General features: G+C 40.5%; 15 protein-coding genes and 4 long non-coding RNA genes across 31 annotated transcripts in view; 7 read left to right on the forward strand and 12 right to left on the reverse strand.

Moving 5' to 3' along the window:
* Positions 1-17,152: 17,152 nt before the first annotated feature.
* On the forward strand, positions 17,153-150,078 carry cntnap2a (contactin associated protein 2a). 2 transcript variants are annotated; one of them, XM_088363224.1, is made up of 27 exons: positions 17,153-17,551; positions 67,174-67,284; positions 73,613-73,806; positions 80,023-80,170; positions 83,286-83,338; positions 83,520-83,670; positions 83,759-83,943; positions 85,168-85,311; positions 85,875-86,136; positions 90,945-91,094; positions 96,053-96,215; positions 97,131-97,237; positions 98,104-98,223; positions 99,900-100,015; positions 101,304-101,388; positions 122,614-122,770; positions 123,534-123,661; positions 130,414-130,584; positions 135,000-135,218; positions 136,681-136,710; positions 138,099-138,335; positions 139,146-139,379; positions 139,490-139,623; positions 142,792-142,885; positions 146,984-147,244; positions 147,724-147,795; positions 147,867-150,078. In XM_088363224.1, exons 1-27 carry the CDS (start codon positions 17,458-17,460, stop codon positions 148,064-148,066), a joined length of 4,020 nt encoding a protein of 1,339 aa, XP_088219350.1. In that variant the 5' UTR covers positions 17,153-17,457; the 3' UTR covers positions 148,067-150,078. The 2 variants fall into 2 exon arrangements, with proteins under 2 accessions (XP_088219350.1, XP_088219351.1); XM_088363225.1 differs by lacking the exon at positions 136,681-136,710 and having other exon boundaries at positions 17,154-17,551.
* Positions 33,287-35,132, reverse strand: LOC148380684 (uncharacterized). 3 transcript variants are annotated; one of them, XR_015854610.1, is made up of 3 exons: positions 34,907-35,132; positions 33,879-33,973; positions 33,287-33,489 (listed from the first exon to the last, which is right to left on the reverse strand). It is a non-coding gene; the product is annotated as an uncharacterized LOC148380684 (long non-coding RNA). The 3 variants fall into 3 exon arrangements; XR_015854608.1 differs by lacking the exon at positions 34,907-35,132 and adding an exon at positions 34,341-34,722 and having other exon boundaries at positions 33,287-33,460; XR_015854609.1 differs by lacking the exon at positions 34,907-35,132 and adding an exon at positions 34,341-34,722.
* LOC148380685 (uncharacterized) lies at positions 62,331-67,479 on the reverse strand. Its single transcript, XR_015854611.1, has 3 exons — positions 67,094-67,479; positions 63,603-63,652; positions 62,331-62,635 (listed from the first exon to the last, which is right to left on the reverse strand). It is a non-coding gene; the product is annotated as an uncharacterized LOC148380685 (long non-coding RNA).
* A 185-nt stretch (positions 150,079-150,263) lies between the features above and the next one.
* LOC148380686 (lipocalin-like) lies at positions 150,264-151,735 on the reverse strand. The gene is made up of 6 exons (XM_088363229.1): positions 151,284-151,735; positions 151,079-151,218; positions 150,928-151,007; positions 150,745-150,858; positions 150,550-150,651; positions 150,264-150,485 (listed from the first exon to the last, which is right to left on the reverse strand). Exons 1-6 carry the CDS (start codon positions 151,374-151,376, stop codon positions 150,466-150,468), a joined length of 549 nt encoding a protein of 182 aa, XP_088219355.1. The 5' UTR covers positions 151,377-151,735; the 3' UTR covers positions 150,264-150,465.
* Positions 151,736-151,888: 153 nt separating this feature from the next.
* On the reverse strand, positions 151,889-154,249 carry c8g (complement component 8, gamma polypeptide). The gene is made up of 7 exons (XM_088363227.1): positions 153,961-154,249; positions 153,376-153,521; positions 153,152-153,222; positions 152,976-153,083; positions 152,785-152,889; positions 152,632-152,667; positions 151,889-152,335 (listed from the first exon to the last, which is right to left on the reverse strand). Exons 1-7 carry the CDS (start codon positions 154,141-154,143, stop codon positions 152,316-152,318), a joined length of 669 nt encoding a protein of 222 aa, XP_088219353.1. The 5' UTR covers positions 154,144-154,249; the 3' UTR covers positions 151,889-152,315.
* Positions 154,250-154,365: 116 nt separating this feature from the next.
* On the reverse strand, positions 154,366-156,471 carry msrb2 (methionine sulfoxide reductase B2). Its single transcript, XM_088363228.1, has 5 exons — positions 156,261-156,471; positions 155,907-156,004; positions 155,315-155,391; positions 154,863-155,010; positions 154,366-154,785 (listed from the first exon to the last, which is right to left on the reverse strand). The coding sequence occupies exons 1-5, from the start codon at positions 156,367-156,369 to the stop codon at positions 154,654-154,656; spliced, it is 564 nt and encodes a 187-aa protein (XP_088219354.1). The 5' UTR covers positions 156,370-156,471; the 3' UTR covers positions 154,366-154,653.
* Positions 156,472-156,883: 412 nt separating this feature from the next.
* LOC148380689 (armadillo repeat-containing protein 3-like) lies at positions 156,884-161,296 on the reverse strand. The gene is made up of 16 exons (XM_088363226.1): positions 160,987-161,296; positions 160,809-160,926; positions 160,595-160,717; positions 160,363-160,431; positions 160,103-160,275; positions 159,682-159,876; positions 159,369-159,603; positions 159,117-159,269; positions 158,928-159,036; positions 158,607-158,856; positions 158,386-158,522; positions 158,102-158,270; positions 157,929-158,023; positions 157,706-157,861; positions 157,476-157,638; positions 156,884-157,409 (listed from the first exon to the last, which is right to left on the reverse strand). Exons 1-16 carry the CDS (start codon positions 161,047-161,049, stop codon positions 157,215-157,217), a joined length of 2,403 nt encoding a protein of 800 aa, XP_088219352.1. The 5' UTR covers positions 161,050-161,296; the 3' UTR covers positions 156,884-157,214.
* A 441-nt stretch (positions 161,297-161,737) lies between these two features.
* On the reverse strand, positions 161,738-167,214 carry LOC148380690 (armadillo repeat-containing protein 3-like). 2 transcript variants are annotated; one of them, XM_088363489.1, is made up of 17 exons: positions 166,995-167,214; positions 165,878-165,936; positions 165,683-165,800; positions 165,490-165,636; positions 165,073-165,141; positions 164,829-165,001; positions 164,563-164,757; positions 164,214-164,427; positions 163,970-164,122; positions 163,799-163,910; positions 163,471-163,720; positions 163,189-163,325; positions 162,849-163,017; positions 162,682-162,773; positions 162,436-162,588; positions 162,178-162,340; positions 161,738-162,083 (listed from the first exon to the last, which is right to left on the reverse strand). In XM_088363489.1, the coding sequence occupies exons 2-17, from the start codon at positions 165,926-165,928 to the stop codon at positions 161,877-161,879; spliced, it is 2,403 nt and encodes an 800-aa protein (XP_088219615.1). In that variant the 5' UTR covers positions 165,929-165,936; positions 166,995-167,214; the 3' UTR covers positions 161,738-161,876. The 2 variants fall into 2 exon arrangements, with proteins under 2 accessions (XP_088219615.1, XP_088219616.1); XM_088363490.1 differs by having other exon boundaries at positions 165,490-165,615; positions 166,995-167,213.
* pip4k2aa (phosphatidylinositol-5-phosphate 4-kinase, type II, alpha a) lies at positions 167,142-181,803 on the forward strand. Of its 3 annotated transcripts, none has more exons than XM_088363491.1 (11): positions 167,142-168,173; positions 171,237-171,334; positions 171,414-171,510; positions 172,372-172,524; positions 172,599-172,745; positions 172,810-172,848; positions 175,398-175,514; positions 177,827-177,940; positions 178,161-178,404; positions 178,496-178,599; positions 178,680-181,803. In XM_088363491.1, exons 1-11 carry the CDS (start codon positions 168,033-168,035, stop codon positions 178,758-178,760), a joined length of 1,335 nt encoding a protein of 444 aa, XP_088219617.1. In that variant the 5' UTR covers positions 167,142-168,032; the 3' UTR covers positions 178,761-181,803. The 3 variants fall into 3 exon arrangements, with proteins under 3 accessions (XP_088219617.1, XP_088219618.1, XP_088219619.1); XM_088363492.1 differs by having other exon boundaries at positions 175,401-175,514; XM_088363493.1 differs by lacking the exon at positions 175,398-175,514 and having other exon boundaries at positions 167,148-168,173.
* Positions 181,804-189,246: 7,443 nt separating this feature from the next.
* On the reverse strand, positions 189,247-192,349 carry spag6 (sperm associated antigen 6). The gene is made up of 12 exons (XM_088363690.1): positions 192,237-192,349; positions 191,892-191,965; positions 191,732-191,827; positions 191,490-191,656; positions 191,149-191,332; positions 190,832-191,037; positions 190,598-190,771; positions 190,373-190,525; positions 190,099-190,290; positions 189,908-190,024; positions 189,698-189,843; positions 189,247-189,528 (listed from the first exon to the last, which is right to left on the reverse strand). Exons 2-12 carry the CDS (start codon positions 191,914-191,916, stop codon positions 189,465-189,467), a joined length of 1,524 nt encoding a protein of 507 aa, XP_088219816.1. The 5' UTR covers positions 191,917-191,965; positions 192,237-192,349; the 3' UTR covers positions 189,247-189,464.
* LOC148380693 (uncharacterized) lies at positions 192,088-193,307 on the forward strand. The gene is made up of 3 exons (XR_015854654.1): positions 192,088-192,278; positions 192,746-192,817; positions 192,904-193,307. It is a non-coding gene; the product is annotated as an uncharacterized LOC148380693 (long non-coding RNA).
* Positions 193,308-193,565: 258 nt separating this feature from the next.
* Positions 193,566-199,676, reverse strand: bmi1a (BMI1 proto-oncogene, polycomb ring finger a). The gene is made up of 10 exons (XM_088363691.1): positions 199,287-199,676; positions 196,966-197,092; positions 196,772-196,868; positions 196,567-196,622; positions 196,263-196,310; positions 195,743-195,854; positions 195,617-195,659; positions 195,429-195,527; positions 195,255-195,335; positions 193,566-194,554 (listed from the first exon to the last, which is right to left on the reverse strand). The coding sequence occupies exons 2-10, from the start codon at positions 197,075-197,077 to the stop codon at positions 194,204-194,206; spliced, it is 999 nt and encodes a 332-aa protein (XP_088219817.1). The 5' UTR covers positions 197,078-197,092; positions 199,287-199,676; the 3' UTR covers positions 193,566-194,203.
* A 518-nt stretch (positions 199,677-200,194) lies between these two features.
* commd3 (COMM domain containing 3) lies at positions 200,195-202,147 on the reverse strand. The gene is made up of 8 exons (XM_088363692.1): positions 201,980-202,147; positions 201,471-201,582; positions 201,246-201,309; positions 201,140-201,174; positions 200,840-200,900; positions 200,693-200,749; positions 200,565-200,618; positions 200,195-200,331 (listed from the first exon to the last, which is right to left on the reverse strand). Exons 1-8 carry the CDS (start codon positions 202,116-202,118, stop codon positions 200,272-200,274), a joined length of 582 nt encoding a protein of 193 aa, XP_088219818.1. The 5' UTR covers positions 202,119-202,147; the 3' UTR covers positions 200,195-200,271.
* Positions 202,148-217,360: 15,213 nt separating this feature from the next.
* mllt10 (MLLT10 histone lysine methyltransferase DOT1L cofactor) lies at positions 217,361-242,663 on the reverse strand. 5 transcript variants are annotated; one of them, XM_088363385.1, is made up of 20 exons: positions 242,279-242,663; positions 240,918-240,997; positions 240,230-240,284; positions 238,548-238,657; positions 238,352-238,455; positions 238,088-238,181; positions 235,918-236,007; positions 232,130-232,228; positions 231,073-231,400; positions 230,215-230,424; positions 229,044-229,496; positions 225,622-225,758; positions 223,070-223,187; positions 221,449-221,521; positions 220,237-220,433; positions 219,824-219,973; positions 219,694-219,740; positions 219,242-219,528; positions 219,061-219,145; positions 217,361-218,921 (listed from the first exon to the last, which is right to left on the reverse strand). In XM_088363385.1, the coding sequence occupies exons 1-20, from the start codon at positions 242,439-242,441 to the stop codon at positions 218,859-218,861; spliced, it is 2,943 nt and encodes a 980-aa protein (XP_088219511.1). In that variant the 5' UTR covers positions 242,442-242,663; the 3' UTR covers positions 217,361-218,858. The 5 variants fall into 5 exon arrangements, with proteins under 5 accessions (XP_088219511.1, XP_088219512.1, XP_088219513.1 ...); XM_088363386.1 differs by having other exon boundaries at positions 217,361-218,874; positions 242,279-242,662; XM_088363387.1 differs by lacking the exon at positions 235,918-236,007.
* Positions 238,399-241,122, forward strand: LOC148380697 (uncharacterized). Its single transcript, XR_015854627.1, has 2 exons — positions 238,399-238,515; positions 240,887-241,122. It is a non-coding gene; the product is annotated as an uncharacterized LOC148380697 (long non-coding RNA).
* A 5,282-nt stretch (positions 242,664-247,945) lies between the features above and the next one.
* Positions 247,946-253,071, forward strand: skida1 (SKI/DACH domain containing 1). The gene has a single exon (XM_088364053.1). The coding sequence runs from the start codon at positions 248,498-248,500 to the stop codon at positions 250,730-250,732; it is 2,235 nt and encodes a 744-aa protein (XP_088220179.1). The 5' UTR covers positions 247,946-248,497; the 3' UTR covers positions 250,733-253,071.
* Positions 253,072-259,681: 6,610 nt separating this feature from the next.
* Positions 259,682-273,549, forward strand: pkd1l1 (polycystin 1 like 1, transient receptor potential channel interacting). 3 transcript variants are annotated; one of them, XM_088363377.1, is made up of 52 exons: positions 259,682-259,857; positions 260,313-260,425; positions 261,229-261,384; positions 261,468-261,733; positions 261,888-261,974; positions 262,291-262,351; positions 262,469-262,637; positions 262,836-263,075; positions 263,150-263,282; positions 263,345-263,542; positions 263,613-263,794; positions 263,872-264,075; positions 264,179-264,342; positions 264,407-264,586; positions 264,646-264,711; positions 264,786-264,965; positions 265,021-265,098; positions 265,158-265,327; positions 265,443-265,563; positions 265,647-265,770; positions 265,844-266,036; positions 266,180-266,236; positions 266,315-266,653; positions 266,730-266,951; positions 267,027-267,140; positions 267,210-267,361; positions 267,425-267,525; positions 267,601-267,799; positions 267,869-267,952; positions 268,085-268,292; positions 268,356-268,462; positions 268,538-268,637; positions 268,705-268,827; positions 268,907-269,080; positions 269,158-269,323; positions 269,403-269,437; positions 269,543-269,808; positions 270,064-270,148; positions 270,223-270,360; positions 270,435-270,553; positions 270,622-270,732; positions 270,812-270,923; positions 271,010-271,078; positions 271,290-271,378; positions 271,457-271,676; positions 271,749-271,853; positions 272,080-272,220; positions 272,282-272,395; positions 272,520-272,642; positions 272,722-272,871; positions 272,934-273,080; positions 273,144-273,549. In XM_088363377.1, exons 1-52 carry the CDS (start codon positions 259,682-259,684, stop codon positions 273,366-273,368), a joined length of 7,656 nt encoding a protein of 2,551 aa, XP_088219503.1. In that variant the 3' UTR covers positions 273,369-273,549. The 3 variants fall into 3 exon arrangements, with proteins under 3 accessions (XP_088219503.1, XP_088219502.1, XP_088219504.1); XM_088363376.1 differs by having other exon boundaries at positions 265,185-265,327; positions 272,934-273,549; XM_088363378.1 differs by having other exon boundaries at positions 265,185-265,327; positions 270,815-270,923; positions 272,934-273,549.
* A 230-nt stretch (positions 273,550-273,779) lies between these two features.
* pdia4 (protein disulfide isomerase family A, member 4) lies at positions 273,780-277,272 on the forward strand. Its single transcript, XM_088363391.1, has 10 exons — positions 273,780-274,039; positions 274,276-274,432; positions 274,584-274,789; positions 274,989-275,127; positions 275,266-275,471; positions 275,549-275,707; positions 275,802-275,953; positions 276,078-276,234; positions 276,302-276,535; positions 276,616-277,272. The coding sequence occupies exons 1-10, from the start codon at positions 273,964-273,966 to the stop codon at positions 277,029-277,031; spliced, it is 1,902 nt and encodes a 633-aa protein (XP_088219517.1). The 5' UTR covers positions 273,780-273,963; the 3' UTR covers positions 277,032-277,272.
* The window catches only part of LOC148380701 (alanine aminotransferase 2-like), an 11,957-nt gene continuing 1,936 nt past the window's right edge, over positions 277,251-287,271 (reverse strand). The window contains exons 3-12 of the mRNA XM_088363394.1: positions 280,019-280,108; positions 279,810-279,918; positions 279,594-279,727; positions 279,180-279,423; positions 279,028-279,107; positions 278,818-278,954; positions 278,542-278,716; positions 277,907-278,062; positions 277,730-277,842; positions 277,251-277,661 (exon numbers count right to left, since the gene is read on the reverse strand). Coding sequence (XP_088219520.1) covers positions 277,571-277,661; positions 277,730-277,842; positions 277,907-278,062; positions 278,542-278,716; positions 278,818-278,954; positions 279,028-279,107; positions 279,180-279,423; positions 279,594-279,727; positions 279,810-279,918; positions 280,019-280,108 — 1,329 coding nt within the window. The 3' untranslated portion in view covers positions 277,251-277,570. The remainder of the gene's footprint in view (positions 277,662-277,729; positions 277,843-277,906; positions 278,063-278,541; positions 278,717-278,817; positions 278,955-279,027; positions 279,108-279,179; positions 279,424-279,593; positions 279,728-279,809; positions 279,919-280,018; positions 280,109-287,271) is intronic.

The following is a 287,271-nucleotide window of genomic DNA, read 5'->3' on the forward strand; positions in this document are numbered from 1 at the left end:
TATTTCTGAATATAGAAACAATGAATAATTTCATTTCCTCCTTTGTGGCCAAGTTACTCACTGGGTTGATATAGCGGATAAGGGAAAAATGAAAGGTGAAGATCCTTTCATTATCCTTTGAGGGGAAAGAAATTGCATTTTCTTTCTTTTGAAATCATATTGTCACGAGGCAATATCTTGAGATCCGAAAATGTCAATATTGGATAAATATATTCTGTATAAAAGCTACAAATGAAAAGTGGTGCCGTTTTTTCAAAAACCTTTCTTACAGTTGTTTCAATACAGATGACGGAATATCCAATATTGACAGGTAATCACATTTTTAGGATGAATATATAAAGTAGTCATCAATTGCTATTGATTGATTTATTTGTGAGTATTACATTTATTTTCAGTGATGCTATTTTGACTGAAATTAATTCATTTCTGGTTTCAGTTGGCATCGAGTTGGTGGCACCGGCTGCCATTATAAGTACAAATAAATCTTAAACTCCCCCCGTAGGGCACTTTGCTACTGGAGTCGGGCTGTGATCTATTTATTGTTGGTGCGTGAAGGGGACATGTGAGGCTTTTTTTTTTTTTCTCTGTTTTTGACCAAATGTGATCCTGAGAGAGGGTTATTTGGCTGTCTGAGCACATTGGAGTCCATGTGCTTTGATATGCTCGGCAAGAAATATAGCTACGAGTAGATTATGGATCCATTTGTAAGGAAATTGTGTCGAGGACCGATGAGAAAAGGGAAAATAAATATTACATATGAGTTTGTTGTTGTGATACGCATTAGTATTCACAAAGAATACTTTGAAAGTGTCCATATAGGTTCTATATTGTTTTTCAACTGACTCCTCAGCAAAGGCAAACCATAATTTAACTATTTCACTTTCAATAAATCAAAATCCCCTGTTATACAGAACCTAGGATGCCTTTTAATAGGAAGTGCCATAATATATTATAGACATTTCTGAGTTCAAATTGAGGCTATCAGATCTGTTGAAGCGATGAACCACTGGTGCACATCAAACGGCAGTGATGACGATCGCGGATATTGCAGATTAAGTAAATGAATGGATCAGCTATATCAGACAGTTGACATTTTTATCATCTGGCATGTGAAAAAAAGAAAAAAATTAAGAAAGACTTTGTAAAATGATTCCAGAATATGATTCGCCCTGTGTTCCCAAGGTCAGGGTAACCATCTTCTCCTTAGGACTGCCCAAATGGAAGCGTGGACCGACAAAATGATATTTTTTGCTCAGCAGTTTGGAACTCCTCATAAAGAGCTTCCTCGGGGCGGAAAGTATGTCCCCATTTGCTCCTCACACACATTTTAAACTGTAATATTACAATTAAATGTGGCTTGAATTTGATGGCAAGCAAACTGAGTCGTACTTTACTTTTAAACTGTGGTGGTTATTACCCAAAAGAGGGGATGGAAACCTGACAAGCGGCTGCTAAATGTTTAAGCAGGCTGCATTTGAATGAGTTGACTCCAGATGTTCAATACCACTTGTGCAATGATTTTGCCTCTAAGGTGTTTTGACATAACAAACACATGAAAAAAAAATAATGACTTGGATTTTCTCTGTGGTGCACCAGATGCTTTTTGTTTATGCCTCTGATATATGATTCTAATTAGGAGAACAATGACGCAAGAAAAGAGTTGAGGTGATTAGTTGGAGTTGGGAAGTTGATTACTGTTGTGTTTGCCAATACACCAGGTGCTGTTTGACTCTCTTGGATGGATTTAGAATGTCATTGAGGAACTAATGGAAAGAGAAAGCAAGCAACTTCTTCCCCCATTTCCACTTCACGTTAATTGATGCTGAGTTTTATATTTTTTTGTGCTGTTCAGATTCTTAAATTGATATATTCCATTCTTTCAGTTGGTGCATCAGCAATGTGTCAGCGAAATGTTTTTCACAAGGGAGTAAAAAAATGGATGATGAATATAGAATGATAGGTATTATTTAGTTTCTATAGTGATGACAAAATGATGCATTCACAAGATGTGCTTTTGGATTCTTTATATAGCGGACACAATTATATCCTCAGTGGAGCGGCTTCATTGTAACTAGTTTGATTAATATTAGCTCTGTTTGACTTTGACCGTCAGCTTTTTTTGTGACTGTGAAACTTTTCCTGAACAGATTAATTTGGTTCCAAGTGTGTAATTGGCTTGTGAGAATAGACAGACCGACAGCATGACAGATAGACAGACAGAAAGACAGATAGATAGATAGCTAGAGCAAGAGAGAGTGCGAGAGAGAGAGGGAGAAAAAAGAGACAGTGCATATACAGTACTTTATCTTTATTTGACTGCAATTGTCTGTGGATCTGCACGATCGTCGCTACACCAATTTGAAGATCCCTGCTATAGATGAACAAACAAATAATCATTACTTTGCCGTTTTATATATTTGTTTGAGTTTTTTTTCCCCTACTACTTGATCTATGGCGTCATGATTCCCCAAGGGGAATGCTTGATGAATATAAGCAGAGAATTTCATAACATCCAAAAGAAGGGGGAGGGGGGGGGGGGGCTAGAAAAATAAGCAATGAAGGAAGATTATTTGCAGATTTCAAATATGAAGCATTACTGCTGTCAATGCCATGCATATATCATGCTCCAACTGGGTGTAAGGAGAACAAAATACAAATATATTACAGTGAGAAGAGTCCCCAAGCAATGAAATATTTTTCTCTCCTATCTCGCCTCATAAAAGATGGGTGGCATATTGAGAGCATGCAGGAGATAACAGGTGCTCGATATACATTTATGAGATTTAAAAGACACAAATGGGAAACAAACAAATCAGGCAACAGCATTTTGATATGCATCACACTTTCCTCTCCATGGGAACAAATCTTAGAGGCAAAAACTTTCAATCTCAACCAAATATCAAATACTCTAGGGATGCTAGGGATGCAAATGATTCTCTCTTTGAATAATGACAAAGATGGCCGCTCCGCAAACCATTCGACAAGCACACCATTTAAAAAGCCATCTGCTCCTCGCCGAACGGCCCATGCTCTCGGCACAAAGCCTTAATACACTGGGAAAACTTTTATTGTCTAATTTACTCACTTTGATTCAGTCGAGTGGGTGTAAAAAAATTAAAATCATCAGAATCCAGAATTAGTTTTATTAAAGTAGGCTACTTTAAACCACTTGACAAAATCATGCTGAATAAATTGAAGGCATCAACGTAGAAGCAGCCACCCGCAAGCTGACAAGCACTTTTCAAGCTCCATCACTTTAATTGTCCTGTTGCTGTTATAAATGAGGCTGTCTTATATTTCTTCTATTTTACCGATTTTATATGTAACCCACCGAGGACACATCATCCACATTCCTATTGATTTAAATCCATCAGACTTCCTTTATTCTTTCTTCATCTCTTACCAATGTACTTTATTTCCATAACATCTCAGACTGAGACAGACAGTGTTATAAAAACACACATTTAAAATATCAGTAATGATGTCGTTAATCTAAAAAAAGTTTTATATATTAGTGAGACACGGTCAAAGTATCATCTTTCAATTCCAATTAACTATCAGATTCTGGTTTTTTGTAACATAATTCGAAAATAAATACATACCATAAAAACCAAAATACAGGATGTGGACCAAATGGTAATTTTGATCAATTTAAGTTGGAGAAACGAACTACTTCTGGAGTGCAGTCACCTTTACTACATCACAATCCATCCATGTCTGCCTCACTGAAACTAAAATGTGCTTTATCACTTCAGGCGTGCTTCCACATCCCCAAAGAGTCAACCATCACCTTTTTTTTTTTTTTTTTAACACCTCTTTGATTCTGTTATATTTCTTCTGCCTCTCCAACTCTGTGAACTTGTCAGCTCCCGAGCCCGATTTCCATCACGGTGCAGCTCTAACGCTTAAACATTTATTTTTTTTCTGAGAAATGATTACGCTTGACATTTAATTAGCGAGTGGTCGAACGTTTGGTTGTGCTCAGTTATTGTGTGAGCCTTTTTATTTGTTTGGTTTATTTTTCAACCACAGTTCTGCTTTTAGCTGTTTGATATGAGGTGGACTTGGAATTTAAAGCTGGCAACTTTCTCTGTGAATCAGTCATGACGGCAATTAGCATTTGCAGTAAAGTGCAATTACTCAACATATTAAGCGTTATGCAACACTTCTCTTTGCCACATCACGTCTTAATTTTTTCCCCTTCCTCCTCATGTACCTTTACAATCATTCACAAAAACCCTTTGACTTCTCTCACAATAAGATGCACACGCATTATTACATTTATCACATGATCCCACCAGGAAATTGATTTGAAGATTTGTGCAACCAAAGGTAACAAAAGAATAATGCAGGAGAAAGGGATGGAAGAATTAGAGCGAACAAGTGAGAAATGATGTGAACTTGTGGGGATGGGGGTGGTCTGCGTCTGTAAGAAATTCATATAAGGTATTACGCACTAAGCCAAGGCTCCTCCGCTATGGGTGCTTTTTTTAGTCCCGTGAGCATTTGGAACAATATGAGGTCATCCTGGCATAGACACTAAGCCCCTGAATCTCTGTCCATGTTCCTCGCCGCTTTTGTCTGCCTGCTGCTGAGGCAGCACCAATCCCTCCTCCTCGGAAATGGAAGGATATTATAAAGTATTAAGAAAAAGTCCAAGTGGGAATTGGGAAGAGATAAAAGTTGAAAGTTTACATACAGCACTCTTTGCTATCTTTGATACTTTCCACCAAGTCAGGGATTAGTCAAATGAAGTCACAGATGTGTCATAATTCTTGTGAAGATGCGATTTGATTGTCAAATTCGATTTTCCATCAGGTTAATTGGGCTTAAAAAAGTCAAATAAATAAAAGCCGTTCGAGGGTAAAGACAAACACAACAGTCTCATATACGTGATGATGCAATCAAAATCCCTGTTGAGGACTTTCATCCATCCATCATTTCTATATTTCCATTTAATGCAGAACATACATCAAAGTACGCATTCCTGACCCTTGCCCCTCTCTGTTGAGAATTCCAGCGTGCCCACCAGCAATCTCACCATTCCCAAAACGACTAAAAAGATTTAGCACATCTGTCAAATCCAGCCTTTACTCACCAGGGATTCCGATCTTGTCCAAGCCCCCTGGCATTACAAGGCTGGACCCCCTGTTGATAGCCCCTGCACTTGACTTACGCTGCAGTAGACAGCAATCAACTTTTCCCTGTTCCTCCATGTCACCATAGTGCTGACAACAATATAAAAGATCCGATAGGAGCCTTACCTCCCACCTCCGGGCGGTGATCACATATTATATTCTCGTTTTGCACTGTAGTTAATAGATACTCAGCATTCTCAACCCTGCGGTGATCAGGCTATCAATAGTACTATGGACAGTTCTCCCTGCCGGCTCCTTGGTGATGAAATGATTTTTTTGTCAGCTGCAAGACAGCAGGATCTAACTTTCTTATCAGTTGTACTATAATGACATCTTCCGGGTAATTGTCCGGTCCTTCTTTCTTCACCAATATGGCAAAATTACGCTTTCATCTGGAAATAAAATATATCAGTTCCCCAAGTAGTCTTGATTATAAAGCACCATCCTATTGCCCTTTAAATGTGAAGGTTTTTATCTTTTGGAGAGAAGGCTGCAGAAATGCAAAGCCATCTCCTAAATGTAACTGGAATTACGTTCGGAACTTTCTGTCAGTGTAAAGTCAAAATCACACGTGTCGTGGCTAACGCCAACTATGAGAAATGAGTGAAACCAGAGAGGACTTTCACATCCGTCTCTGTCTGATGCCATTTCTAAGATGACAGGAAAAATGCCAACACAGCCGTCACCTCCAACTGAACTGCAGATCTAATGTATTCTTCTTCTTTTTTTTGTTGTTGTTGCTGTCCATCACACAAGACAGTCACACTGTATTAGCTTTGTTTATATGGTTGGCTGTGAACAGCTTGGCGACTATAATTAGTTCTGAAGTGATATCCAGCTTCAGCTGGAGGAACGGTTTAAGGCAAGTATCTTTGGGTTGAATGAGGAGACATGGACCATGAGATCGTCCGTGATAATGTGAACCTCTTCGCCAATCCAATACAAGTGGTGGGAATAACCTTCTGATGTAGGTTGTCCGTGTTCACCTTCGAAGAAAGCGTGTGGATTTTGGTTCTCCTCCACATTGAGAATCTTTTGTTCCACGAATGTCTGTATCCTCACCTTGGAGATGGCAAAATGGTCAAACAGGAAAGGCTGGGACTGATGCCGCTGTGACCCGGTTATGGTTGGGCGGAATATAATCAATGACATTATAGCATAACCATGATCCATTTGTTCAATTGTTAACGCAGGAGCTGGTATTCCCTTGAATAGATTTTAAAAACTCTTATTCTTCTGGTAGACACTTTTGTTCTCCCGAGAGAATGCAGAATGCGGCTCGTTAAATCGTAGCATAGCAGAACGTTTCAATCTCTTGTTATCACACGAAGCAAATTCGCCGACGACCTAGGACGGTTTTCTTCAGCATCCGGCAGTAAAGCTTTTGCTTATTATGTGTTTGGGAGATGCAGGGAGCCTGAGTTTCTGTTGTCCGCTCTCAACAATAGCGGGAGTCGGTAACCAAACAAGCAACAGAGAGACAATCTTAGCACTCACTGCAGAGATGTATTTATGGCACTTGTTCCCATGCTCATTAAAGATGTTTTATTCTCAATTGCTACTTGCAATATAAATATATAGGCTAAATAAATGCAATCACGAACTGAAGTGCAGCTAAAGCTAATACACAAATATTGCATTCTATAGACATGGATTAGAATAATCACACTCTTCATCTTTTCAGAGATACAGGCCCTTGTCCTGTGCAAGCACACACTCACACATGCATATAAACACACACATATGCACAAATTGAATTTCTTTCCTGCGTGGAGATAATTACTGCAGGCAATAGTGTCGTGCAGTTTAGCAGAGGGAGGCAGAAATGTGATGTGGCCTGCAGTGTTACCTGGCATTCATTCCTCTCAATAGAGCTTATGGAGACATTAGGCAGAAGTCATTAACTACAGCAGAGACAAGGAGAGATGAGGACACAACCAACACACTCGTTGAGCTATAAAGGGTACTGGAGTGTGGGGGATGTGTTTCACCACGTCCACGCAAGTGTGTGTGCCAATGTTTGAGCCTTTGTGTGTGTCGTGGCATCACTCAAATCATCATAGTTTGTGTATAGTGGCAATACAGCACCAGGATTGAACTGACTGATTTGACCAAAATAAAAATTCCGCAAGGCAAAGGGACACGCTGCTTTTTTTTTTTTTTGAGCGTCTTAATATCAAGTATGGTGTTAAAAGTGATCCTGTCAGCTAAAGGGGACTCTATAAGAGGCTTTATTTGTGCTGTGGATCTGTTGTCTGTGGGTTTTTCTTTAAAGGTTAAAGTAAAGACTGCCAAAGTATGTCAGACAGAAATGGCCTTTTCTATCAAGCAGAAAAGAGCATTGAATCTTAGCCGTTGTCAAAGCGCTTTATAAATAAAGTCCGATTTTTATTCCTTTTTTGTTTTTAGTTTATGTTTGGATTATGACCATGTAAAGGGAAGATGGAGAAACAGATCACTGTTAATTCACTAACCAAACACTTTTATCTTTGCAGTTTGCTCAACTTGGTTTTATTTGTTTAGCTTGAGGATGGGTGGTCAGTGCTCTTCTGTGTGTGTGTGTATCACAGGTCTCATTGGGGAACCAGTTCCAAGCTGGGTGACAGATTGTCCAGACAATTGATTTTAACAAGCTGGAGGGAAACTAGGCCAAAAAAAAAAACCTAATGTGTCGCCTGACTGATCCATTCCAACTCAATACGTATTACTTTCTCTTGCCATAATTTATAAGTAAAATGTGTCACGCTGACCCATCTTCGCCACCGAGGACAGATTTTTCATTTTGCTTTTGACTCAAGAGAGAAAAAAAAAATGTTCTGTGTTACGAAGTAAATTATCTGCAAATGTCATAGCTGAAATGACCTGACGGTGATTATTCTGAGTATTATTATAATATTATGATTATGATGATTATTATTATTTTGTAATGAATTTAGTGCTCTACCTCTGAAAGTGACATTATACAATTTGAAAATGAGTTCAAATAGCAAGGTAATAGAACAAGACTGATAACAGAGTACTAAAACAAAATAATGTAGTGCAATATAAAATATATACAATATAAAATACAGAAAAATGTCTTAAATCAAAAACAAAAATAACAAAATATCAAACAAATTACCAATAGATTGATTGAAGCTCCTTACAAATGATGACAGAAAATTAACAATAAATAAATAGTACTCTTTCTACTGCCATCTTTTTATATAATGTTAATGATAATTATGATTGGTAAATTGTTAACCATTCATATGTAATGTATCTGTAATCAGTGTTGTAACAGTAAACAGCTGCAAAAGGCTTATGTATTGTTTTCATCTGAATCAAATCACCATATTCTTATTTCTGAGTATTCCATCACCCATCAGCTTAATGATAATTGAATAGCAATGAATGGCAACAAATTCAGTTTCATAATGAAACACAATAGCAACCTCAGGAAGTGGCCATTCATGGAGCACATTTTGTCTCCCTGTTGTAGGGGAAAAAAACTAATGCAATCAGTTTTTTTTCCAAATGCCAGGAACAGAGAATGAAGCCCACAGCCAAGTTCATTTATTTCAAGGCAACTATAACCACCAGAAATGATTCACTGCAAAGGAGAATGACCCAAAAAAGCATTGCCAACTTTGAATGAACCATTACAAAGCCATGGGATGTGCAGCAGTAGCTTGTTGTGAATTCTTTCATTTCCTTACATGATATAAAACGGGCAAGTCATTGTGATGTTTAGAGAATGTGTGTCAGAAAGAAGAAATACAATAATACCTTGAGATATACGTGAATCTGCTTTTGAATTTATTGAGATACACGTCATTCATCTGCTATTTTTTTCACCCTTTTTACTAGCGAATGGTCGATGATTCACCTCTTTTCAGAAGTAGAGGAGTTTAAAAAATATGGAGTGGCGTAATCCGCAAGTCCAGATCTGCTTTCAGATCTTTAGAAATATTTCAAATGTACCGGAACAGTGAACAGTTGGATGTCTGCATTCAAAAGTTTAGACGGTGAAATTAAGTTTACCTGTAATGTTGATCTTTCCCATTTTCGACTTACAACAAAAACTGACTTTGACACCGCTGATATTTTGACATACAGTGAATATGTTCTGTTCAGTACTTTTCTGTTTAAAAAATGTGAATGTGACAAGACCTAAAGTACTAGGAGCGCAAGAAATAATCCTTCAGCATTAAAACTCCCTAATCACTTATGCATGTAAGAGAACTTTTCCTTCTTGTCATATTGCAGAGAAAAAAGATGCTGACATTATTAATATGTGGATTAATTTTAAAAACAGAAGCAGTGCTGAGAGAAGATAACCGGCTTCAAAGACCAGACACTTTGAAATTGGAACAGTCACAGGGTCCTGTTCTAACGTTAAAATTTAAGATGATTTGAATATCGCCAAAGTTCATGACAAGCTTCTGTATAAATTGGAGCTGAAAATAATATATTGCATAAACCGATTGTATGTAATGATTGTAAAATCATTGCAAACATGGGAATAGATGAGACAGTTGGACAAAATTCAACCTACGTGTCAAAATTGCATGAAGATGTGTAGCCAAAGCCAATCAGAGTGTGTGACTAAATGCAGTTCATCAATTTTGACACACCAATATGAAACAGTTAATTACCGGAGAAAGATGGACAGACTAGGATGAAACGCTAACTGTCTAAGAATGCTCACAATTGCAGCATTTATGACTTCTGTGTAAAAAAGCAAACGTGCTCTGTCCAATCTTCCGTTACAGGTCCGATAAATGATCTGTGTTTGAAAGAAACATAACCAACATTTATTCCTACACAAATACAAATTACAAGCACAATTGCAACATTTAGATTGTGATCATTGGTTTTAATAACCACCCAAAAAAAAGCATCTGTTCACCGTTTAGTAAATACAGTAAATATGAATTCAAATTGCCAGCAAGTGACATCTGCAGGAACACCTGGAGGTAGATTTCAGCAATCTAAACTGCATCATAAAGCATTACATTACATTAAGCCACCACTTCCAGTACACAAAGTCCAAATCAGGCAAATGAGAAATTGTCGGAATGAATTATATGCTGTTCATACAAACGGCTGGAAACAAATTGGTATAATATTTTTGATTGCTGGTTTTTCCGGTTCGTATTTGTTAGACTAATATTTGCAAATCAGGTGGTAAAAATGAGGTCAGCTGAATTGATGCATTAATGACTGGTCGACTGAGGCTTTGGGAAAACATTTTGTATATTTATTAAAAATAAATAAGTCAATTAAGACATCACGTGTACATAAGGAGCAGCTGATAAAATCCAATATGATCTGTTAAAGTTTTAAAATTAGTAGTTGCATGAATTTTTTTTTTTTTAATCTAGACTTCACATCATTCTGTTTCTCATTTTGTGTTTGTACCTTACTGGTACCAAGCAGGGAAGTCAGCAGGGAAGTCAGAACATGAATGGATGATGTTTCTGTACATTTTGTGACCTTTTGCACCAAAAGGAATATATTTCATTAAAGTTAGTAGAACATGGCTGTGAAATCAGTCTGGCCTTCCAGCTCCCCAGTGAATGAAAGTCTTATTATATACGTACACTGTGCAGAAATATAGAATATGATGCTCTTTCACCTACGAAGTAATTGCAAAAGTCTATATCTTCCATCAGCGTTGGCCGCTTACTCATAAGTCCTACACTGGATTGATTCATCAGTCTTCCTACGTGGGAGCGAGAGGACAAACAAATTACTTTCATCCCTTTAAATATTTCTAATAATAAAATGATGTGCGGGCAAAGTGAAAATGATGAGGTGCAGTCTTATTAGAAGACAAAGTGCCGGGTGAGTTTGGGCTCCTGGAGGAAATAGTGAGGATGAACATTTTGGGACTGGGAAATATAGAAATGTGGGAATAAGCCTTGCAAATGTCTGTATTTAGAGGAGGATGTACACTATAATAGCTCAGCAGGTTCTCAGTGGGAAATAGAGAAATATTAAATTATCTTCCTGTTTCTTTGTTTTTTGTCTCCTTGGTTGGCGTTGATGGGCGGAGTCTCTTCATCATGCCTGTTGTCATTGTGCTGTACTGATTCCTTCGTTTGATTACTACTTGTTATGTTTTTGCACCTTGGTGAAATAAACTCACAACAGGTTCTATGGTTCAGCAAGTTCTCATCTATTAATAGAATAATTCTACCAAAGGGATCCTGCTGACTGTGAGCACTTTCATATGTTTTTGTCTGGCCAAGAGTAGCTTGTTAGTCAGCATGAGCAATCAGTGCTCCAGCTCATCTGTGTGTGTGTGTGTCTGCGGGGTTTGAATAGTCGGAAAGCAAAATACAGGATCATACCTGTAGACTTGATAACGATTGATGCCCAAGGTCAAGAAGGAAAAGCTGCGCAAGTAGCTACTAGGAAGCCAATCATGATGGCTTAGGAAGCATCATGACCTCCAGAATGGAGGTAAAATTTCAGTTTAAGTGCACACTTGCACAGAACTTTTTTTTTGGCAAGACACAAACATTTCTGCTTCTGTAAATAAAACTGAAGCACTCATTTAAAAAAACTCTGTACCTATTGTGACATCTGTCACAGGGTGTCTTGAATCTGTGCCTTGTTCGATGAAATTGCAAGAAGAACAAGACATTCCTGAGCAAAATGAACTGGACAGCCTCTCAGCTGCACGTCATGGAGTCTTCAAGAGAATGTTTGAAAACACAGAGATGAAATGTCGAAACAAAAGTAGCTGAAAAACATGCAGAGGCTTTTCAAAATAGATACACTCACTAGGAATGCCCGTTGACAGGTTCAGGTGCATTTTGTCTATTTCAAATAATCCCAGCGACCAATTTTATTTCTCTAATGGGTTAAAGTTTACCAAGAAATTGATAGATACATATGGAAATTCTCTGTGGGTGCTTTTTACATTTTCAAATGGGCGCTGAACTGTAAAATTCTTGCCAGGCGGAAAATATGCATCGCTGCTCTAGTGGACATTTACGAGATATGGACAAGGCACCGATATAACAAAATAAAAAATCTCCAAGCTGTCTAAACTGTCAAATTGTGATAGCTTCAAGTCTGTCTAAATCCCACCTAAAAATGAAATTGTAAAAAAGAAAGTGCACACACTTTTGGGACAGTGCATTCCACCATCTGCTCCAAAAGCGGTGGCTTGTAATACAATTCACACAGCGGTTGCCAGGTTACAGATCCTCCGCCCAGAGGCTCTTACCATCATAACTAGGGATTTTAATAACTGCAGGCTGGACTCAGTGTTATCCTCCTTTCACCAGTTTATCCACTAAACAACTTGAGACAATAAAAGAGACGACACAAAAGATGCACCCCGGCTTCCAATTGGAGGATTGGATCATACACTTGTGCTGCTAGTGCCTCAGTATATTCCAAATTCAAAGGAGGGGGAGTCAAGAAGAGTCAAGAACTGGTTGGTGTCAGCTCACAGGATAAATTGTACAGAGAGCTGGTAGATGACTTGACGGATTGGTGAAATAATCTGGCTATAAACAATAGCAACACGTGAGCTAGTTGTGGATTTAGAGAGGGCTACCATTCAGCCTTGGGGTCTTGGGGATGGTCTTGAATAATAGACTGGAATGGACCACCAACATCAATGTACAAGAAGTAGACTCCATCTCCTGAGGAAGCTTGTGCAGCATGATGTTGGAGTCTGCGGTAGAAAATGTGATTTACTTTTCTGATGTCTGCTGAGGGAGCAGCACCAGTGTCAGAGATGCAAAAACAACACCAAAAAAAATCAATAAACTCATTAGGAAAACTGCTGACACCATGGAACTAAAGATGGAGATGTTGGAATCAGTTAGGGACCAGAAATCACTGAGGAAACCTCTCTCCGTCATGGACAACTGTTTGCATTCTCCCATGTTCTGTTGTATTGCTGATACAGTTGGCAATTTTTTATTGCTATATTATATTCAAATTTTCCTTTGCCTCAGTTCATGAATAAGCAAAATCAGTCCTATAATGGTGACGGCAATCAACCTTGGAATTCTGATTAGCCACTGGGCTTAGACACCTGCTTGGACACGTGTCACCACACAGCCTCTTCATCAGAGTGAGAACATTCAATCATCAATGAGAATCATCGTGACCCAATAACGCAGTCCCCAAACATTTAATCAGTCAGTAGCACATGTGCATAAAATCATTATCGTACTGCTCGTTAATTACAAGGCAATGTCGGGGTTTGGGGTCGCCATGGCACTTGAGATGATGAAAACTCTTTCTAATGTGACCGGCCATTAGTGATGATGTAGGCTGCGAAGATGAAAAACGCAGGACAATATGGCCTCAAAGCAAGAGCAGTAAACCAGGTCATGGTAACTAATAGAACATTTAAGTTTTCAACACTAGATTCATATAAATTAATTTATTGCATCAAGTTGGATTTGTAATTTTTAAATATCGATATTTCTTTCTGTTTAAATATGCATTTATCCTCTAAAAAGAGTTTTTAAATGGCGTTTTAGGATTACTTGTCGTTAATGTACATTTTTTTTAAATAGCAATATAGAAATGTGTCTCATAATATTAGCAAAGGAAATCTTCCGAAAAAGTGTGCCAAACACATTATGCAAGTAACTTGTTAGGGTGATGGGACAAATTGAAAGTCACAGAAACTTGTAATGGGACGAGACAATCTAATCGTTGTGAAGTGCTATTTTTGTTTGTCCTATTGATCGCGATAAATGTGTCCTAAGTCTGCATCTTAGCAACTCTTTCTCTTATGACCTCAAGGTACTTGCGACTGAATAAACAATGCCGCTCACTCTGCTACTGCTGCAGTCGCATATTCCATCCACAATTTTGCTTCAGGATGCGTCGATTCAACAATCGATGTGTTAATCGATGTTTAAAATTGCAGAAATACAATAAAAGCTTTTATAAAATACAAAACATTCATTTCCTAATGCATATGTGCTGTTTGAGCCCCATCATAACCAGAGCCTTAACGTCACAATACTCAGAGTTAAATATGGTAAATGCTTTTTATGTGCTCATCACTTTTATTGAAAAAGTTTAATCAAAGGTTAATCAAAATTGAGTGAAAAAAATCCCTTAGTCAGTGTGAAGGGCATAGTCGGTGCGGCAATTTGGAATTATTGTCACACTGGAGAAGAAAGGTGTGAAAGGTGATTTCTTCTTGCTCTGCCAGGACTTTTTGCCCTGGTTGATTCCCAGAGGCTCTTTCCGTTAAGTCCACCAAATGCTTCACAAACCAATTATGCAGTGACATTATTAAAAGGCCAATCTTGCTTGTAACAAGAGATTGTGTCTGTCTTTTGTTTTTCCCAGACGATAGAAATTCGTCCAACTGCTCTAGAACGTAACATTACTTTCGTCTTTGGATGTCTGGAACACACTATGAATTTCAAATTATTTTTCCAGAGATGATAATGGAAAGTGGCCTATATTGCAACACCCGTTGTGCTTGTATCAAATATTAGTATCATAATACAAAAAAGCAAATATGTGAGTTCACCCTAAGGGATTTCTTATTAGCTACAAATTTTGATATGATGGCTTTGCTGTGACAGATTTCTAGTTTGATGTTATGCGTGTGCGTATTCTCTTTGTATTTTTGTTGATTCAGAGAGAACGTTGACCTGTTTGAGTAAATATGTGGGTGCATGATGTTTTGATTTGCATGTCAAGAGGTATATCTCCCTGAGGGTTTTGCGAGTCTTCAAAATTTGTGGAAGATCAAAACACGGAAGAGCTTTTATAGTTGCTACACAGACAAAGAGCAAAGAAAGTTTCCCACGTTGATTAACATACCGAATAAGTTACAGTGATTTGTTAGACATGCGTAGTGATTTGTTTTCAACGAGCAGAAAAACAATTAATCTTTCACAAATGCAGATGCAAATTTTCCAACTTTGTGTTCTATTTCAAGCGTATGCAAATGACCCCTGCGACGATTGACATCAAAGGTCGCTGATAAATATTTTGCTCGCTTTCTCATAACTGCATCTCATTTTTGTGTGTTGTGTTTTGTTGGTCATCTCCAGTGCATAAGACTTTTTTCAGGAGATTACCTTTCAAAACTTTTTGAAGAGATGAACAAACAGTAACAGCAGGAGAGTAACCCGCTTTTCCTTTACTTGGCAATGTTTTTGTTGACATGGAGTGTTTTTATGTCAGCTATTATACGTGGCTGAATGCATCTTTGAAGTTGAATAAAAAAAGACGAGGCATTTTCATTGTCGATGTCTTAACTGTGGTGAATGAAGGCAATAGTAATTTGTCGGAATATGGCAAATTACTTTAGAGACACCTGCGACAGTAATAATGTTGAATAAATTACGAATTCTTCACACAAAGCTTAAATTACCCATCTCTTTGTTTTTGCTTATTAGTTGTGTTTAAAAGTCTCAGAAATCACAACAATGCCCTGATGGTGCATTAGTCACTACTGTAATCAACTATTTTTAGTTTGCTGCCATCACTGTCATGAAATGACTGATGGGTGGAAATTACAATGCATGTCATATTGATGAACCCATTTGTGCTTCTTGAGGGGGAAAATAAAAGTGCTGCCTTACTGACAGTGCAGTCAGTAGAGGGCTTGTGACGTGACAAACAAGCAGTGGAGAGAATAAGAAAAAGACTTGGGATAGTTAATATTGTTTTCTAGTGCTTTGTTTTGGGATTTCTGATTTTGTTTTGCTGTTATGTGGCTAGTTTCTCAAATTTTTGTCTAATTATTTAACAGCTTGACATTGTAGTGTAGGTTTGCTTTTTTTATCTTCCTTTAGTCTGAGTCTCAGTCCCATTTTGTAGACTGTAAACATTCGCATTTTATTAGTTAATAGTTTTCCAGTTAAGTGTGGGTTTCCTGTTTTATTTTGAAGCTGTCCCGCTTGTGTATTATATTTTATACTTTACCACTCTATGATTTTCTCGGTATTTTTTCTACCCACCCATGCCTCTTTAAGAACCCCCCACCCCCCCTATGTGTATCTGTTCCTGTTATGTGTGTATTGTTTGTTGTTGACGCTTTGTAAGCTGGCTGGGACTTTTTATTTCAACTTTGTTTGGATTGGAGTCATTCCATTTGTTTCACACATGCACACGCACACTTTGGAGACTTGCTGAGACCGATTCAATACTGCCTCTGCTGGTTGCAGCCATGTAATGCACCGCATTTCACCCCGGGGTCCTTCAAGATACAATTATCGACACTGATTACTGAGAACGGTGTCTAATAATCACGGCCCCATCGTATGGCTCTTCATCAAGGCACTCAACTCTTGTAACTGCCCTTTAGCATTTTACAGACACAGAGTGTATTTAATGATGCATATCGAATGGTTATATTATTTTCACGGCTTAAACGTAAATGTGTTGCATGCCTATGTTAGAGGCACAACAATCAATTTAATTGACTGGAAAGAAATTTATTGAATGTGAAAAATTGATTCTTGATTTACAGTATATTAGAGAAATTGAGTCATAGAGCACACGACTTGGCAGCAACCTGTTGTTCATTCAGAATTTACTCTTTGGGATATTACGCAACATACACACAGACCTCCATTGTAACTCCCCAGGTAGCAATTGTTCAATGGTGGTACGATTCACTACTACCTAAGAGGAGCACAATATAGAGTGAGCTCATTCATTATACAGTGTAGTATTTATTCTTGGTAGTGTTTATCAATTTGATAAATCGGTTTTGTGTCTCCAGGCAGTTTTTATTGGGTCAGAGCAAAACATTTCATTGATCATCAAGCAGGCATGCAATTTCTTGTCAAATGGCTTTTTGATTCTTTGTCGTAATCCGCAGTTTGTCAACGGGTGCGTGTAGTGGAACTGTTTGTGTGTCTGTGTTTGTGTGTGTGTGTCTGTGTGTGTGTGGAGGGGGATTCTAACTGGCTACCATCGCTTAGAGAAGGAGGGAGGGGGGGGCACTGTGTGGCTGCAAGCAGAGGTATTTGAGGGAGAGGAAAGGAGGGAGGGAGTTAAAGCGAGATAAGTTCAGCACCACGGACAGCGCACCGGAGCGCCTCTATCAGCTGCGCGGTGGGTGACACGCTTGGGCGAAACGTTGGGGCTTGTGGCGTCTCACTCCTCTGAGTCTCTCCCCTTTGAGAATCCCTGTAAGGTTTCATTGTAAAGTGGAGAGAGAGAGAGAAAACAGAGGGAGGGCAGAGTCAGTGCAGCGCAGCATCACTCCTCTCCTCCAGTCTTCAACTGCTGAGCCAGCCGGACGGACGGACAGACAGAGTGTGGCTCTGCTGCTTTTCCTTTTTCGCTCCTGTCAGCTGCTTCCACGCCAACCGTGAAGATGCACCGTCCTGTAGGAGGACTGACATTGTTTGTGGCGGCTTTGTGGATTTTTTGCAATGTCAACTGTGTGCAGGGAGCTTTGCCAACAGCCCGTAAGTTTATCTGTTTTATTCGTGCGTGCTTGTGGGGTGAAAGATATTGGAGGTTCCGGTAGGCACGGGATGAAGGTCTTCTTTGCGGAGGTGGCAAGGGGCTGTGTGATGCTTAGTGGGGAGGGACCTGCACTAACACGTGTTAACTCCTCTCTGTGGAGTAAGGGCAGCTGTCTAATCCATTGGGACTTTATTTTCCTCTTATGTGCTGGATCAGATGTTGATTTTTATGGATCACATTCATCCACACACACATAAAAAAGATTTGTTATTGACCATGTGTGTTGAATGTGTCATTTTTATTAAATCACTTAAATATATGCAAGTTCTGGCAACACTTTTTTTAGTGATTAATCATGATCATAAAGAATAATCATTCACAAAGTTGTAGGCGTTATTTTGAGGATTCACTCTCCCGTTGCAACTGCAAGATAAATTTACATTGTATGATGCTGTTATGTTTCATTTTGAAAGTGCTGCTCTACATAAAACTTTTGGGGTCAATTTTTTGTCATTGGTAACGAATGAGGAAGTCATCGGAGGGCTTCAGAGTGACCGATGTGTTCACCTTACTCGAGGACTCCCCGAATGTTGAATAAGTGTCTCCCGGGGATGCGCTTCATTAATCTTACCATCTGACACAGTTTGTCACAAAAAGCTTCTTGGCGACATCCGTACGTGTTTGTGCATGAGAACAGATGCAAAGCAGATGAGGATGACCGTTTTTGAAACTCCTGACCTCCTGATGGATGGATGGGCTTCATGTTTTCGGTATTGATTACTTATTGAAATATATACTGCTCTTTAATGGAATGAAAGGGGTCAAGGTTTTTGTATACTTGATGCTTAAAGAAGAATTATAGTCCTTACTAGAAGTTAGAATGCTTGACCTTTCGAAAAGGGTTTCAAGTGAAATAGCCCTGGGAGCAGACATTGTGTTCTGATGTATGGACTCCATAGCTCACATGATGACAAATACACTCGACGTGAGCTACAAAGTGGCAACTGAAGCCAGAATAATTTCCAAGAGAGTGACACAGATCAGGAAATGTAGATTTATGCATGATCCAACCCGTTTTTTTGTGTGTTTTTGTACTCATTTGCATTTACATTTAAATCCCAATGCATGTATATGTCCCTGCAAATGATTTCTCTCCTACGCACGCTACGCCTCGAGCGCCTGTCAGCTTTAAGATGCATTCCTCTGTCACTTAATTGGCTGCCTCAATAGTATCAATTGCTGTGATCTGTGCTCCTGTAAAATAAAGATGAATGCACATGTAAGAACACACACTCAGTCCTATCGGTGGGTAGAAAACTTTGAAGAGTCTCAAAACACCATGTAATGAGTTGTTGTTCTTTTGCACGTATAATTCCATCACCTAGTGAGGTCTCGTTGTGGATCACTATTGAATCGGAATAATTGTAATTCATATACATGATAAAATGCTGGACTGTAATTTGTAAATCTTAATATGCACGTTGTGGTTGCTGCTTATGGTTTGTCGCGTCAGAGGTTGCTACTCCGAGTCACGTGGTTTGTTGGACACAGTTTTTACATGAAAACCTAAAGTCCAAAATGACGATGGGTGGTCAGGCCCAGCATGCTGTTTTCAGCTGGACTAAATAATATCAGAAGCACTGAAATACATTTAACAACCTAAATGTTATTACTTGCTCCAAATGTATTCCCAACTCTGTTTACTCTGTCTACTCTTTATGCAAACCTATCGTAAAAAATCTGAAATCATAATCAAATAAAATAAATAAAACATACAAATATATTTATATGTATATAACTTTTGGTCAAAGAGGAAAAAAAAATAAAGTTTGTGGTCCAAATCAGCATTTTATCAGCCAGTTATGATTTCTGAAAGTTTGTCCGTTGGAGCTCGTTAAATGCAAAAGTGTTTGGCGTTTATTTATAGAATGATGAGTCTTTTGCATGTCGAGTTGCAACGTACCTTTTTGACCAAGGGACATTTCATCGTCCTTAAATATACTCTATGCACGCACAACTGATTTAATGAGCAATGCATAACTGCAGGATGAGGATAAATGTTCCCACGGCTCAAGAGTTTCCAAATCCTCGCTCCCTCAGCTTTGTGACAGAACGACGAACCTCCTCGCCTCACTAGCCAGTTGCGGAACAAAGAGAAGGAAAATGAAAGAGCACAAGCAGAGGTGAGATGGCCATTGGGAATTTTATGAGATTCCCAAACTGCGGCTCAATTTCACACCCTTGACGAGGCATGATTAGCCCTGATCTGGTCCTTGATGACATCAGAGGTTTTTTTTTTTTTCATCCTCTTGGCTCGTCAGACCAAATCATTTTACATCCAAGTTCAACTCGTAGCACACTCAAAGGCAGACTCAAATATGTCACTGACCAAATACTTTTGGACTTAACTGCGCTTTTATTTATATATGCGGGATAATACTCGAGAGTGCAAACCATTGCAGTTGTTTTAAATCCTTAGCATTGAAAAAAAAAAAAAATCCTCCGCTTCTATTTTTTTTCTAATCCCTCTGCAAAGAAAAATTTTGTCAAGTTGCCATCAATGCGCAAAGTAAAGCAAGTCGGTGTGCTAGCAGCACAGTGGGTGGCTAAATGGGATGCCCCTAGCGCCTGTCTGATATAGAATCAGATTAGCCTTTTCTCATCCCATTAAGCATGCCAGGCCATTTGACAAAGACATCAGTCTGCTCGTACCTCCAGGGTAACTCTTCTTCTGTAATATTCATTTTATACGCTGTCAAACTAAATGAGATTATTTAGTGGCATCCTGTTGCCCATTTTAGTTTTTTTGTTATTTTACAGGGCACTTGTAAGGCTTTAACTTTGTCATTGGTAAAACCTGATATTAGTATCGGATCATTTTCTAAAACGTGACTTTTAAAACCTGATTTCTATTTAAATGTTTTGTTTCTGTGTGTGTGCGCACAATCTAATGGGAGCCATTAGGAGGCAAAGGATTAGGGCTGGTAGCAGACTTGTTGGTCTCAGATTAGATCAGTGCAAAAATGGCATTTAGCTGCTATTAGCGTCTGTGTGAGCACCTGCCTGAGGTTCAGTTGCAAGTGTGTCTCTATAATCAGATTTATAAGATGAACTTCTTAATTGTGCAGCCTTATATACTTTTTTTGTGATATTTTTGGCTCATGCTCATCATCTGTGTCCATCTCTGTTCTCTTCTCTTGCTGCTCTTTATCAACTGGTCACCTTGGTATAGTAATCCCTATTTTGCTACCTTGACTAGTGTCATCATCGAACCTTGATGCTCCTCCTCAGTCAATGGGCCCCATCGTTCCCCTGTACCTTGATTACACATTCCCTGCTCGGCTCTTTTCAGCGCAGTGATGGGAAATGTCCGCTTGCACTTACAGCATTTTAGAATGTGTGTGTGTGTGTGTGTGTGTGGACATGGATTACAGCCAAACCTGCACAATAACGCTGCATTCTCCCCTTTCACTCTCTAACAGCTTTTAAATTTAGCAAGCTTCCTGTATCATCATATGAATATTTTACCCCACAAAAAAAAACTTTTAACTGCTTGCTTCAAGGACAAAAATACTTGACTTATATGTTTCTTCTTTCCTAACAGCACTCCATTGTCATTGCTCAAAGAAACACAACTGCTTTATTTAGCCGCAGACTATGATTAATAGATATGAATTTGACTTTGAAGGAATATAAGGATGATTTGTTTGAAGATGGTGCCTCCTTTGGGGGTGGGTAGGCAAAAATGAGTATTATTCAATCATTGATTGTCATCTAAAATTAGATCAAACATAAGAATAAATTTGCATCTTAATTTCTCGTAAAAAGCAGGTGCTCATGTTATCCCTGAGAAACTTAAGATAATTTCTTATCCTACCTGCCAAAAAAAAAGTCTCAAGCAAAACAATATTGCTGTTAAAAAAAAAAAAAATCTGCTGAGTTGACCATGGGCAGGCACTACAGACAAGTATTGTTGGCTCTATAATACCACTTAAACTGACACAGCACAGCGAGGCTATACTTTTTATTTATTTATTTTTTGCACTAAAATCACTCTCTTCTAAGTGAATGCTGCAGTGAGCCTATCCATCTTTGATAATGGGAATAAACCCATGTCCGTTTAAATTCAGACTGACAAGTTATGCTGCAATATTCATCAATGTTTGCTTTGTTTTACTTATTTTTATATTTTTTTAAGTTATATTTTATTTTTAAATTCGGAGGAAATTATTAACCTGTTTCATCTGACAGTGGACCCGAGGGGTTAACTGAATTAATTATTTGTGCACAAAATGTTATTGAAATTATGAAAAATTAACAATATTAATGTTAATTTTTGTATCATTCATCCGCCTCACCACAACTAAAGCAGTATAAAGTAAAAAAAGAGCCCGCTTCACAGCAGGGAGGTTTAGTAACACGATTGCGGGGTATCACTTCTACATACACTTGAACTGCTTCCAATGCTTGCTGAGCGTTTAATAGACTTGTCTCATGTCCAGCGATGAAACAGGATTCGCTCATATAACGATAAGAACATGATCCCTCGCCACTCCTTCCCCTACTCAAACACTGCCAATTTCATCCAGGAAGCCTGCGACTGAATCCTGATAACTGCAGGGATGCCGTTGGTCGTCAATAAACACCAAGTGGATCAAAATCAATTCGGTGTGGCTTTTGCTTGACAAAGCAGTGCAATCGATGAATTATTGTTAATCGTAATTGCTATCGATAACAAACAGCATGTTTCAATTAGAATGGTATTTAGACTGACCTGCTAGATGACTCATGACAAGGCTCAAATTGTAAAAAAAAAAAAAAAATCATTAAAAATGCTTAGCTAATAATGTCATGCGCAGTTGTACCACAAATAGATTTGACCTTTGGGGGTTTATTTAGCTTAACTAAAAAAAAAACAAATCTACAATTTAACCTAATCCAAAGGTGTTAACGTGCGCTTAAGCCTTAAATTATTTTTACCCAATGATGAATTGATTAAAATAAAACAAATGGAATGATAAACATTATTCATTAATATTTCTAACACAACTTCTTAGAGTCTTTTGCCAATATCCTGTGCTATTTCCTGCCAGACTTGAACTTAAATACCACCCAGGGTATGAATAATTTGGACCTTTGCTGTATGTGAAAGCTGCTTTTTCACACACTCTGGTTAGCTATACATCATTTATCTAAGTCTAGCGATGACATATTCTATGCATGGAAAATACCATGTTAAACTTTAAATGATCATATTTATTGCTTATATAAAAATCGGCATATATGACTTGATTGTCATTCAAAGTGGCACAGAAGCGGCACTTATTGAATTATGCATCGTACCATTGCCAAGGAGTTGGTTGTCAACGGAGAAAGAAAAAAATCTGTCTGTTTGAATTTAGCCCATATTCTGCAACATTAACCCTTTTGAGCGCGTCGAATCGGCTTATAGTGAGTTAAAAGCCACGGCACATCTGTTCAACTCAAGCACACTCAATTTAATTCCCCTCCCGCTGAACTGACCTTATGTGTTCCAGCTGAAAACTTTACTGTACATCTTTGAGAAACTCTCACCTATAATTTTGCATTGTAGCTGTTTTTACACTTAGTTTCCACGGCAAGTGCAAGAAGCAGCAGTTCTTCAAAAAGTTTGCAAATACAGTTTGAGTGTATTTGGGTGGTTTTCTATCTATAGTGCTACACATCCCACTTTTATGAAATTGATATTTCTTCTTGTGGTGACGTCTTTGCTGGTGCTCACAAGATCAGAGTTGTACCTGAGGAGAAGGGTTAGGGTTAGGCTTAGGGTTAGGGTTAGTACTGCTTGCGCATTTTTCTTGAGAAAACACATGTAAACATATAATATGTCCTCCTTAAACATGTGCTGTATATTTTGTCAGGCTAAGAAATGGTGTCTGAAATACACAATAATCAGACAACCTTGGATTGGGAACTAGCTTTTGTGTGAGCTTTAATACAGAAAGCAGAAAGAGCTGCTTGTGTCTATCTCACGCAGTAGATAAACCTACCTTGACTTTAACACATCTTTGAATCTGTATGTGTGGGTGCCACAGGGAATATAAAAATGATGAGATACTTGAGGTTGAATGTGGCACTCAGTCTATCGCTGTATATTACAAAGACTGTGTGCCTGTGTGTGTGTGCGAGCTGACATGTGTGGTTCAAAATTGCTTTTGCTTCATACACACGGGCAAAAGCCTTGACATGGATTTGGTGAGGTCCATAAAGCTCTGTTTCAAGGTACCACGGCCCAGTCAGACACGGGTCAGTGCTTTCTTTTCTTCCCTCTCTCCACGTGCTACCTCTCAACCGTCGACTCTATATTGTTTTAATTCACTGCTTTCTCCGTCTACTTCTCCCTCACGTCGTCTCCGTTTGTTTTTAGCATGTGTATGAAATTCAGGCTGCTTTGGCCTTTGCTCCATTTTTCTCTTTAACACCACAAAAGGATTTATTTACTCTGGTTAGCGCTCAATTTGCCCTTGTTCATTTTTCCACGTTCTCATTGTGTAAGCTTTCCTATTTTTTGGGGGGTTCAACAGGTCATTTGTATTTCTTAACTTAAAATGGAAATTTGCATGGAGCTGATTAATGCATCTGGTTTAAAAATTTCAAGGTAAATATTCAGCAGAAGTGAACTAAATTGTCGCATTAGTCACAATTTGGAAGATGGTCATGGGTCAACAGGTTATCATTTTCATGTACAAATTTATTTTTATCCTTCTATGTTTTAAAGGATAATTCATCAAAACGATATCTTTCCAGACAATGTCGTGCTATTCTAATATATTCTTCCTTGCAATAGCTTTAACTCTTATTACTTCCTCTCCCCTGTGACTTGTCTATCTTTAACTTTCCTCTCCAGTCTACAATAATCCTGGTTAATCCTGACCTTTTGGGGAAAGAGGTCAAATAATTAATTAGTACACGCTCTGTGACTTGATTAACAATAAGATCAATTTCCAGGCCGTGGAGGAAGGAGCCTTGTAGAAAATATTGGCAGTGCAGTTGATTAATTTGAAATTGAATTAATTCCTAATTAAAGTGATGGTTAATCTGTGTCAGGCACTATAATGTGTGCTATGCTTGACATTTCCAAACAACGAGTCCAACTTTGCTTGAATATCGTTGCTTGATAAATTCCCATTCTGTCAGTTGGCATCAAAGATGAAACGATGACAGCCAACATGCAAGAAGATTACAGCATGGCTGATCACAGATCCGTTTCAGATCTTTAATCTGTCTGGTACAAGCACACACACAAATATATTCGCATGTGCAAAAAGGAAACATCAAATCAGATTTATAGATCTATCTAGTCAGTCACCACCCTTGGAAGCTCCAGCTTCTCAGCTGCATGGCTGAAAGAAAGGACTGGGTGTCTATTGTAAAGGTGGGAGTCACAAAAATATGTTGCTAATGAGACTAAAATGCTTCATGATTGGACCATAATTGATATATATATATTGTAAGACAATCAACACATAAGTACACGTCTAGGAACATAACTGTGTGCCATCTAAACTAAAGCTACCCACCAGAGAAATCAATTTACCTAAGCTACAATAAAATAAGAAAAGTATTTTACTTTGTTTCAGTAATATACATTTCTTTGCTCAAATTACCTTCAATAAAGTTAACATCACTGATAAATATTTAACTTTAAGACATAACCACAGTGTGCGTCAATAAATTCGTCTTAAGCATCTTGAATTTTGACACGTAAGTGTTCAGTGAGTACTTTATAACTAACATGAATTTGAAATGGCCAAGGGGATACACCCACCTGCCCCCTCCTCTGTCTTTTTCTCCCGTTGCGTGCTTTCCATAATTCATAAGTGCTCGGGGCAGGACTCGCGTAGTGTGTAAAGACTTGGGCTTTGGAGTCCAAGGGCAAAGGTTCAAGTCCTGCTGTGGACAAACATGTAAACAGTTGTGGTTGGAGGAATGCTAATCGACTTGCTGGCTATGGTTTCATTTTTTTTATAGATACAGAACTTCTATTCAGTCGCAGACTGAAAACATTTTTTTCTGACACTACGCATTTCATTACCATACACTCTCTCTAATAGTGTTGAAATTTCATCATACCATGTAAAGATTGAAAACACACTTTGGCAGATGCGGCAACCCTGTCAAAGGAAACAAAACAGACAAAGTTCTAAGTTGTTCAAAGCAGGTGCAGTGTTTTTAGGTCGCTTCATTCCCGCATCTGTAAACAAGGAGGTGAGGTGACTTGTCAAACCCCAGTTTTGTTTTTGCTCCTAAAATATATTATCCCAGAGGCATAACGACATGTCAGTGTGTGCATTACCCAGCAACTCTGTCCATATGTGTATTTATAGTCCCTGCAAGTCAGAGATATCAGTGAAATATCGAAACAATATGTCTCTTTTCTCAGACATCTTCCGTTCGTGTTTCTATGAGCAACCGATCCCTCTTGATCTGTAGTCTTGATGAGAGAAAAAAAAAAGCTTCTTAAGGACCCCACTGGCCTTGTATTTGCAGTTTAACCAGCAGAGTGTTACCTACTAATGGACAGCTAGGCCAAGATGCTCCCTGAATGGGATCCAAAGCCATTAGCACCTTGCACACTCCAACAGGAGTTAATGGGTGATCCTGTTAAACTACTATAATGCAGGGTTGGAGATGTTATTTACCACTGGAGTGCATATTGTGCATATTGTCTTGACATGACCCCAGCAACCCTTCAACATCTGGCAACACTTGTAGGTCTATTTTTCAAAGGCAACCTTTGGATATGATGCTGAGCACGTGCACTCAGGTGCTTTGGTCATTCATGATGAGGCTTGTTCAGAGTGGAACTTGCTTTTGGCCACCATGCTGCAGCTCAATTTCATTAAATTCTTTGGCATGAGGCGCCCTATTAACTTTCCAGTGTGTGGGAGAGATGACCAAAAAAATAAGCACACCTGTTTCCCTTTTCACGCCTGAGACTTTGTCATTTTTACCTAACGTTATATTCACTATTACTTTATCAATTTAAAATGTTGTTATTCTGAAGCGGCAGTAAATCGATGTCATTTTATAAACTGTGCACCAACTACTTTTCAATTGACGAACAAATTGTCATTTCTTTAGTGTGGTCCCATAAAAAGAAGTTAAAATATTAATGCGTGAGATATTGTCCAACAGGTAGATTCTGACTTTTTTTTTTTATAAGGTTGTAAATATGGATGAACAATATTCAACAAAATTACTGCAGACATTCCTTTTATGTCAGATGTTAAATGTCATGATGGAGTCCACATTAGCCACACAAAATCTCACAAGCAATCTATAGGTAGAGTTGGCTAGGCATTAATAAGAATCTCTATGATACTCCCGGTCACCTTGTAATAATTTTATTACCTGTCACTGCCGTGCTTATAATTTTATAGCTTTAATAATTACTCCTCCCTGCAGTCATATTCTCCACTATAGACCTGGTTTAATTTTCTTTTTTCAAGCTGAATCATGAACACTATCTAGTATGGACCTCTGCCGCAGTTACTTTATGATACACATATTATATCAGCAGTGTGACTAATATTTTAGCTTCTGAAGTTCTGTCCTTCACATTTTGTGTATTTGTCAGAGTGACATGCCCACGGCATCTTTTACTGCACTTGTCACTTTGGTCTATCAAAAACGTCCGACTATAAGTGACAACTTTCGCCCTGTGGCTACAAAATATTTTTTTTCCTGATCTTTCCAGGATCTTCATGTTTTGATTCACTGTTGATAAACTTTTTGCAGTAAACTTTTTAAATCAAATCTGCAAATATTGAAATGTTCTGCTTGATATTCAGATGCGCTGTACCGAAGCAAGCATGCTGAAAACGCCAAGTAGAGCCAACGATGCAGCTTGCATGTTGAAAGCCATTTACAAGGCATATTCATTAATTGATTAACAATCCATCCATTTTCTATCCGGCCTATCCTCGTTTAGGTAAAAAAAAAAAAGTGCTGTAGACTGACCTGAGCCGACTTGGGCTCGCTCGATGCTTAAATTGTAGCCTGAAGATCCAATGGGAGCAATGAAGCTCATGAATGAGGAGGAGTCTCCTAGTTTTGAAGATAATTATCCTTAGGCTAAAGAGTAGAGAAAGTAAATTATTTAGTGAGCAACATGGTGGATGCGAGTTGCACACAAGAGTAAGGGCCAAGTAGCAGCCTCTAATGCATGGTAACAAGTTTAAATTCTCATTTTCAAGTTCTATTGACATTTCACGTATTTAGTGCACTTGGTGGAGGTTTTCCAATATTTGTATGAATTTTACTTTTGATCCCATTTTATGCTTGCCTAGGCTTGCCGCCTTTCCCTTCAGTTCCTCTTTGTATAAATTCCGGGTGTGTAATTACATTTATTGTTGGACGGCTTTTGATTTTATAGTTGGGTGTTTCTCAAATCGTTGTCTGAAGTCGCAAATCTTTTTTACTTCAAAGTGTGCCTGTAAACTTACAAAGGCTTGTCTAAACTCAGGTTTTATCGTTGTCTCGAAGTGTCTAAACAAGCTTTTTTTCCCTCTGTCGGTTTTGCTTTACCATCGAGGCCTTCTCGCCTGCAAGCAGTTACTTTGGATGTGCTTCCGCGAGCACAAGTTGTTCTGTTACTCGGTGTATCTATCAATCGTGGCTTTCATCCGCTTCCCAAATCCTCAGTTTGAACTCCTGTGATGCGTTACCATGGCGCTCAGACTGACAGGCCAAGGTTGATGGGCAGAGAGATTGTTGCCTGTGTGTGTGTTGCCGAGATGATTGGGTGGGAGCAGAGAAGGGTGAATGTTGATTTGATGCTCGGAATAACATTAAGCCAAGCGTTGCTTTTCTCTATCTGTCAACTTTGTAGCCTTTGGTGTTCGATCACTAAGTGACAGCCTCATCCGTCTCATCACTTATAGCCAGTCTCCGCTGTCCTTGTCTCATCCTGGCTCGTTCATCTCCTTCCTACCTTTCATCAACTTAACTTCAACACATTTCATTGCAATAAATATAAGTCGTTGCAACAGTTGGGGCTTTGAATGTTGGGAAAACTTTTTCATGCTCACACATGCAGTCTACCTGTGTATGTCGATTACTTGGTTAACTTTTCTCTACTCCCTATTTGTGTGAAGTTCTTCCCACTTTAATTGTGTGGGCATTTGTCTTTGTTTGGAAATTTTGCCTGGTCCACATGGGACTTGTCAACACCCTCTAGCCTATGAGACTGTCTATGGGTCCCTGAGTAAATGATTTTCTCCTGCTTGTGATAAATGGAAAACAAATGTCGAGCTATTGCTCGTAATTTTGTTGCTATGCCTCCTCGTGAGTGCAGTTACTTGGAGAACCGTCTGTTTTGTTTCTTTTTTCGTCACGGGTATTCGGCGTTTCAACTTTGCTGGAGATTTGACTTCAAACTTAAATGGAAAAGAAAAGTTTGCTCAATTTATTTCAATTACAGAGCCCATTCCTATACCATTTTGATATGTTCGAATTTAAAATACCCAGCATGTGTGTGGTTCTCCTTTAAGAGCCAGACTAAAAATTGCTATATGCACCTTGGTGTATTCAGATGGCTCCTGATTAAGAAAAGATGAAGCATTTTTATGTGTCAGGAAAGTTGGAGTGAAACCAGACTGATGTTGACAGCTTAAAGCAGCCTTGATGGTGAAACCGGAAACACTAATTGAGGCTCGCTGTCATTCACAAGACGCTCTGTTCTGAAAAGTGTCTTAAAGAATCAACCCTACTGGATCGTTAGAAGTGCGACTGTTGTTTGGCTTGACGTGATGCATTTTGAAGTCACTTCATGCTTCTCTGCTTTGCACTTGGCTGCAAAAGATGTCCGAACTGATGAAAGGGTGCGCCTTCAACACCTCAGAGAAAAATCTTTTTGTGTGACGATCCTCTTGCATCTAATGGAAAAGAGTTTCTGGAGTCCAGTTCTGAAACTCCCTAGCCACTCCAAGCAAACTGTCTATTCTTCATTCTCGTGCTGTCGGTAGAAACAAAGGTCACACCCCAAGCATCTCCTGCCACACTTGCCATGTCACCTTTCTTACATTCATTTCATTTCATATATGACACATTTTTACTCAGTGACAGCCATGAGTTCTCTATTACTGGTTGTCAACTCCTATTGTGCAGCAAATATGACCTAGTGAACAGGCGGATTAAGCCCATCATCTGCATGCAGCCTGGGTTTAAGTTGCCACGCACTTAGCCAGCTGTCATGCCCTCCCCCACACATCATGCGGCGCCACAAAAATCAAACTAGATAGGAAGAGGTCAAGCTGTGTTAAACTCGCCATTCATGAGCTGTCATTTAGACCCGAGCATTAGCATTATGCACATGCATCCAAAGGCCATTTGGGGCTCCAGCTTCATGTCACAAAAAAAAAAAAAGCATCTCAGAGTCCCGATTCGAATTAGAGACAATCATCAGGCATTACAATGTATACACAAAGCGATGTTGAAGGCACAGATGTCTGCGTATCTTTTGGATGTGGTCACCATGTTTGTCAGTGCAGTGAAAATGTTCCCCATGTTTCATATCAAAAGCGAGGCTGGCGCACATGCTGTTTACTGTCACAGAGCAGTGCAGCATGGGAGACGTGCCAAAAACAACAAGAAGAAAGAATAAAAAAAAAAAAAACATGCATGTACTGGCAGAGGGAGGCAAATCTAATGAGTTCATTTCAACAACTCATTTGTTCCCGTATATAAAGTAACCGCTGCACGCTAAAGTGTAAAATCAGTTTTATCCAAAAACCTATTTGACTAAGCCAGACACATCCACGGTCATCACAAACAAATCAAAATCGGCTCAAGAAACGAATTGACAACTCTAAATCTGTCTATCAAATGAGTTTGGAATAAGTATATGTGGGATAAGTATTGATTCATCATATTGAAGTAATGGTAGAGCCATTTATTTATAAAATGACCAATTACTTCATTTTCCTTATATTCAATACTGTGAAGGAAATATTGGCCGTCTTTAGTAGAGACTTTTATTAGTCCCATGAGGGAAACTAAGGATCCTCATTGCACTCCATCGGAGAAAAGTACTCTTTCAACTGTCTACCATTCACACACTCCATTCTCCCAGCCACCCACAGACCCTCTCTAATCCCCTGGCGGACTCGCGCTCCCTGGGACGGGATTAGATGCTTCTCTCCTCTACAGTCGGCGAAGCTCGAGGCTGTCGGTGAGGACACGCAAGAAAGAGAAGGACAATGAGTAAGAACTAAAAGCGGCAGTGAATAGGGCACGGAGGGCAAGAGAGAGGCAGAGGTGCGTTGGTATAAATCACTTGAGCGCAATGTGTCAAAAGGAGGAGGAAAACATCACCTGCAGCCCACGGGAGGGGGGAGAACGCCTGATGTAATGTGGTGATGAGACAGATGAGTGAAAAGGTCGGGAAGATGTTCCAGATATAAACGGTTTCCATACACACTATGCTCTTGGAGATTAAATACCTTCACTATTTACATTGAGTAATATCTGATGAGTGCTTCTAAGAACCTTGAGGTCAAGGATCTTTTCCCAATTCACCAAAACCTCACTAGTGGAGGTAATTGATATAAATAAGTGACTGCGATTGATTCGGTCTTGTCCAGAAACGTAGTAAATCATAAATCAAACTTACTGACATATTCATAAATTCTGACATGGATCGCAAAGCTTGTCAAATATATTCATTCCATCATACTGGCAAGGGCGTTTCTAGCAGCAGTCATTAGAAGCTGAAAGAATCTAGAAATTAATGTGGATTGAATTATTTTTGGGGTTTTGGTGAGTAAACAATACATTCAATCAAAATCTGGCCTTCTTATTATCCATTGCAGGGCACTGAAATTGTTAATGATGGATTTGGATAGAGGTTCAAGACGGCTAATGGGGATGTACCATTAGTGGGTATTAAATAATGCAATTACAAAGCCTTATAAAGGTGCTTTGCTGTCAAGACTCAGAAGGCAAAGCATTTAAAGAGTTCATCGAGTTGGATACACAGAGACAAACCAAAGCGTCGCAATACAAAAGCTTTGCCTTGAAAACAAATATGCTGAAATATAAAACACCCGGTTATTAATTGCGATTTTGCACAAGTGTGAATTGAAAGCACAATATTAAAGCCTTGCAATTTGCGGCTCAATCAAAATAACAAAACTTCAAGTTCAAACCATGTCATGGAATGAAAGAGACTGTGGCTGCTTAGTACAATAGTAGCATTACAAATATTTTTGATTTTAATTAAATATGCAAATGAGTTTTAGCAAGCAGACTAACTCTTAACATTACGCCACAAAAATCAGTTTTATCATTTACTTACTTTTGTTCAAACAAACTAAGTCATATCTTTTCAATACCAAATCAAAGTTATGTGACTCGAGTTGCATTTACTTTACCCTATCCTCCAAGTTTGTATCTCTCAGTTTTTCTTCTGACACTCACTTCTCCTTCACGCAATAATACCTACCCGCCCGCACATAATAGAAATCCATCTTCAAGTCACAAAATCTGACTCAGCAGTATTTTCTCCTCGCTCGTGCTCTCGGATCGACAACAGGAAGTAAATGCTACGGGTCAATAAGCCAGCTCCCCGTTATCACCTTTCACATGTGCCTGAGAACTACCACAAACGATTCCTGTTTTAAATCCATTTTACTTTCACACAGTGTTGGTAACGCTCAAGCTTGGATGCAAACGAGCGTACACTCCGAAGTGCCCTGTTGAGAACACAGGTGGCAATGCCGCCGTCCAACTGTGCGCTGTAGTGGGCGACCTCATGTTCCTCTTTACAAGGCGGAATACTGATCCAGACAATTTAGGTGGTGACACATGCTTATGTAATGTGCTGCAGATGGCTCTATAAAATGATGGTTTAAGTTCTCTTATATGTACTGTTTGATGTGCAATGACACACCTGCCACCTGTCTTGGGCATGAAAAAAAAACTGAAATATTATAGACTTTTATGTTTTACAAGCTTGTTTGACTTCTGCTACGGTGCCATTTCAACCTTGAGAGAATCCCTTTTATATTATAGATGGTGTATTTTGTATTCGGAGACATACAGACAGGAGACAACTTCAATGGAAGAGAAATGATGGACGAGTGATTTCACCGACCATTGGGATGGAAAGAATGAATATCTTTAATTTATTATGTAGAGTTGGGAGCTTTTTGAATATAGACTCAGTTGCTGGAGAATAAAACTGAGAATAATGCATTATCTCAGTATGTTGCCCATTGTTCTGGTGAATTGATTTGCATGGAAACTTCCACTGAATAGAGAAACAACAAAAGGAAAAAAAATTAATGACATAATGAATGGTTAGACTTTGATAATTCCATTTTCATGTGGTTTTTTTTTTGTATTTGTAATCATGTGGTTTTGTGTCGTTGGTGTGTTGCAGTGTGCTTTATGATAAAATATAAATAAATATAATAGACCTCCTTTTAGCCAGTTTAAAATGCAATGGTTGGACTTTGATGATTTACTTTTCATATTTTTTTTTGTATTTGTTCAGTCTCAGTCTGATTCTGTTACCAACTACGGCAGCTCCTTCAACCCAGTGAGGCCCATCAGGGCCCCAAATACTGTAGATAAGACTTGGCAACAAAAATCGTTTTTATGCCGAGTGCACGGGCGCCAGTGGACCAAAATAGGGCCCTTTGTGTCTCACCATCCCGCAAAGAGGTGCAGTGGAGACAATGCCTGTGTGGCTCCACTTAAGTGAACATACCCATTTGTGCAATGCTATTAGTGTACTTTATTTAAGTAATACAGTTTCCATTTAAGTCGGCTGTCTCTTTGTGTCCCATCGTCTGCTCGTGGTCCACATGATCATGATGACTTGACTCATTCACAGTTCAGAGGTCAACTGTACTGACTTCGCTCTTTTAAAGAGGGCAAAACGGCTTGTGAGCTTCAAGAGGGAAAATAAGCAGAGGAAAAAGAAGCTTGGCAAATGAACAAATGTAAAGGAGTCAATTTTGGGGAGGAAAATAGGCAGCCGCAGGGGCTCCGGGATTTCAGCATATTTCTCCATGAGAGGACCCGAGAGCACATTTTAGTGAGAAGAGTAAAAATTGGACAAGGTGAATGGAGTTCAGTCTAAGCTTCTCTTGAAAATAAGCAAATATAAATATTTGAAGAACCTAAATACAGTATCTTTTCTATAATAAGATAAAGAAAAATGTTTTATTTAACCTCGCTTGCAATAACACAAACTGTCACAGCAGAATCTGACTTTTGTATAAAGTGTGACATATTAAAATACAATTGTCACAGTTTTCACCTTAGTGTTCAGCTTACCAAAAACTTTCCTGCCTGCTTATCTATGATTATGTCCTCCTCTGTAGATGACTCCATCGTTCATAGAGGGCACCGCTGACAGCGGAGGCTTGAAACTAGCAAGAAACAAGCCTTAAAAAATACATTGCAAAAAATAACATTTCACACAAGTGCTTGACTTAAAAACTTTTCCCTTGTAAGCACTCCAGCACAGGCCCACTGATTTTATCGTTTTAATTTAGGATGGTTCACACTTTATAAAGCAATATATAATGTGATTATTTTTCTTTTCCTGCTTCGCTGTTACCAAGTGCTTGAATAGAAATAAACACAAAAGAGTAGACTGCAAATTTTGAGTCTTATTTAGTAGAAGCTACAAACACGTATGCACATTTCTCTGGGTCAACGCAAACACTTTCATGGTGTGAAAACCGGAGTAACAAGCAAAATAAAATTTCTATTCAAATGGATGAAGATGCTCACTCAGCCCATATGCGGTTGGAAATTACATTAATGTTGCGGATGCGATTAAAGGCGGTGGATAAACAGGAAATGCAGGATATGAGAAAAAAATTCAGTTAAAAAAACTGGTGGACAACGTTTTGTACCACACGGTTTCTTTTATGACTTTTAGCGGTTCTTTAAATGTAAAACGCATGCAATGGCTATCAAAAAGGCCAACATTGTTAAAAGACCACATTACACAATCTGCATTGTGTCGTTTCAAAGACTTTGTCTTCACTTTATCTCCTCTATGATAAAATGGCTTTATTTCACTTTATCTTTCTTGGACTCAGCAAGCAGAAAATGTAAATGTGTGCTATCATTCAATCAATGTCAGCCTCCACTGAGTTAACTGCAGAAAAGCAAATGAGCAAATGTTTGACACCAAGTGTTGGCATTGCCTGCAAAGTGTGTTCTTTTATGGTGTCACTTGCTGGATGAAAGTTTTATTTTATCCCTCCTGACCACCAAGAGGCGGTTGGTTATAGCAATAAATGTTTCCTTTGCTTTTGTGCAGTCTGAGTATGAATGCTAAATGAAGTCACCTGTGACCCTTGGATGACCCTGGAAGTATATAGGTGTCAGCAGAAGTTCATTTTCTCTTCTCATGTGGCATTTTGCATTCTGCTGGATACTTCTCTAGTCTGAAAGGAAATGGAATTGTCTATCAAGATCACCTCACTTTGTTTCAGTATATTTGTTAGAGCATATATATATATTTTTTCTTTCTTGATGAAGCCTGCTCAGCTGCTTCTTGGTATGGTGAGCGTGTCAGATGTCTGGGCAGGGAAATTTGCATCGATGACAAGGGCAAAAGGGAGAATATAGCCCTTAGAGAAGAGGAAGGAATCTATCACGTTGGCAAATAAGGTAAAAAAAAATCTTATCTTTGAAATACATTCTTTATACAGCTTTTGAATTGAATTAAATTTGTAGACTTTAGTCTGGGGTCAAATACTGAATTGAATGACAAGCACTTGAGCGCTAATCACTATGTACTTCTGATTCTTTAATGATTCAAGCATGGATAAAAAAATGTAGTCAAAATTAGTGCAAAAACTGTCTTCAGCTGGCCAATTTAAGTTTCTATGGTTGACAGAGTGCCTAGTGGAAGAAAGGAAGCCCAACTTAAGTTCTGACCATAGAGAGGAAAAAGTTGAGTCTTTGTAAGAGCAGTTTGTAGAGAAAAAAAAAAACACAACGTGAGAAACCACACTGAAGAGCGAACAGGTTTCTGATTGCAGGGGTGTGAAGAAGTTCTGTCGAGGGACTATGTGTTGGAAGATGGCTAGAGTGAAATAGTTGAAATACAGGAGAGCTGCTTTGATGAGAAATGAGCTTGAGCTCTCTGACTCAAGTTTGCATGAGCTAAAATGTGTGCAAAGATGATTGCATACGCAAACAAATGTGGAAACGAATCCAACCCGTCGTTTGCTAAATGTGCGCTATTGGGTCATAGTTTATTTTGCACAATCTGGGAGAAGTATTTGCAAATACTGTAGATGTGTATTTGGCAGGCACAAAATTGAGATGCCTGTTTTCGCATATTTACTAAATACAGCATCTGAAAGGCATGTGTAAAAGCAACATCACTGTTTATACAGTCACACAGCTGCAGCATTAACATACAGAAAAAAAGAAATTCCAATTAAATCCCCTTCTCTTTATTTTCTAACACTGACTCCTCTGGGCCTCATGTTGATGACTCTTCTCACTCCCCATCCTCAGCTAATCCAGCCATCCATTCATCCATCCAGCCATACCATCACGGACAGTCCAACAGCACTGACATTTCTAATCAACAACAAGGGCTTGTTGCACACAATGCTGCCCATTTAGGCACAAAAAACAAGTACCCAGTGGCCCGTAAAGCGGCAACGGTCCAATAGCGCTGACATTCCACTTAATGGAAACCATAAAACTGCAACCAAGTGCTACAGAAATGGGGCAACCATCAAGCACCAATATTCTCCTTCAATGCCATAGCCAAATATGGTAAAAATGTCAACAATGGGTCATAAAATAAACATTAAGTAAGAAAATATATATGCACTATACCATGGGTAGGCAAAAAAAGTAATCCGAACCCTTTCAACACTGAGCCCCTTAAAAAATGAGTATGGATCAGTACTAACAACCACCCCCCCTCCACTTCCTGCTACCCCAAGCGTCATCAAGAAATTTAAGAAAAAATTAATCTCTTACGCATTGATGATAAAACCTAACCTATTTGGCAGATGTAATGCACTTTAATTAATTTGTATTTTTTTTGGTCAATCTCTAGTTTAATAGACAGTCCACCTTTTGAAATTTTACCATTTTTCACCCGTTTAAGTTATCCTGCCCTCCTCCTTTCAGAGGTGCTGGTCCTTTTTAACATACTGTGTGATAATGTGTGGTGCCTTATTCAATTATGAAAGCTGGCAAGTTCACAGAGGTTATCCTATGGTTTCAAATCAAATTAAAATAAGACCATCATTTTCTTAGCCAGCCTGTTCTTAAGAGGCAGGAGTAGTTAATGATAATCCGTTGTAGCACCATCGGAGGATGTCCATCCTTTGAACCATAAAGTTCCTTTCAAATATATTCTGTAAAATTCTTCCTCTCCTTTGTATTTGTCTTTCTTTTCACTTTGAATCTCAGGGATTTGGCAGCGTTTTCTCAAGCAAGGCAAAAGGTGAACGGCAGCTTTTATCACTTGACCAGAGGCTATTAGTAGTTAGCAGTTTTTTCTCTTGAGGCTGCTACTTTGCCCTCTTGATTCTCAAGGGTAGGGATAAGTAAGGTTAAAGTAAAGCACATTTCACCTTTATATTATTCTCTGCAACCATAACAAATCAAAAAGTCTTTGTTTTTGCTCTAACCACGCTTCTAGTATTGGATTAAAAAAAAAAAAACCTTGCTGGCCTTCCTGATGAGAAAATAACTTTAAAATTAAAATAGAATCTTAGGACCTTTAGTTGTGGTGTCTTCAGTGGAGTTTTTTTTCTTCACTTCACAGACAGATGGCCAACAGAAGTTGTGCCACTTGGAGGAAAGTGCTTGCATCAACTTTCAACACTTCATTTACTTTCATTGCTGTAGAACAGCTGGAGGGTATTAACCTGTTGATCCCTTGTTTGTCACCGTGTAGCCTAAATGGCCACCCTCTCTTTTTTTGGTGGCCTGAGCATATATTGTACCTTTGGCACTTTAGCAATGCATCATGTAATTGAGTTGACTTTGACTCTTAAACTGAGAAGTGTGTCATAAAATGTGACATTAAGAGCCCAGACGTAAATAGAAGTTGATGGTCTATTTCATATAGCCATCAACATCCATGCTTGAGAGGTTTTTTTTTTTTTTAGTAAGTTTTTCATGCCAACCAAGCAATTTCAAACCCTAATATGTTATTTTACTGCCTGCCAGCTGAAAAGGGTACTTTTAATTTGATTGTTTTATTTATTTAAGTATTCACTTTCTGGTTCTGGCCGCTACCTTCCTTTTTTAATATAGTTTTTTTGGAAGTTGGAATGCACTTAGGTACTTTATATTTTATGGAAATAACTATTTTGGGATTAGAATAACATGGAATTCAACCAGTGTGACTTATTATGATGCAAAGTAAACAAAAATTGTTCATCTCAGTTCAGATGAAAAATGAGCACAAAGTAATAGTCAATTAATCTCGCTAATGTTACACTTTCCACTAATGTAGACCGTAGGCATTATTTAATGTGACCGAACCTTTTCAGCAGCCAACCAAGGCTAATAGAATGAAGGGCCAAAAGGTGTAAACATGGCACAATGGAGAACACAACCCAAGGGGAAACGTGGTTTCACAACAAAATATTGTTTTTCTCCTCAAATTCTTTGTTGGACTGGAAGAAAGTAAGTCCGAAACACCGAGGGACTTTGCCAGTTGGTCTTAGAGTACACAAAGATCGATGAGGTCAAAAGCTCGCTGTGCTCAGATGCATTGATGTCAGCAGAGATAAAACCCCGTGGACCACCAAACATGAGAAGCGTGGCTTGAGATGAGTACTTTCGGGATCAGGAAGGAATTGCTGCATGTTGGTGAGATAAAGTGGTAAATGAGCAAAATCATATAAAAATGTTTGCAACCATGACTGAATGCATAATCAGGAAAAAGAATCAAGGAAAAGAAAATCTGTTTTTGCCTGCAAGCAAACTAAAAAAAAAATAACCACCAGTGGATTGGATTTAATTTGAAGTGTAGAGGTTAAATTGAAAATTGACATATACATTATAGTTAGTCTCTCCCGTAAACTACTCAAGTGCCAACGCCGTACTTTATTTTAATGATAGGCATTGCTGTGGCAGTGATCCCAAATGAGACAACATTGATTGCATGAATCGATATTTTAGAAAAAAAGAATCTTTCAGGAGCAGGAGGCACAATAATATGGAAGTCGAGTAGAACTGTAGAAACTGTGATTGGGTGGAGAGACAGCTTGTTTACATCATCATGCCCACCTTGTATCCTCTCATTCGATCTTGCTCCGCACGAACATCACATTGGCATACAAATATGATTTTCATCAATGAGAAATAACAAAAGGCCCTTTCTTAAATGTCACACATTGCATATCGGATATATATTGAGTTCCACATTTTCAAAGCTCGGAATGGACTTTGAAGCCACGCAGCTATTTCCATTCTTGACATCATGAATGTAAAAGAAAGAGCAAGTTTTAAGAATGGGAAAACATCTAAATCCCTCTGCTGGGACTGATTGTCTCGCTACACAGTGCCCCAGAATTTATATTGGACTTAATAACATGTTTACCTCTGCTGCAAGCAGCCACTAATCTGCTCAGCAACATCTCAGAGGATCTCTTGCATCTATCGCATCTTCCTCGTTGACTCCTTTCAGCTCCGTGTTACAAATGCTTCAATATTTATGAGAAGTTTTTGGACTTTCCTCCTCTGTGGCTCATGCGCTGAAATGTACACCACTTTCACTGCAAGGTGCTTCGACCTTGTTCGAGTAGGAACGTTAGGAGAAAGACAGCCACTGTCATGTACAATTCATGTGTGATTGGAAAAGGAATCGGGGGAATACAGCGTACCGGAACCTATCGCTTCTATCTGGCCTCAGGCAAAGCACACTGGAGTACACGCAAACATGCATGTATGATGCAACTATATGTAATTATCTCATAACATATAGTCGTTGTGCTCTAATGTATCCATGTGGGATAGCACTACACATGACTCTTTTATATTGTTGCATTAATAGTTCTGCTTGTTGGTAAAAATAATTTCCAGACCCATCTAAAGGAGTCAGGATTTTTTATTTTTTTTAATTAAACTCTGTGATGTGATTTAGGTTTCTGTTTGAGTATCACGGATTACAGGACAGATTTATGCACCTTGCTTTGTTTCATAAGACTCTTCCGACTCCAGGTTAAATCCAGGTCGATGTAATACGTGAATGGATTTTTAGGGAGATGTTGATGTGAAAATAAAGGTATCGTTTTAAAGGGAAATAAATTTTAATAAATTCTATCTATATGTGTCAGGATTTCCTTTATTACACTGAGTCAGCTAACTCATAACATCATATCCTATATAAATCAAGTGTAAGGATCTTAGCGGGCAAACACAATTTGCAGTTGATAGGTTTTAATAACCAAAAGAGCACAAAGACGTTACCATAAAATGAAAAAAAGAAGAATAAAAGAGCATCATTTTTCTCCAGACATTATTTTTATGCCTTCTTTTTCTCTGCTGTTGTAACGTGTTCTTATCATCTCGTCATTTCAACAAAAGGTGTGAATTTGCGCAGATATGGTGGACCAAACTGAACAAAGCATCTCTTCACACTTACACAGATGCCCTGTTACTTCTTACCCATGTGACTCACTGTAGCTCTGAAGATTTGAGAGCAAGGGAAGATGTCGTACTGTTTGTTAATTTTTCACACGTCATCTTTACACTACAGGAGCTGTTCGACTTCAATGTTCTCTTGTTTGCTTCACCTCATGTTTGTAAACCTTCGTGGCCTCCTTCCACATTGCCCTAAATGCCCTACCCGCTTATCTGGAATACATCCGTCCAAAGTGTAGGGAGGAATAAAAAGCAATCAAACCAAGTTAAATATATTTTTCCATTTCATCATCGTTCTTTTATTCATTTTCTTTTGAAATCCCGTCAGGGCTTTGTGTTATAATCTCATGTTATTCCATCAAAGAGACAACCTGAAACCAACAATTTGTGAAATTGCAGCAGACTGCTTAAAAAAGGCATTTGTGATTTTTAACGACAAAAAATCTTCCCCCTTCAAGTGTTAAATAAATCCGGTTTTTTTTTCTTTTCTCAGACTGCCTTGATTTGTGCAAATGTTATCCAATGATCAGCAGCTGTTCGAAAAGCTGTTCAGAAAGCCGTAGACCCAAAATCACAAGTGTCTTTGAACCTATAGCTACTTAACACGTAAATATGATGGTCGCATTTGTGTGTTTGTGTGTGCGTGTGTGTGAAATATAGATCTGCATCACGTCACTCTTGCGCTACGTATGTACGCCACGTCTCATTAAAAGGTGAGATCGTTTAATTGCTTGGTAATTGATGCACGCAGCTCAGCGGGATATAAGGTTTAATTCCTCTGAGCTAACGAACGATAAATCACACGGCGCACAAACTCGCAGTGAAGGAAACATAAATCAAGGACTAAAGGGTCTGTCAGTTCTCACTTTGATGATAACATCACACCCACCTCTGTCTCCTCTAACAATCTCCTTTAAACCCAACTTTACACTTTGTTCTTTTGTAGCTCGGCAGCACCTCTGCTGGCAAAGAGAAGTAATGCATTGCTAGCGTTATCTCTATTTTATAAAGTATAATGTTGACACATGAAGTTGATGGACAATTTGTCTTCGCAGGCCACGTAAAATGATGTGTCAGGCCGTATCTGGCCCCCGGGCTTTTAGTTTGACACCTATGTCTTAGAACAACTGCATCTTCTGTTGGAAGATTTTCGTCTCGCTGTGGATGAATACAATTTCCAAGTAAACCCCCCACCACCAACACCAACCTAGCACCATGCAACTCCATTCTGACACCTCACCTTACACACCTGCATGTGTCATTTAGATCTTTGTGCTGTGCAACACCAAATATAATTAAGAGTGTAAATTGAATTTCACCCTTGTGGGATTATAATCAGTAGAATCAATTAAACATGAACATTTTAATTTAAAAACAAATGGTGGTAGCAAATGCAGTGGTGGTACATGCTTTCCAAATGAGTGACACAATAATTAGTCTTGTAACAGCAACTTGCCAATTATTTTTTTCTGTGCAGTATTTTCATTTCTTTTCATAATTCAGTTAGTACACACTCTTGTTTTTATTTTAGAAAATGAAAATATTTTTCCAATGTTACTTTTCATTATTATGTCCATTTAACTATAATAACCTTTGTGCCCACACACTAAAACGTTCACCAGCACTGGCTGGATTGTCATTTGCAGCCTTTCTAATACTTCCTTAAAATCTCCATTTATAAGTTGAGTCACTAATAAGCAGTTAGAGAGCAAAAGTTCTCGAAGGACAAAAATGTGAAAAGTGGCAACGGCAAATTAAAGTTCACCACAATGGCGGATTAGATCAAGGGTAGCAAAAGGCAAATTAAAGCGGTGGTGTTGAGGTGGAAACTTGACAGGTCCTCTGTCACTCTCCATTTTTACTGGCTAACTGACTTTTCCACCACTCTGTTCTCCCGTGTACCCTTTTGAAATGACTATTCTGCCCCTTCTGCAATCACCGCGCACATTGACTAATAGAGAATGATGGATGGAAGAGTTGGAGCAAAATATAATCTACAAATAATAAGCCTATCAATTCTATAGCACAATATACTGTAATAAAGAGAGCCATCTGAATGCATATAGAGACTTCATTTGGAGACTTTTAATGTTACCGAGCAGGGCCTGCTCAAACTGATTCATGCCGAATAATAAAATCATGATTCAAGGTTTGAAGGCGTGTGTGCGTGGGTGTCAGAGAACAGAGTAATTAGTTTTTGTCAAGGCTGTTTTGCAGAGCAGGGTTGGATTAAATCCTAATGCACAGAAAACTGCCTTTGCTTGCTTGGCCTCTGTCAGGTTAGTGCTTCGAACTGAGTGGACTAAAATGAAAGAGATAATACATGGAATGGAAATGAGCCCAAATCCTGTTGGGCAAGAATTGCTGCAAGGAGTTGACAAAGCACTTCATGTGTGTGTGCTTTGGGGATTTCAGCACAAACAACTCTTTGGAGTTGATGTAATGCGATTGAAGGCCAGTTGAAGTCATTGACATCATTGATTATTTTTTTAGTGCAGAATAGCGCCTTCCAAATATTTTGCACCACGGACCAGTTTAAAGTAAAAATATATTTGGACAGACTGACATAGAATGATAATATATAAAAGTGAATCATCAAAAATCTCAGTTTTATTTTTCCAAAAATATTCGTTTTCCAACACAGTTTGATTTAAAATGCAGTATGTATATTTTTGACTGCTCGATGAATCCATCAAGCTGCAACGAGGCTAAGTTGAGTTCATTCAATAGCTTATGATGTCAAGATTATTGTTCTGCAGAGACTTGCACTGGCAGCAATCCTGCACACATGTGCATTGTTCCGATCCAAACACGGGGGTGGAAGCACACATTGTACATAAGCAAATATTCACTTTACCAATAGAACATTAAAAGCTGAATTCATTTGGGATATTTGCCAGAAGCTTTATAGTGATTTACCATCTCTAAAAAAAAAAAAAACACAATAATTTTGCAAATGCTTGCTCAGCTAAATGGTAAAGTGTTTGAGCTATTGTGACTTGATCGGATTTAAAACAAATCTATACAGATTAATTGCATGGGACTGAAATATTGGCTGTTTTATGTATCGTGCCCAACGAAACCTCAGACGACCAGGTAGAGAAATGCCCGAAATATTTAATCCACACGCAAGAGGACACGTGCACACATGCAGGGCTATTTTCGAAAAGGAATTGGAACAAAAAAAGTGAGGCTATAACCTAACCTAAAAAGGACATTAGAGTTGATAAGGCAGACTGAATGAAAAATTTAAAGAGAAATCATGACAACACAATCATTGAGGGAGACAAGCTATGCGTTCCCTTATTCTCAGTGGACGTCTTCTAAATGTGTCAGTACGCTTTTGTTCGAGCTATTTTTACGTGTACTTTGTCCCCTGTTGGTATGTGTCTTTTCTGAACTTGAATTTGCTACCTTTGCAATCCAGTCTAATCTAGTTTTCCTGACATTCATCATCTCGTTTTGCTCGACAAAATTGAAGAGACATTTTAACGTAGCTTTTACTTGGTAAAGCATATTTAGTCGCTATTTTTGATCATTAGAGCACACAAATTAAAATCCATTACAATTTGCCGTTCTGCTTTTGGCCGCATGACTTGTTTGTGAGCTCAGCATCACTTAATGTGCACTAAAAATAACTTTTCACCCGTCACAATTTTCTTAGTTACACTCGACCCCGTCACCATTCATTCCCCATCTCTGGTCTTTCTGTCCACATTCCCTTTTTGCCTTCCCAATGGGACCGTGAGCAATGGTGCGGCATTTGAAAGTGAACCAAAAGTTAGACCGGCGCCCAATTAAAATGCACGGAGCGACAGTTCGGAGATGTGGCAACCATCAACATCACAGACAATTTCCGGTGTCTGTGAAGTTGTGAACAAAGTTGTGAAAGAATGCCAAAATGGCTGGAGTGATTGAAACGCCGAGCACACTAGAGTAAAAGTCACTAAACTTTGCTGACACTTTTGTCACAATTGGATCTCACCATACGCTGCAAAGGCAAGCATTGTTAGTGTCAGGCAATTATTTTTATCCACAGTGCAATAATCGATGTAAAATGCAATTAACGCTTCTTGGAATTGTCAAGTCCTTTTAATTGAGTGTGATCTTTATAAAAGGAAAGTTTTGGCATTGGATTTCATTACGATATGCAAGTGTACATTTCCTATGATTCAAGGTACATGGATTGGACATTTAATAATTTAGGGGATGGTAGATGCAGCAAAAGAGATCCAGATCCAGATGAAAACAAGAATCCCGAAGTTAATGACTAAAATTGTTCCTATTTTCAGTAGAAATAGGAAACTCGAGTCAATTTCCCTGCCAAATACTCGACTTGTTTTCGTGTGTGGGCTTTTCTTCACACTTTCCAAATCCCCACTGTGCTCAAGCACTCACGTAGGAACACTTCCAACAGGACTGACCCATCTTCAGCAAACACCCGTGGGGATTCTCGCTATCTTTTGCAGGGGGCTTGCATCATGCCACTTCCTGTAACCCAAGGACTTTGCAGCACCACATTCACAGCAGGGGGGCAGCCTTGATGAGAACCCACTGGCCTTTAAGTGCTTAAGTTTGAGAAGAAAGACCAGAGCTAATTGGCAAAGTTAAGAATTTGAAATCCTATTGGTTTATTCCTTTGTAGTAGCATTATGCTAAAGGAAGTAATAGCCTGGGAGTTTAAGTTTGTATGCCTTGAAGGGGCAAGTCTGGGGTAGTTGATGAGAGTGCTCGCTTTCACTTAAATGTTTTTGCAGTATTTATTGCAACTTTTACAGATGGAGTAGTTTCTGGAAGATCATTATTTAGCCCATGTTAATTACTTTATTTGTCTTATCTTATCTCAGACCAAATCCAACTAGACAGAGATCTTGATAAGTGCAGTGTGAAAAGACCTGCTTGGAGTAAGCTGACTCAAGCTGCCGTCAAATAGGTTGAACAAATGTGTCACGTCGCCCTCAAATACTGTTATGAAAAATTTAGTTAAGGTATTGTCAAGTTTGATAAGCCGAATCCATTGAGGTTTTCAGCAAAACATCATTTGATAAAGTGTCGGGAGTATCGTAAAAGTGTATACACATCTTCTTTATCATGTTGTCTTCTAAATAGACTGGGGTTGGATTTTTTTTTTTTGGGGCGGTGGAATGTTTTGCTTCTTTTCCGAACAGATTGAGAGATCAAGACGAGAGATATATCTGAGGTCGACAAAGGGCTAAAAAGATGACTGAGGAGTCTACCAGGGATGAACATACTTGAGAACATCTGAGAATAAAAAACATGGGGGAATCAAAGGCTTTTGAAATACGTATCACAGCTGTAATTTTCCGGCAATTGAGACTATTAAGCCGCCTCATTTTCAAATACTAGGTGCTGATCAAGGAGGAGTCAACCCTTTGGAGTTCCACTTTCATCCAACTAGCCTTACTTTATGCCTCTAATGAAGGGTCGTGACCTGGAATGAATTCACACTCATAAATGTACACAGTGCCCTTCATAATATTTTTGTCTACAGTTCACGATGGTGATGCTTGGATAGATCTTTTGTTCATTTCTCGGAAATTATTCAGTGTTGTCAAGCAATGAAGAATTGTCTTCATAAAGTGGCATTGCCCTCTTCACCCCTGAGAACTTTGTCACAGGCTGTTGTCTTGTTATAATTTCCACCAGACAGTCAGACTGAGGGCTCTCAGGAGCACACTTGTTTTAATGTTCCACTCGTACCTTATCTCTGCTGGCCAGCACGGAGAGTGAATATCATCTACAGGTAGCAGTAAGCGAGGTCAGCCTTTATGGCAGAATGGGCAACTTACGGCATTTACATATGACATTTCAAGGGGGGGGGCGGACGGGGGAATTATTTTACTGAATACATTTCTGGTTCATTTGGAGATATCAGGCATCCTGTTAATTAAATTTGCTCTGTTTGTATTGTAAAGGTTATCACAAGCAGTCTAATATTTTTGATTGGATTTTAACAAGCAGTTTAGATGTGTCATGCTTCTTCAGGGCCAATTATGTTAACTGGGTTAACATTTTGGGTTTGATTTTAATAATAAGAGAGGCTCTGCTGTTGGTGAACAATTTGTTTGAATTTTAGATTCTTTAATCTAATTTGTGTTTATGATTTGCCGTCTTTCCATTCACTCGCTCAGTGACTTTATGTCAGCTCCTAGCGGACCACAACTTGTATATCGTACAACGGACATTGATCAGTCGTGTTTCTTATGATGAAGGTTGACATGAATATTAACTCTAGAAAAACACAGTAACTTGCTTTTTCTAACCTCATATTGGCTGAAATGCAAATAATGTCATTTCTTTATCGGGAACAAGAGCAGAAAGGTAAAACTCCTGTAATCTTTCTCCATCTAATAGACGACTGGTGACAGAAACCCAATTAAGCCCTTTGATCACCCCACTGTTCTGAAAATAAGAAGATTGATAGCATTTTGTTTGGTAGATCAAAGTGCCGACACGGTGTATTAATGTAGCTGTCGGAACCACTAAGACGCACTCTCCGATCAGTATGCAGTTTGAAAAATTCCATCATGCTGCGATGATGGTCCCTCGCGGCTTCAGTAGTTTTATCTCCGTCAAACTGGATTTGGTCAGGAACTCATTTTTCACATTGTGCCACCTCTCATAGGAGCAGGCTAATTTTTACACAGCAGGTCAGGTTGCGGGTGTGCCAGCAATGGAGCGGCACCTATGAAATCCCAGTAGTGTATTCCCAAAGCAATTTATAATGTACTTTTAAAGTTAGAAAGAAGTTCTATGCACACAGAATGGTTGAGGACAGCAACATTAACTATGGGACGTTACATCATTATTGACCTCTGCTATCACATCTCCCTCTGGCCAGAATATTTCTGTTCATTTCATCACTGGCATGAAAATAGGAGTTCAAAACCTATTATTAGAGAATTCATTTACGGTTGATTTTTGTGATCATGAAAGTTGAATAAAGTGCTTTTTTGGAACCCTAAATTACTACGGCTGTTAGCCCAACATACAGCTGGCTGGTTCTTTGGATTGAACCTGTTTTTTCGGACACACATCTTCAGCGATTCCATGAACTGCCTACAAATAAGACGCTTAGTCTATCGAATAAGTGTTCTGTTTGTATTTGTTCCAGTTTGTTCTTTTCTGGGGAGTAAGCACCCAATTAGTGCTTATTTAGCTGCTTAGATTACAGAAGGAGAGGAGTCAAAGTAGAACAGAGGACTTATTCAGCTGCAGCATGTGGACAGCATGCTGTGAAAACCAAACCCCATAGAATTGGAGTATTTACATATTTCACAATTAATCTAAGAATTTTAGAGCTATCTCAAGCAAAAATATTTCTTGTAGCGTAAGACCAATATACGAGATAAACAATTAAAGTCATCAAGAGAATGCAGCGAGATTTTTAATTGGTCACAATTTTAGTCCAGGGAGAAATAAATAACCACAGTGGGTGAATTATACAAACATTAAAAATATCATATCGAGTTACTTGTGACCCCCCCAATTAAGGAACACATCTCAAAAACTTTTTTTTTTAATCAGAGTAGCTATTTTTGTGTTAACAATGTTAATGTTGTTCTTTGCACTGAATGGTTTGCACTTTACTTTTAATTGCGCTTGTAAAGACAAAAAATCAGAATTGAAATTAATATAAAGATCGTATTATTGTCAAAATGGTCTATCATTCTTTAGTCTGTTGTCTTTGATTTCCAAACCCTCCAGGGGGTGGTATCTAACTAAACTGGCCGAAATGAGGAAATTGATAGTTGGGACACAAACACGAGGGAGAAGTGGAAAAGACAAAGTGAACAATTTGTAGCTACTGGCAATGTATGGTCATTTTAATTTACATTACTTTTGCAGCACAAAAAAAATCTCCTTTGCTATTCAACTTTTCTGAGAAAGTGGAAGAAATTCCAGCAGCCTCATTACATGATTCTTTTCAATTTTAGATTCCGACAGCAAAATAATGGAGGAGTCAAAGTGGTCAACTGTTTCCAAGCACTTTCGGCAAATGGAAATGTGTGTCCTATTTCAGCTGACATCTTTTGGCCTTTTATAATTACGTTACCTTGGCTGGCAAATATTTTGGATAGTTAAGTGGTTTTTTTGGGGGGGGGGGAGAGCAGCGGCAAGTACATTTTTTATCTGAGCCCATTGGAATTTGGCATTTTATTTTATAAAAATGACTTTTTGAAAGCAAGTATAATTTTTTTAGATATCTTTTAATGAAATATTTGGTCGCTACCAATTAAAAATATTATTTACAAGGACAAAGCGATCCTGATTAACCAGTCAGAACACTAGAAGCTCATTGGACAAGATTAAGTAAAACAGCAAATTAAAGAACACAAAGCAATGAGTAAATAAACTCTCAAAGACAAGACAACAATAAATCATTCTTAATGAAATTCAGGTTTTATGACAAACTACTGAAGTGATGGAAGGGATGACAAACAGAAAACTGATTGTTCCGTAAGCCATTTATGACAATTTAAGCTTGCGTTTCTTGTTGATTGATAAGCCAAATTTGGAATTTGAAAGCAGTATCGTATATGCTGCTACATTTATCCCCTAATCTCCAATGATGATTGCTCGGCAGTTCCCTTTATTTGATTCAGAATGTGTTTGTGTACATATGTGTAAGTCTAAATAAAGCGCGGTACTGGATCAAGTTGGCTCTCCATCAAAATGCCTTTTGATTAAATCATGCCCCCCGGTTAAATTGCATGCACAGTGGAGCCAACAGACGTACATCGTGGTGCATTAAAAACTGGGATTTCAATCTGTTTTTACACCCTCATTTATTCTGAGCAATTTATGCGCCTTTGGCTTCAAACATCAGATTTGACATTTTCTTTACTGTCACTGTTGCTTTTCTCCCTAGTGGGCTTTGCAACAAGCAGTTCCATATCTCATTACAGGACGACAACAAATACATCACAAGATGTGGAATTGAAGATTTTAGAATGTAATTAACACTCACCATAGAAGACTTGTTAAGTCAATGACATGATTCAATCGTATTTCTGCGAGCTAGTTTCTTGTTGCTTCTGAGGATGAATCAGCAAGAATATTAATTTTCTCCCCCTGATGTGTTAAAAATAAAAAGTTCTTTTGAAAACCTGAGCAAAATGTCACCTCACCTGGAAGGACTGCAGAGCACACACTCTAAAAGTATTTTGGGGCTTTTCTAATGTCTCCAAATCCTGCTTGCTCTTTGTGGTATTGTGTAAGAAGCAAGCCGAGGTTAAAGAATTCCTTAAAATAATACTCATTGAGAATTATGTGAATTTGTCAATTGATTATTTAAAGGAATTGAGGTCAATAAATAAAATTTTCTAAAATACTCCTACAAATGAAGCAAAAAATGAAGCCATTTTTTTGCTTCTATTAAAAATGATATTTTATATCCAAAATATAACAAGTCTTGCCTACTCACAGCACTTTACAGCTCAGTGAAAACGTGACTAGTATTGAATCCAAAGTTTATCTTAAGATTTGGAGGCCAATCAGTTCTTGCCTGCTATCACCATGGGATTTTTTCAAGCATGCACATATTGAAAAGATGAGTGTCTTTCAAGTCAGCGAGTCCCATTGATGATAATTTGCCTTATTAATGCAAGGGAGGATTCCCCATTAATGCCAAGACTCTCGACACTGCAGCCGCCTCTGGGTAGAGATGAATGGCGCTCACATTTTACCACAGCTCTGACAAGGAGCCCTCACATATCTGTGACATTTCCACCAGAGAGGGCTGTAATTTCCAGAGCGACATAGCGCATCTCTCACTCTCTTATCCGAACTATGCTCTTTTTTCACCCAATCATTCACTTCCTTCTAGTTTTTCTTCTAAGCCTTGCCCTTTCCCAAGTTTCCACTCCCATCTTCTAATGCCGTCCATCTTCATTTTACTGACCTTTTTTTTTTTTCCCTCCCGTCTTGCTTTTGCTTCACTTTTTCAATGTTGCATCCTCTCCTCGGAATAATTTTCAAGCTCCGCCTTCTGCCTTGCCACCAGATCCCTCTTCTTTTCCACGCAACCTTTCCACCTGTCTGCTTTTGCTCTCAGGCGTAACTTGGAACTCTCATTGGGTCACTTGAATCCATCTCTCCATCTTTCCGTTTCATTCTTTTTCTCATGCGCGCACTCTATTCAGCGTCCGGCTTTGTTTAGCACCCAGCATACAAGGTTGCTGACAAAGGTGAGCGAGAGCATATTTAAAATGTCACTGGCAAAGTGGCAAAAGGTCATATGGAAAGCAAGAGACTCCCAGAACTGTTAGAGCTGACTGCTAAACAGGCATCTGTGGTTTTGTTGTGTGTGTGTGTGTGCTGGTGGTTACATACTAGAATACATAGACTATGCATGACTGCATCTGGCCAGGGGTGTGTTGCTTTGTGCTCCCCTCCTTCAAAAAAAAAAAAAAGACAATGAGTGGCATTCAAGGTTTACTGCATATGTGGATGACTCCTGGCTGCAAGACTGAGTGAAGTTCCTTGAGGTTGGAGTGTAATTGTGGTCATGTTTATGCTGCTTTTACCTGAGTGCTGCACTATGCCTGAGGTGAGGCCTTGAGCAGCTGTCAGTCTGATGAAGATGCTTCTAGGAAAAAAGTTTTCAACTTTGGCACCATGCAGAATTTCAAGTATGAGACTCTGTGTATATGTGCCTGACCCAGAAGAATTATGATTCAGTTCAGGATTTCATGGTTTATACCTATAATAATAATAATAATAATAATAATAATAATAATAATAATAATAATAATAATAATAATAATAATAATAATAATGGAGGGATATACAAAAGAAAAAAAAATGATTTTGCAATGAAGAGTCTTTTTATTTATCTTTCTCCAGATAGAAATTTGCTGCTGTTAAATATTTAAATAGTGTTGAGTTAAAAAAAATCCACAGAAGAAGTAAAAGCAGCAACTCGAGCTTATCCAATTGGCTTTGATATGGATTGAATGAATAAGAAAATATAACCGTGGGTGTTGCCCAGGGAAAAACTAATTCATATATTCCAATAGAATTCTGTGCTCTTATGCCTGCCTCATCCATCATGCCTGATGGTATCAATGCAATCCCTTAATAGAAACCAGATAAATAATTACAGATATATTTTGGACACCACCTAGAGTGACTGAGCCAGCTGACTTTGCTTAATTCTGACATTCCCTGTCCTATTATGATTATAAGTAGAATTAATTTGGGTTGAAACATAATTGAGGCTAATCCAAGCCAATCAATGTTCTTTTCAGCAGGGAAAAAAGTGGACAAATGAGGCCTCAAGGTGGCTCGCTTACTTTCTTACACATCAAATTACAGCCACTTTTAAGTTTCATTTCGACGTTTCTCATCTGCACTCTGACTGCCGTTGCGATTGTTTTGGCAATTTCAAAATCATGGCATGGCAATCACGGAATGACACGTTTGCCTGTTCTGTCCTCCCTTGTTGTCACACGTCCATTCTGTTTTGTTCACTTGCGTGTCCACTTCTCTGGAATGTGGCTGCTGTATAATTTTGCTTTCATCACTTTGTGGACACAAATATGCCCAGACCTGCATTGTATTGTGTAAAACATGACAAAACCTGAGAACGTAAAGCCTTGTTAATAATGAAGTACATTTTTACTGATTCATTACAAAAAAAAATAATATAAGTAACTTGATTATTGAGGAGTGAATCCATGACCTTCAGGGTGGGAGACAGCCACGCTAACATCCGTACTCACTATTCTTCTGCTAGTATGTCACGGGGCTAAGCATTCTGGCTTTGTACAAAATATCATTCCCTGAATCTTGTGATTCATTTTCCATGCTGTGTTTCTTTCTTGATTCTTCACAGCAATTTTTCATCTTCTTTGGCACAATACAGTATTTAAGTCACGATGTTAGACAGACTTGCTGACAAATGAAGGCAAGGAGACAGGCAGATGGCGTGGATGGATGGATAGACAAAAGGGACGATGGATATGTACCGGAGGAGGCAGAAAGTAAAGGAGAGCTGACACAGCACTGGGAAGAAGAGGCCAACACATTTCCTCCCTATCCCTCTCCCCCATCCATCTCTCTATACTTTCCATCTATCTGGTGTCACTCTCACTTTCTCCTGCTGAGGGCACAGTGAAGACATGACACTCACAATGGAACGCTGCGGCCTTCCTTTGCACTTTTCCTCTCATATTTCTTCTCTTGTCTTTTTTCCTGCATTGTGATTTTCCCTGATTTTTTAATCTATAACACATGACCTTGACCTCAACTCCAAACGATCATTATTTCAGTAAAAATAATTCGTAGACAGACTTGCTTGGTGGTATTTAATTGGCATCTAAGGACTAAAGTAAAAAGTTGGATTTGAGTTATGATTGGGTGACCCACCACAATGTTTTGTTTTGCTTTTCCTAGCGCACAGTGGAGGCAGTTCCAAATTATTTTTGACTGGATAGTTTTCCTTTGGTTTAGTGCTGCCGACGTTGATCCTGCAGTGTTTTGCTGACTGTTAAAATAGCAGATGACCTTGCTGCCCTTCATGCTCCCAAGAGTTTCACTAGATAGACGGAAGGCATATTTTGTCAGCAAAATATTCTTGAAAGAAAAAATCCTGACGAAAACAATATTATTCCTCACCAGTGTGGAAGACTTATTGTCAAGAAAGACTTGTACCAGTTATCGCTGTCACTACTAAGATTGCACTTTCACTAAGAAGTTCTTGCACTTATATATCCAGGGTTGTATGTTAAATTCAAATGTAAAAGAATAATCTGAATTCACAATCCCTAAGAATGACAAACCTCAGACAGACATGAACATCATTGATAGACATCTAATGAGTCCATTAATCCGACGGCAGGTCAAAATGAGCCCGTATTATGCGACCACTGCCCTTTGAAGTTTTCTCAGATGTTTGAGTTCATTTCCGAGCTAAATTTGTATTTAAAAAAGGCAGCCTGCTTTTTTAAGGGGAACCACAAGCAAGGTGATCATTAGGGAGTTCATAAAAGGGTCTATTAAAGACTGCATGGTCAGTGACACTTACCTTCCTGACTCCTGCCTACAGAAAATGAAACTACATTTTTTTTTTTTAATGACACCAATTTGTCTCCAACAGCGAATGCTTTGTATTGGTGAGGTACATAATAAACCACATTTTGTCTCTTTCTGCATGCTCCCATTGGATTAATAACCTTCCCTGTTCTCTGCAGGTAAGTGTTTCTCTTTCTGTGTGTGTGTTTGTACAAGCGTGAGTCATTCTCAGAGGTTGCACTTGCTGACATCATGTGTCCATTTATATATCTTATTATGCGATTTGTTGTCTTGCATCTGTTTAACAGCATGTTTGCCTGCATCATTTAAATGAAATGATATCGCTGTCCTTTACATTATCAACACCACTGCTTTGTCTCCATATTTGTCCTCCATGTTCCATGAAACACCTTGACACAATGAAACACCTTTAATGGTACACATTTATGACCACCTTGTTCAGGACATATTGGGCATCAACTTGTCAGGCAACTCATTAGTAAGAACGTGGAGCAGTTTGGTGCCCCACCCTTCCACCTCCCATCTTAATGAGCCACATTTACAACACACAAGACCATGCAGCTTCACTTTTGTGCACATTTTGACAGCCAGTAAGAAACACGACCAGCCGGTGGAAGGTGAAAATGAAAGAGACTTAGATGAAAGAAGCACAAAGGTGAAAGGCATCCACAGAGACGGAGCAAAGAAAAGACTCACACAAAACAAGCATGCACTCTGCCCGTTCATTCATTCATTCGGTCTCTCACCAAGGTTTGGAACTCTCCAAATGCTGAAAGCAGAGACACAACAGCAAAATGGAATGCGATGCAGCTCCAGAGAAGAAGTTGTTTTGTGATTAGGCAGGCTTTGTCAGCCTTTTTGGCTTGTGATGATGAAAATGAATTTGTTTTCTCATTAGTATTTTCTTTAACACTAGAATCTAAATATTCCAAAAGGAGCCTATTTTTCTTATGCGAGGTTATATATACAAACACCAACACTCAATTATTTTCTGCCTTAGCAACTGGCACTCCTCGTCCCCAGACACAGTTGTGTGGTTTTGTTTCGCAACAAAGCGATAATACAATATCAGAGAAATAGAGACGGGAACAAGGTGACCTTTTTTATGCACAGGCTGAATTTATATAATAGTCTAATAAATAGACGCGACTAATAGAATAGACTTTCCGTTTTTAGATGGAAAAAATATTTTTCTCAACATCTCTCAAGGAAATGTATTTCAAGTTTGTATTCTTATGCTGTCAATAGAGACACTAAGAAAATATCGACTGATACTATATGCCAACTATATCAATCATCTTACAATATATGCAGAACAGAAGGTTAAGAAATTTGATGGCCAATTGACTCGACTGATGCTTGGATGATGGAAACACTGTTTTCCCATTGGCATCTTAGCGCATGCAAGAAAACATATTAAAAAGCACTTTAAAGAGCAGTTGATATTTGCGTAAGGAGAGAATGAGTTTAAAAAAAAATCAAGATCTGCATCAATTATCATAACTTTTATTTCCCCAATATAAAGAAAATGTCCACGAATTTCTGGTTCGTACAATGTTTTGAGGAGGTGAATACCAGTCAGTTTTTCAAGCGTATTGGTTCATGCATGCATTGACCTGTTCCCTGATGCTTTCATTCTGTAGTTCACACCAAAACTGAGTGGCTGAGTGCAAAAGTGGCAAAGCATAGGGGAGCAATGGTGTCAGAAATTAGAGTGATGATCTGAGCTGTGAGGGAGATGACAGTCAGGGTGACGGCCATGTGAGAGAAAGAAGTTAGCTGCCATTGGGAAATAACCACGAGTGAGCAGCAAAATATAAAACAAGTGGAGACAGGTGACAATTGAAAAAGGTGGGAAATATAAGAGCGAGGAGGCATGGGGCGGGGGGAGATGTGAAGGCAGCTCAGACAGACATTTGGATGGGTGAATTGATGCAGCAAGGTTGAGTGAGTATTGGAGTGATGAGACGTTTTCTTTTTCTTTGGTTTTCCAAGCTCATTTTAAAAAGACCTCTGGGATAAAATTGATAAAAGTGTTGTTGTTTTTTTTCTCCCTAGCGGAGATTGTTGTATACAAATAAATGTGTGCGGCTTTCGTGGATTGCCTTAAGCCAGGAAACCGAAATACTTCAAGGTAAATCAACAAAGTAAGATTGTTTGAGCTTCTATTCCCATTGAAAATTGACGTTGGAATATCCTTGGTGAGAAAAGCCATGTGTAAAACAAACAGTATTTTAGTTCTTTTCATCAATTGTTAATCTTTGTTGGGAAACATCTTGAAGCTCTACTTAACATAGTTCAAGTGGTAAATTGACTGAAACATTTGGGGGGGGGGGATGAATGGGAATATTTAACCTCCAGATATTATTTTATTATTATTCATTTTATTTGTTGGAGACTATTTTTGGACTTAAAAAATAAGATACACATATTGTTGCTGCTATTTCTGACTTACCTGTTCGTATACTTGTTTGGAAAAAAAGAATCGGCCAATTGCTTTCCATTGTTTTCTTCAGGAGATATTTCTGAGAGTAAAAAAAAATATATTCATTGTATTGAAACAAAAGTCATAACTCATAGACAGAGTTACACATGGGCAGAATTCCGCCTCTATTACACCTCTGACATTACATCATAAGCCAGCAAATTCAAAGGGTTGACTTCAATTCCCCGAACTGTATCAGGAGGATTACGCACAAGCCCATGAGCCATGAAAATGTCCTTGGGGCTTCTGAAACCTCAAACAAAAACCCAACATTGGAGCGATGTTATAAGTTATTATATACAAAGCATGAGGGCTATAATATTGACTAGAATGTGGACTTTTCATTTCTTTAGATGGCAGTGGACGTTTGGATGGACTTGGTTGTTTTATCTGGTACTAGTGGTTTAGCAACCTGAACCATCTCACTTAGGACAGTTTCATGAAATGCCAGTTCAGTCTGAAGAAGAGCACGCACGGCCTTCCGCTTTGTTCCCCTTTGTTGTGAAGTCTCTCAAGGATCTATTCTCCTCTGTTATGTTATTCCACCTCAAGACCCCTTTTTGATGTTCTACCCAATTAATTTTGCCCTAGGATAAAGATTCAAACATTATTTTTTCAACCCTAACCCATTTTTTATTCCATTTCCATTTCAAGACGTTCGTCTGATCCTTTTCTATCTGCATAGAAGTAACGGCAGTGCATCTACTTTTTCATTCATCTGTGCCTTCAAAATCTTCTCAAGTCTCTCAGACTCAGAGGACAGAATAATTAAATCGAAACGTATGTCAAGCATAAAGTTGTCAACAAGACTGAATTAAATTCTGAGGTAACAGACTCGGCATTGAATTTAAAAACAACCAGATGTGTATCTCACCTTTAACATTTAACTTTCCACATCATAATGCATCAATCAATTATTCAATGTTGATTATATTTGTGGCCTTACAAACGTTTAGCAAAATAGTCCCATCAGAAAAACAAATGAGTGACTTTCCAGATGCTGTTTGTCCTCAACACTCTGCTCAAGATTCTTTTTCTGAAGAGGGCATTTATTAATTTATGTTCTGTTGTATAATTTCTCAACATTCGACATTAATGGCTCGTGCTGACTTGGGCGTTTTGTAAAACAATAAAATCCGCACTCTCATCTGTAATACATCAATATTTCCATGGTTTATATAACATCCCATGTGTACTTTGCCTCTAGCAAATATCAATTCTTTAGGGTGAACAGATCTTGTCTTGCATCCTTGGAGGGAATGATCATATATACATAGCCATTTTATTTTTTGGTTACACATATTTTTTGGGTACATAGTATACATGAGTGAATGGAAATGAGCTACTGATTAATGCATCCCAAAAATAAATTGTTGCCAATTTCTTAATGGAGGTCTTGGTAGAGATATTTTTACTCATTTAAACTTGCTAATAGCTTTTCACACCAATGTGTCACTACAAATTCAAGTGGTTTTACTTGAGCTTTTAATGAAACTAGTAAAAAAAAAATATATATATATATATATTTGTTGGGTGCCTTTACAAAGTCACTCCCATCACTCACCACTTTTTACTGAAGCTCAGAGCCACTTAATGGCTTTTTAAATAAAACTCTTAGACACCTTGTGACATGTTTTTAAAAACATATCGAGCAATCAAAGAGCTGCATGTTTAAATAAGAAAAGGTTCGGTATGTTCCGCTATGTGGCAAAACTGTGACGGGAACACTTGACGGAAATTGTTGAATGTCTCTCATGGCTGCACAGGTGGGAGAATGATAAGGTGTTTGCACTTTGTCCTGCAAAATTTGCACAAGATAAGCCGACTTGTGTGGGTGAAAATGTGTTTGCTTTGATCTGCGCGTTTCTTTCTTTTCTTTATTTATCTATTTAAGTTTTGGGGTGAATGTGTTGATGTGCTGTGGCTGCTACTTACATGTGTTTGCTCATTCTGGTGCTCACTGCAATAATAGAAGCTGTCCTGCAGCACGCTGTCTGCTGTTTGCAGCCGGGAAGCTGTCATAAACAATCTGCTTCAGCAAGCATGGCAGTGGCGGAGGCTCCAGACAGACTCACGCTAAATACATCAGCCCATCTGTTTAATGCACTCGCATTAAAATAAGCAATGGATATCCCCGTGTGACATTTTGACAGCAGCATGACATGTTGGGAAGGGAAACTGACCCCATGACACTGCATGTGACATTGAGCAATCATACCAAATTGTGTCAATTAAATTAAAAAAATATTTTAAAAGATTGGGCATTTTTTCAGCTTTCAATTACCGTATTTTCCGCACTATAAGGCGCACCTTCAATGAATGGCCCATTTTAAAACTTTGTCCATACATAAGATATATGTTTATATTTCTCCATACATAAGATACATTTGGCCCACGGGCCGAACTTTGGACACGCCTGCTGTAGTGGCTCAATATTGGTCCATATATAAGGTGCACCTGATTATAAGAACCACATGGAACCACAACAGCCTGGCTCCTCCTCATCATGCTGGTCACACACACTCCTGTTGGAAGTCAATCCACTCCTCCAACCACAGTTGAGCAAGTCAGCCAGCAACCAAGTAAATTAAGTGTTCACATAGGGTGAATTCAAAACTTTCATACAGCATTAAATGTTTTTATTTCTCATCTAGCATACTTCAGGCAAGAGCAAATGTCACTTCATATTGACGTGTATGTACAGCAGATTATCTTTTCTTTTTGTTGCGCTCCCCAATGGAAATGAAACATTAGTTCTCTATTTAATCCATCCATTTTCCTAACCCAAACGCCCACATGCAATATAATGAATTGCTTTCCGCCGGGGGCCATTCATTGTTATGGTTTTCCCAAAGCACATTTGCAGTCTGAACGTCTATATGGGTTCATAATGACATAGAGTATATTGCTTTAAAGTGCAGGACAGGAAGATGAAAATGTTAAGGGATATTTTCTTGCATATGGTGCATTTATATTGCATTTGATTAGAGCTAGAGGGGGGGGAAAAAACACTCCAGCTCAAAAGTGTAACACCATCTCAAACCTAAATTATATAATTATTTTCTCCTGGCCTCTTTCAGCCACTTTTTTTGTGTATTGTATCAGAGAACAGTGTGTTGCCAAAGGCTCCCAAGAGTCTACATATGCTGCACAGTGCCTTTGTCACTCCTTCCATTCACTAGGTAAAAATGTGCGCTCCCTATTTTCTCTTCATTCTTCATTTTACAACACCACAGACACATCATGTTCTGAATAGCCAGTAGCCTACATGTTGTATGGTATGAGGAACAAGAAAATGAGGAAAAAGAAATGTTTGCACTTTAACCTTTTGTACAACTCCTTGCACAGGTTGCTAAAGATGAATGTTTGCTTCACAAATCTGCACTGTAACTGGATTTCTTCAGCTTATTAAATTTGGCACGCGGGCACTGAGCCTTTTAGTGCATTACTTCAACTTAATTTCATTTTGTTATATTATTTCAATTTTTACTTTATTGTTTTAATAATTTGGCAATAATAGGTCTCCAATTGGCATGACACTTAATCACTCACTTACGGATATTGTCTTAGATTACTCCTTGCATAGTCGATTTTTTTAATTGTTACTCAAAACAAAACCAATTTGTATTTTTTGTTTTTTAAGTTTAAGTGTGCGGCCGATGTTGTAAAGGGATGCACTTTGTCCTGTACTACCATGAGTCAAAAATAGTTTGTAAAATGTGTGATGATACAAAATCGGCTCATCTTATTGATCAAAATACCGTTGCATGCGGAAGATAACAAATCATTATGGATCACAATTGACAGTTGCTTTTCCTCACTTACTTATAAACATCACTCATGACTCCAGCTTTAATTACTTGTATTTGTTAAATGCAGCATGAATATGAGCGACATAGATTGGGCTGTACAGTATTAGCGAAGAGTACATAGTTGCCATGTCAAAGTACTGTGTTGAAGAAGTGTAAGTGATGAGTGTATTACGCCTTGGACAAATGTCAAACTTTGAGCACGTCATGAAGATAAACAACACCATCGACTGTGCCCTTTCAGTCAGCTGGGCAATTAATCATGCACTGCTTGATCACAGTTGCTAATATTCAGGCTCACTTAGGTGTCAAGTTGAAGCCTGATGGCAATTTAAATGTATTCCAATATATCTCCTTACATCTCTATAATTTCATTGATACGCTAACACTCTAATTCCATTTGTTTCATATGATTACTGGAATCTTATGTTCCATTTTTTTCCATCTCTGGTCATCATGTTACTTGCTATTACAGTATGTTTCTTTATAGTGTTTCCAACTACAAAATTGATTCTCTTCATTTCCTATTTCGGAAAATATTTCTCCAAAGATGGATGGATGTAGTTATAGAGTTGGACTAGATTGTTGATCATTTGCAGCAAGTGGGAAATATCAAGAAAATGCCACACTCAGATTTGGCATGAAGGGTTGCCAAAGAAACATTCCAAGTCATTTTTAGAGGTGACAACAACAGAGCATCAGTTGTAACAGAGAAGCAAGATGTAACCAGCTGAGCCATTTTCTAATTCTCTGCATTGGCAGGAAGCGCCATAATCCAGAGGCAGCCGATGTTAACACCGCTTGCTTCCGAAACATTAGTTAATACGTGAGAAGCAAACAAGCTAAGTGCTTATTGCCACAACACAAACAAATCTAACCGCCGTAAGCCTCATTTGGTATTGCTGGGCCACGAGCAATTCTAATTCCTGCACACGCCGCCAGGTATTACTGAATTGGAGAACAATGCTAAATCCCCTTCAGCGAACCCCAGTCACTGCAAAGCTTTAGCACAGCTTGTGTTCCCATTAGTCTTCCACTATATAGATGCACACACATACACACACACACACACACAAAATACACATATCATGATTCTCATTAACCCGTGGAAACCCTTGTGTTGCTGCAAGAGAGACCCCTAATTTGTCAGCCTGCTGTGGATCTTTAGCAAATAGAGTTCACCTCTAATTACTTCTGGACTTCCTTAAGCAAAATCATTCGTACAGTTTTTGTGTGCTTATTCGATGAGTGCTTTATTATGCATCATTGACTGAGTTTAAATGCAAACATTTAGGTGTTTGCATCTATTTTGTTGGAAAGGCTGTGCTCGTGTTCCTTTTTTGTTTTTTGCAAATGAAGACTGGCTGCGTTGAGCTTCCTTCAGGCAGGATCATATAGGCTCATGACAAAGTTGGCTGCTCCTCCATGTTAATTTTGCCATCTGACCCAATCCAAGGACTAGACCAACTTTAACTTAGTTGGGTTAGAGATGGAATGTTGATGGGCAAATGCCTATGGCTAGAATCTTCTCATACTATCCACCTAATTAGTCATTTTAATTTGTCTTTGAGCCTATCCCTGTCATCCTCCTCACCACATTGGCTTCGGACTGCCATTCAGAACATATTGTCTCTCAGCATGACAGAGTTTAGGGCTGACGAAGGGGTTGGAGGGCAGTGGAGGGAGTGATATTATGGGCTTCTGTTGCCAGATTGGCAGCAAATCATCTTTATGAGCGTTGAACGAGGGCGAGAGATGGAGGCTCATGATTTCTTCCTGACGTCTACAGGGGAAATGACTAAAGCCCGTCCAGAGTCCTGCAACAACTAGTGATTCACGGATTGCTCCGTGACCGACCCGCAGTGCGGTGCAGTCTCGATGAGGAAAACATAAACTCCCTGGGCCTTTTTATTATGCGCCATTCTGGTGTGTTTTATTGTCCCCCCCCTTCCTGATTCGGTTGCTCTATTAAAAGATGGTATGCATGTAAAATCCTGCAAATGAATTTTTGCATAACATACAAAGAGTATGAAAATCTGAGAGTCACTGCTTGTTTTTGCTCGTATTTCTTGCGTAGCAAAAACCATTTTAATATCAACAGCTATGGATGTAGATGCAGAAAATACTCAACTGATTTTATATTGCATGTAGTGCATATATATAGAATCGGATTAAATTAAAAAGTTGACCTTCGCTTGGCTGGTGACCAGTCCAGGGTATGCTCCCAATCACCTACGACCTCAGCATCAAGTCATGAATACAAATGCTTGTTTTCGCTCATGCTAGCATTCATTGATGCCAGAATGTTAAACGTCAAATTTAAATACTGCATAGGATCCACAATATTTTTGTGAGTCTATGCAGGCATAGCGTAACTACCACTTGCAGCATATAGTAGGTATACAACGGTCTACCCAATTAGTGGATACAGGGAAGAAGATAAATAGCCACTGCAGCCTATTATTTGTTAACAACCTGTACACTGCACAATTTTAATACTTGGAATTAAATACGTCAAAAATTGTTTTGACGATAAGCTGCAGGTGTCCAAATGATTGGCAGAATGACATCAATAAGAAATCAACAAGGAGTTGGAGTCCCTTAACACCATCAGTATATACCCACTAACCATGATGCCCGAACTCCCAGTATGGTAGACACTTGAATAGTATTTTAATTGCATATGGAATGAAAGTGATTCACACTAAATTAACCACGGGGAATTATTAATAATCCACTTCAATTCAAAGTGACAACCTTCCCACAAATTCCATTATCCCGGCTTGGAGGATAATTCAAGTAAAAATAAATGTAGTAACCATATAATTTTTTTTCAAATGATTTATCTTTAATCAAAATCAGTCTTTTCTTGCATATTTCTGAGTGCTAATCTTTTGAACTCTCCCTCCCCCCCCACAAAGACTAGAAGATGGTCCCAGTCACTGATTGCTAGATGAGCTGAAGCACTAGTAAATCAACAGCTAATTGCATGCAGATAATCAGTGCAAATTAAATGAAAGCTGTGCTTTGTGACGTGTCCAGAACACTCCTGCACAAGTCCATTGGTTTGGCACATTGGAAGAATTCCACTGAAAAAAAAAAAGAATTGCATTCAACAAAAATATTTTTTTTCTTCGATTCTTGGTACTCTGCATGTATAAAATACATGTATGCTGACACTCACAAACTCAGATGATTTCTCCCTCCAAGGTAGTATAAATGTCAGAGCTGGAGGCTTATGATTCATGCTCCTCTGAGAAGATTTAGTCTCAGCTGAACCCCTTACTGAATCATGCTGCTATAACTGATGTGACCTGAAGCTCAGTCAATGGGTCAAACGGGAAGATAAAAAAAAAAGCTGATAACATTTTAATTAAATAAAATCGATATAAATGAAGGAAAAAAAATATCTTTTTGGTTCAGAATGTTGAAAAAAGGCATTTTAATGATGTCTCCTTGGCATCAGGCAGACATTCTGTCGCTGTTTGACACAGAGAAGCTGTAATAAGATTGGCCATAAACCCTATAAACATCTAGAACTGCTCAACTCTGTAGGTATTCGGCCAACTTTCTTATGCTAATTAAAAATATTTCTGTCTGCATTCATATTTGTACAGTTGTTGACTTTGAACATGATATTCAAATACACCTCATCATTTCTACAGCTTTTAGTTTAACTTCCCTCTTACCCACTGTCCCTTTGAAATCACCTTGTCATTGGAAGGTACATGAATTCATTTGTCCCTACAGGCACTGTGCCTTTCCAAAACTGTTAGATCAAAAAAAAAAAAAAAGAAAAAGCCAGAGGAGTTCTACCTGAGGATGTCAGAGTTATCACAAGTATCCCATAAAACCAGAATAGACCCAGCTGCTATATATAATAAGAAAATCACAGCTCGTGTGTTTACGTTGAGTAAATGAGTAGCATCTGAACACGTATCTTCTTCCATGCATCTTCTAAGAAATGATGGAAGAGATCATAAAAGGTGATATATGGAGAGGTGTTAACGATGTATGAGAGAAATGAATGGATAGAGAATATAATAATGTACACACTTCTACCGCCTTAGGCATTTGGAGATGGATTCCACTTGTACACCATGCATCTACAAATAGAGAGAGGCAAAGAGTTAGCGGTTATTTGTCTGAGAGCCAGTTTGAAAAACATCCAGCTGAAACTCTTGTGTTACACGTAGTGCAAATGCATTTTCCCGGTGACTTCAAAATTGCATTTTCACAAAATTCATTTCAAATATAGAAAAGTTGTGGCACCTTATCATTGAGATAAATTGTCATTTTGGCTACCACTGGCTGTAGTGCATGATTTGAAATTGGATGGTCTGTGCCTTCCACCTCCTGCTGATGGATCCATGTGGGCCGATATTCATAATATAACACTACCACACAATACACAATGAGAGCCACATAACATTATGAACCCCCAAAATAATAGAAGTACTTATTTGATGACTGTCAAAACTGAGACCTATAAGATTACAGTCGAGTAAGTCTTGTTTGATTCCGAGTTGCATCTGATGGAACATCTGTTCATTTTGTGTGTCAGCCTGTCCAATCCTGTCTTTGAAACCACTTGGGAGTTGCTGTCGTGCTGCTCCAGGTGTACAGGTCAGCTTGCATATGTGGCCGATTGCTAATTAGCAAGTGTCCCTTTGCCCATTTGCAGGCTAGTGGAAAAAAAGTTCAAAAAAGCTTCACATCAGCTTTCATTTGACCGATTTTTGAAAACGACACTCATCACCTAAATTAGTTTTACCTTTAAATCCTCTGAAGTCTGTTTCTGAAAATTCCCATCATGTCATGCACCTCTGTTTGAGATTGGAATATAATAAGAGAGATGGACTAGTTCATGGATATAACAGATAAAAAGTAGGTCATTGGAGGGTAGAGCATTAGGGCAAAATACAATTTTGTGAAAGACCGCTGAATCTGCTCCAGACAGTGGTTGTGATTAAAATATATTATAAATAAATAAATGAAAGCAAATGGAAAACAGACTTCTTCCAGCTCCACCAGAGAGCAGAAAATGCAGATGGAGTTAGTCGCCCACACTGAGAGAGTCGGTCCATACCTCTTTGCAGTTGCTGGTACTTTTAACATCCTTCACTGTGTTCATGACCAGAGTCCACAAAAAGCCCCCAGGTCCCAAAAGTTCTGCAGTCTGTTCCATCAAAAGACAGTCGAAGCATTGTGTGTGGAGTTCTTCCGTCATTAAATAAAGATTGCAATATTGTCGGTGGTCTGGAAAAGAACACTGAATGTTCCGACCCTATTATTCATGCAAGCTTGTTTAACACGTTCTCAATGTGTCATTTGTGAATTATGCATTAGTTTATGCATTTATGCATAAAAGTTGTGAACCATGGCGCTGAGATGTTAAACACATTTAGAAGAGAGGTCAATCTGGCAGCGAGATTAGCAAAGTCACATCCAAGCCAACATTTTGTTCGGTGGCTGAGATTTGGTTGATTTGCCAAAGTGATTTTAGGTTGCTTGCAGCCCTATTACATTTTCATTGTAGCCAACTCTCTTTTAGCTCCAGAAATGTTCCACCAATGTAAATTCATTTGAGAAACAGCCAAACCCTCTGTGCCTCCGCTCTCAAATGTTGGCAGTCAGCGTGACACATTTCCTACTTCTTATTTTCACACATTTCAAGTTATTTACCTGACTCAAAGTGTCAATAAGACTTTGGTCGACAGCCATTTCCATTTGCCCTCAGCTTATGCCCTCATTCTCCTTGTCTCTCTCACCCTGTTCTTTCAATGGTTTTATCAGACTCTGTTTGGCTTGTTTTCTTTTTTTTTTTTTTGGTGCACAAAAATACTTGTGTTGCTGTCTTGGGAAAAGCCTCGCATAACATGCCCTAAACATACTGAATTCTTCTCTGTACTTGAGACATTGGCAAATCTCAGGGATGATCAAGTTGTCACAAATGTATCAGAAGTGAAACTTTTCTGCAAAATCATTGGTACTGAATGTGCATAGTTTTTTATTTTGGCAAATATGGCAAAAGTATTGAGAGAGTGAGAGAGAGAGAGCGCACCTCTTATTCCAAATAGAAACAAGCCAATATTAATTTGAAGAGGTGGTAATGGCCACGTATAGACTATTGCTTTCATGGGCTTTTTTGACACTAATGCTTCTCCACGCAGTTCCTTTTATCCATTTAAAATACACTTCATCTCCATTAACACCCTCCCCCTTGTCATTCATTAGCTTGCCCCAAGTCTCCTTTTATAGATTTACACAGCGTCTCTTTATGTGTGGTATTGAACGAAGCGAATCCCACAGATTGGTCCCTGGGAGTAAAAGCACTGAGCGTTCACCAGATTGCATATTTTTGTTTCTTTGGAACAGAGAGTAAGTTTATAGTTTATGATGATTGAATTTCATGAGAAATTTTTATACAAGATGTTATGCAAAGTTGGTTTCCAGTGGTTTTATTGACTTGCATTACCTGGTTAGAGGTTCTTTATTTTTTTGACTCTGTGACTGCTCATGTGACAATGCATAATATATCGAAGCAGCCAACTAGGCAAGGCCTCTACACACTGTCACAAACATGCACACAATGCAAAACAATAGTCTCCCCTCTAAATCTGACCCTCACACACCGGTGCACACAATACGATGGGCCGTGACAGAGAGCTATGGACTGCGTCTACTTGCTTTGGCAGACCACATTTCTCTCAGCGTGAAACCTAATGTAGTGGAAGAAATGAGTGTGTTTGTTGCTTTATGTGTGTTTAGATCATCGTGATAAGACTCTTACTGTCCTTGTAGAAGGAAAAAAAAGAAAACATATTGCAGCTTCCTTTCATGGTGACTTGGAAACTGTTTTTGCTCAAACTTAACAGCGGTATAGAATCTTTTTTGATCTTATATTTGGCCTTCCGTTAGACTGCAAAAGATACAAAAAAAAGTGAGACAGGCTTTTGGATTGTGTATGTACGTTTTGTAAATAATTAAATCAGTATGTTTGGTGGTACACAATGAGATGTGTCTAATATAAAATGTTTCCTTGGTTCAATAAAGGAGGGAAATATTGTTCTAAATATATCAAGCATTAGTCAAACAGCAATACAACAAAACTTCTCAAGACACAATGAAGAGATTTTTCTTCCTTTCAAAGAGCCAGTCAACTAAATTCAACCATCCATATGGTAAAAAACTAGAATTATCCAAGGTCATTGATGATATTGTTTATTTGCTTAGTTAACTTCCAAGACCATTTGAAGAAATATACTAGCCAAGACAGTAGTAGTGAAGCTTAAACTTCAATGCAGGATGTGTTGAAGATATAATATGGCTTTAGCCAAGAAATGTTTACAAAGTGCATTTGAATAGAAAGAGCCTTTCTTTTAAAACAGATTAGCATTCTAAATTATGCACTTCAATAGCCATAAAACACAAAGTAGTCTGAAGACTTTTTAACTGCTTTTAAAATGCACTTTGTTCCACATTATCATACTCGCTCCTTGAAAGCTTGTTTATCAGTCATAATGTACACTGGGACAGATACTTGCCTGAATTTTGAAGGCTTCTATTTTTTTTTCTTCCCCCATTGTTGTTTCCCTGGGTGTTGATATCTATTTTCTGTTCACAGCAAAATGTGATGAGGCTCTGGCTTCCCCTTTGCCGCACACAGCCTTCTCCAGCTCATCTGTCTTTTCAAATGGATATGCACCTGGATATGCCAAGCTTAACAGGCGAGGAGGTAAGGCTGACGCACTCACAGAAACCTGCAGTGCACTCGTGTTGGCACTCGCCATCAAAGTACACATTGCTGGATTTCTTTTTTTCCCCACTGTTGTCTTTTCTCGCTCAAATGCATTCCATATATAAAGGGTGACATTATCTCGTCACCCAAGACTGATTCTCAATTCCCAGATAAAGAGAGGAAAAGACCAAACCCCCCCCCTCCCCTCTGTGCCTTAATGATGATTTAATCAATATTTTTTCATTCTATTTGGCATTTAAATGAAAATGAAATGAACCTTTGAATAAATGCATTGGTTAACAAGTAGTGCAACTGTGGTTTCGATTCTTTCTTTGTTTAATCCAAACTCCTCAGGGGTTGTCGTTTGTTTCGGAACACACGTAATCAATCATGTACACGATTGGTCACTTGGGGACTATGGCACAAAAATACTGTACTTAATATATACTAAATATATTGACTAAAACATTGTAAACCCTCAAACTCAGTCCATGTAAATATTTCAGTGCTATCTTCCTCCTGATGGAATACAACAGGACATTTTCAAATGTATGCTTATGATCACAACAATAGAAGTAATGTTAAGTTTTATTCAAGGAGAAGTCAAGTCAAAAATGTTCTCAACAATAATGTATTCTATTTTGCCCTACTTGTCCAAAAACGGTATTGTGATTAATATTGTCCTGGCTGTATATGGATATAATCATCTTAGGGGTGGCATTTTGAAAATTTCTGTTGACTGCAAATGACATCACAAAGCCTGAAGGGTCAGCTCTAGTGGGTCATACAAACAACTTAAATCAAGTGTATTCTTATACCATATAGATTTTGGATTTAACAAAGAGGCCAAGCATGAAATTGTAGCAGCTAATCCTTTATATTCTATTTCCTTTTTTTCCTCTATTTACTTTACTCATTCAACTGTGTCTTTCCATCACCACCACTTCTTTCCTTTTCGCCATCTCACTTTCCTAAAGTTACATTCTCGATCCTACGCTCCCTGGAAGTTGAAATATACTTTTTTTTCCTCTGCCCCCACCATCCCATCCAAAGAACATAATAATTTATTGAAACGAGTGACATCACTTCGGCCCAACTGTGCTGTCACTTCTTGACAATTATCCCCATCTGTCTTCAGTGAAGTCTTTTTTTTGTCTAGCGAGTCATCTTGTAAAGTTGTTTGATGTCCTGAGCCATTGCACTCATCCGTCGATAATGGCGGGCTGCTTCTAATTAAATTACTATCCCTCCACGTGCTCCATGTGCTCCATGACAGAAAGATGAAGCACTGGCAGAGGGCAAACCAGCTGCTGACTCTCTGCTGCATTTCTCATAAGCCTCACAACACAAATCATTTCTATGATGACTGTGTTAATGCTGCAATGGGAAGAAGTTTGGACACTTTTTTTCCCTTTCAAACACAAAATAGATGAAACAAGACTTTTACATGCTCTCCCACCCACTTTTTTGACTGCACTGACAGTCAAGGTCTCTTCCCTGGTGTCACGACAGAAATTCAAATTGCCCGTACTTGCCTGCGAATGTTTGACTTCAAAACTCATCTCACAAACAGCAATGAAACTTGTTCTATAATAAATTTGGAGAATCTCATTAATACGTGCTTTATGATGTAATATCCACGACTATATTGTGCTTTCTTGTGTAGTTGTTTTAATCATATAATTAGTGTAGTCTGATTTGCAGACAACCAACGGTAATTGTCATCGTAGGATATTTTGTATTTGTTTTTCTTTCATTTACTCTGCTGTCTCGCCTTGCCTGAATAAATAAGGGTTGGAATGCATCCAAATATGCACATCGTGTTTCACTAATGCTGACCAAGCACAAAAATACAATCAATAATAATAATGAAGCTTTATAACAGGTGCAGACCAAATAAAAAGGCAGACAAAAAATCCTCAAGCATTTTTTTTATCGAGGTACTCAAAATACTTGAATTTCTCACCCCGATGTATATCCGTCTTCCAAATGAAATGCTGGGTGAAAAGTTTACATTTGTTTCTTTCCTCTCCATGGAAGACAGTTTGAAAATTATATTACACCCCCAACGTGTAGAAAACCAAACTGCATTAACATTTAAACTTGTCGTATTTGATTCACACCCTTTCCCCCCCTCATTCTCCTTCGTTGGAAGTATTTTCTAGTCTGTGATTTGTTGTCCTTAGTTAGCGTCGGTCATTTCTCTCTCGCAAGAAACAACAGAGAAGGGAGTCAGCTTGACAGCCTAACAAGAGATGAACAAAGGCGAGAAAAGCCGGTGGTGAAACACGCTGAGGCATTGGAACACTGTTTGATTCGAGTTTGAAAGGAACCAAAGAGAGCTTTCATAAGCCTTCCTTGAGGTCAGCTCTAATGACACAGCGGCGGCTTTCTTCAATGCTGTGAATTGAGACATATTGACGGGTCGTATACCCTCGCTCGATTGGCTTTAAGTTTTAGAAAAGGCTGTCGCTTTTAAGAATGATCTCACACAATTCCACTTTGATTATCCAATATATTTCTTTCGTCTCTATGCCAGAGAAATTCTCATAATTTTGCGACATATCTTGCAGTCAATGAATCTAATTAGAAATTGATTTTACAGTTTCATGACATTCTTAGTAGAAAATGAAGCCAGAACAGTCAATGAAAACATATGTAGGTGCAAACTATACAGAAAGACCTCAAAGTCAAGTACCAAGAACTTTGTTTCTCCATACTTCATTTTAATTTTTAGCTGAAACATATTTTAATGGGATGAAACCCAAAGTGCCCAGTTGTCAGGTTACCAAAAATGTAGTTTGCATTTCACAAGTAAGGGTTAATTTGCCTGTTCCTGACTTTTAAGATCTCACTTTATGTTCGACCCTTCATCTTTCCCAACTGATCTCTTATGTTTGACCTTCTGCTCCGTCGTTCTCATATCCCATCGTCCTCCTTCTTTCGGCCCTGAACATCTGTGCATGTGACAGGCGAGAGGATGGTGACAGCGTTCCCCTGATGCTCCTTCCCCTCCCTTCTATCATGTGCTCTCTTTTCTTGCACGAGCACCCCGGCTCACTCTGCCGCCCCATCTCCCCGTTAGACTGTCAACCTCTTGTCACTTCCTTCCATTTTCCCTATGGCGTTCACCTTTGACTGCACCTCTTGGCTTTTTTTTTATCCAGACTTCTCTTTCTCCTCCCTATGACAGCATTTGCCCATGACACTCCTGCAGTGGGTTCATTTTTTTGTGACAAAAGCATGAATTACTGTATTAGAGTGCTGTTGAGAAAGGAGAAGCTTTACCTTAGCCAGCGTCCTAAAATGAAAAACGCTGGATTTAACAACAGCCCCAATCTAACGGTCCAATTTAAATTCACTGACCGGTAGACCCAAGTTTGAAACTGTTAGCTTCAGATAAGGCGGCCAAGTCAGCCGGATGGGATGGATAAGGGCCACTGGGACCAAACACCATAACTTCGGTTTAGTTTTCATTGAATTTCAAGAAATGATATGCCATTCAACATTCAAGCTCCTCCAGACAGGACAAAAGTAGCCTCGCTGAGAAAATATCTTTTTTGCTCAGCTTGACATATATTTGACCACCATCCGCATAGCAGTGGAAGAAAATAGTGTTTTCTTAAAACGGAACCCAAGGACAGCAGATAAAATGAAATTCCCAGAAGCCCCAAAATTGACCCCTGTGGAACACCATGCGATAGTCGGGCAGTGCGTGGCTCAGTAGCCAAGGTTATAGCAGGCAAATACGCTCTAAACCATTCAGGAAAGTTACTACTCACAATGAATTCATAAAATATTAAATTGCTAACATGCAATACTCTGAAAAAGGCCTTTAAGAAAATCCAGGTTCATTTAGAGAACAGTAAATCAAATTACAATGTAAATGCAAATGTACATTGTTGTGCAATTCTTCTAAGATAATGTTTTCCACAGCCTTAGATGACAATTTCATACATGTTTGTAAAAAAAGGCAAATTCAATGTCGTTCCACTGTATCCAAATCTCTGCTTGCACTGTGCCAGCAGCTCAATTAAGCTTGACTAAAAATGATTATAACGCCATCTTTCCAGGGAGTATAAGGTTTGAGCTGATAAAGAATTCCTATTCAAACAAAGAGACATTGGAATATCCCATTACACTCTTGCCATGTGACTTTATTAATGGAGACTGAGAACGTGCCAAAAAAGTTTCCAATAAGATGAAGCTCAACTTTGTATGAAAAGACATTAAAATCTTGCAGTGGCCTTCCATTTATCATCAGCTCTTATTGAAGAGTGAGCTGTCATGCTTTATGACTTTCGACTCTCTTCTATTGTCCTGACTTTTAGCAAGAACTTTTCCAATTTTGCTTTGTGTTTCATGTGATTCGAAGCAACCATGTTCTACTTGATGTAACCTCTCTCATCACTTTTGAATGGGCTCATTTTATCTCTCCTTCTCCCAGGTTTCTCATTCCATCATTTTTGCCTTCCCCCCTCCCTCCCCTCAACCTCTCTTCACTTTTGCCCTCATCCATCACTTTACCTTAACAACACTCCCCTTTTCTTTTCCTCTTCCAGCCCATCCGCTTGCTATCTCATCTCTCGCCTCCCCAATATACCAAAGCCATAAAACCTGCTTTCATCCCTCCCTTTTCTGCCTTACCTCATCCATCTCTCTTACTCTTCCATGTCTTCAGCCTCCTCCCTTCCTTCCTCAACCATGCACCATCTTGTCATTCACTTCAGCTCTCCTTCCTACGATCTTTCTCAAAGAGTCACATCGCCTCAAACGATGTCCACTCCGCTAACTTCACTGTCGCCTCGGTTTACCCTTTGCTGTCACTCTGCTCACACCGACTAAAATTTCTCACCCTCCACCCATTCCTTGTTCCCTCTTCTGATGTAATAGTGTTTTATCATCTCGGGGGGTTTTGAGGTATTGACATTCCAAACATGCTGGACCAGTTTATCTATCTGGGCCGGAGCTGGAGCATAATAGCTGTGTAATTGGATAAGCTATAGGATTGTTGTCAAGAGGAGGAATACATCACAAACCAGCTCACACTATTTTATCATGTGACATAATCTCCCGTGTCCTCTGCACTAAGCTTAATAGCTATTCCATTCCTTGTCTTCTGTATGCCTCCCCCTTTCCCACTGTGACCTTATAAAACCAGTTTTAACTCGTTTTTCTAAATTGGCACATCATTTATCCGTTTAGATCGTTTGCAAAAGAAAATCAATCACATCGAATCACTGTTTTATGTCCAAGGGGTTGTCTATTCGCCAGCTCTATTATATCGGATTTCACAGTTGTGAAAGTATAATAATCTGTTATGTGCATTTTATCTGCATTACTTTAGTATACAGTCTCGCATTGTACAGAAATATAATGGTCTCTTTTTTTCGGACTGCTCCCTGAGCATCAATAGCACCTTTGGAAATATATTTAGTGAGAAAAATTGTGATGTGATAAATCATTTCAGTTGCTATAGGTATATGTAAATATAGTATACATACATATGTAGATATAAAATCAACATATTGTCCTCCTCTCTAGGATTCAAATATGGACCAGAGTATCTCTTTGTAAATAATTTTGTGATAGTTCAATGTTGCCATATTTAGTATCTATTTTATAATGAACAGAATCAATAAGATGGCAGCATGCTCACGCTAGATATGATCAAACTATTGTGCGTTTGTGGCTGACACTGGCAAAATTTTCACTCTGGTATGAATGCTAATATCAGAAAGAATCCCGAAAATGCCTTACATACTAATGCTCTTCTCCGAGATATATAGGCCTCACCTATGCATAATTAGATAACACTCAAGTAAGGACCTTGTCACTCATCATATTCAAATGTAGTCGTGCATGTAAAGGGCTAAATAAAACATGACTTTGCCCACGCTTTGCTGGTGACCGTCTTGGTTGAGCAGCTCTCTGCCGGACACTGACCAATAATAAAAGGACAACATATAACCTTGTAAATGCACACGTTCCATGTAAAATATGATTGTAGCAATGTCATGCTACTTTTCTGCTTGTCTTGAGAGCTTGGAGCTGAGCTCATCTGCCTTTCAAATTGCCTGCCACCTTACATACTAGGAAAAAGTTGGAGTAGGGGAGAGTTGGTTTTATTCATAACTCGTAGCCTTACCAGAAATCTATTCTTATCAGTCCATCATCTTCTGCTTTTTGGGGTTTAGGTAGTGGGGACAACTGTTTAAATCTACTTTTCTTCGTTTTAGGCATGACTGGTGGGGTTTATTGAAATGTGTTCCATTGTTTGTCAGAAGGACATGAAACTTATTTTTAAATGTCATGAATGCTTCAGGTGCTGGTGGATGGTCTCCACTCGATAGTGATCACTACCAGTGGCTGCAGGTGGACCTGGGCTCCAGAAAGCAACTAAGTGCCATAGCCACACAAGGTCGTTACAGCAGCTCCGACTGGACAACACGTTACCGTCTGCTCTACAGTGACACTGGAAGGAATTGGAAACCTTATCACCAAGATGGCAACATTTGGGTGAGTACTGCAGTGTTTACATTTGTGTCATTCGGATCTATTGTGTCTTCTCCAATAGTTGTCGTTGTACTGGCAACGTATGTGGTGCAGATGGTGAGCTGTTTGGCGTTTCAGCTTTGTGGATCTCAGCCATGTCTTGATCTGAATCCCAAACGGTTTTGTTTCTTGTCCATCTTTGTATGGTACACAAATAAACACCATGGCCCTGAATCATTCGCTGTGCTGGGATCAATCCTGGACAGCCCATGCATAGCAAAAACCCTCCTCCAGTGGTCGCCAAGTAGCAGCTAGTATAATATATTGCGCCATGGGCAGGTTATTGGGGACCGCTGGTCGACTCTATTCACCAGCATTCTATTCATCAAGTGCCTGCAGAGGAGGTAGAAGCCTTCATAAGTCTACTATAATTCACCTCAATCCAAAATAATGTATTAAAAGATCATCAATTGAGCAAGGTCGTAGCAGAACTCGGCATTATTGGGATTATAGTACCATAGAAGACCCCTTGAGTCAATATAATTTGTTAAGTTATTATACCCAAGGACACAAGCCATAAAAAGACATCTCCGATATGTGGCCAGGCGGCTGCAACAAGATATACAAATACAGATAAGATAAACCAAGTGTAAATTTAAAGTCTCTAAAATTACAACAACATGGACAGATTACAAACATAAATGGCTTGGGCTGTGAACATTTATCTTCTTTTTATGAGTGCGCTAGGCCGATAATTATGTTTAGCAGGTTAGAAAATATCAGCAATGTTTGTTTTTTTAATGTCGGTACTAAGATCAGTTTGTGGCCCTTCAGGTCTATTCGGGATGGAAAATGTGGACTTTTATGGCTAAAAGTAAATTAAGCTGTTGTTTATGCGTTCTGCATCGTGACTATTAGCTGTGATTATGTATTTCAAAGTGTTTGCTTTTTGCTGTTAACCTTGATTCATTGCCTCTGTGATTTCTGCAAATGCTCCAAAACACATTAATCCTCCTGTTGTTTAGGGAACTACTGCTTGCTTTTTATATATGACACAACACAATGTATGTACACATTGCATGTAAAAGAAGAGGACAAGGCCATGGGAGGAACCCGCAAAAGTTCCTGACTGACATTCTACCGACTTCCCCACTATTTATTTAAGCTATAATTGGATCACCAACTTCTCATGCAGTACTTGCAATAAATTGAGGGAGAAATAATGAGCGCGCTAACCCAGGTCTTGTGTCTCCATCACTGCCAATCACAAGTGGGCCCGATAAGTAAGCATGACTCCCAAGGAATGAATGTCCTTTCCTTCGACAGACAATGTCACTGTATTGGCTCAGCGATTTCCCCAAGGAAGATCACTGATAAACAGTTCATAATTGGTTTTGTGAAACTGCAGAGTCATAATGACATTGATGAATGAGTGTGGTAATTTAAACACCATTTGAAACATTGAGTAGGTTGTCAAGGCTTTATAGTCGCATTCAACAATTATACTATGCATACACTTTTTTTTTCCCCCAGCTGTGATGAAGCTGTGCACATATGATCCATGTTCTCATTTGATGGAATGCAGGAGTTGTCAATTAGGTAGAAAACTATGGAAGGTAACGGCAAATAATTTGGGGCTTTATTGAAGTTCTTGACTTAGTTGCATTTTCAGTTTGACACAGTTTGAGTGGAGTGATGAGCACCTAAATGACATTTTTGGAGATGGAGAAAATGACACACGCTCCATATTTAAAAACATTACCAAAAAAAATGAATTTCCCTCTTTTAGACTTGGTTCAAGTAATTCCAGCATGCCGTTCGTCTCTTCCACTGATGTTTTGCATGGATGAGAAGCTCCAGGCTGTAATTCAACCAGACCACCTGACAGTAATATATGTATCTAATAAACCAGCACAGCCATAGCCACAACTCTTTCGCCGATCCTGCTTCAAACAGGGACACATTAATAATGCTTCGTCAGCATACCAATGAAAAATAGCCCTACGTGTAATTTGTGGCTTAGTTGAACTCAAAACGTTTGTCTGATGCTTCTTTCCTTCCTGTTGCAACAAAGCATGATTTCGTCTAATTCCTGCAACATGCCAAATGACCAGTTTTTTTTTTAAATTCATTAAAAGTTAATGAAATGTTGTGTAAAATAACAGTAGGACTTAATGTAAAAGCATTTTCCTCAAATCGATCCAATGAGAATGTTTTTCTTTCCTGTTAGAGAGCTGAGGGGGATATTTTGAGATGAGCAGAGTGCAGCCCAAATAATGTTTCAAGCATCTGCTCTAGGAAACACATTAGCGTCCTTGTTATCTTGTCAGCTGGCCTCTGATCCATTTGGCCCACGCTCAAAGAAAACAGGGCAGAAAGCGAGTGAATAATTGTTACCATGAAAGCTCTCAGCGTCCTTCACAAACAAGCCTCAGTGCAACTAATGTGTGTGTCATTGCTAGATGCACACTTTAATTTCCGTATATCCACAGGTGCTATCTAAAGTATGTCCCTGAATCTTTAGGTGTCAGCATTTATGTAACAACTTTGGCAAAGAAGCAATTTGTCTTTGCCTTGTCTGAACATTTTTTTTTTTTTTGGATTAACTTAAGTGAAGTTGTCTGAAGCTATAGAAGCCAATTTTAAAAAAAACATTAATAATATTGTATAATATTCAGCCATGGCTCAAATCAGAATGTGAATTTCAGCCACGATGAGATTTGTATTTCTTAGTAGTCCTTTTCTCAGACAGGGATGAACATTTTCTCACACCACTGTCAATATACAGTTGCCCTAATAGATGTGTGTGTATTCTCACAAGGAAACCACTGCTTAACTGTGCTTTGTCAGGTAAATGAAAAGTGAAGTCTTGAATGGCGAATGTTTCACTGGTGGGCGACTAATTAAGTTAGAAGAGGTGTAGAGTGTTTTCTGATAAATCACATGCCCGGATTTATGCTCCAGTGGACTGTATTGTGTTGCTTTTTCTCTCTGCCTATATTTTCATCCAGCATGGCAGTTTGATCTTTGTTTAGGTTTTCTTTTGTGAGAATCCCTCACACAGACTCGGCTACCTACCGAGGTATTTATATCGCCAGTGAGTCATCTTCTGGTTTTTAGAAAAGAAAAGTAAAGCAAGAATGAAACAAGCATATGGAGTCACACAGAGTGGATAATCTGTGTGATTTTTGTCTTGTAGCACCACAGGCAAACAATTTAAAGTTTGGGAGATTAAACGACACAAAACTGGTTCATAATGGAACCCAAAATGTGTGATAATGGAACTTCATGGAAGTCAAACAATCCATCACCAAGTTTGGGTGCTAGGAATTTCTACTTAGTCACGAGTTTAAAACATTTTGCTGCATGGAAACAGGTTATTTTTAATTGCCTTGATTTTGATTTTATGCAATTTGTATGAATGAACACAATAACTGAAAGATGATGTTACAATTGTCAACAATATTTGAGACAAATAGGCCTGCTCCTTTGAAAACAATAGCTCATAAAATATGGATGCAAAACCCAAAGTGTTGCATTTGTGCTCAGTGTCATTCTGTTCTCATTAAAACAAAGCATGAGTCATTCCCCTGAACAAGGTTCCCGGTACATTTTCCAACAGAGAACCTAATGAAGGTACAGACAGTGTAATAATCTCGGAAATGAAAATGCCAAATTTAAACTCCATCGCGTCACTAAAAAATGATCCTCCACAACTTTGTGGTGTGGGAGCGGGAGAGTGGGCTAACCTTGTAACAGCGACTCATCATAGCGACTGGTTGTGAAGCCAAGTGACAATTACGATTTTGCTCTACAGGATTAGATTCTCCCTTGGTTGTTTCACCAGACTGGGTTGTATAAGAGCTGGATGAAGTGACCCATAAGCATGGAAGCCATCCAGTAGAATGTAGTGCAGCTCTGAAACTGAATGATGGCGCCCCATTAAACATGGTATTACCACAGTCTGTACAGTTTTCTTGGCACAACATAGCCTACAAAATCATCTTTAGAGCTTTTTTTTTTTTCTATGGTCCTGCTTTGTCCCTCACACTTGTCGATAAAAACAAAAGACCAGACCAGGCCACACTGATTTCCCCTGGCACCGTTAGGGAAGGTTGCACACAATGGGCGCGTGTCCGAAGCAGTCTAGGGCGGTTGACTGTTCCAGCGACAACAATCAAATGCCAGGAAAAGGGCTTTCAATCTTTTTTTTTTTTTTTCCTGCCTAGAGAGTTTCTATAATGTGAAAGAAAACAATAAAAAAAAAAATTAGCACTGAAATATCCTGCTTAATAAGTTAACGCTGATGTTCAATTGTGACGTCAATGTCAACTTTAGCAAGTTTAAACAAACAATATTATCCTGGTATTCATTGATCTGTTTTATTCGCTTGTTCCGTCTCACCCAACACAACCGTCCAAACATATCTGCTTTTCCTCAACTGTTAAAAATATTTTAGTGGTCACTCCATAAAACTCAGCATTTCTCTTGACCTTTGTTTATTTCAATACCTTGCACAATCCTCGAAGAAAATATACAGAACATACCAAAGTCACCCATTGTAGAATTAATCATAGATTTTTAAAGATCTAGTTTGAGAGGTTCACAGACCCTTAAAATGTTGCTTGTGAATGGAGAAAATTAGTTTTCCTTGGTGTGCTCTAAGGACTTTATTGCTTTCTTATTACTTGGTTTTAAACAGGCTCTTATGGTTGACACACTCGCATACACACTGATTTCTTATTCTTTATTGGTGCTGGTAAATGATTTGACTTTGGAGCAAAAGGAATTAAAGGGTTCACTAAGCAGCCTTTTCCAAAGTGTGACTTCTTTTACCTCGCTCATCTTCATCTTGCCACTCCTCTGTCCTTTTTCCTTGCTCTGCATTGGAAGGCCTCTGAATTGAGCTGTTCATTCAGCCAAGCCGAGATAAGTGCTAAATTGTGGAATGGACACAATAGACAAATAAAGGAAAGGAATTGTAGGGATTGAGAGAGGTGATTTTTTTTTTTCCCTCGCATTTGCTAATCCCCCTACCGTGTTATTTATTTTACAAGGAATGAGTGGGCTGGATAAGCGCAGTCCGTGAACCAAATTGCAAAGTTCAGACTTGTGCCACGCTTGTTCAAACTGGGAAATGGGCTTTTTAAGATAAATGGACAGCAAAGTGTAGAAAAACACTATTTATGCATGTGTGTGTACATTGGCAACATTCACACAAAGAGGCACATTTTTAATACACTAATGCTCTTTAGTTTTACTTGACGAAAATTCAAATAGGTTTGTCTAGTTTTAGAAAAAAACAAAAATGGCAGTGAATGAGTTAATATTTCTATTCTATTTATGTCACAAGGACAGAAGGCCACTCACACGCTAACAAGAGTTTTTAGTGAGTCTGTTTCCCTTTGTTTGAGTGCCTCTGAGGGAACATTTCAACCATTCACCTAAACATACAGCATCAAACATCGTAAGTGCCTCCCCAAAGAGCCATACGCAGCAATGTGAATGCTGAGCCGGGCACTAATATACAATTTGAAAGCATTTGTATGCTCAGTTAACCTTTCCTGGGTAAATAGAAATGTTAGAAAGAGAAGCAAAGCAAATCAAGGCGCCAGGGAAACAAACACTTCATCGCTGTTTTCGTGATTGAACATGTGGAGTAGCTGAGAGTTTCGTTTTAACTCAACCAAAACGTTGAGGCCTAAACACTGAGTACGCAAGTATAAGAAATGCAAAAATGATGGCGATTCTTTAGCAATTTTGGAATTATTGCCATAAATGGGAAATCGCAATAATGAGGCAAATCTGAAGATCCAGATATATTGTAGGTTTTAAATGTGTTTTATGGTCAAAAGTATTTGGACATGTACACTCACCATTTCAACTATGTGAAACTGGCAGTTTTTTCCAACCAGGCCAGTGGACTGTCAACCACGTCAGCTCCAGGCACCCAATTAGTCTTCAGGGAGCCATTTTAAGTAGAGATAAAGAACAAAAGCGTTTCTTACTTTCAACAAGAAACGGTTTCCTCTTCAAATCCCCTGCAGTCAGACTGTCTCATGGCATAATAATGCTCCTATAGACTCATAATGATGTTGTATGTTTTGTGAGTGTGCAGAATGTGGTGAGCGGAACAAATACATTTTTTGCTCTTAGCTCCCCAAAGCCTCTTGTTTGACCGTAGGCGTGCAGCTTTGATGTACTTAATTTCATCATGTGTGTCGGCGTTTATTTGCACAGGCCTTCGCTGGAAACTCAAACTCTGAGAGTGCAATCCGGCACGAGCTACAGCACGGAATCGTGGCTCGTTTCCTGAGGCTTGTCCCCTTGGAATGGAGCAAAGAGGGCAGGATTGGTCTGCGGATAGAAGTCTATGGATGCTCGTACTGTAAGTCGTGAACACAAGCACACTTAGTTAAGTGATTAGATGAGTGTGTCATCTTTTTTTTTTCCGAAAACAAAACCACAAACCATCTCAAACTTTAACAAACAGCACTAAATCCTCCAAGTAAAATCTTGTAAAGAGTAATGTTGTCTGCAGCTCTGACTTTGCATATAAAGTGACTAGAGTAGATGCAGAAAAAGAAGAAAGGGATGTTGACTCTCTTCTGAGGAAAGCAGCAAGCGTATGTCCAAAAGCTTGTTAGATCTGTCACTCGTTTGAAAGGAAATCACCAAAGGGGGCCCGAAAAGTCAATACATCTGTTGCAAAGTTGCCAACAGTGTTTCTGCTGCTGCTGTATTCCTCCTTGTTCACTAAATTAAGACAGAATTATTCCACCACCGGCCAGAAACGTAATGATCTACTTTGGATACAGCCAGATTTATAAGAAAAGCAAAAGTTTCCAAACAAAAAGCTACCAGTTGTCCTATTCAGACAGTCGTATAGGGAGACTCGTAAGCCTCGACAAAATCTATCACTCATTCTTAAGCCTGGAACGATCAATAATGTACACAGCGGTGGAGCTGCCTGTCAAGCACCAGCAATTTTGGAAGTAAAAAGTTGGAAAAGCATACCTGAAAAACAAGTCAATATCAGAACAGTTGGATACATATTATGCTGTGTCAATTTAACCCTGTCTTACTCTTTGACATGATAATAAAATTGGAGCACCCGTGAAAAGAAAAAGTTCATGTCTGATGGTGTAGTAATTTACTCACCTGAATACTGAGCAGGTAGCAAATTCAGTTCTCAGATTTTGTGAAGTGTGGAGAGCAGTCCAGGGTGAAGTCTGGCTTCTATCTGAAGTATGCTCTTTTAATTGCAACATCTTTTAATTAATAATAATTTAATATTAATTAATTATGATTCAGTTCTGATCTAAGAATTTGGGGAATTTTACTTTAAAAAAAGGGTATTCAAACAATTATCAAAAATATTGATTAATGTAGATATAAAATACAAAATGCAATTATAAAAATTGTTTATCTTCATAGACCTGTAAAACTCAACTCAAGTCATGCACTTCAAAAAAACTGTTGCCTGCATAATTAGCAATTGTATATGTTAGATATAGATGGTAATTCTTTGGCTTTGAATAAATATGATAATTGAGTTCTGTGACATATTGTGACTCATCTGGGCCAATGCAATGAGCAGCAGGGTCTGTGTTTGCGTGTGTGATAGCTGGAGGCTAAAAAGGAGTCATGATCCAACGTGCTGTGAAATGCTCATTTCCATTTTGATGAACAAAAGATCAGCCAAAAATCAATTAGAACACAGACTAGTCAGGAAATTGAAAGAAAGGCACAGGACTCAAGACATTGCAATTATTTGCACTTATAAATTGCGATTGGTATCATGTAAATGGAGTTTTAAGAGGTTTGTGTGATCCTTTTGTGCTCTCTCTGTGGCACTTCAAAATGTTTCTACGGTAACATGCAAGTTTTACCATTCATCCGGCAGTGAAGAAAATCTCTAAAATAGTAATATCTCCAGAGTAAAGTTCAGAAAAGCTTGGCTGTCATGTCGGTGTTCATCGCGGCCAGCTGTGAAGCCTGGCTGGATTCCAAGAGGGTATATCACGCCGGTGATCCCCGACCTGCTCAACGGCAGGTCAACATTTCTGCCCCTTTTTCTCCTTTCATCACCCAGGAGTCGGCGGTTTGTTGAATTCTCAAGTCTCCATTAAGTTCCCAACCTGTCACAACACGGTCAGACTAAATGTACAATACCTCATGAAGCCATTGGAAAACTGTCACCTACTGAGGCAGCAACATAAACATGGCCAAGAGCGATGAGGAGGAGGAGTGGGCGGAGAGAAAGAGCCATAAGGGATGAAGGAAATGAGAGGAAGAGAAGATTTAAGTCAGAATGGAATGGGAGCTGGAGTAGTCTGGGGAATAAAGACAGGTAAAGTGGAGGAACTAGAAATAATATTAAATGGAATGAATCATTTAGGAGGAACAAAAATAAATGGGATTCTCCCATTTTAATGTCTGCTAAGCCTAAATGGAGTGCAAGGTGAGGTGTCTTCACATTTGTGCGTTTATTACTTAGCAAGATTATGCATAAATCTGGCACATGTGCTAATCAAGAACACTTTTATTTTTGCACATAGTAATAAAAATGTGGGTGATTATCTTCTCTTTTCAATGATTTCCCTCCGCCCACCACTCCATAAAACTAATATATATAACAGCTCAGAGTATAAATTCCAATTGTAACTTCATGGAACCTTTTTAGTCTGGTGGCCACAGAAAGGTTCTATTTTTTTAAGTTTTATTTATTTATTTCTACCAGATGCTCAACCTGGTGCAACCCACCCACAACTGCAGCTGTTAAAAATGGCTTGCTCTGATTTTCATTGGTTGATTTTCATGAAATGTGTATTTCTCATCACTCTTGTAAATGTTATCATTCATTTCATTTTATTTGTCTTTCATTAACAGAGGTTTTTTTTTCCATTATACTCACCCACCACTTTATAGTGCACTCCATCAGCCAAAAATTGCACCGCCAATTAACAGTTGTCAGGTATTTACCATCTGTGGCTTATTTAATAACTCCCTTTGAGACTTGGCCGAGTCCCTTTATATCAGTGTCATCTCACATTTTTGTTGCTATGCAGACCACAATATTTCCACCTTTGGCGGAAGCCCTCGGCGACTCCCTTCTGAATCCATTTCTCGTTTCCTCTGCAGATGATCATAAAAAAATATAATACGCTCCTGCCAATCCCATCACAGAACACACATGGCACTTCCAACCTCTTGAACAGGCAAGGTGGTCATCTAAGATTGAGGAGCTCTACTTCAAATACTTCACTTCATTTGCTGAAGATCTCAAAATCACACCTGAAATGCACTCTCGCTTCTGCCACCTTTGTTCATATCAGAGGCATGTTTTAAAACTTCACATTCCTCGACGACAGACACTTCTGATGCCTTGGTTAGGCTATCAAATGGTCTGTTTTAGATTCAGTGATTTACAATACTTGGTTGCTATGGTCTCTTTTTAAGTATATTCTTGAGCTCTAATTTATTTATTTTTTCTATTGCAGGGGCAGACATGATCAATTTTGATGGGCAAGGTGTGATCTCCTATCGTTTCAAGGTAATGTTTGTTTTCAATCTTTGAAGAGCACTGAAAAATAGTTTTCATTGAGGTCTGCTGCAGAGTTGGGAACTTGTGAAATCCTCCTTTTTAAAATGCTATTGTGATGAAAGCGAATGAAATACTTGATTCTTCTTTGTAGGCATCAAACAAAAGGTACTGCTCTGTGTATTGCGTCTAGGTGAAGAAGATGAAGCTCATTAAGGACGTGATCGCGCTTCGGTTCAAGACGTCCGAGAGCGAGGGGGTGATTCTCCATGGAGAGGGGCAGCAGGGAGACTACATCACCTTGGAGCTCCGCAAGGCCAAGCTGCTGCTGCAGATCAACCTGGGTGGGTAACGGGAAAAAACATACTTTTAGCATTTATAAATGATTTCAAAGGGGTCTCCAATTACTCATTCTATCGTGGCAATTCACAGGAAGCAATCAGTACGGCTCTATTCTGGGCCATACCTCAGTGACAACGGGCAGCCTCTTGGATGACAACCACTGGCACTCGGTGGTGATCGAGCGTTACCGGCGTAATGTCAATTTCACCCTGGATAGACACACTCAGCACTTCAGGACCAACGGGGAATTTGACCACCTCGACTTGGACTATGAGGTAATTTATGAATGGCACGGATCTAGAGTATATGCTCATAATAACCCGGAGGTTTTTTATTCAATTAAATATGGGGTAATAATTCTTTACATCATGGTTGAGTCTTCTATTGCTTTTAACAAAAGACAAATATTATTTTTTGAAGGACAATAATGTCATTTACAAGCATCTAATGGTCTTCTTATGAAAGAAATAACTTCTAATAAGACTCGTCATATATTATCCGTTGCTACGCGTGTAAAATAAATTCCTAATAATTTGATTACTTTTACAAAAGTGGGCAATCTCTATGCAAATATTATAACATTTTGCTCCTCGCCGATGACCTCCTCTATCTCAAGAGGGAAATGATAGCACCCAGGAAATTATATATTGGCTTGCTAATATGACGGCAATCCATAACATTCACATAATTAAGGTTGCTTAGTAATGGATGGCAGCACAATGGGTTTGCAGAATAATACTTGAAACAGGAAATTGATTTTTCTTTGGAATGTGTAAGTGGGATGATAGCTGTTTGTGTGTAATGTGATTACAGGCTTGCTTGTATTTGCTTTTGTGTACATTGTGTGCATGTGACCACCCGAGTGCGGGTGTACGGATTGATGTGTGTGTGATCTTAACCAGCTATTGCTGATAAGGCTCATCTCTTCCACTGCTAAGTCAGACACTGAGAACCAAGGCAGGACAATTAAAGCGAAGCTGTTCAATTAAGGGATCTTCCAGGAAATCCATACATGAGTCCGAACTGCGTGTGTTTTATGTGTACGTGCTTGTGTGCAAGTCCTGGAAAATTCTCCCTGATGTGTGTCCATCTGTGGTTCTGTTTACAAGGACTATCAACCGTCTTTGAATACAAAACAAACAACTGAGGTTATCTGCAATGTATGAAAAAAAAAGTAAATACATCAAATATTTGCTTGTGTCCCTCCAGCTTTGTAAGACACCACACTATTTTTATTAGCATTCATTTTGAGCCTCTGGGGCTCAAAGTCATTTCTTTAAATGGCTTGTGCCATTTGCTCTAGCTGCCATGTTATGTTTTAAATTATTTGCTATCTGTACTGATTGGCCACAATAGGCAGGTATTGTTGAGATGTAATGGAAATTATGACCTCATTTAAAGGAGATGGAACTACCACAACTAATAATATCCAAATAGACCAGAGCAGTTATACAGAACTTTGCACCAACTGGACATTTTCTTTTTCTTCGCCTCACTAGTTGAGCTTCGGGGGAATGCCGTACAGCGGCAAACCAGCAGGAGGTGGGCGCAAGAACTTTAAAGGCTGCATGGAGAGCATCAACTACAATGGAGATAACATTACTGACCTGGCCCGAAGGAAGAAGTTGGACACCTCGAGTTTTGTGAGTCAAATGTGCAATGTTCAAACACGCAGCACAACTTTGCTTTCTATAATTGTCACATCCCTCTATTTATTCATTGCAGTTCTGCGATACTGAAATTGATCAGCTAAACTGTCACCCAAAACCTTTAATACTTCAGTAGTTTATTTTATTACATTTATATATTACATTCAAGTGTTTATTAACTCGACTAAAGTTCTGTGTATCCATGTTGTTCAAAAGATTGTCTGAACAAAACAAAAAAAAGTTGCAATCAAAGGTTGCTTTAAGCAGCAGTTCAAATCATCCTTGACTCACACAGCTATTACTTCTATCAAAATTGGTTCACATTTCAAAGAGCCATTCTGTGAATTGCTTGAAAAGCAGCGGAATACAATGCTGAGGATTTGGTTTTGGTTGCAATGTTAAGGATTTTCAATATCACCGATGTATTTTCTACCAGAACCTAAATATTCAAGTGTGTCTGCTTCTTAGCTTCTTGACTTTACACTCCAGAAAGCATTACAGACAGACAAAAGTTTTAACTTTTTTTTCCTGACATCTCCCAATGTGCCTCTTCACAGCGTAATCTCTCATTTTCCTGCGTGGAGACGCACTCCTATCCCGTCTTTTTCAACGCCACCAGCTTCCTGCAGCTGCCTGGCCGGGCCGCTCACAACCTCATATCAGTGGGTCTTCAGTTCCGTACCTGGAATCCACAAGGGCTACTCCTCTTCAGTAACCTTGATGATGGGACTTTGGAAATGTCACTTGAAGATAGCAAGGCGGTTCTTCGTATCAATGTGAGCAGGGCCGACAGGCACTACTTGGTGGTCTTAACGTCAGGTGAGTCAGCATTCGAATGATGAGCAATTGGGAATTTCTAGGTAAGCAGAAAACTGAATATCACTGAATATTACTTTTTGTTTTGTTCCTTCCTTCCCTTGTTGTGTCCCATTCCTCCCACACTTACTTTCCTCCCTGCATCTCTTCCTGAAGACACTCAATTTATTCTGTCCACTGCTGCTTTAATAGGCCAACGCCCAGGGGTAGGGATTATTATGGCGTTACCCTCTCGGCTAATTGGTCTTCAGCCTGTGATTACATTACTATTACTAGAATACACAGATACATAAGCTCGCTCGCACACAGCGGTGCACGCTTGCTGACTTTGATTTTGTTATTAGTATGTCTGAACTAAGCGAGTCACGCTGGCTTCTAGTTTCAGTGTCACCGTGGGAGAGCAGTCGACTTAAAATTAAAAGCTTAGTGGCATTTAATAACGACGCATGGAACACAGGTTGTTCCTTCACCCAGTTGGGGTAATATGCTCTCATCTGCTATTATTTGATCTTTTGATTGTTACCATTTAAATTCACTCCGTTTCATAAACTTACTTCTAGGCTATTGAGGCAACGCCCCCAACATACCTGTTAATCATCATTTGATTCATTTTTGTCGCTCGGTGAAAGAAGAATAACTTTATTCCAGTCAAATAAATGAATGCCATACTTTCCAAAGGGAATCTTTCCGTGTAATGTTTCCCCTAATACACCCGAAGCTTTCCACTCCTTTGCAAGCTCACTGAAACTTCATAAAACACGCACGTTTTGGTCGTTTTCGAGTTATAGGTGACTGAAGTCACTGAATCATGCCATTTTATAACCTTCAAAACATCCCTCTGGTTCAAGGACTCTGATATATAAACATGCTGGATTATAGTAACTCTACTAGTTGACATGACACGGAGGAGGATAAAACATTATACACACACCATAATATTTCCCAGAAGGACTTCAGCAGCAAACATAAACTGTAGAAGTGTGTTTGTCACATAGCTCGCCCTCCACTAAAAATGACCTGTTTGACAGAGTTGTGAGCTGACAACCTCTAATTAGTCATTTGTTTTCATCCACTTGTTTTAGTATATTTTTATTCCGCTTGTACAAAAGGGTGAGTCACCTCCTACCCAGCCTGACACACACATAAACTGAATGGAACTGCAAATCACTCAAACACCCCGCTACCCTTTATATGGTACAGTATATAATTAAATGGCACTTCTTCTGTTCTACTTGGTCAAGAGTCAATACCATAGGATCCATCTATCCATCAGTTCTGGATTCTGCTTAGTGTTGCGGCATGCTGGAGCATATCCAAGCCGACTTGGCGTGAAAGGCGGACTCCACCTTGAACAGTCAGTCGTAGTGAGGATAGGCAGTATATAAGATAGATGCATAATAAAAAATAAAAAGAAATAGCAACAATATAAATTGAGTAGTGTATCGCAACTGTGCATGTGATTTTATGAAAAGCACCAATATTTTCAAGATTGATCATCACGGATCCTCCCCAGCTTGCCGCTTGTAATTTCTGAATGGTATTTCAAGCAAAACCCAAGGGGGGCAGCTTGGGCTTGTAAAAGAAAATGAGGAGTGTATGAAAGCAGGGCTGCGATGAATAAAAAGCCCAACATTTCTGATAACATCCAATCAATATTTCTTCATAACCTCACACTCGCCGTGGTGGGTCCCAGCTCATTAAAGTTCTTATTTGTCACTAGAGGCAGAGCCCAGATACAGTAAATCTCCCCCTCCGCTAAGAACACACACAAAGCAATTTCTTTATGCACCGTGTAATCAAAATGCAACTGTGATGTGTTCGTTTGGATGTGGGGCTAAAAGTTTCCCCCTGTGGCTGTTTTTGACCTGTGGAAAGGCAACTGAGAAAAAAAAAAAAAAGAAGAATGTGAATGTGCATTAATAGAGGGTACTCGGTTGTGATTCCAAAGGGAACTCGGCTCTAATTTTCTCATTGCCTTCCCTTTTTACTTACTCATTAACTCACTCCTTCTCTATCTCCAGCACACAGGCAACATCTAAGAAAGTGTTGAATTGACTGCTGGATTTGCTCAATAGGTCTCAGTGCCTTTATCCATTTTTTTGGACTCTTTACTTTTGATTGACCTAAATAGAGATTTAGGAAACGCCAGAAACAGCCTATATGGATATCAGGTCTCACGTCACAACCAATCACGACTCACCAGCTGAGCTGTTGATAGGATTCCAACTTATTTATCATAATAAGGGCAACTGAAGCATGCATAATAAGAACTGCTTAACACTGCAGTATGAATCTGTTTGGCGGGTCAGCTTGATTTGGATGCTTCATTGCTTTAAAGTAGAAAAATTGTGCACTTTACATAATGGAAGGTGCTCATTAAGTTGAATCCATTGACTGTGGTCATGTACCTCTCAGTCTTTGTTTCCATACCTCGTGAAAGTAGCAGCAAAACTATTCGTCTTGAATGCTAGGCACCAGCTCATTAGAGATCTAAAGATGACAAGTGGTTGAAACAAAATCAACGAAAAATTTCTTATCATTTTGTTATCACTTACTCATGGTTAAAAGAAATGGTACTTTTTTATTGTATTTTGTTTTATTTGATATCTAGCAGGCAGGCAGCCAGCATGTTAACGATTTAGTCTATTTTCAGTGTTCTAGAGAGATATAGTTATGATTATATGATGTAGCGTGTGTGCGCGTGTACAATTCATGCTGTGGTGAACTCACATAGCCATCACTGATAAGCTCATCATTCAAAGCTATTGCAGGTGATGTAGAACAGATGAGGGGACACGAGGTGACACTGTATCTATTTTCCATTACATTTAAGAGGTGGATGGATGCAGCCAAGCCTGATAGTCATCCTATCACACAAAATGCAGGGGGCAAATCAAGGTCCGGATGAAACTTTTTTTTTTTTTTTTTTTTTTTTACTAGTCATTCAAACTAAAAATCTTCTCACATCATTACTTGTCACTCTAGGACTTCTGAAGTCTCGAAATATTGAAAAGATACGCTATTCCTGATATTAATAATCTTTCCTACCCAAAAGATACTTCATATTTTGTTGAAAATAGACCGACTGGATTTTGAGGATTACCTGAAACTTTTGACACCATATTGCAAGTCAATATATTTTTAATAGTCATCCTCTGACCAGGTTTCTAAACCACACATTGTTGATAAGGTAAAACTCAAAGGTCCAATCCAGGCAAGTGGTTGAGATAAAGAATGGATTCAGTAATTACTTTGCAGAGGAAAAGGTTTGAAAAGTCACTAAACTATGCCTTTATACGACTTTACCATAAGTAAATCCAAGCAATTTGAACAATTCAACGTGTTTAACATAGAATAGACTACATACAATAGAAATTTGGCACTACCTGTATTTTATTTGATAGTGTGACACACATGCATGCATCCAAATTGTTTTGTTATGAAAAAACAAAGCAACCAATGAAATAGAAGAAAAAATAATTAAAGTCACGCTCTGGTGAGTGATTACACAAGGTCACAGCAGTCACGCACCTCACCAGGTGGCCATCTTTGCTCATAGATTGTTTGGTTATACAATAATAATTCTCTTGGTCTTCCAGAAATTGGAATTGAATTAACACCCCACTGAGATTCACACAAGCACTCTCTCACAATGCACGCTGGAATCAGGTTTGCACCTGGCCGCACCTTGAACTCCGTTACAGTGTCGTTGTCTGCGCTTTTCAAATAAATGGCAGTCAGCGAAGCGGTGAACCAGACGAATTTAAAAGACAGACGCAAGAGCATAGCGTTGTAAAGAGAAGTGAAATGCAGGAGGACATCAGAGAAGGATTTCAAGATAGAGAGACAGGATCAAGACTCAGGGACAAGGAGGGAGGGAGGGAGGTAGGCCTGGAAGGATGAGTAGAGATTGGTGTCACTAAGAGGTGATGTATCGAGGGGAAGGTGATGAGAATGAGCCGGCTTCTCCTGCAGCTCCGTTGGTAATATCCCTTTCCAAAACATCGCTCATATTTAATGGAGCACAGCTACACGGAAGGAAGCGAGCGAGGGAGGGAGGGAGGTAGGGAGACAAGCATGCACGCAAACAAATGTCTTCGGTGACATACAGTACGCCGACTCTTCATCGAAATTCTCAGTGCTGGCAAGTGCAGATAGAAAACAAGCACTCTGCTACTCTGAAGGCAATGAGGTTATTCAAGAGTTAATGGACTTGTGACACGGGGTTAAAACTGCACGCAACTGAGTGTGGGAGGACAGCTAACGGTTTTAGAAAATAAAAAGAACTTACTAGGGAGCAGTAATGGACATTTAAATGTGGTTTGGCCCTTAGCTGGATATAATGACCTCTCCAGGGCGGCAGGAAGGGCGATACTGTAAAAAATATATCCAGATATATCCCGGTGTGGTCATTGTCCTTAAAATGCATGTACAATTAATTCACAACAATTATCATTGATCTTGTCTCCATTTATTTACAAAACATGTTCGATACAAAACACTATAAAATGAATAATAGAAATATTCAGGGGGAAAAAATACAATTTAAAATAGTTTAACTGTTGATGTAAATGTAGTATAATGTACAATGTTGTTTAGATGACTTCTAAATGACATGTATGAACAGTATGTTGTTTTTATACACGTTTGAAATAAAGAAAAATAATCCATGCTCCTCGAGCAGTGCTGTGGATGATGTAAACGTGTCCATCGGTGTGCCTGGAAACTGAAGCACAAGGATGATGTAATTGAAGAGCAACTGTTTTGGTCTTACCTATCATTTCTGACTACTTTTTGTCATTGCTCCACAGGTTCAGACCTTAATGATGGCCAATGGCACGCTGTACGTTTAGTAGCCAAGGAGAATTTTGCCATGTTGATGATAGATGGCGACGAGGCTTCTGCTGTACACTCCACGTCACCACTTTCAATTACTACTGGAGGAACGTATCACCTGGGAGGTAAGGAAACAATGCAGTGATGCTTTTCAAACTTTTTTTGCACTATATTTGCTAACTTTTATAACTGCTCTTACAGCTATTTTTCAAAAAGTGTTTGCAAGGTTCTTATTTCCCGCATGGAAGAGTGAAAAGGGGGATTTGCTCTGTTATTGATTTGGGAGTCCCAGCTAAACAGACATAATGAGTTTCAGCGCACTTTGAAAATTTTAAATAATGCTCTGAACTGTTTTTAGGAAAGTTGACTATATAATTTGATTTTCTTTTTTTTTAATTACAACATAATTCCGTAAATCAGGGGCGTCAAACTCAATTTTGTCGCGGGCCGCATCATAGTCATAGATTCCTTCGGTGGGCCATTATGACTGCCAACCCAAATAAATGTATGAATCCGCAAAACATATTTACCCCATCCTCACACTTATACACCGGAAGTATTAGCCCTTCTGTATACTTAATCAATAATTCAATGATAAGCCCCAAGACTATGTAAACCCATGCCAATTTATTTGCGTCTAATGTTTGTTGATTTAATTGAATTTTCCGCAAAACCAGATGGTTGTTTTTATGTGTCTGGCAATGTAAAGAATGAATGGAACAGGTTCATTCAGCTACTTCACAAGAGCACCTTTAGTAATGCCATCTTGTTGAAGGCTTTTATGACCTTGTTTTGATATCTTTGTGCTTAGTATATATCTAGCTCAATGGCAAGCAGGAGAAGGCCAGTCTTTCAGAAATCGAAAAACAACTGTTGCTATTCAACGATGTTGCGTAGTAGTGTGCCGATAAAATCAGATGGATAACACGATTCATCTTTTGCTTATGCTTCAATATCATAGAGCTTCTACGTATACATTAGTTAGTATTGTTAATAGCCAATTAAAATGAACTTGTAAACCTTAACTGTTAAAGTATAAAGTTGTAAGTGAACATTTAGAGGTCATATCATTTGATATTCCTCTTTATTATCAGCCTGGGATCATTTGTTAACTAATCATGATATGCATGCACATTAAATCAAATTAAGTCGTTTTAGTATTCTATTGAAGCTTGCTCGGCTGCTTGGACTTATCGGCAGGCATACAAAACACACAAACACCAAGGCTGAATCAGTTACTCGACACTTAATATGATTTGAGCAAGAAATAATCTATGCTCCGGGGCAAGTGGTGATGTTCCTATTAATGCATTTAATGAAATAAGTAGTCGCCTGTGTGAAATGAAATATGGACATTTGTGTGTATGCGTGTCTAAATCAGCAGCACCAATCGTCAAAACAAATCAATTGCATGGCTTTTAATGAATCTGCATCAGTTTTGAAAAGAGATGTCACTACCCTGAAAGGTAATGCATCCTTTGGAATACATCAAATGATATTTAAAGTCGATTTGTATGTTGCTGTGAGATGAAATTGTTAAAAACGACTTCCACAGTTGCTTTTTTGGCATGTTGAACTTTTTGAACTAAATATCCAAAAGCGATTTGAGTGACTTTCACACCATCTGGCCGGTAGCTCTTTAATGGCACCATGACTCTCCCATGACATGTGCTGCTTGTCACTTTTTTGCACATTGCATGCTTCAGTCAACTTGAAGCTAAATACCTGCAGCTGAAGTTTGACGCAACTTTCAGAAATGTTCTTTTTCTAATTGCATATACAGGTTTGTGTTGAGAGAGCAGTTATCTGTAAATGTCAAGAGTCTCTATTGGGTTTTGGAGTATGTGTGAAGCATCTCCCCAGGTTCAGAAGCTGCTGTGGCATGTCGGCCCTTGCGCTTCTCACTTATCTATGTGGGGAAGCCGCTTGGAATCTAAGCAAGCTGGTTATTCTTTTTGAGGGGCAGAGCAGTGCAGGTGCCCCACTGAGCCAGATGCTCTCCTGTGAAGATTTCTTTGGGCAGGAGTGCAGTTTGTCATGCCGAGAAATCATCAGATGGCGTATCATCGCTCCCCCGCCGTCCTACCGACTCTTTATGCCACTGAACCGGAGAATCCGCAGCTTCTCTGTATCACCGGATAGGAGTGCATACTGGCTAATGACACCCTTCCGTCATATGGTTCCTCATGAGCCGTATCTTCTTAATTCTAATTGGAATATCCTAATTGGACCTTGATGCTTATATGTCTCGGGAGTGGAGAGTGAAATTACGGATGATATGTTTAATTATGACCTCAAACTGGCTCTGTCCAGATGTCATGGATGGTATTACCTGAGTGGTCAAAAGGGGAATTGGAAGGAAAAGCTGCAGCGGAAAATCTATATTTGGAAAGCAAGATGCACATCATCGCTGTCGTAAAAACCTACGAATCTTTCATTATTATGCAAAGAGTGTAGGTCATTGCATAAAATAATGATGTCGGGACACAGTGCAGGACAGTGTGCAACAGCAACACTTTATTTAAGCATTAGATTTCCCACTTGTTTCAAAATGTTCATTTTTTTTCTCTTGAAATGAAAACAATAAAGCACCTAAATGGCCAACTTGTACCAAAGTGAGGAACGATGGTGGAATGTCAACTTCACAGCTATTGCTTCCTTCCACTCAACTCCCAAACACTTTGTACTGTCTTTGGGGGATGGGGAGCAGGAAATGCCCTGCAGTTGTGTTTTCAGCTTCACTTCTTATCAAAATGATGGAAACATCAATGTTGGTCATTCGCTATGTACATAATATTGTCAGTTAAGCTTTTCACATTCCAGTTCACTTGATGCTTGAGGTAAATACAGAGTGAAGGTGTTAGAAAATATATGCCTGCATTTGTTTTTCATACGCGTGGTGGCCTCCCGATGACTCCAAATCCTTTGAACATCCTCTGATTTACAGCTGTCATTATGCATATTTCTCTCAGGGAAGATAATCCCCATATTTGGCTTGCTTTTTTTTCCCCCTTCTTTTTGTATATTTGTGTATTTAGATGAATTTCACGTTCCCCTCTTGTCTAAATATTCCAGCTCGGTTTAAAACCAACCTGACTTGCGCTGATTGCATTAGGGGAATATATTTTTCCTTATATGTTACTTTTGTCAAAAAGCTAGTGTAAAACCAAAAACATGGTAGAAAGAGAAAATGTTCTGAGTAATTACCACTGCTGTTTCTTTATGACATGAACTTTTCATCAGGTGGTGGTCTCCTGCCATTTCCAATTCTATCACTATTTCTTACTGATCTGTATGCCGACATCTCCAGTAGATAGAATCACTTCTTTTACAAGGTTACATTTACTATTTTTTTCCTCACTTGAATATTTTGCCTTATCTCTTTTATGTCCCCTGTAAATGTGCTGGCTGGTGATAACAAGTGTTATACAACCAGCGAGCTGGTGGTACTTTTCTCCAATGTGTGTTGTTTAGAGCATCACTATATGGGCACCACATGAAGGTTCTGAGGCTTACAACAGATAAGTGCAGCTGACCCACAACCCTCAGGGCTCATAGGACATCTAGTTCTGATTTTTTTTTTTTAAGTAATTCAAACCACACAAAGGGAATCCATGGTTGTATGTGTCTCAACTTGAACATGTACCAAGCTGCATTTTCAACAAGACTACAATACCAAGATCCATAGGTTGTCATGGGAACATTGAAGTGGTACTGAAAAGGAAAATGTGATGCTTTTTTTGTGTTAATAGAAATGGTCACAATGCTTATATGGGCTCTTACTAGGTTATTTTGAATCTCTCTGCATGTCTCAATTGATTTCTTTTCAAAGAAGCTTTTAGTTCGCCTTCAAGATATTACTTTTCTTTGAACATTATTTTTCCTATAATTACGTACATATACATACCGGCTAATTTCTTTTCATGAGTTCTTTGTATATTTAATATCGCATTTATTCCAATTTTGAAACTGCATGTGAAATGTTTTCAAGATTTTCAAGAATAGACCTGCAAATTACAGTGAATGATGTATTCAGCACTTATTTGTAAACCTCTTATTTCTATTCCGAGAATTCAGATTTATTATCACTTGGACATGGTGCATGGTCGGTTTGATTAAAAAAGGTAATTCAAGCAAAAATGTTAGGGGGGGGGGAGCAGGGAGTTTTTTGTATATCCTTATTGTCTACTTTCATCTTTGTAGCGAATTCACCAACAAATCATTGCACGCATTGTTTCCTAATTTCAGATAAACTGGATTTCATTTTTGTATTTGAATGCTCCCCATAGGACACAAAGTATCCTGCCAGACAGCTGTAGTGCCTGTGTTCTGTTTTCAAACTTATCTCACCCTTTCAGTCTGTGCCACTATCCTTTTTCTCGCCGTCTGTCTACGACTCCGGCGATGCGCTCGACAGGTGTGCAAGGAAGCAGTCAACACAGATGGCGAGTCGGAAGTTTTTGGGAAAAGATATGGAAATCAAGATGAGACGGATAAACACACACACATCCCAAACATAGGCAGACAGTTTATTCCTGTACTCAACTGCAATCTTCATGTAGTTGTAGTTTCCAGTGGTGCAGACCTGCTCTGCATTATTGAGATGTAATGCTAATATTTGATTGCCTTTCCTTCATGTGTAAAAGAAATATCAGTCTAAGGATTAGGCTCTGTCTGCCCAAGCTGTCTCCTAAATGCTTTTCTAGTTGTTGTACAAAGTGGTTTTAAGAACGTGCGTGAAATTATTCATCTCGACTTGAAAGTAGGAACGTAACACAGTGATTGGCTGCAGGGTGGCACAGTGGTTTGCACGTCCGCCTCACAGTGGGTTCGATTCCAGTTCCGGCCTAACTGTGCGGAGTTTGCATGGTCTCCCCGTGCAGCTTCCACACTATCACAAAAACAAACTCTGAAATTGTTTGATCAACATTTCATTTTGATGGTGCAAAGTGGCATGAAATGTAAAACATTTGCATTTTTTTTATCACTCATAATCATTCCTGCCAAGCAGCCATTTGTTTAAAACCTACTACAAGATTAGATTAGCAGGTATCTTAATCTGTTTAATTTGCTCTGTTTGCAGGCTATTTTCTCCAGACGTTGTTTCCGCCCTCTCAGCGTTACTTCCAGGGTTGCATGCAAGCAATCGTAGTGGATGACCAGCCAGCTGATTTGTATGCTGTGGAGAAAAGCACAGTTGGAGCTTTTGAGAATGTCAGCCTAGACATGTGTGCCATTATAGATCGGTAAGACATAAATCACTACTGGATAGTTCTTGACGACTCTTATATTGGGTTCAATTTCAAATTGTCAAAGTGCCAATACTGAAGAAAAAAAATCCCCAAATTGTGTCCTTTCCCTTTTCTTGAAATTTTATTAGACAAATGCGGTGAACAGTTGGGGCATAAATTGTGGACATCAATAGCGTTGCAATTCTCATTGATGTGGGTACTTTAGATGTCACAAATGGTTGGACGTATAACCCACAGCATCTGATTTCAAACCCAACAAAAGGGCTCATCCATAAAATCACAATGCAACAAAAAAGGAGCTTTTCTTTTGCTCCATATCATTCCAATCCAAAACATTTGACTACAGCTTGTGGACATCGTTTTTATTCGCTACAATTGATGGACTGTAGCAGAAAGTTGTCATCTATGTTTTTGTTGTTATTCAAAATGAATCAAAAATTAAAACAATGGAGCAGGTACACTTGGTTAACTTCAAGAAGTTGTGATTTTTTTTCCCCCAGTTAAATAATTGCCTCATCATTTAGCTTGTGCAAAAAACTGGAAAATCACACTGACAGAAGCAAAAAATTAAGCGTTCACATCGTGCCGATCCGAGCAGTATTTTCTCTTCAGTAATTTGTTTTCAAGTGGGTCTTGTCAATAACACGGCATTGGCAGTCAGCGCCAGCTTTGCCAAATGGTTGGACATTTACTGCCATTGCTTGATTCACATCAATTTTGTCCTCACCTTGAAGTGGGTGCTGGGGGAGGCTACTTAAATTTAAATCACAACACAGGTTGGGCATACAATGCAGGGTGAAAAACCTTTTCCAATACCAACACTTGTTTGATGGGAATAAAAAGGGGACAGATTTTACGTAATAGATTAAGAGTAATTCATTCAAAATGTACATATATGTTTCTTTGTAGATGTATGCCTAATCATTGCGAGCATGGCGGTCGATGTAAACAGACATGGGACGGTTTCAGCTGCACTTGCGATGGAACGGGATATACTGGCGCCACCTGTCACACTTGTAAGTATTTTCGTTCAGTTGTTGTGCTTTTTTTTTAAATCGAATATCATCTCATTTTGCAAAACCATACAGAAAGAAATGAACACATCATCTTTCATTTGCAAAGTGGAGGATGATTAAAAATTTTAAACCTTGCGATGGAATAATCAGCGTGCAATTAATAATAGATGTTGTAGATTAACACTATTAAGCTACTTTTGCCTTTCCACTTGCAAGCATGATTTAGTAAATAATCATTATAACAATGCTTCAAATATTTGAGACCCCAGAAGATTCCTTTATAGAGGAAGTGTCAAGGTACATCCTTCAAGGTTTGTTGGATCTCAAGTGTGATTGCCTCTTGGCAAGAAGATAGTGTGTAAGACAGAAATCCAGCTCAATAAGGAGAGAATTCAAGGATAACAAATTAGGAAAGACAGGAAGAAAACATAAACCATCATAAAAAATTGAGAAAGAAAAACATAGCCTCCATCACGAAGGTTTCACTCCAAAGAACACTCCTACATCTCTGGTAATTACTCTTCCACTCATTCGTATCCTCGATGTGTGCGTGTGTGCTTGTTTCATCTCAACGTACCATCAATGTGCGTCATAAAGATTGCTTGTGTGTGTGGGGTAAAGCAACACTTGACAGGCACTGCAGAGAAGCTTGAAAACTCTCCAAATTACTCTCTGGATGAATTGAGAGAGAAAAAAAAACATGTATGGATTTGCTGCAACATCATACATATTTAATGCTTCATATACACTATAAATTGGAAGTTCTAAAATCTATATTTTAAAGTTGCTGTAGCTAACTTTATCTTTATATTGGCTGTTGGTGTCATTTTGGATTGAAACTAGATACTAATATTTGTATTTCACAGCAATCTATGAGCCTTCGTGTGAAGCCTATAAGCATTTGGGCCGCTCCTCTGACACTTACTGGATAGACCCCGATGGCAGCGGTCCTCTGGGTCCCTTCAAAGTCAACTGCAACATGACAGGTTTGTTCTGATTTCTTCTGGTGCCTTTAAGGAATGGATAGAATAGTCGCCCATTGTTCCAGTAACTCTTTTATTAAATTTATTTTGCAAAACTGCAAAATAAAAGCTGCTTTTCCTAACTGCCCAGTGACTACTTTTCAAAAACAGAGATGAACAAGCAACAATGCCAAACATGGTCATATTGTTAGCAACATTCTTATTTCCTGCACGGTGGCTAGTGTGTTTGCAGATAAACGATGCAGTTGCATGCTGATTTAATATGAGCAAAAACAAATAAATCAGGATAGGCATCTGATTGGTCAAATGAACAACACACACCTAATTGTGTCATAGTGCTTATTAGAACTGTGGCCGTTAGTTGATATACAATTTCTGCGCCACATTTTGGATAGTCGACTGTCTGATATAAATCTTTAATAACATAATGCCGCACGTAACAAAATAAGAAAGTGTCGGTTCCTTTACAAATCTGACACTTTTATCTCCCAAAAAAAAAAAAAAACCTGACTCATTTCACCAGCCTTCTTTCAAGCGTGTAGAAATGCACAAACACAGAATGGAATAATTAGATTTTCTGGAACAGCACGGCACACATGAAGAGTAGAGGGGACACTTTTCATAAAATGTCACTGCACTCCTCTTGCCAACCCCTTAGTTGCACTGAATTGCACCCTCACCCACACAAGACAGAATGTTAAGTTTCCACGAAGGCACACCGTTAAGACCTTAAATCCAGCCACACAAACACAGCAACACACATGCCTACCTTGAGTGGCAGAATGAGTGAGCAGGGATATGTCTTGAGTGACAGCCTCATGTTAACCAAGAACTGAGGTGTCTATAAATCCCTGCAGTCTCTGAACTGTAACTTCCGGAGTTTGGACAGAAATTTACTCTTGTGACAACTAAACTTGTCATTTACTGTGGCTCTAACATGTTGTCCTTGACCTTGTGGTCTCCTTGATTATGAATCACACTTTCTGTGTCACTTTAGGAGTGACTCCATTATTGGCAGGAGAAGCAGAAACACATTTTTGTTTTTTGAGTACAGTATGCTTGTTTAGATTTTATACAAAGTGGGGAATAATTTGCCGTCAGAAGCAGTAGTTAACCAAACTTTCTATTCCACATACTAACAGAAATGTTTTTAAATGTACTTACACAGCCTACATTTGGGGAATTAATACTAAATTTTAATGAAAGAAACAAGACAGTGATTTTGTTTTGATCTCTACTTAGTGCCTTTTTTTGTCTTCCCACATTAACTGTTATATACTTACAGTTTGCAGGCAACCATACTGTAAAAAAGAAAAAAAAAGGGCAAAACGACATCTAGGCTACAGCTACACCTGTACATATAGTGCTATTTTTTGACAGCTTGTCGGATTTTATGCTGGCTCTTTCCAAGGCCAGCCTAGATAGAGTTTCTGGCATATGCAATTTTTTATGGGACATGCTTAAAGCCCCGTGAACTTTATTGTCAGTAAAAAAAAAAACTTAGAGAATCTCTTGACCTATATAGAAATGTTTGCTCGGCAGTTAAAGTTGTATTCAGTTCGCCAGGTTTTACACAATGTTGTTTTCATGTAGTAGACCTTTTATTTTATATAACAAAAATGTGATGATGTCTCCAGTTCACATAATAAAGCTGTACAACTGTGTATATGTTTGTTTAGAGGACAAAGTGTGGACGGTGGTCATGAACAACCTTCCACCCAAAACAACAGTGACTGGTTCCAGCAGGGAAAGACGCACCATCCTCCAAGTCAACTACAGTGCCTCTATGGACCAGGTATCTCAAAAACATATTCCTGCTATGTAGTATCTATAGTCGGTTTCTTCAGAACTTAGTCATATATAACCCTAACCCACTATATTTGGTGCTCTGCAAAAATCAGAGACACAATTCTGAAGCCACCAAATTGAACCCTTTGAAATTGGACAACCTCCCAAGAAGTAGAAAAAAAATCATAGATTAGAAAACAAATCAAATGACAACAAATTGGATGGTTGGTTTTGTGCCTACTGATTTACATATCATATTAGCAAATAGATTTCATTTGTTGTGCCTTCAGATTTCCTGCTTAGATTAATTTCCTCTGCAAAGTGATAATTGAGTACTTTTCAGAAGTTGAATTTGCATGCACGCATGCAGAGAAGGATGTAGGATTTTGATGTACAAATTGTACATCACGCAGTTAATTTCTCATGTGGAAGACAGCTCTTTCGACAAGCTTAATGCCTAGTAATAAAACAAATTGTTCTTCCAATTCCATGTGATTCCTCGAGAGACACACAAATATATGAATCATGTGCTGTAACTATAGTAACAGCATTGCAGCTAACCTGCCATCAAAGGACCTAATAAACCTCACACTGATTCTATTAATTCTGGAGTCATTGCCAGTGTGCCTTTTTAAAGATGGCTAATTTGGACATGCACTGGCTTGGCTGCAAGTGAGGGAGTACTACGGGGGCCGGTGTCACATGCAAATATCAAATTTATGGCCAGCCGCAAAGGAAGTGGCAGCTGATCATTGTGCTGACAGCTGTAACTTATACGAGCCGTCAGCCGATCCCTCAAACAAAAGGGGAAGTTCCACTACATGAGGTGTGACCTGATACTTATTTCACATACCCAAGTGTAACGTTTTTTTTTTTGCTTTTTGTGAATTTTAATGGATAGTGTATAATTTAGTAGGATAAAAAAAAACAATTTGATCTTGTATTTGAATTTCTGAATTAAACATGAAAGACTGTTATTAGTTGTTGCATCTTTAGTATGTCCTTACCCTCATGTTTAATGTTTGATTTCAAAACTAGTCATCAATTTTGTTGCTTTGAAAAAAATGCCCCCCGACCGGAAATGTAATGCAATTGTTCCCTACTTTCCACCGGATAAGCACGAAACATCTCTTTAATTGTACTCCCCCTTGGTACTCCTATAGTTTCACATTCCAAGCAAACCCAATTAAAATGGCGCGATTCTTTTCATTGCACAAACGGTAATAAATTGCTGTAACATGAAATTAACCTGTCTGATAACGTGAACACACCACTAGCTCTTTTTTTTTTTGCAGGTGACAGCCATCACCACCAGCGCAGAACACTGTGAGCAAGAAGTCACATACAGTTGTCGTATGTCCAGACTGCTTAACACTCCAGGTATCGGAACTTTTTTCATCTTTTGGTGTTTTCATGGCAATTCATGAGAATACAGAAGAGGTTTTAGTAAAGAGTTGCAATACTTGCTGACAAGGCGATGAGTTCCTTGTGGTGCATAAAATATAGAAATTAATTTGAACAAATACAAATTGGCTGCCTGGTTGTTAGCAAGTGTTTCAAATTAAAAGTTGCCAACCGTGGCTAGATTAACTCTCATGACATTCATTTGCATTTGATTTATTCGGATTTGGTTAGTGTCAAATCTTCAGCTTTGAGTCAGTTGGATTTTGATGAGCAAATCAGTGTGGCTTGTAAAAAATATAATAAGGTTTGACTGTGTCTTTTTTAGTTGTAGGCTTTGTATTATTATTTGTGCAATGGTGCAGAAGTATGATCCTGTTTGAAAGGCAGCTGCTTTTAATGCATGTTTTGCTTTGTTTGGGAAAGAAAAAAAAAGGGAATTAGACCAACGTCTTATTTAGCGCATAACAATCTGTAACAAGCATCTTGTCAGATCCACTTTCCGCTCTCACCCAAATACTCACAGGCATCACAATCGTGCACGCAAATACCCACTATAGGGAATTGCTTCATAAAGACAAAACACTGCAGCAATTAGAGAGTGTGTGTGCGTGCACATCTCTATATTCTTAATAGAGAAGGTAAAAAGAAATATTGACGGGTGTGTTTTATTGTGCACAGTTTCAACTTTACAATTAACCTCCAGTCCACAAAGGCATTAAACCTGTCAATGATCAAAAGACACACAATATTAATAGGGTACTCTTTAGTTTCCCAGACACACACACACACACGTGCTTGCATTCAGGCAGCCCCCTTCATTGACTAGTTTATTCCTAATTCACTACCTTGTGAGTCGGGAAAATCCAATTACCAGTCTACAGTGACTGGAAAGTTGCGCCAGGAAAAATCATTTACCCAAAATTTCCCTCTATAAATTAGCTGTCAGCTTTCATCAGAAGACTGACTCTGCAGCACTTCCATTGTGTACCTCAGACCCGCATAGACACACGTACACACTTAGACTTGCTATTCTGGACTCTCATCTTCTACACTGGGGAGTACGGTATTCCGCAGCTAAACCAAGCGTTAAATGGGAATTATGGTCTGCCGCTGGTGACATCTCTCGATTAGGACCTTGCAGAAATACTTCTAATTGTCCTCCCCCTCCTTCTTTTGTTCACATCTTCTATTGCTTTAATTCAAAAGACACACACGTGCACACGCTCATTATCTTTATTGTGGATGGGATCATGAAAGCAAAGCCGATGTAATTGTTTTAGTCATATTTGGTTCCTTTCTTATTGTTTAGCATTTCTCTTAATAGTGATTTTAAATAAATCCTGCTATTTTGCTCTAACACCTTGACACAACTTTTACATACTGTGACTTACATTTCATGACAGGGTACATGGAAATGTTAAATATTTTATTTTCAAGGTGAAAAGTAATATCATTCATAAGACCGTCAATAAAATGTTATATGTGCACTACATAGAACTTGTTGCCTCGAGGAAACAATAAGCAGCAGCAGAGCGACGCTAAAATCAATCGCCAAAAAATAGTGTAAGACGAGAAAGATTGTGAACCACGGGTTTCGTCGACATTTTGTTTGGGAAAGAAAATGACTCGGTAAGTCAGCAGTTAAAGCGCCTATGACTGGTGAGTGCACTTCCCACATGTTGGGTCTTTATGTCACAAAATGCTTTAACAGCTCGTCTGAACTAAATGTCATCCCAATTGATGTTTAAAGCACCGCAGCGCAAGGTGATGATTCTCAGCCGGAAATAATTTTTCAGCACTTTTCTTCGCACCAGGTGCCTAAGACTATATCATGAAAGCGTCCCTGGTTCTTTTCTTAATAGTGGATCAAAATTTACTGCACTTTGATCGAATGTTGCTTTAGATGGTAAACTCAAGGCCCGGGGGCTAGATTCGGCCCGCCACATCACGTTATGTGGCCCGTGAAAGTGTGCCAGCTTCTATTTGGGCTGAGAAGGAACAGTGGAATAGCTGCGTAAACTATGTACGGCTTGTAACCTGCCAATGGTGCGGCAAACAGTAACAATAGAGGATGTTCAACATTTCCTCTCCTCTACACGGCATGTGGCTGTTTATCATAAGAAGACCAGCTTTGTTTAAGTAAAGCTGCATTTGTTTTTTGGACAATAGCTGATTATTCTCTGTCAACCAATTGAAGTGTCTTCCACTGTCCATTGTAAACCCGGAATTAAAAACCCTATTCAGAAAAAAAAGTGACATAATGCATACAAATGTTGTAATGCAGTTAAATAAACATGTGACTTGTGTGTTTTTGGTGTGGCAAGCAGAAGATGATGGGAGTTATTGGAGGTTAATGAGGCTCTTGCGTGTATGCACTTCAGCTCTCAGTTCTGCAGCACTGCACTCATCCACTTGTTTGTTTGCTCTCATTTGTTTCCATGTTCATCATTAACCTTTTAAGATATGTGAACAGGCACAATCCCCAAGTTTCTTTCTCTCTCTCTCTCCAGTCTAGAACTTCTGGTCTAAAAAGATTTTCATTTTCAGCCCACACAATCGAAAATAATCATAAGAAACAATACTTAAAACCACACACTCATTGCCAGCACTTAGAGGTTTATAGGCCTATTCATAAAGTAATTAAAATGAAATTACAGACCTCTAAATAATTTATTCCACATTAACCCATACTAATAGAAGGATCCATAAAATCTTTCACTTCATGCAATATTCATCACAGTAAATATGCTTGCTGATTGCCATAAAAATGTGTTAATTTCCCTTTTATATAAAGAGTCACATGAACGTGATTGTTTATGTACTTAATTGGCCGTTGTTCCATCCCGTCATTACATTTCATGAAATTCAACCTGTTCCTTGGGTGATTGTGTGAACCTAATATAAACTGGCACTTGTTGACTCGCGTGTTTGCAGTCAGTCTTCTCGACACGACAAAGAGCGTGTCATTGGTTCTTAACTGTTTGGATTAGAATCATTAAGTTTAACTATCCCTTTATATTTGCCGTGGTATCTCTACGTTGGCCTTTTGGGGATATAGTACATTGTTGCACAGCTTTCATTACCCGACTAATGTTCTGGCTACGGTGTCATTAATTTGGGAGGAACTTCAAGCATGAAGAAAAGTAGGGGCAGAGAGGGGAAGAAGTGTTAATACCGAATATTGAAATACAAAAGTCAAATTATTACCAGGGACCTCAGGCATATTTCCCAGCATTACCCCAGTGTCCCCCTTACTCCATTTATACCCATATCGGCAAGAAGCTGATTAACATGACTCAGGCAATGCGACCAATTGAGTTGTAGAGCCCGGCAAATGAACAGATGGAATTGGCTTGCAACCTTTCTGCAGTCTTGTGCAAACTGCTGCTGTCTGAAGGTGAATTTGTCACAAAGTTTAGCCAAGAAAGAGAGAAAGACTGGGATTCGTCACACAATGGCACCCAAAAGATTTGCACCCCGTGATTCTCCTGTGATGCGTCATTGCTCGGGATAATGCTGTCATATGTTGTGTTGACAGACTTGTGTGTCTTACTCTGCCTTGTTGTCGTCAGTTTACCTGAGTGTAGCGATTAGTGCTTATAGTCGCACAGGCCCGGTGTCGGGAAAGACTGTGCTACATTTTACACAACATTAAGCTCGCGCCGTACAGAGTTTGCAAGGGCAGCATCTTGCTCTTCTTCGCCCCCCCCCTCTCAGTTTTTATCACCCTTTTGGGATTTATCCATCCCTTTTTTTCCAAGTAGTTATCTTCCAAGATTCTTTTTCTGTATCACAGCAAGAACTCTCTGGGTTTACAATGCAATCTGATATAAGGCGGCTCGTGGTCGTTGTGGGTCAAAAATCAAAGCAAAGCCATTTTTTTTTCTTTCTCGGTTTTTAGTTGTTATTTTTAAAGCTTTCAAAGATGGCTGGCGATTTGTCTGTGCAGAAGACCGGCTGTATAATGCTATCTGATCCAATATGTCTCCATTTAGCTCAAGCCAAAGACATTTTGGCGACTACTTCTAATTTTTCAAACGTTCAGCAGTTGTCAATGCAAGGACTTTGTTCAGTTTAAATGATCTCGAACACATTGTGGGTATAATTGTCTTGGGTACTCTAAGCATGTTTTTCAGGCAATTCTCCAAAGTTAATATTTTATGTTGATGCAAGAACCCTGTTGATTAAAAAAGACATGTAAGATCAGATCAGTGGGTTCATATTGCTTGCCAGTGCAAAGTTTTAGTTCCTCCTGAACCGTGGTGTCAATTTGCCCTCTTTGTTCAGCGACTGATGACATCTTTTCCCAAAATGGCGCCTGTCATAAATTGATGAATTATTCCTTTTAATTCTTTAACAAATGCATTATTATTCAGATTATTCAGTTTGGATTTGTAGAGGCACACAGGGCACATTACGGCAAAGAAAGTTTTTGACTTGATTAAACTAAAACAAAAAAAAATCTGGTGATTCTCATAAATTGTTAACATTGTTGAAACTACTTTTAGTTCATGCAGTGTTCACTTTCTGCTGTCTACTTCCAAAGTAGTCAATAGAAAAATCCGATGTAATCCCTGAACAAACCGTACGCACATTATTATGAACAATGTAATGATTTTTTTAAGCCATTATATGCATTTCAATACAGCATCAGGTCATGCATTCAAGTAGAATGTGGTTAAAATGGATTATATGTATTTTTCATTTAATATAACACTGTAGAAAGTTCTGCATTGCTGTCGATACCATCCAAACACACAGTTCCATTCAATTGCACGTAATTTCACACAAATCAAACTTCATGGAACTTTATTTTTTGTGCCTGTGGCTTCTCATTTTTATTTCTTTCGATCCATCCATATCTTCTGATTTTCTTTTGCACCACATGTAGTCTGTGGGAGAGCCTAAGGATCAGCCTAAGGGGCTACATCAACAGTACAAAGAAGCACACACATATGAATACACAGAGATTTTCTGTTCAATTTCACTGACATTAACCAATGTTAATTATTCTAATAACCTTATTATTGCTGTGGTGTGTGCAGGCTCCTTATATTACTTCATGGAGATCATTGTCTCACAGCAGCATTAAGTTTAAACCCCCATTAGAAAAATCTCAGCGTGGTTACAGCTCATGTGGGTAAGATTTCAGATTGCTTGCTGAGTGATAAAATGATCTGCTCCGGGTCTCTGTTGGGAAATTCTCATGTTAGTGGCTGCAGAGATTCAGTTGGACAACTATGAATCTTTATTTTTTTCTTCCCAAAAATGTCATACAGCCATTTGCCTCCAGTATTTTTATTAACTCCATATATTTATGGTCAGACAGAATTCGGTGGGACATGTTTTCGTTTAGCTGGAGAATTGTATTCCTTTTTACTATGCAACTATGCAAACGCGTAATTGAATTCATTTGTTTCCCAGAAATCGTACGTAAAACAAGAGGACAAAAATCATGTAACCTCATTATTTTTGAGGCTACAGCTCATTTTACGCACTCAAGTGGTGTCTATTGCATTGCCTTCAGCATTTTAATTCCCTCTTTGCTTCCAAAAACAAAGGCTCAAGCTCACTTTTTTTTTTCTTTTTTAATTTGATTTTGTCTATTTACATCCTGCCTAACCGTATGGTTGGCCTTTATCCCAAATCCAAAAATACACACGCTGTTGTCATTCAGACTGCAGAGCAAGTAAAAGGGCAGAAGAACAAATAGTCAAAATAGTGCACAGAGCATGCTGATGAGAAGACGTAATAGAGAAAAAGTGCCACATAAGACTTTTGATTGATGTAGAGTGACAAAAAACAAATGGAAGAGTCAAAAGAGTGCGAGTAGGGAGGTGGAAGCAGATTAGTTTGTTTTCTGCAACTCGCCCTTGACACTGAATGATATGCTGCAAGCAATATGCTAGAAAACCTTGACACAAACCCCAAATGAATACAAATTGCCCTCAATGAGACTGACTGAGCTTTAGTCACTTTCACTTGTACGCACACCAACACACAAATGTTCATTAAACAAAAAGCCATATGGCTGCTTGAAAGACAAAAGAAGGAAAACTATTGAGAAGTATTTAAAATGTTGTGTAACTTGTAAACTGTTGAGTGCTTGTTCTCAATTAGGACATGTTGGGGCAATCCCTCGCTTACCATTCATTCTCTCTAAGGTTGCTAAAGAGTAGTGCATGACCGCAAACTGGTCATCAAAGTGTACTTTCCTTGATGGATCACTCACGCAAAAGTCATTCATTTACATCCAGGGTAATGGAAAGCCTTTTTACCTGTCTCCTTCTTTTTATTTGTCATAAAACATGTTTATTGTCTTCAATGGGGCCCGAGTCTGCAGCAATGCGTTTGTCGCAATGACTGAAGGCAGTGTGAGCGCAGCTCTCGGATTACAGCGACACATTAGACCAGAGATTAAAGCGACTGGAAAAGCACCAGGAGAAAACCAGCCCAACTATCATTCTGTGGCACTAATGATGCAACACATGGAGGGAAGTTGATTATCCACATTGCCCTTGAGGAAGGTTTAACAAAACACGAGGAATTTTCCATGGGGGGGAGCAGTTAATAAGTCAGGATATGTAACCAGGATTTAATAGGATTCCACATGAAAATCATCAAATTGCCTTATTAGCAAAACCAGGATATGCTTTCATTCTAACAACGCGGGTCAGGGGAAAGCAACCTTTTCGAAACCGAGAGCTACTTCTTCCGTACTGATTAATGCAAAGGGCGATTAGTTTGTTTATCATCCTCATCAGAGGATCATCATGGCTTGACTTTGCGAACAAACATCACGAGCGTTGTTGTCCACATCGACCGCAGACTTGTTCGTGACTGACCATACTAATGCGAGAGTGCAGTGTCGGCAGATGTAGATGTGGGTTTGAAGTCTTCAAAGCAGATTGGTGAGTTTCTACGATTGTCTTCAATTTGTGAAACAGCAGTTTCGCCTTTTGGTTTCAGAAGAACTTATAAATGGCTCACGGTGGTCTTTTTCTATGGAGTGGTCTTCTGGCATACTCTATCATGTGAAGAGGACCAACTCTGGCTGCTTCCTCACTGCACAGCTTCTTTATACCAGATTATTCCGTCGATGCTGTGTGAACAAGAGCTTCCTCTGCTTCTTACTGCCTGCAGCTGTCAAAGTATGCAAAACCGGAACATTGGATAGCTGAATCGGATGTTGCAGATATTGAAGAACTTCCTGAGGTAGTCTTTTCAACCTTTCTTGGGTGATCCTCTGTCACAGTGGTCGGTGGAGAGTTTGCCGCATCTGATGACTTTCGGCTGTCGGTATTCCTCCATTGTGGAGATCTGCCTAGTTTCTTTACCAGTCAGTGTTGAAGGCTTTAGATGGATGAATGTTGCCGTCTGACCCCTGTCTGCCCTCGCCACTTTTCTTTGAGTTGTTGAAGGACAAACAGATTGTTTGTTGCACCTCTGTCGGCTCGTAAAGCGCGCTGACTTTGTGGAGGTGTTATTTGGTGATGGATGGAATCAACCTGTATAGCAGACATGAGAAAAAGGTAAACCCCCTGTTGTTGGAGCAGCCAGATTTTTTTCCTTTTTTCTTGTACTGGGTGACTTTCTTATGTAAGTCTTCAGATAGCTTCCTCTGCTCCCAGCATCAGACAAGGAGCTGGTGGAGATTTCTGTGTAGTGTCAGCCCTCCATGCTCCCACAGCTCAACTTTTCAGCGGGTCTATCACTTGACAGTCTCCTCGAGGGTTGGGAGTGCTTCTAGTTCTACTTTTTATTGGGAAGCTGCAGAATCCAGGGAATCCCTGAGTCATGGACAAAACAGTTTGCACTAAAGTGGTTTTGGAAATTTTGCTTTCTATATATGATTCTCCAGAAGAATGCAGCTCCTCAGATCTTACGAAATGTATTATATCAATATTTTATTTAAGTGTCTTCATTCATTCATTCATTCTCTTCAGGTTAGGGTATATTCCAAAATAGGGTTTATCACTATATATTTTTAAGTGGCTCTATTTTACGGAAGATGATAATCATTCAAATGGAGTCTGTGCAGTACTAATTACTGTCAAAGTCAGACTCCCTGTTGTGTCAGCATTTGCAAAATAAACAGTACCCATCGGCAAAGAAACCTGAGCCATTACATCACTGCAGGTGGACATTAGCAGGAGACTTTTGTTTGACTACAAAATTCACATCCAGGTATGCTTAGAGCCTCCTGCATTAATATTAATTGTGTTTTCCTACTTTTTAAAATGCTGCGGGCTTATTCGGTAATGGGCAATTTTCATTTTCATTAATAAGATAACAATACAAATCTCACAATAGATCATTTAAAAAAAAAAGTTGTATATTTATGATTTCAGGCAACACCAACCAGGCTCACTTTTTACCAACATAGGAGATATTTCTATTCTAATTTATGCCATCGCTTAAAACAATGGGAGTTTTTATCATTTGTTATATATATATATATTTTTTTTTTTTAAAATAATAATTAACCATGCTTTGTTTTGCATCATCTACACACTTTCAGAAAGTTGTGATCTGTTTAAAACAAAGTTATGCCAATAAATTACTCCAATTATTTAGGCATTTTGGGCGTATTGACCCCTTACGAGAAAAAATACCGGGCAAATAAATGATGGGAATAAATGATGTGCTCTACCTTGTGTTACTATCTCAGAGGGTTTTGGATTGTGATCAATTCCGACAATTATATTACACAACAAAAACAAAACCAGGGCATTAACTTTGTAGTTTTGCAGCTTTATATAGAACAAACATGGAGTGACGTGTGGCAAACAGGCTGCGAGCGCTGGAACTCAAAACAAGCAGGTATCTCAAGTTTGCGCCACCGGCTATGTTGACTAAATAGTTGTGTGCCAACAGGCTCATGCAGCGAAGAGATAAAAGAGAGGAGGAGATGCTGTGATGCTCATTAACCCGCTAGAGGGGGAACAGCTGGATCACCACAACCATCTGCAATGTGTTTCCTCTCTAACACTCTTTAGCCTCATCTCTCACATATAGACAAAAAACACCCGACACACATAGCCCCAATCTATCTGTTCTTCTTTTTGCCTTGCCCGTATGTGTCATCATGAAACACACACACACGCGGTGAACCTTCTCACCCCCTCGAGTCCTTAATTTTCCAGCTGTGTAGGCTAGCAGTACTGGGTCACCAACCCGGCGATAGAGAGCTCTCAGTCTCCTTCCTGACTGCCAGGATGACTGGAGCAGGAGGCGAGGGGATGTGAGGGCAGCCAAAGAGGGGGTGGGAGGAAAGGATGGAGTGGGGTCAGCTGGACAGCTTCACATGATGGCGGTGTAGGATTAAAGCAAGGCATTATGGGATTGAAGGGGGTCGAAGGAGTCACAGTGTGATTGATCACGATGGTTGTGGGTGAAAAAGGAGTTTAGAGGGGGCAGGTGGGACTTGTCCAGAATGGCTTTTCGTCACACGGACTGACAGAGGAAATTTAGAGTCGCTTCTCAAGATCTTGGACTTCAACTGTGTTGGGATTAAAATGAATAATAGGCTGCTCTGAATTGCGATGTATTGCTCTGAGAAGTGTTTTTCACATTTACACATGAATGCATATACATACAGGAAAAAATTTAGATGCAACAAATATGAGACCACAACATAAGTACTGGCGCAAACTGTGATTTAAAAGATGCTTTCAAGTTGAAAGTAATCTTTTCACTTTGGGAAATTCCTGCGGCAATAATCACATTCCTGCCCAGCAGTATACCACAATAAGTACATCCGTATAGTAGTATCTGACAAAAATACTTGAGATAGATACATGTGAATGATTATTAGATTTGTGATGTTGGACTATGTTTTTGCTATATGTACTTATTGTTTTTTTTTAAAATCCCGTACATGTTATTAAAATACATCATTAGAACAGAGCTGATTAAGATGTCCTAAAGTTCTGCACCACTGCAAATTGCAACCACATTGATGAACAGATTGTATAATTAATTCAGGTAGTATTTTTTGTAAAGGCAGACTTTTGACAACAGCTGTGTTGGATCTCATTATTTTTGTAGGCAGTTGCCTAATCTGGTCTGCACACATTCATTATTGTAATTGTTTTTAGTACGTCATAACTTGCATTGCATTTTTTCCATTTAAATCCATTTGAGGGTTTTGACTTCTTGCTGAGCGAGGATATTTGTTTGGCTCAGGATGTTTTTTCGGCTTTGTGAAGTGGGAAATAGCAAAGCGTCACCACAGTCGGATAGACACTCAACATTCTGTTACAGTGTGAAGCCCCGCCTGAAATGTCACATTTATTTTATGCTTGCTCGGTTGTCAACGCCATTGCAAAACTACAAAAGGCAAAGGCACATAACAACTGTGCTGGTAAAACTTTTTTCTTTTTACGCCATGGCCGTGTGTGTGCATGCACAAATGTGTTTATCAAGACTTGTGTATACATTGTTATGAAAAATCCAGGAGCGGTGAAGCTTTTTTAAAAAAATGATAAGGGAGCAAATATAAGAGAAAAACTTAAACGGCACTTTAGCAGAACTATGAGTTTTTATATCTGCGGCATCTCCCACTGTGCGTCTCTGTCGGGGGTTATTGCGAAACTTGCTTTTGTCAGAAGGTCACTGACTGCTTCTGCAGGTGTTCCCATGGCTGCATTTTCCAAGGGACATTGAAAATTATCATAACTCATTTTCAGAGTGCATGACAAGACTCATACTTTGCGGTAAGCTGAGATTCGATTCACCGCGTGATATGGAGACACCTTGCTGTGTGAGTAAGTTCAGATTTTAGCTACAATGCTAAAAAAAAACTTGATGTGACCTTCTGAGGAGCTGAGGTTTGAAAAGGAGGCTCTTTTCCACTTCAGTTTACGACTTACTCCACAGCTTTCAAAGCACTTTATTATTTGCTCGTTCATATCTGCAGCCATACAAAGGCACCGTAAATATGAGCACCACATCTTATAGTGCACTTTAGCTATCAGTGGTGTAATAGCAGGTGCAGCTACGAGAATATACTACACTCCAGAAATTGTCTATGGATTGTGCCTTTGACTTTTCCCTGGATGTTGTTCCATTAATCTCTCCAATATGTTTAACGAATGGCCTCTGTCAAAATAAGCACTTAAGTATTTATTTTATGTATTGGATTTTCATGTGTCTACTTAAAAGCCACATTGTTTTCCCACTGGAAGGAAAAACACATTCATTGGGCGCGGGATTCTGTTATGTCAGCAAAATCGAATGAGAGCAATGCAAGATTTGCACAAAAAAAAAAAAGCCTTAACAAGCACGATAATGGTTTGGTTGACTTTGATATTAAAATGTGTTTATTGTTGTGGTTGCCGTGCCCTCTGTGATAAGATACAGCGAGTGGCGTGTGGTTGAGTTTATATTTGCGGTGTATTTTGTCATCAGATGAAAAGCTACTTCTCTTCACCTCCTAGCTTGCCGCAGGGCATCCTGCAGTGTTGAAATCTGCGTATCATCTGTCGCTGAGTTTTCAGCCCGCCAAACTCATGAGAAGTCGACTGCTTCCTCTTTCCATGCCGCCCCACAAATGTTTTCTAGTACAAAAAGATAACAGGATCACAAAACACCGACAGTGGAATTTGATTTTTTTCCTTCAAGGTCAATACGTGGTTACGGCTCTACTTGCTTGATTCTTTTTTCATATGAGAATTCAAAGCTCTTTTTTTTTTCCACATCTGTTTTATATGCTAGTTTCTTTATGAATATCCAGAAGCCTCCAGGCTCAGAAAAAAAGTGCTTTGGCTACCCAAACTCAACATTTCAGACAACAATGATTTCCAATTAACAGAAATTGCATCATATGCAAATTGTTGTTTGACAGCAGTAGGTTTGACTGGTTTCCCCAAATAGCGGAAACCCCAAATCTACTTTGCTTGATGCCAACATCCGAGTTTTTCTCAATTGCTGTCACCAGTTGTATCCATGGCGACGTCACACCAAAAAAAAGCATTTTAAAAACTTGAATCCATTTGATGGAAATATCAAGTGTTGCTATGGTATTGTACTTTATTCATCAACACTTGCTTTTCATTTCTCTTTCAGTGAGAAAAATACTTTTGCAAATGCATCGACTCGAAATGATTGTTTTCCTCCCTCTTTCTTTTTGTTGTAAGCTATGGTGGTGAGAGTAGGGATTTAGTATGTCGACTTTCCAGGAGAATGAGAATGGTAGAGGAGACAATCATGCCCACCTTGTCACCTCCGAGCCACCCTGCTTCATCTCAATAAGCCGCCCCTGTCTTCCTTCAGCTCCCGTGTCATGTATTTGGAAAGATATGTGTGGCGTGCATGAGTGCCTGAAATGAAACAAATATTTTTTTTTCCTACGCTGCAGAGGGAATATGAGAAGTAGTCCATCCATCAATTTTCTGTACTGCTTATCCTCACTAGGGTGAGCTGGAGCCTATCACAGCTGACGTTGAGCTAGAGGCGGGCGGGTGGGGTACACCCTGAGCTGGTGGACAGACAATCACAGTGGAAGAAGAATTTAGGATCCTTTTTTTTTTTGTCCAGGGGCTAATGATTTGTATCCAGACGAAACAAAAACTTTACTAATATAAGTTTTACTCACCACTGAGGACTCGCTTAAGCGTTCTTTATTGTTGATTTATAGGCAATCAAAGCAGCTAATTATTTTTAATGAAGTCAATTTGTGTCTTCCGTCATCCCTGAGGTTGACAGATGCTGTCTTCGCCGCTAGTAGTGTTTTACTCTGTCACTGTCGACTAAACGTCCCTGCGTGCATGGCGCTATATTCATGAGCTTGCACTCATCAATGCATCTTTGCAGTCACGCATGTATGCATCAATGAACAGATGTCAAGGGACATCAAGGTGCATCTTCTGCACCTAGAGGAGAAAGATCACGTGTGCACTGCTGTTAGCTTTTCATTCATCAACCATAATCTTCCTGGGGATTACATACCCATCTGGGAATGTGTGAGCTTCAGGATAACCGGGAATCTTATCCAGCAAATGATACCAGCGCTTTCCCCAGGCGTTAAGTGAAAATTGTGTTTTTAGTTTGTGGCAAGTGCTTTGATGCATTGCTGTAATTCAGCCAGTCACTGTACCTACACTGATAATACCATATGACAGTGATAAGATCTTTCATTACATCCAGGCACACACCGCATTATACAAACCGATGATAGTTTGTGTACTGTAGAAATCGAAGTAGTACCTCGGGTTACAAATTAATTTCGTTCCATGATCTCATTTCCAAAGCGGATCTTTTACGAACCAAGGTCATTTTTCCCATTGAAATGAATGGAAATGAAACGAATCCATTTTATCCTAGAACAGTTAAACTGTATTACTTCCCAAACATAACTAATATTCATGCTTGATCATGCGCACAGATTTTATTGTGAAAAAACATTCTTTTTTATAGTTTTTATAGTTTTTTTTCAATGCATTTTGGAATATGTAGAAGCTGTAACACACGAAAATGTGCAAGAAATGAAGGATGCTGAATCATTTTATGGGCACTATTTTTTATAGGCACTATATTTATTTACAATGTTTTTCTTGCACAGTAAACAGGAAATGTTTCAGTTTCCACTCAGAATGTGTTGGTGTAATCTATAATGCAGTATTAACCACAGCGACGCTATATACAGTATTCATTTATTTCTGTGGCAATTGTCCAGAGCATGGAGCACATAAACAGTCAACTTCTGAGAGCATTGCAATTTCTAGTCTTTGTAGTAAATCCCTGCTAAGAAAAAAACAAATGTTGCTTGTGCTTGTAAACCAAGAAACTGTTGATAAGCAGCATAAACTACTTGGATTAAAACTCACTTCAATAAGCATGAAACATTTTGCTTTTCTGTTCTTCCTAATTGCTTTGTTGGGTCCTCAACTTCACCTATTGGCAGGTGGAGCTTGTTCCCTGCGTGTTTGTTCATCTAAAATGAGCCCTGGTGGGGAAGTGTAGCTTTACTCTGTCAGTCATGTAAGTGCGAGATTGACAGTTGTTGACGAGGATCTTGTCCCAAGAGTTTAGTGTGTGACCTCAGTAACAGACTTCTCCACCCCTCCGGCTGTTCTAATGAATGATGTATTTAAACTCTCTTGAGTGAAAAGTTAATGTGTGAGGTGTGGATACTTGATTTAGCTTTTCTTCCAATTAGTCCGGCATGGGCTTCAACATTGATCATCCGACTTATATGGCCATGAATGAGCCTTCATGTGATAAATGCACATATGCATTTAAATGTGCACTTGCATGTGTGTTAATGTCATCCCTCAGGGAAGGTCAGGGACATTAACAAGATCAAGTAAAGCAGTCTTGTTCATTTTATTAACTGCCTTCCTGATTACGTATTGCCCTGGAGTATTCTACCTCCATTAGCCAGGTCAAAGCATGATTACACCAGCATACATTGGAATTTTGTTTTGCTCCGTAGAAAACATGGAAACTCCCTCCCCTCCTCTAAAGGTACAAGTCCCTAGTGAACGTGGTCATCACAATATATTATTAAAACTGGTATATTCCTGCCACATTAAAAATGAATAACTCCCTGACTCACTGTAGCCTTTGTTGACTAAACTGTCCAATATGATATAAGTGGTGTCAAAGTGTCACATGCTCCCAACCACTGGGAGTTGCCTGATTTCAACTTCAAATTGACATGCATGTGATGTTCTTTTGTTTTTTTTTAATATTCAATTAACCACAACGCCTCCTCCCCTCCTGCTCACAGTGAGCCTGCATAACTTTCTGACGGTGCCATCAAATAAATGATGGAACGGCTGTGTCTAGAATTGATTGAAGTGTATTCAGCACTTGCTCGCCAAGATCTTCCAATGCAGACTCAATCAGAGCAGCACTCATTAATCGGCGGAGGTGCAGATAAACACTGTACCTGGCACCCTCCAGTGATTTAACCAACTAATAGCTTTGCTCATTTTTAGTGCTGATTTTCTCGCAGATAAAGGCTGTTTCCGCTCTTGCATATGTTAATTCTCTGCATTGGTGTGCGCTCGTAGAATAAATAATTAGCGAGGTAGACTCATACATTTGAGTTTGTATTAGAACTAAACCCACCTGAGTCATAAATATCCAGTCTAGGGCAGTCCAGTTAATCCCCATTAGTCAATACAGTCTATCATATTTATAGTCAGTCAAGAATATCTTTCTCTCTGCTGTAATAAATAAATAGTTTCTCGAATGAATATGAAATACAGTATATGGTTGTATACCTGACATCTTAACATATATTTGAGTTGTTTTCATTTTGCACTAAACACAAATATTGATAATAATATAAAAATGTGGCCCGTTTCTTGATATAATAAAGGCCAAATAGCTATAAATCTAATACACACAAATTGGAAACAATTGATTTCAAAGACCATAAATAAATATAACTCGCAGGTAACTACTCGTCTTACTAAAAGAAAGTATCTTAAAATGAGTTTTATAACTAATGGAATTCTGTCCACCAACTCACTGTATTGCATTCTGTTTGGGTCCTCACATAAACTCCATCTGAACTCTGAATTGGCACATCCAATGAGAGGTGCTCTTTAGATCTCACAGATGAAACGTTCAAGCTGTCAGACCAAAACAATATTGAAAAAAATGCCTTCAGCCAAACAGGCAACTCAACCGTAAGTTAGGAAAGTTAAGTTTCCTCATTATGGCAAAAATAATGACATGATCTTATAAAAAAAATGTGTAATGAGCTAGCACGAGGCAGGTTCAACCTCACCTGTCAGCCACGTTGCCAATACTAATATGGTCACCATGTTCTTTCAAGCATCACAAACTGGCTATTAGGGAAGGATAAGCTGCTGAGCCACACGGTGGAGCCAATTAACTTTTAATCTGTCATTCATAGACTTCGCTCAAACTTAAAAATTCTGCATTGTCTTTTTGATTAGCAACATGAACGTCATCTTAAAACCCCTTCAATTTGAAAGAATATTAAATTGCATCTCGTGAACTGCTACAGTGGCTGTTTATCTGCCTCGAACACTCTCTTTTCACGCAAATAATTGTTTTGAATGTGTAAACCAAACCAGCCATCTAGTCAGAAGCTGTCATGTAAATCCATACATGTAGATGATCAACAAAAAAAAAAAAAATGGAACATGGTAGCCAGCTGTGTAATACAATCCATGACAAAATGTTCATACACATCACTTATTAATCATTTTAAATTTAAATAACCGGCAATGTAAGTGCAACCCACTTTAGGCGGTGGTTGTATTAACACTCCATACTTGTGCAAATGGATGAGGCGTGTGCAGTAATAACCAAGCCTGGTGTTTGATTTAAAACCATGGAGACCCTGCACTGCGCTGCTCTAATGGATATTCATACTCCGTGACATTGTCCGATAATAATGTGCGGGTGGCATTAACGTGAGCATTATATCTCTTTGCCCTGAATGTTATGTGGAATATTCTGCCCGTAGCAGTAGAATATGTAACATAAAGCACCTGTTTTGAAGATAATGAATAGGTGGGGTATGAAAGTGGTTGCCAGCCAATCGCAGGCATTCAAAAGAAATATTTCTCTGGCTTGTTTCTGAGGGGAAAAAAAAAACATTAATTGTTTGTTGGATCAAGATGAGAATATTTTTTTCTGGCTGGGAATTTGTGTTAAGTGTTCCAACTTCATTTTGAGCGCCCACTTAAGTCACCAAATATGCTTGGTTTCTTGATACTCCACCCCCAAGCTTTCCGCACACTGTGTCCTGGCCTTGTCAAAGCAGTAAACAAGTGTCGGATAAAGTAGTAAGGCAGAAATGTAGAGGGAGTGATTTTAAGAGTAAGTAGAAACCCTGCAAAGGAGTTGGCAGTGAAAGATAGCGAAGAGGAGGGAGTAAAAAGAAAAGCTCCAGTCAACCATTATACAAATCAATAATTCAAGCCGAGATGGAGGGAGACGGCAGCATTGAGGGAGAGAACGGAGCCATAGGACTACCAAAGGGGAAAAGAGCGAGCAGACAAAGATGGAACGAGCATGTAGGAGAAGTACAATGACGAGAATGGTAAAGGGTCTCAGCGGGAGAAACACTTGGTTGGTGTTTCTCCCTGTGAGGTCAGCCTCTTCACCTGTGGCTTGAGTGCAAACAAAGAATGACACGGAGGAGGTGAATGTAGCAGACTCAATGAGAGAATAGTGCCAAAGGTTATTTTTTGTTCTCCCTTGAAAGACACAGTGTGGACTGTTCAAATGTCTGCTTGTCCAAAAAGCCACCCAGCATTTTTCCCCATTTTCTTTTTTTAACATCAACTCAACATCCAAAGTATTCTTGTGAATGTGAATAATTGGTTGTTATCTCCCAGTTCTACACTATTTCAAAATTGCAAACAGAAAAAAAATAATGATGCTGACAACACAACTCTTCACAACAAAAGAAAAGACATGCTTAAGAATCCATCCACGATATCAAGCCAAGCAGAAAGTTGTCAACTGGATTTAATTGATATGCTGTTGATAGAGGCATTTTATTGTCAAACTTGATAAGGTGAAAAATTAAAACTCTTTCCTCTGATTGATATTTTTACTGCGACCATAGACGTATCCATAGAATGTATCCTTTTGAATCGAATAATAAATTGCAGGGAGTTTAAATATATTTGTGCTTGTGTCCAAAACAGCAGCTTTTTCTTCATGCTATTTGATGTTTTTGCAATCCAAGAGTCCTTTCAAATGTGTTTTTTTATAATCAAGCAAACATCACAGCTTAGTGTGACATATTTTTCAAAGTCGTAGCAGACTAGAAGTCGCTCAACATGGGATTTTTTTTTTTTTTTTTGTAAGGCTGCAACCGTTTGACAGAAAAAGCTGTACTTCAAAAAACACTCATCAAAACAAAACATCAAGCTGTAGTGCTCAAAACTGTCTAGCTTGGAACTTTTAATGACTGTGCCACCAGTACCCTATAGCTTGACCTTTCCATAGATAATGAGTTGTACAATACAATGAATCTTTCCAGCTGTGAGCTCCGTCCCACATTCATAGAAGTGTTGTTTTTCATGCAGCTGTGAAGTTCTCCCTCCTGTCTGTCACCTTTCTTATCTCACTCGCTACGTCCTTATCTTAGGTGTCCTTAGTTTTGTATTCTCCGGCTCTGACTTTCATGTCATTTTTCCCCTTCCCTGCTGCTCAATTTTTTTTCTCCTCGATCATCCTCATGACGATGTGTATGACGATTTCCATGCATGTCGGCCAAATCAATGAATGACGTGGACAGATGAACGTGCTTTGGCAGAAGTCATTTTCTTCATGATAGATCTGTCCATTGGCCTTGACCTGGGGGTAACACGCCAATAAACACCAAGAGATGACTCGCTGGTAATGATGATTATGGTTGTTTATGGTTGGCAGACACTTTTCAATTACAATGACTGCCAGAGGTTTTGTAGCCTTGTGTGTGTACTAACTGCGTATGTGCGGCCGTTGAAAGGGGGTGTGGTATTGTGTCCTTTATCAAGAAGACATGCCAATTAGGGACATAGCTATTCATATTAAACCTCCCTCCCTCCCACTATATCCTCTTCTCTCCATTCTGAGGTATTTTTCCATTCCTACACTCAGCGATGACCTGCGTGTGTGTACCTGTGTGTGTTTGTGTAGATTGGGCTTTCCGGTATGCAGAGTGAATTTAGTAGAGCGTAAAGCTAGCGCCTAACAGCGGGCAAAGGAACTGTCAGGAAGGTGGATCGCATTATGGGTGCTCTCAGGTTGAAACTGTTGGAAAAACTCATTATTCTTTCCCCGGCCTGTCTGCTGCGTAGACAACACGGACATCCCGCCTCGGTGTACATGCGCTGCAGGCAAACAGGAACTTAACTATACAATTTGCACTCCATTTGTCTTTAACCTTTGCTCTCCAATTAAATGCTCACTGAATCAATTTTTGGAGACAAATGACCAAGGGGTGGGAAGTGCAAAGTAACGCGCTATACATCATCAAAAACTGTATGATGGAAAAAAAATCAGTTATATTCCTTGAACTGTAGAAGGAAAAATCAACAGCAGTACTTTTTCTGTTCATTTTTTTTTATTATTGATTATCTTGAAGCAACTGAGGTCAAATGGAGTGCACTACTACTGGATCTAATTATTTTTGCAAATGTGTGCATCTGTTTTCATATGAGCAGTAGATCAAATGGCAATGTTGAAATGACATATTTGATGTAGTTTCAAACCACTTCCAACAAATCCCCACATAATTCACTTGTGCTTCTTCGGCAAGTAAGTGCCAAAACAAGCTGTCAATCCAATCACAGGACATTTTAGATGTTTTTTTGAATAGCTTCTTTGAGTTTGTTGGCTCATTTTCATTGCTTTGTGACCTATTGTTGCCACCAACTGCCAATCAATGTAATTGTGACCAACATTAATAATACTCTGTGCTGTTTCAGATCTTAACAAATGGGACAGCATTTAAATGTGGTTACTCAACAGCATACCTAGTGGCCAAAACATCCACAGTCTCCTCTCCAATCATTTGAAATGCACGGTAGACCTTTGAAGATCAAACCATATGGGATCGACAGGGGAGGGCCGCATGTATTTCAAATTCAGCCTCAGATCTCGATCAGAGCCGAGGGTTTGCCAAATTGGATTAAAGAGCAGATTAAATCAGGACTAATAAGAACACGAAGAGATTACATGCCAGGCAAGAAACGTGGCATGGCGAGGCAGACAGTGTACAGAGCTTGACCAAAGGAGCGAGGAGACCGATATGAGAGATGAAGGCAGAGCAAATGCGTACTTAAGAGAAACCGGCGAGATAATGGCGAGACGGATAAAGGCAAAAAAAAGAGCCTCGGAAACCAAAAGGTATGAGAGAGCAGGGAAAAGGTAGGAGGATGTATGGTGTATAGAGAGGGCTAAATATGTGGGAGTGATGGAGATTGAGAGAAATGTCATCGAGGTCGAGGGGTTCTTTGAGTCCAATGATGAATAGATGGTCCATGAGACGAGAAGGACTGACACACAAAAGAAACACACACTTGTTGAGATAAGCACAAAAGCAAGATATACCCTTTATAGTAGACTCCCAGGTCACTGTTAATATGGCCCCCAGTATGAGAAACAAAAATGTTATGAAGATGATATGAGGCTAACAAAGAGTGACTGGAGCAGAGCAGAGTGACAAGATTCAGCTCTCAACAAACAAATCACCAGACAAGAAAAGAGCAAGAACAGAGACAAAGATGAATTGATCCACTACTTTGCGGCCCCACTGGACTGAAAATGTTTGTGTTTCTGGGGATGTTGGAGATTTTTTACTCATTTGATTCTAGGCCGATGAGATTGAGTTTATTTTTGAGTTGACACAAAAAGCACACAGGACAAAACATTTGTGTTTCCAAGAAAAAATCTGCGGTTAAACTGACTTTACTATTACGCATGAAGTAATACGACCATGTTTTTTTTAATCCTTATTTGCTTATGTAAAATGCTCCTGACTTTGACTCGTGAGGTCAGTTTTTGAAAATTGGACTCATGCGGTGATATATTTTGATTATATAAGAAAAAAAAGCTCCCATAGGGCCAGCCGTAGACACCCTACCAAGGAATCCTCACTGTGAAAATATTTTAATGAGTCCACATGGGGGAGGTTACAACTAACACAAGTGTCTGGAAGCATTTTTTTTTTTTGCTGTTGTAATATGGTACCTCCCTTTCTAAACATAGCGTGACACAACAGAGCTTTTGTTCAGCTTTTGTAGTGACACATAAATGTGTGTATTTTAGCCCAATTGTTGATAAATAAATAAAAAAATGTTAATTACGTGCGAAGAAATTGATACATTCATCATAAGGGGGTCCCAAGACAACTCCACTCAAGGCTTTACTTTCCCGAGAGATTATTTCCTTCGGGAACATTTAGCATGTTTGTTGGCTGTTCAAGGGGAAGGAAGCAAAAGTGGATCAGATTATACATTCAATTGGGCTCTTTATTTTATAGAACGTAACTCTTGTGTGTTTATCTCCTGTGTATTGTGTTTCAGATTTTCCTATTAAGAAAGCTGGAGTAAGGTTTATTATAACTCAAGTGAAAATGAGGATTAGAAGTAGTATTTCAAAAAATTAGGTGGGCTACGATACAACACGGATGTCCATTCACTGGCTTCTAGGATTCAGCGACGACATCATCTTATCAAACACCATTTGATGACGTTTTTTTTCTTTCCCCAGACGGAACTCCCTACACATGGTGGGTGGGCCGGGGCAGTGAGAAGCACTTCTATTGGGGTGGCTCGGGTCCTGGCATCCAGAAATGTGCCTGCGGCATCGACAGGAACTGCACCGACCCCAAATACGACTGCAACTGCGACGCCGACCACTCGCAATGGCAAGTTGGACTGTACTGTTAAATGTGCATGTGTGGTTAATGCAGAAACACATCACTGGTTAAATAAACCGTTTGTTGCCAGGTCCATCAAATGAAGGATCCACTATATTGAGATTCATCTGTGTTGTATATCCTGACGTAATTGCAATTGTTGGCTAGTTTTGTGATTTTGCCTGACCTTGGCTGAGAGATTATTTGGAAATCTTTGGAACAAGATTTGGAGACTCACCTTTTTAACGACATTGCTAAATTAAAAATCAACAAAGCTGCTTCTGGTCCGGGAACCTCTAAATTGTTTGACTCACCCTTTGTGTTACTTCACAAAGGTCACCCTCAGAAATCCTGAAAAAAACTTTTTTTTCCCTCAGAAGTTTTGAAACAGCTTATTAATTCTGAAACTCAAATAGTGAAGGTCAAGGGGCCTATTAAGCACACATTTTGTTTCATGATCACACACTCCATTACTGAGTATTGCAAGCGGCTTACGCCATCACTGAATGCATGAATCTCATTTCCAGCGACTTATAGTGCCATTTTTTTGCGCATCTGTTTGTCTATTGTAGTCGTCTAAATTCAAAAGCATCATGATGAGTGTCACTACCCGTAACATATTCAAACACACAACACTGATACCACAGTCCTTTTTTTTTTTTTCTTTTTTAGCCATCTGATGGATATTATTCATAAACTAACCCAATTGGCTTTGGACCATATTCTATCTAATTTGGTACTTTACTCATTCTAATTTGACCTTGTCCTTCAGGAGAGAAGATTCTGGTCTCTTGACTTATAAGGAACACCTGCCGGTCAGCCAAGTTGCAGTGGGCGACACCAACCGAGCTGGTTCCGAGGCCAAGCTGAGTGTTGGACCCTTACGTTGCCAGGGAGATGGTGAGTGTTACCATATATAGTGAGAAAATACTGCAGGTACATTTCATGCACAAGGCAATACAATGCCCACCCAAAAAAATGGTTATTATTTATTTCATTCAATGTAGTTATTTTATTTCACCCAGCATCCATAAAAGTGGAATTACTAAAAAAAAGCCGAAGGTTATTGCATGAACTCTAAATGAAAGCCCTCACTGAAATCAAGTCAACACTGTGTATATGTTGAAGTTGCAGAGACAAAAATAAGAAGTCCGCTTCATGGTGAGCACTGAGGAGGTTCTTTCAAAGCATGTTAAAGGTCGCCGCTGTAGCTCAAAGCCTGCATTCACTGCTTTGTAATGATCAGTAGATCTTAAAAGAAACTTCCATCTTTACAGGAGGCCTGTTCAGGAAGACCAAAAACACATAGGGGATTAGCCGTAGGTATGAAATACAATCTCAGTGCATAAAAATGAATTAGGAGCCATGGCATAATTAAGGGGAAATATGTGCGTTAATGACCGAAGCTGCTGAGAAGACTATCTCTTCTAAAATTCTCAGCTGGTTGCAGAGGCATGGCTGTGTAACCTTTTTGTGAAAGGTTCAGCAAAGGTTGGATCAAAAGAACACCTCCAGTCTTGTTATCGGCCTTATTAAAAATTCTCCTGTTGACAGAGTGCAAAGCCTTTTAACGGTGCAGGCGAGCAAATGGCAGCTTAGTTTTGGTGTTAAGTCCAAGACATTTTCTAGACAAGGCATACTTTAAATGGTCATGATCTTTAAAGGAATACATCTTAGGATGATTGCTCTAGTGGATCCTTTTTGAAATTCTGAATTGCGGGTTGGATTGTAGTTGAATTATTTTTATTTTATTTTTTTGAGTGGCAGAATAACATTGAAAAACACACTGCAACATATTTGTTTCTTTTATAGTCAAGAATAACAAAATAAAGGCACGCTTCTTGGAGTATAACCTTGACTTGCACGGCAACTACCTATTTTAGAATTTACCCGCCATGACCAATTTAAACCATGACCCATGAACAATTCCACAATGCTACACATTTCCAAAATATTTATTGTGCAACTTTGGAAGTAAAGAACAAATGACACAATTGTCAACAAGTTGTCGACTATTACGCTGGAAAAACACAAAAGAAAATGACTAGCACTCTAAATAAAAATCCTGAACTGTAGATTAATACTTAAATCGTTGATAGAATTATTGATAAAGTTTGCTAACCAAGAACATTCTAATTAATTGCTGTTTGGCATTGACACTTTTCTCCCTTTGCTATACATCAATGGCTAGATGAAAATATGTTTTTAATTCATAGTGATTATACTGTAAACAACATTGCTGTGTATGTGTACTATGGTAATGGTAATTACCTTCAACTTGTTCTAAGGGTAATAGAAATAGCACATTATTAGAATGACTTGGCTGTGGACTAACCGTCGAGGTATTGTTAGAAACATTTGGAAAGTGTTAAGCCTCTATTAAGTTTTACTGCTACTGGTTTAACTGGCTCTTAATTAAAAATACCAGGAGAGGGAACAAGTCAAAGCTGATCAGGCATAGCAGTTGGGCCATTGCTGCATTTGAGTGTTTAAGGAGCTTTGTCCTCATACTTGCATATTATTTAGGAGAACTTCTGTGGGGAGAGAATGTATGTGAAGATGAGCAGATTCATTCATATATATGCATATAAGAATAATATCTTTGTGATCTTGAACATCCATGTCTTTCCCTGTAGCTTAAGTTTGCTTCTTTTGTTTTTTCTGCCACACACACCCTTACTGTTTTCCTCCCAAACTTCATCTAATCAATGCACTCTGCTTTTGGTCAAGTGGAAGACACCCACTGATTTGGTAGCTTTTGCCCTGCAGGATTGACCATTTGTGCTCTCAGCGCTCCCGCACTTTGTTGAGGTCCTACCTGCCGAGTGTCAGTCCTGCTGATTAATTGCAACACTCGCCTATCACATCAGTCATGCTTGACGATCTCTTCACAGTCGATAATGGAAAAGATGCTCTGGCACAAAGGATGAGTTGTAAAACACATGCAGGATCTTCTATGTTCATGTCGATACAGTAGCTATCTAATGCAAAAATGAATAAAACAATGTTGCAGGAAACCAAAATAGGTCGAATATGTCGGCACACCTTGATTAAAACTTACGCATATATCGGAAAAAAATAAAAGTTCCTTCAATTCTATGTTTGTTCTTATTTTTACTCACGTCGTCTGTTAGATGTTTTTCCCTATTTAATCTTTTATTCATAACGGAATTTTGAAAACAGTATCCAATAAAGATAAAGGTTATGTTTGCAACCTGGTTTGACGTAACAAAATACCACCGGTGTCCTGGAAAGTAATAACCTGAGTATAAGGAAAGCAAACATGGATTTAATCTCTGGTGCAAGGCAGCTTGATCATTATGATAATAATGCTTTTGTGTATCTTCTTGTCGACTGCACATTTTTCACACTAAAGCAAATGATGGAACGGCAATCTCCTCGCTCGGCACAAGTGTAGATATGAACCTTTTAACGCTCACCGAGATACATTTAAAAACAACTGAAGCGTTGCATGATGAAATAGCACCCGCTTAAAGTCCCAGCATGGCCGACAGGAAGTGGCCTGATTCTGTTCAGGATGCACAACATGACAAACCACCTGGCCTGCCTCCTTACTGGTGTCATACTCATTATGAGTCCCTCATCAACAATCTGGCCGCGCTCTTACTAATGTCTCATCATCACGAGCTGCCACCATACAAACAAACCATTATTAAATGACCCATGACATCACATCTGCGCATGTGTGTGTACGTGGCAGTATGGCCGGCACAATTACCAAAGACGGACCACTCTCGCAGTTATCATTTTTGGCTTACTCTTTCAACTTGGGAAATAACAATGACTTTGAGATATGTCCGGATATTGCTGATCAAGAAATGTGAACATAGGACCCATTAAATATATATTAGAAATGTCAGATTTAAATAGCAACTTGGTACATGATGGATGCCGCTCATACTGTGCGTGATGCTCGGCTGCCATACGGCTTTCAAAGGGAATGACTAATGTCTTTTGAAGGAAACTTTTGGTGCATGATTGTCTGCGTGTGGTGTAGTCAGGTGTGTAATGCATGCAAGAGCAAGTGTGTGCACATGCTTTTGCATTAATGGAACCCATTGCCCTGCCGCCTGTACAGTCATCAGCAAGACAGAGAAGAATTAGTCACATTTACTTCGGTTAAAATAGGTTCAGCAATTAATATTAATAGATGGTAATGAAAATGGGTTGTGCGAAATAATACAAAAGCATTCTGTCATAACATGCAGTGTGAAGCGTGGCTTGTGGCTGACCATAAATGAGGCAGTAACATAATAACAATAATGAATAGATAATTTATTCACTCGTACAACAAGGGCTCGTTGCTATTGTGTTTGTTGATAACAAGGAAGGAAATTATGTTTGTGTATTCATTGAACATATATAAGCTCCTACAGTGAGGTCTTGATGGGCAAAGGGATTAATATTGTAGAGTTTGATAAATATCCGGTGGTCTCAATTTGTGTCAAGTTTTGTGTTTGCCAAAATAATCCCCCTGGTTTATTTCAATGGGTTGTCCCTTCCACTCATCACTTCCTATTGTGTGATACTCCGAATTGCTTGCCTAAAGCTATAAATCTGTCTCTCTTTTTTTTTTTTGAATCACGAGTAATAATTTGATAGGGTAGGCAATTGTCAAATGATTTGATAGTGACAGCCCTAATTTGAAGCCAAACTTGCTAAAAAAAAATCTTTAAACCTGTTTATCATTTATTCATGCAAATATGATATGATGATAGGTTAACACCCGATCATCTTTGCAAGCTGCTGAATAAAGATTCAAACATAATTGCGTATTATGTTTGTCCTATATTATTCGCACTGAACACCTCCTAATGGCCGCCATGAATTTCAATTTTTAATGTGTTTGTGTATTTGGAAATCTCCACTCTAATGACTCAATAGGTCAAAGCAGTCATCCGTACCATCTGCTGGTGTGAGAACATAGTGTGGATGATGCTATTTTGTTTTATGTTATTCTTCGCCAAATCATGCTGGTTTATGAGCAGACAAAATCACGACAGTGGCCCTTCATACAATACAATATTCCCTTTGAAATATTAATTTGTCCAATTCATTATAAACCAAGTGAAATAGTCAATTGAAGCCCAATGCCAAGTCATGAGATATTATAGATTTTGAAAAGGGGAACAAAATAAAAGCCAAAGCTGCCTCTTCTCAAAATGAAGGTTACACTACATTGGCTGAGCAATGCTCCAGACACAGAGAACAAGAGGCAGCACAAACTGAAGGGCAATTTCTTGTATGCACCTTGAGAACCAATTAAACAGATAAAATGGCTTGTCAAAGAAAGCACTTATAACTTGATTCGAATTTCCCTGAAAGGCACTCTGCTTTCTTGTGTGCTGAAATGTAACATGAAAAATGTTCACGCACAAAAGAGTTTAGATTAGAAGCTTCACCAAACAACTCGAAAAGATTGCATTTTTTTGAGACCGGTAAATGCTTATATCTATAAGCCTTGATATCCAATTTTTGGGGGCACACTTATCTTTATATTCAGCAGATTTAGTTTATCTAGCACGCTCAAACCAACCCAGTGTTTCAATGTGAAGAATACAAAGAAGTCATATTATTTTAACTTGGATGACCCTGGCAACCAGGAATTGAATGCATCACTAAGTGCAGTGTGAAAAGGCCTTTAAGAATAATGACAACTTTCTGTCAAGATGACAACTTGACAAGGCAACTAGTTGATCTATTGTTTTCAGGATTTCTATCATAAACACCCCTGTAGTGAATAAGAAAAATGTTTCTCGCAGCAGCAGTATATTTCCACTTTGATGACCAAATCAAAGACAAACTGCTCAAAGCTCCAAAACTTCAGCTCAATCGTGTGATGTGTTTTGTAAGAGGGACTTTGACCACAAACTTTCTCATTTCTTTTACTTTGCGTTCCACTCTACTGATGCTTTGCCAATATTTGCTTTTAAGTATCACACATTCAAATCAGACATTCCTATGCATAAAAGCTTTTATTACCATAGCGAGGTGAAAGTACAAATGATGAATATAGCACACTGGTTGAACCATCTCCACTACTCCTCTCTGCAACTCTGTTTACGCTCACTCAAATTTCCTGCACCTCCTACCTGAGCTCCTTTGAGTTCTTTCTCCATAACCTCCCACGTTTTTATTCCCTCTTGTTGTCTCTCTCCCTCCTCCTGAAACGTGACTCAGCCTCAGGCTGTACTTCTTTATCCTTGTGTCCTTCCTGCTCCTATATGTCGCTGTCAGCCTTTTCGCCGCCTTTCTTTCTGGCTGGCGGGTTTGACGTTTCAGGCAGAGCATACAAATCAATATCACACTATCGTTGACTTTTTCCCACTCTGCTAGTGTGTGTTGGCGGTTTGATTTTGTCAATGAACAGTACAGAAGCATGTAATAGTCGTCATGTAAATAGTATGTGTGTATGATTTCTTTTTCAGTTGGGCTCCATGATGATTATTATTTTTATTTTATTTTTTTTAACTGTACAGAAAAAATCAAGGGGAAATTTTAGTCACTCTGAGTCACTCAGAAAATCGGAACTCCTATGTCAATAGTGTATCATAGTGAGAATACAGTTGCTTATTTCTGTGGCCTGAATTTACTCAACTCAGCTATAATTCTCATAGTCCTGTAGATAAAAAAGTATTACAATATAAAAATAATGGAAAAAGCAATATTAGGTGGCCATGCATGCTTGTATGGTACACGTGTGTATCCATAGCCGCTATCTGCCCCTGCCCCTGGTGACAGGATGCAAGGCAATCAGGATAACGGAGACCTAAGCTATGTCATGCGGGAACACTTATCGCAAAGATTCAGGAGGCACAACACACACACACACGCATTCTTATGCAGATGCACAAAGTCTGTGAACCGGCAAACACACAGGGACAACAACTCTGCTTGCTATGCTTTCTGAAACTTGCCTCATGCCTACATAAACATGCTTGAGCTTCATGTTCCGTATCTTGAGACAATACTTATTTCTGAATTATTTTTTTTTACATTCCAAGAATGCAAACACAGTTGACATCACATTCACTTCTTAATTTTGATCCTTTTAAAATGTCTTCTCCCTTTGTGAAGCACAAGATCCCCCTGAGCAATCAGTGCCACACAAAGCCACGACAAGGCGAAGGGATCCAGCGACGGTGGCGTCACTTCATCAACCACAGTCTGATAATTCATCAGCAGCTGTTTAGCATGAAGCTACTTTGTCTTCATTAGCAGCCGCTTCTTCGGCTTCAATCAAAAGTCATTAGAAAAGTTGTTATCAGAAATCGGGCCAGACTTTAACTCCCATCACCGCCCACGACTCCCCAGTCGGAATGAAAAGACATTATCTGATTGTGCTGCTGTTTTTTTAAATTATAATCATTTGTTCATTACATTTTACTGAACTTGCAGAGAGTTACATTAATAGCCCTCCATAGAAAGTTTTTAAATGATGGAATCATTTTAGTGTGGCACATTAAGAAATAGACGTGACATAATTGCATTTGAATAATATAAGCCAGATTTCAATCAAGTCAATCTTATATATGGATATTTAAATTCAAACCTTCATATATTTACCATTAAATAGATAATTGTGGGGGACTAAATCTGTTCCTCTGTGGGTTTTTTTTCTTTTTTTACAGATAACTACTGGAACGCCGCTTCATTCACCACCCCATCATCCTACCTTCACTTTGCTACCTTCCAGGGAGAGACCAGTGCTGACATCTCGTTCTATTTCAAGACCAGCGCACCATATGGGGTCTTCCTGGAAAACCTTGGCAACACAGACTTCATACGTTTGGAGCTGAAATGTAAGTTTTTATTCCTCTGCGCATTTTCCTCCTGTGGTGTATGTGATGGTATGTAAAATTGTTTTTTGCATTTTAAAATTCTACTTCATGCAATCAGTGTTTTCCACAGAAACACATGCTTTATTTTTCTTTAAATTACAGACCAAAAAAAAGGCAAATAGGAACACCATCCTCTCAAAGATTTTTCTACATACATGACACACATGCCCACGCAGCCCCTTAAAACTTCCCCCCTCACAAAAATAATAAGGTTCTATGTCAGTGTGTCACTACATCTTTTGTTTCAGATGTAGTTTCTGCTAGTGGAAATCTAGCACAACAATATGTGTTGGGAAGATTCTGCAACTAGTGTCACAAAAGATGTTTCAAACCTAAAATACGCTCTACAAGTTTTCAGTGAGTGCCTGACAATCAACTGGTATTTCTACAAAAAGATTTGAAGGCATTTGCTTTCTTCAGCGCGCAAGAGGAGGTGGTGAGGATTGTGGCAGGACAATTTGTGGCTGTTTCAAACGTCACAACATGCCTGCTTACAATGCCACGGCCATCCCATAGTTCGTGGACAAGACGAGCAACCTCCCTAATGACACAACCTAGTTTTTTTGTTTTTTCTTCATTGCCGAGCTCAAGCCAAGCGACATATGTTTTCTTTAATAAAACTGTGTGCCTTGTTTTTTTATTTTTTCCTTTTTACCAGTAGCCCTTTGAGATCTTGCAATGAAAAGGCCATTATAAATAAAAATTATTATTATTATTATTATTATTATTTTGTTTTATTATTATTATTATTATTATTAGATATTTTTGACAGGGAAAGAAAAGATAAACAACTGAGATAATGTGGCTGAGTATATACTAAATTAACCAATTACATTTCAATCTTTTTAAATACGAGTAAGCGCATGCCTGTGAGCATTTTAAGTGCTTCAGATCAACTAAAAAAGAACAAAAATCTGATGCTTTCTAGCAGCAGAATAAAAAAACTGTCCTTAAATATTTTAGAGACAACGTCGACAGATGTTTGAAGTAAATGGGAGCATTATTGATGGCTACTAAATAATGAGACATCTGTCCAATGTCCCCTTTCGGAGTCTCTTTACATGTCATGCAGAAGGTTACCATGATCCTTTTCCCGCAGCTGTAATTACTATGTGTGTGGCGACAGTGGATTTCACTCTGATTAAGTGTTAAAACTGCAATTAAAATCCCTATCTTCAATTTAATCATGCCTGGCACAACTGTGTATGTGCTTCAAAGTGGATTTGAAAATTTGGTGTCAAAGGGGTCATGCTGACCGTGCCCCGCTGCTCTGCCAAGTCTTTATTTATTTAGTCAGAGGCCAAGCGGAATGATTTTGGAAGAGAAAAATCATTTCAGATGGACAAAAATGTCAATATGTCTTTATATCCTTCTGAACGTCAAAGTTTTGAGATGTTTGCCAAGCAGTGTGTTGCTTGTCTTCTGAAAGTGTCTACATTCCCAAAGACTGACTTGTGAGAAAACTGCGTGTTGCCTGGGTGTCAAAGAACCCCAGCATCCCTTCGACACCCCCTCCCCCTCGCCACAACATTGATTTCTTTTCTCCCCTGCTGTGCTATCATCTTGCATTTTTCCCCACACCGCACACAGTTGGACACGCAATAACAAAAAAGAACTGTGTGTGTGTGTTCACTCACTCACCAACATACTCACATATTAACACATTCAATCTCTGCCCTCTTGCAAGGTGAAAAAAAAAAAAAACATTTCAAGCAATCGAGTCTGGGCATGAAATGACCAGCATTAGACCCGAATAAAATGACTATGACAGCACAGGAGCTCAAATTTCTCAGGTGCACACACATTGCTGTGACCTCCGTAGACACAAAGATGTCAGATAGCTGCTATTTCTCTTTGAATCTCACAAGAAAGAAGAAGGCATGGACATAATTGAGAGGCTGCTCTGAAGACTCACTGTGAACGCCTTGCTACTAACAGGATTTGAGGGAGTATGGAAGGCTCTTAAAGTGCAGGAATATTTTACCTCTGGGCATCTCCATGGCTATGTATGCACCATTTGAGACTCGTGGACACTTCTTGCACCTGTGGTTATGAACATTGTTAGTCATTTTCAGATCAGCTGAGGAATATACTCTACTGGATTGGGGAATTGTAAGATTGTATGAATGTCCCTGTTGAGAGAAGACCTCACAAGCCTTGAAGTGTGTTAAATTCTAGTGGCCACCAATTTCTGGCTTGCTGGAAAGTATTTCATGACAAAGAAGTAGCAGGAACTAATAAGAGCACTTAAGAGTTTTCTAATAGGTTAGGCTGGGCAAATGAGAAATGCACTTCAAGAGGAGTGTCAAACTCGTTTTTTTCACCGGCATTGTCGTCATAGTTTCCTTCGGAGGCCCATTATGATTCTCAATGCTTCTATTATATAGAGTATAGGCTAGTTTTGAAATCAGAGACTAGTAAAAACTGATTAAATATTTTTAAAAGATGAATGCAAATAAAAACTTCTAGCAATTTTTCTATTTTTTTTTTATAAATGAAGACCATTTTAATCTTGACACATGAAGTCGATGTACAATTTGTCTTCACGGGCCACATTCAATGATTTGGCGGGCAGTATCTGACCCCCAGGCCTTGAGTTATATATGTCATATATGTTATTTGTTGGTCATCAGGGTTGCACAAAAAAACGTAAAGTCCATATTTATTTGTCTTTTTATATAAGTTGCATTTTTCTCAATTTCTCGCTGAGTTTATCGGTCATGAAAAATTGCAGGCATATGCAGGAGGTGGGTGTGCAATTTGGAGTTGATCCGAATTATGATTGTTGAGCCTTAGCTGAGATCCGTGCCCCCACTCAGTGCCAGCTTAGGTTGATTGTTTTTTCCGTTTAGCTCTTATTTTGTATCCAAAGATGAATAGAGAAATCACAAGAAGATAAAGATGACGACCAGGTGGCGTTTCTCAAGGCCGACATACAAATGTTTCACACACACAATTAAATCGAGATGATCACATAACTCGGTTTTGCCAAGCTTATCGTGCTGCACATAGATAATGGAATTATTCAAATCCTGCAGCAGGTTCAGTCTGTACATTGAAATAAATTCTGTTCGTCACTGCCCTGCAGACCTGCTCTGTTCAACAAGGATCATTAAATCGGTGTTCTAAAGGCCGTCACATTGCTTTAACACCCGGCTGTTTGTCACTGAGCCGTCTATTTTCTTTTAGATTTATCTCATAGGTTAATGCTCTCAGCTTAGCCATGTGATATCATTTGTCTTGAAAAATAATCCAAATAGAAGATTGGCTAATTGAATGCAAGTGAGCTGTAAAAGAAAAGAGAAATTGGAAGGACAGAATGGGTCGACTGCAAAAAAAATAAGACCGTTATTTCCCCTATCGACAAAACACAATTAGCCTCTCTAATATCCGAATCAAATGAACCTATAATGAAGCAGAAAGATATACGTATAGTGCTGCCAAGTGGTCATTTGTCTTTTGGATTGTTGCTCCCCATTGTCTGTACTTCTGCCATATGCCCATTTTATTCAGAAGTCACATAGTCATGCCTAACATTGTGAATTAAATTGGATTTTTATATCACAACTGTGAATAGACTTTCCAGCTGCAAAAAAAAAGGCCTCATTGCTGCATTGTTCCCTTTTTAAGATAAAACATGTATGGGTGCCTCAGAAGTATAAATTAGGAGAGCTGCCATTCACGTGTTAGTAGTGATTTAAGTACTCAAAGGATTTCTTCCAATATAAAACAGCGCCTCCTGTGGAAATGTTAAGTTTCCAACTCCGAGTAGTTGGGAGCCACTCCATTGGCTTTAATCCCTCCATTACACGCATGCACACAAATTCAGTCATTATGGAAATTAATCATGCAGCCAAACAAGGTCATCGTGCTCTATTAAATTTTGCTGTCTTCCTCTGCTGCTAATTTCCACTGGCTGTCATTTGTCTTCATGCATTTGTCTGCTTCCACTTCAGCTCCCTGGCCTTGCCATCTTGCCAATGAATGCGCCGCAATGGCAAATAGAAATAGAAAATCACAGTCAGTCTGACATGAATATATGTCGCGCAAAAGCCAACAGTCGCTGGTACCTATCGACCTTGCCGGTGAGATTAGTGCTTGTCCACATCTGTCACGTATCACCGGGCAGAAATCTATACTAGCCAAATGAATTGCTTGGAAATAAATGAGCCATTAGATTAGAAATTGAGTGCACATTTACCTGTACAGATGACTGCTGCAAAAGAGGACGTCTGGGGCCTTTAGAAAGTGCCACTTTTATTGTTGAGTGACTATTGTAAGGGGTTATCATTATGGGATGTACATTTGGGATGTATATATTTTTACAGGACCCACCCAAAACCGATGTACGACTTTTGGTTCTTTCCTTCACACAGCTCCCCAAGTGGTCTCGTTTTCCTTCGACGTGGGGAACGGCCCGGTGGAGTTAAGCGTGCAATCGGACACGCCTCTCAACGACGACCAGTGGCACCGTGTCATGGCAGAGCGGAACATCAAAGAGGCGGTTCTCCTCCTGGACCAGACCTACCGTGTCTCTCGGCCAGCCCCGGCCCAGGGGCACACACGGTTAGAACTGTTCAGCCAGCTCTATGTGGGTGAGTCCAACAACCATGAGCACTATGGCCAATTAAGGTTCTTCAATCAAATGTCATCATTAGATGGAATTTTTTTTCAGCTTGGCAAGTGGAATAGAAAATGGATTGATGTTAATTAAAACATTTTTCATACCAGCTTTATCTCTATAAGACCACCCATATATAGGGTAGTGGGAATATCTGAATGTTTAATACCTTTTTTCTAGTCCAATGAAAATTCTCCTCCAGTTCATCTTAATGCAAATCCCACTTTCTCAATCACATTGGAGTTTCATATTTAATCACACATGGACACGCTTCCTCGGGAATTCCTAAGTGCTAAAGACTTTTTAATGAGGGTAAATCAGACAGCCAATAATGCTATGTGTGGGCTCTACAACAAAATTCACCATGTGAGGTCACCGTTGTTGTGCTTTTAAGCTATGACTCGTGTTTATTCTCAAATAAAATAAAAGGAGATCCATTGAGAGTCTCCCAAAGACATTCACACATCATCTCTCATTTTAACACTGACTCATGTAACATTTGGTTAAAAAGCTTCGCTGAGTTCATTATGAGCCTAATCTGTTCTCTCCCTTTTTTGGTTTTATGTGATCTCTCACTGTGCTTTCCTATTTCCTTGTCATTTAGCCCTTCAATAGCGGAGAAAGCAAACTTCCAAACGGCAGTCATAAAAAGCTAAATGATGTGCCGAGGCAACTAATGCGATGACTAGATTGTTCCAAATTCCAATCAGTCGCCCTACCTTGAGCTTCAATCCTCATATGATTTCCTCAAATTGCCACTTTCATAACCTCCTTACCCTTCCTTGTCCCGGTTTGCCTCTCGGAGCGCATCAGTGACGCAAAAAAAGGATTTGACATGGTGGAAATGCTCTTTGCAATTTGATTCAGTGTTAGAAAACTGTAAATTCAACTGCTGTCAAATGGCACCTCATTCACGCCGCTTCATTTTCTGGTGTACGAATTGTCCGGCTGTGCGTGGAAGAACAGCTTCAGTGAAATGAAAATATAGTCGGTACTGATGTGTTTGTGTCATTTCACAGCAAAACAAATCCTACCCTATTTTTGTGTTCCAGTGCCATCTCCATTTCTCCTCCTCTCAGTCAATGTGTTCCTCATCAAGCATTTGATTGCTTTAGTGTTTACTGCACAGTGGTTCATTTGCTTGAATGGCTTTGAAAGTGAATGTTTAGACCATCAACCTTCTGTCATTTACTTCACACTGTTAACTTTTAGCTCCCCGATTCACTTCAAACATGCATATAACTCAGATTCTCACATTTCATTCATTTAACCATCTGTTTGATGCCTCGCCCTCAATTAATGTGTCTTTTTAATTTTTTGCATGCTCTATCTTCTGTTTGAATGTTTTCTATTTTTTTTTGGGCCTGACTTCTGCCTGAACGGATCAACGTCTTGCTCATTGCTTCTCACTGCATGTGTGCAACATCCCATCACAGGGAAACCAGCTTCACAAACCTGCCAAGACAGTAGGTAACATTTAACGAGTGCAATGAAATGTGTCAGTCGCGCCGAGTGAGAGACATCATGGCACGTTAGATGTTCCAACTCAAATCTCACCCGCAGTTCCTCGCCTGTTGCTCCGTTAACATTAGTGAGAATGAATGCGATACTTGTTTTGATTCATGCTGCACTTCCTAATACTGACGTGAGGAATTTACAAAATGCCGCTTCATTTCAATACACTAGTAGACTTTTCACGGAGAGATCCGTCAAGTCAAAACCATTAGGTCTCCGTTAACGAGGCAATACGTTGCTGCGAAGCCACAGATATCAAATCCTGTGTTGCCAAATGAGAATGTCCATGATGTCATCTCCTGTGGATTATATAGAGGCTTTAGATTTGGTATTTTGAACCAATAGGTCCATCTCATTCCAAATTGTGTGTGTGTGTCCGCTATTCTCCATTGGCCTCAAAGCCTTGTGTCCATTTAATCAAAGACGAGGTTTGAAATGAGGTAAACAGGTGGTGGAAGCCTCAAGCCAATCAGTGGCACAAAATAGATTAATTAACAAGTGTTGGAGTATGTGTGCATTGCAATCCAATGCGGAATCAGAAAATGGACGAGGAAGCGTGTAAAAGCCCCAGCTGCATCCCGACATGAATAATACATGATGATAAAAAAAAAAAAAAAATGCATTAGTAATCTTAACGTGATAGTCCAATCCCCGTGTGGCTTACCTGTGTATGTGTATGCATTTACGTAAGCGTGCGTCTTTAAATGAGCCAAAAGGAATACAAATAGCAAATAGCACTTCTCTGTAATTGGAGGGATACATCGGAGAGATTTTAATATCTAAAATGCCCCTCGGCTTTTGTTAACCGTAGAGCAATGCGACTGTTTATTGCGATTGCACTTGAAATCTATACCTATGGGTGTCGTTTTATGATTGCCTTTATTGCTCTAGTCATTAAAGGCACATATCAAACTACCTTAAAGCCCATTCTCTGTCCATTTTAATGAGCAGTTAGACAGTAACAGCACAAGGCCAAAAGGACAAGGATGAATGGCTTTGGACGCCCCAAGGCTAAGGATGATGTTGACGTGGACTGTTTAAGTATGTAGCTAGTAGCGGTAGTGAATCCATCGCTTCTTGTGGAATTTTCATTAAGACATTGCATTCATTAGGCTCCTCCAATTAGTGAAAAATTAAACCATCTGAAGGTTATTTCAAGAACAGCAGCTCAGCTGGAGAGATTCACATAACAGCAGCGGTTCCTCCAGGCGTAAAGATGGGAATGTTTTTGAAAGCGATTAAAAAATAGAACCCTTTTACCTTCCAAATGACTTCTCTGACCCTGACTGGGAGGTTTTTCTTTTGGCATTCCCGTTAACTGCTTCCGCTTTGTGCACAGGTGCCGCAGGGGGCCAGCGAGGCTTCCTGGGATGTATTCGAGCTCTACGGATGAACGGTGTCACCCTTGACCTGGATGAGAGGGCCAAGGTGACACCCGGGGTCAAGCCCGGTTGTCAAGGCCATTGTACCAGTTACGGCATGTATTGCCGTAATGGGGGAAAGTGTGTGGAGAAGTACAACGGCTACTTGTGCGACTGCAGCGCCACTGCCTATGACGGCCCTTTCTGCACGAGAGGTGAGCGAGAACATCCCCGAGTAACTTCTTTCTGAGGACTGAAACGAGCTGCTTGGATCAGATGTTGCAGCTCCCAAATCAAGTTGTCTAAAAATGCGCCACAAAGAAGTTTGACGTTGCCATCAGAGCTTCCGTCTGACGAGATCCCCGACATGCGAATTCATTTGTTTCCTAAAGCTCCCCCCCTCCCCTCTGTGGATTTGGCAGGGTGGTGACAACACGACAGGGAAGCTGTTTGTGTGTGTGTTGAAAAAAAAAAATGTGTGTGACAGTGTCTGGTGATATACGACCTCCTATGAGTTCTGTCACGAGCGATGAGGCATTTCGGGGCTTAAAGAATGGCGATAAACACAAGCGTGTATGTGTGTGCGTGCTTATCCAAAAAGGGATAACTCTCCTTTTGCATGTCTCTTTGTGCGTGACATCCATCCAATCTTTCCTTCATCTCATGCTTTTGCTTCTTTTTTCTTCTGCTCATGTTCACTTCTTTCCTGTCACTCTTCCGTCATGCCCCCCCTCCCTCCTTCTCATTGCTTTTCACACTATTGTTTTCTCCCCTGACTGCATCTGTTCCACTTTTATTGCTCCAATCTTGATCCCCTTCTGTTCATCCTTCCTCATCACCTCCTCCCGTTCTCTTTACTCTCCCGCATCCGTGTCCCAAGTGGAAAATTGAGATTTGAACTACAATTATGTGTAACAATGGAATGTAAACTGGCAATCCACAGTGCATATAGATTTTTTTTTAATGAATGAAAACAGCTTGTGGATAGACTGCACAATGCCATTTGGTAACTATTTGATTTACAGATGTTGGAGGATTCTTTGAGACGGGGACGCTCGTCAGGTACAACCTCCTCCCGGATGGTGCAGCAGGAGCCATGAAGGACTCCAAGGTCCTCGCGAGTCACCTGACTTTACAAGAAGTCAACTCGACAAAAGAGGAAGTGGCGTTTAGTTTCAGCACATCCAGTGCACCGGCCATTTTGATGTATGTCAGCTCCAAGACCGAAGACTACATGGCAGTGTTGTTAAGGCACAACGGTAAGCTCCAACCTAATTAAACAATATGGACAATAATGAAACACTAGTTAATCATTTCCTTTTTCCTACTGTATGTGGCAATCCAGTTCAACATTCTCATGTATCCACAGGTTCTCTGGAGGTCCGCTATAACCTAGGAGGTCTAAAGGAGCCATTTACCATCGATGTGGACCAGCGGAATCTGGCCAATGGACAACCACATAGTATCAATATCTCTCGCATTGACAGAAGCCTCACCATCCAGGTAATTATTGTACAAACACACTGTGCCATTATTTCAGCTTCCGGTTAATACGAGTCTTGATAAATGTGAGCACAAAAGCACATAAAAATATGCCACTTGTGTCAGTGGTGTTGCTTTTAGTCAAGTCGCTGAGGGAGTCTGCTGCCAAGACGACACAGCTTGCCCTCTGCCACTTTTAATCCACTTCCAGTAGACAGATTGCAATGCTGTGATCGGTGTGTGTGCGCGTCAATACGTGTCCGCGTGGATATAAATCCGTCACACCGGTCTCAATTCACGCTGAGTCAGAGAATACTGATGTAAGGGGTACTGTTCTACATAACAATGGTGTTGGGGTTGCTGTTGTGAGAATGAATCACTCTGATTGGCTCGACATTTAAAATCAAAACTGTGAAGTACAAGTAAGGAGGTTGCACCAGCACATCTCATCCAGGAACTGTCAGATGCTTTGGCATTGTGAGCAGATACGTCGCCAGGATCTGTGTGTGAGCATATTTATGAATTGCCTGGTCTAGGGAAAAGTTAGTTTTTGAACAGTTGGCGTGCCAGTCCTGGAACTTTACTGACATCCTTTACACACACAAAAAAAAACTCCACTAACTTGCAATTATCAAAATGGTGTCCATAATTGCGATTGTTTGATAGCTCTCTGACCTTCATCATCATCATTCTATGTGTAAATAGTTCATTATTGATGCTCCTGTGTTGAATCTCATTAGATGGTGAGTGTAGATGCCATGTGTTGATTTAATAGCGTTGCAAATCAGTGCATCTACTTCAGTGGCAAAGGCCATAATTGTTATTTTCACAAGTGTATATATTTTTAAACATACATTAGCATGTCTTTAGCTTTTGCTTCTCTAACTTTTGCATACACAACCATTTACAGCAGCATTATCTTTCTCCCTTTAATTAACACTTGAGTGAAGTACTCTTGACATGAGGGCAATTTTACCAAAATATCATTCTTGTAGCTACTGATCATCCAGGGGGAGCACTTCAACATAGCACATCATGGATAAAAATACCAGATGTAGAAATGTGCTCAAGTAGAAGTACTTGTGTCAAAATGGAGGTAGAAAATATAAGTACTTGTTTAACTCCTAATGTGAATGTTTTTTAGGCGTCAACAAAAAATTTATCTTAAATAAAGCCATGAATGGGGAATATCTTGCTTCTCCAAATCTGTCTCATTTAATTACTTTATTATTTAGTTTTGAATGAAATGTAAAGCTGTGATTGCTGTGTAATATTATTCCAACTTTAGATATCAGAGGAAGTACATTTATGGAAATGATAACAAGATTTCTTTCAAGTATATTATTTTTGTGACATTTTTGTTTGGTGGCGTGCCAAATGATGTTTCTAGTGTAAAATATGAACCAGGATTAACAAAGATTAGAGCTGTTCCTGCTTCACTACCCTCATATTGTCTCAAGGTGATGCCAGTTTTGTGTGTCTGCTGCCCTCACGTGGTCATGTGTTACACTGAGGTTTTATTATTTTATTTTTTTTAAGATGCCTTGAACAGATGAGTGAGGCTGGCAGGTTTACCAATTGATCACACAGAATCTCTTGGCTGAAACAGAATTGGAGAGTTTCCTTGAGGCTGCAGAGCCCTCCAGTCAAGACATTAAAACCTGCTTAGATTAGAGCAAAACATTTGATACATTTCAGAGGAACTGCCCAGTAAGATGTTATTAACTCATCAGTCAGAAAATTAAGTAAACACATTCACCATGTTAGCCCACTTCAGCAGTCATTTTTAATATCGTGACTGTTGCTATTTCCAACCACGGTTATAAACATGTTAAATTAATTCAATTTGGTTTTGCATGGATGATTTTTTTTTCAAAATTAGTTGATTGTGCAAGTGTACCTACCGCTGTGCATTTGATGGAATGCAATGAAATCTCATGTTTAATCTCACTGCTTTCCACCTGAATAGCTTTGCATATATTTACCGCTGCCTCTATTGAACTTTTTATTTATGTCATGATCTGAACAATCATTCAGTTCATGTGTTAATGATATTCGGTTGTTTACAGCCAACTATGCTAATGGTGTATCTGTGATGGAAGTACTGCTGTCCCTTAGTTATAATTAGGGAAACAAATAACGTGCATTGAAACTTTAGTGGGTGCAAGTTTGTTAGAATAATCCATTCTGAGTTCATAGTTCATCAATTCAGATGTTTGTTTTGTCTAACTCCACCTTAAATAGGTTCCTTACTTACGTTTAAAAGCATCATCTGTACTTGGGGGGGAATTGTGCTGCTTAAATGATGCAATATAAAAGAATAGCTTCCACATAATTGTGGCCATAATTGACAAAGTTTGGTAAAACGAGGTTGCAGCTTCCCTCGGTGGACCTTTTTGTTGGGGGTTTTGTGACCTCGACTAGCCACGCTAGGCTGTACAGCCAATTTGTTTTTTCAGATAAAAGTAAATAAGCTGCGTACAATTTAATCCTGCCTCATTATCCCGCCCTCCATTCAGCCTGGAAAACAAAACCCGCACAGTCCTCCACCGAGACCAACCTTTAAGAGCGAACCAAATTTAGTGTTGTCGGTGGTAAAATTATCTTGGGGTGTTGGGGATGTACGAGCATAATAATACAATTTAGCTTGGCGGCCATCTAATTGGTCACAGCAGGAAGTAAGAAAAGGCATATTTTTTTCCTCTGTCTGGCGTTGTTGGTATGCATTCAGCAGCCTGGTGGAAACTCACATGCAGTCCTCTGGCGAGCATTGAGAAGACTGCAAGTGGAGAGGAGGGGCAGTGAGCGATGAGGGGGATCTTTTATGTCTTCAGCAGCACACATACACACACAGAAAGCAATTTGTGGGCCTGAAATGATTCCCGTCAATTGCGGCTGGCTGCGGCCTTTAAGCTAATTAGAAAATTCAGTGAAACAGCAATAACAAGTTAATTATGTTTCAGGATTATTAAAGTGCTGTATTCCCTCTCCATCAGCATCCATTCTCTACTGATGAGCTTCTATGTAAACATGGTTGTGCTCAGTGTGCATTCAAAAGAGAGGGGAAAAAAAAGTTTTGGATCGCCTCGACTTTAAAAATGACGTGTGATCATTTATTTATATTAATAGACGAGGCCCTACAACCACAACTGACTCCCATTCTTTTTTTTTTCTCCCTCTCTGGTTCAGTTGGATCATTACCCAGCCGTCAGCCACACCCTCCCAGATGCCTCGGATACCAAGTTCAACCTGGTCAAGACCCTCTTCTTGGGCAAAGTTTATGGTGAGTTTAGAGATTGCATTTTCATATTATCTTGTATTGCATCTTATAAGATTGTGCAACAGGATATAAATGTAAAACTTACTTTTGAGTAGTTATGCTGATGGTTGGATTTACCACAGCATCCTGCATTCCCAGATAAATCCACTAGAGGACAGTATAAAACTACTACATAAGCTGTGTTGGTTTCAGTAGCTGAACATATCTAAGGTGGTCCATCAAAGTGTTTTGATGCTACTCTTATATTAGTTACCCAGGAAATGCAGGAAGAAAGCACGTGAAAAAGAGAGCTTGGTTTACAACAGGCGGGAGAGGGAACAAGGCACTGCAAACAACAGCACGCTCATCTGCTTCCTCCTCATCCTATTTTGCACTGAGGGCCGCTTAGACAAAAGAAACTATTGAAAGATTCATCAGACTTATCATGTTTGAGGTTCTTTGTTTGCTAGGGCACACAATGAGTGATGTCTCCTCCATTGCTGCATATTCAAACTATTTTTGCAACAATAGAAATCACAACAGAAATCATGCAATGATATGAATGTGAAAATCTGTGCTATGAATTGTATTTAGTTTAAAAGTATCACTTGGAATCTTAGTGTATATTGTATTATTTACTAAAGTGATAATGGTGAGCTTTTTAAAATAAAAGCTGGTGTTTTTGATATGCTGAATTATTTTGGTTTTAAATGCTAATGATAGTTTAAGCATAGTGGTTTAATTGTCATCATTTGGCCAATTAGCTGTAGTTGGCAACGTGGCATGTGTCAAGTCAAGGCTGGTGAGATTTGCAGTGTCGCTCTAGTGGGCAATTGTGTTTAAGTGGTATTGATTGTGACCATGGAAGACTCAGCATTTGTTGCTATACGCTGCAAGAAGTGGGTTTGTGGGCTGACAATCACGCACTTGTGCTTTTATGTTTGTATATCTCTGTGAATAAAAGTTTATCTTTACTTTGGCAGCTTTTTGTGCAGCCCATGAGATCTTGCTGGCAGATAAGCAATGAACAGCATCGCTTTACATTCTCCTCCATATCTGTCCTTGACGTCCCTGTCTTCTTTGCAGCATTGCAGCACTCTCACTCATGTGTCTTTTAACTAATCAATAAGATAAGAAATTGGGCAACACTTGGATTGATTATTTCTTCCTCAGACTGGACTTGGGTATCACTTTTTCAGTCAAATTTGTTATCTGCCTATGCAAAGTCATCAAATCAAATATGAATGTTGACAACATTCCAAATTGATTTCTATGTGGAGCAACTGCTAATGTACTGTTTACAAGCCTTTTTCTATTATTCCAAATTTTCCAGGTGGTTCTAATCTCAAGGCTTTATGTGTGTGACATAATGCTTGCAGCTGCACTTTTTACCCTGGTGAATCCTGATCCACGTTGATGTAAATTCCAAGAGCCATGTTTTTACCAGCTGCTGTCAGGGTGGCTGGGTGGGCGGGTGGGGGTAGGACCGCACTGCAGAGAGAGAAAGAGAGAGAGGAAAGGAGGGAGGATGAGAGAAGGGCACAGATGAGTGAAAAGTCCCTGCTAATATTCTGTGCTGAGATCTGCTATCAAAGAGGAGGAAAGAAAGAAGAGGAAAGCAGGTTAGCCTCAGACTTTGACCTACATAATGTTTGCGTGAGAGCTTGCAATCATTTGAAGCAATTCTGCATTAGCCGAAAATGTTGCATGACTCTAATAGCATTTAAATAGTAATAATATTTATTAACTTGACGTGAATGCACTGTACCGTTCTGACTTGCAAGTTGCTGCAGGTGACTGGTCATTATTTGAAAGCCATATCGTGAATATTCTAATGCATTAGCATTATGTAAACACTCCAAAGTTACTGTTAGCTTTACAAGTGTCAGTTTGTTGTGTAAGGACATTGCAGAGAGACATCAGTGATGGTAAAATGAAGTGATTTCTACAATATACAGTTTGTTGTTTACATTTTTAATGCTATTATTGAGGTCCAAATGTGTGACGTGATTCACATTTTGATTCTCAACCTTTTTTATTCCACCCCTGCATTAGCTTCCATTTGTTGCCATGGCAACATTTTGATCTCTGCCCCTATTTTCATCTGTCTCACCATTGGAGCATTGTTTTCCCGTTCCATCTTTTTTTCCACACAGCATCTTTCCACCCCCTAATCTGTCTCTCACCTTGCCCACCTCTCCATCATCAGTCATAGCAGATGTAGCCACACCCTCCCTCTCAACTCATCCTGCAGATGTCTCCATCTTCCCTTCTTTCTTCTTCGTCCTTGACCCACATCTCCAAGGCTCCTTAAAAGAAAATCCACCAGCTCCCCAAAACCCATCCCCTACCTGCTTGTTCTCTTCTACCATTAATGATTCATGTCACATTGCTGACTCAATGACCTTGGGGCTATTACGTGCATGTGTGTGTGTGTGTGTGCTGGGCCACATATGGTTTGTTGTACAATCAAATTGCTGGATCACAATGCAATCATTTGGGATAATACATTGCAGTAACACAATCTCCTGCCAAGTGGATTGGACTTTGCTGTGTTGTGTTGTGCACATGTAGTATCTTTTAGCTTACAACTGCTGAGAAAGAGTGAAAGCAAGTCAAAAGAATGCATTGCTTGCAGACAAGCTTTGTCAACATAGATGACGTCTAATGTTATTGCCGCTTAATCCCCTGCCCAGACACACACGCTTCCAAGATGCTCAACTATTACAAAGCTTATTTATCAGTGAATAAATAGATGTCAAACTCAAGGCCCGCAGGCCAGATACAGCCCGCCACATCATTTTATGTTGCCCCCGAAGACAAATTGCACATCGAATTCATGTGTCAATACTTTGAAATTGTCCTCACTTTTAAAGAAATACAGATATCGCTAGAAAATTTGTTACTATTGATCTTTTAAAAATATTTGCAGTTTTAGTCTCAAGTTTCAAACCAAATCAGTTTATCTAGCCTGTATATCATAAAAGATGCGGCCCGCGACAGTTTGACACCCCTGGCCTAAATATTGGAACAGTATCTAGTGAACGTTCCCTTGTGAATCACGGTGAGAAAAATACGGCGAAATTGCAAACCGTTTTCAGCTATTTACTCAACACCAATGGCGACACCCCACGAGACTTGTCTCATTAGTATTCAGGACCGCGCCTCTCCAACACATACAAGCGCAAGTGCATTTATATTCGTAATCAGTAAGTGCTATTTGTATTCTGCTCATGTGTTTTTTTTTTTTCCCTGCCTCGGCCGTTTCTGCAGTGACACACGAACATGCGTAATTTTCGAGATGTGGAGTGATTGATAAGTGCATGCTCCCTGTTGCTGCCCAAAGTCTCATTAGAACGTGATGTTGAGTAACAGTTGAGCTTATTAGTATTCAGACGCATACACAAATAGCCTTAGCGCCTCATCTTAAAGCAGGTACCCCTCCTCCCCTTCTGTTGCTGCCATCAGATATACAATTGCTATATATTCCACACAATGCACACATCTGTGGGAGGCCTGCTCAGATAATGATTATATAGTGCTCAGCGCTGTTCCTGGCAGCACAATCAATAGTGTGCCCTATTGTTCACATCAAAATGAAAATGAAGATAAGAAAGCCACGGCTGGGAATAAAATTGCATCCTCTAAAATGACATGTTTTGCTGCTTTGGCCTTATGGGTGCATGCTTCATGATGTGCTGTTTGGGTGTGGTGCACTCGTGCACTTGCAAAAATTTGAAAAAGAAACTCTTGTTGTTCTATAGAGTTAAAATTCCTTGAATATTGAAGATATTGAAGAACAACCATATGGCAAGAGCAGTTGTTCTTGTGTTTTGTACTAGCCCCACTTATCTTTACTCGACATGGACTGTGCTCTATCTGACTGCCATTGTTTTCTCTTATCCCAGAAAGATGGACTCATCGGACATTGTCATTCTCTTATCTAATCAAACTTAATCACAGACATATTTAACAATAATCATCATAAATCATCTTATACACACTTACTGTATATTGAGATGTGTGTGACGCAGTTAGATTTTCTTTTAAATGTTGCCCTTTTTTTTTTTAATACATTTACGGTGAGATAACCTAATCAGCTGTCCGCTTTGGTCCTTCCAGAAACGGGTTATGTTGACCCAGTAGTGATCGAGCGTTACAACAGCCCAGGCTTCATTGGCTGCTTGTCACGGGTGCAGTTCAACGGAGTCGCCCCACTCAAGTTTGCACTGAGGAGTACAAGTGTTGTGCAACAAGCGCAGCCTGCAGCTGCCTCGCCGGTATCTTACCAGGGGAAACTGGTGGAGTCCAACTGTGGGGCGTCACCTCTCACCATCCCACCAATGTCGGCCGCAACGGACCCGTGGCATCTGGACAACACAGGTCAGGATGTCCCGAAAGACAAAATGAATAATTATTACTGTGCGTTGCTTGGCATCATTGAAAATACAGCAGTATTGCTCAGGCCTGATGCCAACAGTGCCTTTGGGGATGCTGAGCTATTAGACACAGATCCAGAATCCATAAACCGGGTCAGCTCTCAGCTCTTTGTGTCTGCTTGGCATTTTCTATACTTAGACAATCTTAATCTGATCTCATACTGCAGTTGTGATTTTGTTTCTCAGACACTCTCAATGATCTGAATATAAGTTTGTATTTATTTTTTCCTTTCTAAAATGAATGATACTTGGTTCCCCATGAGGGTAGACTAAATTCCTAAAGGCTTTTAATAGATTTGCATCTGCCATTGATCAAGAGTTTAATAGTAGCTGTCATATGCAAGACGTAAAAAAATACCAAGGAGCACGTTTCATTTTTTTATTTATTATCTGGTATCGTTTATGTCTTTTCTTCTCCCTCAGATGCAGAATTCCCTTTTAATGAGGAAAGAGTGATTCCCGATGGAGTCAATAGAGACTCAGCCATTATTGGAGGTAGGAGTCATCCATATCAAATCTATTCGGCCTCTTGTTGCATCGACCTTTTTGGTTGTCTCTTCCCGCAGGGATCATCGCCGTGGTGATCTTCACCATCTTATGCACTCTGGTGTTCTTGATCCGCTACATGTTCCGTCACAAAGGTACCTACCACACAAACGAGGCCAAAAGCACCACAGAGCCCCCAGGCGAGTCTACGGACACAGCCATCATCGGTACAGAAAATCCGGAAACTATTGAGGAATCAAAGAAGGAGTGGTTCATCTAACAACCGCTGATATGACTTTAAGAGGACCTTGGTGGTCTAACCACAAGTCGCCACCGTGATGGAGATGCTTAAACAAAACGACCAGTCATGGAAAGAATAAAAAGGTCTTTGAGTAGGACAATAATCTCCGAAAGAGAGACATGTAAAATGTTTTTGTTTTTTTTATATATATATACTGTATATCTATATTGAGAGTATAGAAGCTATGAGAGACTCAGCCGAGCCTCGTACGTGTAAATACTAACTGGCTTGTCCTTTGTATCGTGCGTGGACGTTTTACGGAGTCCTTTGAATACTGTATATGACAAATAGTAATATTTACTGAGTTGGGTGATAGGACAGAGTCTATGTTAGTTTGGATTTAATTTTTTAACAAAAATATATCGAATATCAAAAGTGATCAAATCATCATGCCAAATGGTTTTGTTTTTGCAGACTGTACTTGCACCAGCCTGCCTTTGTATATACTTTTTTCTAAAGATTTATTTGGAGAGTCCATAACATAAATACTAAACTATGAAGGAGTGTTACGGCTGCACTGATAAGAACTCTGATGTGAATAAAGTACTTTAGTAAAGTGATGAGTAAATGTGAAAACTCCTACGCTCGAAAGGCATCAGTTAGTGTGTCGCTCTAGCGATGTGCTATTTTCTAATTGACGCATTTGTTAAAGACACTTCTGTTTGACGAGCGTATAAATCCTGCAAAAGTGGCAATTTCACTCTAATTAATTCTCAGGAACGCATTAATGAGTTTGATGGTGTTAATGTGACATTGTTTATTTGTGAAACTTAAATCCAGCCAGTTCTCACCTGATCATACGATTAACATTGTGTATTTTAAAGCATGTATTTTATTTTTTCGTGTGATTGCCATAACACTCCTTCATCCTAATCTAAATGATTAGCATACATTTGCCAATGATAGTACATAATTTATGTATCAAATAGAGTTTTATGTTCAATTCCTATGACATTGGATTGTGCGGAGACATGGTGTTTTTCCAAGCATGATAAGATGTCTTTCTAGTGAATGGGTGTGTTTCTTTTGCTCACCATTGCAGCTTTCTTTTCTATTTGGAACCACTTATTCAGCCTTGAACGCTTCATTTGTCTCTTTGCCAAAAAAAAAAACATTTTTACGTCAACCACTTCCAATTTGGATTTAAGGTCTTTGCATATAATTTGTGAGGTTGTTAAAATAGAGGGCTATAATTCATCAATGAATTATCAAGAGATAAAAACTGATGTTTAATTTGGGCATACAAAGTCGTCAAGGTAATCATTGGCTTTATGAAATGAATTGTGCCTTTGAGCCATTCCGCCTTGTCCTGGACTAACCTGACAACTGCTGGCATGAAATCTATCAAATCATGCATGCGCTTATGCATTTACTGTTTCAAATGGTGCTTAGCACTGAACTTGCAAAATGTAGACTTTTGGAATCGATTCAACTTAACAGCTTTGTAAAAGTGTGGAAGGTGATGCTGAGAAATGCGAAATGTGTGACGCACGTAGCCTTTCATGGTCAAGATAGAAAATGTTCAGAACAAGGAATGAATAGAAACTTAAAAAACAGTGCCATTTTAAATCAACTTGCATTTATTCAAACCATGAAGAATTTCCATCGCGTACTTGTCATATTTTACCTCCCTTATATGTTTTTTCTGTATTTTCCTTACAAGCTGCCAAACGTGTTAGCTTCTTTCTTGGAATGTGTACGTGATGAAATTGTTGTGAAGCCCTCTTCCACTGATGGATTTGTGCATCATTGTTGCCTCGTTGCTAATTCGTGAAGTCTGCTTGCCTTTTACTTTGGCCTCAAACAAGACTTCATTCATGAAGGCAAGTGAGTGACTTTCTTTTCTCTAATTGTGATAAGCCGCTATACAGTACACACATTTGCCCGCTCACTGGGCTTTGAACATAACAACGAGGTAGAGTAGATCAAGTCATAACCGGAATGCTTTTCTTTTAGTTCTGTTGAGTTGAATAAAGAGTGTTTGATCTTTATGAACTTGTCATTTTCTCTTTCAGCCATTAGGAGTGATTATTTCTTTTTGTCAATAGTCTAGGTAGGCCTAAGCGGTTTAGAATTTTGAAACTGAAAAAAAAAAGATCTGATGGCATGTTGCTGCTTGCAGAGGCTCATGCACATTGCACAACAATAAGTCGTTGAATAAAACAAACACACAGAATTTATTTTTGGTTTTATTGGCTTGTGGGGAAAATCAAAGTCAGCAGATAAAAACATAAAATGAAACCGTTTCAATGTAAAGATATTTCCCTCTCCCGTTCTTATTTGTTCTATTTCAATTAAAGTTGTGTGAAATGGAAATACTGAGCTGTTTGAAGAAAGAAGCTGTAGACAAGCACATCAGAGATTGAGGAGGAAACTGTTCAGGCCTCGGGACACTCAGCTGCAACAACAGGAGGAAATCAGTTCAAAATTTGAAAGTATTTGAATATGTTAAAGATACACACCAGCAATTGGCAGGAAAGCAACATTTTCAGCCAGGACGCCGGTCTCGATGGAGAAGTCCTTAAAGTTCTGCTGCAGGACCATGCTAACCTCAGGAGAGCGAGCTACAAAAGAATGAGTTACCTTTATAGCAAATCTACCCAAACAGAACATGTAGACATGTCCAGTGAGAGCCTTGAAAACAATTTGTGACTCACTGAAAAGCTTGTTCAAAACCTCCGATGCTCCCTCTTTTGTCTTGATGGTGTGGATCACCGCAAAGTTGTCATACATGACGCTGACGACACGCATGTCATTGTCATTATTCCAAACTGGAAAAGAACAGAATTTTTTTTAAAATAGTAAACATATGCCGATCATCAGATTATGCGTCTACTCACCTTGGCTATGGAAGGTAAAGCGTCCAGGAGTTTCAGTTTTTTTAGCAAGATGAGTCATTCTCCAGCAAGAATTATCCTCCCTTAAAAGTAACGGAACAAGTTCAGCATTTCGACTACAGTTACAATAAACGATTGAACATGAATGACGCACTTTGTGTGGGCATGAGTGAGGTCCAAGTCTCCCCCTTCAGTTGGCACCATGAATGTCGTCCCCATCTTCATGGTGTCCTTATTGTTTACAAACCAAGGCGCATTCGTGGCCATGCCAACCATGTACCACTTGCCGGCCATCTGAAGGTGACAACGGACAGTTTAAAAATACAGTCAATCTCGAGTGAAATTAATTTCTGCTTTACCCTCTGCAGATCGAAATCCTGAACAGGATTGACGTCGACGCATGCAGCCAATGTGCACATCATCGCAACCAACGTCGTCAGTAGCGTGTTCATCTTGGTATCTCTTCAGCTCCTCTTCTTTGACGGTGAGTGTGGAGAGAGGTAAGGAAGAAAAGCCAAGTGGTGGGGCCTTATATCCTGCATCCTCTCCTCCTTCCTTGTCTCCTCCCATCGACCTTACAAAACTCTCTGACCACAATGCAATTTTGCACTGTTGCACAATTGCCGTGCGTAATGAGGGTTCCTGTTATGCACTCCAATCTCCCCCACTTGCTCATCCATCACAAATGTTTGGCACATGCAAAGGTTATTCAACGTTGTTTTGCAAGAGTATAAACGTGCTCCTCAAGGAAAGCACTGGTGACATAATCAAATGTCAGAACAATTGTAACATGAGTGTTTGGAGACAAAACCTACAGACTCAATTCGGGTTATTGCATTTCTGAGATTTGATTCCAATCTTTTGCTATTGTGAGTAGTTTGTTTTTGCAGTTTGCATCACACCTTGCTTATTTGGGGCATAAATATGACAGTACCTTTTAAATTGGCATTGAATTGCTAATAAATTGAAAATCTTACCATTTTGTTTTTATTGTTTTGGGTGGAGCTAAAGAATAATGGCACAAAATGTTTAGTTTTAAAATAAGTTCAGAGTTAAAAATGATGAATTCCTCAGCTGCTTAAAAAAAGAATGGGGAGACCAAGCAGGCACCACCTGGTCCTCAGCTGATTATGTAACACTCCCACAAATCTTACATTACATTTTCTAAGTTCTAGTTGTGCAACCGAATTCTCAAACTTTTGCACATCTGGTCTTCATTTTATGTTCTCTCACATGCACACAGCAATTCTGAGCATGGCCACAACCATGAAAATAGCTCAAATTTGATGTTTTTCTTGTTTGTGTTTTTAGTCATATTTCATTTTAGTTGGTACACGTATTGATTTTAAGTTCAGAGATGGCAACAACGACTAATCACGACTCCAAATGGTTCAGCATGTGGGGATGCAGTCTGCAAGACAAAGGAAGAGAGGTTAAATTCCATTCCGTGCTGATATATTCATCAGCGGGTCTTGAATAACATATTGTCGACTAAACTGAAATTGATTGTTACACAAGTGCAAGCAAGCACATGTGAGAAAATGTGCTTTGGGAAGGGAGGGAGGGATGGAGGGAGGGACGGCAGCTTCTTTTTTTTCTAATAAAAATTGGTGTTAAACTCCTTGCACAACATTTAGTGAAAATACATCTTTAACTGCAGTTTAACTGCAACTATAATCTAAATATAAGTCTCAATTGTCAACATACCAATTTTGTGATGCTGGTCCACATCGCCACAGTGACCTGCAAAAAAAAAAAAAAAAGGAAATTTCACCCTCTTAAATGGCAGCAGCATCAATGCTATGTATGTTTTTTGTGCACTTTTTTGAATCTGTTGTTTTGAACTGCATGGGAACGTACTGTAAGTTGGGAAGGGGAAGAGGAATGCCAGACCCAAAGCTTGTTTTTCGGCAAGTTGCTCAAACTTGGTCAACAATGGTTCTGATAGATTGTCAACTGACCTGGCTGAAAAGAATACACAAAAAAATAATATTAAAGGGGGAAAATAAACAAGAGCATCTTATTTGCCGACTTATTGTCTTTGAGCTCACCGTAGAGTTTCATGGTGATCTTGCCTTGTTTCTGATAGTACATGATAGCATAAGAGCTATAGTCTGTTTCTCCAATCACAATATCAATGTTCAGCTCGGGTCGAGGTCCTAATGGAAGGGATAACGATTGATCAGATATTTTATAGTCCTTTCAGAATATGTAATTCAAGAGAAACCTTTAAGGGTCAACCGCCCTGGGGTCGGGGTTAAATGGTAAATCTGCAATATTTCCCAGCACTGGTGATTGCTGAAAAGGGATCAAAGCAGTTTGATCAGATTGGCTCCATTTTGTTTTGACAGCTGGACTCACAGGAGAGCTGACAAATGTTTATAACTCAGCAGAACACCTTGGAAGTTGCTTGGAGTTCAAATTTGACTGGGAAATCATGTAAAGACTTACTGACGTGTCTTGGTGCTGACCGACAGTGTTTGGTCTGAGGTGGTGGACAACGTGAGGGTCATGACTGTAGGTTCCACTTTGGTTCCATGATTGATTAAAAAAGAGCATTTGGAGGCTGTGTTGAGCAAGTACCATGTCCCTGTCATCTAAAACACAAAAACAAAAATATATGCATTGAATTGAAATTATTTACCACTAAAACTCACTTCCATCATTTTGAAAAAGCTGTAATTGGTTTTGTGTTGGAAAAAAAAAACACGTCCTCCCAGCACCCTATTGACACAGGTTGCACAAGCTTGTTCTTTTTCCCCAACCCCATGTTGACCCCTGACCAAGCAAAGTGCACATTTGACGCACAGGCTTCTTTCAAAATTGTTTTGGGTTAGACACTCCAATAGAAATTGTATCTACTCTACTGAGACATTTGAATATAGTGAGATGTGATAAAAGGGCCAGTAAAGACAAAAGCAGCAATTGCGGTATTAATCAAATTACAAATCTTGGTTTATTCATTGGATTATATTTTTTGCAGCCCATAAGAGTACAATTGGCACAATTCAAAACTCAAAAACACCCGCCCTGTACCTGTTGTATGTCTATATTCTGCTGAGGTGGCGTCACATCAATGGGGTCGACCTTTGGCTTCTTGCGAGGTCTTCTTTTAGGTCTGGGCCGACTCTTTGCACCGCCGACAGCCTCGGTAGCCCCCCAGAGGCACACAAACATCAACACTGCCACGGTTAGCGTACACCTCCATACTCCTGCCATCTTCTACTTTGTCTCCTTGTTTATTTAAATCTCCTTTTCTGTCCTCTTCTTTGGTCTTCCCAGTGAGTAGTGTGCACAACCAGACACTCAAAATGAATAAAAGAGATAAACAAACAGTGTGGCAAAAGAGGATGACGTCCAGTTAAATATTAACTGGTATGGGATCCCAACTGTAGAATGCAGCATTAACCCCAATATATGTTTATCGTATATTATAGAACATAGAAAGCAACATATGCATTTATTAATTAAAAAATGAGTTGGCAAACTTGATACAAGTGACGTAAATTTCAGAGCAAAAAAACAAAAAATTGATGTTGCAATGACTTTCCAACAGTATTTCTTGTACATATATGATAAAACTATGACCGTGTTACCTAATGAGAAAATTAGTGTAATTCAGTGAGACAAAAAAAAAACAATAAGAGCAACAAAAATTCCTCCTTAGTTGACTGGAAGTGAAAAATAAAATGCAACGCTGCTGTTAGTGACATAAAAGCCCAGTTGACATCAGTTTTCTTCAGTCTTGTCAGGTTTGTTGTTGTCTCTAGCTTTAAAGTTGAGGGCCGCGCTGTTAATACAGAACCGCTGACCAGTCGGGTCTGGCCCGTCCTCAAATACGTGACCCAGGTGGGCATCACACTGCAGAAAGAATAGTATGCATTAGAAACAGTGTGAGGAGCACATAGGCAGACTACCAAGAGTAAAGTGGAACTAACGTTTTTACAAATGACCTCTACGCCAGCACTCCCCAGGCTGTTGTCGGGGCGACGGATGATGGAAGCGTGGCTCTCATCTCGCTCCCATGTCCCATGAGCTTCTTTGAAAGCTGGCCAGCCTGTCCCCGAGTCATACTTGGCCTCTGAGCTGTCAAGACGGTTGCAAACAATATTCAAAAATTTAAGTGTGTAGTCATCATGCATAAAATAATGAAATAAAAAATAATAATATTAAAAATATGGTATATAATAATGATTTAAAAAATAAAATAAAATGCATAGTGTAATTCAGTGATACAAAAAAACACAACAGCAACATTAGACAGAGTAAAATAGCTTGCAATTACAAAGCAATATTAACTCCGAGAAGCTAATTTTGAAATCATTGCTGTATTAAATCTTCTTCTCCAACTAATGGTAGAGTCTGCAAGTTAATTGTTTTTTTTTTTTACTTGAAGAGTGGAGAATCGCAGCAGACACAGTGGTACATCCCCGTCTCATAGTGGTTCAGGTATATTCCACTGAAGGGCTGAGAACAATCACAAATGATGGAATGATAAAAATAACAAAAACATTTCAAATTAGTCATACAGAGTCTAGATTGACTTTCATGCAAGCAGAACAAATTCATAAGAATGTCATGCATCTTCACTAGCACTCCAACCACAAATAAAAATATTTCTATAATAATACCACTCTGACAGTCTCCATCAAAACTGAGCATTTTATTTGTTAAGACTTATTGCTATTAGTGTGCTAAGAATATATATCATTGTAAAATAATAATGTATGTGCTACATCAATTGATTCTATTTATACTTGTTATTTTCAATTGGTAGCATATAATCATCAATTGATTCAAAGGGCCTCTGAAGTTTAACTTGAAATTGATATTGTATGCAACATTCCATGTGGTAGACAAATAGCTGAACCGAATATAGGTCAGCATTATAGGGAAGACCAAAGTCCAAATCCAACTGCTGATTTGTGTGAAATGTCACAGGTGGGGGTTGGGGGGGGGGGGGGTCTGTGTTTGTTACTCACCACCTCTGTCCCCCTTTCTCTTGTGATCACATATTGCTCAGGGGAGAGTTTCTTTTGCCAGTCTGTAGTCTCATTATAGCGGGTGAGCGATTTCAGGACTGGAGAGAGGAAGAGCACAATGCTTAAATTGAAGTATTATACATTTTGTTGAATCATTGAGATTGCATTGAGCATCGATAATTGATTGGCATTCCTAAATTTAAATGTAAGTGGGAATGCTCCAATCATTCTAGTCTCGGCAATTCATACCATAGAGTGAGTTGGGTTGCCTAAAATTTTAAATCCCAGATTCAACATAATGACCTTGCACATGCAGATACCAAGATTTTTAATGTAATAATAGATTCAACATACCTGAACTTGTGTGTACTGGGCGCAACAAGGCTGGGCTGCATCGTGGTAACAGCGAAAGTGTGGCTCGCGAATGTTTGGAAATGAAGATCCGAGCGAGCAAACGAGACATTTTTGCAGTGTGCAGACGTGAAAGTGCACAGGTGTACACAACTGAATCAGGACCGGTCCTCCCCACACCGCTTATGCCTGTGAACTGGTTGACCCGTTCAAAAAGTCCAACTTTCTACAATCTAGGTCAAAGTGTGGGCTCACTCCTTAATTGCTGGCCAATGTTCAACGCTTACAAGGTTTATGGATAGAATATTTTAGAAGGGGGGGGGGGATAACTGACTAAGGTCTCATGTCCGTTGTTTTCTGCCAAATGCATATTTGTAATGTGCTATCATATTTGTAATGCACTATCATCCTAATTTTGGACTTAAATGTGATTGCTGCAGCAGACGAACTAAAAACATATTTTGATGTGACACACAGGTGCCCGTTTGCAAGATCATCAGTGATCAGACACATGCACCAAGGACTAAGGCGAAGCTCGGAGATGCTTCGAGTGACGCTGCACATGGAAAGGCAAAATAACCCATGCACGGAATTCTGGTGAGAGCACTTACTACTAACTCTACTACTGTGAATGTTATTTTGCAGTTTATTGTGCAACTAACCCTGGCCCAGATTTTACAACACCTGCTCTGAGAATGTTTATCTACAAAAAGATTACACAATGATATATTATAAACAGTGTTTCCTGGTTACACAGAAAAACCAGCACGATCATAATTAATTTGAAATAAAAAGAAAGATTGATTAGATAGATTATTAGTTAATTGCTGTACCTTAATTCGGTCTATTTTATAGATCTTGTCATGCACAGGCTTAGAAAAATGCTAATACACATGGGTCTTTTTGCAGTTCCAGTAAAAGCAAAAAAATAAAAATCTAGCTAAAAATCACAATTCTCTATATACTTTGATAGCGAAAGGCAGCAGGTGTCTGGGCTCTCAAGAGAGTTCCAGGCTGGTGCATGAGGTCCACAATGTAGCGACATGGCTGTGAAGAATGCTCATCTCTCTTGCAGACTAATACTTCATTCCAAGCTCGATTGTAGTCTCCTTTTACCAAACTACAACTCAGGCCGATGCAATCAGCCAAGTACTGCATGAAAAAAGGACGGGTTTAGAAGGATTGCAAAGTGGACAATAGATGAGATGAATGCTCAACCTTGAAAAGAAGGGCCCTGTGACAGTAGAATCCTTTGGTGATCATGCCGATAGGAATCACATTACAATGCATTTTATATTTGAGCAGGGAGCTGTGCAGTAGCCATCCAAAAGTGTGCAAGTCTTCTTTCTCGATGGCTCCACCCATGACTTTGCTTACTTTCCTGAAAGTGAAAGCAATGCATTTCGAGAATACTACATGTGACCTTTAAAAAAATAGTCAATAGTTACCTGGCCAATTCAACATATTGTTTGAGTTTGTCTTTTAAAGGGCTGATGGATTCTTTCACCTCTTTAACTAAACCCCTCAAAGCGGAATCATTCATCACTTTCCAATATCTCTCGGTCGGTTGGCCTTTCTCCGTATTCCTCGTACGTAGATACACCCTGGAGTAAAAATATGGAAGTTTTGAAAAGTTCTACATTTAACAAATATAGAGGGGAATATACGTACTCGACTGCTGTGTTGACAACGACGACAGGCAGGTGTTGGTTCAATGGCTCCATGAAAAGATCCGCTAAATTCACAACTTTCTGATCAAAACGCAACTGTAAAATACAAGTTCCAGAGTATCAAGCAGTGACGTGTTTTTTTTTCATTTAAAAGTCATTAAATAGTGCACACACCTTCCCTGCATCATAGAAGCCATCAGTGATAATATCCGTTGAGGACAAATTATCTGTCAAACCATATTTAAGGGACATGCTGGACTGCATGAGACTGCTTAGGGCAAACTCGCTGAACTTGCTCCTACGATTGTCTGACTGGTTGATTTCATCCAGCAGTTCCAGAGCACTAAAGCACAAAAAGATAGTGTTGCTCAAGGTACTTTGAGTCCTCATATCTGAAACAGGTCAAATATTGGAACACCTGAAATGTCTCAAGTGAAAATATTGTATGAGCATCTCACCCATATTTGCACATCTCCACAGACGTGGGCTCATCCTTTGCACAAATGCTGATTGCCATGCACGTGGAGCGCAACACCTCCATATTTGTGGAATTTAGCAGATTGACTAATGGTTCAAGACCACCAGCACTCTGCATCTACAGACAAGATTGACTAATTAGATGATCAAGTCAATAGATAGTTGTGAAAAAAATATTTTAAAAAATTCTATAATCACCAACCTCTGTTCTGGCACTGGCATCAAGCACCAGTTCGCAGATTAACATTGTAGTGTTAATCAGGACCTGTGAGTCTGTTGATTTTAAGGGCTCCACCAGTGCAGGTATGGCCCCCAGAGATAACAAGTCACATCGAATGCTTTCCTGATCCATAATCCGGCAAAGTATAGCTGCAGCAACGGTCACTATTTTGGGACAGCTGTCGCCGAGACGATGCATGAGAATCTCGTGTCCTTTTTCTTCATATAGTGTCCTAAGAATTGCATGGAGAAAAAAAAAATTGTTTATAATGACATAAATCAGTCGTCATAGTGTCGCTCTTACATTGAGTTTTGCTCGTGTCCAACTGTGAGGTAATCAAGGGCCTGGACTGCTTCCCTTCTCACTGACACATTTCTGCTGCTCAGTAAACGTATCAAAGCAGCTATACCACCTGAATTCACACCCAAATATATATTATATTATATTTAATTTATTTATTATTACTTATTTTACATAATTTTGTATAAATACCTAATTCCCTGACGCGTTCTTTGCTGGATAAGAAGGAGCTCATTCCAGTCATAACTTGGCAAACAAATGCTTTTGCACAATCGTTGTTGCCAGAGAGAATTTCTATCAAGATTTCCTCAACATTTAAATCGTGGAGATCTTTGTGATTTTCAGCTGCATGCATGAATATACACAAACACATAAAAAGAATTTAAAAAAAAAAAGACTTTAGGAACACTAATGTCTTGCTTCACTGTGTTGTTCTACACTTACGGTTCTGAGCAGCTCTGGCGATGCATTGAACAGCACTTGACTGGATTTCCTTATTGTTCCACTTAACAGGTGGTAAAGGTATTTCTAGTTTCTCTTTCTCTGACAATTTAGGGGGGACCATCAGCTTGAAAATAATCGCTAGTCCTCCCCCTTCCAGGATGATCTGAAAATTCTCACTATCACTCACACAATTAAAAAGAACCTGCAAAGTCTCAACATAGAGATCTTTGAAATCCTGCAAGAAAAAGCATTTCAAGATATCAAAAAATGTGAACATTTGCGATTAAAAATAAGAGATGAACAAAATACCAACCACATTTTTGATGATCTCTATGAGCTTATCAAATGCCAGCTCTTTCCTCATTGTGCTGTATGACTCTTTGTCAGTCGTGACTTTCTGCAAAATTTTTAAAGCCAGCTCCTGAATGATGGTATAGTCCGAATTAAGACACTCCAGAACTAAAGGGATGCCGCCCAACTCGACAACAGGGAGACAAAATTGGCTGTTCTTCATTGACATATTGGACAAAAGGGGAGGGAGAAATTAAAAGGACAATTAAAATACATCAGCTTCGTGCAGTGGAACATCCAAATTTGTGTGCCCAAAAATTTACATGCCTCAAAAATCCAATCCATATTATTCTACAAACACTATTATTTATTTTTGTATGACTGCCATAAATATTCAAATGTAACTGAAAAATGTTCCACTGCACTTCGATATTGGTACTCACCTGAACCAAATTATAGATGGTCTCCAGAGAGTTCTTCTGAATATCTGGTTCTGCACAGGAAAGTAGCTTGATTAATACTGGCAGGCCTTTGTTGTCAAAGATTTGAACCTTGCAGCTGGGATCCAGTGACAGATATGATAGGCACAGGGCTCCATACTCTTGAATGACTACATCTTTTGGAAGATAATGTGAATTTAATATAAATTATAACATATAGAGAGCTAATATGGAGATAGAAAATAACCATACGGCAAACTAACCATCAAGGGAGAGTATTCCAATAATCCGTGGAATTAAATCCATTTGTTGCAGAGCATTCCCAACAGCACCTTTGAGCGACAACACAAATTAAAATTCATTGCGCAAGATGATGAAAAAATATGCTTAAGTACAAAATAATTCTGCAGAATTTCGATTTTCAACACACCAACACCAAAATAACAAAAATCATAAGAAAGTGTACATGATAAGGCGGATGGTGTTTGAACATACTGTTGCTGGCCATGGTGCCCAAAACCTTGAATGCATTTCGTCTGATCAGCTCATTAAAGTGTGAGATGTGTTGACTGAGAGGCTGCAATACTCCAAGTTCCATGAGATAAACTTTGTTAGCATCTGCCAGCAGGGGGAGACAAAAGACAGGAAGAATGAATGATAGTGACGGAAGGCCTGTATTATTGTTGAATTAACAAATTATTTTCCGTACCTTCCGCTGCAAATTCGAAGATTGCTTCACATGCTGTGATGACAACGTCCTCTTCTGTGGAGTTCAGCAAAAGAACTGCGGTTTTTGTTGTTTTGACGTCGACACGAAGTGGTTCAAACTGGAAAAAAACATATTATATTGAATGCATTTTTATTTAAGATGCAGACATGGATCCCACCGTTTCTTTGCAGTCAACAGTTGAAGTCTTGGATTTTCTTTCTTTCTTATCTTTCTTGTCCATTGCGAAGGTTTTTGCACAGCAGTCACGCTTTTGTAGCACTTCATTAAAATATGTTGAGCCTGTGAGTACACATAATTTAAGGAGTTTGCGGGCATTTTAGTTCTTTTTGCATAAACATTTACTACAAAACAGTAATTAAATACTGAGCTAATAACGTAAGATGACAGTGTTTTGCCATGCTTGGAGAAATAATTGACCACACGATGATGACATTCTTTTGCTAGATTTCCAGCTACCGACCGCGACGTTTTTATTGTAAGACTATATTTGATATGACGACTTTGACGTCATCGCGTAAATGAGGCCAATTTGTCTAATGACCTCACAACGACGTGCAAAACGTGAATTGTGCGTTCGTAGGAATTTACCTTAAATTTCAGTCCACGTTTCACATATCTAGACTGAACCTCCTCAATTTAGAAAGTTTTTAAATTGCTCACTCAATACAGATCTTTTTAAAAATCCGTGAAACAGATTATAAACTATTTCAATTTCCTGCACCTCCGATCTGAAAAAGATGCCTAACATTGGTTTCCCCGGGCAACCGCCTGCGGCAGGGACCGTCAACAAAGTAATGGACCCCAAAGCGTCAATGATTAAAAATAATAATAGTAACCTGTGCAGACATGTTCAAACTACTGTAAATTGAGTCTGCATTGTTTATTCACAAGCTTCAAATACACACAACTGTTTTTGAAATATTTTATTTCACAAATGCAGTTTCCACTAAAAACATTAGAACACATGTGGGTGTTTTTTTTTTTTTATCTTAATGTACAAATACTAAAGAAATTATGACACAAATTAGTTCCTACTCTCACTAGCTTCTATAAGCTTTCATATTCAAATGCAGCAGTGCTATCAGCCTCCATGAAGTTTCCAGGCTGGTGCATGAGATCCACAATGTAGCAACATGGCTGTGAGACATTTTCAATATTGCAGGAATCGGCCTTGTAGAGTAGAACTTCATTCCAAGCTCGGTTGTATTCACCTCTCACCAGAGTACACTTCAGGCCAATGCCGTCAGCCAAGTACTGCATGAAAAAGTTCATTGTGTTAATAATTACAATGACAACTTTAGATAAGTGGAGTGAGGCAGCGGTGAATAAAATATTTTGTAAGGTGTACCTTGAAAAGTAGTGCCCTGTGGCAATAAAATCCTTTTGTGATCATGCCAATAGGGATCACATTACACTGCAGTTTACACCTGAGTTCTTCCAGATGCTGTAACCATGGAAACGTGTCTAGATCTTCCTTTTCAATGGCTCCACCCATGATTTCAGTGACAAACCTGACAGCCACAAATTGCTTAATATATATATCAAATATTTGGTCTTTGTTAAATGTAAAATGTCTCCTTGGTAATGTGCGATTGGAAATAGTCACCTGGCCAAAGCAACATATTGTTCCTGTTCTTCATTCAAAGGTTCAATGGACTCTTTGACCTCTTTAACTAGAAGCGATAATGCCATGTCATCCATCCATTTACGATTTCTCTCTTGACTAGACTCTGGATGGGCCTCATCTTCATCGCTCATCCTAAGTCATATGAATGTACATCAGTTAACAGTTGTGTAGCATATATTTCCAAATATTTGACTGGACTGGATGATTGTGATTTGGGACTCGTACTCGATTGCGTTGACAAATATGACAGGCCGTAGTTGGTTTACTGGTTCCATGCACAGTTCCTCAAAGGTCAAAACCTTCTGACAAAAACCAACCTGGTAGAGACATTATTTTCATCAGCTAGTTAAAAAAAAAAAAGCTATCCAACCATGGTTTTCTAATGCACACACCTTCCCAGTATCATAGAAGCCGTATGTGATGACATCAGTGGAAGTCAAATATCCTAGCAGACCATATTTGAGCGACACGTTGTATTTGAGCATACTGGTCAAGGCAAACTCTGTGAACTTGTTCCTACGATTTACCGACTGGCTGATTTCTTGAAGGATTTCCAAGGCTCTGAAACACACAAACATTGATAATACAAGACTGTGCAACAATGCCCTCTACTGTCAGCTCTAAATTGTGAGATTTGTTTTTATTTTTTCAGAACAATACTAAATACTATATTCTATTTATAGCCATAAATTGCCATCAAGGTAGTGGATAATGTGTCACTTGGCATCTTACCCAAACTTGCGCATCTCCATAGCTGTAGGCTCATCCCTGGCGCAAACACTGATTGCCATACATGCGCTCCGCAACACCTCCATGTGACTGGAACGTAGTAAATTGACCATGGGTTCGATACCTTCAGCCTCTCGCAGCTATGATGAAAGAAATTTTAATATTATAAACATCCCTGCCATTAATGATTTTTTTTTTCTAATCTCTAATTGTCGTTGGTCCCATGTTAGATGTGTTGACTAAAATATTAGGAACGCCAGCTGTATTGTGTCTCACTCAACTAACTTGTGTTCTGGCGTCATCCTCAAACGCCAGCTCGCAAATGCAGAGCAAGGTATTAATCTGGACCTGCGTGTCTTCCCATTTCAAGGGCTCCACCAAGGCTGGCACGACTCCATGTGCTATCACTTCACAGCGGATGGCTTCCTGTCCCGCCATCCTGCCGAGTAACGTTATGGAGTTGGCCACCACTTTCGGACACGTTTCTTCTAGCTTCGGCACAAGTATCTCAGGTCCTCCGGCATTAAATATTTCCCTGGTGGTGGCGTAACAATATAAGGAAAACTCATGAATGCATATTTCCCTGTATAATGTCATCTTATCTAATGCTTACGTAGTATTGAACCGGTCTCCGGATGTGAGATTGGTGAGGCCCTGGAGAGCATGCTCTACGATCACTGGACACTTACTACTCTTCAGCAAGCGAACCATAACAGGTATGCAACCTGAATCAAAGAAATTAATCAAATGTGCTCTTGAGGATGGTCAACCTAAGTATCAATACCTAAATCTCTGAAGAGGTCTTTGCTAGGCTGGAAGGAGCTCAAGAAGGCAAAGGCATGGCAACCATACACTTTCACACTATCGCTGCCCCCAGTCAGAAGATCGACCAGAATCTTCTCAATCCTCTGCTCGTTCAAATACGGTTGAATTCCAGCTGTACTCGTAGTGAGAATTAAAAAGGTATATAAGACACTTTGACACAACTTTTCAAAGACATGGCTTCATTTTTCATGTTCTGTTCTTACGGTTCTGAGAAGCACTCGCGATGCACTTGAGAGCAATCGCTTGAAGTTCTATATTGCCGTTTTTCTGCAAGACTGTCTGGTTTTCGGGCAATTTGATAAGATGCTCCAACAGGAGAGAAAGGCCTCCTCCTTTCTGGATCATCCGGAAACTCTCTAAGTTACTCATGCAATTGGAAAGTATTAGCATAGTCTCTCCATGTAGGTCAACTATATCCTGTGAAATGTAGAAATACTCGGATTTTCCACAGGTCCCCAAACTGCTCCTTTGAAACTGGCATAAATATCTCAAAAATGGAAATTCTATTTGAGCTACATTAGTATCACATACAAAAAATATACACTTACCAACCTTATTCTTGAGGATCTCTATGAGGTCATCAAATACCCGTTCTTCCCTGAAGGCACTTTGTGAGTCTTCATAAGCAGCGATTAGCTGCAATGTTTTTAAAGCCAGTAGCTGAATGGCATTGAAGACTGACTTCAGCAGCGCGAGGAGTTGACGTATCCCATTTAACTCGATGAAAGCTGGGCAAATTTGCATGTCCTTCATAGGCATGAGATGATGAAAATATTTAAATATTGTGTCCTAGATCAGACAGAATCCGTTTTAATCACCTGAATCAAGTTGTAGATGGTTTCCAGGGAGTTCTTCTGAACATCTGGGTCAGCACTAGAGAGGAGGGTGACTAATCGTGGCAGACCATTGTTTTCAATAATCTGCACCTGACAGCACGACTCCATGGACAGAGCAGAAAGGCACAGGGTCCCAAATTCTTGGATAGCAATATCTTATTGACATAAGAGTAAAGAAAACATAAGTGACGGACTATTGGTTCATCGTTTGAGCTTGAAAACTTACCATCCAGTGATAGTCTGTCAATGATTGATGGAATAATATCAATGTCTAGCAGGGCACTCTTTGCTGTACCTTTGAGTGATGACACAATTGATTGAAAGAAGCAGAAATATTTAATTTAGCATTTTAACAAATGTCATCATAAAATAGAATGAGCTTGCATCACATTTCCTGCTCATGTTTATTTTAGGCAAAGCACAGTCAGGGGGCTTTCCATCGTAACAGTTACAAATTCATAATGAGACTTTATTTACACACAAGAGGGCACTCTCTCGGTCGCTTAGCAACCAGTCCCCCAAGTTTCTGCACCTTTTTGAATTTGACTCCGCTTTGTTTTGCATGAACGCCAAATGCAGTATGAACGCGCTTTGAATGATTCTTATGCATTGCGCCATCGGAACGCGTGTGATGTGCGCCTACTGTTGGTAGCCATGACGCCGAGTGCAATGATGGCATTGCGTCTGATCTTTCTGTTGCTGTGCATGATGAGCTGACTGAGAGGCCCCAATGCTCCCTGCTCCGTCAGATAAACCTTGTTCGAATCGCCTATAAAGCCGAGAAGACAAACTAGATGAGACAGACAGTATAGACGGACAGTCAAGTTTCTACTCACCTTCCTCTGCAAATTCATAAATTGCTTTACATGCTTTGATTAAAATATCCACTTCCTGAGATCCGAGTAGAAGAACTGTACTTGCTGGTGTTTTGAATGCGACTTTACGTGCTCCGATCTTTGGATATGCATGACAAGAAGGTGGAAGTGAGACACACGTCCAATTTAGCAAAAGCAGATTGAAACGTAACTCACCGTGTTTAAAGCCTCATGACTAGTCGCGTTTATTTGATCTCTCCTCCCCATTGTGTCATCTGCAAAATCAGACATGATGGAGTCTTTCATTCTTCCCGAAGCGTTTATTTTAGTTTTATTGTTTGAATTCTAAATGATTGTTTTCAAAATGCACCCTTGCTGTGAGTGTCCACATAATCCTAACACCAGCATGACAACAAAATTTGCGTGACGAATATGGGTTACCAAAGCAACGGTGATCGAAAGTGGGAATCAGACACGACACAAAATCATTTGTACAATTGTCGATCATTCGTTTTGATAATGGGCTAAATGTATTTATACTTTAACTAACAATAAAAACTGGATGTTAAATTATTATGTAATATGTATACAATGGCGGAAATTTTTACACACGAATGATCTTGTCTGTTTTATATTTTGTGAGTGGAAAATAAGCCTGGCAGGGTTGGGCATTTTCTGAAAATGCTGAGGTTACATTCTCACGAGTCCCTTCATTTTTGTGTTATCAGATCATTTTTACATTTTTATTCATTATTTTTATTTTACGTCATCTTATTTCTAATGTTTTATTGTATTTTTAAATCATTTGCGAGGTGATTATACTTCCATTTACATTTGTGTTAATTTAGCCGGTTTCTTTTTCCTAAAATTGACTAATTAAGATAAATATATGTCATGAATAATTTGTTCTAATGAATTCTTAAAACAATGACTCAATTTTTTTATCATTAAATTTATAAAAAACGATTTTGACATACATATTTTAACGTTTTTTTTTAACTCATCCATGTTTTGGCCCATCAATCCGTTTTATAAATCAATTAAAATGTGTCTACTGTCTCGAGTACATAGGTTTGCGACTTCAGGTTTGGACGTTGTAGTTAACCAATTGAACCACTAGATGGCCCATTTCACTACATTACAACACTCGGCTTCAATATAAATGATGAAAATATTCCGCAGCTTCACGGAGTAACCACCAAAACGTGAACATACTCGCCCTTAACCTATTGATGATCATGCATTTTAATCTTCAGCATGCTCATATGCATACATGAGTGCAAATGTAAGGCCTATGATGGCAATAAAAAAAGGACTGATGCACATATTTTACCTGCAGTCAGCAAAACTATCCTTTAATCCCATTAATGAAATGATCGACGTGTAAATGAAGTGGGAGTGGAATGCATGGAGAGGTAGCCAGCTCCGGGTGGCCAAGGGGGCTGCAGCGAATCGGGACGCAGCCCCTGCAAAGCGCAGGCAAGCTGCCTGAATGTCAACTCCCCTCTGTCGAGCTGTCACTTGACAGAAGCAGCAGCAGCAGCGCACATGAACCAGAGTGCCGCGCACGGATTTAATTCCCCTGTCGACTTTACTTTAAAGGCGTCGTCTTCGTTGCGTTTTCAACGGGGCAGCGACATTAAAGGACAACAGCTTTGGCATCTCCACGGACGGTGCACGAAAGGGTAGGACGAAGGTTTTCGCTGCAGTTCGGGCTGCTAATGCTAATAGCTAGCCAGCTAGCTTGCGGACTGATAGCAGGTGTTCGGCAGCCCGGTGGTGTATTTAGCGAAGGTCGGATGAGCTAAGGGTTAGCTGCTGCTCGACAGTATATCAGCAGTTACGTGCGTTGGTATGATAAAATTGTCAATGTAGTGTTTTTGTCAAGACAACGCGATCACTTGCGTTGTCATTGTACGCAGTGTTGTCAAGTTTTTGACCGCTTCACGCCTTTGTGAAGTCAACCTGCATCGTTGCTAACTAGCATGCTACAGCTATGCTAATGCCAGCTCAGTGAGGCTTCACGTCGTCGCAGGGCTGCGGAGTTCTACGAACGAGCCGAAAGGGGGAAGAGACGTGCTCGATAATGCACACCGGGGCACTTGGTGGACTGTCAGGCGACGGAGAAGAACATTAGCTTCAACATTGCATCCCCCCCACCCACCATTGAGATCCGACCATATGGTTTTAGCCAGGCTGCGGTGGATATTTGATGAAGAAAGGGATTAGGACATTTTGACCCGACAGCTGACTAAATGAATAGCACTGTTCTCCACTGAGTCGTGAGGTGGTGGCCATTGTGCCAGATAAGGGAATACATTGTGAAGATTAAACCCACGGACTGCAATACCTACAACCAGCTTGCAATACGATGGCTTCGGCGAGCAGTATTGCTGCAGCCATTGCTAGCAAAACCAAGACCAAAAAAAAGCACTTCGTTGCCCAGAAAGTGAAGCTCTTCCGTGCCAGCGATCCACAACTCAGCGTGGTTATGTGGGGTGTCAATCATTCGGTAAGTCACACCATATTTGATGTCTAATATTTATGTTCCTATCAGTCGCTGCAGGATGTCAAAAGCGCGTGATAAAAATGACATGATTGATAATGCATGCTTTTTTTGATTGCATTTATCAGATGTGTGCATTAAGACGATAGTACTCGTGGTTTCCTGTTATGCACATGTAGGTAGGATAAGCTGCAGGACTCGATGACATGAGAGGCAGTGCATCTTGCAATGCAAGAGAGCTTATCTGCACCTTCCTCTTTTTTTCCTCCCCCATTGGGTCAATGCCCGTGGTTTGCCCTTCGTGCAAACGTATCTATTGAAAGGCAAATACGAAACACATTTCTTATTTAAAAAAAAAAAGAATGTAAAAATCAATCTTGATCATTAATGACACAATTGTAAAAACAAAAAAAAATGACATTTTCCAATTTGTTTTTAAAATGGACAAGGGTGATGCAAATGCACTGGTTGCATTAGTTAGCGTACACTAATTCGTTGTTGAAGCAACATTTGCTTGAATTACATCATTCAGTCGTTTTGAGCAGGAGTTTCTTACTTGTGCTTCCTTGCAAAAGTACTCTGAATCTCTTTGGGTCACCCAACAGATGTTTTCAATGAGAATTAGGTTTAGCCTCTGGCTGGGCCTTTCTGCAACTTCAATTTTCTTCTGTCGAATGTGGACGTATGCTTTGGCTTGGGCTAAAATTTCAGTTCACCCTAAAGCATGTGGGGAAATTTGATTACAATGTGATGAAAGCACCGTTTTTGCACATCATTCTATGGTTTTGTTTGAACAAGGAAGTGGTTGGCGAGCACAAAAAGAGAAATGGGCTCCTTAGTAGATCACTTGACATCTTCCACTTTACCACCACATTTTTATTTGATTCCTGATTATTCTAAAAGAAAGAAAAAACTGTGATTCCTGCATATCTATTAGGTCAGAGTATGTGTCAATCCAGGAATATTTATATAATATATCTGTTGGGTATTGGTGAAGTGAAATCTGGTCATCTTCCACATTTTTGTCTTTGCTCACTAATTTTGCTTTACTTCTTGTTCTTTGTTCCTTTTCAATTCAAGTGGCAGAGACTACCTTTGGTTTGTAGTACTTTGAAATATGTGTTAGCACTCTATTTTTATCTGCGTCCTCATTATGTCCGAACCCTGTGGTTATGAACAGAAGGATGCAGAAATCCCCACTGACACAACAGGTTGGAAATGGCTGCATATGGCAAGCCAGTCGCCAAATTCGGTCTGATTTTAATGTGATTTGTTTGAACAGTTCTGCTTGTTATATAAAGCAGCAGTAGAGAGCCATGTTGAAAGTGAGGGATGAGTCACAAAAGAAAAATAGTGACGGCAATGACTGTAGACAGGTCTCATTTTGAAAAAAAAAAAAACATTTATTGCAGTGATGGAATGGCCTAATTTATTCTGTACATGAAGGAAAACAGTATTGTAATAGTAGTGGTCTTAAAATAAAATGATGATGTAGAGCTCATATGAGCTACTTTTGCGGCTGCTTTGGCTTTTAGTGCCCAAATGAGTAGTAAGAGCTTGTGGATGAACACTCATTGATTATGTCGCCTTTATGACCCCAGGGGGAAATGCTTTCAAGAGACCACTTCCTAGAATTTGGGGAAAAAATAAATTTGCCAGAATTAAAAGCCCTTTTTTTTGTGCATGTTCTTTCGCAAATGCAGCTCAAACCTTCAATCCTCTTTGCTTTCATTTATGAACACAATCTTCTTTCGCATAGTAGCCCGTAAAAACCTGATTTAAAAAAAAAAAAAAAAAAAACACAGGTTAGTTGCTTTGAGCATCTGGAAAATGATGTCAGTGTAAGGTTTCGTCCACACCTACCATCAAATGCAGCTACATTGTGAGCTTTTGATATAGGTATTGTTTTAAAGGTCAACTCTCCATTCAGGAGTGTGTCAATGTTAAATGTCAATGTGTTTTTGTGATTATATGATTATAAATACTGACCAAAATTGGGCAAGCCTGTTTTAAAATAATCTAGTTGAGGCTTAGCAATTTCAAATGTCTGTTTTCTGCCAACACCATTTGTGTCTTGTCATCAGCCAAGAGCAAGTCATCATTTTGCCAAAGTTCACATCTAACAGTGTGCCATGCTGCTGACAGTGCACTCTGCCTCACTTGCTTCCTGTCCAATGGAGCAATCGCACATACTTTCTTCACTCTGGGCCGGAAAGCTCGTTCTCATCACCATGGAGACAAACAGGACGTGGTGGCATGAAATGAGTCTGCAAGTGCGATAGTCATAGGGAAATGAAGAGATCCGATTAAGACGGTTGATTTCAAAGAAAAAGTTCCGTTTTATCACTACTAAGAACGACTTCGATGAACGTTCATTGTTGAAGTGTCCTAGCAGATGTGTGCGCCTATTAAATAAGAGGAGGCATTGTCAGCGGCTGTGTGACGTCGCCACACATTACCCAAGATGCATCGGATGAAATAGCGTTGCTCTTTGTCGGTGCCTGTCACACCAGTCGGCAAAGGTTATCCTGAGGCAAACAAAGAAGAAGAGTCCAATTGTCTCCATCCAACCTTTTGTAAATTACCGGGAGCAGGTTGAACGAGAAGATACACGGACATACTAGCATATTGTATTCCTGATTATAAATCTAATTTGGTTTCCCTCAGGGTGAAATTCAGGGCATGTTGTTCATATTTGTCAACTGTGAAGCAGTCACAGAGGAAGACGTTTGACTTGAACAACTTTGACTTCCTTTAATCAGACATATTATCCTGCAAGGAAGAAACCAAAGCCGTCTGAGCGGATAATGCAGCTTTGGAAAAGCACACAAAGAAACTGGAGCACTCATTTAGGTTACTGTCAGTCATTAACAGCAACTCAAGAAAAAGTCAGCTGACCTGCAAGGCATGAAGTTTCTGGTTTGTGAGGAGCAGGCAGATTTGAAAAGCCCCCTTCAACATGTGTTTGCAGATTTAGATACTAATCAATACGTGCTATATGTAAATGATTGCAATTTTGATGTTTCTTACCTCATCACTGATCCTCCGCTTTGTTTTTCCCCCCTGCAGATAAATGAGTTGAGCCACGTTCAGATCCCCATCATGCTCATGCCTGATGACTTCAAGGCCTATTCTAAAATTAAAGTGGACAACCACCTATTCAATAAGTAAGATCTGTTTTGTGTGTGCCACTCAACGTTGCATTGTCGCATTCATTATTCAAGGCAAAATCTTGTCTTTCCACAGAGAAAACATGCCTAGCCATTTCAAGTTCAAGGAGTACTGCCCCCTGGTGTTCCGAAACCTCAGGGAGAGGTTTGGCATCGACGATCAGGATTTCTTGGTACAAAAATGAACACGAGTAATTTGTCCAATAATATATTTCAGTTTCCACAAACTATAAAAATAAATGTTTATTAGAAGTAGCATTTATGGGTTTTTTTTTGCCCACTTCTGAGCTTTTCTTTCTCTCTCTCTCAGTTTCCAAGACTGCTAATGCAGTGAGTTAGCAGAGCTTGGAGGTCATTGTGTCCCAGCTCAGTGCAGCTGTCCATCTTCTGTTTATATTAGTGCCCTATTAGGAGTGTTACGAGCAAGTGCAAAGGAACGTCACCACATGAGCAGATTAGAATTCATTTATAATTAACCTGACTGTCTGTTTGGTGTTTTATTATTTATCTTGGAGAATAACCTCCGTCATGACTAGTTGCTAGAGATCCTCAGTGCTGCTGTTTTTTTTTTTTTTTTTTTCCATTGAAACATGGTTCGGTGCAACTGAATTATGAGTCAGCCTTTTCATGCATTTTAAGTAGCAATCTATTTTAGGTCCTGCTGTGAAGCACATGTTGGTGCTGCAAAGGTTATTCCTCCACAGCGAAAGATGCTGAGGCGGTAGCGATAACCAAGGGCATCATGAATTCTTGAAGAATGAGGCATAGCCACTGGATGATGGGATCATGTTACTTTGAGACGTTTCCAAAATCTGGATAGCAGCTGCTTGTGTCTGTGTAAAGTTTTAGTCAGGCACAGTGTGTGGGGTCAGACCCCCACATGGTTATACAGACGTGTTGAACAAGCAGCAAAAAATAAGTTTGGGAGGGCTGGATAGAAGAAATCCAGATCATGCAGAGTAGCGATTCAGCATTGCTGTCTTCCTCTTCAGCCCTGGACAAATCTGATAAATGATCTTTTTCCTTCCTTGCAGAACTCCCTGACTCGTAGTGCTCCGTTGAACAGTGAAGCCCAAGGACGAAGTGGTGCCCGTTTCCATACCTCATATGACAAGCGCTATGTCATCAAGACCATCAGCAGTGAAGATGTGGCGGAAATGCACAACATTTTAAAGAAGTACCATCAGGTGACAAATAAGAATCATTTGCCTTGATTTAATTCTGAGTGAGCTTTTCCATCACAAAATACCTTTTATTGCAGTTTATCGTGGAGTGCCATGGCAACACGCTGCTGCCTCAGTTCTTGGGGATGTACCGGCTCACCGTGGACGGGGACGCAACTTATATGATTGTTACACGCAACGTCTTCTCCCACCGCCTTTCAGTCTTCAAAAAATATGATCTGAAGGTACGAGGAGAAGCACAGAAAAACACACTGCACCGATGCCATTCTTATTTCTATTTGCTTCCAGGGTTCCACTGTGGCACGCGAGGCCAGTGACAAGGAAAAGGTACAGTGGTCTTGTCAGTTTTGCTTCTCATTTCAACGTTTTAGACAGCATTTTGACAAAGGTAGTATTTATGCTAAAATCACTCCAAAAATGGATACAGTTGCTGGCATGTGTCTATTTTTTTTTTGCTATCATTCCTACCCTGTACGAGTCTGCTAGAAATCCATCCATCCACTTTGACCCATGTACAATACAGTGGACTAATATCTGTCCCTATTATCTTGGTAGCTTGCATATGAAGAATCTTAGAACTTCAACACTAATTTTTTGTACCAAAATTCTCTGTTAAGACGTTGGGTCAATTACAGAAGAATCACCCAAACAGTCGAACTAGCTCTAAAATGGAGGTACGCGCTTTTCTTTTGGTGACGCTGACAGTCATACATGTTCATTCTCTCAGTTAGGACCATTGGCCCATTCCCGTCTTGTCCCCTGCATGCTATTTGTGTTTCTTAGTTTGCTTGCACCTCTCTAACCTTGCTTCTGCTGCTCCATTACTCCCCCTGCTTGCTGTCTGTGTGTGTGTAGTATATATAATCCAGTCGGCTAATGTTGTTTTAAGACGGTGTGTTTTTTGTGACAGGCTTATTTATATTTTGAGTAAAGCATTTAAAATTACCGAGTAATATTTGTGACCGCAAAAGCATTAAGAATTCAAAAGTCTTTTACTCAGCAACACTGGGAAAGAAATTGCTGACCATATAGCTGTATAATCCCATTTGCACTGGAGATTTGTTGGAACATAAAAATACATGAATCATGGAAATGTCCCTCCATATCACCGTTTTGCAGTGCCTTGTTTTCAATAAGCTTTGGCAATGTTGTACGAATGTTTTGCCAAGAGCTTGGATTAACAATAGGGAAAATCAGTTGCAGACTTTTCCCAAAAATTCTTACTTTGTGGTGGCTAATCAATGATAAGTTGAATTTTGGCTTTTTCATATTGTTTTCAAACAGAATATTTTTGGGCCATACAGTTACAGTATAATATTGCTCAATATTGACCACATGCTCATCTGAAAATACTTATTTTGTTTTTTTGCTAATTTTGGTAGTATCGGTACCTCGGTATCGGTATCTCCCTACCTCCCTCGCTCACTGCAGATCCAGTTTTACCCCTCTTGGGTAAAAAAATCTTGTTTGCACAGTCAATATTGTTTCTTAAAATCTATTATCCTTTGACCAAAAGTGCTTCCACAGTTCAACTCCCATTTTCTAGTAAACGCTGTGTATATGAGAAGCAACCTTTTCTGACTCAGAATGCCTTAGACTTTCCATTTGGGTTTATGGTGGCTTAATTGTCGTGCACCCGGCGGGAGGGGGGTTGAAATGCGGTGAGGTGTGTCAGACCTTGGGGACTCCCTGAGCTAAATTTAGCCTGCTTCAGTGCCTGGCAAAATGCAATACTGGTGTTTGAGCTAATGAGTCAACAGTTTTCCACCACAATTAATGGTTAACTCACCAAGAAGAACGTATCCCAGCAGCCCTGTTGGGAATTTAGTATTTGTTTTACCTTTTGATGTCATCTATTTATACACTGATTGCTACTTGCGCTCATTCCTACTCGTACCACTCCGAGCCATAAAAGGTGAAGGATATTCTGTATTGTTTTTTTCTGCTGCTGCCCCAGCTGTTTCAGTATTGGTGTGTATATGAGGACGGTACTTGGCACCATTTTATTTGTCACAACATGAGTGACAGGATTTATTCATTTTTTTTCTCCCCAAGTGATTGTGTCAAGAACTTTTCAAGCGTGGACACCTACGCGTGTTGCTTTTGTGAGAGTGTAGCAAGTGAAAGATGAACACTTGTGTGTGTTTTTAAATGGCTTCAAATACATACAACAAGCATGGCGGGGTACTTTTCTGACTGCATGACTGCCTTTCATGCATGCATCTGCATGGAATATCAAGTTTTTTCTGCATCTTTTGATAGTTGTTATATCTAACACATTACAGTGTGAACACAAGCCCCATTCTGTTCCACATTGTTGTTGTTTTTCTTCACCCCATTTGACACATCAAGAGGTAGTTTTAGTTGAACCTATCCAAGATTTAGGGAAGACAGGGAAGGGAAATGTATTGTTTTATTTCTTAGTGTAATTTAATAACTTGGTTCTAAATTAAAAATAATGTTTATATTTGGAGCATCTCTTTCTGGATGAAAAGTATTTTTTTTTTAAATTTGTCTTCCCCTTTAATTGTATGACTCTAAATGTAGCGCCTCACCTGAAGAATGTTTAGTCTCTTTGCTTAGCCTCCTTAGAGGAGCCCTGCCAGCATGTTTCAGAATCAGATGTATAGAATTTGATGCAATGTGGTCGAGCCAGCTCACCGGTCAAGCAGTCGAAGTGGCCAAAGTCATTTTCCGCATAATGCCCTCTCCGACCAACCCTCTTCCAATTTTTAAACAAAATGTTCCTTTACATTTGAAATACTTTGCCTTTACTTCCAACTTCCTTCCTTCCTCCCTTCCTTCCTTCCTTTCTCCTTTCTTCTCTCCTTTCCTGTACCCCCGACCGCCCCTTCCTCGCTCCCCCCTTTTTCTAGCAGCCGCCCCCACCAGAGGATGTGCCCCTGCGGCCCAAATCTGGTAACGTTCAGCAAAGGCTGCAAACACTGCGGATCGCTACGCGCTTTTACTGCGCCATGAAACACGTAAGAGATGTAAGACAACCAGGGCTCATATACCAGGCATGATCTATCTAACCAGTCTCCCTGTGTAGTTATTTTTTTTTTTTTTGTCCCAACCAATATATCTATGTTGTACAGGAAGTGTTTAAAAGGTCATACATTGTACAAACACTACATCCACCAATTCCAATTTCCAATTCCTCAGCAAGAGCATTCAATTAATAGCACCAAATTGCAGCAGGAAAGAGAAAAATGTTTGAATGGAATGGGTCAGAGATTGTGAATAAAATAAAGTACAGGCTATAATACTGGAAAGTTTTTTTTTTCCCCTCGCCCTCAAAGCCGGTTAGAAAAGCATCGCTGTGTCTGTCTTGGAAAGCCGATGCTAGGATGGAGAGAATGAACCTTAAAAGCATTTGAGCACTGATGAGATTCCCTGGCTCGCTGCCTCTCTGTTGGCAAACGACTTTATTTTGGGAGGAGGGGAGAATTGGCCCTCGACAAGTAGCTGCCTTCAGTACTGCAGTCAAAAGGATTCCCGAGAGATGACTCAAATGAGACAAGTTTGATTTTCTTCCAAGTGCAGCATGCGCTGTCCGTCAGATGAAAAACGCTGTGGGACTTCAGTTTGTCTTCTTTGTCCTCTACCTCCTCAGGACTTTACACCACCTTTTCAGCCAATACTGTATTGACTATACAATATTGAGCCCATACAGTTCAATGAAATGGTCTTGGATGTTCTGCTTGTAAGCAAGCAGGTGATTTTTTTTTTTGCTCAGTTTGTATGAACTGAGATGCAACCTCAGGTCACAATAGTTGCTATGCTAATGACTGCATTGACTTGCTTTGCAAGTGACTTATGTTTGGCTAGCGAATGAGCATTAAATTTAGCTGTTAAGTACGGCGTCCTAGCAACAAACCTAAGGGAATTTGCAAACTTGGATCTGAGAGACGAAGTATCTTACTAGCTAGGATGAGGCTAGTACAATAAAGTTGGACCAAAGAGGGAAAAAAAGTGCTTCTGCTGTTGGTCCAGTGTAGGCGCTATAGAAGTACACTTCATTTTGCATTTATCATTATGATCAAATTGGAGTTACAGGCTTTTTGCTATGATGTTTTCCATTAAAAGTGGTTTGGAACTCATTGCTTAATCTCAAAACAAATAGCAACCGCTGATTTTTTTTTTTCCTTCCTACCCACTTGACTGTTGACATTTGAGGCTTAGACTAAAAATAGACGCATTGTAGATGTGCTACAATTCCGAATGATTGATGCACTCAGCAAACTACCCAGCTTTTTTTTTTGAATTGCGTATTTGAGGTCCATGTCTGTATATGTGTTCAGTTGTCCTATTTTATGGAGATGTTTTTCCTATGATGTTTGATGTAAACGTCTAGTCTCTAATTGTGTGTGATGTCTGAGCTCTCTCTACTGCTGCTAAGTCTGCTTCCAAGTTATGTGTTGCTGCTCTTCTGCTGCTGCCATAGAAACGCTGCCGTAGCCCAACTGCTGCTGACCCCCTCTCGTTACCTCATTTCCCACTCTCTTTATCCGAAATATTAGGCCTCATTCTCACTGAACACCCCAACACACACACACGAGCTGCTCCCGAGATTACAAAGTCTTTGTTTTGAATAACATTTCCTCATTTTTTTAGGCCCTTAAATAGCAGTGATTGATGTTAAATGCTGAGTTACTATGTTTAGCCCACTGCCGGTAAAGGCATTTCATTTCTATGTAAAACAGTGTATGGATCTACCAGATGGTTCAAAAAGCGAGAACTCAATGAATCAAGCCGTTTTGCATTGCCTCTATTTGACAAAGAAAATAATGAAGGAAAATGTGATCGCTTGAGAACACTGCATCAGATGGGTCTGTACATTCCTGTGCGCATGCCGCATGCACTCTTACACAATCGACTTGACGTGTGGCTTGAAAAGAGTTGGACCTTGGTTTGGATAGACTGCCTGTCCTTGATACCTGGACAGACAAGCCTGTCGCACAAACCTCTGGTTCCAAAGCTTCAGTTACACTGCTCTTGGGTGTTTCAACATGGAGAAGCTAAGATTTCAAATTCCTTCTTGACATCCACTATTTCATAGAGCCATTTTGAAATACCCAATGGAATGTAATACCAATGCTGGTGTTCAAGTTAATGCATTGACTTTTAAATCAGTTAGAAGTCAAATCATTGCTCTGTTTTTGTGTCTCGTGTAATTGGATTCATTTAATTGAGACACTTTTCATAGCACCAGCATTCTGGCATGTTTTTTTGCCCACTTCTCTCCACTGCTTGATTCTGATTGTTGTCACTTTAACCATCACTGTGCCATGCTAACGGCTAGGCTAAGGAGCTGCCCACCTACAAGGACAACGACTTCATCAACGATGCTCAAAAGATCTGCATTAATGAGGAGAATAAGAAAATGTTCTTGGAGAAGCTTCGGAAAGATGTGGAGGTACGTCGTCTTGTTTTGATGCCTGTGCACCAAGCTTCATGATTGAACTAGACGAACGTGGACAGAAGTTTGTCTCAAAAGCATCCGCTTGGTGTACAATACATCTTACAAGCTCTTTTTATTTATTTAGCACGTTCTCAAAACAAACGCACCTTCATCCTTTTATGACTTCTCCCTCTCTAATGGCCTCTTGATTGCCACCCCCTCCCACCCTCCTTAGTTGCTGGCACAGCTGAAGCTCATGGACTACAGTCTGCTGGTGGGGATCCACGATGTGGAACGAGCAGAGCAGGAAGAGGTGGAGAGCGAGGACAACGAAGCCGAGGAAGAGGGGGCTGAGAGTGACGGTGGGGTCATCGGGACCCCTCCGGACAGTCCGAGCAACACCCTGGACAGCACTAAGCCCCTGTCTCCTGGAGAGTTTGATCCCACCATTGACGTCTACGCCATCAAGAGCAGCGAAAGTGAGCCCCAGTGTGCTTCTCTACCACCCTACCCAAGCTCAAGCGCCCCCTGGTGGATAAGTGCTTATGCAAACTTGTTTTTGTCCTGCAGGTGCTCCTAGGAAAGAAGTTTACTTCATGGCCATCATTGACATCCTGCAACATTATGATGCCAAGAAGAAAGCCGCCCACGCCGCTAAGACGGTCAAACATGGAGTAAGAAGCATTTTTTAGTGGGAATGCCAACTGCAACCCAATTTAGTGAAGGTCATGAATGTGTCATTTTCTCTCTGCAGGCTGGAGCCGAAATCTCAACAGTGAACCCCGAGCAGTACTCCAAGAGGTTTTATGATTTCATCACCACTATTCTGTCATAGCCCCCGCGAGCACCAGGAGGTGCTTAGGCTGGGACGGACGGGCAGGGGTGGGGTCGGGGGGTGGAGACAAAGAAATGATGGAGGGAGAATGCAGGTGCTGTCATGTCCCCTTTCCCCATGACCTCGCCCCTCCCTGTTTGGCCTTCCTCTTACAGTGGGTGCCACGCCTTGCAGCAGCTAAAACATTGTTCGTTTACATTCAACCTCACCCTGAGTTTCACTTGGGTTTCCTTGGATGAGGCAGTTGTCAAAAGTGTTTTTTTTTCCTTTTTTTCTCTCAAGTGTGTAATTAGTCTTTTGTCTTGTCACGTTGGTGGAAATGTGGCTTTGAAATTGGCTCGTACAGCTCGTCATTTGTGCGTTTGTGTCAGACTCGCCCTTTCGATGGCTATCGGCCGGGCTTGGGTCAGTTTTGGTGGAAGGGTGAGCTCGCATGATGTAGGAAACAAGTCTTCCACTAGGTGTTCAGCAGAAGCAACCATGAAATCTTGTCCTTGCCGATTGTTGTGTTGTCTTAGTCAGTTGATGTCGCTTTTGCCATATTTGGATACCGCGCTTCTCATCCCAGGCAGTCATTTTAATTGTTAAGCGGACTGAATATGTTTGACTAAGGGACGCGATGGGAATGCAGGTGTCACCATTTTCAAAGTAATCTCAGCACCTTATGTTAGGGAGGAAAAAAAAATAGAATGATTGCACTTTTTTTGTTGTTACAGTCCACGACAAAACATTTGACCGTTTATTACATTTGTTGCAACAACGATGAATCATGTGAATATTGTGTGGGAAAAGCTGCAGGGACTCAACTCCGTTTGGAGAGCAACCAGAAAAGTATTAGATTGGGACGAGTGGAAAACTTTTTTTTTTTCTCTCCATACAGTATGAACCATATTGCTGCCTCACATTTGTGGGAGCAGAAATAAACAAGCTGCATCCCTCATTTCAAAGTCAGTGCAACTTTTTTTAAGGAAGCTAATAATCATTGGTCTAGCAATGCTTCCAGATGCTGTTTATGCAACCACGGGGATCGCAAAAATATCGTGATCTCCAAATGTTTTACAAACAATATTTGACCTGTTTTGTTTGCAGAACATCTTAATGCCCAGTCTGTAGTTGCAAGATGAGTGAACTTCCTTATTTTGCATTCTAGTGGCAAATATGTTTAATAATGGTGAGAGTCGCAGCCCCCCTGTCCTTGTGTTAGTAACCACGTTTGTCTTTAACATTAGCTGGTAACTTTCCTGGAAAGTGTTTTTCGGGAGCTGATACAGGAGCATGTTTTCAGGGGGGGTCCCCATTTGTGTTGGAGATTTTTTGTATATTTTGCACACAAGGATAGGAACCAAATGTTACGAACAACAACCCCAATTATTTGATGCGGTCTTAAGAAGGGAAATGCAATATCTGTGTGTGCGCGCGTGTGTTTAAGTGAGAAAAGTGGTTGTCGCGTGTAACGTGTAGTACTTCTGTATAATTAAAGCAAGTAACGTCGTCCTCTTTGACCTATTTTAACCAGTGCAAAAAGTTTCCATCACGATATGTTTGTGTAGATATGAGATTATATTCACATTTATATTTTTACATTGGATTTTAGTCATGAATAATTGTATTAAAATTAAAATAAAAAAAATCATGAGTCACTCAAGTGGATGAATGACGGTGCTGTGGTAAATGAAGAATAATTATGCTTGAATTTTTAAAATGCTTACTCTGATGTGCTTCAAAAAGTTATTAAAAAAAAATTGCATGTCACAGGACTAAGTTTCCTTTACCCTCTAGTCAGTGTTGTTGTCTGTTCAGGTTATTTTGGTGTCCCTACACCTTTTTAATGTGTGAGCTGTTTTACATCATATAGTACCCCACCATGCTTTAACTGTTTTCATTGTTACACTGTGCAAAATGTGTGCCTTTATACTCCGGAAAACGATTTGGTTTTATATTTTGTAATCTTTTTTTTAATAAATGTCAAATGTTATTTTGATAATAGGGTGTTTTACTTTGCCATGTATTGCGGCCCCCCATCCTTCCCGATTGTATGTCGAGACTTCATGTTTTGAATTGTAAAATCATTTGATTGGTGTTAAAACAAGCTGTGTTCACATTTGAGATTGTGCTCGAGTCCTATTCATCCTTGCAATTGTCTCCCTTTGATGCTTGCCCTGCCTTTTTACCTGTGTGGATGTGCTAACTGGCACTTTTGAGGCTGTCAGCCATCATCACATGTATCTTTGTTGTGTGTTATTTCTCACATTGACTTATATATATATATATATATTTTTTTTTTGCTTCCACACGTTATGTGTGTGGATATTCAATTTTCAAAAACGTCCCACCAGCTTCTTATCCGTAACCGTAACTTATACAATACTCTGTAAAAAGGGAGACTCACATTCAAGTCTGTTTTTGGCCCTGGAGGCTTCCTTGTAAACACGTGTGGATTAAGTGGAAACAACAATGTATACTTGGAAAGAGTTATTTTTTGTATTTTATTTGATTTCTATTAACGGTTATCGAAATGAGGGCAATGCCAGATTTCAGCAGAGTACTGCTGTGTCTTCAATTGCATTTTTTTTTTGCTTTTCAATGCTCTCTAGCTGCCTACAACTTGCCAAAAGCATTTTTCAACAAACCAAATGAGATGAAATGGAAGGACATAGTAATGTGTCAAATGTCTGACTGCTTATGTAGTGAGGAAAGGAGACTTTGTGTTTGAATATGAAATGAATTGTGTGGAGGTCAGGCAAGAGGGAGACTGAAAATGTCCTGCATTTGGCTTTTTGTGGACTGACAACATCAGTATCCCAAAAACATTCAATCAACTTCATGAACAGAAAAAGGAGGTCCAGGCACTTCTATTATTTGTTTGAGCATTGCACGTGCGGTTGTGTGCGTGTGAGTGAGTGAGTGATTGTGATTGGTGCTGTTTGTGAAAGTTCAGTGGCATAATGACCCCAGATGTTTATTGTTCTTAACATTTAATGATAATAAAGTCCGCATTCCACAAGCATTCACTGAAATCAATTAAAGCACTTGTTCTGCTTGACTGTGTTTGTGGTTCGTGTTTATTTCTCGGAAGACAGACGACATCAATCCGGTACACATTTATCATTCAGACAATTTTTGCTGACAGGAGAAATTTCTCAAAAAATGGATTGTCTTTGTTATTAAACATTAGAAAACATTTCAAAAGCTGTCAATTCAAATTCTAGGTAAATCTTGATTTTATAAATTTAACTTGTAAAATTAAAGTCCCAATGATCGTGAGCAGCAGCGGAGCCCCATTCGACCCCTTACACTGAGTGCCAAGCAGGGAAGAAATGGGTACCATTGTTATAATGGTCACTGGTATGACCCGGCCGTGGTTTGAAACCACGACCTCCCAATCTCAGGGCGGACACTCTCCTCTCCGGCCACTGAGCTGGTAAGCACTGTTGTATAGTAGTATAATATCTACTTCAGTTTCACATTAGATTGCTGGTTTGAAATTTACTTGTATTATTATTATTTTAATAAACATTAAAACCTGTTCAAACTTGTCTGGTGTTTTATTCCTTGTTTTTATTTTTTTTGGGCATGAAAACAAAAAAGGGTGCATAAAACCATACATATTCCATGTAATGTGAGCAACGGGTCCATAGTGTAGTGGTTAGTCCTCTGGACTCTCACCACAGCGATCTGGGTTCAAGTCCCCATGAGGCCTAAATCATTTTATATTTTATTTATTTTATAAATTTTATATTATTTATATTATATATTTCTGACACGTAACCGGTCCGTGGCGCAAAAAAGGTTGGAGACCAGCTATTTACTTGTGAGCTATTCCAAGTGATATAAGCGTGGCTTCCATAGTGTAGTGGTTAGTTCACGGGGCTCTGACCCCAGCGATGTGGGTTCGAGTTTCAGTGGGGTCTAAGAATTTTATCATAAAACTTTTTCAACACAGTTACTCGTGTGCTGCCCCATGTAACCATACGCCTCCCTAAAGCTTAAGGTTAGGGCTAGGCTTAGGGTTACAGCTAAAGTTAGGGTTAGGGTTAGTGGTGGAACTAGGGTTAGAGCTGGAGTTAGGGCTGGAGCTGGGGTTAGGGTTAGGGTTAGGGCTGGAGCTAGGGTTAGAGCTGGAGCACGGGTAAAGGTTGGAGCTGGAGCTGGAGCTAGGGTTAGAGCTAGGGTTAGAGTTGGAGCTAGGGTTAGGGTTAGTGTTAGAGCTGGAGCTAGGGTTTGGGTTAGAGCTGGAGCTAGGGTTAGAGCTGGAGCTCGGGTGTGTGGGTTAGGGTTAGGGTTGTGTGGGTGTTGTGTGTGATGTGTGTGGTGTGTGATGTGAGTGGTGTGTGGGTGTTGTGTGTGGGTTAGGGTTAGGGTTAGGGTTGTTTGGGTGTTGTGTGTGATGTGTGTTGTGTGTGATGTGTGTGATGTGTGTGGTGTGTGATGTGAGTGGTGTGTGGGTGTTGTGTGTGGGTTAGGGTTAGGGTTAGGGTTAGGGTTGTGTGGGTGTTGTGTGTGATGTGTGTGATGTGTGTGATGTGCGTGGTGTGTGATGTGAGTGGTGTGTGGGTGTTGTGTGTGGGTTAGGGTTAGGGTTAGGGTTGTGTGGGTGTTGTGTGTGATGTGTGTGGTGTGTGATGTGTGTGATGTGTGTGGTGTGTGATGTGAGTGGTGTGTGGGTGTTGTGTGTGGGTTAGGGTTAGGGTTAGGGTTAGGGTTAGGGTTGTTTGGGTGTTGTGTGGGATGTGTGTTGTGTGTGATGTGTGTGATGTGTGTGGTGTGTGATGTGAGTGGTGTGTGGGTGTTGTGTGTGGGTTAGGGTTAGGGTTAGGGTTGTGTGGGTGTTGTTTGTGATGTGTGTGGTGTGTGCGTGGGTTAGGGTTAGGGTTAGGGTTGTGTGGGTGTTGTGTGTGATGTGTGTTGTGTGTGATGTGTGTGATGTGTGATGTGAGTGGTGTGTGGGTGTTGTGTGTGGGTTAGGGTTAGGGTTAGGGTTGTTTGGGTGTTGTGTGTGATGTGTGTTGTGTGTGATGTGTGTGGTGTGTGATGTGAGTGGTGTGTGGGTGTTGTGTGTGGGTTAGGGTTAGGGTTAGGGTTAGGGTTGTTTGGGTGTTGTGTGTGATGTGTGTTGTGTGTGATGTGTGTGATGTGTGTGGTGTGTGATGTGAGTGGTGTGTGGGTGTTGTGTGTGGGTTAGGGTTAGGGTTAGGGTTGTGTGGGTGTTGTGTGTGATGTGTGTGGTGTGTGATGTGTGTGATGTGAGTGGTGTGTGGGTTGTGTGTGGGTTAGGGTTAGGGTTGTGTGGGTGTTGTGTGTGATGTGTGTGGTGTGTGCGTGGGTTAGGGTTAGGGTTAGGGTTGTGTGGGTGTTGTGTGTGATGTGTGTTGTGTGTGATGTGTGATGTGAGTGGTGTGTGGGTGTTGTGTGTGGGTTAGGGTTAGGGTTAGGGTTAGGGTTAGGGTTGTTTGGGTGTTGTGTGTGATGTGTGTGATGTGTGTGGTGTGTGATGTGAGTGGTGTGTGGGTGTTGTGTGTGGGTTAGGGTTAGGGTTAGGGTTGTGTGGGTGTTGTGTGTGATGTGTGTGGTGTGTGATGTGTGTGGTGTGTGATGTGAGTGGTGTGTGGGTGTTGTGTGTGGGTTAGGGTTAGGGTTAGGGTTAGGGTTAGGGTTGTGTGGGTGTTGTGTGTGATGTGTGTGGTGTGTGATGTGAGTGGTGTGTGGGTGTTGTGTGTGGGTTAGGGTTAGGGTTAGGGTTAGGGTTAGGGTTAGGGTTGTGTGGGTGTTGTGTGTGATGTGTGTGGTGTGTGATGTGTGATGTGAGTGGTGTGTGGGTTGTGTGTGGGTTAGGGTTAGGGTTAGGGTTAGGGTCGTGTGGGTGTTGTGTTCGGGTCACACACAACCCTAACCCTAACCCTAACCCACGCACACACCACACACATCACACACAACACCCACACAACCCTAACCCTAACCCTAACCCACACACAACACCCACACACCACTCACATCACACACCACACACATCACACACATCACACACAACACACATCACACACAACACCCAAACAACCCTAACCCTAACCCTAACCCACACTTAACACCCACACACCACTCACATCACACACCACACACATCACACACAACACACATCACACACAACACCCAAACAACCCTAACCCTAACCCTAACCCACACACAACACCCACACACCACTCACATTACACATCACACACATCACACACAACACACATCACACACAATACCCACACAACCCTAACCCTAACCCTAACCCACGCACACACCACACACATCACACACAACACCCACACAACCCTAACCCTAACCCTAACCCTAACCCACACACAACCCACACACCACTCACATCAAACACCACACACATCACACATCACACACCACACACATCACACACAACACCCACACAACCCTAACCCTAACCCTAACCCTAACCCACACCCACACACCACTCACATCACACACCACACACATCACACACCACACACATCACACACAACACCCACACAACCCTAACCCTAACCCTAACCCACACACAACACCCACACACCACTCACATCACACACCACACACATCACACACATCACACACAACACACATCACACACAACACCCAAACAACCCTAACCCTAACCCTAACCCACAGACAACACCCACACACCACTCACATCACACATCACACACATCACACACAACACACATCACACACAACACCCACACAACCCTAACCCTAACCCTAACCCACGCACACACCACACACATCACACACAACATCCACACAACCCTAACCCTAACCCTAACCCACACACAACCCACACACCACTCACATCACACACCACACACATCACACACCACACACATCACACACAACACCCACACAACCCTAACCCTAACCCTAACCCTAACCCACACACAACACCCACACACCACTCACATCACACACCACGCACATCACACACATCACACACATCACACACAACACACATCACACACAACACCCAAACAACCCTAACCCTAACCCTAACCCACACACAACACCCACACACCACTCACATCACACATCACACACATCACACACAACACCCACACAACCCTAACCCTAACCCTAACCCTAACCCACACACAACCCACACACCACTCACATCACACACCACACACATCACACACCACACACATCACACACAACACCCACACAACCCTAACCCTAACCCTAACCCACACACAACACCCACACACCACTCACATCACACACCACACACATCACACACATCACACACAACACACATCACACACAACACCCAAACAACCCTAACCCTAACCCTAACCCACACACAACACCCACACACCACTCACATCACACACCACACACATCACACACAACACACATCACACACAACACCCAAACAACCCTAACCCTAACCCTAACCCACACACAACACCCACACACCACTCACATCACACATCACACACATCACACACCACACACATCACACACAACACCCACACAACCCTAACCCTAACCCTAACCCACACACAACACCCACACACCACTCACATCACACACCACACACATCACACACATCACACACAACACACATCACACACAACACCCAAACAACCCTAACCCTAACCCTAACCCACACACAACACCCACACACCACTCACATCACACATCACACACATCACACACAACACACATCACACACAACACCCACACAACCCTAACCCTAACCCACGCACACACCACACACATCACACACAACATCCACACAACCTTAACCCTAACCCTAACCCACACACAACCCACACACCACTCACATCACACACCACACACATCACACACCACACACATCACACACAACACCCACACAACCCTAACCCTAACCCTAACCCTAACCCACACACAACACCCACACACCACTCACATCACACACCACACACATCACACACATCACACACATCACACACAACACACATCACACACACAACACCCAAACAACCCTAGCCCTAACCCTAACCCACACACAACACCCACACACCACTCACATCACACACCACACACATCACACACCACACACATCACACACAACACCCACACAACCCTAACCCTAACCCACACACAACACCCACACACCACTCACATCACACACCACACACATCACACACATCACACACAACACACATCACACACAACACCCAAACAACCCTAACCCTAACCCTAACCCTCACCCTAACCCACACACAACACCCACACACCACTCACATCACACATCACACACATCACACACAACACACATCACACACAACACCCACACAACCCTAACCCTAACCCTAACCCACGCACACACCACACACATCACACACAACATCCACACAACCCTAACCCTAACCCTAACCCACACACAACCCACACACCACTCACATCACACACCACACACATCACACACCACACACATCACACACAACACCCACACAACCCTAACCCTAACCCTAACCCACACACAACACCCACACACCACTCACATCACACACCACACACATCACACACATCACACACAACACACATCACACACAACACCCAAACAACCCTAACCCTAACCCTAACCCACACACAACACCCACACACCACTCACATCACACACCACACACATCACACACAACACCCACACAACCCTAACCCTAACCCACACACCCTAGCTCCAGCTCTAACCCTAGCTCCAGCTCTAACCCAAACCCTAGCTCCAGCTCTAACACTAACCCTAACCCTAGCTCCAACTCTAACCCTAGCTCTAACCCTAGCTCCAGCTCCAGCTCCAACCTTAACCCTTGCTCCAGCTCTAACCCTAGCTCCAGCGCTAACCCTAACCCTAGCTCCAGCCCTAACCCTAACTCCAACCCTAACCCTAACCCTAACCCCAGCTCTAACCCCAGCTCCAGCCCTAACCCTAGCTCCAGCTCTAACCCTAGTTCCACCACTAACCCTAACCCTAACTTTAGCTGTAACCCTAAGCCTAGCCCTAACCTTAAGCTTTAGGGAGGCGTATGGTTACATGGGGCAGCACACGAGTAACTGTGTTGAAAAAGTTTTATGATAAAACACTTAGACCCCACTGAAACTCGAACCCACATCGCTGGGGTCAGAGCCCCGCGAACTAACCACTACACTATGGAAGCCACGCTTATATCACTTGGAATAGCTCACAAGTAAATAGCTGGTCTCCAACCTTTTTTGCGCCACGGACCGGTTACGTGTCAGAAATATATAATAATATAAATAATATAAAATTTATAAAATAAATAAAATATAAAATAATTTGGGCCTCACGGAGACTTGAACCCAGATCGCTGTGGTGAGAGTCCAGAGGACTAACCACTACACTATGGACCCGTTGCTCACATTACATGGAATATGTATGGTTTTATGGACCCTTTTTTGTTTTCATGCCCAAAAAAATAAAAACAAGGAATAAAACACCAGACAAGTTTGAACAGGTTTTAATGTTTATTAAAATAATAATAATACAAGTAAATTTCAAACCAGCAATCTAATGTGAAATTGAAGTAGATATTATACTACTATACAACAGTGCTTACCAGCTCAGTGGCCGGAGAGGAGAGTGTCCGCCCTGAGATTGGGAGGTCGTGGTTTCAAACCACGGCCGGGTCATACCAGTGACCATTATAACAATGGTACCCATTTCTTCCCTGCTTGGCACTCAGTGTAAGGGGTTGAATGGGGCTCCGCTGCTGCTCCCGATCATTGGGACTTTAATTTTACAAGTTAAATTTATAAAATCAAGATTTACCTAGAATTTGAATTGACAGCTTTTGAAATGTTTTCTAATGTTTAATAACAAAGACAATCCATTTTTTGAGAAATTTCTCCTGTCAGCAAAAATTGTCTGAATGATAAATGTGTACCGGATTGATGTCGTCTGTCTTCCGAGAAATAAACGCGAACCACAAACACAGTCAAGCAGAACAAGTGCTTTAATTGATTTCAGTGAATGCTTGTGGAATGCGGACTTTATTATCATTAAATGTTAAGAACAATAAACATCTGGGGTCATTATGCCACTGAACTTTCACAAACTTTCACCACACACACCACACACAACCCTAACCCTAACCCTCACACAACACAGACACAACACACCACCCACACCACACACACACCACACACACACACACCACACACAACACAACACAACACACCCACACACCACACACATCACAAACACACACCACACACACCACACCACTGGCTGATCCGTTGATGCACGGGAAGGCAGTTGACCCATTGCCTCGTTCGCGAACGGGGAGTTAGTCATTTTCTTCTTCGTTTTGTTTTACAGCGAGGTGGCACCAGCTTCAATGCACATTACTGACACCTACTGGTTGAAATCATATGAACTGAAAAACTAGCGCCTTTACAATGTATTTATTCTTCAGCGAATGAGGACAATGAATTGATGTTAACAATTTATTTGATATTCAGTGACATGTATCCTACTCTTAAAGGTACAATTTTACCATCGTGTGCATGCAATCTACAACAGCTTTATGACTGTCTACTCTACACGGTGTCATTATTAATCATAAAACTTCAAGCACATGTTGAATGTTTGAGGCATATTTGATGCATGTGCTTTCACAGTAATGTAGCATGGGGGGATGCCAGATGGTCTCAGGATATCTTAAAGTTCTCTAAGCGCTCCAACAACACTTCTGAATAGCCCGGAGTGTAATACCTGCAACAGCAAACAAGGAAAAATACTTTTTAAACAAACTTGACTCGACTAGCTGGGTGTAACATTCCTTACTATGTTTTCAGATTACAAAAAGAATGATTTTGATCCTTTTCACACTGACACTTTAGGCCCCATTTTTGCTTGTTTGACAAGTCTAAAGTGCGTGTACCTGACTATCTCCTCTGGGAAGCAGCTGTTGATAGAATTAATGTGTTCCTGAAGAACGGAGCCCGGCTCCGCCTGGATCTCTTGCACTTTCTTTAAACCTCCGCTGGTCACAAATGCACGACGCGCTAGACTGTCATGAGGTAATACCTGCCAGGTGAGAAGAGAGGAGCATGAAAATCAAATTTAGCATTGGTTGTTTTGACTGACTCACCTTGCTGAACTGGCAGACAACATGTTTGATAATGTTGCTAGGTGCATCGTAGAGGAGGGACTCCAGCGCTGGCAAGTCGGTACACTTCTGTAAGATCATCTTCAGAGCCTTCTTACTCTAAACCCAAAAAGTATTTTGTGGATTTAGCTCTTAAATGAGTCATCAAAGCACGGGAAAAGTTTCCCCCTTACTTTTGTCTGCAGGTCCTCGGAACTGTTGGCATCCATGTAGAGTTGCAGCAATTTGGGCAGCAGGTTGGCAGTGGCGACAGCCTTGGCATGTACAGGGGTGTGATGTCCTATCTGGCCGATGCACCAGGCTGTCACGGCCTTGATGTGGTGTTGCGTCTCCTCTGATAGACACAAAGCCAGCTGGAGCAACCCCTGCAAGAAAACAAAGCGTGAAGCGTGCGCTCCTAAAATCCATGAAAAAATCCATCCATGAAAAAAAAAAAAAAAAGCTCACTTGGGAGAGAATAACAGCCATGGCCAAGTTCTCACTATGCGCCGCCACATAACCCAACATCATGATCCCCGGCAACCTCAGACTTCCACGACACTCGCCGAGGTAGGTGATGACTTCGGCCGTGCCGCCGCAGTTTACTATTACCTGCGATAGCTGCAAAAAAAATGACAAACATGTCTTGCACTGTGTGTGTTTATGCCGGCGTGCCTGTGTGCAGTTAAGTACCTCAGGGGTGTGTTTGACCACCTCTCTCATCAGGATGGTGACATTATTTTTGACGCACTCGTCCGGATCCCGGAGGCACATCATGGCTGCAGGGAAGACATCGGCCTCGATCACCATCTCAGCCAGGCACACCGAGTGTTTGCTGATCTGACCCAGAGCGGAGAATACCTGCCTCTGTGTGGAGAAAAGTACACTTGGCTCCAATGCAACCATTTCTTAATGTTTGGTCCTCACCCTGAGTTTGGTGTCTGGGTTGAGGATCATCTGTGCCAGATGTGCAATGGCGCCAGCTTCCACCACAATTTGGGCTAATTCCGGCGTGTGTTTGGCAATGTCACTGAGCACCGAGGCCGCCGTGCGTTTCAGGGCAATCTCGGGCTCCAAGAGGCACAACACCAGCATGGGGACTGCACCTGCATCCACAATGGACTGGGACAGGGCTACAGAAAAAAAAAAAAAAAAACACCAGCCCACATGCACACATGGGAATTGTGAACATTTTTTCTAAACCCAACAACACAAGTTTAAAAAAATCATGTCGGGTTTTTTACAATCATTATGTCGTGCAATGAAGCCCAGAGCCAAGGCGGCGGCTTCCTTCACACCAGGGTCAAAGTCCTCCAGACAGAGAACGAGCGCGTCCACACCTCCGCTGGCCACCACCGCCTTAGCAAGCTCAGGAGAGTGTTTGGACACCGCACGTAGCACGAACGCAGCTGCTTTCTTATACAACCTCTGCATATAAACATCAAAAATAAGCTTTAATGATAGAAATACAGAAGAGATTATTTCTATGGTTGATTGTGAAATTGAGTGCAATAAGATGTTTTTTTTCTTTTACTGTGGTAGAAGTTGACTGCTTCCAGATGTTTTGTACTGCTCATATACTCACGTTCTGTATGGTAAGCGAGTGGATGAGCTGGGGCAGGATGTCTTCCTTCACTAAATTGTCAGCCAGGTCAGCGTTGTGGACCGCCAGGCGGCCCAAGGCAAGGGCAGCCTTCTGCTGGATGCCGGGAACCACATCCAGCATCAGGGGCCTCAGCATTGACATGACACCTGCAAGGGTGGGCGGGCCATGTACTCAGCTGCACCATCTAGTCAGCCACTTATTGCAGATAAATGCACTCGCACCTGCTTTTTGGAGGATTTCTATGTTTTGTGGCCGGTCTGCCAGATCAGCAACCGTTTGCACAAACTGCATTCTTGATTTATTATACTGCTCAAAAACTGTGAGGCACAAAAAGACAATCAGACACACATTTGGCTTACGTGAGAAATCAACCGATCTCACCTTGGACGATCTGCCTTTGAGTCATCGTGTCAGCCGAATTTGGATAGTTTTAGTAGTCAAACCTGTGTGCGGGACTTGAAAACATGCGTGACGTCATTTAGCGACTTGACGTCGTCGCTTTTATTTGTTCACTTAATTTCGGCTCCTGCATGGTTTGAAAACAGTGACAAAGGCGACGACGCCTCACCGCAAGAACTGCCGAGGTTGTTAACGTCATCACATTGCGCATTTTATGACAAAGAGATAGGCCACCACGCGTCAATGGAACGACTGCGTGTTTGTCAAGCGTGAATGAAATTTGAGCGAGAATTTCGACAAGGAAAAAAAGAGTTCAAAACAACTCACCAACGGATTTTCTTGAGGATCTTTTTACAGTCTGACTTCGAGGTAAGTTTGCATAGGGAGAAGTATGCACTGTTGATACTTGTCACCTTGACGACACGAGTTCGCCTAGATCGTCTATTGAAACAGAGTGGTTACTCTTTGCAATTTTGCATGGAACGTATAGCGCGTTTATGTTTCACTTTAACGTTTTGGAGGAACTATTTAAAATAAGAAAATGTACACAAAAAATATCTTTGTATGCTTTTATTTTATTATCATTATTTATTTATTTTTATTTTGTTACTATTTTATGTTGTTATGTTTATATAGTCTTAATGCGATTGTGTGATCGTCACGGTAAAACTATACTTTCTAAACATTTCACTTCATTATTTCTCTTCATATTTATCTATAAATATAGCAAAAATTGATTCATAATTACAGATCACTGTTACAGTAAAAATCAATTCCGTTTTTTTTTTTGTTTGTTTGTTTTCAACGCACACTTTTACAAGTGCCCTCTAAATCAGCAGGCACAAGACAGGAGAATGCCCACCAAAGAGGAAATGTCACCCAGAAAACCACGTGATCATCAACCCATGGTACCGTTTGTGACATTTTGAAGTTTGGCGCAATCAAACTTTATGGAATTACTCAACATAGGAATATGTTTTTGTTGTCGCTTTAGAGCCAATCGCAACAGGAATGCTGCAAGAAAGAAGAACTCGACCAGGACAGAAAACCCTACCACGCAAATGTTTTGCTTTTGCTGAATTTATGGCTTTAAAAAAAAAACACAAAAAAACTCTTGAATCTTAACGTGATAGAACCATGTTTGTTCACGTCAATCAAAGCAATTGGCAGTAATTGTGTTCTTCGACACCTGCAGGACGGGGAACTGCTAAATTTATAAAGTGGAAGAAAAGAAATTAGACTATCCGTTTTGGATAATTATCCTTTTTTTTTCTATTTTGCTTAAACGAATAAATTGCAAAATCGAGGTGAACTTTATTTTAAGATGACAAAAAGTGAACTTGTGAAATATTAATGTTTGCTTTTGTTCATGAATTAAAACCCGCTGCATTCGTTCTATATTGATTCGTACCTTATTATCAGTACCAACGCAACGAAAAATATGCAAACACATTTTAATCCGTAGTATTGTATTTTTTTTTTAAATTAGTAAATATCGAATTCATAGTATAGTATTTTTTTAAAATTAGTAAAGATCGAATTCATTCATTCAAATGACAAAATTAAAAATGTTTCTGTATTAACATACCACGCATAAATATTTAACGAAGCAAATTACAATACGCATGCTCACCGTATGTAAAATCAAATCATAGATTACGTGTAAAAATTGTTTATTTTGATGTTTTACACTGTGCAACAGTAACAATACAATAAGTTGTCCATACAATGAGCAAATCAACAGAAACGAAAGCGGGAGACGTGACACCAATAAGCATGAAACGCCCCAGAAACCGGAGCGCTTTTTTTTAACGGAAAAACACCACTGTTGATTGAAAATTATTTTCTGTATATTTTTATACGTGGCTTCTAGAACGGTTAAAATGTGTAATTTTCCTCCTAAAAACAACGAATTAAAACGTGGGCAGAGAGCTCCAGAGCATAAAAAGGTGTCATGACCATGCATTTAAAATCTTCACACATGAGAAGCAAGGCGTTTTGTTGATGAAAATGGGGCGATGTTTTTTTTTTTTTTTTCCGTTCTCTGTAAATAAAGATCCAGCATGACAAAAGTTCTAAATGCTTCACTTCATTGCCGGCCCCCAAATACTTTAGAATAACATTCCCTCCCACGCAACTTGCCCTTTTCTTTTGAAACGCACTACAGAAATGACACATTGCCGTAAAACGTCAGGCTGACGAGCAAAAGAGACTATGATACAATGGTTCTATCATGGCATGGTAACGGTGTCTGGCGCTGGGCTGGCCGGTCCGGTCCGGTCCACTTGGTGTCGTCATCCGGACGAGGTCGCTGAGCCATTCAGCGAAACTTTCCGGGGCTTTCCGCCGCCGTTGGTACCACCGATCTGCGCGAAAGGGCGGCTGGGGGTCGAGGGGGCCACTGCCGGAGTCCCGTTCACGTTGTTCCCGGGGGTGGCGCGAGGGGGAGGCAGAGGGGACTGCTCAGGGTCGCCAAGGCTCGGCAGGGAGGAGGACGTGGACGGCGCTCCTGCGGGACTTCCGGCTTTGTCGCTGGCAGAGTCGCTCTCCGGTCCGGAGCGGTTGGTGACCCCCTGCTGGCTGTGGTTCACCTTCAGCTTTTTGCAGCTTGGTCGGACTCGGTACTGAAGCGGTAGTGGGCCCGTCTGTGGACGTTCCAACACGTGAGGAGGGGGGGTGAAAAGGATGACGTCAGAGACGCAGCTTAGGAAAATTCGGTCCAGCCATCAAAAAAATAAAACTGCATAATACAACAGTCATGATGACGATTTTTTTTAACACGTTCAGTAAAAATAAAAATATGCCCCAGCACTTGACAAAAAAAAAAAAAAAAAAGAAAAAGAACATTATACGATATTAGCTGTAACATGTCGAGGAGAATTTAGGAACCCATGGCACAAATGTTCCAATAAGCTTTTTAAAATACAAAAATATGAAATGTTAAAAGTGATGTTAATAATATCAAAACTAAAACACAAACCAGTTCATTTATATGATCTTATTTTGGTCGTATGTATTATATATACTACAAGAGCCGTATTAAGTAGTACACCAAGAAAAGCAAGGTTCAAGTAAATTGCAATGTTTTCTGTGTTAATAATAATAATAATCATGGCACAGTTTATATACATATATATACACACATGTATAGAATTTATTTATTTCAATTAGTCAAAGTCCCAAAAAAGCCTTACCTTATTAGCCTTTCACCACTCAATATTTTGACTACAGAAATCAATTTACACAATACAAAAACAAAAAGTAAAAATACATTTGCGACTTTGCAAATTGGTACCTCAAATAAATATGAAGACTTTTTTGGTGTAAATGTTATATTTGTCTCACCCTTCTCCAAGTGTAGATATACGCTATGTCCATTAAAGTGTAGTAATCTTTCAGGGGTTCGTCTTCATACATGACTTCTACCTAGAGACAGACCAAAATTCAAGAAGAGATATACTAGAAGGGTGAGAATATTATCGACACATAAAAATATTTTTAAGAAGTAAAATAACAGACCTGGTAAGTGTTGGGGATGTCCATTTTGCTTCGGAGGAATTTCCTCAGATGCATGATGGTCATTGCTGCTGGACACTGCAGGTATCTTTTGTTCGCCATCTGCCAAATAATTGGAGAAAATGGATTTGATTGGAAAAATAATGGACCACCTTGAAAGATGGAATTGATTAATTGCAAAAGATGTGAACCTGATCTTTGCTTGAATGCTTTTCTTCAAGTCCCCCTGTCAGTCTGCACACAATCACATTTTTGTTACATGTGAGATTATTGAACAATTTTTATGATGGCAGATGGAGATTTGAAAATCATCTTACCTGGAACTCTGGTCAAAGAACTCAATAGAGAGGCTGATGATCTCATCATCAGTGATTATTCTCTTGTCCTCATCTGCCACCTCGCCTCGATCTTCATTGGAGCCATTAGAAGCTACAAAATAAATTGGTATTGCACAGACGTATTTTTCATTAGTTAAAGTTGAAAATATTCAGAAGCTTTAATTTCATAGGGTATAAAATCATAACATTTTATATATAATTTTATAAAATTTCAAATCATAAAGGCTGAAATTTAGGGAAACAAATGTCAAGCTTCATGTTAGTGGGTCGATATGCTTTTTTAATATGCATATTTATAAGACAACTAGACAAAAATATACAATAAATATATAGCAATACAGACAAATGTAATGCATGTGTTTGTAAAGAAAAAATAACATGATTGGAGGACCTAAAAAAATAGCAAATTAAACTGAAATTGCAATATTGGGGGGAAAAAAAACCAAATTGATCATTTCTCAATATACTGCTTGGTGCTGATTTTTAATTTAAGACTCACCTTCCACAGGGTGTTCAGCATAAAAGTCTCTTCTCCTCTTCATTTCATCTGTCCAGTGGAAAAAAAGCCTTTTAAGTGTGTTCACTATCTGCAATTGACTGCATAATTTTATAATGATATAACAATGAAAAAAGAAAAAAAAGAAAATGCAACATCCCAGCTTACTTCTTGCTGAGCGCCAATTCAAATTAGGGTTTCTCTTCTTCCAATTTCCTGTTTGTTTGTTTATTTGTTTGTGTGTAGAATGTGAAACACAGCAACAAAAAAACAAAAACAAAAAATCACTCAGCTAGCAGATTCTTACTTTTAAACAGGCCCGGGACCAGTTTATACACGATGTCCTGCAGAGTTTTATCAGACCTGCACAGAGGAAGTCGCACACTTATTTTCCCACTTAGCTTTGCTAAACAATAATGGCTCAGCAAAATGGAAGAAGGTGAAAAGAACAGCTGGCAAAACAACATAAGACACTTCATTTTTTATTTCAAATTTGTGAAGAATCCTCTCACCTAATGTTGAGCAGAGGCTTTGTTTTGTGCACTTGCACGTCACAGATTGGACAATATTTGCTGGTTTCCAGGTAACGGACGATGCACATTTTGCAAACTTGCAAAAAAAAGAAAGCATTAGGTTTTGATGAGGTGAAAATGCATGCCTCTCATTAGCAGGGTGCGCGCGCGCGCTCCCGCGCATGCTCGCTTACATGAGTGTAGACATTCGATGATAGTGGTGGCGTCAATGAAGTAACCCCCGCACAGGACGCACATGAGGTGAGGGTTGAGCTCGGTAATCTTGATCCTCGTCGTCCGATGCATGATGAGCAAAAGGAGCTGATGGCATAAAAACGAAAAAAAAAAAAAAAAAAAAAAAGGAGACAAAGGACCGACAGTCAGCGCGCCATTTGGAAGAAGGCAGCTGTTTGCTTAACTTGTGTTAAAGCAACATCATCTTTTATGCTAATTTGATCATAAGAGTCATAAATCAACGGCTTAATAAATACGTCCTCTGCAATGCCTGCACTATTTTAAAGGCTCACATGGAACGGGGAAAAAGTGCGTGCTTGTAAAAACAGTTTCCATGCAGGCAAATGTATTTGTAATTTGCTTCGCAATGCAAATCGGTCATGATTGGTGACATCTTAACTCGAATCTATTTCACTTCATTTTTAATCATTTAAATAGGCAAACGAGGGAGCGCTTCTCGCGTCAGGTGAATGCCAGTGTTTCTATGGCAACCACTTTTGATGATTGACGTGGACACAATAATTAAAAACCAAGATGTTAAATTAAGTGAAATCTTACAGCGCATTATGACGAGTATGCGAAGCGCAGTCCTCCCTCCCTCCCTCCCCACGCATGCACACGCGGAGCCGCTGCGTGGACTCTGCTCACTGCACGCAGGACTGCGCGGCTGCCATTTTGTGCAGGAAAAATGAACCAGGCGTCTGCTTCCCCCACGGCGGCGGTTGTGTCAAATCCACTGCGTGAGGCTGTCGTGCGTTTGCGCGTCATCTTTACGATGAAGCGCAAATGAGATCAAGCGCATGATCGGTTTTTTTTATTATTATGATTTAAGTCTACGCGAATACCTAAATTAAATGCAGTTACCTGCTTTGGTGACAAACATAAAAAATAATACAAAATGCGTTTTTTAAATATGTTGCACTGAGAAGAGCCATTTGTTGTTGCGATAGGACGTTTAGCGAGCCCAAAAGTTCCAACCAAACCCTTCCTCTTATTTCTAAACGTTTTAAGATCAAGACGCGCATGATGAAGAACATATGGATCACCGCAACAAAAAAACGTGCCTGCGCTTGATGACCAATAAAAAAGTTAGGCTCACATTCTGAGCGAAAAATGTCCAACTGATGCAGACTCCGCAGGTTACATTGACTTCATCACGCTGAACACAACGAATAAAGCGAGAGAGTGTAGATGTGAGAAAGCATTTTACAGGGACTGGCTGTATGTGTTGTTATTTTTCGTCCTAAAATGGACAAATAAAAATCAAAGGTCGAGAAGATGCAAAAACCTGCACGGCACTGAAGCAAACAGATTGGGCTTTCGCTGTTCTGATCCATTTGTAACACGTCATGCGAGCTCACAAAACGTGTGACATCTTACAGGACGGCAAAGACAATAAACATGACCTGTCAGATGGCGGCGCAGAATAAATGAAAATATGAATATTTCTAATCACGTTCAGCAACAAACCAGCAGCCCGCGCTGGATCCGAGCCACAGAACTTCGAATGGAACTCCTGATGGTTTTGGCAGCTCTGACACACACACAAGCAGCCTTTTGTGAAGCTGCACCGTTCATTTATTTTTAAAGGTCTCAAGATATCCCACCAAAAGAAGCAAATCAGCCGATCGGTACACGGCGCGCATGAAGAACGGGGTCAACTAACCGATCGTAACAAAAGCAGCCGTTTCCGAACCGTAAGAACCTCCACGTGAAACGGACCTGCATGCACACTTGCTTTCGCCCAGGAGTCGTCCAAGTTTAGTTCATAACTCCGACAAGATGTCACAAACGCGCACAAACGCGATCACCTCGCGTGCACAACCTTCCAAATGAGACATTTCTATAAAATGAGGAGGCTCCGAGCAAACGCGCCTCGTTAGAAGCCTCCGGACGTCTCGGTCGAGCTAACATCTCAGCCGAGTTCGCCGCGCTTCGCGGCGAGCTGCCACAATACACGAACAAAAACAGCACACAAAACAATCCGGATCCCCCTCAACTCGCTCGGATGCAATGCCTGCAGACCCGCCGTGGAAGACCGTGTGAGCCCGTGGATTAAATCGCTTTCCAACCCGAGCTGGGAACCTCTTTTCACCGAGAGAGCCAGCAGAAAGTGCGCAGACACACACGGAGCTCCACGTCGGTTGCTCGCCGCACCGACGAAAGCCTCAACATCCGCCGCTGGATCAGCTCAGAAGGGGGCGGGAGAGCCGCAAAAAGATCCGCGGCAGAACCGCGCTGCGTGCCGCGACGAAGCTGAGGCGATGCCGGGAGCACGTACCTGTGTGCCGGGCTCGCCTGGCTGCGGCTGGGGGCGGACAGACAATGAAAGTTGGGAGGCGAATCAGCAGCAAATGAATCGGAGCCGAGCCGCCATCTTGAAGCAGGCTGCAGACGCTGTCAGTGGCCGAGGCGAGCGCATTTCACACGGGAGACGCCAACGCCGCCCTCCGCGGGCACCCGTGCACTTTGCGTGCGTGTCCGATCGCCGCTGGCACCGCAGCCCAAAGTCCTCCGGCGTCGGCTCGGTCCGGTCAACACTTGACCACCGCAACTTTGCCTCCAAAATACCCACTTGGCCCCCTCCTCCTGAGTGGAAAGCAGCAGCGGTGGGGTGTGCGCGTGCTTGTGCGTGCGCGCTCCGTGGAAACTGACACCGTCCCCAAAATGGCTTGTACTTGGTCCGCCCCATTTTGGTCACGTGATCCTCCGCTTAAGGGCGCTTGGAAATTACTGTCGGCTGTTTCTTTTTTGTCTTGCGATTTTCCGAGGAATAAAGTAGAGAAAAGGAATCCACACACGTCAAGTCACACGTGGGAAAACGCACTAGGCAGGTTGTGTTCTTCAAACCGAAATGGTACGATAATCACACGAGTGATTATGAGCGCTCTGGTGCGTGACGCACTTTTTTTTCCAAATTGACATGTTTGCAAAAACAAGATAAACCACAATAACGTCTGAGTGAGGTTCGTGTGGTTATTGCAACATTTTGAGGAAGGTTCAGAGAGCTGCAGCGTCGAACTTGTTCCCCTTAAACTTTCACAGGCACGCAGTGGAGATTTATAGGACCGCGGACCACCGAGATGTGTCCATAATTCTCCAAAGGAGGTTAAATGTCTCCCACGAATCCACGCTCGTCGCGAACACAGGGTGTCGTGATAGCGCGAATTCGGAAGAAATCACACAGCGTCATAATTAAATTTTATTTTTCATAACACAATGAGCCGAACAAAAAAACAATGAAGTGCAAGACAACTTGATCATCATCACATCTGACTGGCTTTTTCTGCGCTCTTGGCTGCGTCCTTCAGCTTGCCAACCATGTCCTGAATACGACAAAAAGAAAAAAAAAAAAAAAAAAACATCGCTTTGAAAGATTCACAGAAGAGACGCACCGCGGGCTGCAGAGCTCCAACTTTGCATGTAGTTTTACGACATGCGTTCCAGCAAATGCCATAAATCCACAGAAGAAAGCGCCACTAAATGAGCGTTATGCCAGTTTTATAAAACTAATAAAAACTGTTTAAGGTGGACTGTTTTGCTCTAATGTAGACTATACCTGTAACTGCTCCATACTGCAGGTAAAGTTGATGTCTTCGGAACGACCTTTATTCTAACAAAAAACAACATTTCAAAATTACTCACATAAAAAAAATAAACAGTAACATATTAGATGCATGTTTTTACCTCGGTGTTGAGTGATATTAAGTAGAAAGGCTCGTTGACTTTATCTACCAGTCCATTCTGCCGTGGGACAAAGCGACACAGTGTCATATTTGCAGTCCCCCCCCCTCCCCATTTTTCTTAAATACAACAAAGTGCGTCGTCGTATACCTTCACTTGATATTGGAGGCGCCATGACACGTCACTGATGTGAGCTGGTCGCCTTCCAATGCTAAGAAAACAAACAGATAAAAATAGCCCTCATTTGCATTATTGATCAATAAATCTATTTTTATTGACTGATGACTCCTCTGTACTTCAATAGGAAAAACAGAGGTGACAAACAGAGAGACAGACCGAGACCAGTCTAGGGCAAGAGGCGCCTCTTGCCCAAAGTCAGCCGACATCAACTGCAGTGATCCTAATGAGAATAAGTGGTATAGAAAATGAATGGATTTTTCTATGGCTTACCTTGCTAATAATCCTTCTAACTCCTTTTTGTGTTTCTGTGAATTAAAAAAATAAATACATAAAATACAAGTTGATCAATAATACAATATTGCGTTGTACTCCTCACCTGATAGCAGCTATAGAATATTTCGATTCTTTGCGAACTGAATGACAGCTCCTCAAGGCAGGAGCTACAGGGAGAAAACGACTTTTCAAAACATGTAGGTATATTGACACAATGCAAATATATGCTTAAACATGTTGACTGACTGAAGTTGAGGGCATGTACACCGTATTAGCACAGGACTACAGAGAAGTGTAGACACAAATGAGTGTTATATTCTTTATTTACCTTATCGTGGACTCATCAGCATTTTGTCTTACTGCCTCCAGGATGAATGTGGTGGTCGCAGCGTGCACCCGCTTCAGCAGGACCCTCTCAACCTGCTTCAGTTGGGGCTCGTCTGCGAGATCAGTACGCGGAAGGGAAGTGACGTCATCAACAACAATAACAACAACCTGATTGACAACAACGTATGCAGCTCCCCTCGCACAAGAATGGAATCAATTCGGATTTACATGTGAATTGAACCTTCTGCTGCAGCACCCAAATGCCGGGGAGGGGAGGTGGAGCTTTGTGTGGATTGCAAACGTCATGCAGAAAACTACGAATACATGAATAGTGGTTGGTTTGGACTAACATCGGCCGTGCTGAGCTGTCATAACTGGACTATTGACACCTACTTCCGGGTTTGTCTTCTATTAAAGCAAAGCGAATCACAACACACCGAAGAGCTTTACATGGAGGGAGCGAGAAGCGGTGGGAGACAAAGAGCATCTCGCAAAAGGCTCGCAGCTCACCCAGCAAGTCCGCGTCCTGACCGGAAGAGAGCAGAGAGCGAAAGCAGACGTTGACCAGAGCCGGGAAGACGGCGTGATCCACAGCGGACGCTTCGCCGAGAGACTGGAGCCCATTCTGCACCGAATCCGACAACTCCATTTTGAGAGAGGGCGGAGCTACGTTTACACGTCACAGATCAGCTGACAGGTGGGGGGGGGGGGTATCACATGCTGGGGAATCCAGGAGCGCAAATAAAACCGAACTGACGCTCTTTATTTATTACAAACAAGGGTGGGAGGTAATCGTGGTCTTCTGTCTGACATTTCTGGGGTTGAGGGTTCGAATGTCAAGAGGAATCATGCTAGTCAGTTTAGCAAATAGATGAAGAGGCTTTGCAACTCAAAATAAGAACCTAAAAAACATTCACACTGACAGAATTTCAGTACACCTGCTAGTGACATGTAATAGAAAAAGCTGTTAGTTAATCAAATGTCCTACAATACGAACAGTATTCAAAAAAATAATAGAAGAAAATAAATGAATACATACATGATCATATTTCAAGGTCATAAAGGTATTCATTTAGCAACGATGTGCTTATTGTTAGAATTGCACTGCATCTTGCATATTAAACTCACCAGTCAGTGCAAGACAGGAAGAATAAACAACTGTTAAAAATAATACCCACAAAAGCGCATCATAAACATATTCATAAAGTCGAAAAAAATGTTCATGCGCTCCGGGAGAGTGAAGAGGCGGGGCTTGCAGTAAAAAAAAAAAAAAAAAAGACGCGATCTGGTTAATAAACGGCTTTTGAGCGAATCTGGTCAATTGAGAAATTCTCAATGTACCCAATCTTGATGTGGTTTCTATATTGCGCGCTATTAAATCTTCATGAGACAATTTACCATTGTAAGAGCTATGAAATGCAAGTAATGGCTGTGAAAAAGTCTAGATGGAAATTCTCATTTTCTGGTATTCCCTCACAATCCAGCGATTTTTTTTAAACGTTGTAGATTGAAAACAGAACGATGCATAGTAGTCCAATAAGTCATTGTTGGCTTGACCTCTACCTTAGATGGAGCTTCGTGCAAAATTCTAGATTTGCTCTTTTTCTCCATATACACTCCCTCGTGTTTTATTTCACCTCTTATTTCGCTGCGTAATGTCACGTGCTGATCCAAATAGCACCCACAAGCACAACTAATTAATTTAAAAATACGTGCTCATATTCCGGCACGTCGCTAAATCTCAATGTCTTAAATTATTTTTATTTTTTTTAAACAAATACGCGTTTTGCTGTGGATGAGAACAAGATGAACTATACATTGGGGCAAATAAATATATGACTACGCCCATCTCTTAAATCTAAAACGTGTGAAGCAAGTCTTTTATACTAGGAGCTAAAATTAAACAGAGAAAAATGAATTATTACATGACGCCATGATCCTGTTACTTACATTTTCCATATAAACCCTTCTTGTTTTGAGTCAGTGAGAGAATGTCATTGTAAATAAACGACTGGTTAAGGAAACACATTATAATTAAAGACAACATTGTATTCTTCTTTTTTGAATTTTCTGTGACAATTGTTCACGCACAAAAGTGGTATAACTGTGTTTCAATGGAGCAATGGCATTTAAAATGCAAAACAATCACCTGCCAAAGTATTAAATACACTTCATATTTAAAATATAGGGCCAAAACCTTGTACCTACAAAATAGTCACTTATCAGGAGACCCCCCACGATGGCAAGTTTGTTAATCCAATAACATTGCATTGAGAAAAAGAGCCATTTCAGCATTTAGGATTGGGCAATAATCTATTAAAAAATAAATAAATAAACAGATACATAAAACAACATTCACACGCGGGGACAGACCAATGGAAGAGATTTTTTGGGAAAAATGACATTCACGAAAGTATGACTTTGTGTTTTGGATTGACGCCAAAGACATAGCTAAATAGTGTATTTCAGAATAACATTATTTCTGATACTATGTCTCTGCGCCACTGAAAACATTATAGGATGGATCGAGTTACGTTCCTACGGCTTAGACGTGACCAGGAGTATAAGAACTATAAAAACACACACCCAAAAAACTAAAATAACATAAATACAAATTACTAATGTAAGCGAAAAAGCCTAATTTGGTAAACCAGACACGTGGGGCTTTGTGCGTGTCCGCGCGCGTGCGTGCGTGCGTGTGTTTTTGTGTACCGGCATGCCATCTAGTGCTTGCTTGTTGCGTCAACGGGGATTTTTAGAGCTGGTGTAATAATTAGCACCTAGGCTATCAATGCCTCTTTATCGAGATTAGCATTACTTAAAATATGATTTTATTGTGATTCGGAGGTGCAAGCCTTTCGGGTATTCTTCGTGATAATGTGATTAAGTCGCGCGGACAAGCTGCCGGAGGTCACACCTAGGTCACAGTGTTGCGCAAGAATACCCTGTGGATGACAAAAATAAAAAAGACATGGATGACTCGGCAGGTTTAGATAGATCAATCAGCAAGTAAAACTCAAAGAAAAACGTATGGAAGTGCAGAAAATTAAATGTAATCCAAGCAGGAGAATAGAGACTGTTCTTGCCTGTTCTAGCCTGAGGTTGATAATAAATATAGTCCAATTACGTGACAGTAGAATTTATACAATAAGTGCAAGAGGGAAGTATATTGTCAGTGATATTAAATGACAAAGTGATGAATAGTGTAATAACAAAACTCTTATTATGCGCATGCAATTTGAAGTCACATTTAAACAATCACTACAATTAAGAGGCATAATATAAGCAATTGTGTAATCAGTGCATAGCGGTTGTGTTGATATGCATAGTATTAATATTACATATCAAATATGTAGACACATTTCGGTGTGCTCTCGTCTTGAAGACGAGCGCAGTGACGTGCAGCTAAGTGAACGCTAGGTGGCAGTGTTGGGTGTGTGATGAGCTCAGAGGGGAACAAAGAAAGCAGGGAATGAATAACGGGGGTGACGCTTTGTTAAAGACGAGACATTCAGGAAAATATGTTAGATATGTGTCAATACGTAGGCCCTGCTATTTTAGGGTGATGTCATAAAAAGGAAATGTGGATCATGTTTATTAGAATTGGAAACGATGGTTATGGATGAGATCAATCAACAAGATATTGCCTGTTGGAGACTATAAATGCCCATCAAAAGCCTCGAGGGTTTAATGTGATTACCATTATAGTACAGCATTTGCACAGAATGTCCAACAAATGCCTTAAAATTGGACAGGATGTCATTTTGTATAAGAATAATAATCATTTGGGAGTATAATTGTCACATCTTTATGGACAATAAAACATCTGCATGATGTACGTACAACATAATGTGAATGCTGTTTCACATTTTTATTTTTCATTAATTAAGAATTGCATTCCTTTTTCTCTCAATTTTTAGTTATTTTTCTCAAATGTTAGATTGTCTCAAGTGCACCTCTGATGTGGAGGACAAAAAAATGAAAACTGGAAAATCTCTTATCCAACATTAGATTGAACAAAACAACAAAAACATAGCGTCATATTATTTCTGTATTTTCTTGGGTGGGCTCGTTATCTAGATTTATTTATTTTTTTGTCTTTGTGCCTGTTTGCCGCAGCTCGCAACAGAGCCGACACAGCTGTTCCTGCTACACTCTGCCGGGGAAAAGCAGCTTCCTCCCGGCTGCTGCTGCCCCCCGCGGCCGCCGAAAGTAGCTCGATTCTCGGCCGGGCACTCGACGAAGCAGCGCTTATTGTTCACGTCGAGAACCACCGAGCAAGGTCGAAAGTGTTTGTGGGCATTCGCGGACTAAATATTCTATTTAATTCAAATGGCGGGGCTCCTTTTCACCATGCAGACGCCATATTTCCCCACGTCGCTTGCAGCTTGCAGCTTGCAGCTTGCAGCATGGCTCATTGCTTCACGTTCTACCCACGGAGCGTCTTTTGTTGTGGTCTCAATGGACCGACCCAAAGTTAAAGAAAATGTATGCATAAGATAAAATATGTATATATATTTGTATGATTAAATATGCCATACCTATGAATAAATTGTATTATATAAAATACAAACGAGCAATATGCATATACATTAATGCACATATATATATATATGACTCAGGAAAAAAACCATTGCAGTCTCAAAGTTTAGAGTTTAGGAATGGGTATTTTATCACGTTTCATCTTTGCATACACACACACACAAGCACAAGAGCACGTAAAGACACACACACACACACACACACATGCCATTAGAGTGAGTGAACGATCAGCAAACCCAAATTACAAACGCTTTACAATCAGGCACTGCAATGGACGGCCCGAGGCTTCCTGGTTTCTTTCTACTAAGGGGGGAAAGGGGTGGGAGTTCTTAACCCTGGATCAACTTTCATATGTGTACTCCCAAAGAAGGATGTCCCTTTGTTCCATCAAGGCCTTCCCTCGCTCTACGTGAGCAGAAAATTGATGACACATGACCATTTCGGACCACTTAGCCTCCAAGAGCATACTGAGATCTTGTGACAATTGAGTAGAAAATCATGAAAAAAAAAAAAAAAAAATAAGGTCAATATTAGGTTTGTGTTAGACGGTGTTTTTTGAGGGACAGGGAAGTGTGAAGGTAGAGGGTCTTTTCAGATAACAAAAAAAGTGACTTTAAACTAATTACAGTTACAGTTATTTATTTAAGTATTTATTTATTCATTTATTTATTTACTGTGATTCCTATTGTATAAATTATTCTGTACTATTGTGAGAAGTCTCAACAAGACCATTTCTCCAAAAGTCTGGTTTCTATTAATTACAATATGTTAGTTTCCCATACAAAATCCTTAAACAAACAGGCTAAAAAGAGCCAAGCCATTTTACATACAGTACAACAGGTCTCGGTTCCACAGGTTACATTTTATGAGAAATCGTAAGATCATCAAAGGTCAATCCTCCATATGTTGTCTCTGTTTGAAATACCACTAAATTATTTTTGGCTTCGATTCCTACATCTCATTCTGAGTTTGTAATGAAAGGTACAGAATTAGCATGAGATTAAAATAATCAAATTTACACTTGTGAATCAGTGGAGGACTTGTGGTGTACAAATTTCTTTACTTAATGTTGTGTTAAATGAAGACTAAGACAAACATGGCCGCCGGCGTAGAACAAACACAAAAGAAAGGGAGAGAAGTGTCAATCTTCACCTAACTGGTAGCCTATTATAGGGTGAGAGAAGAGACACAAATGCGTGTGGGAGCGAGCGAGCGAGCGAGCGAGCGGGGAACGTAACGAGAGGGCGCCAGCCAGAGGGAGTGTGTGAGGCGGCCGCCGTACGTCCCATTCACTGTCGTGATTAGCGGCCATTATCAAGGCTGCTCGGCCATCGCACTGGATTATTCTGCGGTAAATCGACATGCTGCCGCTTGACCGATGAGTGTTTTCCTGTGCGCGGGAACAAACAGCAAGTCTGATTTCATTTCCGAGCCTTTCTGTCATGCCTCCCATTGATTGGGTGCTGTGCTTTCAACTAGAACCTCTGCTTTGTCAAGACCACCCTGCTTTATTTCTAGTGCTGCTTTGTTGCACTGTGCAGTGATGCAGTCTCGGGGGGGAACAGACTTATATAGAACATGTATGTGTATGTGTATATATAAGCGTGTGTGTAAAACTTGGGGCACGGCAGCAAGCTGCAGTCTGATCCATACTAATGTTCATTGATAGAAAAGTCAATGGCACATTGATCCAGGTCTTGGCTCTAGCAAGGGGGAGGAAGTGTGAATACGGCAGTGAAGACATGAAGAATGAGGAAGGAAAGGATTAGGCAGCTGCGTTGAAATAAAAAAAAAAGTCTTGCAGGCTTTTCTGTGTGTTCGCTAATGTCCGAAATGAGATCCAAAGCGAGGTGTGCGAGTACAAGTGTGACCTAACTATTCTCGTTTTTTTCCAGCTGCTCTTTAGATAGTGCAAGGCAGCCTCAAATGGAACCTTGGAAACGAGAAAAAAGGAGGAGTGGAAGGGGAAAATCAATTTTCCCAGAGAGATGCCTGTTGGTCTAATGGAGGTTTGAAAGAGGAAGAAGAGGAGGAGATATTTGCCTCTGATTACCTCCTGTAGCCTCCTTGGCTAGCCTTCAAAGCTAGCATCGCTACAACAGATTGGCTCATCTGACCTTTCTTGGAGTTGTGGAGTCTCGACGCTACTTTCACTAACCACCAATCAGATGCAGCGCTGCTCCAAAAAGTCTGACATGATTGCAACTCGATGTCTAACAGAAATACAGACATTTGCTAAACGCACTACATGGGGAGGAAAAAAAAAGATCCTTAGTCCCAACACTATATTCTGGAGAAGTTGCTGCAATTGTGTTGAACATGTTTAAAGTTTCTTAGTGAAAAGAAAAACTTGCAAACAATTTTGCAACCTCAAACAACGAAATCGCTACGAGCGCACACACAAACAAACCTTCGCCGGCTTCAGGGAATAAACACTCGTCCAGTATTTTTTTTTTTTTGACAATGAACAAAACAGCCGACTTTTAACTGCCTGCTAAAAGACTGTTTCGTTGAGACTCATAAAAGGGTATAAAGAAGAGGAGGTCAGATATGGTTGAAACCAATAAAGCTTATGCCGCTTAAGTCATTGCAGCAACTTTGCTTTGGAGATTGGAAAAAAAAAAATCTCACGTTTTTATATGTAATCAGATATTACCATAGGATTTAGTATTTTTTTTATAATAATTCCCTCTTCTCTGGCTCTTTGTGTTCGCCTTCTCTCTGTATCTCTCTCGCTCTCTCTCTCGCTCCTCTCTCTCCGGGCCAAGGAGGTGAAAGTGGCTTCCATGGTAACGGCACACTCTGTTTATGCCACCACCTCTCACTTCATCACAAGCTGTCGATGGCTGTGATTTGCATGTGCGGACCCTCCCACCCTCTGCTGGTGCCACGGGCCCCCACGTATACAGGTATTTTAATGTTACACACTTCCAGTGGATGAATTTGCATCACACCTCACTTGGTTATAGTTTTTAAAAATGTTCAGATTAAATTGCGCAAAATATATGTTGAGGTCATCACATTGTGGTTCCACGGACATGAGTAACAGAAACAATGATTATGACTTCTTTTTACTTCGACCGGTCTCTTCCAATTAGCAAAGTGTGTGTATGTGTGCGAGAGGGGGAGGGAGGGAGGGAGGGAGCATTCTGGCCAGTCGGACCCCCTGCAGGGCAGAAAGGGTGTGGAAAAATACTGTAGATTCCATACCAGGAAATCCATTCGGGCAAGGGGCCTTGTTGGGGCTGGCATGCACGCACAGAGCAGCCGCCATGTCTCTTGTGAACAAATCCTCATTAGGGTGTCATTTCTAAATGACAATCAGCAAGTGGGGGGTGGGTGGGGGGGGGGGCATGCAAGCAGCTCTGGAAAAGCCACAATAATCTAAGATGAGACTCGGACAGAAAAGAGAGTGGATTGATGTTAATTCAGCTGCAGACTTTTTTTGTTTTTATTACTTTGTGAGCTTGTTCGAATTGCTGAGTTGCATGTGTTACTTTTTGGAAAGAGGGTGAAGAAAGACAGATAGGTGGAGTAGCGAGACAAAGTGAAAGAGAGAGCGAGAGAGAGGTTAATTTGCACATATTAGAGAGGGCAGGATTTTTCATTAAAAAGAGATTGAAGTTGATATATGCCTGTGTGCTCCTGACACACTGTACTCTGATTGTGTTAAGTCCTTGACAGAACAAAGGATTGCCACCCCCCCTCACTTTTCCAGCCCTCTCCCATTCCCTGTCTCTCCCAGACATTGTAGCCGATCGAAGATCAGGAAAAGCGTCATCCTCACCTCAAGATAAATCCACGCATATATCTATTAACTTACCATTTGATCTATTTATTATTTATCAATCTTAAACTATGTATCTCATCAACTTTGTTGACTAAGAAAAAGATTTTGGGGAGACTATTCACTAGTTATCTGAAGCTGAGCTGTGATTGGTTGAGACCTGAGACGGGCAACTGTGATGTCATTTTCAGTGGACAGCAAGTGGCAAAATGGCCGCCCCGAGCTAACTAAAAATAGGTCAATTTTGCAGCTTCGAAAACCAGTAAACAAACCAAACAAACTGTAGCGAAAAGGCTTTGAAGTGATATTGCTGTTTTGAGATCATAGTTTGGACTATCAAGAAGGTTTAAATTATTTAATAAGCAAACTTTTTGGGGAGGGGGGGGCAAAATACCCCTTAATCCACGCCAAGCATTACCGTACATCTTATTCCGCAGACGTACCTAATAAAGTGGCTTTTTTGCTTACCTCAGGCCATGCTTTCAATCGGTACTGGGAATTAGAAAAGCAATAATAGCAACTGCTCCTTGTCTTTTTGGGATCGGCCATTTTAGACGACATAAATCTCCCTCTTTTTGCTTTGTTTAGTTCTCCCCTTTATTTTTACCTCAGGCCACATCTGTCATTCTACGCTGGAGTTATACCTGACCTTCGACCTTAGTTAGCACAGCCCACAGACCTGTTTGGCACACGTACACAAATACAAACACGCGCACACACACACACACGAGCACACACACAAAGGGGAGATATTGATTGGTGATGGATAGATAGAGCAGCACGGTGCCTGATAAGAAGGCCATATTTGATGTTTGTACTAGAGCAAGAAGAAAGATTAAATCACAATGAGCAGTCTGCTTTGTCCTTGGCTCCGTCGCCACTTGAGGCTTTGTACGAGTTTTGGACTCCAGCTTAAGCGATGAGGCCGGTCTGGCCCCAGGAAGAGCCATTGATTAACAAGGCCTCTAATGTTTTTCAAGGGCGGCTTTTTCTTCTTCTGCACAAACCAAAAACAAAGTACCATATTTTAGGAACCATTAGGTGCACCGTGTTAAGAGCCGCAATTAACGGGTAAATAAAAAAAAAACAAGAATGCACATTATTTTGTGATCTATGTTAAATAGATTATTATTAGATTTTACATCATGCTATACAATGATTGACTATATCGTGCTTGGAAGTGCAAATTGGAGGTACCGGTGAGTTGCACCTGTGTGGCAGGAATGCTATACTAATGGGAAGTGTTTCGCATGTGCGCTAAATAAAGTGTTCACATGTGTAACCCCTGCGGACATGTGCACTCTCTTTTCACTTTCACGCGGATGCTTATGGAGCCACGCAGGTGCAACGCATGCAATTCTGTGAACAACAAAAAAAAAAAAAAAACTTAAAGTCCAATTGGCTAGGTGTGGTTCCCCGACCCGAGCAGGATCGGAAGCGCCGTACATATGCATGGGAGGGAGGTCATGTATGTTGGCCAGTGCGCGCACGGTCTCAAGGGTTGAGAGATTATGCAGACAAAAGGTGCACCTGGTGCTTTAGATTGAGTTTCTCTCCTCCCCTTCCTCCCTTTATACCCCCCCACACACACACACACACTTCCACCCCCTTCGCCGCATCTCCTCCGGCCATTTCCAATGTCACCATGGGACTTTTAAAAGATTAGCTTGAAGAACGGCGCTGCTAATAAGTGTCAACAGCTTGGGAACGAGGGAGACTAATGGAGACTGTGTTCTTTATATGAAAAACTTCCCTTCTCAAAGAAAGTGGTGGCGCCATCTATTTGTTCCAATTTACTGTCTTGCCTTGTGTTCCGGTATTTCATCATAGTACTGTGCAGGGGTGCTAATCACATCCTTTTTTTATATATGTGGCCTCAAAAGTGGCAATTTGGCAATGCATCAGTCGAGCGCCATTTCTAAAATGTAAACATAATGAAAAGCATGACCGAATAGCTTGTGTAAACTGGCTGAAATATTAAAAACAATAAATGAAATAATTACAAATAAATCTGATTAGTTCAACAAAACATGACGTTAAAAATTGACAATTCTAAACAAACAAGATGTTTTTTCCTTATAATGAGGTCATGATTTTTTGCAAGAAGAACTTAATACTGTATATACTATGTCATCTCTCAAAATACAAGCACAGCTTGCTGTCAGATGTCTCTGATGTAAGAAAACAAAGTTCCAAAGTATGAGACTATACTTTGTGTGCATTTGCAGTCTGGCTTTAGTTACACATCACATAACACACACCGGCCGATGGATCCTTTAACACACACGCACACACACCTGTTTAGAACCACTAAAACATTTACAACCATCTGTTATTATTCTAATATTTCAAACAGTCAAAACACAATGATTCCGTCTCGCTCTGTGGTCTTCATACCTCTCTCGTATACGTGTGTGTGCGCGTGTGCATGTGTGTGATTGCACGTGAGGATCAGCTTTTTGTGTGTTTCTTTGTCCATTCATGCTCTTGTGGGCTTCTAATGTGAGTGTGTGTGTGTGCCCCCCTTCACACACTCTCTCTCTTTTCCCTTCTTCCCAACTTCCACAACGAATCCTGCAAGCTTCCCCATCCAGCCCAGTGGTCTCCGCTTGCATAATAAATTAGGCCTGTGGATAGGTGGAAGAAAAAAAAAGGGTGTGCTCCCTCACTCGCTCACTCATTCGCTCGCTCGCTCGCTCCCACACAACAACGTACTGATCCATTCCAAAAAGCTTGGGTCCATTTCATTTAACAGCTGTTGCTGTTGGAGAAATCCCTCTTTTCATGCCTGTCGTTCAAATGTTTACTGTTCTGTGATTTCAGCAGTTAACATTTATGTTGTTCATTATTTTTGTTTCAATTTAACAATCTGTTAAGAGATGCCCTTGCTTTTAAGCGAGCGTAGCTCCTTGCATGCTAACATTTGCAGTAGCTTAAAAAGTGTTGGCGGTGGCTTAAGCTTGCCAAATAGGTCATGATTTCAATAAAATAAACAAATACTGTACAAAAAAAACACTTCTTCAAATATTAGTATAGTCAATAAATTAATTAATTAAAATAAATGAATAAAATTTGCATATGTTTATTTGTAGTTGTGGTTCACCTCAATCTCATCACCTCATTCGAACGCAAAACACAAATGACAAATTCCTCAAATACTTGATACAAAGAAAATCCATTTTAATATGATTGTGTGTGAATATTACTGCTGTGAAAACACAATATATGTCATTATCCTGACCCTCTATTTATCTATTGTGTCTGTTGTTTATAACCTTTGAACAGCAAATTCGGGGATTAAGGTTCAATTTTAACGTTAATTAAGGCTTTAACTTTGGAAATTCTAATTTAAGAATGTGAACACAGAATAAATGACTGAGAAATTGACATATCCTTTTTGTAAAGTGGTAACCACCTTCTCCTAGCCACTACAGTGTCGCTAAGCAAGGCACGTTCATTCATAAGCTGTTTTTTTAGATGAGCACATGTAAAAGTGTAAAAACCCTCCCACCTCCTGCAGCTCCTTCCCTGTTTTTTTATTAGATAATCAGAAAAGGGCACACACACACATGCACAGGTGAATGCGTGGAATCAGATGAGAGGATTTCTTAATAATATCATATGCATATGAAAGCTGCTGCTGTTTGATGAATACTAAAATCAAATTTCTCAACCTGACAACACTGGCAAAAAGGGGGAAATAATTAATAACACATCCCACTCTGCCCATCGTTCATGTGGTGGTGCTTTGACGTGGACACGTACACATGTAAGAGAGAGAGCCCCACAGCATGCAAGGCCTGGAAGAGTTCATAATGAGGAATAGAGCCTTATATGGCCAATCACTTGGAAGTAATTATCAGTAATGATCTGCCTGTGACTGATCTATTTTTACCTGATGATCAAAACCAGAGCTCATCTCACATCTATATCCCGTCACATTCATTATAGACCCCGCACACTTACATTCATCTCTGCCAGCGCCACCTGTCCATGCATGAAGATCCTTGCCACTCCATTCACTGGGATGCAAAACATGGCCCAACTGTAACTTTGGCCCAACCTGCAAGTTAATCACAGGGTGCATCATTTGAATGTGTTCCTCTTACAATGTTTGCTAAATATCATCTTTGCAAAAAAATAAAAAACTACAAATATATAAAGGAAAGCTATGGCTTCTGGTTGAGTTTAATTGAATTTATACATAATTCAGTGGCTTTCAGGGGGGGTGGGCCGGGTCATGTGGCTTCACTGCCCTCAGCTTGATGGTCCTCAAAGCAGCCAACAGGTCGCCAAGACAGACAGCAGCCATGCGTCTTTTTATTCCCACTGCCGGAACGTATTTAGAGTACAGGAGGAGAACATGAGAATTTGTTATTTGTATTGGCTGCAAAACACCATGCAGTCGACGCTCAGCTAACTGATAATGAAATAAGCGTTTGTATTCTTTTAAAACAGGATTTTACATTATTCTTGCTTGACCGTGAACTCATCACACAGATTACGCACGCAAATCGAATTTTTTTCCTGGCTTTAATAAATGTATTATCATGAATAAAGACTTTGTTATTTTTGGCTTTTTTTTATTTTTATTGGTAGTAACGTAACGGACGACTCCAACAAGGAAGCTGTTTGCTATCAGCCGTGTTGCTGCATTTCCTCTCCAAAAGGGGAAAAGGAAAAGCAGACGAGACAAATTCACAATGAGTCATGTTTAATTGTATAATTTTATGAACTAGTAAATTAAATATTTTTTTCCCACCCACCGGCCTCCAACTTACCGATATTCGCGGATTTCCGCGAGTCGTTTATGCGAGCCGGAGTCAGCGGGAGTAAGACGGCAAGCAATGCCGCTAAAGGGCTTCATACTGCCGGCAGCCGCGCGGGCGACCAACCGCCGAGTCCCACAGAGACGCCGCTGCCTATCCCGAGCAGAGAAGCTTTGTGCTAGTTCCTGAAGCAAAAATATATTCACACAGTCTATAAACATTTCAAATCCGTAAATTACGTGGAAATTGAAACGTGCGTGCGTGTGTTTGTAGCTCGCGAAAACATTGTGTTTAAAAATTACCATGAAAGACTAATGCTCTTGTACTACAATAGAATATTTTTCTTTGATTTTCTGCTTGTTATCGTTATTTTTTTCCAGCTATTTCGCCCAACACGAACAGGTTTCCAAAATCATCTAGTGTTTTTATTTCTTGGTCCAAAATTATGTCATCATTATTTTTAAGCTTTTCCTATTATAACATTTCAAAGCAAGATTGCACTTAAAAATATATTTAATCAAACACGTTTTTGTTACCCCCACGTCTCCCTTTAAAAAAAAAATGCTAATGTCCATGATAGACGCAGGGTTGAATATGTGTGTGTGTATGAGCAGAGTGTCACTTTGCAGAAGAATACAAGCTGTCTGAGAATGAAGAGGGATGAAGCAAGATCCTGCTGCTTCTTTTCGCCACCATTATCCTACAGGAGAAGGACCTGTGCGGGGGCATGCACACACATCATGCATGCACACACAGTGCTCCCTGGGAATTGCCTCAGCTGTTCCCCCCAACGCTGAGTTTGTCCTCGTCCTGTTGCCTCGGCGGCCCTTAAGCTTTATCTGGCAGTTCTGGTTCCTCAGGGCGCTGTACTGGGGCCCCTGGCAGCTGACTGCAGGTTCCCAGTCAGGATTAAGCCTCTTAATGACAGCCACTCTGTGATGATTTACGCTGCATTACTGTACACACCAACGGCCGCCCAGTCTTACTAATGGTTTCTTACTCTTGAGCCTCTTACATTTTGAGGAAATGACTATTGGACATTTCTGTGATAATCCATGCATAACTAAGAGCAGAATCAAGAAGTGTACTGACAGTATTAATAAATAAAGAGTTACTTCAGACTGTATAAATCTAAAAATAAAGGGAATAAATGCTCTCCAATTAGCAGTAGTGTAAATAAAATGAGATCTTATTACAATTAAGGTAAGCAGCTCGTTCAAAAAGTATTAAACGGTGTATTCGTTCATTGAGAATTGAATACGGTTGGATGCAGGCATACCTGGTGTGATTGTATCTGTCTCTTAAGCAAATGCATATTTACCCCGGTGTGGATTAATTTGCGGCGCATTACACACACCATCATCCACACCCACTTTGTGTCAGCTGAGCTACAACAGTCTAATCATTCGGGGCTTAACCCTCCTGCTTGAGCTCTCAGACAGACACATCTCCTGTTTTCTTCCACCGGGGCTTAGTCATGTTTTGACTTTGCCATCAGGCACCTGGTCAGGCGGCACACGGGGGTCCTCCGTCAGCTGGTGCAGGCCTGCCCCCCCCAACCTAACCCTCGGGATGAGGGGGTAGGGAGGCCTGATGATGGACACAGTGGCTCTGCTGTGTTGGGAAGCAGCTTATAAAAGAGATGGTGGTGGTGTGTGTTATTTAAACAGGCTGGGTTTGAGTGACAGCCAGGTCCGATACTATGTAAAGGCAGGGGGGAGGGGAGGTGGGGCTATTTTGGGGTGAGTGAGCAAGATCTTGGTAAAGAGAGGAGAAAAAAAAAAAGGGGGGGGGTCGCTTGTTGTTGAATTCAGGTTACTTTGTGTGTTGTGAATGCAGGGGAGCTCTACGTGGGGTGGGGGGCTATCTTGGCTGGGAGGGGAAGCAGTGGTGGAGGGGGAAAGTGAGCTTTTAATTACCAGGGCAGAAGCAGATGTAGCAGAGTGGTACCCCCACCTTTAACTAACACACACATACACACACACGCTCCGTCTTAGCAGCTGGAAGTCATCAAATGTGTGTGCATGTGTGTGCATTTTTTAAGGACAGCAGCCTTGAAGCATTGTTTAAATGATGTTCACAGTCACACTAGTGCCACTTCATAGCTGCACCATCGTGTGTGTGTGTGTTTTAAATACAATCCAATTTCCTCATGCAATGTGTTACTACTGCTGCATTTTCATTCCCCACACAGTTAACAGCATGCAACATCAAGTCATTTTGTATCGTCTACGATGGTCAAGTGCCTTTAAATCAAAGTGTTTACGTGTCCTCCGGAGACTGGGCACTGTTAAATATTTTCACAGGTTTTAATATGTTCTTTATCCCAAAGAGCCGCATAACATGGTTCCTAATCTTCCTATGGCTAGCATAGCATAATCACCATGGATAACCTATTTAAAGAAAACACAGTTGTTGTAAAGATTTAAATACCTTATCCCACGCACTTGTCAAATACACTGAAATACCTGTGAAGTAGTTGGTAGCTAAAACAGACATGAAATATCTTCACAAATTGGAAAATTCTCTAATATTTGTATTCCCAAGTAAATTATTTTAACTATCATTTTTTTAAACATTTGCCTATTCTAAGATTTGATACAAAGTTTTACAGAATTGAAACATATAGAAATGAGTACATTATTTACTCTTGCAATGATATTTTGAAAGAAATTGCATTATGATTTATTTTATTAAAACACCCATCAAAGTATCTGCTAAACCTTTTGTAGTTTCCTCCAAATATTTCAGTCTTGTCAACCATCCCCTTGAAGTCACAGATAGGCTTGTTAGTTCAATCAGAGTGTTTCTTTAATTTGTGATCTGAAATACAATTTCTTTTCGCCACCCACCATTATTTAGCTAATTGTACAAATGTATACAAACATTTTGTGCACGGATGAAAACACGGTGCACTGTAGTATAAAATGTCAAGAAAAACAGTGTAAAACCTAAAAAAAAAAAAAAAGAAACACAATCTCCCTGCACATATAAAAATAAATTAATACTTTGTGTGTCCAGTAAAACTCCAAACTTGCCCCCCACCCCCCAATATCACACAAACAGAGGCTTTATTGGCTTTCCTTTGCACAAATCCTTATGTACACCATCAGCCAACGAGGAACAAGATCTATTTACATTTAACGAGGTAAGAACGGACCCCGCACCCACCCTTTAAACAGCTGCAGTCACACACACTCCCCATCCTCAACTATCAAAACTGGTTGAAAACATGAGAACCAGAATACAAATCAATCAAAGAGCTTCCAAGAAAGCAGAAAAAGAAAAGCAAACTTTACACAGTAGGACAAGCTGATGTTAATAGCAACACCTGCGGGCTTGGAAGATACAACCATCTCACATTTGTTACATAAACAAATAAATAAAAAGCACAATTACAGAAATGAGCTTTAACATTGGCGAATACAGCACAACAACATTTCCTGGTTTTAAATGACATCAGTGTTTTGTAATCTGTTGCCTTGGCAATGCAGCTTAATTGCCAGGAGCATGAGGAGAGCAGAGTGAGAGACTGGAGGGGAAAGGTTTAAAAATAATAAGCCAAAAAAGAAAAATCATTTTGCCTCAGGCACTTTGGGCGCGAATGCTGATTGACCGGTCTTGACTCTGGCGGACTTTTATTGGCCGCTGCTATCGGCCAGTTAGGTCCCGCGTGCGTGCTGAAGAGGTAGGTGCCGCTAGGGGCGTTCATTCAAGAACGATGACCACTTCCACATGTTGACACACACAGAGGTATGTGCTTCCATCTTTGTAGTTCCTCCCGTGAACATTTGTGGCCTTTTAAGCGAGCCCTTTCATGTGTGGCCCCGAGAGGATAGAATCATAAGCAGGCTTCAGCGGTGGCTGAGCCAGACATGGCTCTCTCTCTCTCTCTCTCTCTCTCTCTCTTCTCTATATATGCCACACAAAGGAAAGCAGAGCGGTCATAGTGGGAATGTGTGGACTATCTTTGTCCTTTTAGGAAAGCTGCCAGACAGATGCCAAACATGCATCTGCTACTTTTGAAGTGATTCTGGCTTTTTTTTTTTTTTTACAAAACATACAGTGTGCTTTTTGTTTATGCGTTTGCAGTCTTGTCAGCACGTGCGCCAACGTGTGCAGAGAGGCCCCTGAGAGAGTGACACGGCAGAAAAACCAGACCGATGCTGAATGAGGTGGGATGAAAAACATCTAAGAGACTCAGCCACTTGTGAAATCTGTGACAAAACCGCCGCCTTATCGCTTAGTGCCCAACATGTGTGGAACTCCAGCCGGTCTTGATGTTCTTGCCTCAGCCGCTATAGTTGCTGTTGGAAGACAGAGGGGGAAGAATGGTGTGAAAAATATTTCTAGGCTAGAAGAGATGGGGAAGGGACAGAAGAGCAAAGTCAATGCAAGTGCTCAGAGAAAGATGATAAATATGGGGAAGAGAGGACATGGATTTAATAATTCATTGTCTTGAAGCATAAAGTAGTTAATGGTGTGTGTCGTACCGCTGAGGGTTGCGACGCTAGCAGCTGCTGGAGCTGTTGCTGCTGGAGGAGTCTCTGCTGGTCTGCCAGGCTTAGCCGTGCAGAACTAACAACAAGAAACAGAGATTGAGCAATTGAGTTTGCCTTTAGTAAAGGCTTTTCTTGATTTATATTTGAAATACTAAGATGATGGCTACACTACCTGTTATTGACAGACAAGGTGGCAGTTCCGGTTGCGTGCGGGCTTCCGGTCCCTGCCGGCATCTGGATCACTCCGTTCAGACCGCCACCAATGCCCCCCATGCCAAGTGTGTTTCCGGAACCAAAGGTGCCCATCAATCCGGACATGCTCCCGAGGCCGGCCGGGGTGGTCCCAGTGGCGATGACGCCGTTTAGCTGCGGCTGAGGTGGGCTCTGGGACAGTGAGGGTGGGGTTGACAGGGAAGAGGTAGAGCCGCTACTGCTGTGGCCGCCACATGACGCACTGTCCTAAAAGAAATACAAACACCAAATTAGTGATACATGCCGGAGGGAAACATGTCGACAATATGTGGTCAAACAGAATCCTGAAGAAAGTCATTTTTAAAAAAGGCAGAAAGACACTGTCAGTGAGAACCAAAATATATTAGACAAAACAAGTAAAATGTGATTTACCTGAGCTGCCACAGGTAAAGATGAGTCAGAGGCTCCTCCCTTTAAATCTACAACAATTCCATTGAGCAAATTAGAGAGAGAAAAAACAAAACAGAACCAGTGTTACATCTTCAGGTATCAATGTGTGTACCAGAGGAGGCTGAGGTGGGTGTGAAAGGCACTGATAGCTGAGCACTGAGAAGCTGCAGTCGCTCTCTCTTCATGGTGAGCGTTTTAATCTGTTCCTCCAGCCTCCTGTTCTCCTCCTGCAGCTGATGGAGGGACTTGAGCATGCCCACCACTGAGAAACAGCGAGAGAGAGAGAGAGAGAGAGAGAAAACAGACAGCAATTGACAGTCAGCAGCTGGACTGTCTTGAGTTTATATTTGTGTGCTCTGTGGCAGAGAAGTCCTTCAAACTGGCACCCGTGACAATAAAATAATGCTACACGGCACAGACTTCATATGGTATGTCAAGAGACTCCCGAATGGAGGTCAGAGGTTGACCCTATCTCTTTTCCAAAATTGAAAAGGATGTCCACGGAAACGATGTGTTGCCTCTCACCGTCTCCCTGCGCACCCTGCTGCAACAGGAAGCTCTGCCCTTCGTTCCACTGCCTCTCCAGGAGCTGCTCTATGGTGGTGGCCACCGGGGGCAGCGTCTCGCCGCCGCCGCCTCCCCCGGCCCCTAGCAACCCGTGCCCCGGTCCCGGCAACGACCCTGACGAGTCATAGTGGATCTGCAGGCCGCCGATTGGCGAGCTGAATAAAAGGGAGAATGCAGATAGAAAAGGAGCGATAGAGAGGTCAATAGGGAGATTAACGACCAAACATAAATGTCAGACAAACATAGACACTGCTGGCTATAAAACTACATCAATTTGTTGTTACAGTGGCTTCTAATGAACAGGGGCCAGGATGTGTGTGTGTGTGTGTGTGTGTGCAAGTGTGTGACAGCAAATAGGGCAGGAGAAAGACCAAGTGCAAAATGAGACAGAAGATGGAAGTGGACTATGTTGACAAGTTGAAAATAGCTGTGTGTAGGCAAGTGTGTCTTCACGATCTTGGGCCAAGTTTTTAAAAAGTGCCTTTCCCATTTTTGCACACACAAATTCCTTGATCAAAATACGTGACATTGAACATTAAAAAGCACACACAAAATTCACCTGTATAGCTTGCAGTCACTTACAAAAACTAAAGGTTGCAATTAATTTTATTCTAAAATTGATATTTGTAAAATAATAACATTACTACATACAGAGTAACACAATGCTTGCTATTAAATACTAAAATGACAATGTCACCAACCTCATGTGAAACGATGCATCCCACAAAATTATCAAAACAAAAAAGAATTCCTGTAATTAATATTCCCATCTCGACCGAAGCGTTCAACCATTCCTTGAAAGAGAAAATTTTGCAAAAAACAAACAAAATATCTTTCCCGGTGTGACTAAAACAAGAAAAACTCAATTGCGGCAGAAGGGTGGTTACCACTTTCAAAAACGCAGGTTATCGTTGGCTGACAGAGCGAGAACTGCCTGTAGGCGTGTAGGAGCTAAATGGGAGTGTGCGTGGTAGTGTGTGTGTGTGGTTGTGTGTGTGTTTGTGTGTGGCGTGAGAGGAAGAAAGAGGAGATGGGGGGCCAGCAGAGGGAAAAGCAGAGAGGGGGATGGGTGAAGAGGGGGTCAGTTTGGAATGTAAATGGGGATGGAGGGAGTGCATCTGTGCGTACGTGTGTGTGTGCGTGTGTGTGTGTGTGTGTGTGTGTACTCACCGCGGTGTGGTCTTGGGAGAAGCCCTTATAGAGAAACCCTGCACACCGACGCTGCTGTCTCCAGCTTCCTGATCTATACACACAGACCGCCCCAAAATACACACACACATACACACACAACATGTTTTCCATTAGAATCCGGAGACACAGAACATGAGGGGAAGAAATTGATGACTGGCAGAGTTGGAATTAGTTGATGAGAAATGCGTCTGATTTTTTGCTTCCTGTTGTCAAGGTAAAGCTGACCACTTACGGGGTAGGTCATCATTACCAGTTATTGAAGCAACCCAAAAAATTACACTCAATTGAACAAATCTTGCTGCCATTGATAAAAATATTGAAAAAAATGTCCATAAAATTGTGGCTTTGTTTTCATTCAAGTTTGTTGTGCCAATGAAACTCAATCCCAATTCAGCAGCGCAAAGTCATTGAGGTGACATCATCATCAAACTCCAAAGAGCAAAATTTGGAATCTCCACACGACACTTGATTCAAAAGCCCTCTCTTTCTTTTTCTCTTTCTGTCCAGTGGGCCTTGCCCGCTCGCTCTCTTATGTATCCGCCTTGCTGGGCCGCTGGCCAGACGTTTCTTTTCATTTCCCTCAGAGAGAGTCATGAATCACACACACGTACACACACACTTTTGCGTTTACATGCTAGCACTAAACTCCCTTCTACTTAAGACAGTCAATCTAAGCATTTACCCTAGTGGGTCAGCGCCATAGTCCTTCGCTTGACTTTGTCTTTTTTAACCAAATGTGTGTATCCTCCGTAACCTTTTGCATCCTGGCGCCCCCCCCACACACACAATGAGAGAGGGCTGCCAAAGTAAACGGGTGCTCTTCCACACACACGCCTGTTTGCACATACACACGTCGACGTTAAGTAATGTATACTCTATGAATTTAATTAATCTAAATATTTCGAAGTATTGCTATTTAATTGTAAATTTTCTTAGTTATTTCACACTCCTATAATTCCAAAGTAATTATTTGTCTTCCAAATATTATCTCTGGATTTTTTTTTTCAAATCATGATTTTTCATTTCCTATTTTTTTTTTCTTCAGATTGTGTAAGTACATTTCCATTTCTAAGGATTTAGCATTGCTCTCTCACACACGGACGGGCGTTGGTTCACACACCCACATCCGAGCCCACACCCACGTCGCCGTGTCATTCAGCCTGATTAGTGAGTTAACCTACGGGTCAGAGAGGATCTGACTGATGACGGCGGCATCGGACATCTTAAGTCTTCTCTTCTTTTGATTCATTCTCAAGTAAATGTCTTTTTTTTTTCAGGAAGAAATTACTTTCATTTAACAAAAAACTCATCATCATCATCGAGGCAGAAGAGAAAGCACTACGGAAAAGAAAATCGGAAAGTGTGTAAAACTTACTGCATTTCAAAAGTGACTCAATGTGTTTGTTTGATTGTTCGCAAGAAGGGGGTTTGGGGAGGGGTCACGAGAGCTAGCGGGGAGGACCTTGAAAATTTCACCAGCGTTGACCCGTGACCTTTCTGCGGGACCACAAGAAGGGGGTCGTGGCAATCCATTATCCCCCCCACTCGCCGAGCTCTCTCACACACACGATTGTGTCACATGGGTACGTAAGCTCCATACCTGCGGGTGAGGCCTCCGACTGGGCAATGAGGGCTGCCATGGCAGAGTTCGGATTCAGGCGGTTACCAAACATATGTGAGGGGGCCATGTTGAAAATCGACCCTGGAAGGACACTCACCTGAAGATAAAAGACAGAAATAAGACAAAGTTATAAAAAGCCTCATTGTGTCGTTTTGTATGAGTGTTTAAAAGGTACTGCGATACCTTATCAACCAAAACAATACTAAACCATACATGTGTTTTTGTTGTGAAATAAACCAATATATAAGACATTAAAAAATGTTGTCAAACATTCAAACAATGTAAAAAAGAATTCCAAAAATGTATTTGATTAGAAAATCACAATAAACTGAATTAAATCTACATTTATCTAACATTTTAATATTTTTGAAAAATGAATAAATATTTTCAGAAATTAGATTGGAGGCTGCTGAAATAAAAAAAAATAAAAAAAGAAAGCTAAGAATCTGAAAGGGGTATAATTATTTGAGACCAATATAAATCCTCAAAAAGCTTTTCCAAAACCTGTGATCAAAAATACTGTTGCAGAGATGAAAAGATTAGGGGCCGTGAATTTCATAAGGGGGAGAAATCAAACGATATCACGGCACTGCATCTTTCTGTTCTGCTTCACACGTGAGGCCCAAAGCCCTTGGAAGAACTGACACAACGCTGACATGCTGACAAAGTGTTTCTGATGCATGGAGTTTAATCCAATTAAGCTATTTCCCAAATAAGGGCCGTGGAGCAAAGGGGTGGAGTTTAAGTGAGAAGGCGGGGAATAATAGGAGAGGAGGGAACAAAATGCCTGACTGTTTTAGTCCTATCAACAGAGGAAAAACACCACCGCATGACGGATACTATACAATTATTTTCGTAGAAGTTGTCGTTACGTTACCGTGGTACGAATTATCGTAAGTCAACAAAGCTCCCTTTCCAAAGCATACTCATGGAAACCATCCGATTGTTGAAGCCCAGATGGACCTAGGGCCAGACAGCTGTGATAAGGTCCAATCATTCCTCCACATCTGCTCACATTTAGACGAGCGTCTGGGAGAAGGCCATTATCTCCTATTACTAATTCAACATCAAATATGGAAAACAACCAGGAAAAAGCCAGCCACTTCCTCTCAAATGAAGAAGCCATTCACTGTCCATCTTCCCTTCACTGAAATTAGTACAGACCTCCCCACCATTTTCCTTCCACATTCATTTTTCATTGCCATTCATTTTTCATTCAAAGATGCCCTCCTTTTTTTTCTGTCCTGGACTGATAACCAATAACAGGCAGCTCTATCTCTCAGTTCTACACAGACACAACGTAACCCTCGGCAGCAAATAGCTCCTATGCTTCCTGAGGCCTATTCGGTCGGTCCTGCTTAAGACAAATGCCAGGCCTGGAAAATGGAGACAACCCCTAATACGCACGGACCTGCACATACACACAGACAAACACTTGATAGCGCCCCTTCTAGCCCTACTGTGGTGCTGCTTGTCAGATGTCATTACATCACAGGACAACAGAGGGAGAGTTAGAAAAAGACGGAAGAATTGGGAGGGGGGGAAAAGGGAAAGTGGAGGGGGAGAGTGAAGGGGCGGCAGAGAGCAAGAGAGAGTTGGTGAGGGGACACAGGAGAAAAATGGAATTGTGAGGACACTGACGGAAAATTCTCTCCCAGGACATTTTGAAATGAGGGACAGTGAGGTCAGTGACGAGTCTGACGACAGATCACGCCTCCCCTCTTCAGCGCTCGCTTTCTCTACTTGTAGGGAAAAAAAAACCGGACCAAAATATTATCAGGTGAATTCATTGTGGTTAGAATGACACTAAGTATCTGATAGAAGCTAAATATATTGTTGCTGATAAATACTAAGTCAATATTCATTTAACATTTATTTTTCCCAACGTAATAGTATTCTATAGATACACGTTATTTGATGTGTACTTTTAAAAACTCCAAATACACTCAAAATAGGAGTATTCTTCCCATTCCACCATTTTACTCACTATCACAATAACAAATGTATCAATCAGAAATGTGTAATACAAAGTAAACCTCCAGATGATGATTTTGCTCAATTTCTTTCCACTGCTTAACTTAAGTCAGGATTTAAAAAAAAAAAAAAGAAAAAAATCTCACTTGACTTATCACAATGGGGAATTTTTCTATGAAGGCCACAAGTAATTGAAATTTGCTGGCAAACACAAAAAGCTGATTTGTGAATAAACCTGAAGACCTCAGGCGCGTGCACAGTACTATCAGTTGTCCAATAACTCACTGAGAAGAGACAATTCACACAAGGTCAGGGGCGCATGTGCCTCGCACATAATTAACGTGCCGCGCAGAGATTTGCCCGGGAAGCTATTTTAATTAGTGAGCAGTGGTTTATTTGTGCTTCCGCAGTTAATCTACACTTCATCGTAAAGATGTTGTTGGATTGACAGAGGCTGCTGAATAAACTGTGCGCGTGGATTTGTGGGTGAGAAAGAGGCAAACAGAAGGATAAGTGTGCTTGTGTGTCATCGGCACGGCTCTTGTGTTCCGACTCACGTGTGTGGCGGCCGTGCTGGTCAAGGGGGCGGTGGCGCTGAAAGGAGAGGGAGGGGCCAGTGACGATGCGAGTTGAAGTTGCTCCGAGGTAGCGCCGGGGCCTGACAATGACGACCCATCGCCGCTGGAGAAAACACCTGTGGGGAGTCAGGTAAAAATCCTTATGTTAGACCAACAGCAGGTTATTGCATAATATTACGAGAGAAGCGACAAATTAAATTGCCCAAAAATTTCAGGGCATTCTATTATGTTTAAAATTTCATTGTTATTATGGGAGGAATTTAAATGAACAATTGAAAACTAAAGTAATAAAATAAAAATATGCATTTTGCAATTTACACTGAAAGGAAAATGCAGGAAATGCCCTGAAAAGACCACAAGATGTAATAAATAAAGCCCCTTTTTATATTGCGCATAAAATGAGCAAGCCTGTTTTCACGTATCCATGTGTGCATGCCTCATCCCCTTATCTCAGCCTGCCTCATCGACATGCACACACTCACACACACACACAAACATGCGCACGCGCACACACGCCTGTGCTCAGCCGCTAACTGGGGATAAGCCCTGCCCCAGCCCCCTTTGACCCCAGCAGAGGTGGTGGTAGGGGGGGAAGATAGGGCCTCTCAGTTCCACAAAAGCCTGAATGGCTCAGGGCAGCATACATTCACTGGGGGAACAAGAGATCTTTGTGCCAGGAGGGGTGAAGGGAGATGATGATGAGGGGGGGTATCTTTACACTACACGGGCCTACATACTATTTATAACACTTTGTAATATGCACCAGAAAAATGGATAAGCAAAATCTGGGCTGCAGTCACTCAGAGGGCATGTACTACTTAGAGATTGATGTGAGGCCAAATCGACAATTTATACGTTTTGTTCATCACGCCCATAAAAAGCTTCTTACATGAATTGAAGCACAAGAAAAAGGTGAAATTGTACAGATGTATGAGCAGCTCAAGGTTCATTTAAACATTTAAGATTGTTTACCGATAATAATGTGCTTTAATTTGAGGTGTTGGCAATAAATACAAAACAAATAAACCTAAAAATAACAGTGTGTGTGTGTGTGTGTGTTGGGGGGGTCACAGGATTCAAATAAATAGCTGTAATTAATTAAAAAAATATAGCACACGTCAGCGGAAAATATGATAAATATCACCCCTGGTACAGCAAACAAATATCTTTTTACTGCAGCATTAGGTGGGGGCATTCAATTTGCCCCAAAAATATTGTTGTCCTTCTATGGTTAATTTGTACAACACAGCAAATTATTCGGATCAAATTGTGGTTTTGAACTGCAGAAAAAACATGCTGAAATCTGTGTGTGTGTGTGTAAACAATTAAAATTTAGTAAGAATATGTGATATATATATTTTTCAGTCAAACCTTAAAAGACATTTATTTTATTTTTGATATTTCTCCAGACTATTTATTTGAAAACGTACATTCATTTCCACTCTGCATCTACGCGGCACAAACGCAGTCCTGTCCCCACCCCCCAGCGTCAAACATTAACCGAACCAAAAAGGAACCCCTGGCTCTCACCACCCACCAGCATATATCTATCTATCAAGCTAACTATCTATCCATCAACATGGTGGAGTAAAGATGATGGGGGAGGGAGCGAGGGAGGGCAGCCAAGGATTCTCCCCATTACTGCCCTACATTAACCCTCGGCTAAATATTTACAGTGTGAAGACGAACACATGATTAACACACACACACACTGCAAGGCCATATCAGCACCCTTCCTTCTCACACCAGTGGTGGTTACAAACGACACCGCACTATAGGGAAAAGCAACAATCGTGCCAGACACACTGCACTGCAAACTACCTTTTCCTTGACCACCAGAGCAAAAATAAATAAATGTCCGAAGTCATGTCCAATGTATCTTGAGTGAAAGTCAAGCAAAGCAAAGAAACCCCAAAACACAATTTCCAGACTTCACTATTAATAAAAATGTTTTTTTTTGTAGCAGCAAAAACAGTGTATTTTTTTTAATTTGATGTAAATAAAAACTAAAAAGTGGAACGTACGCCATTATAAATTGCTTTGGAGTGGCTATCCAGATTCAAAATACATTTGCAGCAAATCTGGAGTACACCAGGATGTGGTGCCACAAAAATAGTATGAGAACATCCACATAAAAAAAAAAACACCACAAGTGATTACAAAAGTGGTAGTAGTGATTAATTAAACAAAAGCGATTAATTACAAAACCTAAGATCAACTGTGATAAAGCTCTCTAAATATATTTTCTGATCGCTCAGACACCAACGAAATAACATATATTCCGCTGATTCAGTCAAATAGATCATTAGCATTTCGTGAAAATAAGCAAACATCATCAGATGGGGAAAAAGATGTGAGAAGCAGAGGAAAAAAGGTAAGAGCAGGGGGCTGGGCGACAGCGGGCATAAACAAAAAGGTGCTAATCCTGGAAGAAAGTGGAAATGCGGGATGTGAGAGCTGTACTGAACCATTTCCTCCAGCAGAGGGGAACTCCAAAGCAGTTGCCAAGCAACTGAACACAAAGAAGAAGAAAAAAAAAACCTGCGGAGCTCCACACACGGCAAAATTTCATTGCAAGAAGCCCATTACAAAGGTTTGTGTAACCGTTGTGGGTTAATGTTGACGCTCATTGTTTATGTCTTTCTGTCCCAATAGAAACAGGTTGTCATTTCTATTTAACATTATCATTCAAATGAAACGGGGAAAATAATTCCCCAGACATAATGGTCAGGAAAAGAAAGCAAGATGCAACAACAATGTTGCCTACTCTGCTAGAAAGCAGCTTCGGGATTTTAAATGCAGCTATTTAATTGATCCACTATCAACAAGTAACACTGGAAAACATCTTCATGGTTTCATGTGTCCCTACTGATTTCAAAAATGGTTTTAATTTTCCCCTCAAATAAGAGGCTTTCGAGGTACTGTATTTTCATTTTTGTTTGACCAATAAAAACTTGTAATTTATAGCTATGATGTTTCAGAAAAGATTTCCACCTGTTGCTGAACCAAACATAAAACATACTAAACGCTAATATTTACCAATATTTAACATCACCCCATACAAAGTGTATAGCTCCTGAATATTTTTGATGATAGCTCTTTCCCACCAAAATTACAGTCATCCAAAAACTACAGATTCAAGATATAGGTTGCAATTCAAAAATGGGAATGATTTTCTGGTATCAATAGAGAGCAACTAGCAAATGTCATCCCAATTAGTCTTGAACAGACAACTGACATGTCAGACGCTGTAAAAACACAGCAGCTGTTGCACATTTTTACCAACACGCTTGCTAAATCGTTGAGTGGTTTGGCCTTCAATGCCTTGATTGCAAAGGGCGGTGTTGAAAATCAGAGTGCGCGCACACGGAAATGGCAATGTTATGTTTCTGTGCCCTCACCTGGCCCGCCGCTGCTTTGCAGACTCCCATTCCTGAGGAGCGAGGGGGACTTTTGAATCCCGCTGCCAACACCCATGACCCCGAGACCTCTCTCTCCTCCTCCCATTCCTAAACCACCGCTGGAAGCTAAGCCGGGCCGGCCGCAGAGATTCAAGGAGGAAGATGAAGGGGGGGCCGCGGAAGAGGAGGAGGTGTTGGCCGGGGAGGTGGTGGCCAAAGCGAGGGAGGGTGATGACTCTGGCGGCTTGACGTCTGTTGTGAAGCAAGGTCCAAATCTGTTGCGCCAGTTGCCTTTCTTTTTCTTCTTGACTCCATCCTCCCCTCCCGCGGTTGTTCCAGCCATCCCCGGCCCCGTGCTAGAGGGCTGTGGCCGTTTGTAGGCAGCCGAGCCACTGAGGCTTGTCGTCTCGCTGGCTGAGAGACTGTGGGAATTCTCATACAGCTTTCCCCCCACTGAAATAAGAAAGTAAGCACTGAATATTTAGTGATACATTTCCACATTTATCTGAACACTGCGGGGGAAAATAAGTTTGCTTTTAAATTGGATACTGTGGGGAAAAAAAATGGAGGAAAGAAATGTGACAAAGTGGCTTAATTTTTTTATGGAAAAAAAACCCACGTCCTCCTTGTTTGTCACATGGGCCATTAGCACTGAATGCATCATCAGTCAGATGATTATAAAAATGTCATTTGGTAACTTCACTACTAGACTGTCCTTTACTTCACAATGTTTGACATAATGAATCCAAGCTAAATAGAGTCTGGATCTACTCAAGGCCCAGAGTGTAAGACTTTATCCTTGCTGCTGTCTAGTGCTTCCTCCTTATGTCGGGTTTTCATGAGTCTCTAATGTAAAACGATCTTTTGATTTTTTATCAATAAATTGTGGAATTACAGACGATGATGTCTAATTCACAAGGACGGCGAAAGGATGCGTTACCGTGTCCGACTCTAGGAACACCATTTCTATTGGCATCAATTATAATCAGCTTTTTGACATTCACGGGCTGGCCCAGTTCCTATCCCCCTTGAATAGCCTGAGTCCAGTGTATTCATTTTAGCAATGTTGTGATTATAGTAATAATTTTACTCACTATAATTGTGAGTGTGCAACTTCCAGCCCCGTTTGAAAACATGCTCGGAAAGTCAGTTGAGAGTGTTCAATCATCACCTGCAGGGGCGGTCGTCGCGAGAGAGCCGAAAAGATTTGTTGTTCCCTCTGACACGCCGCCCTCTGAACTCGGCTTCACCAGGCAGCTGAAAGATGGCGGCGACGAAAAGGAAGTCATGCCTCCTTGACGCAAGGAGGAGTCGGCGAAGCTTAGGAAATCAGAGGATGTGGGGGTCGAGGGCGCCTTGCTGGAACTCGTCAACAGCAGCCCTTGATAAGACGGGTGGGCGAAGGACAAGGCAGAGGAAATGTGAAGATCCAATATGGGATGAGAGAACCAACACTTGGGAGGAGGCAGATGCATTAAAAGTGTAACATCTCCCGACTAATGGGAGCGACAGAAACAAGATAACCCAAATAATCGTTCTATTATGCTTTATTAATCTCCATCCGCTCTTAAGTAAGCCTCCCTCTTCATGCTTTCCTCCCACAAAGGAAGTACGCAGGGAAATGAATACACTTTGCTACTCCTTAGATAGCCAAAACACACACCTGATGCGAGCTCAAGGTTCTGATTATAGAAAACACAAAAGCTTAGTTTGAACAGCAATCGACTCCTTGGGGCTCTGACCTCCCCCACGTCTGTGTGTGTGTATGTGTGTGTGTCTCTTTTCTCAGACAAGTGGCGAGATTATAGGAGCCGGAGGCCAGAGACAAAACATTGCTATCAAGGCCACACACACAAAAAGAAAATCTGGTGTCTGGTCAAAATCCAGTCGCACGTTATAAACACACTGAGCGGGTAAGACCGCCGAATAATGGGACACTTTTGCTACCGTGTTTCTAACTGCAGGGTCTTTTGTATATAAAAAAAATATATATATGAACATTCAGAAACATTTGCAGCTATCAATTTACCTTGGTGGAAAGGCCCAGTGGAGGCAGAGGCAGACGTGGAGGTTGCCATGGTTACCACAGCAGAGGTGAGAACTTTCCCTGAGGAGGTGAGAGACTTCCGGCCACCCCTCTGTCCCACGACGTGACTTCCAGCGGCGGTCTTCTTGCTCTTCATGTCAGACACCACCTTCGCGCCGTCACCGACGTGACAGTCCTTGGAGCTTCCCATCGAGTGAGTCGACGACACTTCCTGAAAGTTGGCGTTGGTGAACCGAGCGCTGGCCTCATCCAGTCGCTTCTGTGAGGCTGCGGGGAGAGGTGGACCCGCTGAACTGCTGCTGTTGTACGTCTGGAGGTAGAAGGTGGACAGGGAACATCAATGAGGAAAAATGATGGTTAAAAGAAAAAGGTGGACAGGATTGAAGCACAATGAAAACTTACAAAATTGGGTCGTCACCTGCAAGTGCACAATTTTTAATCTCTCAGTGTTAAATAATTCATTAATTTGCACCTTTTTCAAGCTACACACCCAAATGGAAATTGCTTTGGCTGTTGGTTTTTAAATATAATTGAGCTAGCCAAAAAAAAAAGCTACAAAGAAAACATGTCTTCATTCAGGGAAAGTCAAGCCACGGATGACCAAAACAAGAGATTATTCAATCGATTAATTGATACAATTTGATTGTACATTTCATTACAATATAAAATAATTTTCCCTCAAATATTGTTTATTGACAAAAACAACAACTACACAACACAAAAGGGATTGATGTTACTCCCCAACCCTTTTTAAAGTGATTACTGATTTGGTCACTGTGTTAAGTGAAAGCAGATGTTGGTAAATGTCTTTTATTGATTCAACCCCAAAAGATGTCTGTTTAATGAAGCAAAACAGAAATCGGAGCAGAATTAGTGGCAAGAGGCTGAAATGAGACGATTAAGTTTAAGTTTGGCTCTAAACGATTACTCGATTGTTAAAACTGAATAAATGTTATCATTGATTAGGTATTGATTCATCGATTGATTCGGACACCTCTGAAGAGCAGTTCACTAAAAAAAAGAGAAGGCTGCTCCTCACCTTCTCTGGGACCACGATGTTTGGGAGAACAAGGGAGGGGGACATGTCCATGGAGGTCTTCTTGTGTTTGGGTTTGTGTCTGTCCCGTTCTTTGTGTTTCTGAGTGTTAAAAGTACAAAAAAAGGAAATAACACATAAGCAAGGCTTAATGGAAAAAAAATGTTTGTAGACGTCTCAACATGTAGCTGTTCTGGGAATGATTATTTCCAAGAAGATGGGGCTAAATCACAGGAACACGGCCATGGAGTAAATATGTGCGCCTGCGTGCGTGTGTGTGCGTGAAGGGAAAAAGCATTACATTTCAAAGGCTCACTCTAAGATGAAAGCGTCACAAGCACAAAGAGAGTGATGGAAGAGAGATGGAGGGGAAAATAAAGCTTTGGGAGCAACAGGAATTCAGCCTGCTGAAGTTTAGAGCCGTGTGTCTAAGTGCTTCGTGGCCCAATGCACAACATCCCATTGTTTCATCCAATCCTATCCTCCTTCTTGGACGGACCCTAGCATCTCAATTTACACCATTTTGCACAGCGCCAGCCAGCTCGCACCCGTGAGGTGGTGACCGGGTGCTGGCGCATTTACACCTCGCACCGACACCCCACACCCTGACACCTCTTTGCACACGCATACGGACAGACAGATGCGTGTGCAGACTTTTTACACACGCGCCGTCAGTTCGACAGGCTGTAAAAATATGCATCAATCTCGAGAGACGTATTGGTGACTGTCGTGACAACTAGCAAACAGTGCTGCAACCGCCACCCCGACCGACCGACTCCACCCTTCCCTTCCCTTCCCTCCCTCCCCGCGTCCCTCCCCTCAGGGTCTCATTGGGAAATGATCACATGAAAGCTGGTGACAGTTTAGCCAGACTTCCGCACTGAGTGGCAGTTAACAGACCCCCACCAGCCGAAATCGGAGATAGCTGCTCCACTGAAGCCCGCCTTCCGCTAATGCTAATTTTCGGGCCTCGACTTGACAGCGGCATTAACTGAGCCGCCCCTGTTTGTTTCGAATGTCATATATTTGAATGACATTTGAATGTCAAGCCATACAACTTTGTCTTTTGCTTACATTACTGATAATGACTAGAAATGTATACATGTTTTCAGCAATCATAAAAATGATGTACGGTTAGTGAAGCATAAAATTATACTACTCTTGATCAATCCTCCTCTTTGGTTGTTTTTTTAGCTGAAGATGGCAGGTGTTTTCAGTTAAACCGGTTTGAAAAACAAACGTATCAGCTCAGCATCAAGGACCCGTTGTGGGATTCAACATTGGTAAAAGTCACTCGACTGGTTGACACAATCTCTTGGATTGGTTCCTCCACCTTCTAAACTTTCATTCTCTAATTGTTTTTATATGCTTTTTTAAAAAATATCTAAGGCTAAGCAACACAGGTTGTAATTTAAAAAAAAGAATCACACCAATAAATTAGCAGCGTTGGATACCAGAGTGGTTCAGAATTTAATTAACAACGGAATGATGAAATAAAGCAATATTGTTTTACAGTAATGAACTTTCACTAAAAGGCCAGAATAAAATCACAGTTAAAGGGACAATATATATTATTCGACTTAAACATATATTTTTAGTCGAGAGAACAAAAGAAATATATTTTAGCACTTTTTAAGAATTTATGGGGAGCGCGTTTACTTGCTTTGTAAAGGATGGTCAGTAAACAAGCCCGACTACAAAAAAATTAAATGAATTCAGAACTACAAGCTCAGCATAGTTAGCATACTACTAAAAACGAAGAGAATAAATATTCAGGTTGTTACAACAGTACAATTCTATCATTTCTCCGATGTGTGTTGTCTTATTAATGAATAAAAGGATACGAGCCAGAAAAAAATTCTTTGTTGTTTTTCATTAACATTCCATTCGTTCCTGTTGATGGAGCAGCTAGGGTCGAATATCACACACATCCACACAAACACGCACACACACACACACACACACGCGCGCGCGCGCACACACACACACAAGGCAGCAGGCGTGGGAACACACACAATATAACCTTACACACCCTTATCAATCAGGTCAATTGATTACACAGGCAGAGACAATGTCTTTCAGAATGCACGCACCCCTTTTTTTCTCCGTTGGCCACCATTAGCAGCAAGCTCATTTGACATGTCCAAGTGCTCTTTGAAAGTGTGTGAGGTAAATATGAGTTTGGCAGAGGCTGGGGTTCACGTCTATTTATCAGCAACGGTCCGGACAATGAGAGAACGACAACAGAGTGAATAAAGATCGCAAAACTCATTTGGAGTGAAAACAGTTGCCCAAATGTATGTTGACAGATGTTTTAGACTCTAAACTGCACATGACAGATACATTTGGGCAATAAATTAAATAGGCCTCCGACAATACACATTAGTATCAATCTTGTTTTGTGGATTTGTCAAGCCATTATTCAGCCTATGAAACACTTAATGGCGGGGTGGTGATGGGGGGGAACAAAATGATAACAGAAAAGTTCATTATCACTAGGTTTGATTTGGGCAGAAAATTAAAATGCTGTTATAAAATGTATACAACCTACCAGGCAAGACGTTAATGTCAGCAGTACGGAAATGATATGGAATCGAATATACTGCCCGTTTGTTCGTAAGCATTCAGCACAAAGGCCTGGGGCTGAAAAGGTGGAGAGGGGTACAGCGAGCCTGGGGAGGTGAGGGAAGATAGGGTGAAACAGAGGAACAGGAAGTGAGAGGAGTATGGGGGGTATAATCTGCCCTGGTCTGGCAGGAATTCCCCTGCGCTGTTTCCTGCAGGATTTGTGTGTTGCATGTGTGCGTGTGTGTGGGGGGGCGCTTGTGCACATGTTTCCTGGAGGCCTTTTCGAAGCGTCCAGTGTGAGGGTTCTTTTTAGCCCCTACTGGAGTTTGACTGGAGGGTCTAACGTAAGGTGAGCACAATTGATGGGACAAAAACACATGAACGGCGCACACTCTTAAGAAAGTTAAAGCTCGCTACACAGCCCTCAGGGTTGGTAAATTGGTCTGGCTGTTAATTCAGATTTTACGCAATTTGTGATTACATGTGCTGCTAACCTCCATGACTGATTAACAACATTTTTTAGCATTTATTAAAAGCCGCAATCCCTAATAGGGGCAACTGCGGTGCGGGGAATCACACTCACTGCTAAATCCAAGCGCCGTCATGTGTGCATGTACATTTTCATTGGAGTGATTCATGAGACATTGTGAAACTAACATATAAGAAAACTGATACACCTCTCAACATTGTCATAAAAAAAATGATGATGATAGGGTTCATCCGAGAAAATTGGAAATGCGCATTTGATCAAATATCTTTGCTCCGTTATGAGGATTATGACCCATAAAATCACGTTTGTACGAAATGTGAGACTCTGAAGTCCCGCTTCAGTGATGTATTGAGCACAACAATGCTGCGGGTCTGAGTGGTTGCTCAACTTCCCATGGTTGAAGACATGTTTTTCTTTGTTGTACTGCCAACTGATTGAAACTGTCCATCTTTCTTGAACCCAAAAATAAAACAAAATAAAAAACACCCTGCTTTGTCTTGTTGGTCCTGCTCTTTGAAACTCACCATCTCATACAAAAGAAAGCAAGTCATAGAATTAAATTGAGAGGCACTACTTGAGCGGCAGAGTGTCTTCGTGGTAGTAGTAGAGCATTGTCTGTCCGTCTGTCCCTCCACAATGTGGCCATGTAAAAGCAACAGTACAAATTTCTGGTGGTGGACTCTCAGTCATGGGTGGGAGGCGAAGAGAGGGTAAGATCTGAAGGCTGTCTTACCTTCTTTTCCTGGTCTGGGGGTCTATCCATACACTGAGAGGAAGAGTCACTTAAGCTTTGAGATCTACTACCGCGGCCCCTGCGTCTTCGCTAAAAAGGTAAAGAGGAACTCCAGGTTACTGGATGAAGTTCAAAGAAAAAGAGGCTTGAGCTAGAGAAATCTAGAATAACTACAGAAAAAAATGAGGGGAAAAAAAAAAAAAGAAAATGACAGAAGGTCAGGGCAAAAATGGAAAAACTAAAGTCTACATCAAAAATCAGTCACATATAACTTACATGAGCACATTCAAAAGTGAACTGTGGTAGGAGTGCCGTGATATCTGCAGGCACTATTTATGATTGTTATATACAGCAGACTTGATTGAATCGATATCTCCCTTGCATTGTTACTTTTCAAACCATATTCGGCATACAGACAAGCTAATGGGAAGGGGGGGTGGAAAAAAAATCTAAAAGAGCAGATTTCCTGTCAATGACCTGCTCAGTTTGACATAACGCATAGCGGACAAGCAAATATAACAAAGACGGCAGAACTAACAATGGGGGCGGGGGGTGAAAAACGTTCCTCAACACTGCGCCACAGGACGTGCCCATTGTCTTTTTAAGAGTACAATTTTATTAGGTACCCTGGGACACTTTTGGACGGCCTTGGTAATCGATTTTTGTCCTAGTCTGTTTGCTCTTGCTCATAGCGTCTGTTGCCATGGCGATTAAGAAGCGCTGAGATTACCTCCGCGCATAGATTAAGGACTGCATTCAGTAGGAGCATTTTGCAAAATCTACATTTGATCCTGTTATTGTTGACTTTTGGATAAACATGAGTTGTTTTTAAAAATCCCTGATACATTTCTTGCAAGACGAATTCAAAGGAAAACATTGTTTTTGTTAGTTGTTATGAAGATAAAATAAAAGATCTTGAGCTGTCATTAAATTTGGTCTAAAACTCAGCCCAAAAAAATATTTTTTATATGCTGTCAATACTATTCAATCGACATTTTCGGATATCCACCCTGCACTACTCATCACTCTCGTACAGTCAGTCATACAAATGGAGTATTTTCCGCAACAGCCAAAACCATTTACGCAAATCAATATGACAGCATGAGTTTTCCATTTGTATTTGTTAACATTCCAAAATATCATCGATGTGCGCTCACATTAAAAAAAGCCTGTTAGATTTTTCTACCACAGATATTAAAAGAGCAATATTAACAAACTGCTTGGATTTCATATCATCTTAGGATCTACAATATGCAAAGTAACCAACAATATATTTGTCAACAAATGAAGAAATCTGAGAATTATCCAGTTTTGGAATGATTTCAAATGAATGAAATGATCTGTAATGAGGCAGAAGAAAGTTCAATCTCACAAGATGGAGTGTCACATCAAGGTGAACTGGAGTTTGAACACCCATGTCACGCATATGATCTTTCATTGCATTTGTTTTGGTTTACTTAAAGGTGTCATTCGTTTTCTAAACAGGAAAATTTCAACTAGTGGTCAAGAACTAATTGGCTGGGGCAAAATTCAGTACACATACAATCCAATCGCATCCAAGGAATCTGCAGATGCAAAACTCTTCCGACCTGTGTACTCAATGGATGTTAGACATTTCTAACAAAGGCAGTAGGGAATTTGGCAAAGAGTGAAAAGGTTGGACGAGTAAGCAAAAAAGAAGAATGAACGTCATTAGAATGGGTGAATGAACGAATGAAGACATGACTGAACGTGAAGGCCAAAAGCCACAATGTTCCAATCTCTAACAAAATAAATGCAGAATTTTAAAAAGGTATGCTTTCTGTCAAGTTAGCCTAACTACAACCTTTTTATGTAATGAACAGGCTAATGTTGTGTACCACGTGGAACAGACAAAAATATTTAACCCAGACCTCAGTTCTTCGAATCAAGCTGGTCTAATTCAAGCCTGACCTGAAGCAAAGGCACCAGCTAATTCAAACCAAAGAAGCTGCATACAGGCGGGCCACGGACAGACAACATTCCAATCGAAATATTGCATCTTATCAAATATGCTACTTTGAATTGTGACTAAACTGAATTTTTGAATCCACACTGCAGAAAAACTAAAGACTCTTCCCTTCCTTCTTAGTGGTTATGACTATCAAGATTGTATTTGTGGAATCTGTGCCAAACAGAAAGGTCTACTTACCAATTTGCTGTGGTGGTATTTGCAATAACCACAGTATTTGACGTTGTCTGCATCCGAGCCTTGTTCCTCACACAGCAACCCTGCAAACTGGGCACTGTAAAAAACAACAGCATGTAAAAACAAAAAAATGTGCAATCGGATGATATCAAAGCATTTTGAAATTCCAACTTCTTTCAAATCATAAAAGCATAACCCATGTGTAAAATTACAAAGCAGTGTCCTCCTTTGAGCAGTGATGTAAATGTGATGTGAGGGGAATCTCACCATGTGACATGGAAGGCCTGCCTGCAGCCATGTTTGTTACAGGTCATACATGCTCCAGTGGCCGCTTTACTCTCTCTGCCTTGATCCTCGCAAATATAGCACGTCTAGACAAAGACAAGTCACAGAAACACACACAAATGGTCAGTCCTTTGCAGTATTGGCAGGTAAACTGTTTCCTTAACATTTTATTCATTACCTTGTTATAGCGATCATGGGGCACCGACTGTAGCACAATGGGCTCCATAGTTGAGACATTGGCAAACTCCACCTCTGGTATGTAGAGGGCACACACCACATGGGCCCAGCCTGTAAAATTGGCAAAAAGACAAACCAGCATATTTAATGAATAACTAATTGCTGTGTATTGACATAGACCAATTTCACGTGAGTAGACAACTCATCATTCAATCTTTCTACATTGGCTATTTAAATAATTGAATTGTATTTTTTTTTTTTTTTAGTCAAATGGCCATTCTTAATTAATATGCAAAAATCAACTGAATCGAACCCTGAACATTTTAATTGATACATTTGCAATGAAGAGGCTATTTATTGCGCCGCCTAAAAGGCACAGCAGCTGCCTGTCAGCCAAGACAAACTGACGGCAGAATTGATGACAAATTGAGGATCGGCAGAAGAAGGTGAGCGGGAGGTCAGATGGACTTCTGCCACGTTGGAGGTGTCTGTCTTTTCCCCCGCAGAGGAAACAAAAACAGGCTTAAACTTACAGTTGAACCCCTGACCTGCCTTTGACCCGGCGGGCAGGACAGGGAAACGGGGCAGAGGGTGGGACAGGGAGAAGGCAGCGGGTGTGAAATGGGGCATGTTGTTGTTTTGAAGTCCCTCCAAGAATCTGGAAGAGGCCTATAAAACAGGACTATAAAAGTGGCACGGCCTTGCTCCTCAAGCTAACAATTCACATCGTTACCATAAAACCCCTTTTGTCAAGCTGTGCGACCAAGACGTCCAATGTGTTTGGACGGTGAACTTTTGTCACTACATTAGTGTTGTGGTTCAAATTCAAGAGAAACTTGAGGCACAATAGCAAATATAAGGTTTGGAGCTTACGTTAGAACCGTGGCTGTCAGAACCAAAACAATGCTGACGACGCAGCCTACATTGCTGTAAAAGCAAATGTTCCTTATGGCATAGAAGATGCACAGCAGGATGGATGATGAATGGAGGAGATGATTCCTAAAACCTTCCAAACATATTTTTTCCATCTTCTCTTCCTCACAATACACACAAAGGAGTAATTGTCTACATGAGCTAAAAGTGTGTATAGCAAATTGGCGGGGTATAAATAAAGCGCCGTTTTCTTCTCGTCTTGAATGGTGGGCAAAAAATGTTGGCGAGCAGTTCAACAAGTTGAGGAAGAGGAGCTGACAGGACAAGATAATGAAAATGGAAGGATAAGAGAGGAGGTGGGGGGGGATGAGGAAAAGGACAAGCGAGAGCGGGGTCGTGGGAAGGGTAAAAAAAAAAAAAAAAAGGAGAAAGTAGTAAAACGGTGTGTGTTAGTGTTGTCGTGATGCCTCCCTGCAGGCCTGGACACAATCCCACAGCTGTGGCTCTCTCTCGAACTGATTCAATACACACACAAACACACACACACACACCCACACACACGCAAAGAATATTTACATTCTCTACCAAGATGACCTCCGAGTGAACCCAGCAAGGAGACTCCTCACAGGCTACGCACTATACCCAACGTGACCCACCCCCTCATAAACTTACAAACACACACACACTAACCAAACAGCAGCACTCACAGCACGCCCAAGCCCCTTTAACTCGCCGGCGACACGCCATTAACAACACAAGAGGACGAGCACAGATGCGAGCGTGGTCATGTGCATGCGTGACGCCGCGTACCGCCATTGTCCGTCCTCTTCAGGGCGCCATCTTTGTGGGGACACAGCTCACATCTCTGTGGAGAAACCAGAAGCACCGAGTAAGATGTGTCGCCAGACTGGAATCACTTCTTCCTTTCTCTTTCCGGCAATATTTTTGCAAAGTTCACACCTTGCCGACAAAAAAAAAACCCTATTGTATTCATGTTGGGTATTAAAACTGTATCCATTCAAACTGTAAACACGACCTATGTTTGACACGCTCTTGAGATTGTGAAGAAGACTATTGTTTGCCAAGGTCAAATGAAGTTGAAACTTCTACTTCCACAGATGGGATGCAGAAACAAGGGAGTCTCGTTATATGCCCATAATCCCCTATCAATGCTTGTCACACATATTTAATTAGACGCGTGACACTTGAGAGTAATTGGTGCTGAGCGGATCTGCCAGATTTGCTGTTTAAAATATGTTAATATGCTCTTCAACTAAATGTGGTTATTTGGGGAATTGTTTCAGGCTACAAGACATTCAACCTAAAATAGGTTTCTTACCACATCCAAGTAGAAAGCACTCAAAGTTAAAACCCTCAGCTTTGTATATAAAAGCTTTCCGGCCATTCCGGACTGAAAAATTAGAAACTTGAAATTTTGACATGTTCCACATTCTCTGTGATTTTTAGAAATAGTTGCCAGATGAAACGTAAGACTCACCACACGGGCCGCTCTCTCCTGAGATTCACACTTTCTGCAGAACCATGGACCAGTGGGCACCTGCACAATGCCATAGCAGGCTACAGAGAAATGAAAACACAGCACAGTCAGAATCCAAATCCATAAGAGCAGCTACAACCAGACTTCTGGCAACATGAACTTTTTAATAGTGAAAACTACTTTTTGACTAAAGGAATTAACTTCATCAGTTGCCCTCTATATTTTTCTGTCTCTCTGCAGACTGGTGGTTGGGACCCCTGCTATAGTACACTGAGTGAAAAATAAATTAACTGCCAGACTAGAGTTCTATGTTGACAGCATTAGTGTTTCACAGTATGTACAATTTCCTCATTTTGGCACGTGTAACAATGTTTACATTCATACTCATAATAGACAGGCCCTTTGCGGGCAATTAGTTTAATTGCTGACATAGACTGTATAAATGTTTGTACTGGAAAAGTCATTGAAACGTATGGCTTGATAATTGTACTCCATTAATGACTTTTGGTACTTGTGGTATGTCATGTGACCAAAAGTTTTTATTCTGATACTACATTGAGATGACCAAGATAATATGAAACTTGGCCATTTAAAAAAGATCTCTGTGGCAACATCAATAGCTGCATGATACCGACTTTGATTTGACACTGTTAATACCTTGCATTTGGCTAATTAGCATGACATCTTTTCAGTTTTACTTTATTTGTTTCTGTTTCAGTACAAATATCGAGGTACATCTTTTTAAGCAAGTGTAAAATCAAAATTCTAGTATTGTGACAATACGAGTGTGCCATACGTAACAACAAACAGTGTTTATTGATGGTGGTTACTGCAATATGGGATGTTTGTTTAAAAAATACATGGGAAGATGACATTGAAAAAAAGGCAATATTGGGGGGAGATATGAATTTTTTTTTCATTGCTCAGCTCTACTGTCTGTTGAGAGTTTTTGTTTTTGTCGTACAAAGTGAGACTTCCACATGGTGAGCAGCAGCGTTTGTAAACACAGCCGTCATCTAACTAACGACTTAAGTTTAATTTCACATAACGTCATAGAAATCTGTATTGTAGATAACGAACATTGCTTTATTTTATGGCTTGTGAACTTTCTCTAACTCTGGCTTGGCAATGATGACATTTTGACAGCTTCTCTCTTCTTCGTGTCACAACCGTAGAATTCAGCACCAAAGAAAGTAACGACTTTGATTTAACATGAGTGGATTACGACCCAGCTAATGCAGTTGCGTTGTCCTGTTCTTAAGCTTGGCCTTGGGAGCTGGACGCTCCATAACCTTGCACCGGGCTAACTAGCTTGAAAGCTAACAGCTAACGACTAGCTTAACAGAGAGCAACGAGCTTACCTTGGTGCACGGCGACGTTGCAGCCGTGTCCGTCACAGTATACCAGCGGGTTCTCCGCCCAGCCTCTCTCGTCTGAGCAAACACAACACCCTCCAATCATCTCCTTCATGTTACTCGTCGACAACTGTGTGTCCAGCAGCAGACAACGCTCTCCGGAGACCATCTACGAAGAAATTGAACATGCGGAGCAATACGATAGGAAGACGAGTCAGATCCTTCGCTTAATGCGTCCCTCGGTCCTCCGCTACGGTACATTGGGTCACGCTCGACCGAAATTCCATGTTTTAAACGTTTTTACGTGTTTTCTTGACGCTATATTTTAACCAAAACAAGCACTTCACGACGCAATGTTGAGGTTAAAGGGGAGGGGGGGGGGGTCCTCCAAGGGGAAACGGAAGTACGTCATGACGTAACGCACGTTTAACTACGTGCAGCTTGTCAAGAAGGAAGAGTTTGTCGTGAGTAGAATGACATTTCCTTAAAATAAATGAATGTATTGACTTATTTACTTGTGAGTGCCATGAATAAAATTTAAAGCTTTACTCCCTGCTGACGAATTTACACTGCGTTGATGTAAAGCGTTGAAACATTGATGTAAAGCAGGGGTGTCAAACTGATTTTTTTGGCGGGCCGCATTGTTGTCATAGCTTCTTTCGGAGGGGCATTATGACTGTCAACCCAAATAAATGTATGAGCACCTTATATTATATTCAATAAAAGCTACAAAACAAACTGACAAATAACTCGTTTTCAAATCAGACGAGTAAAAACTGGTCAAATATTTAAAAAAAAAAGATGTTATTAATAGTGAAGACAATTTTCAATTTTAGTAATGACACGGATTTGATGCACAATTTGTCTTTGCGGGCCAAATAAAATGATGTGACGGGCCATATCTGGCCGCCAGGCCTTGCGTTTGACACCTGTGATGTAAAGCAATCTAATTACATTGCTTTCCATTAATGTTTTAATTAGGAAAAGAATGCAAGCAGTTATCATTTTAAGCTGAGGTAATTTTAAATTTAGAAGTCAAACTATTTATGTATTAGATTACATAATACACGAGTTACACAATGTATTGACTTAATAATCAAAAAGGAATTGAAATCCATTGGTAGGCCTACTGAGACAACATAATTAGAGATTAAATGAACTGCTGTGGTTTAAAACATTTTTTTGTATTACATTTTCTGCTGAACTTTAATTGCTTTTTAATTTAACTGTGGACCAAGAATATATGGAATGATTAAAACCTAACAAAATATTCATTCATTTTTTGTCTGACTTGTTCTCATGCTTTTGAAAATTATTAAATTAGTTTGCCTGTTCTACACACTTTGGACATCAAGCACACATAGACTTGTATTGGTATGTATACTAATTGAATTGTTTGACCTTCACTTTAAATTAAATAATTAATTATAAGATTACCATTTGTATTATTACAATCTATATGTAAAAATACATTTACAGTTCTTAGTTTTGGATTTATAGAGAACATTTTACTAGTAGCCAGTATGTTTATCATTAATTTCATATGCCTTTTCAGTTTTTAGTTAGATCAAATATTGTATAACATTTTATTATGATCAGGATTGCTAAAGAAATGACGATGAGTAATGTAGATGCACACAAGACAATCCAAAGGACTTTAGACACTCATAAGAATAATTACATCTGATCTTTACGAAACATTAAGCGATCCCCCAGTCAGACGTCCACGTATGCGTCTTTTGTTTTGACAGCATCCCCATGCCCTTGCCAAAGATGCTACAGAACACTCGCACACACACATCATGTATGCTATTCCAAGTACTCAGCTGCTGCTTGCGTCACCGATTCCTCAGAGCAAGCTCCTGCTCTCGGTTTCCAGAGAAACGTAATGACTTGCCAATAATGCGCAAGAGCACACGAGCGTCTTCCGTGTAATATGGTGAGCGAGAGGTCCCTGGGAGTGTCTGGCCATTGTTTGCTTTAATTTCAAATTGCTCAAATGCTCCAGTCGACACTGGGCACTCCACTAAAAGGGGTGTGGGGGGATGGGGAGCTAGGGAATAAGAGGGGGGGCTGAATTGTGTGTGGCAGGGGAAAACCTATTAGGCAGAGAGAACAAAGGGAGGTATTGGAGGGGGCAGTGGTTGTGGAGGGGCCCATATAACTACTGAAACACTGAAAATTACAAATAGTCATTTTTTTTTACAACTTGCACGTGATTAAGCTCAAGTCGGCCTCAAGCATCAGTAATGTTCCTCAGGTTGCAGAGAGGATGTTTCTTTCGCTAATTTTGTCTGCTCTGGATTGACCTCTTTCCAAAATGAACATATTCACCGATGCATTTTAAGATGCTACATCTCAAGAGATGTTGTTCACACAACTGCAAAATAGGGAATACATTGTCTATATATGTAAATCAAAAGGATTTCCTGTCAAATTTGGAATTTTTAAGCGATGTATTTTGTAAAATGCAATAAGTTGTGTGACTGTGACAAATAGGTACAAATAAATGTCACATTTTGTTCAGATGTACATTTTTATTTCCCCACGTTTAAATTCCAAGACTTTTTCCAATTGTTTCAATTGAGTGCATTTGTGTGTGTCAAATCCCACACCTTCATTTTTTTCACGCACGTGTGTGGTTTGTAGCAAAAAGTCAGCCGAAGAAGCAAGAATGTTTTCACAGTTTGACCTCACAAGCCTCAACAAATGAGTAGTGACAGCCAAGAGTAGGACATGTATTTTGTCGCACTTATGTTCACAAACAGATGCCGTGTGCTTGTTTTACAATAAATGTTTTATTAATGAGTCATTCACATTACCGTGCGATCATAAATACCACTAAGCATCTTTGGTTTCCTAAAATGATCATGTAAAATCAATCATGTAAAATTAAGACAATATATGACACTATTTATTTACTTGCGCTTGCATGTTTTTTTATGTAGTTGTGGCTTTATCTCACCCAATTTAGTGTTTTATTGATTAGAAAACACTGTCACTGCAATGTTGAACATTGGGTTCTATTGGCTTTTTCTGTGTGGTATGTATTATTCAAACATCATTACATTTGATTGGTGATTGAATAGATTTGTATTATATGCATAAATTAGGATTCAATTTGTTAAATTGAATCAAACTTTATTGTTTAAATTGTAAAATGTAGTTGTAGCCGGACAAATAAACTTTCCCCGAATCTGAATTTCTCTTTCTTAGTTCAACCACGGTTTGGCTCATCTGTATGCACCTATGGTCTTTTTTGTGGTCCAACACGACGGGGTGAAAGGTGAAAGCGAGCCCTCCCCCCACCACTGTCCGCACACTTCAGGCTCGGATTGCATGTGAAATCACATTCTCCCTGGGTGGTGGGGGGTAGAGTGGAATTCATTGTTTTGGCAGGGGGGCAGTGGCTTTGTGTCATAAAAAGTCTATGCTCTTACAAGTGCCCTCACCTCCTTGGCCAGTAGTTAATGCAAAAACAAATGTGCTGACTGCAGGCTGGCAATCAGATGCGTTTGAATTTATAGGTATGTGCATGATCAAGCTGCTTTTAAAGTGGTATTTAGAAAATGTTAACTTTAGTCATGAGTCATACCATTTCCAAATTTACAGTTAAAACACACACTTAACATTATAAAGTAGAAATTACAATGTAAAGCTAATTTAAATCATATTTGACTGCAAACAATTACTAAATTGCGGTAAACAGCACACGTCAACATGACCTGAGTTGGTTTTAAAGTGCAACTTCTGGTCTGCTGGGAGGTTTTCCTTCAGCAGCCAGCGGGGCGTCGCTGTACTGCGTTCCGCGGATGAGCTCTCATTCTCGGCCAGTCGTTCTTCAAACATCCGTGCAGACACCGGAGGGAGAAGGAAGCAATACGCTATGACATTTGGTGCACATAAATCTACATAACAAATGGCCCCCTCTTCTCAAGGAAATTACTACGGAAATTTCAATGATTTTTTTTTAACCTTAATTTAGAGCAATGACATACAAATATGATTTAGAAGAATTGGGCTGAGTAAATAAATAAATTAAAATACAATACACGCACGTATTTTGTTCATTCAAAAATATATAAATACATAGCCTATTTGCAGCTTTAAGTAAATACTAATGTGTGTATAACTCATGAAACAAATATAGGTATCTTCAGTTTGCGCAAAAAGATGAAAAAAGGCAAATATATGTTGCGATTACCAGTATGATAAAGGCTTTCTATATTTTTAAAACACACGCGCGCGCGCCCGCAGTTACATGTCGCCTAAATATTCACTAATTTGACATAATTGGATACGTGACATTAATCTTAAAATTGCATTTAATCCAAAACAATAATAAACAATGTGTGAAACGATCATCTCATGAGAATCTCGCAAGGACCAATACCTATGCGGGTTCCTCATTTCTCAAACCGGGTTCGGCGCAACGTGCTCGGTTGTATGAGCTCAACTTATTCCCTGGGGCACCCGGAAACTAAAGCACCCCCCCCCTTCCTACCCTCTGCATCCGTAAAAAGTCCGCATGCTCGGTAATGTTGCACGTCATGCACAATCTGCATGTACAGGAGGGAGCCCCGTGCACTGCACATTTACGCACCCCGATAAGTCAACATATGACCCAATATTCGGAGGCACAGCAGAGAAACAATAGGGGGAAAAAATCCTCAAGAACAAACACGATTGCCTACGTGTAAATTCGCTTATTTCTGCATTACCATATGTCACTTAAATACCTTTAGGTCTGGTACCTGGAATATAGTGAGCTTCTCAGTTGGTTAATGCGGCTTTGCGGACCGAAAGGACACGGAGTGGATCGTATACAAGTAAATAGGCTTATACATTGTGAAACGCACGCACGCAAGCACATCCACTCTTGCCGGCATGTGGATGGGCCCCATCACGCACGCCTCTGTGTGCATGTGGACTGCAATGGCCGCAGGGAACTCACGCGTTTTGGAGCATAACAAAAGATGCAACGTCAAGCGGGGATATGAAGGGGGACACCGGTGTACAAATGGAGGCCCGCAAAGAGGCGCACAAGATTGCGGATACCGACTTTTGTCTTTAACCTGCGACAAAGCGTGTTTGCGCACTTATGCTTGCGTGCGCGCGTGTGTGGTGTGCGCGCAAGATGGGCGCTTGCTATCATCCTGAATGATACGTGTGCGTGTTTGTGTGAAAACCGTATCCATATGTGTGCGTAAAATGCCTTTTTGGTATTGCAATTGTGAAATCCTTGTTCATAAATTCATCTCAATTTTGTGAAATGCTTGTTTAGAAATGAAACGATACACTCTAAAATGAACACACAGTAAGGGTTAGGGTACAATTTTTAATTTATAAAATAGATGCTTATTTTAAGTGAATGCAAAAATTATTGTGGAATAAATAGAACAATGCTGGAAGCAGGGAGAGGAAATCACACGCGGATGAAAAGCCAACAAGCAGGATTTAAGAGCGTCATTGTGAAAAAGCAACTCAAGTATATCGCCATGGTTTCAATGTGTATTTTAAGGAAAATCCAAAGTGAAAGCAACATAAAAAACGCCAGTATATTTTTATCGTCTTTTTCGCTCTCTCTCTCTTTTTTTACAATATATCCTGGCCATGATTATGAGTGATTTACTGCAGGCTGTCGGCGATTGTAAAGTGGATGTGGGAGTCGGGGTGGGTGGGGTTGGAATATCATTTTTATTGCATCACCTGTCAAGGGCATCCAATGGGCGTCGAGTCCGTGAGCATTAATTGATGAAGGTGTCTCCCGACTGGCGCACCTCCCCTTCGCTGTCATTTTATTTGCGCTGCCACAATAGCAGCTGCATTTTAGCTGCCCCCCCTCTCTCTCTCTTTCTCTCTCTCTCTCTCTCCTCCCTCCCCTCACACAGTTCTCTCTCTCACTCTCTCCCACCCCCCTCTCCCTCCACTCGCTGTTTTATTCCTCTGGCTGAGGCAGTTGTGCACACCTTCCCCTCGCTCTGCTGCCGACCAGAGAGGGGAGTGGAGCCGGCAGAGGCAGGTGACAGCAAGCAGCCCCCGGCTCGGTGGACGCCTCCGTCTCATTCCTCCACCATGCCGGACTGTGTGCATGTGCGCCGAGTGGATGCAGCCGGCTCATTCCACCTGACAATCGGCATGTCAAAGTTTGTCGTGGAAGTATGAGCAGGATGCCCTGATTAACCCATAGCCGGGATTAGAGCATTTGGAGCTGATCCATAGAACATGGGAGACCTGGAGTGTGGCTTTGAGGAAATGCAAGGAGTTAGACTGGGATACCTGCTCATCCAAGGCAAGCAGATGTTTGCTTTGTCTCAGGTCTTCACCGAGCTGCTCAAGAACATTCCACGCACCACCGTGCACAAGCGCATGGACCACCTGAACGTGAAGAAACACCACTGTGACCTGGACGAGCTGCGCAAGCTCAAAGCAATAAACTCCATCGCTTTCCACGCAGCCAAGTGCACGCTGATATCGCGGGAGGACGTGGAGGCGCTCTACTTCTCCTGCAAGACCGAGCGAGTGTTGAAGTCCGGCAGCAACAAAAGCAAAACCACGTCGTGTCCGGCTGGGGACGGGCGCGGGTCCGAGGGGCTCCTCCATGCCGAAGCCGAGCTTTGGCAGAAAAAAGTTTGGTTCAGTTTGCACGGCGTGCAAGACAAAGCGCGCCGGGGACGGAGAGAGCTCTGCGACTCCAAACTACCTCACTTTTACCACAAAACCCACGGACGAGATTACCGTTCGGCTACAAAGTCCAGTCACAGACACTTTAAAAACTATGAAACCACCAAGTTACAAGGGAAACGGGTGACTTTCAACCAGAGGCATTCGTTTTTTCGGAGCGCTCCCGCAGCCGCGTTCCAGTCCGCCATGGCTGCTCAGTCCAGGCTGTCTCGCGCAGCCGGCGACTTTCATCACAAAAGGAAGAGGAGGCGCGAGGGGGGCGGCGGTGGCGGCGGCGGCAGGGACGGCGTAAGACACCCCTGGAGGAGCAGACACCACCAGCACGTCCCTCCGGTGCTGCTCGTACAACCCAAATCCTCCATTACGCACCGCACGGCTTTTGGTGCCTTCCACCTGAGCCCGGATTTTTACCTTCACCCTCATCAACTCCAACAGAGCTTTCCGGAGAGCAGCGATACCGAGTCCAGTACCTATTCGGACTGGGCCTACCCCGACTCGGATTTTGGTTCCGGCTTCTCCACCAGCAGCAGCTCCGAGGAAGAAGAGGAAGATGATGACACCCAGTCTGAGAGTACAGAAGTCAGCTCGGATGAGGAGGAGGAAGAAAGCTCCTCTCATTCAGACTCCAGCTCTGTTTCGAGTCGGGTTTCGGTTCAGAGTATCCGGTTTAGGCGGGCCCGGGTGGGGACCCTCGCCAAAACTCTTAACCCTATAAAGGCGCCTCTGCTTCTGCAGCCCACTTTTCACTACAACCACCAGCAGCAGCAGAATGACAACTCACCGCAGAGTCACGTCGCCACATCTCATAAAGCCGAGCGGGCCCACGAGAAATGCGAATTTAGGAATAACTCTGGATCCAAATTCCTCTCGGTTGTTTTCACAGAAAAGAGACGTGACAAGACGGGTGCAAACACCGACTCGGTGCTTGAGCGCGTCCGCACGAACAAGGCCGTCTCTGCATCACGCAAGACGTTGGCGTGTCCCATCAACGAGCACTGTGGCCGGGACAAAGACGCGAAATATACCGGACAAAGACTGCCCACTCCGCCCAAGAAAATAAAGACCGAGACGGAGGAGCTTTCCGTGACGGCTTCTCCTCGTTCCGAGAGCGGCTGCAAGGTCGCCAGGACGCCGCCCCTCGCTCTCCACAAAGTGAAATTAAAAGTGGAAGACTATCCCGATGAATATGAATACCAGAGCCAGATCGGTGCAGTCAAATTCAAAGTGCCATCGATCAACAGTGAATTTTGCTGCAAAACAGACGCAGCAGTGGATGTGAAATCCGCCGAGGATACCCCAGATGTGGCCCCCGCGTGCCCCTTCAGCTCATACGGATATAATAAGAGCATCCAAGACCGACTCGAGGAGGGGGAGACGAGGACTAAAAAGTGCAGGGCTTCAGAGCTGGGGGGGAGATCCAGGCTTTCCAGGGCGCAATCAAAACAAGCCAGGGTCAGCAGGGCTGCCTCCTCCTCCTCTTCCTCCACCTCCTCTCACCCCTGCGAGGAAGGCTCCGCGGAGATTTTACCCAACCGACGTAAACGCAGCAGTACGAACGCATCGACGTGCAGCAGCGCTAAAATGCCTTTCAGCCTCATGGCAAACTTCCCGTTTTCGCCGTCGCTGGTGGTTGGCAGCGACGGGGATCTATGCCCCGCTTACTCCCTCAACTCTCTGAGGGGTCCCGGGCCTCCCCCTCCGTCTCACCCCGTGTGGAGTTGGCAGCCAGGCGGACATATTCTCCCTCCCCCACACACTCACAAGACAGCAAAATAGGTCTACTGAACGGCGCGCAAAAAACAAAAAAATACACACAAAAAAAGCAGCCTCATTCTTAAAACCGACCCACTCCTATAAATTTATTATAATTGTATTGCAGCTTAAGACAAGAGTAAATTACAGGTAGTCAATTGACGTTTAAGAAAAAAGCAAAAATCACTGAGGCCCCTCAATGTGGATTTATATATATTAAAAAAGAAGCTACCAGCCCTAAGTTCTCATGACTTGACTTTTTCAAAATATTTTTTGTATCTTATTTTTCTCGACTTGTTGGATTGTATTACTGTACCAGGGTGTCTCTGGTTGGTGCTTCATCTGAAAGAGATTGAAAATAGTAGAATCAAACAATTCCTTTAGACAAGGTTATACTATTTCTAATCAAGCTTTGGTGAATTTAAAAACATTTATCAGGGTTGTTCCATTATGTGCCACTCGTTTTCTATACCTGAGCTATGTTCTCCCCCTATGATTGATGTGCTGACCACAAAGCCCCAATATGCTCCAAGCGTTCAATGTTGGAGTTGTCCAAAAGGGTTATGTCTGTAAATCACAGTTATGCCTTTATTATATTTGAAGAATATTCATATGGAATATGCTGGTTGGAGGGGAATTTTCATAGTCTTTTTTAATGCAATTGTTTCCCTGTTTAATTTTTGTGAATTATGCCCACGAGGCCCTGTTAGACACAACATAAGCCTTATGTACAGAGACAATCAAAAATAGTATGGGGAAAACACAAGGCAGAGATTATTCACATGATCGATTCCATTTATGTATCAGTGGTTACACGCGAGTGCTCAGTCGCCACGACGCCACGACTTCACAACAAGAACATTGGAATATATGAGGTGGGGTATATTTTGGTCTCAGTGTAAAGGGAGGGGGGGGGGGGGCAGCCCAAGGCCACTTAGAAACAAAGCAGACAAAGCACAAGAAAGCAAAATGCACTTTGTTACTGTTAGGGGTCCTGCATCAAGCGTGGGCTGCCTGACCAAAACACAAAGGTTGCATTTAAAAAAAAAAAAAAAACTGCCTTGTTGATTTAATGTACACCCACAATACAATTTGACATTACCTTTTCATTCAGGATTCAATTTGATATGAAGGTTTCTCTTTGTGAAGCCGCTTTTCATTAATCTGATTCAGGGTTCAGTCAAGTCTACTATATTTCCTCTTGAGGGACACCAAAAACAACCCTATTTTTGAAATGTAGCTTTATTTATCAAACACAAAATGTAACCTTCTGAGCACCAATGAATGTAGTGACTCCAAGCTGTTTGTGTGTAGCTCAAATTTCAGCCGTTAAGGCGTCAGCAGGCACACCAGGAAACACGTGGAAATGACTGCGGTTGCACCTACGCGTGTGGTGTGTGTGTTTTAAGGAAATGTGGAAGATGTTATAATTCAGGACAATTACGCCCTGCTAATTGGCAGGGTTTTTTTTTTCATCCTGCAACAGAGCAGATCGGGTGAATGGCGAGCACCCAGAAAGGCCCCCCGGCTGAGTGACATTAGCGAAACTTAGGTGGCTCTCATTAATATGATTATATTTAAATGGTGATTGTTTTAAAACTGCTTTAAATCAACGTATGGTAAATGTTCAAATGCCAGATTAAAGCAGGCAGTATACATGTGAAGCCTCTGCTCACTGAGTGACAATTCAAACATTGAGCCCTATTTCCAGTCTGTAAACTGGCTATTTGAAAAAGCTTTGGCCCCCTAGGTGCTACATGAGCAGGCCCATGGATTAAAAAAAAATGCAGGAAAAGGGTGGAGTGGAAGGGGAGGGGGTGCACACAGTCGAGACAGGGGGTGGTGGCGGGTTGCTGTGTTGCAAGAGCAAAGCTTTCAACCTTTAATCCGCATGTCAAAAGCATCGGCTGCACGGCAGAGGAGGAAGAGGAATAGCCTGCACCCAAATCGCCCTGCAACACACACACGCACGCACACACGCACGCATACACGTTTTCTCACGCAGGGCCCACAATGCACGGCTGCATGGACAAGAGGGTGGTCATGGTCCGATAGCGCAGTGACACCAATGCTATCATTGTAAACAATATTGACTAATGACAATATTCTTCATTGACTTTTTTTTTAAATACAATACTTGAGGTCATATATTTTGACGTGGAGTTTGAAGTCACTGGTTGTGAAACGGAATATTTATTTTTGTCAATTTTCTGAGCTTTCTTGTTTGCAGACTTTTGTTGTTATTGTTGTTTGCATATGGGACAACTGCACTCAAAATGGAAACTTGAACAGTGGATTTCTAAAGCACTTTCCTTTCTTGTTTTTTTTTTTTTGTATTATTATTAAACACCCATTAAACCCAACTGAGTGTAATAAGACTGTTTTATCGGATCATTTTCTACAAAAAAACTTGTTTTGGGTTTGAGTTTAGAATAAGGAAACAATGGTGAGAAACCTATGGCCTGTGGGCCACAAATATCGCCCATGAGACTTTTGACTTGTTCTGCCATGCAATTCTAAAAACAATAGAAATTGTTCTCTACTCTCTTTTTGGTTTTGTCTTTTCAATGATACACAAAGTTGGTCATTTAGTTACATGTTTTAATTGCCTTATTGGAAATCACAAACACACACAAGCACTCACAGCATGGGTCACATTTTATATTGTTATTTCACCACCACTTAATGATCTTTCAGGTTTGAAAAAAAATATATATTGTCCAAGCTTGTATTAAGTGTATTTGTTTATTTGGCTGTTTCAGGTGCTCTGGGGGAAAATTGTTGCTATACAACATATATGAAATATAAAGAACCAGGGTGCAGCTTATACTTTTGCGACTATAAATAATTTGTGGTAATAATAGCAAATGAAAGGAGAATATTTGTATTGGAGATCATTTGTATGGTGAAGCACATACCCAAAAAGTGAGTGAAAAAGTTTGAGCAGACTTGCTTTTACATGCCATGACATTGTGCTCCATTGATAAATGGGGCTTTCTCTGCCGGTGTGTTCCAAGCTCGAGATCCCCGCCAGGCAACCTCGGCTGGCCGACCCAAGTCCAGCCGTTGGAGCCTGCGTGGAGGGGCCCGAACACAAGCAGAGTCAGACGGCTAAATTCCAGCGCGGATTGAGAACCAACAGACTGTAACTCCAATAGAATGAAAGACAATTGAGCAAGGGAAGACTCACTTGGGGAGGTTATTGCAGACATACATTTGATTTATTTTATGATCTCTCAACTGTAAAATATGTGCCGGTTATCTTCCATCCACACCCATTTTATTTGGGTTTAATCCATATGAATAAAACTATAATGTGTTGCAGGCACACGAGGGTCAACATACAGCGAGTTGATGCACATTAAGCTGACACGTAAAGCTGCCGCATGCCTCAAGATAGCACGTTAATAACATTACACACTTTAATCTGAATGTGTGTCTTTGCACTGCAGTAAGTGTTAATTATGCAACAAATCAACAGAAACATGTGTTTTTTATTCGTGTTTAATTCAAGCGTTATCAGTTCATTTACATTTAAAGTTTAAAATTGAAAATTCAACAAATTTGAGAATATTATTTTACAAAGTTCAATTCAAGCGTAATCAAGTAATTGACACTTTAACGTTTAAAATTGTATAATTTACAAAATTATTGCAAGGACAAATACAAATAAATACAATAAAAGAATGCATGGGATTTACTGTCGTGTTCGTGCTCGCAAGCTTAGTAAACTTTGCACTGACTTGTTTTAAACAGGTCAAATTAAAGTTTACCAGGTTGTCCGCCGCATTCTGCCCGACTAGCCCGTGACCCTATATAAACGCTTTAGATAATAGATGGATGAATAATAGCAATTAGAAATAAATGAAACACAAATTCAGCAGTTCAACAAACAATGCACAACATAATTCGGTGCTTTCCAACATCATGTCCGTGGTCTTGCAATTAATTAGCAGTTAAGTTCCTCTAATGTTGTACGTCACGTCTACAATAGCGCATGGCTGAGGTTGGATTAGTCAAGTAAATAGGAGCGGCTCGCTTGTTTTACACCCCCCCCCCCCAAACCTACACACACGGAGCGGGCAAGATTTGGTGGCCACAATGTGTGGAGAATAGTAACCAAAAAATAACATGTGATATTTTCCAAAATATATTGAGCCAACCGCATGTCAACGTATATATTATCCAAATTATTTAAGTGGCTTATAAGGAGCGTTTTATGAATAGACTCGTGCTTCTGCAAGCTTCATTCAAATGCTTACAGGGCTGAAAAGACCCAAGCGGGAGAGATCGGGGGTCCTCCAGGGGGGAGTTTGCCCGGGAGAAGTAGGGGAAAAACAGCACGGAGGGCTTTTGCTCGGTCATGGAGCTCAGCTGAATTTGTTCAGGCTTTTCCGTGCATTGCACGCAGCCAAATATCCAGCAAAAACAGCAGAGGAGGAGCAATTTATTAGTATTTCACGAGACAATCAATAAAATCAAATTTTGCAAGCTCATTGACAATGTTTTATCCGGTTTCAACTGCGATGTATTTAAATGGTGATTAAAATGCTATTCTGCTTATTCAATGGCCCTGAGCTCAATATAGCAGAGCTCATGAATTATTCATCAGACTTAACGAGAATAATTTATACACTGTTATACACCACAATTAAACGCATTACATACACTTTTGCGTGAATTGATTTTTTCCCCCCAGTATGTAGGAATTAAATCCGAATTCAATCATTCAGTTCAATGCAAAATACATGACGGTCACTCAGAAATAAGATTTTATAATATTAAGAAATGTTCCTTTAAGTCATATTTTGGTATTTATAAAATACAATACAAATGACAAAAAAACAACAACTCATGACCTACATTCGGAATATTAAAGTAAATGAGTCAGTTGAGGGGGAAAAGCAAAATAGTTTGCACATAATTGCTGAGGTATTGCTCATATTGTATTATGGATTTCATTATATTATTCTTCATATCTGTAATAGCTATCTACATAATTACAGAATTAGCAACGGCAATGGGTTACACAAGCACCTTTCTTTGTAAAAATCAAAGCAAAAATAAAAACACTTTTATAAACAAGATTGTAGCTGTGATGCAATCATTTCAATCTGAATCATATATACATGTAGTGAATTTCCAAAATGTTACAAGACAATTTTTAGCAAAGCAACCTTTGTTCTAATTCAAAATTGCAGATGTTTTTCACATTCAGTCAGTCCTATGGCCTGCAAACAAATATCTCCTTTTGTGAGATGACAGGTCACTTGAGAGCATTAGGCTCTATAGAGGGATTTGAACACGGCCACAAGCAGCGGTGACCTTTCACCCTCCTCATACCAGGGAGTTAGGAACAGGCTCAGGGTGTGGACAAAAAAAGCTTCCAACCAGGAAGGCAGCAACACCTCAGTGTCAGACTTAGACTTATTGATACATGTAATTATTTAGAGTTCGGATTCGGGGGCAAATATGGGTCGATTCTTTTTATTAGCTCGTCAATGATCAACCAGATGCACAATTTCTTGGCAAGACTTGTGTTTGCTGGATTGTAAACATATTTGTATGTGTGTGTTGACCCAGTCTGAATAAAATAATTAGCATTTACAAAGCTTGACGAAGATGCACTATATATATATTAACTACAATGCAAATAATAACCACAGTAAAAAAAATAATTTTCTGACAGTGTTAAATGAGAACTGTGCATGATTAAATTTGTCTTGTATTATTTTGTGCAAATGATCATAATATGGAATGTTGAGTCAGCTTTAAATCAACCAATAATCACTCCTCTGTGACATTCAGGCCTGATCTTGTTGATCATTGATTAGCAGCCCACATTTTTTTCACTTCAGGGCCACATGTCAAACATGAGCCAGCTTCAGGGCATATATGGGAGAAAACATGTGCCAATGTGTGCAGAGGAGCGTCCTTAAATAAATGCTTTTTGTTTTTATTTGAGAGTATAGGACACATTCTTTGGGGGAGGCAAGGGGGGTTTGTGCCTGATCAGGTTCCTGCAGCTAACTTCTTTGAGTATTCAGGATGTGGGCCAAAGGGAAACGCAAGGAGGATCTTTGTAGCCCATGCCATGGAAGTGTCCTGCTGATATTATAAGCTTTTTTATTTGTTGTTAGTTTTTAAACAACATCAATACATTTAAGTTAATTGTGGCTATTACATTAGATTTCTTTGCTCAACTGCTTTTTCTAACCATGGGGGTCTTCATTAATAAAGTGATGTAGGCTTGTTTGGAGTGTAATCTGAGTGCAAACAGCCCCCTTCCCCCCAAGGGAAAAGGGCATTTGAATAAATATGTTTAATGTCACAGGAGACTAAGAATGAACATTTAAAATTATACATTGGGTTAAGTGCGACTCTAAAAGTAAGTCATCATTAAATCGTCAGTTTCTTCCATCTAATGTAATATAAAATATTTCTTGCTCTTATATTTCAGTTGTTATAAAGTCCCCCGAAGGCCACTGAAGTTATGTAATTATGAAACAAATGTTTATATACGCGCGCGAACGCATGCGCGCATGAACGCGCACAAGCACGCATTCGCTTGCTTTATTATACTTTTTTTCTTTTTGACAGAGCGACTTAAAACGCTTGCAGCTGAATTGGATTGGCTGCAGAAAACCCCCTTAAAGCAAAATTCCCCCTGTGAAGCCTCAGGCGCAAGAAGAAGAATCAGGTGTTGTTCTACTTTTGCAATAGATCATGTCTGAGTGCATGACGTCACTGCAGTGATGTTTCTTTAAAATGAGGAATCTATTCTTCTTAGGGGGAATCGTGTCACGATGGAAATGGATGTGCTGATGCAGGCAGACTCTGCTATTTCATGTCATTGAAACCTCAATCAGTCATTTTTTGACATTTTCCTTTGCAATGAAACGTCAAATTCTATTTTACTTTATTTTTTCTAGTCGTCCAGATCATGTCAATCCGCAAATATTGCTTTAAAGCGCTCAACCTATTAAACGCACACCATTTTGGATTAAAGGAGAAACGTCTTCAGCAAAAAAAAACAACAAATGTCCAATTGCCTCGATTCCTTCCTTCTGGATTACAATATTGAAATTAGTCCAGCATGCAGCTGTCAAGAATTAGTTTTGTGTCCTCAATGGGAATCAGATTAACTTTATAGAATCATAAAAATGCGCGGCTTTTCTTCGAGTACTCCCGTTTCCATCCATATAAAAAAACATACTTGTAAGGTTTAAAATGGAATGTTTGATTGGTTGAAAGCCAGTCCAGTGTGTATACCCCCGCCCCTTACCCGAGTGAGGGATGAAACCATTCATATGAAAACGTAATCGACGTGTTTAATATTTGTTATTTGCTTTAAGAGAAACATGTGTAGATATGATTTTATTATTTTAATATTAGTTCATTGAAGCCAATTCAATTAGTTGAATCTGTTGTTGTTTTAGAGGGACAAGTGGGGAGTAATTCAAACCAATAAAAAGCAAATTCAAATACTTTAAAGATGTAGTTAAAAAAATAAAAGAAATGTTTTAATTTTAATTTTGCTGCAAAAACATGAATTCCCTCTTTAAACATCATATTACATGATAGACTGTGGCTTAAGATCGCTTCAGCCTATCACGTAGAAGCACAGTCCATTCAATATGATTTTCTTAAAGACAAAAAGTAAAAATTCAAAACACTTAATTGATGGCAGTGTTCTGATTTTCCTTTTCTCCCGCTCGCTGAAACCAAATGCCTGTATTTAATTTCACTCACCACTTTATAAATAATTCGTTGACACCCTCATTCATCAATTTAACAAGTTTAAAAGGTTTAAAGAAGGCCCGGGGGCTTTTACGTACCAGCACGCTTAAAATACAATTTAGTAAAAATGTGTGCCTGTGGAATAGATTTTAAAGGAAAACCATTTGTCAAATTCCAATTTGAATGAAGACGTACTACTAATTCACCAACAATATTTAATTATGTTTTACAATTATTTTTATATTACTTATAATGTAGAGATGAAACACTTAGGTGGTCCTTTGATTTCTTTATTCGATGAGAGAAAAAAAACCTTCCATTTTTATTTTTTAGTGCGGGTCTGAAATAAATAGAACAAATGCAGGATAGTCCCACTTCCGTTGGGACACTCAGTTATTATTAAGATAAAACGAAATCTCGCAAATATGCGCATGTTTCTTATAAGAAAAAAGAAGAGAGCACTGGTTTGATCCCCAATGCTCATCGGTTCGTGAACGTCGAGACAAGGAAAAAAAATGATGCAGTCTCGCTGCGCCCTCTGGCGGCTGCTACGAGAAGCGATTCGTGTCTTAAAGGGGACGTTTCGGAACCCGGAAAAGATTTTTTTAAGGTGGAACGGGAGAGTTGACGGAGCTACGACGTCTATGTTTATTTATTTAACGGTGTTTTTGCAAGTGACATACTGGGAAAACGACAACAAGATTTGTTTTTATTTTTTACCCTCTAAATTCAAAATGAAAAGACTGAAAGCCAATATCTACGTAATCTTTCTGTAAAATAGGTGAGAGAATTGTATCTAATAATCGAATCCTCGATTAAATCGAACGTGCACAAGTTAATATTCACGTTGAAGTTTTTCCCGTGTATATATGACATGTACAAAATAAAAGTGGCACCTTCAAATTAGAATTAGTACATGACCTTACGTTTGAATATGTATACCCAGGAAGTATAAGCATTATACTGAATACACGACATTTAATATCTGTGAAAAAATATAATGTATAAATATCAAATTTAGAGTTATAAAGTATTGTCAATTTAACAGTAACAGTGAGCTGTTATTGCCTCCATGTGATTCTATAATCCTCCCACAACTTCACACCTGTCTTTCTCCTCACCTGCATACAGTCACTTGAAGGTACCTGCATGTACCTCCTCTTTTTCTTGCCATTCTGTGAAGCACACTGAACCATTGCCACAGACGTAGTTTGGCTCTCATTAGTTCAAACCATGGCCGCTTTGACCTGCTCCCTTTTTTTCTGCTTGTCTACAGCAGCTGCTTCCCCAGGAGACCCTTCTTGGTGGTTCTTAGGGTGCGTCGACACCAGCAGCCTGCTTCATCCTGTCAGGCATGTCCGTGATGACCTTGACCCGGTGTCCCGCTGTGTCTTCTGCCGAGATGAAGGGTGAGGAAATAAATTTAAAAGATGTTCTGTCGTTTAATGATTTAAAGCAGGCAACAAAACAAGTCATTATACCATTTTTCTGCTGTTCTGTCATACCAAGCTTGGACCAGATTTAAAATGTGCAGTCATTCGTTGTAAATTGGGGTCGGGAACTTGTTTCTTATTTACGGGCATGCAAAATTGCTAAAGTTATCTCTATCTTTGTAAGTCATGAACATGAGTTTGTTAAATGTTGTCCCGTGACCTTTTACTTGTGTTCAGAATTGTTCAAATAGTCAAACATGACCCACAGGCCACGAATTCCCCACCCCTCTTTTAAATCTTACTTGAGACCCTGAAACTGTCACTGAGAGCCGTGTAAAAAGTTAATTCATGCAAATACAATAACTATCTCATGCTTAACCTGACATTTGCGCAATTTCTATGTTTTACTTCTTTGTATGTTGTCTCTGAAGAGTCCCTGAAGTTCCTATTGGGAGCATGGTGGGAAATTTGGCACTTTGCAGGACAGAGGGACCATTTATGTGCCGCGTGAATGTGTCGACCCCTCTGGAGAAATTGCATGCCGGTAAGACTTTTGTTCTGGAAGTTTGCGGGAAATTGGTGGGGGGCGACCTGCCCAGGTCACAGGTGAGAGGCTATTTAAAACGCTCTTGTGGGAAAAGAAAAAAAGCTTGGTGGTTTAGATTTTTGGAGTTGATTTCATGTTAGGCATACAGCATTGATTTATTTAAAAAAAAAAAACAAGTGTTTTATATATTTTTAAAATGCAAAGACAAAGACTTTGAAAATGATTAGTTTTTTAAATTTCTGCCAAGCACTTCATACTGTATTCAAATAAAATATTTTCAGGGTAAACCTTTTGAATTAAAAAAAAAAGCAATATCCTAACCCTGTAAAAAAAATACCATAAAAATTGTTGCTTTAGGCCCATGTAAACATGATAACATTTAAGCATTTAAATTCATTAGACCCATTGAGAATCATTAGATCCACTTTTTGTTTTTGAACCTAAAATAATGATGATGATAATGAGTGAAAAAAATCCATTTATTAGAATTTTGTAAAACTTCATGAACTGTAGAAAACTTTTGGAAGCTATTTTATTTGTTGACATTTTCATTTAATGCTACAGCATTAACCTGCAAGCTCCCTGCACATTTTGTTAAAATCTAAAAAGAAAAATGCCTATATTCTGAAATTGAAAAAAATTAACATGTTGCAAATCTTAAAAGTCGGTTTGTCGTTAAAACCATTTAAGTAAAGTCAAAATTTTGGAGTCATTTGCCATTATCGGTTGGCATTGTATTGGCCCAGAAAAATATGACTTGTGTGTGATCTTTTTTTGTGTGTCGATGGATGGATTTTCAGGGACTGTGGGACTGGTTGAACCTAATTACATCACTGTGGAGTTCCTCTGCGGGACCTCTGAGGGTCAAAGTTCACCCCAGGTCAACGTGTCAGATGATGGTTCCTTTGCAGTTTCATATAAACGGATTATGCAAGCCTCAGCCAAACATGAAATCAGTATGTCTGATGAAAAAAAAAACAGTGTGTCCAATAACATTCATATTTTTAACCTTTTTTTTTTTATCATGTTGTTTTTTTAGCGACAGTCCCCGAGCCCATTTCCACGCGTTCCTCCCCCCCGAGCCTCCGCGTCCTGGCGCCGTCGGAGATCTCTTTGCTTGACGGAACCCCCCTCCCACAGTCCCAAAGCGGGACGGTGCGGGCTGCCTATGTGGGGGATCCCATCACACTGCGAGCGGACGTGGCTGACGGGCCGGCAGCACAGTTGTGCTGGTTGTTTAGTCACAGAGAGGGGGACAAGAAGGTGGGGGTCGAGAGGACTCGTGAGGGCCTGAATAGCAGCCTGGTATGTGAGCGTACGCTTCCCAATTAAAGGGCTTATACATGTGTAAATGCATGTGTGGGGGGTCTTTTTGTTTGTTTGCTTATTTGAATGAAGTTTTTTTTTCCTGTGGAGGCATCATTTAATCAGTGTATGAAAATGAAGTTATGTACTCAAGGTATGGACCTTCTTAAGCAGAGGAGTTTGCATCGTGACAGTGAATGCTTCCAATGAATGTGGATGGACACAAAAGATAATCAACAGTGTGAGTATTCTGTTTCGTTTAAATTTTAAATTATAGCGTTTGTCTAAATGTGCGTAATAGGAAAAAAAATCACAATAGTGACTAGCACAATTTAAAATTAATTCTGCCTTCATTCATTAACTAGCTTTAGTTACCTACTCCATGATAAAAAATAATTATTAAAAAATTAAATTACAGGCAGACGGTTTTTTTAATCACGTCAAACTCTACCTTAAAAAAAACATTCATGAAAACAAATGACAAAAAAATGAAAAATGACTAAAAACAGATGCAAAATAATCACAAAACACTGAAATATTGATTTATCTACTTATAGGCGCTTGTGTGTCCTGCATTCGCTGACCTTCAAGTCACCATTCCCAAAATGATTGACAGATGTAAGAAGACACCCACCAACACCCAACTGCAACATTTCCACTTTATTTACAGATTCTATTTCACTACATTCGTACTTCATGCTTTGTTGTTCTGTGAAATTTGTTTGTCTTTTTTAGCTGTGAGCATTTATACAGCAAGTCCAACCTACCCCACCAATACGGATGTGACCTTCTTGGCTTTGACTGACCTGCCTGAGCCTCTGGACTTTCTCTGGAATTTTGGAGACTCCACAACCACCAGAACGAGTAGCAGGAACGTCACCAAAAGATACTACACTCCTGGAAAGTATGTTACATGGAAAACATAAACCATTTCTTTACCATAGGTACTCATTTGCTACTGCAATAATGGTATTATGCTCAAGTTAAGTATGCATGAATTATACATTATGTTTATTGGTGTGATTTTAGCCACCTGCCATACGGAGAATTATATCAAATAAATTAATGGTTATATTTTTTTGTATTTGTTTTTCCTATGGAGGTACAACATAACAGTGGTGATGTCTGATGGTCGCATCTCCCTCACCTCTGGGTTGTTGACCATCCTAATCCAAAGAGCAGTGAAGCTCAACAAGCTATACCACCAGGCCTCCATTCTTCAAAACCAGACCACCACGGTGACTTGCAGAGTCAATTCTGGCACTGACGTTAGCTTCCTGTGGAACTTCGGCGATGGGACGACAAGGGTGGGACAAAGTACCGAACAGCACGTTTTTCTCAGGTGAAGAAAGTTTTTAATTTCAAATGTGGATCTAGCATTGCACTTAAAACACACTAATATGTTCCCGCTTGTAGGACTGGGGAGTTCCTCATTGAGGTGACCGTGTCCAACCGGGTCAGTCGTGCCTCCCTGAGCAGCGTCATTTTTGTATTAGACCATCCATGTCAGCCTCCACCTGTCAAGAACATGGGCCCTCTCAAACTACAGGTAAAGCCTTTCACTTGTCTTACTGTGCAAATTCCTTTTTACGAAGATGTTGATCGATTCAGGTGCGAAGAAGTGATGTCATCCATTTGGGGGTGTCCTACGAGGCTGAAATCCAATGTGACATATTGAGGGGCCTCCATTACACATGGACGTTGTTTGACTCAGCAGGCCACGTTTTGCTTCTTCCTGATGCTCACAAGCAGAGCCTCGTACTGCCAGGACATCTCCTGCACTATGACACCTACACCGCCATGGCCAGAGTAAGTTGCACTAAGCATCCATTTTGTTCATATTTGTGCCATTTTTTGTGTCATGAATTTCTACTTGCAGGTGAAGATAGTTGGAAGTGTGGTGTACAGTAACTACAGTTTGAGAGTTCAAGTTATTCCCAGCCCTCCCGTGGCTTCCATCCAGGGCGGCACCAATGTCTTCATTAACAACAGGAACAACGCTATGGTAACACTTGATGGACGGCATTCCTACAATCCTGACTTTCCTCTTGAGCCCTTCAGGTGGAGGAACTCTGCAGCCCCTTGAATATGTTTAACAGAAATGGAATGATTGAATTAAAATATTGTTTTATTTCTAGCTTCAAATGGATGTGTGAACCAGTTAGCTCCATCAAGAGTTCCTGCTTCAATCATGATGTACCTTCTTACTCTGCTTTGCTCACCTTTCCCGTGAGCTTCCTCAAACAACATTTTGACCAGTTTCATTTCACGCTCACCGTCCACAGTGGAGAGCTTTCTTCTTCGACACAAGCTTTTGTCACACTAACACCAAATGTCCTCGGGTATGAGACAAGTATACCAAATGACAGAAATAACATTAAAATTTAGCTGATTAAAATGCCCAGTTAAGATTTGACCTTTGTTCTGTGAATGTTTCCAATTTAGTCGGCTAGCGGTATCATGTCTTGAATGTGAAGGAGACCAAGTCAACAGTGATCAGCCTATCTCAGTCAAAGCTATTTGTGAAGACTGTGAGGTTCCTTCAAACCAGACCCAGTACACCTGGACTTTGCACTTGGTTAATGCTTCATCCAAACCTGTGGTTGAAGGTAAGTGTGGATTATTGGAATTGGATGGAATTGACTGGCTCGATGGTTTTGTGTTCTTTTCTAGTCCCATTTTGTGATACGGTTGACCTAAGTGCCCCAACCACCATCAAAGAAACAACATCCACGTCACTCTCAGAACTTTATCCACATCGTCTAAATGCTTTGGGGCAGAGGGAAATTGAAAGTATTATTGATTATGACTCCTCTGCGGACTGGGACAGTGCTGACGTGATAGATGGACAAGGTATCTACACAAGTCGCCATGTATCAAGTTTGTGCATTGAAGCCTCTGCTCATCTACAGACGATGATATTCCCTTGCCAATCGTGGAGGAGGGTGATCCAGGAATTTCAGCAGGGAGACCGACAGGTACACAATCCATACATAATATTTTTAAAAACTGCTTTTAGATTGTGTGCCTAATATTGAGTATGTACTTTTAGATTTGGATGTTCAGACCTTGAGTCTAGCAGATGATCTGTCGTTCAACCCAGAGTCACATGACTCTGAGGGAAGTAATCTGTTTGAGGCCAGGCCCAGGCAGGTCATTCCAAAGCAAACTTTGATCGACCTCCCTCGAGACCCAATAGAGGCGGGGTTGTTTGCGTCTTACACCTACACAGGTACGCAAACATTGCCTTGGTTATAGTTCATCATAACACTATCACAATTTTGCAGGACTTACCTCTCCGTTGCTCAGCTTCAAACCTTTTAGTCTAAAGCCTGGCAGCTTGTACATGCTGGAGGTGATGGCTAGTAAGTCCTTCATTCATTCATACATTTTTTCTGAAAATAGCTGGACTCTGACCACTAAGTATTGTTTGTTTTTTGTTCAAACAAAGAATCTCAAAGTAGTATTTTGGGACGCACTCAACTATTTTTTCGAACAAAGCCCATTCCTAAAGGAATGACATGCCAGGTGCAACCAAGTCAAGGGGTGGAGTTGTTCACACACTTTAGTATCTTCTGCACCTCAGGGAGAGAGGTACAAATACATTCTACTCTCGCATTTTAAATAGTTCCTCAACTCTGGTTATGCTTCAGTCTCAATTTCGCATGTTGTTCACTTTTCCTCAAGAGTCCTCATGTGTGTTTTGAAGGACTTACTGTACGAGTACAGCTTCAATGTCGGGAGTGAAGATCCCAGGATGTTGTACCGTGGGAGAAACTTCCAGTACTACTTCAACCTTCCCTCTGGACACCCCATTGATGACTATAAAGGTAACAGTCAAATCCATCAAGTTGGTGACTGGCAGAATGGTGCATATGTTTGACTGGTTCCTGACTTTTTACTCTCGTTATAGTAACTGTGTACACAAAAATCCGAAGCAGCGTGTACGGATCGGCCACTAAACTTTGCCCAGCAACTGTCCAAGTCCGGCCCAGCTTCTTCAGAGACGTTTCATCTCACAATCCTGATGTGGCGTTGTAAGTTGTACTGTTTAAAAAAAAAAAATTGGACTTTACTTGGACTGTTTTTTTTTTTTCGTCCTGTTTCCAGATCCCAATCAGGACTGAAGAACCTCTCTGGATTGATCCTGCTTGGGAACAGTGTAGAGATTTGCAACTATGTCAGTCTGTTGACTGGCATCCTGAATAGACTCAGCTTGGACAGCCAGGCGGATCAGCACACTCAGGGTCATATGCGTAATGTGCTCATCTGCACTATGTGCGAGCTGGAAAGTAGTGAACAGGTACAAATAACACAACACAAAAAAAAAGAAGACAGCCACAGTATTTTGACTTGAAAAATTGTAAACAGTGAAACTAGTAGTGGCCTGTGAATTTTACTTTTCTTCCATTATTTAAAGCATTCTAACATGATATTTGATGCCAGGACACAATGGTGGACAAGCTCGGCATTCTCAGAGATCTTTTACAAGTTACAAGACAGGTAAGTTATTTTTTTTATCTCAAATAAACACTCATAAATGTTGGCTGAAAAACAACTTGACAGTTATATACTTCTTAGGTAACATTAGCGAGTGCCAGGCAAGTGGTTGCCCATGTGAAGGCCATCTCAGGGCAGCTCTCCCGACCCAGTGCACAAAAACGGTGCCAGTTGGACCAGAAGACGCTTAACACTCTGCTCGCCGTTTTATCGTACAGCCTGGAGGCTGCTGTCACTGCTTATGATGTCACAACAGAAACATCTACATTTTCAGATGTTACATGTAAGGTGGCATCAGACCCACAAGATGGATTCAATCCAGGAAAGGACATTAGAGATTCATCCGGTGATGATTTGCAAACAAGTAGGTCACGGCAACTAGTGGAAAATATTCTACAGACTGCTTCTGACCTGATGCTGGTGAGACCTCAAACGTCAACATTGGTGACTTCATTTACCTTCTTGTTATCAAGTGTTGTTTACTGTCTTGTTTTAGAAACACACATTGTTCAGCAAAATCCAAGACCACAAGATCAGCAGCAGCTTCATTTCTCTCTATATTGCACAACAGAATTCATCAGTTTCAGTCATCAGAAGCGATTCTGTGATCTTTTACATCCCTTCACCCCTGCTCCATTCTTTCAGAGGAGAGTGTGTGCTTAGCCTTATTGCTGAACTCAAATACTCACCTTGGATCTGGGCCGCCCATCCTGGCAAGGTGAGCAAAGTGGGGGCGATATAATCTAAGATAATAAACTCAAAGAAATGTTTGTTTGATTTTGCTGTTTTGCAGATGAGTGGACCAGTGGTTGACTTAACTCTGTATAAATGCAGCACGAGGAGAAAAATCTCACTTCGATCGTTTGTTCAGCCAATCTTTGTGGAGATGAAACCAAGAAAAGACAAAGTATGTGGTATATTTGTAATAAACTTGAACTAGTTGTGAATTTATTTTCTGTGACCGTGTGCCTCACAGAAAGAATCTACAAATAAACATATCCTCCTGAGAAAGCGCATTAACTACCACAGCTTCAACATAAGCCAAGAACATTTACAGCAGGCCATCCAGTTGACTGTTACTTTCACGCTGCCATCGAAGCGGCCATTTCCCATCATGCTGCTCTTCAGGTACAGCATTATTGCAGTGGCATGCTTTGTATCTTGGCTGATTATTGATTTTTATTCCGGCAGGATGTTTGCTAAGCCGGCTCCCAGCATGCACCACCTGCATAAACTTCACCTCTGGGAGACCAACATCACTCGCATCACTTTGCCACCATCCTACCTCAATAGTAAGTTTTTTTCTAGCATTAATTTTCTTCCTGACCAGTTGCTGTGGATTAAACTGATTAGGAATTCATATTTAGCTCCAGGGATTGGCTACCTGGCGTTATTAAATGGCGACTTTCGGAAACAAATCAGACACAAGCACTTGAGCAGCCAGATCAATTACACTCTGACGGTGGAGACGAGCCAATGCTTGTCCTTTGATGGCCTCAAGGGCGCCTGGACGCCGCTGGGCTGCGGCACACACCAAACAGACAGCACAGATGCTGTCAACTGCAGGTACGTGTAAGGCGAGTTGTCTTTCCGCACTAAGAGGGAGGCTCACTGTCTATTTTATGTCTGTCCCAGTTGTCACCAGTTGAGAGCGCTAACTGTGCTGCAAAAGCAGATTCAGAGTAGCTATGAAGCAGCTGACCTGGACCGATTCCTCAGGTGATTTCCTTACAGAACATTCTGAATTGAGACTTAATATAAAGTCAAATGATCATTTACATGATTCTTTTATGAAGGCTGAATTTTTTGAGTGATTATACAGCATAACATTTGTCATTTGTGTCCTTTCAGCGAGTCTGCTGATGTGACTGTCCTGGTTGTCCTGTTGCTGTGTGCGTGTCTGTACGTGCCAGCGTGGGTGGCATGCAGGAGAGCAGACGTCATCTCCCAGCAGAATGGACAAGTCCACTACCTTAACGACAACTGTCGACTGGACCCGCATCTTTATGCTGTCACCATCCACACTGGCCTTTGGTCTGCATACAGGCCTACTGCAAAGGTAATTTTAAACTTTGAATGACTATTAAAAAGGAATCTCAATATTCAAAATCACGTTTGCTAGGTTTACGTCGCACTCTACGGTGCTAACGGCAACTCACAGACAAGAGAACTATACGTCCCAGGAAGCACTCTGTTCAGGAGGAACTCACGAGACACCTTCATACTCAGGTTACGGCCGAGTATATTCAAATATCACTTTTAAGCAAGACAGAAATATGAAGTTACTATTACATGACACCACAGTGCAGCAGATAATCTGGGTCCAGTGTGGGGGGTCCACATCTGGCACGATAACTCGGGACCTTCGCCACATTTATACCTCAAACTCGTGGAAGTATCTGAGGTAAGATTCGCTTGTTGTGTTATTTATGTTGTGCCAAGCCACATTTTGTGATTTTGTGTGACGATAGGTGGGGCAAGCTAACATGAGGGAGCGAACATGGCTCTTCGTAAGCCAGTGCTGGTTGTCGGTCAGCAAAAGCGACGGCCAAGTGGAGAGAATGCTTCGTATTCGTGGAATTGGATTAGCTCAGGTACATATTTGGATTGATAGTATGAAGGTCAAACAATCCTTTTATTTTCTGCATGACGTTTGTTTGTGTATATTTGCAGATGTTGCGCCTCATGTTGTGTGACTACCTGGCTGACTTTCACACGTGGATGTCTGTATACAGTTGCCCTCGGCCTCACTCGTTCACATGTACACAAAGACTTAGTGTATGCTTGCTGCTATTTGCGACCTATGCAGGTGCCAATGCGCTAATCATATCACAAATGGATGAAGTGGTGGGTTCAAATCATGAATAAATCCTTTTGGGGGTGAGTGTTAATTGATATTTTATTCAATGTTCTTTTTTTCACAGCTGCATTTCGAGATGGGAATTACCACTGGGTCTTTGACAATGGCAATATTAAGCGTGGCGGCGGGGTTGCCCATGGCAACAATGGTAGCGTTCCTGTTTCGAATGCAGGAATTGAAGCTGACGACGAATGAGGATGGAACACAGACTTTTCAGGATCCTTGTGAAGGTGAAGGTCATTCCATCATGGTGAAGAACACTACAGATTGATTTTGCTTGTCTGATTTTCTGTGTTGATGTCTTTGCAGTGGACAACACGAACGCCTTCAGAAAAAAATATCAGGTTTATATCTCCAATAACTTGCTAGCTGGATTTGACTCCTCATATTCTCCTTAGCTCAGAGGTGTCAAATGCAGGTCCAGCATTCCATTGGCATCTTTGTTGTAGGATGCAGAAAAGGACAGTGAAATTCAGACAGAAGTTATCCAGAAGCAGATGGGGCTTGAAGAAGAAACATTTTCCAAGGATGGAAGTGAGGAAGGTAGCTTCAGTCAGGCAGCTTGTTTTAAACAAAGAAGATTTGTTTGTATTTTTGACAAGCTAAGTTGGAGGAAAATGAGACCAACGTGGCTTTGGTGTTACTACTTGGCCTGGACGCTGTGTCTTCTTCTATCCTTTGCTGGTCTACTGCTCGCTGCTGTTTTGGGACTCAGGTATTTGCTGTTTATATTTACAGTATCATTCTTTAACGTGCCACACCTTCCTTTAACTCAACTAGCATTTGTAGATATTATTATTAGTTACAATTATTTTCCATTTACAATTTTGCGGACCACCTGCAATAACGTCATAGACCACTAAAGGACAGCAGACCACAAGTTGACCATTTCTGGCCTAGAGAATAAAGTCAAAAAGAAACACTTAAGGCGTGGAGTGTCCAGTGAGTGTTGTGCTTTTTTATTTGACAGGTTCAACAGCAGTAAGCTGCAACTGTGGCTGCAGTCTCTCTCCAGCTCCTTGTTGTTATGCTTTTTCCTGATCCAGCCAATTGCGGTAGTAAAACATAATTTCCCCCTGTAAATAAATATTTGACTTCATTTCTAAATCATACCTTTTGGCTGCCACAGATCCTTGCTGCTGCTGTGACTGTCTCCATTCGGTACAGAAATAGAACAGACTTTTATCGGCCCACCAAAATCATTTTTAAAGCAGAAGAGCTGATCAATTCTGCTTTTCAATCAGAGAGATGCTTAGACCTTGAAAAGGTAATGACAACATAACATTTTATGATAAATGTGTGATCTCACTTCTACCATTAATACAAATTCTGGACTTTCAGCTTCTTGGACAGCGCCAGCGAGCGAGATTTCTCAATCTTGTGCGTCCACCGATTGTTGCAGAGCTGAAGCTGACTCGAGCACGCAGAAGACGTGAAGCTTTGATTCATAAAACCCTCAGGTGAGTGTCAATGTATTTTTTCTTGGTATTTTCCTGCACTACATACATGTGTTCGTTTTGTCATTTAGGGATCTGTGTGTGTTTGTTGCGATGCTCCTCCTGATGCTGTGCATTTCCAACAGCAGCTCAGTCAGTGACCACTACCGCCTCAATAAAGCTGTCAGAAAACAGATTATTCGGTGAGTAATACAAACACATCAAGAGATATTATCCAGCAAAGACATGATAGAAACTCAAATGATTTGAAATTTATTGCAGAAGGAGACAGGAGCCTGCATTCATGTCCATACAGAAATATGAAGACTGGCGGAAGTGGATGCAGAGCAGTCTGCTTAATTTACTATATAAGAATACCTCTGCTGCAATGAAGGTTCATTTGACAACAATTATACACTAATTGTATTGCCATAGAAGGTTATTGTGAGATAATTCATATTTTGTCTTATGGCACAATAGTACGACGTGTTCCAACAATCATCCATCTTGATTGGAGAGCCAGTTGTGTGGATGACGCAGCTCTGCACAGTAAGTAAATTAAAAATCACTTATTCATAGTTTATATAAATACTGTGCCTTGACTGTCAAAGAGTGAATCATTTTTATTTTATTTTTAAGTGGCTAATACTACAATCATGTGCTATAAAATGATACGTTTTGAGTCTAAAAACGTTTTTTTTTTCACTTTTACTTCTTGTGTGGCATTTTCAATTAATCTTTCATGTTTGTTTTATTTCAGAAAAGATGTCTGCCCGCACATGCCATCGCTGCATGGTGTGCTGGCTGTGACATAGGACGGAGCGCTGCGGTTAGACTCGGCCGCACTAAGTAAGGATCAAGTACATCATAATGGAATGGCAACATTCTTGATTCCCCCAGTGAAAGTGTCCCTTGCACCTTCATCAGGTCTGACGCTGCGTATAGACTGAAGGCCCTGCAATGTGACGGCTGTCTGATTCTCAAGGTGCAATTCACTATGTATAGTCCTGCACCTGACTTGTTCACCGGTGTGACTCTGGTAGCTGAGCAGAGCCCCACTGGCACCATGCTGCCTTCAGCCGCAGTCCACTCGGTGAAGGTGTACCAGTCAGCTACTCAGTGGGACTATCTGGTCACTGTCTGCCAGGTAACAACAAGATAGTCAGGACTTCTGATAACACAATTTATTAAATTATTCTCACATTTGTTTTGCATCCAGCTGCTATTTCTCTGCCTATCTCTGCTGCATCTTTGTGTTGAAGTTAGTAGTGCATGGCAAAAAGGCTTGAAAGGATACTGCACAGCACCCTACTCCTGGCTGCATGTAAGTGTTACATGACATTTTTAAAAGTGGTTAGCTCGTCTGCCTCTCAGTTCTGTGGTATAGGTATTTAATCTCCTTTTTTTGTTGTTGAGTTTGCTGCCGCCTAGCGTTTGTATTTCAAATTGTAATCTTTGTTAAATAGTTATTTGCATCTCCCATTGAGTGCATGTTTACTCTTTTTGTACAAATCCCAGTAAGTCACCTTATGATATTTCTGTATCTATAGGTAACTCTCCAAATAGCAAACTTCTTGCACTTTTATCAGAACATCTACCGCTCTGTGGAGGCCATGAAGGTTGTGGAAGTGTTGCAGAGGAACAATGGCAAAGAGCATGTTGATGTCAGCCTGCTGGCTGCGAGGGAACAAGTGAGACAATGCCACAACCATTTTTAGTACAGACAACATTGCTGACCCTGATATTTTGCAGCATATTCGCTCCCTGCACGGTGTTTTGCTCCTCCTCCTCACTGTAAAATGTGCAACCATGCTGAAGGTGAACAAGAGGTCTACAACCGCCTTGGCCTGCTTGATCCCAAAGCTTGTAAGCAATAATACTGCCACTTTCAACAAGAACATTAGAGGGAACAAGTTAACCCAAACACAGTCATAAATCATACCTTCCCAAATGGAGATTTTATAGCCTAATATTTTCTGTTGTGTCCTAGATGTCAGCTTTCATCCTGCTGCAGGTTGTACGCTCCCTTCATGGACTATTTACCAGCTGGGGTCTGCATTCTGGATGTTCCTTCCTGAGCTCTCGCATCCTCTGCTTATCCATCGCTGCTGTGGTACAAGTGTCTCACAATTTTCAGCATTGGTCCAGATTATTGCTCTGCTCCAAGATGTCCCTTTTCCATTTTTTTTTAGATGATGGCTGTCATATCCTCATCAAATAGGAAAAGGCAGCAAAGCAGGAAGCGAGTGTGCACGTGGATGGAATTAGGTGGTTACCTCAGGAGCTGGGTTTATGAGTTCACTGGACGTGAAAGACGGGCAAGGCCTGTCGTGCAGAGCAAGGTGATGAAAAGCTACTTGATCATTGAGAAGACCCCCAAATCACACACCCCTTTTGGTTTCAGACTTACTACCTGGAGGAATTTGAAACTTTAGTGGATGAGCTACTACTCAGACTAAACAGAATGCAGGCCACACTGCTCCCTATTGACCATCATGTCCACATTGATGACAGCCCTGGAGCCTCTCTCCAGAAGGAACCCAGCTCTAAGGTCTTAAAAAATCCACATGCATACAAACTGGATGGTTGTTTGAACTCTTTATCTGTGTTACAGAACAGTGCAAGATCTTGCTCAACAGAATCAGAACCACAGGTGATCTGTTGTGGACAAGCAGAGTGCCATGCAGTCCAAAATGGTGCTCTGGAAAGGCAAACTAGCCATATAACAAGGATAAGTTGCAGATGTTTGCTTTGTAAAAATATTAATTGTGGCAAAACCATTCAGGCAACACCTACAGAGGTATTGGTTGAAGCTCTGATCCACAACGTGCCTTTGTAAGCATCCCTAAAATTGCACATAGGGACTCAATAGTTATGGATAACTGTGAAAAGGAATGTATTTGCATTAAATTAATACATCTACCTTGAAATGCATGAAAGTAATGAAATACAGTTTGTGTCTTTGTTCACATGCTGGCATACAAATTATGTTGTGGCTGTATTCTATTTGTTCTACACAGTGTGATGAATAATATGGAATATACTTTGGTCCTTTGAATACTATAAATGTTTAGAACACGCAATTAAATCAAAACATTCCCGTGAAAACAAAGAAAATTTCGAGTATCAAAGAGGAAACGATTCGATAAAACCGACCAATCTCGCGCGATTACGTTTTCTGTTGCTTCATGGAGTGGCGGCTTGCCATTGGACAAGAGGTGACAGTGACGGCCAATCAGAACGTGGCAGCTCAGACAAGTTGCAGACAGAGTGCTGTGATTAGCCGAGTGGTCATTAGCTCGTTCGAAACCACAAAGCTAAAAGATTACCTGCGGTCATAAATTGGGTTTGACCCAGGCTCTCCATATTCGATATTAGAACCATTACAAAATTGTCAAATTAACTGTTAGTACGAAGCCAACCGTCGTTGGACGATGAGGAAGACTGCTTTACTGCTCTTTCTGCTACTCGGCGTCGCTCACTTGATGACCGTATGCAGATGTGAAGATGGTGAGTTTAAAAACACAAAACTCGAAGTATTCCTTAGCAAAATGTAATGCTCTGACTTCACCTTCAATGCACTCATTTAAAAATGCAATTGCTGGCGATGTTAACAGGCTAACGTTGTTAGTTAAGCTGCAAAACTTTAGCTTGTTATGTGAGGTGGGTGGAAAAGACAGCATTGGTTTGTTTTCGTGGCGTCACATTACGAAAAGATCATGTTTGTTCTCGCTGCCATGTTTCAGGTTCAGAAGAATACGAGGAGCATGATGATGAGGATATCGATGATGATGACGACACAGAAGTCAAAGAGGAGAATGGAGTGCTGGTTCTAACCGATGACAACTTCGATACTTTCATGGAGGGCAAAGACACCGTGCTCGTTGAATTCTATGCTCCATGGTACTCTTTCAATTTTATATTCTGTATAAATATTATATATGCAGTAATCTAAATAGGAGTTGGTGCTTTGGTATTTTCATTCTCCACCTCATGTACACATGTCTATTTTCCCTAATCACATCTTAAGTCATTCATTTTGTTTTTTGTGCAGGTGCGGCCACTGCAAACAGTTTGCCCCAGAGTACGAGAATATCGCACAGATCCTGAAGGAGAACCAGCCTCCTATCCCAGTGGCTAAAGTTGATGCCACAGAGGCAAAAGACTTGGGGAGCAGGTTTGAGGTGTCGGGCTATCCTACCATCAAGATCTTTAAAAAAGGCGAGGCGATTGACTATGATGGCGACAGAACAGAGAAGGGTAAGGGAGACGCACTAAATGTTAATTCATTTGTGCCAGAATTATTTATGTAAAGACAACTATTCGGAGGTAATCTTATTTACAGGATAGCTATCTTATGTGTGTTACCAATGGATGAAGGATTATGCATTTTCAACATCCTGTCCCCATACTTTTGAACGGACACTTCAGTCTTGCTCCGCCTTTGTTTTGCCTGTAGCTATTGTGGCCCGTGTCCAAGAGATTTCTCAATCTGGCTGGAAGCCCCCACCTGAAGCCACGCTGGTGCTGACCAAGGACAACTTTGATGAGACGGTCAACAATGCCGACATCATCCTAGTGGAGTTCTACGCTCCATGGTAAGGATCCAGGGGTCTCGCACCTTTTCTCTGTGAGGACCTGGTTTTGCATATAATACGCATCTAGGAAAGGGAATAACTAAAAATTGCCATCACTTGTATAAAAAAAGTAACACTTGTGTATTGTGCACCTTCTAGGTGTGGACACTGTAAGCGCTTGGCACCTGAATACGAGAAGGCGGCCAAGGAGTTAAGCCAGCGCTTGCCGCCTATCCCCCTCGCCAAAGTTGATGCCACCACAGAGTCCGACATTGCCTCCCGCTTTGATGTCACCGGCTACCCCACCCTTAAGATCTTCAGGAAGGGCAAAGTGTTCGACTACAACGGGCCCAGAGAAAAGCACGGTGCGTGGCGTTCATGCTTTACGGCCAACACAAACATGTTAGCTTTGCGCTTACTTGCTGCTTTGTGTTGTCCGCAGGCATTGTGGACTACATGAGCGAGCAGGCGGGGCCTCCCTCCAAGCAGGTGCAGGCTGCCAAACAAGTGCAGGAGCTACTGAAAGACGGTGACGATGCCATCATTGTTGGCGTCTTCTCCAGTGAGGAGGATGCGGCGTACGAGACTTACATCGAGGCTTGTAAGTAAAAAAAATACCAAAAGTGTTGATTTGCCTTTAGAGAAAGTATTTTTTCCGCACTTGTTTGTCTGATACACTCCTGTCTGCATGGCAGGTCATTCGCTCAGGGAAGACTTCACCTTCCGTCACACCTTCAGCTCCGACGTGGCCAAGCTGCTCAAAGCGTCGCCTGGCCAGGTGGTCATCACTCAGTCAGAAAGGTTCCGCTCCAAATATGAGCCAGCATCGCACACTCTTGTACTCAAGGTAACGACCCCCACCTAATAATTTTAGTCACTGGCTACTGAATTCTTTACATCTGCTAAAGCTGTCTCCAGAATAAAATTATAGGTTTTTTTTTTTTTGGTTAATGTTTTTTTTTCCCTGTCAGGACTCCACTTCAGTGTCCGATGTGCAAGAGTTCTTCAAGAAGCATGTGACCCCTTTGGTGGGCCACAGAAAGCCAAGCAATGACGGCAAGCGCTACACAATGAGGCCACTCGTGGTTGTGTACTACGGAGTTGACTTTAGCTTTGACTTCAAGAAAGGTATTTGTGTTACCTGCGCTCGTAATCAATGTGGCACAACATTTAAATGAGCGTGGTGCATGTTTAGCCACACAGTTCTGGAGGTCCAAGGTGTTGGAGGTGGCCAAGGACTTCCCTGAGTACACGTTTGCCATCGCTGATGAGGAAGACTATGCGGATGAGCTGAAGACTTTGGGCCTGAGTGAGAGCGGCGAGGACGTCAATGTTGGTATTCTGGCGGACGGTTTGAAAAAGTTCGCCATGGAGCCTGATGACTTTGACTCTGATGTGCTGAGGGAATTTATTATGGCTTTCAAAAAGGGTGAGGTTTTTTTGTGAATGATTAACATAACTGTTTTGTAACAAACACATTGTAATAATCACATGCATGTTTTTCAACAGGGAAGCTGAAGCCCATCATCAAGTCCCAGCCTGTGCCCAAGAGCAACAAAGGGCCAGTGAAGGTTGTGGTGGGAAAAACCTTTGATGAAATCGTCATGGACACCCAAAATGATGTCCTCATCGAGTTTTACGCTCCTTGGTGTGGACACTGTAAAAAACTGGAGCCAGAGTTTTTGGCCTTGGGCAAGAAGTACAAAGGTGAGAAGAACTTGGTGATCGCCAAGATGGACGCCACCGCTAACGACATTCCAGACGACAAGTACAAAGTGGAGGGTTTCCCCACAATATATTTTGCCCCGAGCAATAGCAAACACAATCCTGTGAAGTTTGAAGGAGGCGACAGAACAGTGGACGCCTTCAGTAAATTTTTAGAAGAACATGCCACAAAGTTGTCACGCACAAAAGACGAGCTTTGAAAAGATCACGTATGGACTCAAACTGGGCCGCCAAAGTCCCAACTAGCGGCCCAGGAACACGTGGGAAGGTGAAGGGAACCAAGTATCAGTGTCAACGGTTACTGAGTTGCTATGATTAGAGTTCATCCATCATTTTAGTTAAGTCATGTTCATTTTTGTTTTTCCTGCTTTCTGAAAAGCATGTGGGTTCTGAGCGTTTTTAAATAAAACAAAACGATGTCTTTGTTGGCCAACACTCTAACATGGCTCATTTTAATTGGACCATAAAAAGCAAATGTTACAAATGTTTTAATCACATTTGAAAAGCACTTTTTATGTTCCAGTTGGCACCTCTGTTTGATCATTAGCTTGATTGTTACACTACAGGACAAAAGCATTTCTTAGTGGCATTATTTGGCAAGGTTACTGTTTAGGAAAGTGCATCATGCATTATGAACTAAGCTATTCTAATAATTACAAATACTAATGATGCAAAAGTTAAGATCTTGATGCTACTTGTTCGGATAAAGGCACTTATCGAAGGGTGGTACTTGGAACGGTTAAGAAAACTCTTGAGTGAAGCGTTGGTGGAAGGCACTGATTTTTTGCAGCACAATCTTTAATTTCTCAGTTGGTGGAAGGATGGTCATCCTGGAAGAAAATGAAGGTTGATTTCTGTAGGTTGTTTTGTTTTGCACTCCAGCTGTAAATGTACTAACCTGAAATGAAAAGTTCCCTCTCTCTGCCCGAAGCCGCTACCTGGCACAAGGCAGATGCCCTCTTCTTCCAATAGCCTCATGCAGTAATACATGTCAGGCACGAGACCTTCTTCCTGTCAAGTCAACATTGTGCTCAGGTAAAAAAAACAATGTTGGAGTTTAGAACAATGTACACACCTTGGCCTTGTCGATTGCCCTCTGAGGTAGAGTGATGCGGGGGAACGTGTACATGGCGCCTTGCACAGGGTTACATGTGATACCGGGTACTGCGTTGAACATCTGCTCAGTCATCCTTGCCTTTTCTGCCAAGGCGTCCAACACTGCAGTACGTTCCTGAACAAACATTTTAATTTGTGAAAAAGCACTTCACATCAAACAGCATGTAATAAGAGCAGCTATGAGTATTTTTCAACCTGACAATGTTTTAGCATTAGAAGTGTTTCAATACAATGTATTGAAATTGTCTCCCTCTTGTGGTCAATGTTGGCATGAGCTGAGTGGTAATTCTAAAACAATGTATGAGGGAACATTACCAAAAAGATTTTTACACCATCAAAATTGTATTAGTTTAACAAAATCCAATGATCACCCCACAGTATAAGGCCCAAAAAAAGTCTGCCTTTACACAAATAACACTGCTGAAAACTACAACCACAAGTTTGATGTATAACTCGTTGTTTGCCAAGTGCGCCCTCTAAAGGATATTGGCAGTAGTACACGTAACATAACTGCAGTTGAAAAGTTGACATTTCCTAGAAAGGTTTCATTTAAATGCTAGTAGCTTTTTTTTTTGTGGTGGTGTATATTCAGACCTTCATGAAAGTGTTGTAGGAGGGCTCATCAGGCTGAGGAGGATTCACCACCAAGTCAAGGAGAGCTTGCCCAGGGACGGGAGGACATAGCCGCACTGAAACCAGTTTGAGAAGTTGAACCTTCACCTCCGGGTCCAGATTAACTACCTCCATATATCCTCCACGAAATCCACACCTGATGGCCACAAACACAATGAACATGTGAGTCTCAACTAAAAAATGTTGTACGGCAACAACATATCAGATAAGCTTTGCTGCAAATGTCTGGTGACTTACTCTCCCATGTAGCATTTGGAGGTAGAATGGAAGGAGGCCAACTCCACAGTACTCGAGTACTCTGGTCCCATCTCAAAGAGAACTTTCTTAAAGGAGTGAAACTTGCAGCCTTCAGCATACACGTTATCTTGATAGACCTAAAAACCAAATGGAATGCAATTTGAAGTCAAAGGAAAGTGCATAACACTATAATGTGATTATCCTAATTACTTCATCCGCCATGAGGAAGAGGCGCTCTTCTTTTGCAAAACGAATCACATCTTCAATGCACTGCCTGCTCTGGACCTGACCTGCAAAATGGCATAGACAGAGGAGCTCACCCTCAATGCAAGTGTGAATCGAACAAGTCCTAAAAATGTCACCAGTGGGGTTTCCGGGGTTGATGATGCAGAGCACACGGGGATTACAGTGCTCCCTCGCCGCTTGGAGGGACCTTCTCAACTCCGCCACGTCCAGGCTCCAACACTTTCCCTCATCCAAGTAGTAACTTATCTGCACCGCACCCAGTTCGGCGAGGGCGGCCGAGTACAGAGGATACTGGGGGATGGAGATCATCACCCCCGTACGGGTGCGACCCTCGCCGCTCACCATCAACTTCAGCATGGTCTGAAAGGTGACCAATGAAGAAGGGAGAAGTGTCAAGTGTCCCAATACTTTTGTCCACAATTGTGTACTGAGCAGGTCGAGCGAAGAGAGATGAGCAAAGTACATCCGAGTATATCATTAACAAGAGTGCAAGTGGAATGATGGCGGCCATCAAGCAGATGACATCATACCACGATGGCATCGCTGGCCCCAGTGGAAAGGAAGATGTTGTCCGGACTGGACGGGATGCCGCCGTCTCTCTTCTCGATGTAGCGTGCCACATCCTGACGAATGACCTCGATTCCCTGGCTGGCGCTGTACGCGCCTTCAATGAAAATGAACCTTAGTGGATCGCTGGTCATTTATTCCCCGAGCGCTCGTGTAAATGATTGACGCTTGGATCTGACCTATGCTTTGACCTCCGCAAGCCTCGAGAATCCGCCGTGCCCGTTGCTTGGCGTCATCTGGAAATGCCGTGTCCTTTAGGAGCTCCGGATAAGCGCACATTGCCAACACCTGAGCAAGAGAAACAAAAGAGGTTTCCAGCAAAAAGCGCTGGCGTGTATGGAAAGATGATTTTGCTCTGATTGTTGCTCGTGAAGCAGCTTTGACCAACCTGTCTTAGAAATGTGATGGGCTTCTGGCCCATTGCGTGGGCATCGCCGATGTTGGCCTTGATGACTTCAGTGAAAGGTTTCTTGGCGCCCTGCACACAAAATACAACAAGAGACTGAAGCATAATGAATCGCGATAAACATTCAGCCTTGTAAAACAGCTTTGGAATGTCAATTCCTGGTATAACGAAGGTTAAAAAAAGACCAACTTTTATGTAGGGTTAGGGTTTCGAACTAGGTTTTAAAGCCAGGGTGAGAGTTTCCAACGAGGGTTTCCAACTACTTTTAGGGTTTATAAGATTAGGGTTTCTAACTAGGCTTTCAAAGCTAGAGTTAGGGCTTCCAACTGGGGTTTCCAAGGAGTCTTGCCATCGCTAATTAGGGTTTCAAACTAGGGTTAGGGTTTCAAAGAAGGGTTTTAAACCAAGGTTAGGGTTTCGAACTAGGTTTTAAAGCTGTGGTTAGGGTTTCCAACGAGGCTTTCCAACTACTTTTAGGGTTTCTAAGATTAGGATTTCTAACTAGGCTTTCAAAGCTAGGGTTAGGGCTTCCGACTGGGGTTTCCAAGGAGTCTTGCCATCGCTAATGGCGGTTAGGGTTAGAGCTGGAGCTAGGGTTAGAGCTAGGATTAGGGTTAGAGCTGGAGCTAGGGTTTGGGTTAGAGCTGGAGCTAGGGTTAGGGCTGGAGCTAGGGTTAGGGTTAGAGCTGGAGCTAGGGTTTGGGTTAGAGCTGGAGCTAGGGTTAGAGCTAAGGTTAAGGTTAGAGTTGGAGCTAGGGTTAGAGCTGGAGCTAGGGTTAGGGTTAGAGCTGGAGCTAGGGTTAGAGTCAGAGCTAGGGTCTATAAAACCATTTATATTCCATCCATTGTGAGCAACGGTTCCGTAGTGTAGTGGTTAGTGCTCTGGACTCTCACCCCAGCGACCTGGGTTCAAGTCCCAGTGAGACCTAAAATATTTTATCATAGAAAAATTTGAAACACAGTTGCTTGTGTGCTGCCCCATATAACCATTATAACTATTTGCTTGTGATGTGCTCCATAAAAGCATATAAATTCCATGCAATGTGGGCAAGGTTTCCATAGTGTGATGGTTAGTGCAATGGACTCTTACCCCAGCGACCTGGGTTCAAGTCCCAGTGAGACCTAAAATATTTTATGATAGAAAATTTTGAAACACAGTTGCTCGTGTGGTGCCCCATATAACCATTGTAACTATTTGCTTGTGAGTTGCTCCATAAAACCGTATATATTCCACGCAATGTGAGTGAGGATTCCATAGTGTGGTGGTTAGTGCTCTGGACTCTCATCCCAGCGACAGGGGTTCAAATCTCAGTGAGACTTAAATATTTTACCATAGAAAGATTTGCAACACATTTGCTCATCTGCTACCCCATTTAACCATTATAACTATTTGCTTGTGAGCTGCTCCATAAAACCATATATATTCCATGCAATGTGAGCGAAGGATACATGGTGTAGTGGTTAGTTCTCTGGATTCTCACTCCAGCGACCTGGGTTCAAATCCCAGTGAGACTTAAATATTTTATCATAGAAAGATTTGCAACACAGTTGCTCATCTGCTACCCCATTTAACCATTATAACTATTTGCTTGTGAGCTGCTCCATAAAACCATATATATTCCATTCAATGTGAGCGAGGGTTCCATAGGTGTCAAGCTCTAGTCCTCGGGGCCGCATTCCAACATGTTTTCTAAGATTCCCTCGTTAAGTGCACCTGCGTGAAAAGTTTTAGCTTCTTTCACATTCAAAAGGAGCTAAAAGTTTTCACGCACCTGCACTTAACGAGGGAATCACACGGACACTCCATTAGGTACACCGCCATTTTCAAGTGTACCTAATAGGCCACTTTATTAGGGAAATATCATGGTCAAAGGTCACAGTTGTCAAGCTCTAGTCCTCGGGGCCGCGTTCCAACATGTTTTCCAAGTGACCCTCGTTAAGCGCAGGTGCGTGAAAACTTTTAGCTTCTTTCACGGTCAAAAGGAGCTAAAAGTTTTCACGCACCTGCACTTAACGAGGGAATCACACGGACACTCCATTAGGTACACCGCCATTTTCAAGTGTACCTAATAGGCCACTTTATTAGGGAAATATCATGGTCAAAGGTCACAGTTGTCAAGCTCTAGTCCTCGGGGCCGCGTTCCAACATGTTTTCCAAGTGACCCTCGTTAAGCGCAGGTGCGTGAAAACTTTTAGCTTCTTTCACGGTCAAAAGGAGCTAAAAGTTTTCACGCACCTGCACTTAACGAGGGAATCACACGGACACTCTATTAGGTACACCACCATTTTCAAGTGTAACTAATAACAGGCCACTTTATTAGGAAAATATCATGGTCAAAGGTCACAGGTGTCAAGCTTGAAAAGTTTTTGGTCATTTTCACGTTCTGCAGGAGCTAAAACTTATGGTTATGGAGCAGCTCACAAGCAAATAGTTATATGGGGTAGCACATGAGCAACTGTGTTGCAAATGTTTCTATGATAAAATATTTTAGGTCTCACTGGTATTTGAACCCAGGTCGCTGGGGTGAGAGTCCAAAGCACTAACCACTACACTATGGAACCCTCGCTCACATTGAATGGAATATATATGGTTTCATGGAGCAGCTCACAATCAAATAGTTATAATGGTTAAATGGGGTAGCAGACGAGCAACTGTGTTGCAAATCTTTCTATGATAAAATATTTAAGTCTCGTTGGGATTTGAACCCAGGTCGCTGGAGTGAGAGTCCATTGCACTAACCACCACACTATGGAATCCTCACTCACATTGCATGGAATATATACGGTTTTATGGAGCAACTCACAAGCAAATAGTTACAATGGTTATATGGGGCAGCACACGAGCAACTGTGTTTCAAATTTTTCTATGGTAAAATATTTTTGGTCACACTGGGACTTGAACCCAGGGCGCTGGGGTGAGAGTCCACTGCACTGACCACCACACTATGGAATCCTCACTCACATTGCATCGAATATATACGGTTTTATGGAACAACTCACAAGCAAATAACTACAATGGTTATATGGGGTAGCACACGAGCAACTATGTTTCAAAATTTTCAAATGTTTCTATGATAAAATATTTTAGATCTAACTGAGACTTGAACCCAGGTTGCTGGGGTGAGAGTCCATTGCACTAACCACCACAGTATGGAAACCTTGCCCACATTGCATGGAATATATATGCTTTTATGGAGCACATCACAAGCAAATAGTTACGGTTATATGGGGCAGCACACGAGCAACTGTGTTTCAAATTCTTCTATGATAAAATATTCTAAGTCGCACTGGGATTTGAACCCGGGTCACTGGGGTGAGAGTCCAAAGCACTAACCATTACACTACGGAACCGTTGCTCACATTGCATGGAATATATATGGTTTTATAGGCCCTACCTCTAACTCTAACCCTAGCTCCAGCTCTAACCCTAACCCTAGCTCCAGCTCTGACCCTAGCTCCAGCGCTAACCCTAACCCTAACCCTAGCTCCAGCGCTAACCCTAACCCTAGCTCCAGCTCTAACCATAACCCTAGCTCCAGCTCTAACCCTAACCCTAGCTCCAGCTCTAACCCTAGCTCCAGCTCTAACCCAAACCCTAGCTCCAGCTCTAACCCTAACCCTAGCTCTATCCCTAACCCTAGCTCCAGCTCTAACCCTAACCCTAGCTCCAGCTTTAACCCTAGCTCCAGCTCTAACCCTAACCCTAGCTCCAGCTCTAACCCTAGCTCTAACTCTAACCCTAGCTCCAGCTCTAACCCTAACCCTAGCTCCAGCCCTAACCCTAGCTCAAGCTCTAACCCTAACCCTAGCTCCAGCTCTAACCCTAACCCTATCTCCAGCTCTAACCCTAACCCTAGCTCCAACTCTAACCCTAACCCTAGCTCCAGCTCTAACCCTAGCTCCAGCTCTAACCCTAGCTCCAACTCTAACCTTAACCTTAGCTCTAACCCTAGCTCCAGCTCTAACCCAAACCCTAGCTCCAGCTCTAACCCTAACCCTAGCTCCAGCTCTAACCCTACCTCCAGCTCTAACCCTAACCCTAGCTCCAGCTCTAACCCTAGCTCCAACTCTAACCTTAACCTTAGCTCTAACCCTAGCTCCAGCTCTAACCCAAACCCTAGCTCCAGCTCTAACCCTAACCCTAGCTCCAGCTTTAACCCTAACCCTAGCTCCAGCTCTAACCCTAGCTCCAGCTCTAACCCTAGCTCCAACTCTAACCTTAACCTTAGCTCTAACCCTAGCTCCAGCTCTAACCCTAACCCTAGCTCCAGCCCTAACTCTAACCCTACCTCCAGCTCTAACGCTAACCCTAGCTCCAGCTCTAACCCTAGCTCCAACTCTAACCTTAACCTTAGCTCTAACCCTAGCTCCAGCTCTAACCCTACCTCCAGCCCTAATCCTAACCCTAGCTCCAGCTCTAACCCTAGCTCCAACTCTAACCTTAACCTTAGCTCTAACCCTAGCTCCAGCTCTAACCCAAACCCTAGCTCCAGCTCTAACCCTAACCCTAGCTCCAGCCCTAACTCTAACCCTACCTCCAGCTCTAACCCTAACCCTAGCTCCAGCTCTAACCCTAGCTCCAACTCTAACCTTAACCTTAGCTCTAACCCTAGCTCCAGCTCTAACCCTAACCCTAGCTCCAGCTCTAACCCTAGCTCCAGCTCTAACCCTAGCTCCAACTCTAACCTTAACCTTAGCTCTAACCCTAGCTCCAGCTCTAACCCAAACCCTAGCTCCAGCTCTAACCCTAACCCTAGCTCCAGCTCTAACCCTAGCTCCAGCTCTAACCCAAACCCTAGCTCCAGCTCTAACCCTAACCCCAGCTCTAACCCTAGCTCCAGCTCTAACCCTAACCGCCATTAGCGATGGCAAGACTCCTTGGAAACCCCAGTCGGAAGCCCTAACCTTAGCTTTGAAAGCCTAGTTAGAAACCCTAATCTTAGAAACCCTAAAAGTAGTTGGAAAGCCTCGTTGGAAACCCTAACCACAGCTTTAAAACCTAGTTCGAAACCCTAACCTTGGTTTAAAACCCTTCTTTGAAACCCTAACCCTAGTTTGAAACCCTAATTAGCGATGGCAAGACTCCTTGGAAACCCCAGTTGGAAGCCCTAATCTATAATCGATATATATTAAAGAATATTTAGTATTTATTTGTATTCAATTATTCGACTCTCTGTACATATATAGGAATAGAACTTTACGTCTTTTGTTGTAATATAACTGATTTTAACATAGAAGCTGGTGTAACACAACAGATTTTTGTTGGTGGTGTGCCTCAAGATTTTTTCCAATGAAAAGGTGTGCCGTGAATGAAAAAAGGTTGGGAAAGACTGGACTCGGGTTTTAAACCAAGGTTTAAAGCTAGAGTTAGGGTTTCAAACTAGGGTTAGGGTTCCAAAGTAGGCTTTCATACTAGAGTTAGGGTTTCAAAGTAGGGTTTAAAGCTATTATTCATAAGCTAGATATTTGATCAAAACAATATCAGCGGGTGATTTTTGTCCCACTTTTATTAATGTCCTCCTTGTGAGCTCTGCTCTGGTTTCTGCGTGTCTGCTTATGGCAGTCAACATGCTGCTGCAGCTGCTGGCGTTTATCAGATGACGCAATGTGACAATGGACTTTGCAAGCCACTTTGACTGGCTGCTGTCCAAATAGACTTTGTCTTAAGTTATATATCTGTCAAAATCATTATTTGACTTGGAAAAGCAGAGAGAGTGAAGATGCGGCTTTCAAGTTTTAGGGAAGCTCCACCCACCAAAACGGCATTGCATCATGCTGAACTTGAAGACGTTTGCTGACCTCAGCCGAACTGGCTTTCATTTTCACACCAAATGACTCATCCTGCTTGCCACATTTTGGGATATATCTTCTCTGAAAATGACTGATTGATTGGATGCTTGGTGTTTCTTCTTTAGTGGCGGGCTGCACAACAAAGAGGCTGCTGTTCACGGCCGAGGAGAACAGCAGCCACCAGGCGCTGATTACACAACGCAGACCTGTGAAGCAGGCCAGCCAGCTAGCTGCAGGAAACAACACTGCTTAGTTTACATTTGACTACTTCTTACTAAGCATTTTTCCAGGCGGACTGACCTGAGAATGCCAAATAGTTTTTTTACTGCCATATTGTTGGCATATATCCGTGCCAAGGGTTAGTCAGGTGACCATCCCGCCCAAACATGCCAGCACACACACCTCAATTCTGCTGAGCTGCCCTGAAAACTGTTTCCAGTCAGAGATCTGGCAGGAAGTCCTTGCTCAGATTACATCTTCAGCATCCTCATGACCGATAAAGAAAGGATCTTTTTTTTTTTTTTAAACATGGATTCAGAAGTAAAATTTGGTTGAAGCTCTATGATCTAACACCTTTGAATCTGGCGAGCTCATTTATGTGCATTGCCTATCATCTCTCCATTTATGCAGTGCATCTGGGTAGCTTCTATCTGGGATGGGCCTAATGCAATTGCATCCATCAGACATTCTTTATAGCCAGCCTTTTTTTTTTTTCTTTCAAGAGCACAAAACAACAAGTATCAATGACTGTGTGTGGCTTTCTCTGAAGCTCCTTACGGAGAAAACAAACACTGAACGCTGCTGGGCCTCACAGCCAAAGTGTCGTCCAATGAACTCTGCCGGCTTTGGGGAGGAGAGAGCCACGCGAAGCCAGCAAGACAAAAGAGGCCAGAGAATGTTCCCTCACTTCTTATGTAATAACTTTTCGAGATTGACCGCATCCTTCTCCGCAACTCTGGGCTCGGCTGTCGAATCACGCTAAACCACTTAAGTGCACTTTGAGGACAAAAGACTGCAGGGTGTGTTGCATTACAGCGTTTAAGTTTCACTGTAACGCCGACTTAGCAGAACACAACGGATCAATATGACCACAGGAAAATGGAATCGGAGATGTTTATGCACTGTGGTGGGTATAAAAAAAAAAAAATCTGTACATGATCCAAATCACCTTTTACGGACGGTTATACAATTGTTCCTCAGATGTATTCAAATAAAGAAATTATACAAGCATTACAAATTGATATTTGTTTGATATAAATAATTTCTGGTTATTATATCTGGTATGTCTGAGGAGATTCGATTATCCTGTCGCTATCATAATTGCATACGTTGGCGCTCATGCAGGTACTATATACTTGTTGATCAAGTTTTGTTGGCTCACCACACATATGCTATGCAAATCTAAATTAACCTAAGTCTTTGAAGATTTTGTAGCACATATTTGT

Source organism: Syngnathus floridae, chromosome 20 (genome assembly GCF_059516105.1).
Source record: "Syngnathus floridae isolate MCC-2025c chromosome 20, RoL_Sflo_1.0, whole genome shotgun sequence".
In the NCBI taxonomy this organism is placed as follows: Eukaryota; Metazoa; Chordata; class Actinopteri; order Syngnathiformes; family Syngnathidae; genus Syngnathus; species Syngnathus floridae.

Coding starts and splice junctions, on each gene's coding strand:
- pkd1l1 (XM_088363376.1), top strand. CDS start 259,682: ATGGCCGCTTTGACCTGCTCCCTTTTTTTCTGCTTGTCTACAGCAGCT. Junction 259,858..260,312: donor GTCTTCTGCCGAGATGAAGG/GTGAGGAAATAA, acceptor TTGTCTCTGAAG/AGTCCCTGAAGTTCCTATTG. Junction 265,564..265,646: donor CCCCATTGATGACTATAAAG/GTAACAGTCAAA, acceptor CTCTCGTTATAG/TAACTGTGTACACAAAAATC.
- LOC148380690 (XM_088363489.1), bottom strand. CDS start 165,928: ATGGGGAGGAGAGATCAAATAAACGCGACTAGTCATGAGGCTTTAAAC. Junction 165,002..165,072: donor TGACAGACTATCACTGGATG/GTAAGTTTTCAA, acceptor TATGTCAATAAG/ATATTGCTATCCAAGAATTT. Junction 162,084..162,177: donor ACAGGGCACTACTTTTCAAG/GTACACCTTACA, acceptor TTTTTCATGCAG/TACTTGGCTGACGGCATTGG.
- spag6 (XM_088363690.1), bottom strand. CDS start 191,916: ATGACTCAAAGGCAGATCGTCCAAG. Junction 190,291..190,372: donor TGGCTGTTATTCTCTCCCAA/GTGAGCTTTTTT, acceptor GTTTTCTTGCAG/GGGTTGCTCCAGCTGGCTTT. Junction 190,025..190,098: donor CCGAGGACCTGCAGACAAAA/GTAAGGGGGAAA, acceptor TTTTGGGTTTAG/AGTAAGAAGGCTCTGAAGAT.
- pdia4 (XM_088363391.1), top strand. CDS start 273,964: ATGAGGAAGACTGCTTTACTGCTCTTTCTGCTACTCGGCGTCGCTCAC. Junction 274,040..274,275: donor CGTATGCAGATGTGAAGATG/GTGAGTTTAAAA, acceptor GCCATGTTTCAG/GTTCAGAAGAATACGAGGAG. Junction 275,472..275,548: donor CGGGCCCAGAGAAAAGCACG/GTGCGTGGCGTT, acceptor TGTTGTCCGCAG/GCATTGTGGACTACATGAGC.
- commd3 (XM_088363692.1), bottom strand. CDS start 202,118: ATGGAGTTGTCGGATTCGGTGCAGAATGGGCTCCAGTCTCTCGGCGAA. Junction 201,310..201,470: donor GCTGATGAGTCCACGATAAG/GTAAATAAAGAA, acceptor TTCTCCCTGTAG/CTCCTGCCTTGAGGAGCTGT. Junction 200,332..200,564: donor GCAGTATGGAGCAGTTACAG/GTATAGTCTACA, acceptor TGTCGTATTCAG/GACATGGTTGGCAAGCTGAA.
- pip4k2aa (XM_088363491.1), top strand. CDS start 168,033: ATGGCTTCGGCGAGCAGTATTGCTGCAGCCATTGCTAGCAAAACCAAG. Junction 171,335..171,413: donor GACAACCACCTATTCAATAA/GTAAGATCTGTT, acceptor GTCTTTCCACAG/AGAAAACATGCCTAGCCATT. Junction 178,405..178,495: donor CGCCATCAAGAGCAGCGAAA/GTGAGCCCCAGT, acceptor TTTGTCCTGCAG/GTGCTCCTAGGAAAGAAGTT.
- mllt10 (XM_088363385.1), bottom strand. CDS start 242,441: ATGGTCTCCGGAGAGCGTTGTCTGCTGCTGGACACACAGTTGTCGACG. Junction 238,182..238,351: donor CAGGCCTTCCATGTCACATG/GTGAGATTCCCC, acceptor TGTTTTTTACAG/TGCCCAGTTTGCAGGGTTGC. Junction 231,401..232,129: donor ACATCGTGGTCCCAGAGAAG/GTGAGGAGCAGC, acceptor TTCTACCTCCAG/ACGTACAACAGCAGCAGTTC.
- LOC148380689 (XM_088363226.1), bottom strand. CDS start 161,049: ATGGACAAGAAAGATAAGAAAGAAAGAAAATCCAAGACTTCAACTGTT. Junction 160,927..160,986: donor CTGTTGACTGCAAAGAAACG/GTGGGATCCATG, acceptor GTTTTTTTCCAG/TTTGAACCACTTCGTGTCGA. Junction 157,862..157,928: donor GTTGTCAACACAGCAGTCGA/GTACGTATATTC, acceptor TTTTTACTCCAG/GGTGTATCTACGTACGAGGA.
- bmi1a (XM_088363691.1), bottom strand. CDS start 197,077: ATGCATCGGACGACGAGGATCAAGATTACCGAGCTCAACCCTCACCTC. Junction 196,869..196,965: donor CATCGAATGTCTACACTCAT/GTAAGCGAGCAT, acceptor TTTTTTTGCAAG/TTTGCAAAATGTGCATCGTC. Junction 195,336..195,428: donor ACATCCCCAACACTTACCAG/GTCTGTTATTTT, acceptor GTCTGTCTCTAG/GTAGAAGTCATGTATGAAGA.
- cntnap2a (XM_088363224.1), top strand. CDS start 17,458: ATGCACCGTCCTGTAGGAGGACTGACATTGTTTGTGGCGGCTTTGTGG. Junction 83,339..83,519: donor TGATCTCCTATCGTTTCAAG/GTAATGTTTGTT, acceptor TATTGCGTCTAG/GTGAAGAAGATGAAGCTCAT. Junction 91,095..96,052: donor AGGAACGTATCACCTGGGAG/GTAAGGAAACAA, acceptor CTCTGTTTGCAG/GCTATTTTCTCCAGACGTTG.
- msrb2 (XM_088363228.1), bottom strand. CDS start 156,369: ATGTCTCGTTTGCTCGCTCGGATCTTCATTTCCAAACATTCGCGAGCC. Junction 156,005..156,260: donor CCCAGTACACACAAGTTCAG/GTATGTTGAATC, acceptor TCCTCTCTCCAG/TCCTGAAATCGCTCACCCGC. Junction 154,786..154,862: donor TAGAGGTCATTTGTAAAAAC/GTTAGTTCCACT, acceptor TTCTTTCTGCAG/TGTGATGCCCACCTGGGTCA.
- c8g (XM_088363227.1), bottom strand. CDS start 154,143: ATGGCAGGAGTATGGAGGTGTACGCTAACCGTGGCAGTGTTGATGTTT. Junction 152,890..152,975: donor GATCACCATGAAACTCTACG/GTGAGCTCAAAG, acceptor TATTCTTTTCAG/CCAGGTCAGTTGACAATCTA. Junction 152,668..152,784: donor CTTCCCCTTCCCAACTTACA/GTACGTTCCCAT, acceptor TTTTTTTTGCAG/GTCACTGTGGCGATGTGGAC.
- LOC148380686 (XM_088363229.1), bottom strand. CDS start 151,376: ATGAACACGCTACTGACGACGTTGGTTGCGATGATGTGCACATTGGCT. Junction 150,859..150,927: donor CTTTACCTTCCATAGCCAAG/GTGAGTAGACGC, acceptor GTTCTTTTCCAG/TTTGGAATAATGACAATGAC. Junction 150,652..150,744: donor GGTTTTGAACAAGCTTTTCA/GTGAGTCACAAA, acceptor ATTCTTTTGTAG/CTCGCTCTCCTGAGGTTAGC.
- skida1 (XM_088364053.1), top strand. CDS start 248,498: ATGGGAGACCTGGAGTGTGGCTTTGAGGAAATGCAAGGAGTTAGACTG.